This window comes from Anthonomus grandis, chromosome 20, assembly GCF_022605725.1.
Source record: "Anthonomus grandis grandis chromosome 20, icAntGran1.3, whole genome shotgun sequence".
NCBI classification, from domain to species: Eukaryota; Metazoa; Arthropoda; class Insecta; order Coleoptera; family Curculionidae; genus Anthonomus; species Anthonomus grandis.
Window position 1 is genome coordinate 7,076,530 of NC_065565.1, and position 219,909 is coordinate 7,296,438.

Sequence of the window (219,909 nt, forward strand, 5' to 3'; positions counted from 1 at the left end):
CTCTACCCGCAATTAGAAACACTCTACGTGGCAATTTGTAGGATGTCCTCTTCGCTCACAAGAGGGTCGTTTCCCTGTTTTTCGGACTCATCCCGGATTTTTATTGGGATTTTTTACAGGGGCGGATTGATGCACTGAAGAAATTTTTTAGCTTTGACACTGACCTTTAAATGATAAAAGAGATACAATTTTCTGGAAAGCTTTATTGGATCCAGAAAGAGTCGTTGGAATTATGGAGTATGAACCCCTAGTTTTCTTACAATACACAGTCAAATTTTACTTGTTTGACGAGTTTTTGTTCCCTGAAAAAATTGCTATATCTCGAAAACTACTGGAGACATGGTCTTCAGAATGGTTTCATTGGAATTAGAAAGATCGAAGGATGTAATAGCCGTTGGAATTTTTTTAAATGAATTTCTAGTTTTGTCACAGTCGTTTTTCAAAGTATATTGCACAAATGGTTGTTTTATTGGAAATATGGAAAATTTTCTTTGGACATTGTGTTCCTATTTAAAAACTGAACAAATTATGTGGAATCATGTTTGGTCGTAAATCTCATAATAAAAAAGTTATGGAGGATTTTAGACAAATTTTGAAAATTTTTGACCAAAAAACCACTTGACAGTTTTTCCTCATTTTCTCGTAAATTATTGAGAATATCCAATTTTTTTTTTTAGCATTGGATTATAAATCAAAGATAGAACAAATCATAAAGAATGATATTTGGTCGAAAAATGAGAAATAAAAGAGTTATGGAAGGTTTGAAAAAATCGAAGATTTTTGGGTAGAAAATTGGATTTTTTTTTTTTTTTTTTTTTTTTTTTTATTTAGTAAATTGGTAAACCATTCAACAGACTTCAAAAAAGTCTAATAAAACTTTCTTGTAAAATGTACCAAAATATTGTTATTTTGAATTTGAATGAAAAAAACCTTCGTCAAAAATTCCAAAGGGGTACCCCTGGGAAAATGTTCATAATGTCGGTTTTTATTTTTTTTTAGGAAAACTATTAATTGGAGAAAAAAATTAGTTAAACAAAAGTTGTTTGGAATTTTAATGCGCATCATATGCAATAGAAAAATTATTTTTAAATCCAGCAGTTTTCCAGAAAACTGGAAAAAACCTCCAAACAGTTTTTCCTCATTTTCTCGAAAACTATTGGGAATTTTAAAAATGTTTTTTTAGCATTGGAATCCTATCAAAAAATAGAACAAATTATAAAGAATGACATTTAACCGTAAATCTTAAAATAAAGAAGTTATAGAAGATTTTCGAAAAATTGGAAAATTTTGGGTGAAAATTTGCAAAAAAAAATTTTTTTGAAAAAATTTAATTTTTTTTGATAAATCAATAAAGCGCCTAAAACTCTTTAAAAAAGTCTAATAAAACTTTTTTGAAAAATGTACTAAAAAAAAGTTATAAGCAATTTTTCCAAAAAAAACCATGCTCGAAAAATCCAAAGGAATACCCCTGGAAAATCGTTCATAATTTCGGTATTTATTTTTTTTCTGGAAAACTATTAGTCGGAGAAAAAAATTGTTTAAACAAAAGTTGTTTGGAATTTTAATGCGCATTAGAAGCAATAAAAAAATTATTTTTAGGTTAAACAGTTTTCCAGAAAATTGAGGAAAACCTCTTAACAGGTTTTCCTAATTTTCTCGAAAACTATTGGGAATATTGAAAATGTTCTTTTAGCATTAGAATCCGACCAAAAAATAGAACAAATTATAAAGAATAACATTTAACCGTAAATCTTAAAATAAAGAAGTTATTGAAGATTTTTGAAAATTGGAAAATTTTGGGTGAAAATTTGCAAAAAAAATTTTTTTTGAAAAAATTTTAGTTTTTTTTTATAAATCCATACAGCGCTTAAAACTCTTTAAAAAAGTCTAATAAAACTTTTTTGAAAAATGTACTAAAAAAAAGTTATAAGCAATTTTCCCAAAAAAAACCATGCTCGAAAAATCCAAAGGGGTACCCCTGGAAAATCGTTCATAATTTCGGTATTTATTTTTTTTCTGGAAAACTGTTAGTCGGAGAAAAAAATTGTTTAAACAAAAGTTGTTTGGAATTTTAATGCGCATTAGAAGCAATAAAAAAATAATTTTTAAGTTAAACAGTTTTCCAGAAAATTGAGGAAAACCTCTTAACAGGTTTTCCTAATTTTCTCGAAAACTATTGGGAATATTAAAAATGTTCTTTTAGCATTAGAATCCGACCAAAAAATAGAACAAATTATAAAGAATAACATTTAACCGTAGATCTTAAAATAAAGAAGTTATTGAAGATTTTTGAAAATTGGATAATTTTGGGTGAAAATTTGCAAAAAAAAATTTTTTTGAAAAAATTTTAGTTTTTTTTTATAAATCGATACAGCGCTTAAAACTCTTTAAAAAAGTCTAATAAAACTTTTTTGAAAAATGTACTAAAAAAAAGTTATAAGCAATTTTTCCAAAAAAACCTTGGTCGAAAAATCCAAAGGGGTACCCCTGGGAAAATGTTCATAATTTCGGTTTTTATTTTTTTATAGGAAAACTATTAATTGGAGAAAAAAATTGTTCAAACAAAAGTTATTTGGAATTTAAATACGCATCATATGCAATAGAAAAATTATTTTTATATCCAGCAGTTTTCCAGAAAACTGGAAAAAACCTCTAAACAGCTTTTCCTAATTTTCTCGAAAACTATTGGGAAAATGAAAAATGTTTTTTTAGCAGTATATTCTGAATTAAAAATAGAACAAATTATAAAGAATAGTATTTAGTCGTAGATCAAAAAATAAAGAAGTTATGACAGTATTTTGAAAAAAATCGAAAATTTTTACGAAAAAATTGAAAAAAAAAATTTAATTTTTTTTTGAAAAATCGATAAATCACTAAAAACACTTCAAAAAAGTCTTATAAAACTTTTTTGTAAAATGTACCGAAAAATAGTTATTTTGAATTTGAATGAAAAAAGCCTTCCTCAAAAATTCCATCACCCCCTGGCAAAATGTTCATAATTTCGGTTTTTATTTTTTTTCGGGAAAACTATTGATTGGAGAAAAAAATTGTTTAAACAAAAGTTATTTGGAATTTCAATGCGCATCATATGCAATAGAAAAATGATTTTTAGGTCAAGCAGTTTTCCAGAAAACTGGAAAAGACCTCTAAACAGTTTTTTCTCATTTTCTCGAAAACTATTGGGAATATGAAAAATGTTCTTCTAGCAATATGTTCTGAATCAAAAATAGAACAAATCATAAAGAATAGTATTTAGTCGTAAATCAAAAAATAAAGAAGTTATGGAAGATTTTTGAAAAAAATCGAAAATTTTTAGGAAAAAATTGAAAAAAAAAATTTTTGCAAAAAATTTAATTTTTTTTTGAAAAATCGATAAATCACTAAAAACACTTCAAAAAAGTCTTATAAAACTTTTTTGTAAAATGTACCTAAAAAAAGATACACTCAATTTTCCCAAAAATACTAGTACCCATGCAAAAATTTCGGTTTTTTATTTTTTTTTCTAAAAAACTAGCATTTGAAAAAAAAAATTCCTTAAACAAAAGTTGTTTGGAATTTTAACGCGTATCATATGCAATAAAAAAATAATTTTTAAGTCCAACGGTTCTCCAGAAAATTGAAAAAAACCTGCCTATAAAAAAACACCCTATTGACTTCATTTTCTAGCTCTATTGTCGCATTTTTCACCTCTTTTACTTCATAATTAAATTGATTTTTAACATATATATATATATACAGACTCAGCAGTACATCCCTGGGCACATCCCTTAGCAGTCAAAAAAACTTGTTAATCACATAAATTCCCTTCTACAAATTCTCCCCAAAATATAGAAAAAAAAATTTTTTTTCCGTAATTTTCTGGCAATTTTACGATCAAATGAACCCGACGACCGACGGCCAGGTGGGAGACCCTTTTATAACATCGACACAATGGCATTATCGTTGCCCTTTTATTAGTTTATTGGATTTTTGTAAAAGATACACACACACACATCGAAAAACTGACGAAGCGTTAGCTCAAGTCCTTTCAGTCAGTTTTCTCGATGGCCACTCATTTCGTCTATTTAGTCGCCACAAAAAGCAAATTATAGGAGGTCGTAAATTTCGGCAAAAAAATAAAATCAACGGGGCGAACGTAATCCTAACACGTGTTTTGTTTGTCCCATTTCCGAGATTAATGGTCAACGAATTTTTTTTTAGTGCCAATATTGCAATTGAATTAAAAATAATAATAGTAGTAGGATCAAGAAATGCTTCACTGCAAGGGGACGTACAACGTGCAAGTTCTTGTACAATTTTTTAGGCCACAAGTGCGTGCAGAAAAATGAACTTCCTGGATACTGTTTGCTTCAAAGTACAATTTTAATGTGAAATCGATGGACGAAATGTACAAAAAAATTCCCCCATCTGGTTTATAATATTTAATTTTAGTATCAACTAGAGAGTCTTCTGTGACTAGTCCATCAATCAATAATTTTTGAATATTAACTAAAAAAACTACAGATATTCATGAGCAATTACTAAGTCCCTTGAATGCTTAGTTTTCATTACAGATTGACTCAGGTTACCCTCAATTACCTTGAAGAGCCCTCAAAATATTTAGAAATTTATTCCAGGCTCTCCAAGTGGCTCAGATCCCTGGAATAAGACTCTCACATAACCATAAGGGTTCTTTGTATATTAAATGAATCCTGGAACGTTATGCCAGATGATAGTAAAACCCACTTATCAATGAAAATGTCCATGTTCGTTAAGAGCAAGTTGATTCTCTGAAAGTGCTTCTCAATAAATTAAGATAATTCCTGAAGTTGTTAAGTTAGAAAGACGTTTTATACCTTGAATGAATCCTTGGACATCGGGGCAGGCTACACTAAAAACCGCTTTAAAATACCTTAGGTACTTTCAGACTTATCAACGAAAATGTCCATGTCCAATAAGAACAACTTGATTCTCTGAAGGTGCCTCCCAATAAATTAAGATAAGTCCTAAAGTTCTTAACTTAGAAAGATGTTTTATACCCTTAAACAATTCTTGGACATTGGGGCAGGCCACACTGAAAACCGCTTTAAAATAACCCAAATACTTTCAGAGTTATCAACAAAAATGTCCATGTCCGTTAAGAGAAACTTGATTCTCTGAAGGTGCCTTTCAATAAATTAAGATAAGTCCTGAAGTTCTCAACATAGAAAGACGTTTTATACCTCTAAGGAATCCTTGAACATCAGGGCAGGCTACACTAAAAACCGCTTTAAAATATCCCGAGTACTTTCAGACTTATCAACGAAAATGTTCATGTCCGTTAAGAGCACCTTGATTCTCTGAAGGTGCCTCTCAATAAATTCAGATAATTCCTGAAGTTCTTAACTTAGAAAGATGTTTGATACCTTTAAGGAATCCTTGGACATTGGGGCAGGCTACACTGAAAACCGCTTTAAAATATCTTAAGTAATTTCAGACTTATCAACGAAAATGTCCATGTCCAATAAAAACAAGTTGATTCTCTGAAAGTGCCTCCTAATAAATTAAGATAAGTACAGAAGTTCTTAACCTACAAAGACGTTTTATACCTCTAAAGAATCCTTGGACATTGGGGCAGGCTACATTGAAAACTGCTTTTAAATATCCTAAGTACTTTTAGATTTATCAATGAAAATGTTCATAATAAGTTAAGAGCAACTTGATTCTCTGAAGGTGCCTTCCAATAAATTAAGATAAGTCCGGAAGTTCTTAACTTAGAAAGACGTTTTATACCTCTAAAGAATCCTTGAACATCAGGGCAGGCTACACTAAAAACCGCTTTAAAATAACTTAGGTACTTTTAGACTTATCAACGAAAATGTTCATGTCCGTTAAGAGCACCTTGATTCTCTGAAGGTGCCTCTCAATAAATTAAGATAATTCCTGAAGTTCTAAACTTAGAAAGATGTTTGATACCTTTAAAGAATCCTTGGATATCAGGGCAGGCTACACTAAAAACCGCTTTTAAATATTCCAAGTACTTTTAGACTTATAGATAAAAATGTTCATGTCCGTTAAGAGCAACTTGATTCTCCGATGATTCCTCCAAATGACTTCAGATAACTCCTGACCTTCTTAACTTAGAAAGAAGTTTTATGCCTCTGAAGAATCCTTGGTTATTGGGGCAGGCTACACTAAAAACCGCTTTAAAATAGTCTAAGTACTTTTAGAGTTATCAACGAAAATGTCCATGTTCGTTAAAAGAAACTTGATTCTCTGAAGGTGACTTCCAATAAATTAAGATAAGTCCTGAAGTTCTTAACTTAGAAAGACGTTTTATACCTTTAAAGAATCCTTGAACATCAGGGCAGGCTACACTGAAAACCGCTTTTAAATATCCCAAGTACTTTTAGACTTATAGATGAAAATATTCATGTCCGTTAAGAGCAACTTGATTCTCTGAAGGTGCCTCTCAATAAATTAAGATAAGTCCTGAAGTTCTTAACTTAGAAAGACGTTTTATACTTTAAATGAATCCTTGGACATCGGGGCAGGCTACAATAAAAACCGCTTTAAAATAACCCAAGTACTTTCAGAGTTATCAACAAAAATGTCTATGTCCGCTAAGAGCAACTTGATTCTCTGAAGGTGCCTCCCAATAAATTAAGATGAGTCCTGAAGTTCTTAACTTAGAAAGACGTTTTATACCTCTAAAGAATCCTTGAACATCAGGGCAGGCTACACTGAAAACCGCTTTTAAATATCCCAAGTACTTTTAGACTTATAGATGAAAATGTTCATGTCCGTTAAGAGCAACTTGATTCTCTGATGGTGCCTCTCAATAAATTAAGATAAGTCCTGAAGTTCTTAACTTAGAAAGACGTTTTATACTTTAAATGAATCCTTGGACATTGGGGCAGGATACACTAAAAACCGCTTTAAAATAGCCCAAGTACTTTTAGAGTTATCAACGAAAATGTCCATGTTCGTTAAAAGAAACTTGATTCTCTGAAGGTGACTCCCAATAAATTAAGATAAGTCCTGAAGTTCTTAACTTAGAAAGACGTTTTATACCTTAAATGAATCCTTGGACATCGGGGCAGGCTACACTAAAAACCGCTTTAAAATATCCCAAGTACTTTCAGACTTATCAACGAAAATGTCAATATCCGTTAAGAGCAACTTGATTCTCTAAAGGTGCCTTCCAATAAATTAAGATAAGTCCTAAAGTTCTTAACATAGGAAGACGTTTTATACCTCTAAAGAATCCTTGAACATCAGGGCAGGCTACACTAAAAACGGCTTTCAAATATCCGAAGTGCTTTCAGGCTTATCAACGAAAACGTCTATAACTAGTTTAAGGAATATTAGCTAAAAAGCTGCTATTTATTTTGCACATAAAACAGCAGATAAACTGTGCTCGTTTTAAGGCATAACTTAATTGCATACGATCCTCATTTAATGATTTATGACTATTATAAGTTACTCTTAAGATTTAATTAATTATCAATTAATTAATTACCGTATTCTCTCATAAAATCATAAAACCTGACCGCATCCATTCATTCAACGACCCTCATTATCCATTCAATGATATTTCAACGGTACAATGGAAGTTCACTTAAATATTATTTCTATAATGTTACAACAGTAACGGGTGCAATATATATAAAATGATTTTATTGTCCGCTAACAATGTATTAGGGGGTCGTCGCAACCCCTTTTATTAATTTATATGGGGGACGGGGTCGCTTCTTCTGTTGGTTGTAGCTTGAGAGGGCTTCTTTTTTATTAAGTTAATCAGGGGCGGAGCCTAAAGGGCAGTGGGGTGCAGAGAGAGAATTTAAAAAAAAAAATTAGGGTTTAGGTGCATGGTGAGTTTATATTCATAATGTAACTTATTGCACGAAGAAGACAAGGTTTTTGCATAAATTTTTAAATGCTACATTGCAAGGGGTTGAATAATGTACGGAATGCTAATTTGTGGCTTAGTCCGAAGAGTTTTTTAGTATTTTTTAAAAAAATTACTTCAATCGATGCACTAATAGTCAAGATAATGGTATTCTTAGTCCAGGAGTGCCTGTAAGAAGCAAAATAATTTGTCTCTTATTGGCAAGTCAATATCTCGGGTTCTAGTAGTCCGAATTTGGAAATTCTTAATTTATTGAGTAGTCTGAAGTCTTTTTTAGCCTTTTTTGAAAAAATTACTAAAATCCGTTATATAGAAGTCAAGATATTAGAATTCTTAGTCCAGGAGTGCCTGGAAGGAACAAAATAATTTGTCTCTCATTGATAAGTGAATATCTTGAGTTCTAGTAGTCCAAATTTAGAAATTCTTCATTTATTGAGTAGTCTGAAGTCTTTTTTAGCCTTTTTTGAAAAAATTACTAAAATCCGTTATATAGAAGTCAAGATATTAGAATTCTTAGTCCAGGAGTGCCTGTAAGGAACAAAATAATTTGTCTTTTATTGGTAAGTGAATATCTCGAGTTCTAGTAGTCCAAATTTAGAAATTCTTGATTTATTGAGTAATCTGAAGTCTTTTTTAATCTTTTTTGAAAAATCATTAAAATCCGTGAACTAGAAGTCAAGATATTGGAATTCTTATTCTAGGAGTGCCTGTAAGGAACAAAATAATTTGTCTCTTATTGGCAAATTAATATCTCGGGTTCTAATAGTCCAAATTTAGAAATTCTTGATTTATTAATTAGTCTGAAGTCTTTTTTAGTATTTTTTGAAAAAATCATTAAAATCTGTTAATTAGAAGTCAAGATATTGGAATTCTTATTCTAGGAGTGCCTGTAAGGAACAAAATAATTTGTCTCTTATTGGCAAATTAATATCTCGGGTTCTAATAGTCCAAATTTAGAAATTCTTAATTTATTAATTAGTCTGAAGTCTTTTTTAGTCTCTTTTGAAAAAATCACTAAAATCTGTTGACTAAAAGTCAAGATATTGGAATTCTTAGTCCAGGAGTGCCTGTAAGGAACAAAATAATTTGTCTCTTATTGGCCAGTGAATATCTCGGGTTCTAATAGTCCAAATTTAGAAATTCTTGATTTATTGGATAGTCTGAAGTCTTTTTTAGTTTCTTTTGAAAAAATCACTAAAATCCGTTAACTGGAAGTAAAGATACTGGAATTCTCAGTCCAGGAGTTCCTGTAAGGAACAAAATAATTTGTCTCTTATTGGCAAGTGAATATCTCGGGTTCTAATAGTCCAAATTTAGAAATTGTTAATTTATTGGATAGTCTGAAGTCTTTTTTAGTCTCTTTTGAAAAAATCACTAAAATCCGTTGACTGGAAGTAAAGATATTGGAATTCTTAGTCCAGGAGTGCCTGTAAGAAGCAAAATAATTTGTCTCTCATTGACAAGTGAATATCTCGGGGTCTAGTAGTCCAAATTTGGAAATTCTTAATTTATTGGGTAGTCCGAAGTCTTTTTTATTTTTTTTTTGAAAAAATCACTAAAATTCGTTGATTAGAAGTCAAGATATTGGAATTCTTAGTCCAGGAGTGCCTATAAGGGACAAAATAATTTGTCTCTTATTGGCAAATAAATATATCGGGTTCTAATAGTCCAAATTAAGAAATTCTTGATTTATTAAGTAGTCCAAAGCCTTTTTAGTATTTTTAAAAAAAATCACTAAATTCCGTTGACATGAAGTCAAGATATTGGAATTCTTAGTCCAGGAGTGCCTGTAAGAAGCAAAATAATTTGTCTCTCATTGACAAGTAAATATCTCGGGTTCTAATAGTCCAAATTAAGAAATTCTTAATTTATTAAGTAGTCCAAAGCCTTTTTAGAATTTTTTAAAAAAATCACTAAAATCCGTTGAACAGAAGTCAAGATATTGGAATTTTTAGTCCAGGAGTGCCTGTAAGGAATAAAATAATTTGTCTCTTATTGGCAAATGAATGTCTCGGGTTCTAATAGTCCAAATTAAGAAATTCTTGATTTGTTGATTAGTCTAAGGTCTTTTTTGAAAAAATCACTAAAATCTGTTGACTAAAAGTCAAGATATTGGAATTCTTAGTCCAGGAGTGCCTGTAAGGAACAAAATAATTTGTCTCTTATTGGCAAATTAATATCTCGGATTCTAATAGTCCAAATTTAGAAATTCTTGATTTATTAATTAGTCTGAAGTCCTTTTTAGTCTTTTTTGAAAAAATCACTAAAATCCGTTAACTAGAACTCAAGATATTGAAATTCTTATTCTAGGAGTGCCTGTAAGGAAAAAAATAATTTGTCTCTTATTGGCAAGTGAATATCTCGGGTTCTAATAGTCCAAATTTAACAATTCTTGATTTATTGAGTAGTCTGAAGTCTTTTTTAATCTTTTTTGAAAAAATCACTAAAATCTGTTAAATAGAAGTCAAGATAATGGAATTCTTAGTCCAGGAGTGCCTGTAAGTAGAAAAATAATTTGTCTCTCATTGACAAGTGAATATCTCGGGTTCTAGTGGTCAAAATCAAGAAATTATTGATTCGTAGACTAGCCTAGAGATTATTTTAGTATTTTTTTTAAAAATGATCAAAATCAATGCAAGATATTGAAATTCTCCATCCAAGAGTACCGCTGAGCAAAAAAACCCTCTTCTACCCCTATTATAAGTGCCAATCCAATCTGGACGTTACCTAGCAGGCCCGAACTAGCCCGTCGAGCTGCGTGTACCGCATATGCGTCACAAGCAAAGGGATCGCGAGCAATAAAACCCCAAAACATATCATTAACATTTTATTAACAACTCATAAATCTCTATTATACACAATTTACATTTCTGGTTCAAACGTCTACTTACAGCCAAAAAATCCCTCCTCACACCTCAAACTCACGCCTCCCCGTCCAAATTCGTGACGTCAATCACGTCCTCGCAGCTGGAGGTCGAACTCTTCGCACTCCTCCCGTTGTGACTCGAGCAGCTCCTCAAGCAGTTGCATTTGGTTCCCGTTAGCCCCAAGGGTGAATCCTCCTTCTTGTACTTGACCCGCCTGTTCTGGAACCAGATCTTCACCTGTTTCTCCGACAGTTGCAGGCACGTCGCTATCTCGATCCTCCTCAAACGCGAGAGGTACATGTTGGCCGAGAACTCTCGCTCCAGCTCCAATAGCTGAGTGGAGGTGAAGGCCGTTCTGATTCTTTTACTCGAGCTGTCTTTGGGTGAAGTGGATTTCCCTGCAGAAGCTATTGGAGGTGATGGAGTAGAATCTCTGCTACTCACGGGAGATGCTGATGCTGCAGGGGCAATTGGAGGTAAAACGAGTGAGGGTGCAACGCGAGGAACCGGCCTCAAAGGGACCTTGGGTCGGTGCAAGTGCTGCTGAGCCAAGTTGAGCGAGAACAAGTAGCTGCTTATGTAGTTCTGGTTGTAAGGGATCATCGGGTTAACGGCGACCTCTCTGGGGGGAAAGTACGGTAAACACTTCACGTTTTGGGGTTTTTTAGGCCCGTTGTTGGCGGCACTGTTTCCCAGCAAAGAGTCCATAAAGAAACTTCTCGACACGTTCTCCATGTTCGCACCAACTATCACTGACTGACGCTCGATTTTTGTTGAAGGGTGCGTATTTATAGGCCACCCCACTATTTTTAGGTGGTGCAACCCTTGTTATGGTGGTGGCCACGCCCCGTGCGGATCCCGAAGGTGTTCCCTTAAGTTAGGGCATGGACGTATTTAGGACTAAACTAAGCAAACATTGGCTTACGTTGAATTAAGGTTTTATTCACTAGGGATCGCCGCAATTAAAGTGACAGTTGAAGGGTTTCTTTATTTATTAAAAAGTTGTTTAAACGTTGGTTTAATGGGGAAGCAGTTGATGGGCTTGGATTCGTTTGTTATTAGGGTGAACATTAGGAGATTGTTTATTAGTGAGTTGAAATGATCATTACTCTATGTGGTATGCCTTTCAAGGGTGCCGGTTGCCATTCCGTACATTATTTGGGCTCTTGCTATTCTTTGTGCATTGATTTATTGACTGAAGATGCATTGGTATGTTTTTTGTTTGTTACAGGCATTACTGAACTAAGAATTTCATTATTTTGACTTCTAGTGCATCGATTTTGGTGATTTTTTTAAGAGAGACTAAAAAGGACTTCAGACTAGTCCATTAATTAATAATTTCCAAATTTGGAGTAATAGAACCGGAGATATTCACTTGCTAATAAGAGACAAATTATTGTGCTTTTTGTATTAAAAAGTGTCTATAGGCTTATTTTAAGAAGGTTATCTAGCGACTAAAATTGAAAACGTTCAGGCAAGTTGATGGTATAAAACAACAACTTCTCTGGTCCATGCGTATTATTTTGAAAAACAGCGATTTTGCAGAAGAATTTTTTACTGGTAAAGTGTGTGGGGTGGGCGGGGGGTGTAAGGGTGGTGTTAATAAAAAACGAGTATTTTGTAGAAAATAACTGTCTTAGAGAAATAATTTCAATGACAATTTGTAGACGATAAAAAAATCTGTAATTTTTGTATTTACACTTTTTCCACGTAACCTTAATTTTTTTTAAAAATATTATTTGTTTATTTTTATTAAAAAAAATATATTCACTCACAATATTACTTGTCGTGTTAAGAGGCCTAATTAAGCCCTAATTAGATTAAAATTATAAGGTCCAGTGGCGACCCGGGGGACATCTAAGCATATATTATTGGCAAAAAAATTTACACCACTGCCTTCTTTTTTAACTTTAAAATTTGTTGTTTGATTGCCAAACTTTCAAGGCTGCTAATTCATTAGAGGAATCTTCTAAATACTGTTTAAACTTGTCCAAATTTTTCTTCACATCAGGATATAATTTCCTAAAACAAACATATGCAATCTCATTTGGCAATATCTACCAGGAGACACTTACTTTAACTTAGAAAAGTCAAATCCTTCAATTTCGCTGTCTTCATCTTCCTGTGAAGTTTCTGCAAATTCTTTGTCTCCCTTCACTTCACTATCATCTTGGGATTTGTACTGTGTAGATTTCGTTTGAAGCTCCACTCCATAACCTGACAGTCTTAATCTTTGGTTAGAGTTTTCCTGAGGAAAATGTCTTATGACATAATCTATGAGCCCTGCAATAGCTTTTTCCTTCAGTAACTGATGAAATTGAGCAAAACATGGAGTTCCAAGTTCTCCATACAACACCACAGCAAGACTTTGGTTGGCAGATCCGGGATAGTGTATATCCAAGTTTAAGAGAATACAATACACTTTTTTGCCTCATGGGTTTTTTCATATCTCACTACACGTTTTCGATAAAAAAAAATAAATACCGTTTTATTGCATGCCACTGGATTAATTTTTGGTAAAAAAACCACGAGTGCCTTGGAAAACAAAGAATAATTTCTGTATGGAGTTTTGATATTGACAAGTGTCAGTTCTCCTAGAAAAATAATTAATATTAATAAACAATTAATGTATATTGAAAACTGTGCATTTCCGGAAACTTTTTCACATATTTTTTTACAAGCAATCACCCATTGCAATATCTTCGTCTATTTTTCGAACATCCTGTATATATTAAATAAATTTGGTATAATTTTATATATAAATATTTTGTATAAAAACAATGTTATTAAATTGGTTATTATTGATAAAATCATTTATTGTTCATGCATACTATTTTGCAAAAGAAAGATTTTTCAGAAGAATTTCTTACTGGGTAAATGTGTGGGGTGGGTGGGGGGCAAGGGTATCGTTTCTTAAAAATGTTTTTTTTTGTTCATATCCAATCTAATAACACTGTTTTCGTATTAAACGTTTATATGTATAATTTAACTAAATGAAATAACTTACAAGATTAAAAACTATGACCCAATATATATTATTTAAATTTAGAATAATTTTATATATAAATATTTAATACAAAAACAGTGTTAATTAATTAAGGATTACGAATGAAAAACAGTGATTTTACAGAAGAATTTTTACTGGTAAAGTTTATGGGGTGGGCGGGGGGTGTAAGGGTTTTTTTTTTGAAAAACGGTATTTTTGTATAAAATAAAAATCATTTTTTAACAAAATTACCTTTACACCCCCCACCCACCCCACACAGTTTACCAGTGAGAAATTCTTTTAAAAAATCACCTTTTTCGTCTATAATTCTTAATTTATCAACACAGTTTTTGTACTAAATATTTATATATAAAATTATACCAAATTTATTTATTATATTGTATACTAATAACATATTTAACACAAATAAAATGAAAAACAAGAAACAGGGTTTTTCGACTTTTATTCGAAAACTTTGAGGTTACGTGGAAAAAGTGTAAATACAAAAATTGTAGATTTTTTTATCGTCTACAATTTGTCATTAAAATTATTTCTCTCTAAGACAATTATTTCTTACAAAATATTCGTTTTTTATTAACACCACCATTACACCCCCCACCCACCCCACACACTTTACCAGTAAAAAATTCTCCTGAAAAAATCACTGTTTTTGTATTAAATATTTATATATAAAATTATTAGTAAACTTAAATAATATACATTGGGTCATAGTCTTTGATTTTCTATATTATTTCGTTTATTTAAATTTTATATATAATTTTTCATACCAAAACAGTGTTATCAGATTGGATATTATGAACAAAAAACAGTGATTTTTCAGGAAATTTTTTTACTGGTTAAAAATGTGGGGTGGGTGGGGGGACAAGGGTAATTTTGTTTAAAAACGCTTTTTATCATTTACAAATAAACACATTTAAAAAAAAATACCCTGGACTATAAATTTATGACCCTGTATCTTGAAAACTGCGCATTTCCCGTGTTTATAGAAACTTTTCCTCATATTTTTTTTACAAGGAATCACCCACTGAAATATCTCCGTCTATTTTTCGAACAACCTGTATAGTCTGATCTTTAAGGTGGTCACTCACTTTAATGTCGGATATCTCAAGAAATAGTTGGAATATTTTTATGCAATAAAAAGTTCTGGATTGAGAAATGTATGCTCTAGAATAGTTGCTTAAGGTTTAAGTTTGTTCGAGTTATAGTTTTGACAATATCCGACTTTTAATGTGGTGGTGTCCAAAAAGTGGGTTTGAACATCCAAGTAATAAAGTCAGGCATCTCAAGAAATAATTGGAATATTTTCATGATTATTATTTATGTTTGATAATAATTTTATATATAAATTTTTAATACAAAAACAGTGTTGTCAGATTGGATATTATGAACGTGGTTACTTGTAAATGACAAAATCCGTTTTTAAACAAAATTACCCTTGTCCCCCCACCCACCCCACATTTTTAACCAGTAAAAAAAATTCCTGAAAAATCACTGTTTTTTGTTCATAATATCCAATCTGACAACACTGTTTTTGTATTAAAAGTGTATATATATAATTTAAGTAAACGAAATAACCTACAAGATCAAAAACTATGACCCAATATATATTATTTAAATTTGATAATAATTTTCTATATAAATATTTAATAAAATAACAGTGTTAATTAATTAAGGTATACGGACGAAAAACAGTGATTTTTCAAAAGGATTTCTTACTGGTAAGCAGTGTGGGGTGGGTGGGGGGGTAAGGGTATTGTTTTTTCAAAATGTTTTTTTTGTAAATAATAGAAACCGTTTTTTAACAAAATTACCCTTGCCCCCCCACCCACCCCACATTTTTAACCAGTAAGAAATTTTCCTGATAAATCACTGTTTTTCATTCGTAATCCTTAATTGATTAATACTGTCTTTGTATTAAATATTTTTATATAAAATTATTATTAAATTTAAATAATATATATTAAGTCATAGTCTTTAATATTTTCGATTATTTCGTTTATTTAAATTTTAAATATAATTATTTAGTAAAAAAATAGTGTTTTTAAATTGGACATTATGGAAGAAAAACAGTGATTTTTCATAAGAGTATCTTACTGGATACATGTGTGGGGTGGGTGGGGGGGCAAGGGTATTGTTTTTTAAAAATGTTTTTTTTTGTAAAAAACAAAAACCATTTGTTAACAAAAGTACGTTTACCCCCCCCACCCACCCCACACACTTTACCAGTAAGAAATTCTTCAAAAATTCACTGTTTTTCGATCATATTATCCAATCTAATAACACTGTTTTTGTATTAAATAATTATATATATAATTTAAGTAAACAAAATAACTCAGAAGATCAAGAACTATGATCCAATATATATTATTATATTTGATAATAATTTTATATATAAATATTTAATACAAGAACAGTGTTAATTAATTAAGGATTGCGAACGAAAAACAGTGATTTTGCAGAAGAATTTCTTACTGGATACGTGTGTGGGGTGGGTGGGGGGGGCAAGGGTATCGTTTTTTAAAAATGTTTTTTTTTTTGTAAAAGAGAAAAACCATTTTTTAACAAAAGTGCGTTTACCCCCCCACCCACCCCACACACTTTACCAGTAAGAAATTCTATAAAAAATCACTGTTTTCCAAAATAATACGTATGAACACAAAAAGTATTGGCTCAATATAATATAATTATATAATAAAAATGTACAACCGCTTTCATTACTAATTAATCGCGTTTTTTCTACCTACAGTTAATTGTGATCGAATGACACATTTTGAGGCCAAAATTATAAAACTAAACCATCAAAATGTTTTCTTTAAATTAAGTATTTTGGGCAAAAAAACAGTTTTTCATTATAACTACCCTTACACCCCCCACCCGCCCCAAACCGTTTTTACAAAAAAAGAAAATTACAAATACTCCCAACTCACTTTGCAATAAACTGAGCCAGATCCTAGTGGACCTCCTTGGACCTAACCTTTGCACAGCTGCTATGAATCAGCTATCGTCCGCAAAGCAAGCGATCCCTAAATTGAAGCACCTCGTTATAACATTCCGCTCGATTGCTCTAGAGAAACCGCTCTCTCGTGTAAAACAGAGACAGATTTAAGGGTCACAAGATCTCCACACATAATGGTTATTCTGTTATAACACTCATTTCGGTTTAAGTGGGTTATGTTTCTATTGTCATGATAAAATGACGCTCTCGTATGGGGCATTGTAAAGTGGGAATCCCCTTTATATTATTTTTTAGTCGACGTCAAATTTTTGAAAAGTATGATGGTTATACGAGCAGTAAATCGACCATGTATAGAAGGGAATTTAGGACAATGTAACGTAGTAAGAGTCACCTCCTTATTCCTAAACATTCTGGTTAATCCCGGACCTTAAAAGAAAAAACCGAATTTTATTTATATCGCTTTAAGGCTTTTAAAAAAAAACCCTTACAAAGACAGTCGGTTTATTTAATCGTTTAAGTGACAAATTGACAAAGGAGGCTCTTACAATGTAATCCCTCTGGTAGAAAAAAAGGTCTGTAACCCTCGAAACTATTATTACGAAGGTTTACTGTGCAAATATTAATGTGGGATCGGAGCCGGAGTTGTTGCTGTTAAATTAATTTTTTTTTTATTCGCGAAATAAATCGATGATTTCTTCCAGGGAGTTGGAGCAGAGTGCAGACGCGTTTTTTGTGTATTTTGGAACGTGTTAGGGTCCAGTTTAAGGGATTATATTGACTTTTTGGGACCAAAACGTGATTTTTACCTTTGAAGGAAATTGAGCTGTTTCGGTCCTCAATTGCCTGGAATGAAATGATAATTTTCTTCCAGGGAGTTGGGGTGGAGAGTGTAATTGAAAATAAAAAAATACATACAAAAATTTTTAGGTTTATCACAGGTTTCCACATAAATCCAATAGTTTGCGTAATTTTTTTTAAAGAAAATTTGTTTAAATAAAAATGAAAATTGTCCATAACTTTCGTATTTTTTCGCCGATTTTTATGGAATGTGAGTCATAAGAGAGAGTTTTGAATTCTAAACAAAATATGTATCTATAAAAATTTCCTTTAACCCAATATTTTCTGAGTAAAACGATATTTTGAAAAAAAGAGACTCTCTTGGAGACTCTAAAGTTTCACCCGATTTTTCAGGGAAACTCTTATTAGAAAATGCTTAAAACTATGACAGGAGTGTGCGCTCAAGTGTCCTCTATAAGAAACTGAAAAAAAATTCAAAAAGTTTATGACTAGTTTTGGAGATATAAAAAAGTTTTTATTTATTGGGAAAAATATTTCCATAATTTTTTCTGCCAAAAATTAAATCGGCCATAACTTCTTTATTTTTTAGCCGATTTTCATGAAACATGGATTGTTAAATAGGACTTTTAATTTTAAACAAAAAATGTTTCTATGAAAATTTTTATAAATCTAATAGTTTTTTCGGAAATTTTTTTTTTTGAAAATTTGTCCATATTAAAATGAAAATTTTCTTATTTTTCCACCGATTTTTATAATATGTAGCTCATAAGAAAGGATTTTAAATTTCAAACAAAAAATGTAGAAACACAAATCTTCCTAAACCTAATGGTTTTTGCGTAATAATTTTTTTTTGAATTTGTTCATACAAAAATGAAAATTTTCTAAAATTTCCCTAATTTTCCACCGATTTTCATCTAATATAGCTCATAAGAAAGAATTTTTAATTCCAAACAAAAAATGTAGAAACACAATTTTTCATAAACCCAATAGTTTTTGCGTAATAATTTTTTTTTTATTTGTTCATACAAAAATGAAAATTTTCCAAAATTTCCCTAATTTTCCACGGATTTCCATCTAATATAGCTCATAAGAAAGGATTTTAAATTCCAAACAAAAAATGTAGAAACAAAAATTTTCCTAAACCTAATGGTTTTTGCGTAATAATTTTTTTTTGAATTTGTTTATACAAAAATGAAAATTTTCTAAAATTTCCCTAATTTTCCACCGATTTTCATCCAATATAGCTCATAAGAAAGGATTTTAAATTCCAAACAAAAAATGTAGAAACAAAAATTTTCCTAAACCTAATGGTTTTTGCGTAATAATTTTTTTTGTAATTTGTTCATAAAAAACTGAAAATTTTCCAAAATTTCCCTAATTTTTCACCGATTTTCATCTAATATAGCTCATAGGAAAGGATTTTAAATTCCAAACAAAAAATGTAAAAACAAGAATTTTCAAAAACCCAATATTTTTTGAGTAAAACGATATTTTGAAAAAAGAGACTCTTTTGGAGACTCTAAAGTTTCACCCGATTTTTCAAGGAAACTCTTATTAGAAACTGCTTGAAACTAAAACAGGAGTGTGCGCTCAAGTGTCCTCTATAAGAAACTGAAAAAAAATTCAAAAAGTTTATGACTAGTTTTTGAGATATAAAAAAGTTTTTATTTATTGGGAAAAAATTTTCATAATTTTTTATACCAAAAATTAAATCGGCCATAACTTCTTTATTTCTTAACCGATTTTCATCAAACTTAGCTCATTGGAAAGGACTTTTAATTCCAAACAAAAAACATTTCTAACCAAATTTTCATAAACCTAATAGTTTTTGCATAATAAATTTGTTCATATAATAATGACCAAAGCACGAGGGCGCCCCTTTGCGACGTTATCATATAACATCTCGAGTCAACAATTTGAGCGCGTCTTATGACGTATTCAGTTGCTACAGGGCGGACCGAATAACGTAAAATTGCCTGCAACTTATTACCGGAATTAATACTTTATGAAAACATCATGATTTGGATTAATTCCGAACAATGCGCAACAGTAACTTCTGTTATATTACCGCCGAGGGCTATTATAGGTACATACATTCGGTTGTTTGCTTTAAGTATAATTTTAGGGTATTGCATTATAATGTCCCTCCCTTTGGCTTTATGAAATATTAGCAAACACGGATTATATGCCCGGAGGGATTAGGATGGTTACATCTTGAATTATTGCACACGGTTAAAGTCTTTTAAATCGAACGTGATTTTGTAGCAGATGTCCGTTAAAACTGGTATTCTCATAAATATCGCGATATTATTATTATTATTATTATTATTAAACTGATTCGCTTTTATAACAGACTATAGCGTAACGAATTCGAACCTAAAGGGTCTGGATATTGCCCTTAATATCCTCCCTTGCACGAGTGTGTGCACATTGTCCGATTTTTCATGCGTGGGCTTTATTACTCCGCGCAAAAGGAATTTTAATTTAAAACTCACTCCCTTCAAAAGGGCCTGTTTACTATTATTTGACAATTTATTAAATAAGGGTTTGTCACTGGGCAATAGTTTCATTACTTTATACACGACCTAAATATGAATTAACTTTATCCATATCAAGATATGTTTGTGGAGCAAACAGTGGGTCCTAACACAGAGAGAAAATGAAATTAGGTTAGTTAAATGATGTCTTTTGTGTAACGTATCAAAGTTTAATTAGAACATGAGGGTTACGTATCTAATGGGAGGTTATTAAGGTGTGCGGTTGCTTCATTATGGGGCGAACTAAACGTCGACTGATGAACGTGTTTTTGGGGTGAATGTCGTCTTGGTTTTATGCTCGTGTGATGGCGAGAAGTTTTTTAGAAAATTAGTTTTCCTCGGTTTCTCAAAAACTGTTGGGAATAGCGAAAATTTTTTTTCTCCATTGGATTCCCCATAAAAGATAAAATGAATTTTGTAGTATAATAATTAGTTGTAAAGTGAAAAATAAAGACGCTATGGAGGATTTTTTGAAAAATTTGATGAAAAAAAATTTTTTTGAAAAAATTATTTTTTTTTGTATACGTATCAATCGTTTAAAGGACATCAAAAAAGTCTAATAAAACTTTTTTGAAAAATGTACTAAAAAAAAGTTATAAGCAATTTTTCAAAAAAAAACCTTCCTCAAATCCAAAGGGGTACCCATAGGAAAACGTGGATAATTTCAGTTTTTATTTTTTTTCTGGAAAACTGTTTGTTAGAGAAGAAAATTATTGAAACAAAATTTGTTTAGAATTTAAATGCGCATCAGATGCAATAGACAAATAATTTTTAGGTTGAACAGTTTTCCAGATTGGAATCCCAATAAAAAACAGAACAAATTATAAAGAATGGCATTTAACCGTAAATCTTAAAATAAAGAAGTTATAGAAGATTTTTGAAAAATTGGAAATTTTTTGGGAAAAAATTGTAAAAAAAAAATTTTTTGAAAAATTTAATTTTTTTTTTGTAAATCGATAAAGCGTTTAAAACTCTTTAAAAAAGTCTTATAAAACTTTTTTAAAAAACGTACTAAAAAAAAGTTATAAGCAATTTTCCCAAAAAAAACCTTGCTCGGAAAATCCAAAGGGAAAAAGTTGATAATTTCAGTTTTTATTTTTTTTCTGGAAAACTATTTGTTGGAGAAGAAAATGGTTAAAACAAAAGTTGTTTGGAATTTAAATGCGCATCAGATGCAATAGAAAAATAATTTTTAGGTTGAACAGTTTTCCAGAAAATTGAGGAAAACCTCTTAATAGTTTTTCCTAATTTTCTCAAAAACTATTGGGAATATTAGAAATGTTCTTTTAGCATTGGAATCATAATAAAAAAAAGAACAAATTATAAAGAATAACATTTAACCGTAAATCTTATAATAAAGAAGTTATAGAAGATTTTTGAAAAATTGGAAATTTTTTGGGTAAAAAATTGTAAAAAAAAAATTTTTTGAAAAAATTTAATTTTTTTTTGTAAATCGATAAAGCGTTTAAAACTCCTTAAAAAAGTCTTATAAAACTTTTTTGAAAAATGTACTTAAAAAAAGTTATAAGCAATTTTCCAAAAAAAACCTTCCTCAAAAAATCCAAAGGGATACCCATGGAAAATCGTTCATAAATTCGGTTTTTATTTTTTTTCTGGAAAACTATTTGTTGAAAAAGAAAATGGTTGAATCAAAAGTTGTTTGGAATTTAAATGCGCATCAGATGGAATAGGAAAATAATTTTTAGGTTGAACAGTTTTCCAGAAAATTGAGGAAAACCTCTTAACACTTTTTCCTAATTTTCTGGAAAACTATTGGGAATATTAAAAATTTTCTTTTAGCAATGGAATCCTATTAAAAAATAGAAGAAATTATAAAGAATAACATTTAACCGTAAATCTTATAATAAAGAAGTTATAAAAGATTTTTGAAAAATTTGAAAATTTTTGGGTAAAAAATTGTAAAAAATTTTTTTTTTTTTTAATTTTTTTTTTCTTAAATCGATAAAGCGTTTAAAACTCTTTAAAAAAGTCTTATAAAACTTTTTCAAAAAACGTACTAAAAAAAAGTTATAAGCAATTTTCCCAAAAAAAACCTTGATCGAAAAATCCAAAGGGGTACCCATGAAAAATCGTTCATAATTTCGGTTTTTATTTTTTTTCTGGAAAACTATTTGTCGGAGAAGAAAATAGTTAAAACAAAAGTTATTTGGAATTTAAATGCGCATCAGATGCAACAGAAAAATAATTTTTAAATCCATCAGTTTTCTAGAAAATTACAAAAAAACAGCTTTTACTAATTTTCTTGAAACCTATCGAGAGTATAAAAAAAGAATTTCAGCATTGGAGACAGAAAGAGAAAGAGAGAGAGATTGCCTAGAATCAACTGCCTGGAATTAGAAAAATATTTCTATCTCTTTTAGGCATTTGAGACAGAGAGAAACAGAGAGAGAGAGAGGGTCAAAATTTTATTTTATTTAAAATAAAAATTGGTGTGACACGTACACAGGTCACACGTCCCGCTAAAAAAAAATCATCCTTATCATCATCATCCCTTTTCAACTAATTAATTAATTAGGGCTCGTTAAGGGGGTGGATTTTTGGCTTGTGCAGTTGACGCAATCCACCCTTAAGCCACTCGCTTCCCTTGCCGCTCCCGATGTTTAGCGTCCCACCGGGAGCGACACTCGAACGTGTGGGAAACATCAAACATACTCGGCGGGGAGCAGCACTCTCTACTCTATGGATGATGTCCATTGTGTATTACAGACAACCGTTGTTCTACTCGGGGGGCGACTCCTTACCCCCTTACGACCCTAATTAGTTGCATTATTAGCAGGAAATATCGGCGTCGTTATCTAATTCGTAAATTGTTCTGTGTACATAATCATTGGCAAACTTTACTTTGCAGCACTCTTTAAATTAATAACCTGCGGTTGTTGCCTATGGGGTGCTCTGGTACCTCGATGGAAATTTCGAATTGAATCCTTGGGGCTTAAGTGGGATAAGACAATTTAATAATAAATTCACCTATTTACAGCCTGGAATAAGACAGTTTTACCCGTACGTAGAAAGCAACATTTTGGCGCCCAACAAATTTTTTCGCGTTCCCACATCTCTTGCACTAATTCGACAATTTACTGTATTAATAAGCGTCTCCTGAGAGGTGAAATTACTGCTCAAACAGGTAAATTACCGTATATCATCAACGATTTATGTCCTAATAAGTCAGGGGGAGAAATCTTAAGGGAGCTCGTTTGAGAACTGTTTAATTATTATTTAATATAATAGGCTTGGTTAAATATCGCTCGGTAAATTGGCCTTGGCACGTTTGGATCTGTCTTGCGCAGTTTTAATTCGAAAATCAATAGTTTACCATTAATTATGGTACCATTAATATATTGGTGTCCTAAATAAAAATTATTGAAATTTTATTGAAAAATTTTATTTTTTTTATTAATTGATAAAGCGCTCAAAACTCTTTAAAAAAGTCTTATAACATTTTTTTGAAAAATGTACTAAAAAAAAGTTATAAGCAATTTGATCAAAAAAAAACCTTGCTCGCAAAAAATCCAAAGGGAAAACGTTGATAATTTCAGTTTTTATTTTTTTTCTGGAAAACTATTTGTTAGAGAAGAAAATTGTTGGAACAAAATTTGTTTGGAATTTCAATGCGCATTAGATTCAATAGAAAAATAATTTTTAGGTTCAACAGTTTTCCAGAAAATTGAGGAAAACCTATTAACAGTTTTTCTTAATTTTCTCGGAAACTATTGAGAATATTAAAAATTTTCTTTTAGCATTGGAATTCAATTAAAAAATAGAACAAATTATAAGGAATGGCATTTAACCGTAAATCTTAAAATAAAGAAGTTATAGAAGATTTTTGAAAAATAAAAAATTTTTTTGGGTCGAAAATTGTAAAAAAAAAAATTTTTGAAAAAATTTAATTTTTTTTTGTAAATCGATAAAGCGCTCAAAACTCTTTAAAATAGTCTTATAAAACTTTTTTGAAAAAAGTACAGAAAACAAGTTATACCCGATTTTCCTAAAAACGTATTCCTCAAAAAATCCAAAGGGGTACCCATGGGAAAACGTTGATAATTTCAGTTTTTATTTTTTTGCGGGAAAACTATTTGTTAGGGAAGAAAATTGTTAAAACAGAATTTGTTTGGAATTTCAATGCGCATTAGGTCCAATAGAAAAATAATTTTTAAGTTCAACAGTTTTCCAGAAAATTGAGGAAAACCTCTTAACGGTTTTTCTTAATTTTCTCGAAAACTATTGGGAATATTAAAAATGTTTTTTTAGTATTGGAATCCTCTAAAAAAATAGAACAAATTATAAAGAATGACATTTAACCGTAAGTCTTAAAATAAAGAAGTTATCGAAGATTTTTGAAAAATTGAAAATTTTTTTTGGTGAAAAATTGTAAAAAAAAATTTTTTTGAAAAAATTAAATTTTTTTTTGTAAATCGATAAAGCGCTCAAAACTCTTTAAAAAAGTCTTATAAAACTTTTTTGAAAAATGTACAGAAAAAAAGTTATACCCGATTTTCCTAAAAATGTCTTCCTCAAAAAATCCAAAGGGGTACCCATGGGAAAACGTTGATAATTTCAGTTTTTATTTTTTTGCGGGAAAACTATTTGTTAGGGAGGAAAATTGTTAAAACAAAAGTTGTTTGGAATTTAAATGCGCATCACATGCAATAGAAAAATAATTTTTAGATTCAACAGTTTTCCAGAAAATTGAGGAAAACCTCTTAACAGTTTTTCCTAATTTTCTCGAAAACTATTGGGAATATTAAAAATTTTCATTTAGCATTGGAATTCAATTAAAAAATAGAACAAATTATAAAGAATGATATTTTACCGTAAATCTGAAAATAAAGAAGTTATAGAAGATTTTTGAAAAATTGGACATTTTTTTAGGTAAAAAATTGTAAAAAAATTTTTTTTTGAAAAAATTAATTTTTTTTTTGTAAATCGATAAAGCGTTTAAAACTCTTTAAAAAAGTCTTATAAAACTTTTTTGAAAAATGTACAGAAAAAAAGTTATACCCGATTTTCCCAAAAAAAGTTAAAAACTTTAGCGTCAACTGGTCGTATATTAAAGTGAAATTGAGACGCGATTGAATAACGGCGTAGTCGGGCTATTTATAATAAATCGGAGAACCGAGGGGCGAGTTTACGGTAATTAATTGGGTTGCGTGGCTCTAAATTTACGTGAAACAGTGAATTTATTGGACCCGAGTGAACAATAACTCTTCGCGAGAGAGAGAGGCGTAAACCAACTCACACTTCGATATACAAATTTAATGATTTATTTAGTTGCGTCGTAAATAAATGATTGAGATCCTACCGACTGCACCAACAAAATCCTACCGATTTAAACCGCAACAAGGGAACGTTTTTTTTTTCATTTACTTACATCGATATTGTCTGTTTACACAAAAGTTCATCCCCCTTTAGGGATCATCACTGTCAACTTGAATATTCCGCACGCTCCGGTGCCCCCGTATACACCCATTGTGTCCCGATAATTCGGAATCTGACCTAAAAGCGAGCAAATATATGTTTATCTTTTAATTGATATCGATGCACCCCTTTCCAAAGCCTTAACAAATTAGCAGAACTATTATTATTATTTTGAGGATTCTTATTGGTGCAATCCGGTCACGCTTATTATCCACGATGTGTTGATATTAAAACACGCGTTTTAAAGGGACAGCTGCCCTAGCAAGTGTCCTAATATAATTGAACTGAAGTCGATTTTATTCGTCACACTTTCTCGGCCCTCTTACAGGATTAATTTCGAGCGTTTTTTTTATATATTAAGAGTTAAAGTGCCTTGTCACGAGTAAACATGTTTTCAATATCCGAGGGGGGCTAGTTTACACGGTCCGGTTGGTCTTAATTAATTGCGCTTAATTTAAAATATATGAAAAAGGAGTGTTGACATCGATGAATAAATAAGGAAAATATGCCAAATAACGCAGAAAATATGAAAATTTTCATAGATACGTTTTTGATTTGAAATTAAAGGCCTTATCTTATGAGCCATATTTCATAAAAATCGATGAAAAAATAACGAAGTTACGGCAGATTTTGTTTTTTGCCTATATTGACTTTGGCGAAAATTCCTATTATTCAAAAACCTCTTTATATCTCAAAAACTAGTCAATTGTTTTTTGAAAATTCAAGATGTTTCTTACAGAGGACACTTGAGCGCACACTCCTATGTAATTTTTATCGATTTTCTAATAAGAGTTTCCTTGAAAAATTAAGTGAAACTATAGAGGCTCCAAGAGAGTCTCTTTTATGAAAATATCATTTTACTCAGAAAATATTAGGTTAATGGAAATTTTTATAGAGACATATTTTGTTTTGAATTAAAAATTTTTTCTTATGAGCTATATTTCATGAAAATCGGTGTAAAAATAAGAAAGTTACAGAAAATTTTAGTTTTTGTAATTTTTTTTTTGGAAAATAGCTACATATAAAAACGAAAAATGTCCATAATTTCCTTATTTTTCCAGCGATTTTCATGCGTCAACTTTTATAAGGAAGCATTTTTAATTCCAAACAAAAAATGTATTTACAAAAATTTTAATTAACCCAATATTTTCAGAGTAAAATGATTTTTTGAAAAAAGCGACTCTCTTGGAAACTCCAAAGTTTTACCTGATTTTTCAAGGAAACTCTTATTAGGAAACGCTTAAAAATGGGACAGGAGCCTGCGCTCAAGGGTTCTTTATAAAAAAAAAAAAATTGCAAAAAAATTATGACTAGTTTATGATATATAAAAAGGTTTTTACTATGTAAAAAAAATTTTGAAAAAAAATTTCTGGTCAAAGACAAAATTGGCCATAACTTTCTTATTTTACCACCGATTTTCATGAAATAAAATTTATAGAAAAGCATTTTTAATTCCAAACAGAAAGTGTATCTATAAAAATTTTAATAAACCCAAGAGTTTTTGCGCAAAAACTATATAAAAAAAAAGGTTTTTACTATGTACAAAAAAAATTTAAGGTCAAAGACAAAATCGGCCATAACTTTCTTATTTTACCACCGATTTTCATAAAATAAAATTCATAGGAAAGCATTTTTAATTCCAAACAGAAAGTGTATCTATAAAAATTTTCATAAACCCAATAGTTTTTGCGCAAAAACTATATAAAAAAAAATTCCAGGTCAAAGACAAAATCGGCCATAACTTTCTTATTTTACCACCGATTTTCATAAAATAAAATTCGTAGAAAAGCATTTTTAATTCCAAACAGAAAGTGTATCTATAAAAATTTTCATAAACGCGATATTTTTTGCGCAAAAACTATATAAAAAGGTTTTTACTATGTAAAAAAAAACTTTAAGGTCAAAAACAAAATCGGCCATAACTTTCTTATTTTACCACCGATTTTCATACAATAAAATTCATAGGAAAGCATTTTTAATTCCAAACAGAAAGTATATCTATAAAAAATTTCATACACCCGATAGTTTTTGCGCAAAAACTATATAAAAAAAAGGTTTTTACCATGTAAAAAAAAATTTAAGGTCAAAGACAAAATCGGCCATAACTTTCTAATTTTACCACCGATTTTCATAAAATAAAATTTATAGAAAAGCATTTTTAATTTCAAATAGAAAGTGTATCTATAAAAAATTTCATAAACCCAATAGTTTTTGCGCAAAAACTATATAAAAAAAAGGTTTTTACCATGTAAAAAAAAATTAAGGTCAAAAACAAAATCGGCCATAACTTTCTTATTTTACCACCGATTTTCATAAAATAAAATTAGTAGAAAAGCATTTTTAATTCTAAACAGAAAGTATATCTATGAAAATTTTCATAAACCCGATAGTTTTTGGGCAAAAAAATTGTATTTCTTCATATAATATTAACTCGAGAGTTTTTGCGCAAAAATGTTTTTTTTTAGGCAATTTCCTTACATAATATTAAGTACTAAAGAAACTGTCTTTCTACCAGGCCGCGTGACTCACATACGCGTCACATCAGAATACGGCACTCGACCGAAAAGCGTTCAATGATCTATCTGAAGCATTCGATTGTGTTTCTTAGGGCCAAATGTTATTCTTTGCGGTTCGTTTTTTGACGAACAGTAAACCAGATAAACATCCGAATCCCTAAACAGTTTCTGCACAAAAGCGGGGGTTTTTCAGCGATTCCAAACGATCGCAAAACCCTTTTTTTCTCTTTCTAAATTAATACAATCGCCTCGAAAGGCAAATTATGGCTGAACGAGCCCGATTCCGATGATGGCAAAAGATAAAAACGGGAACGCGGCACATCAAACATGGCGGCCTCGCTTTGTGCTGCTTTCGAAGGCACGTTTTTGTTAACATGAGAAAAATCGCGAAATAAAAGAGACGAGCGACTCATTCACCTCTTCCTCTGACTGCATCTGACTACAATATTTAAATGGTAAACCCTCGAAATTTCGATGTGACATTCCGTACATTGTTTGGGCGCTCTCTATGTAAAATGGGCATCATTCACCCTGAAAATTACCCCGGTACGTTATCGAAAATTTGTCACCCTCTAAGTCCCTTATAATTGATGGCTTAAGGTATCCCATTGTGGCTCGATGCTTTCTTAACACCACTTACATTACGACTTATTATTATTGATCCTGAATGAAATGGCCGGACAATATGTTTTTTTTTTTACTCTCTAGCCCCATTGTCCGACACACCTTGAACTGGGCGTGGCACCATGCTCGATTACATTCGGCAAAAATGTCTCCGAGACGATTCTGATTTATTGCGTGTGTTGGGCGCCAAAAAGTCGACTCGTAGTACGAATAAAGCGCATTTAATTAATTAAACGAACGTTCTTAATGGCAAACAAACATCACCACGTTTGTACGTACAGTCGGCGGATTTTGTATGTGTCCCCTAGGACGCGATTAATGACCTAATAAAGTGGCGTAATATCGGCCGTTTCTTGGGGAGATTAATCTATTGTACGCGTGGGGTGAATAAAATATAAAAAGCACGTCGAACATATGTACTGTGCAATGATTTGAAGAGGTCGCGGAGCCGAAACGACGTTGAATTATAATGAGATGAAATCGGTTTTTGACTGGTGAGACCTTACGGGGACGAAACTTTCGGGGTAAGTTGGCGGTGCTTTATGGCATATTTCAGGAAATTTTCAGGTTTCTAGCTTAAGTTGTTCTTGGTTAAAAAAAGAATTAGTAGCTGAACGTCGAGACTAATTAAATTATGTGGCAATTTGATGTTTAGGGTTAAATACCTCTTGATTGAGGAGACCTACAAGTGCGAAACTTCCAGAGTAAATACTCAGTACTTTGGACAATCTTTCTAAAAAATTTCAAATTTCTAGCTAAAGTAGTTCCTAGTTAAAAAAATTATTAATTTGAACATCATGACTAATTAAGTTATACTTCAATTTTATATTCAGGTTCAAATAACTCTTGATTGAGGAGACTTACAAGTACGAAACTTTCAGAGTAAATACTCAGTACTCTAGACAATCTTTCTAAAAAAATTCAAATTTCTAGCTAAAGTAGTTCCTAATTAAAAAAATTATTAATTTGAACATCATGACTAATTAAGTTATACTTCAATTTTATATTCAGGTTCAAATAACTCTTGATTGAGGAGACTTACAAGTACGAAACTTTCAGAGTAAATACTCAGTACTTTAGACAATCTTTCTAAAAAATTTCAAATTTCTAGCTAAAGTAGTTCCTAATTTAAAAAATTATTAATTTGAACATCATATGACTACTTAAGTTATACTTCAATTTTAAATTCAGGTCCAAATAACTCTTGATTAAGGAGACCTACAAGTACGAAACTTTCAGAGTAAATACTCAGTACTCTAGACAATCTTTCTAAAAAAATTCAAATTTCTAGCTAAAGTAGTTCCTAATTAAAAAAATTATTAATTTAAACATCATGAATAATTAAATTATACTTTAATATTAAGTTCAGGTTTAAATAACTCTTGACTGAAGAGACCTATAGATACGAAACTTTCAGAGTAAATACTCAGTACTCTAAATAATCTTTCTAAAAAATTTCAACTTTCTACCTAAAGTAGTTTTTAATTAAAAAAATTATTAATTTGAACATCATGACTAATTAAATTATACTTCAATTTTATATTCAGGTCCAAATAACTCTTGATTAAGGAGACCTACAAGTACGAAACTTTCAGAGTAAATACTCAGTATCATAGACCATCTTTCTAAGCAATTTCAACTTTCTAGCTAAAGTAGTTCCTAATTAAAAAAATTATTAATTTGAACGTCATGACTAATTAAATTATACTTCAATTTTATATTCAGGTTCAAATAACTCTGGATTGAGGAGACCTACAAGTACGAAACTTTCAGAGTAAATACTCAGTATCATAGACCATCTTTCTAAGCAATTTCAACTTTCTAGCTAAAGTAGTTCCTAATTAAAAAAATTATTAATTTGAACATCATGACTAATTAAATTATACTTCAATTTTATATTGAGGTTCAAATAACTCTTGATTGAGGAGACCTATAAGTACGAAACTTTCAGAGTAAATACTCTGAAAGTAGTTCTTAATTAAAAAAATTATTAATTTGAACATCATGACTAATTAGATTAAACTTCAATTTTATATTCAGGTTTAAATAACTCTTCATTGAGGAGACCTACAAGTACGAAACTTTCAGAGTAAATACTCAGTACTCTAGACAATCTTTCTATAAAATTTCAAATTTCTACCTAAAGTAGTTTCTGATTAAAAAAATTATTAATTTGAACATCACGACTGATTAAATTAAACTTCAATTTTATATTCAAGTTCAAATAACTCTTGATTGAGGAGACCTACAAGTGCGAAACTTTCAGAGTAAATACTCAGTACCTAAGACAATCTTTCTTAAAAAAATCATTTTTCTAACTAAAGTAGTTCTTAATTAAAAAAATTATTAATTTGAACATTATGACTAATTAAATTAAACTTCGATTTTATATTCAGGCTCAAATAACTCTTGATTGAGGAGACCTACAAGTACGAAACTTTCAGAGTAAATACTCAGTACTTTAGACAATCTTTCTTAAAAAAATCAATTTTTTAACTAAAGTAGTTCCTAATTAAAAAAATTATTAATTTGAACATCATGACTAATTAAATTATACTTCAAATAACAAATAACTCTTGATTGAGGAGACCTACAAGTACGAAACTTTCAGAGTAAATACTCAGTACCCAAGACAATCTTTCTAAAAAATTTCAACTTTCTACCCAAAGTAGTTCCTAATTAAAAAAATTATTAATTTGAACATCATGACTAATTAATATATACTTCAATTTTATATTCAAGTTTAAATAACTCTTGACTGAGGAGACCTACAAGTACGAAACTTTCAGAGTAAATACTTAGTACTTTAGACACTCTTCCTAAAAAATTTTAACTTTCTACCTAAAGTAGTTCCTAATTAAAAAAATTAATAATTTGAACATCATAAATAATTAAATTATACTTTAATATTAAGTTCAGGTTTAAATAACTCTTGACTGAGGAGACCTACAAGTACGAAACTTTCAGAGTAAATACTCAGTACTCTAAACAATCTTTCTAAAAAATTTCAAATTTCTAGCTAAAGTAGTTCTTAATTAAAAAAATAATAAATTTGAACATCTAGACTAGTTAAATTATACTTCAATTTTATATTCAGATTCAAATAACTCTTAATTGAGGAGACCTACAAGTACGAAACTTTCAGGGTAAGTACTCAGTACCATAGACCATTTTTGTAAAAAATTTCAACTTTCTACCTAAAGTAGTTCCTAATTAAAAAAATTATTAATTTGAACATCATGAATAATTCAATTATACTTCAATTTTATATTCAGGTTCAAATAACTCTTGATTGAGGAGACCTATAGGTACGAAACTTTCAGAGTAAATACTCAGTACTTTAGACAATCTTTCCAAAAAATTTCAAATTTCTAGCTAAAGTAGTTCCTAATTAAAAAAATTATTAATTTGAACATCATAAATAATTAAATTATACTTTATTATTAAGTTCAGGTATAAATAACTCTTGACTGAGGAGACCTACAAGTACGAAACTTTCAGAGTAAATACTCAGTACTTTAGACACTCTTTCTAAAAAATTTTAACTTTCTACCTAAAGTAATTCCTAATTAAAAAAATTATTAATTTGAACATCATGACTAATTTTAATTAATTAAATTTTATTATATCTAATACGCAATAAATTATTACGCAGAAGTAAATCAATCCAAAACCGTAAACGAGAAAACTCTAATTATATGCGAGTGCTCAAACAATGTACGGAATGCCAATCAGCACCTCAAAACATTCACCACATAAATTAACGATTCATTTGCACGTAACTCTTTAGCCAAGACATCTTTGAGCTAAAACCTTTGATATCTCCGCTATTATTGGTCCTAGAGGTTCCACCCTAAGCACCTTTTTTATAGAATATTCAATTTCAATCCGAACAACACCAATTTCATCCTTCTAGCTCAATTGAGTCGTAAGTTATTAGGCAAAAACCCATTATGGGTCCTAACAGTACAAAACAATCAAAGCACTTCGTATAATCTTGACATATAACCGTATCGATAACAAGAGGGGGGCCATTCATAAAAAAAAAGTTTATTATTCATAACATAAGCACTCTAATGTCAACCGATTCGTTCATTAATGACCGACTTGTATGATACCGTCTCGAATCACAATGCGACCTCGTTGACGTCCTTTGATCGATTATAATGAATCGTTATGGTACAAGTAAAGACTAAACATTGTAACCTCTCCCTTGTAAAGGTTTTTGTAAGGGCGCGACACTTAATTATTAACAGACGAGATCGTTTCGAGGACCGATTGTTTCGTAAAATTCTTTAAAATTATAAATGCGAATACGAGCTGGGAACTGACTAGAAAGACCCAAGAGTGTTTGCTCTAAAAGCGTCAATTCTACGGAAATTTTCTTAAGCACATTTTTGCTTAAGAATTAACCGGAGTTTATTTTAAAGTCACTTTTGTTCAAATCGGTTAATAATTAACGGAGATATGGCGGTTTTTGTCCAGGCTGACCGTCCAAGTGTCTGTTTTACTTTGGGAAAAATGAAACCTGTGTTAACTCAAAAAGGGTTAACTCTACAAAAAATCCTTTAATGACCTTTCTGCTTAAGAATTTAAGCGGCTTTATTTTAAGCTAATTTTTATTAAAATCGGTTGATAATTAGCTCAGTTATGGCTATTTTTGTCTAGGGTACCAGCGCAATTACTCAATTTGCCCTAGAAAAATTTCAAAGTGCATGAACTCAAAAACCGTTAATTTAACAAAAATTTCTCTAATTACCTTTTTACTTAGAAATTAAAATTGGCTTATTTTAAGATAATCTTTATTAAAATCGGTTAATAATTAACCGAGTTATGACTATTTTTGTCCAGGCCACCACTGCTATCCTTCTATTGACTCCAAAAAAATTTCAAAGTGGGTTAACTCAAAAACCGTTAATTTAACAAAAATTTTTGTAATTACCTTTTTTCTTAAGAATTAAAAATGGTTTATTTTAAGCTAATTTTTATTAAAATCGGTTAACATTAACTGGGTCGAATGACCTTGAGAAAATTACCTTGGGCTCTTATGGAAAAACCGAGAAAAACTCCTTTAGGACCTTAAGGGGTGGTCATAGAGAAAAAGTGCATTAAAGTTTTTTACTTATTTTTTGATTCCTTAATAATTAAAAAAAATTTTTTGGGAAAATTCTAAATTTTTGATTTTTTTCAAAAAAAAAGGTTAATTTTGAAAAAAAAAATTGTATTTACCTTTTTACTTAATTATTAAAGCGGGCTTACTTTAAGCTAATTTTTATTAAAATCGGTTAATAATTAGCTAAGTTATGGTCATTTTTGTCTTAGTTATCAATGCAATCTCTCCATTTACTCCAGAAAAATTTCAAAGTGCGTTAACTCAAAAACCGTTAATTTAACAAAAATTTTCCTAATTACCTTGTTGTTTACAAATTAAAATGGGCTCACCTTAAGGTAATTTTCATTAAAATCGGTTAATAATTAACCGAGTTATAGCTATTTATGTCCAGGTTGCCAGTGCAATCTCCTTACTTACTCCGGATAAATTTCAAAGTGCAATAACTCAAAAACCGTTAATTCAACAAAAATTTCTCTAATTACCTTTTTACTTAGAAATTAAAATTGGTTTAATTTAAGCTAATTTTTATTAAAATCGGTTAATAATTACCCGAGTTATGACTGTTTTTGTCCAGGCCACCAGTGCAATCTCCTTATTTACTCCAGAAAAATTACAAAGTGCATTAACTCAAGAACCGTTAATTTAACAAAAATTTCTCATACTACCTTTTTGCTTGAGAAATAAAAATGGCTTATTCTAAGCTAGTTTTTATTGAAATCGGTTAATAATTAGCTGAATTACGGCAATTTTTGTCTAGGATACCAGCGCAATTACTCCATTTGCCCTAGAAACATTTCAAAGCCCATTAACTCAAAAACCGTTAATTTAACAAAAATGTCTCTAATTACCTTTTTACTTAGAAATTAAAATTGGCTTATTTTAAGATAATTTTTATTGAAATCGGTTAATAATTAACCAAGTTACAGCAATTTTTGCCTAGAGTTACCCTTAAGAACACTTTTAAATCTCAGAAATAATAAAAGCGATTTATTGCATTTTTGCTTGATTGCCAATATGTATAACCCATAAAAAACCATCATTTCCCTTACAAACGACTCCGGTGACTTACAAATGGCCTTGTGCATCATTTACACGTATTTTATTGACAAAAACTGAACAAATTGATATCATAAATAACCGGTAGTTTTTTTTCCATTTACATCAAAAAAATCAATTGTACAACATACACGGAGGGTAATGAGATGCGCAAAACTACAGCTGCGCCTAACTTTGCCCGAATACGATGAATATTAATGGACTTTCGGGATAAACACGAAACCGGGATAAATCCAATCAAATTTTCGGGACGTTCTTTGTGCCGGATTTTTGCGCTCGTTTCAAGGGTAAAATGGGTCAAAATCTCGCTTACTGTATTAATCATAGTGTGCACGGTTTATCAATGAACAACATACAATGGCATATCGTATATAAAAGGGCATGTTTAGCTTAAAAACTATTGCAAAAAGATACGGATCATGACGTGCCCATTAATTATTAACCCACTTCATGGGATAATCACGGCATAGGATTTTAATGGTTCCAGCGAGAGTTGCGTGAACCAGCCAAGTGCTAAAGCTGACGTTTAACTTTAGGACATGCGATTGCATATATGGAGAACTTTAACAGTAATTTATACGTTGTATAGGCAATTTTTCGCACGCACGAGTTTGTTTTTTATCCCTTTTTAAGGCCGTAACTCGGTTTATTATGAACCGATTTTAATGAAAATTAGCTTAAAGTGAGCCCATTTTAATTTGTAAACAACAAGGTAATTAGGGAAATTTTTGTTAAATTAACGGTTTTTGAGTTAACGCACTTTGAAATTTTTCTGTAGTAAATTGACGGATTGCGTTGGTAGCCTAGACAAAAACGATCATAACTCAGTTAATTATTAACCAATTTTAATGAAAATTAGCTTAAAATAAACCTGCTTTGATTCTTAAGTAAAAAGTTTATTATAGAATTTTTCCTTAAATTAACCCTTTTTGAGTTAACCCCTATTTAATTTTTTCTGTCGTAAATAAGGGGACTGCACTAGTACCCTGGACATAAATGGCCATAACTCAGCTAATTATTAACCGATTTTAATAAAAATTAGCTTAAAGTAAGCCCGCTTTAATAATTAAGCAAAAAGGTAAATACAAATTTTTTTTCAAAAATTTTTTTTTTTTTGAAAAAATCAAAAATTTTGAATTTTTCCAAAATTTTTTTCCAGTTATTAGGAAACCAAAAGATAAGTAAAAAACTCTTATGCACTTTTTCTCTTTGACCACCCCTTAAGGTCCTAAAGGAGTTTTTCCCGGTTTTCCCATAAGAGCCCATGTTAATTTTCTCAAGGTCATTTGACCCACTTAATCTTAGCCGATTTTAATGAAATTTGGTAGGCACGTTTTAGAGGTCACTTAGAACATTTTCAGCGATTTTCAATTTTTTTTTTTGTTATATTTCCTCTCCTACTGCCCCTACTCATTTTTGGAAAAAAAAAATCTGACAGTTCGTATAGGGAACATCTTCGTTCAGATTGTGTCAAAATTTCAGCCAAATAGGTAAAGATTTTTTTTGAAAAAAACCATCAGCTAGTTTCCCCCCTCTCCCCTTTGCAAAATTTTTTTAATATAATTTAATGAACATTTTTTATTAAATTGCAATGGTTGCTTGTACATAAATAGCCGTAACTCGGTTAAATATCAACCGATTTTAATAAAAATCAGTTTAAATTAAGCCCATTTTAATTTTTAAGAAAAACGGTTATTAGAAGAATTTTTGTTAAATTAGCTCTTTTTGAGTTAACACACGTTCAATTATTTCTGTTGTAATCGAGGAACTTACAATGGCAACCTGGACAAAAATGGCCATAACTCAGCTAATTATTAACCGATTTTAATGAAAATTAGCTTAAAATAAACCATTTTTAATTCCTAAATAAAAAGGTAATTAGAGATTTTTTTCTTAAATTAACAGTTTTTGAGTTAATGCACTTTGAAATTTTTCTAGGGCAAATGGAGTAATTGCGCTGGTACCCTAGACAAAAATAGCCATAACTGAGCTAATTATTAACCGATTTTAATAAAAATTTGCTTAAAATAAACCATTTTTAATTCCTAAATAAAAAGGTTATTAGAGAATTTTTTTTAAATTAGCGGTTTTTGAAATTTTTCTAGGGCAACTGGAGTAATGGCGCTGGTACCTTAGACAAAAATAGCCATAACTCAGCTAATTATTAACCGATTTTAATAAAAATTAGCTTAAAATAAACCATTTTTAATATCCAAGTAAAAAGGTAATTAGAGAAATTTTTGTTAAATTAACGGTTTTTGAGTTAATACACTTTGAATTTTTTCTAGAGTAAATAAGGTGATTGCACTGGCAACCTGGAAAAAAATAGCTATAACTCGGTTAATTATTAACCGATTTTATTAAAAATTAGCTTAAAATAAACCATTTTTAATTCCTAAATAAAAAGGTAATTAGAGAATTTTTTTTTAAATTAACGGTTTTTGAGTTAATGCACTTTGAAATTTTTCTAGGGCAAATGGAGTAATTGCGCTGGCACCTTAGACAAAAATGGCCATAACTCATCTAATTATTAACCGATTTTAATAAAAATTAGCTTAAAATAAACCATTTTTAATTCCTAAATAAAAAGTTAATAAGAGACATTTTTGTCAAATTAACAGTTTTTGAGTTAACGCACTTTGAAATTTTTCTAGGGCAAATGGAGTAATTGCACTGGCACCTTAGACAAAAATAGCCATAACTCAGCTAATTATTAACCGATTTTAATAAAAATTAGCTTAAAATAAACCAATTTTAATATCCAAGTAAAAAGGTAATTAGAGAAATTTTTGTTAAATTAACGGTTTTTGAGTTAATGCACTTTGAATTTTTTCTAGAGTAAATAAGGAGATTGCACTGGCAACCTGGACAAAAATAGCTATAACTCGGTTAATTATTAACCGATTTTATTAAAAATTAGCTTAAAATAAACCATTTTTAATATCCAAGTAAAAAGGTAATTAGAGAAATTTTTGTTAAATTAACGGTTTTTGAGTTAATGCACTTTGAATTTTTTCTAGAGTAAATAAGGAGATTGCACTGGCAACCTGGACAAAAATAGCTATAACTCGGTTAATTATTAACCGATTTTAATGAAAATTAGCTTAAAATAAACCATTTTTAATATCCAAGTAAAAAGATAATTAGAGAAATTTTTGTTAAATTAACGGTTTTTGAGTTAATGCACTTTGAATTTTTTCTAGAGTAAATAAGGAGATTGCACTGGCAACCTGGACAAAAATAGCTATAACTCGGTTAATTATTAACCGATTTTAATGAAAATTAGCTTAAAATAAACCATTTTTAATTCCTAAATAAAAAGGTAATTAAAGGTTTTTTTTTAAAATTTACGGTTTTTGAGTTAATGCACTTTGAAATTTTTCTAGGGCAAATGGAGTAATGGCGCTGGTACCTTAGACAAAAATGGCCATAACTCAGCTAATTATTAACCGATTTTAATGAAAATTAGCTTTAAATAGACCTGCTTTTAAAATTAAAAAATTAAGCTAATTTAATTCCTAAACAAAAATGTGTCAAATAGGCACTTGGACTGACATCCTGGACAAAAACAGCCATAACTTAATTAATTATTAACCGATTTTAATAAAAGTTACCTTTAAATAAATTTCTTTAAATTTCTAATTAAAAACGTATTTACAAATATTTTTGTAAAATTAACCGTTTTTGAGTTAATCTAGGTATACATTTTTGTTAGTTAAATAAGGAAATTGCACTAGTAACCTGGACGAAAACGGCTATAACTCAGCTAATTACTAACCGATTTTAATAAAAGTTATCTTAAAATAAGCCCCTATTAATTCCCAAGCAAAAAGATAATTAACATTTTCTTCATAAAATTAACCCTTTTTGAGTTAACACACTTTCAATTTTTTCTCTGCTAAGTAAACCACTTGGACCGTCAACCTGGACATAAACCTCTATAACTCGGGCAATTATTAACCGATTTTAATAAAATTTATCTTAAAATATGCCCCTTATAATTCCCAAGCAAAAAGGTAGTTAAAATTTTTTTCATAAAATTAACCCTTTTTGAGTTAACACACTTTCAATTTTTTCTCTGCTAAGTAAACCACTTGGACCGTCAACCTGGACATAAACCTCTATAACTCGGGTAATTATTAACCGATTTTAATAAAAAATACCTTAAAATAAGCCAATTATTACCCAACCAAATATCACCCATCAATTTTTTAAATACCTATACATTTGCACCGGTACTTTTAAATTTGAAAATTTGTCCCAGAAAGGTCCTCCCTTAGTCTAGTGAGTAAATTTTCAGAAAAAAATAGAAATATTCCAATTAATTTCAAGAGCTTATAAAAGGGAAAATCTGTATACAAAAAAACAACACCCTTTTGACGATCATTTCAGGACGTTTTCTACCCCCTAATTAAATGTTTATTCAAACTGGGGAGCAATTAAATAAATCATCAAAGTGAATCGTTTAATTAAATTAAACCGTCATTTCCAGTCTGACGAACTTACATTTCTGCGACGTGACTTACTAAAAATAATTTAATATCAAGAGGCATCAAAGGTTTCGCAAATCACGATCTGACAAATTAATTCGTCCAGTCACGTTATCTTTGAATATCGGTCCATCAATAAACGTCACTGAAAAGGGTTGAATGAAAAACTACCCCCCCCGTCAGTGCTAATTTGCATAAAACTAACATGTAAACGTCAAGTTTAATTGCTACCTGAAACGAATCCGATTCCCGAATGAACTTTATAATAGCGAGGGGTTACGTAGTAAGATAATGTAATATATAGAAAAAAAATTAACAAAAGAACAGGGCTATAGGGACCATAATTATCAAAGGTTTGTGTGTTCGAACGCTTCTCGTAAATCAAAAGGGAGTGAAAAAGTGTGACTAATCATCGAGGCAATTTCAGACTCTTGTTGTTTTTATACGTTTAGGCAGTAAATTATAATTAGGGAAAACATTTAAAGGACTCTTCCTATTTAAGTATTTTAATTGATCTTTTGTCTGGGACGGTCGGTCGGGAGGGGTGCACTTTTCCATGCTTTTTTATCGATATATAGCAAGATTACTTTTACACACACATATTACATAAAATACGTTAAAATAAAAATACCCCGAGGAAATGCAACTTCCATCCAGCGCCAAGCAGTTTGTCAACTTCAGTTCGGCGTAACTTTTTATTAGATTTCGGAAGTCTGGAAGTATATGGGAACGAATGAAAGTACGGGTATATATACAGGCCTTAGGGGATGAGAGGTTTCGCCCCCCAGGACCCCTCAGGGTTAATTTGATTGGGTTACAGATTGTTCGTTTATAAATTTTGTGTTTTATCTCAAAGATTGGGTGTGAATGTGATCCAAGAAAAAATACGTTATTTTCGTCTTAACTTAGGAACTATTGGGTTAATTAAAAAATGTGTAAATGCGTTTTTTGTTTGGAATTTAAAGCGCTTTTTTATGAGGTAAATTTTGTGAAAATCGATTGAGGAATAGGGAAGTTATGGCCAATTTTGTATTTTGCCTGAAAATGAAATTTTTACTTAATAAAAAATTTTTTGTATCTAAAAAACTAGTCATAAATTTTTTGGAAAATTTTGAAGTTTCTTATAGAGTACATTTGAGCGCAGGCGCCTGTTTTGGTTTTACGGTTTTTCTGATAAGAGTTTCTTTGATAAATCGGGTGAAACTTTAGAGTCTCTAAGAGAGTCTCTTTTTACAAAATGTCTGTTTACTCAGAAAATATTGCTTTAATGAGAATTTTTGTAATTACATGTCTTGTTTGAAATTAAAAATGCTTTCCTTTAAGCTAAATTTTATGAAAATCGGTGGAAAATTAAGGAAATTGTGGAAAATTGTCATTTTTATATAAAAAAAAAATATAAAAAAAATGTTTACGCAAAAACTGTTGGGTTTATCAAAATTTTTGTTTTTACATTTTTTGTTTAGAATTAAAAATGCTTTTCTTTAAGCTAAATTTTATGAAAATTAAGGAAAATTTGGAAAATTTTCATTTTTATATAAAAAAAATGTTTACGCAAAAACTATTGGGTTTATCAAAATTTTTGTTTCTACATTTTTTGTTTAGAATTAAAAATCCTTTTTTATGAGCTGCACTAGATAAAAATCGGTGGAAAATTAAGGAAATTTTGGAAAATTTTAATTTTTATATAAAAAAAATATAAAAAACATGTTTACGCAAAAACTATTAGGTTTATAAAAATTTTTGTTTCTACATTTTTTGTTTAGAATTAAAAATCCTTTTTTATGAGCTATACTACATGAAAATCGGTCGAAAATTAAGGAAATTTTGAAAAATTTTCATTTTTATATAAAAAAAATATTAAAAAAATTTTTACGCAAAAACTATTGGGTTTATCAAAATTTTTGTTTTTACATTTTTTGTTTAGAATTAAAAATCTTTTTTATGAGCTACACTAGATAAAAATCGGTGGAAAATTAAGGAAATTTTGAAAATTTTTAATTTTTATATAAAAAAAATATAAAAAAAATGTTTACGCAAAAACTATTAGGTTTATAAAAATTTTTGTTTCTACATTTTTTGTTTAGAATTAAAAATCCTTTTTTATGAGCTATACTACATGAAAATCGGTGGAAAATTAAGGAAATTTTGGAAAAATTTAATTTTTATATAAAAAAAATATAAAAAAAATGTTTACACAAAAACTATTAAGTTTATCAAAATTTTTGTTTCTACATTTTTTGTTTAGAATTAAAAATCCTTTTTTGTGAGCTATATTACATGAAAATCGGTGGAAAATTAAGGAAATTTTGGAAAATTTTAATTTTTATATAAAAAAAATATAAAAAACATGTTTACGCAAAAACTATTAGGTTTATAAAAATTTTTGTTTCTACATTTTTTGTTTAGAATTAAAAATCCTTTTTTATGAGCTATACTACATGAAAATCGGTCGAAAATTAAGGAAATTTTGAAAAATTTTCATTTTTATATAAAAAAAATATTAAAAAAATGTTTACGCAAAAACTATTGGGTTTATCAAAATTTTTGTTTCTACGTTTCTTGTTTAGAATTAAAAATCCTTTTTTATGAGCTACACTAGATGAAAATCGGTGGAAAATTAAGGAAATTTTGGAAAATTTTAATTTTTATATAAAAAAAATATAAAAAAAATGTTTACGCAAAAACTATTGGGTTTATGAAAATTTTTGTTTCTACATTTTTTGTTTAGAATTAAAAATCCTTTTTTATGAGCTACACTACATGAAAATCGGTGCAAAATTAAGGAAAGTTTGGAAAATTTTAATTTTTATATAAAAAAAAATATTAAAAAAATGTTTACGCAAAAACTATTGGGTTTATCAAAATTTTTGTTTCTACATTTTTTGTTTAGAATTAAAAATCCTTTTCTATGAGCTATACTACATGAAAATCGGTGGAAAATTAAGGAAATTTTGGAAAATTTTAATTTTTATATAAAAAAATTTTAAAAAAATGTTTATGCAAAAACTATTGGGTTTATGAAAATTTTTGTTTTTACATTTTTTATTTAAAATTAAAAATCCTTTTTTATGAGCTATATTACATGAAAATCGGTGGAAAATTAAGGAAATTTTGGAAAATTTTCATTTTTATATAAAAAAAAATTTTATGCAAAAACTATTGAGTTTATCAAAATTTTTGTTACTACATTTTTTGTTTAGAATTAAAAATCCTTTTTTATGAGCTATACTACAAGAAAATCGGTGGAAAATTAAGGAAATTAAAAAAAAAAATGTTTACATAAAAAAATATAAAAAAATTTTTTACGCAAAAACTATTCAGTTTTTAAGAATTTTTATAAAGACATTTTTTGTTTAGAATAAAAAATACTTAATTATGAACCATAAATCGTAGAAATAGGTGAAAAAATAAGGACGTTATGGCATATTTTGTTTTTGACCTAAATAAAATTCTTTACCTAATAAAAACCTTTTTATATCCCAAAAACTAGTCAATAATAATTTAAAAATTCTTGATGGTCCTTATAAAGGACCCTTGAGCGCAAACTCCTGTCTTGGTTTCAAGCAGTTTCTAATAAGAGTTTCACTGAAAAATCGGGTGAAACTCCAACATAGACTCTTTTTACAAAATGTCTTTGTACTCTGAAAATATTGAGTTAATCAAAATTTACGTAGATATATTTTTTACTTGGAATTAAAAATCCTCTTTTATGAGCCACTTTTGAGGACAAAATAAAAAAATTATTTTCATACGTAGTTTGACTATTTAGACAATTTGCCATATAGTAAGCAAAAATCGCTTTAAACGCAATTAATTATATTAAATGAGCAGCTCCAGTCAAAAAACCGCCCCTCTGTGCCCCATATAACGGTCCCCTCACACGCCGGAAACACGTTTTAATTTGGCATTTGGCCTTTTTTTAAATTTCCATTTACATTCGTAAATAACCCGGTGACTCGACATAATTATCACAAAACACTCCTCAATGAAAGAACGGGAAATGGATAAAGGAACGTTATATATCGCAAGCTGCCAATATACAAATTTAATTTTTATTGTAAAAATCATTAATAATTCAGGAAATTTGTCACATTATCCCCGCCCAATAATCGTACCAGTAAAAACTTTCTCACACTCTCTCTCTCTCGCCTCTTGTCGAGGAACCCTATCGATCACCTGCGGTACCATTCTTTGTAACCCATACTCCAAAAAGGATCGCAATAAAATTTACTACAAAGTGAACCGCTTTCAATGCCCTTCGAGTACTTGACTTCCATGCATTCATGAATGAAAACTGGCTGACTACCTGTTCTAGTACCTTTACGAAAACATTCACTAATATATTTTAAATGCTGTTAATGTATTGTCCGGGGTACTTCGGGTACGGTTATGAATGAACGTCTTTGCATAATGGGGTACTATTGTGCGCAGGTGTTCGACTTCTTGACCGAATATACGATGGTCCATTCATGAATTATTGTATGTAGTAGGTCGGAGACGTATTGTCTGGTGTGTTAAATTTAATTTTGTCTGTAGACAGTAAATCTATAGAGAGAAATACGCAAAAGAGTACCTACCATTTCAATGGGCGTATTTTGATTTTTAATTTTTTTGATTTTTAAAATTGTTGTTTTATTACAGGCACTTGGGGTTTTTCTTTCTAAGGAAGTGTTTGTCCAAAAAATTAATTTATGCAAGAACTATTGAGTTTATGAAAATTTTTATGGATAGGTTTCTTATTTGGAATTAAAGGAGCTTTTTTATGAGGTATGTTTCATGAAAATCGGTTGGAAAATAAGGAAAAACTTCAAAACCAAAAAACTCAATTTTCTCAAAATCTATTGAAAATTTTAGAGTTTTTATTTTTGTAATAGATGTTCCTTTTAAGGGCAAAATTAAAAGTATTTTTGATGGTTTTTCGAAAAACGACTAATAAAGGAGTTATTAAAATTTTTCGGTTTTTGGCCAAAACTCGCTCGAAAATTGGAAATTTTCAAAAAATTGTCCAAATCAAAAATTTTTTTTTGCTGTGTATTGGTCTTGAAAATCCAATCAAAAAACTCTAATAACAAAATTCTCTATTTCCCATAGAAAAGATAAAAAAAAAATAAAAAGTGTGCATTATAGAAACTAAAGGGGTACACCCAGGGGGAAACTATAGAAACTAACTAAACCCATGATTTTTCTCTAAAAATCACATTTTAATTTTTTACAAAAAAACTATGGGTCTGAGAGAAATATTGTTTTTATAAAAGTTGTTTGGAATCATGCAGAGTATCTGTAAAAATAAATATTATAATTTTATTTTCCATACAGTGGGAGAAAATCCCAAAAAACTTCAAATTCAAAAAACTCAATTTTTTTAAAATCTATTGGAAATTTTAGAGTTTTTATTTTTGTAATAGATGCTCCTTTTAAGGGCAAAATTAAAAGTACTTTTGACATTTTTTCGAAAAACGACTAATAAAGGAGTTATTAGAATTTTTCGGTTTTTGGCCAAAACTGGCTCGAAAACTGGAAATTTTCAAAAAATTTTCTAAATCAAAAATTTTTTTTGCTGTGTATTGCTCATGAAAATTCAATCAAAAAACTCTAATAACGAAATTCTCTATTTCCCATAGGAAAGCTAAAAAAAAATAAAAAGTGTGCATTATAGAAACTAAAGGGGTACACCCATGATTTTTCTCTAAAAATCACATTTTAATTTTTTACAAAAAAACTATGGGTCTGAAAGAAATATTGTTTTTATAAAAGTTGTTTGGAATCATGCAGAGTATCTGCAAAAATAAATATTATAATTTTATTTTCCATACAGTGGGAAAAAATCTCAAAAAACTTAAAAACCAAAAAACTCAATTTTCTCAAAATCTATTGGAAATTTTAGAGTTTTTATTTTTGTAATAGATGCTCCATTTAAGGGCAAAATTAAAAGTATTTTTAATGTTTTTTCGAAAAACGACTAATAAAGGAGTTATTGAAATTTTTCGGTTTTTGGCCAAAACTCGCTCGAAAATTGGAAATTTTCAAAAAATTGTCCAAATCAAAAATTTTTTTTTGCTGTGTATTGGTCTTGAAAATCCAATCAAAAAACTCTAATAACAAAATTCTCTATTTCCCATAGAAAACCTAAAAAAAAATAAAAAGTGTGCATTATAGAAACTAAAGGGGTACACCCATGATTTTTCTCTAAAAATCACATTTTAATTTTTTACAAAAAAACTATGGGTCTGAAAGAAATATTGTTTTTATAAAAGTTGTTTGGAATAATGCAGAGTATCTGTAAAAATAAATATTATAATTTTATTTTCCATACAGTGGGAGAAAATGTCAAAAAACTTAAAAACCAAAAAACTCAATTTTCTCAAAATCTATTAGAAATTTTAGAGTTTTTATTTTTGCAATGAATACTTCCTTTAAGGGCAAAATTAAAAGTACTTTTGACATTTTTTCGAAAAACGACTAATAAAGGAGTTATTGGAATTTTTCGGTTTTTGGTCAAAATGGCTCGAAAATTGGAAATTTTCAAAAAATTATCCAAATCAAAAAATTTTTTTGCTGTGTATTGCTCATGGAAATCCAATCAAAAAACTCTAATAACAAAATTCTCTATTTCCCATAGGAAAGCTAAAAAAAAATAAAAAGTGTGCATTATAGAAACTAAAGGGGTACACCCATGATTTTTCTCTAAAAATCACATTTTATTTTTTTACACAAAAACTATTGAGTTTATGAAAATTTTTGTTTCTACATTTTTTGTTTAGAATTAAAAATCCTTTCTTATGAGCCATATTAGATGAAAATTGGTGAAAAATTAAGGAAATTATGGACAATTTTCATTTTTATACAAATTTTTCAAAAAAAAAATTATTACGCAAAAACTATTGGGTTTATGAAAATTTGTGTTTCTACATTTTTTGTTTGGAACTTAAAATTCTTTCTTTTGAACTATATCTTACGAAAATCGGTGAAAAAATAGGAAAATTTTAGAAAATTTTCAGTTTTATATAAGCAAATTTTCCAAAAAAAATTTTTCCGAAAAAACTACTAGATTTATGAAAATTTTCATAAAGACATTTTTTCTTTAGAATTAAAAGTCCTTTCCAATGAGCTACGTTTTATGAAAATCGGCTAAAAAATAAAGAAGTTATGGCCGATTCAATTTTTGGCAAAAAAAAAATTATGGAAAATTTTTTTCCACTAAATAAAAACATTTTTATATCTCAAAAACTAGTCATAAATTTTTTGAATTTTTTTTCAGTTTCTTATAGAGGACACTTGAGCGCACACTCCTGTCATAGTTTTAAGCATTTTCCAATAAGAGTTTCCGTGAAAAACCGGGTAAAACTTTAGGGTCTCCAAGAGAGTCTCTTTTTCCAAAATATCGTTTTACTCAGAAAATATTGAGTAAATAAAAATTTTTGTTTCCACATTTTTTGTTTAGAATTTAAAATTCTTTCTTCTGAACTAAATCTTATAAAAATCGGTGAACAAATAAGAATATTATGGAAAATTTTCATTATCGTGTCATCTGCATCTTACATGAACTCTTTACTGCATTACGTATATTTTATTTCAGCGAGATGGTAAATTAAGTGTTTCGAACCAAGAAAATACTTCTCTCTGTCTCTCACTGGCACACGGAAAATCTTGAGACGCCTTCAAGTGATTCGACCTTTCAGACATCATTGAACCAGGAAGAGACTGAGTGTGTGTATGAGAGAGAAATTGTAACTGCCATTGTAAACTGCCTTGCATACTTTAGCAGTAATTAAAAGAGCCGTTTTAAAGACTGACACAATATGAATAAACCATGGGGAAACTGTAAAACTCCTACAAGCGGAAAACTTCTTCACTTTACGCCCATTATATTCGTATTTATTCAGTCTGACACTGGAGGAGCTGACGACGACAAAACAGGACCTGCAAAGTTTTAACACTCTCATAAAATGTAGGTCGACAAGTTTTAATCATAATGTGCTCTCTCTCTCTCATTTAGGACTCTTTCAAATCATAATTGGTTGACAGGGAAACCTGCAGATCTAGGATATATACGCGTCTTTCTTTAATTTGAATAACAGAACAAACGCACTTAATCCTTTGCATTATATAAAAGGAAGCTCTGTAGGACCAACGATTTTATTTACTTAGCGGCGAACTACTCGTGACATCGTTTATTTGTTTGGTTTGTCACTTTGGGTACGTTTACTTAGATGGCTTCGTTTACAATACACCGCTTAACAGGGGCTATTGGTATTCTTTAGGTCTGTCTTAATAATTACGTTCAAGATTAAAATCGATTAATTAAAAGGTAATTATTTTATTATTCCAGGCAGTTGGGGATACTGTTAAAGGCCTTACGAGAATCTTAATATATCACAAAAGTAACGGGGCGATTTTGTTGATTCTAGTGTCTAATGAAAGTCGATGAGTTTCTTTATCAAAAAGGTCCATACAAGTTTCCTTGTATCTACAGCCCTTTTGGAGTTATTCAACTGTTTTTCGGTACATTAAAAAAAATCTTGATACAGTCAAAGGCTTCACAAAAATCTCAATATCTTTGAAAGTACTGTAGGGATTTTATTGATTTTAGTTTCATATGAAAGCCAATGAGTTTCTTTACCAAAAAGGTCCTTACAAGTTTCCTCGTATCTACAGCCCTTTTGGAGTTATTCAACTGTTTTTCGGTACATTAAAAAAAATCTTGATACAGTCAAAGGCTTCACAAAAATCCTAATATCTTTGAAAATACTGTAAGGATTTTATTGATTTTAGTTTCATATGAAAGCCAGTGAGTTTCCTTACCAAAAAGGTCCCTACAAGTTTCCTTGTATTTACAGCTCTTTTAGAGTTATTCAAGTGTTTTTCAGTACATTAAAAAAAATCTTGATACAGTCAAAGGCTTCACAAAAATCCCAATATCTTTGAAACTACTGTAAGGATTTTATTGATTTTAGTTTCATATGAAAGCCATTGAGTTTTTTTACCAAAAAGGTCCTTGCAAGTTTCCTCGTATCTACAGCCCTTTTGGAGTTATTCAACTGTTTTTCGGTACATTAAAAAAAATCTTGATACAGTCAAAGGCTTCACAAAAATCTCAATATCTTAAAAACTCTTGTAACGATTTTATTGATTTTAGTTTGATATGAAAGCCAATGAGTTTCTTTACCAAAAAGGTCCTTACAAGTTTCCTTGTATCTACAGCCCTTTTGGAGTTATTCAATTGTTTTTCGGTACATTAAAAAAAATCTTGATACAGTCAAAGGCTTCACAAAAATCCCAATATCTTTAAAACTTTTGTAAGGATTTTATTGATTTTAGTTTCATATGAAAGCCAATGAGTTTCTTTACCAAAAAGGTCCTTACAAGTTTCCTTGTATCTACAGCCCTTTTGGAGTTATTTAACTATTTTTCGGTACATTAAAAAAATCTTGATACAGTCAAAGGCTTCACAAAAATCCCAATATCTTTGAAACTACTGTAAGGATTTTATTGATTTTAGTTTCATATGAAAGCCAGTGAGTTTCTTCACCAAAAAGGTCCTTACAAGTTTCCTTGTAACTACAGCCCTTTTGGAGTTATTCAATTGTTTTTCGGTACATTAAAAAAAATCTTGATACAGTCAAAGGCTTCACAAAAATCCCAATATCTTTAAAAGTACTGTAAGTATTTTATTGATTTTAGTTTCGTATGAAAGCCAATGAGTTTCTTCACCAAAAAGGTCCTTACAAGTTTCCTTGTATCTACAGCCCTTTTGGAGTTATTCAATTGTTTTTCGATACATTAAAAAAAATATTGATACAGTCAAAGGCTTCACAAAAATCCCAATATCTTTGAAAGTACTGTAAGGATTTCATTGATTTTAGTTTCGTATGAAAGCCAATGAGTTTCTTTACCAAAAAGGTCCTTACAAGTTTCCTTGTATCTACAGCCCTTTTGGAGTTATTCAATTGTTTTTCGGTACATTAAAAAAAATCTTGATACAGTCAAAGGCTTCACAAAAATCCCAATATCTTTGAAACTACTGTAAGGATTTTATTGATTTTAGTTTCATATGAAAGCCAGTGAGTTTCTTCACCAAAAAGGTCCTTACAAGTTTCCTTGTAACTACAGCCCTTTTGGAGTTATTCAATTGTTTTTCGGTACATTAAAAAAAATCTTGATACAGTCAAAGGCTTCACAAAAATCCCAATATCTTTGAAACTACTGTAAGGATTTTATTGATTTTAGTTTCATATGAAAGCCAGTGAGTTTCTTCACCAAAAAGGTATTTACAAGTTTCCTTGTAACTACAGCCCTTTTGGAGTTATTCAATTGTTTTTCGGTACATTAAAAAAATCTTAATACAGTCCAAGGCTTCACAAAAATCCTAATATCTTTGAAAGTACTATAAGGATTTTATTGATTTTTACATCGTATGAAAGCCAATGAGTTTCTTTACCAAAAAGGTCCTTACAAGTTTCCTCGTATCTACAGCCCTTTTGGAGTTATTTAACTGTTTTTCGGTACATTAAAAAAAATCTTGATACAGTCAAAGGCTTCACAAAAATCCCAATATCTTTAAAAGTACTGTAAGGATTTTATTGATTTTAGTTTTATATGAAAGCCATTGAGTTTTTTTAACAAAAAGGTCCTTAAAAGTTTCCTTGTATCTACAGCCCTTTTGGAGTTATTCAACTATTTTTCGGTACATAAAAAAAAATCTTGATACAGTGAAAGGCTTCAGAAAAATCCCAATATCTTTGAAAGTACTGTAAGGATTTTATTGATTTTAGTTTCATATGAAAGCCAATGAGTTTCTTTACCAAAAAGGTCCTTACAAGTTTCCTTGTAACTACAGCCATTTCGCAGTTATTAACTCGTTTTTCAAAACTCTTTCAACATGAAAATCAGCCTCAACTGCCTGGAATAATAAAATAATTTAAAAAATACCCAATAAAACATAACACACCGAAGACCTCGGTTGACCATACCGGTATACAAGCATATTCGTTTCAATTCACCCTTAAGTCGCAAATTGGTGCAATTTGTACCCGTCCAACTTGTACGTTTACACCAATGGTTCCTGTATATTGAATAATTAAAGAAATATCACTACCTGACCATACCGGTATACAGGGGGCATAAACCCTTGACGCACCAATGTAAACCGAGTCAAGTCTAGACATACGCCCTATGGATTTCTGTTTATTTTTTTGGTATAAATGCACTCAAAGCTGGGAGTGCGAGAGAGACAGAGCTATATATCTTGCCTCAGTCGGTTGGCACGTAATTGATTACTTTCTTATCTTTTAATGGAAAACGCGCTTGATTAAGGGGAGGGGGGAAGAGGGTGGTGATTTATTTACCCTTAATGTAACCAAGGGAAACAAATAAAATGCCACTACATACATTTTAATACTGTTATATATATTAATATACTCTAAACTCTCTCTCTCTCTCTCTCTATATTGTGATATACACAATAGCAATTTAATGGAGATTATAAATTAAGTTATCACAGTAATTAAACAATTAAAGCGACAAGGTTTTACACATACAATAAAAATGTTTGTTGGTGCAGTTTGTCTGCATCCATAGTGGAAAATTCGTTGTCCATGTGTTGGAGAATTCGTGTCCCACGTCGCTCTGTATTTTAATTAATAAAATCAACCTGTATGTGTAAAACGCCAATAAAGACACCTACGACAATTAACACGCTTTATTATATAAAACATCAATAATAAACCTGTGGTGGGGTAATAAAACGTTGTAAAATTCGTATAAAACCGCCTGTTTCTACTATTTATAATAATTTTTTTTGGTCTTACGTTGCGTCCTTAATTAATTAATAATTAAATATTCGCGAAGGAAAATTAATAAAAAATATACGGAGAGTTTTCGCAATAGGCCAATCTTGCTTTGCTATCAGTTAATGGTATACAGAGTGGTTTCTCTATCCTATATGTTGCCTAAAACAGCATCTCTAAAGTGTATAATATAATATTTAAGTCTCCTATGTTATATAAGTAAATTCCTATAAAGGGGGGGGTTTTGGGAGCAATTAACTGGACCTATATTTACAATTATATGGCATTTTTGTATGCACGTGTGTAACTTGATAACTAAAGGAGGTAGACCCTTGAGAATTTCTGCACGTATTCTTCGTTTGAATTCATGGGATACGTGTCTTAGGGTTTTTTTTTTAATGTGCAGGAAAGAGAGAAAAAAAAATTTTTTTGATAAAATAATTAAATAACTAAATGTCCATAACTCAAAAACCAAAAAAGCTAGAGCAGTGAAAATTTCTGCACGTATTCTCTGTGTAAATTCATGGGACACGTGTCCAAGGATTTTTCCAAAGATATACAGATAAGTGAGCAAAAAATTATTTTCAAAAAAACACTTTAATTTTTTTATTAAATGACTAAACGTCCATAACTCAAAAACCAAAAAAGCTAGAGCAGTGAAAATTTCTGCACGTATTCTCTGTTTAAATTCATGGAATACGTGTCCAAGGATTTTTTCAAAAATAGACAGATAAGTGAGCAAAAAATTATTTAAAAAAAAACACTTTAATTTTTGTATTAAGTCACTAAATGTCCATAACTCAAAAACAAAAAAAGCTAGAGCAGTGAAAATTTCTGCACGTATTCTTTGTTTAAATTCATGGAATACGTGTTCAAGCATTTTTTCAAAAATAAACAAAAAATTGCAAAAAATAATTTTCATAAAAATAATTTTTTGAATTACAAAAAGCCTATAACTCAAAAACCAAAAAAGCTAGAGCAGTGAAAATTTCTGCACGTATTTTCTGTTTGAATTCATGGGACACGTATCTAAGGATTTTTTCAAAAATAGACAGATAAGTGAGAAAAAAATTATTTTCAAAAAAACACTTTAATTTTTTTTATTAAATCACTAAACGTCCATAACTCAAAAACCAAAAAAGCTAGAGCAATGAAAATTTTTGCACGTATTCTCTGTTTAAATTCATGGAATACGTGTTCAAGCATTTTTTCAAAAATAAACAAAAAATTGCAAAAAATAATTTATAAAAAAAATAATTTTTTGAATCATAAAACGCCTATAACTCATAAACCAAAGAAGCTAGAGCAGTGAAAATTTCTGCACGTATTCTCTGTTTAAATTCATTGGACACGTATCCGACGATTTTTTCAAAAATACACAGGTAAGTGAGAAAATAATTATTTAAAAAAAAATACTTTAATTTTTTTATTAAATGACTAAACGTCCATAACTCAAAAACCAAAAAAGCTAGAGCAATGAAAATTTATGCACGTATTCTCTGTTTGAATTCATGGGATACGTATCCAAGGATTTTTTCGAAAATGTCCAGATAAGTGAGCAAAAAATTATTTTCAAAAAAACAAATTTATTTTTTAATTAAGTCACTAAATGTCCATAACTCAAAAACCAAAAAAGCTAGAGCGGTGAAAATTTCTGCACGTATTCTCTGTTTAAATTCATGGAATACGTGTTCAAGCATTTTTTCAAAAATAAACAAAAAATTGCAAAAAATAATTTTCAAAAAAATTAATTTTTTGAATTACAAAAAGCCTTTAACTCAAAAACCAAAAAAGCTAGAGCAGTGAAAATTTCTGCACGTATTCTCTGTTTAAATTCATGGGACACGTGTCCAAGGATTTTTCCAAAAATAGACAGGTAAGAGAGCAAAAAATTATTTTCAAAAAAACACTTTTATTTTTTTATTAAATCACTAAATGTCCATAACTCAAAAACCAAAAAAGCTAGAGCAGTGAAAATTTCTACACGTATTCTCTGTTTAAATTCATGGGACACGTGTTCAAGGATTTTTTCAAAAATAGACAGGTAAGTGAGCAAAAAATTATTTAAAAAAAAACACTTTAATTTTTTTATTAAATCACTAAATGTCCATAACTCAAAAACCAAAAAAGCTAGAGCAGTGAAAATTTCTGCACGTATTCTATGTGTAAATTCATGGGACATGTATCTAAGGATTTTTCCAAAAATAGACAGGTAAGTGAGCAAAAAATTATTTTCAAAAAAAAACACTTTTATTTTTTTATTAAATCACTAAATGTCTATAACTCAAAAACCAAAGAAGCTAGAGCAGTGAAAATTTCTGCACGTATTCTCTGTTTAAATTCATTGTATACATGTCCAAGGATTTTTTCAAAAATAGACAGATAAGTGAGCAAAAAATTATTTAAAAAAAACAGACTTTTATTTTTTTATCAAGTCACTAAATGTCCATAACTCAAAAACCAAAAAAGCTAGAGCAGTGAAAATTTCTGCACGTATTCTCTGTTTAAACTCATGGGACACGTATCCAAGGATTTTTTCAAAAATAGACAGATAAATGAGAAAATAATTATTTTCAAAAAAACACTTTTATTTTTTTATTAAATCACTAAATGTCCATCACTCAAAAACAAAAAAAGCTAGAGCAGTGAAAATTTCTGCACGTATTTTCTGTTTAAATTCATGGGACACGTATCCAAGGATTTTTTCAAAAATATACAGGTAAGTGAGAAAAAAATTATTTTCAAAAAAACACTTTTATTTTTTTATTAAGTCACTAAATGTCCATAACTCAAAAACCAAAAAAGCTAGAGCAGTGAAAATTTCTGCACGTATTTTCTGTTTAAATTCATGGAATACGTGTTCAAGCATTTTTTCAAAAATAAACAAAAAATTGCAAAAAATAATTTTCAAAAAAATTCATTTTTTGAATAACAAAATGCCTATAACTCATAAACCAAAAAAGCTAGAGCTGTGAAAATTTCTGCACGTATTCTCTGTGTAAATTCATGGGACACGTATCTAGGGATTTTTTCAAAAATGTCCAGATAAGTGAGCAAAAAATTATTTTCAAAAAAACACTTTAATTTTTTTATTAAATCACTAAATGTCCATAACTCAAAAACCAAAAAAGCTAGAGCAGTGAAAATTTCTGCACGTATTCTCTGTTTAAATTCATGGGACACGTGTTCAAGCATTTTTTCAAAAATAAACAAAAAATTCCAAAAAATAATTTTCAAAAAAATTAATTTTTTGAATTACAAAAAGCCTATAACTCAAAAACCAAAAAAGCTAGAGCAGTGAAAATTTCTGCACGTATTCTCTGTGTAAATTCATGGGACACGTATCTAGGGATTTTTTCAAAAATGTCCAAATAAGTGAGCAAAAAATTATTTTCAAAAAAACACATATATTTTTTTATTAAGTCACTAAATGTCCATAACTCAAAAACCAAAAAAGCTAGAGCAGTAAAAATTTCTGCACGTATTCTCTGTTTGAATTCATGGGATATATATCAAAGGATTTTTTCAAAAATATACAGGTAAGTGAGAAAATAATTATTTTCAAAAAAACACATTAATTTTTGTATTAAGTCACTAATTCTCCATAAGTCAAAAACCAAAAAAGCTAGAGCAGTGAAAATTTCTGCACGTATTCTCTGTTTAAATTCATGGAATACGTGTTCAAGCATTTTTTCAAAAATAAACAAAAAATTGCAAAAAATAATTTTCAAAAAAATTAATTTTTTGAATTACAAAAAGCCTATAACTCAAAAACCAAAAAAGCTAGAGCAGTGAAAATTTCTACACGTATTCTTTCTTTAAATTCATGGGACACGTGTTCAAGGATTTTTTCAAAAATAGACAGGTTAGTGAGCAAAAAATTATTTAAAAAAAAACACTTTAATTTTTTTATTAAATCACTAAATGTCCATAACTCAAAAACCAAAAAAGCTAGAGCAGTGAAAATTTCTGCACGTATTCTCTGTGTAAATTCATGGGACACGTATCTAGGGATTTTTTCAAAAATGTCCAGATAAGTGCGCAAAAAATTATTTTCAAAAAAACACTCTAATTTTTTTATTAAATCACTAAATGTCCATAACTCAAAAACCAAAAAAGCTAGAGCAGTGAAAATTTCTGCACGTATTCTTCATTTAAATTCATGAGACACGTGTTCAAGAATTTTTTCAAAAATAAACAAAAATTTGCAAAAAATAATTTTCAAAAAAATTATTTTTTTGAATCACAAAACGCCTATAACTCAAAAACCAAAAAAGCTAGAGCAGTGAAAATTTCTGCACGTATTCTCTGTGTAAATTCATGGGACACGTATCTAGGGATTTTTTTTAAAAATGTCCAGATAAGTGAGCAAAAAATTATTTTCAAAAAAAACACTTTAATTTTTTTATTAAATCACTAAACGTCCATAACTCAAAAACCAAAAAAGCTAGAGCAGTGAAAATGTCTGCACGTATTCTCTGTTTATATTCATGGAATACGTGTCCAAGGATTTTTTCAAAAATAGACAGATAAGTGAGAAAAAAATTATTTTCAAAAAAACACTTTAATTTTTTTATTAAATCACTAAATGTCCATAACTCAAAAACCAAAAAAGCTAGAGCAGTGAAAATTTCTGCACGTATTCTCCATTTAAATTCATGGGATACGTGTTCAAGAATTTTTTCAAAAATAAACAAAAAACTGCAAAAAATAATTTTAAAAAAAATCATTTTTTGAATCACAAAACGCCTATAACTCATAACCCAAAAAAGCTACGCCCCTGAAAATTTGTACACACATCCTCCACTAAAATCCAATAAATATTTACTACACCGTTTTTCCCTGAAATAACACAAACAAAAGCGCCATAAACAATTCCCCCTCACCAAAAACCCCGGCGTTAACCGTATTAAAGCTGGACCTCGCTGTTACTGTTGCACCATTTTTACACGACACCACAACAGATTCCCTACATTACAGAATCTACATTTTTTACATTTCAAATAAAAGCAGTTGGTCATCCCTAGGAGCTACTATTTACATTCGACAAAGCGGCCTTTTATTGTCAAAACTAACGCGAAGCTATTGAGGAGGCGGGCGCTTACACTCGTCATCATCCGTGGTATCCCCGGGGCAAATCCCACACCTCAAAGAAATCCACCCTGGACGTTTGCTATTTATACCGCGGGCCCAACCACTGACACTCGAACATTTGACAACAGGCCAACGCAATCGCGAGCGCCACCAATATCCCCAACACCGAATACACTATGCACAAATGCACCAAGGCGAACACGTACAGGGTGCGATGGCACCACTTGTTCGGTTCCCACATGCTGGGCGCGTAGTCCGGGTACTTGATGCTCAGGATCCAGAAGTTCCCGAACCCGAACCAGGTCAGCAGCAGGATCGTCAGGGCGATCTGGAACAGAAGGCGATCAGCAGATCGTCGGATTAGTGTACTCTAAAGTGTTCTCAAGCGGTTGGTGCAAACCAGAGTGAAATCCGAGCATTTTTGAGTGAGTAGTAGCGGGTACCAAAGTGTGCTCCAAAGTGTTCTTAAGACATTGGTGCAAACCAGAATAAAATCCGAGCATTTTTGAGTGAATAGTGAGCATTTGAACTCAAAGGCTTTTGTTTGAAAATTCATGACCCCGATCGGTTTGCATAATAATGTTTATAATTCATTGCCGAGGTTTGTATGAACGTCATAATTTTTTAAAGGGTTCTGGGGTACCAGGAGGTGCAATTAATGGGTACCCAGGCATACTTCAAAGTGTTCTTAAGGCATTGGTGCAAACCAGAGTGAAATCCGAGCATTTTTCACTGAGCAGTGAGCATTTGAACTCGGAAGGTTTTTGTTTGAAAATTCGTGACCCCGATCGGTTTGTATAATAATGTTAATAATTTATTGCCGAGGTTGTCTGGGTGAATCCTTTTAAGATAATAAAGGATAACAGCCCTATAGGGCCAATTTGATGTACTGTGAAAAGCCGAAGGCCTTAGGGGCATTTGTCCCTTACGAATCGGAAAATCTAAATTGCTATTGTGTTTTCTTTTCCACGTCAATTTTCTTTCGGGGTATTTACTTTTATCTCTCGGACTACGTGTCTTGCAAACGGTTTGTTGGGTTTTTAATGGGTTGAAAAAAAATATTGATGCTATCGAAGGCTTTATAGGAATCCCCAAAAGTCCTTATCAAGAATTAAAGGCTCGGGTCAAGGAGGGACTGCTAAGGGATGTATATAAAAAAAAATATTTTTTTAGGCAATTTTTTCTCTATGAAGAAATTTTTTTAGCAAAAAATGGTTTTAATAAAAAACAAAGCTGCATTCACAGAGAACAAGTTCATATAACTCTCTTTATCGTAACTCAAACGGTTCACTTTTGAGAGCCGTTTAAGTGCCGCAAGGTCCGCCCAAGACGTTAAAAAGTTTGTCATGCAAAAACTCCACTTCTATATGGGGGATTTTAACGGAAATTCTTTCAGACCTTAAGCCTATAAGGGACAACAGTTTGCTTTAGTTTCAGGAGAATTACTCCAGTCACTTTCTCCGGAAGGGCTTCTAGAGCTCGGTGTGACTCAGATAGAGAGTTACTAATTTTTTTCTCCGTGAAGGAATTTTTTTAGCAAAAAATGCTTTTAATAAAAAACAAAGCTGCATTTACAGAGAATAATCTTGTATAATCCGCTTTATCGTAACTCAAACGGTTCACTTTTGAGAGCCGTTTAAGTGCCGCAAGGTCCGCCCAAAACGTTAAAAAGTTTGTCATGCGAAAACTCCACTTCTATATGGGGGATTTTAACGGGAATTCTTTCAGACCTTTGGACTATAAGGGACAACAATTTGCTTTAGTTTCAGAAAAATTGTTTCAGTCACTTTCTCCGGAAGGGCCTCTACAACTCGGTGTGACTCAGATAGAGAGTTACAAATTTTTTTCTCTGTGAAGGAATTTTTTTAGCAAAAAATACTTTCAATAAAAAACAAAGCTGCATTCTTAGAGAACAATTTCATATAACCCGCTTTATCGTAACTCAAACGGTTCACTTTTGAGAGCCGTTTAAGTGCCGCAAGGTCCGCCCAAAACGTTGAAAAGTTTGTCATGCGAAAACTCCACTTCTATATGGGGGATTTTAACGGGAATTCTTTTAGACCTTCAGACTATAAGCCACAACAATTTGCTTTAGTTTCAGGAAAATTGCTTCAGTCACTTTCTCCCGAAGCGCTTCTGAAGCTCGAGGTGTGACTCAGATAGGGAGTTACTAATTTTTTTCTATGTGAAGGAATTTTTTTAGCAAAAAATGCTTTTGATAAAAAACAAAGCTGCATTCACAGAGAACAATTTCATATAACCCGCTTTATCGTAACTCAAACGGTTCACTTTTGAGAGCCGTTTAAGTGCCGCAAGGTCCGCTCAAAACGTTAAAAAGTTTGTCATGCAAAAACTCCACTTTCTATATGGGAAATTTTAACGGGAATTCTTGCAGACCTTTGCACTATAAAGGACAACAATTTGCTTTAGTTTCAGGAAAATTGCTTCAGTCACTTTTTCCGGAAGGGCTTCTAGAGCTCGGTGTGACTCAGATAGAGAGTTACTAATTTTTTTCTATGTGAAGGAATTTTTTTGGCAAAAAATGCTTTTAATAAAAAAAAAAGCTGCATTCACAGAGAACAAGTTCATATAATTCGCTTTATCGTAACTCAAACGGTTCGCTTTTGAGAGCCATTTAAGTGACACAATGTCCGCCCAAAACGTTGAAAAGTTTGTCATGCGAAAACTCCACTTTCTATATAGGGGATTTTAAAGGGAATTCTTTCAGACCTTCAGACTATAAGCCACAATAATTTGCTTTAGTTTCAGGGAAATTGCTCCAGTCACTTTCTCCTGAAGGGCCTCTACAGCTCGGGGTGTGACTCAGATAGAGAGTTACTAATTTTTTTCTCTCTGAAGGAATTTTTTTAGCAAAAAATGGTTTTAATAAAAAACAAAGCTGCATTTACAGAGAATAATTTCGTATAATCCGCTTTATCGTAACTCAAACGGTTCACTTTTGAGAGCCGTTTAAGTGACGCAAGGTCCGCCCAAAACGTTGAAAAGTTTGTCATGCGAAAACTCCACTTCTATATGGGGGATTTTAACGGGAATTCTTTTAGACCTTTAAACTACAAGGGACAATAATTTGCTTTAGTTTCAGGAATATTGCTTCAGTTACTTTCTCCGGAAGCGCTTCTACAGCTCGGTGTGACTCAGATAGAGAGTTACTAATTTTTTTCTATGTGAAGGAATTTTTTCAGCAAAAAATGCTTTTAATAAAAAACAAAGCTGCATTTACAGAGAACAATTTCATATAACCCGCTTTACCGTAACTCAAACGGTTCGCTTTTGAGAGCCGTTTAAGTGCCGCAAGGTCCGCCCAAAATGTTAAAAAGTTTGTCATGCGAAAACTCCACTTCTATATGGGGGATTTTAACGGGAATTCTTTCAGACCTTCAGACTATAAGCCACAACAATTTGCTTTAGTTTCAGAAATATTGCTTCAGTCACTTTCTCCGGAAGGGCCTCTACAGCTCGGGGTGTGACTCAGATAGAGATTTACTAATTTTTTTTTTTTGACAATTTTTTTCTCTGTAAAGGAATTTTTTTAGCAAAAAATGGTTTTAACAAAAAACAAAGCTGCATTCATAAAGAACAATATGCTAAAACTCTCTTTATTATAACTTAAACGGGTTTCCCTTGAGAGCAATTTAAGTGCCGTGAGGTCATCACTTCTTCAATCTCCTTTTCCTGAAGTAAGAATTCCCAAAATTCCAGGATCTTGGTCTCCAAATCAAAAACCCCTTACTTCACACATTTTACACACCAACCACATCTCTATAAACCCCTAAAATAAATAAAAACACATAAAATTCAAATTTGGCGCGCAAGTGCTCTAGCGACCCCCTAGCGGCCGTCCTGTGCAACATCTCCAGTCACAAACCTGTTTTGTAAGAAAGCACACTGTTCATTAATTAACTAACTAATTAATTAATTAATTAATTAATTAGTGACTTACCGACGCTATTCTCGACGTAATCGAGGTGGTATTGGGTGCAGCAGGGTCGATGTGTCTGGTGTGCAACTGGTTCCACAGGCACAACCCCATTTTGACACTTCCCACGCTCCCCCCCACCACCATGTAAATAGGGATGTTCGGTTCCCTAGGACAATCCCTAAGGAACTGCACCCCTAATGATCAAACGAAAGTTTCGTACTGAAAAAGGACCATCGTCAGGGTCGAAACTCACTTACCCATGATCAGCATGATCACCGGTAGGACCGACAAACAGACGAGGAAAACCGTGACTACCACTGCAACAAACAGAGAAAACCCAATTAGGTCAAGGTCAACGGGGTGACCTTGACTACCTCTCTCTCTCTCTCTCTCTCTCTCTCACTCCTTACCGGTCTTATTGACGATCTTCAAGGCCTTATATACGAAATCGCAGGTGCCGTTGGCCTCAAAATGGGCGTCCTTGAGCTGGTACGCCACTGACCCGTACGTGGTCAAGGTCATGCTCAAGCTGAGCCCCTGATGCCCCATTTCGCGCGAGTACTTCCTCTCCGCCCCGCAGAGGCGCCGCTGCTCGTCCCCGGACACCTGTGGGATCCCCACCTGATAATTAAAGGCATTTTGGTGGCGCCACCTGGCGGGTATACTAGGAACTACTGACTGAAATTGTGCGCGTGCGCTTTGGGGTCTGAGGTATACACCTCGGGCAAGTTCGGGTCTGGAGTGCGCAGCAGTTATGCGTGCATTGTAAAGTTGAATATTCGTGGTATCGAAAAGAGCAGGAAGGTTCGTTGTTCGGGCAAATATCTCGCTTAGTATTGGTTTTATGATAATTAATTATTTATTGAAAGTTGTTCAGAATTGAATTCCCTATAAAAAAGCGTCTTTACAAAATTTCAATAGGAGCCATAGTTTAGGAGATATCACCGGTTGAAGTTTTAACATTATCCAATGGGGTATTAGGGCACCAAAGTTCATGTTTTGTCAAATATCTCGCTTAATATTGATTTTACGATAATTAATTATTTATTGAAAGTTGTTCAGAATTGAATTCCCTATAAAAAAGCTTCTTTACAAAATTTCAATAGGAGCCTTAATTTAGGAGATATCACCGGTTGAAGTTTTAAGATTATCCAATGAGGTATTAGGGCACCAAAGTTCATGTTTTGTCAAATATCTCGCTTAATATTGATTTTACGATAATTAACTATTTATTCAAAGTTGTTCAGAATTAAATTCCCTATAAGAACCCTCCTATGAAAAATTTCAATAGGAGCCATAGTTTAGGAGATATGAAATATTAGGGCACCAAAGTTCATGTTTTGTCAAATATCTCGCTTAGCATTGATTTTACGATAATTAATTATTGATTCAAAGTTGTTCAGAATTAAATTCCCTATAAGAATCCTCCTATGAAAAATTTCAATAGGAGCCATAGTTTAGGAGATATCACCAGTTGAAGTTTTAACATTATCCAATGGGGTACTAGGGCACCAAATTTCATGTTTTGTCAAATATCTCGCTTAATATTGATTTTACGATAATTAACTATTTATTGAAAGTTGTTCAGAATTAAATTCCCTATAAGAACCCTCCTATAAAAAATTTCAATAGGAGTCTTAGTTTAGGAGATATCACCAGTTAAAGTTTTAACATTATCCAACGGGGTATTATGGCCCCCAATTTTCATGTTTTGTCAAATATCTCGCTTAATATTGATTTTACGATATATAACTATTTATTGAAAGTTGTTCAGAATTAAATTCCCTATAAAAAAGCTTCTTTACAAAATTTCAATAGGAGCCTTAGTTTAGGAGATATCACTGGTTGAAGTTTCAACATGAGACTATACACCCTTGGCAACTAACCATCTGGCGTGCGCACGACCGTTTTCAAGCCCTAATCACTACTTTAATCTAAGCATAAAAAACAAATGCGGGCTCAAGGTGCACATTAAGGGAAAGGGGTGGGGAGAGGCAAAAGGGGGTTAACACACACCCCTTACCTGACTTACTGAACTGCTCGCGCGTCTCGACCCGGTGCCTTCCGTAGCCCCATTAATGTTCCCTTTGGACGAGGATCGACAGTGGTGGGGTGACGTCATCCTCCCTCGGGAATCTGTCAAATTTAACCACCCACTTACCTACCGAGCTCTGTCTCTCTCTCTTTCTAACTCGTGGCACTTACGTGACGGATTATCGGCGCTGGACCTCCTCTCGCTCACCGGCGGCTCTTGGAAGGTTAAAGTGAGACTCCCGCGGGAACTTCTCGTGTCGCACGCCGTGCGGTTCCTGTAGGTTTCCGGACCTACGCTTCCCCTGGGGGTCCTCTGATCCGGAATCTCTCCTTTAATAAGGGAAACATTTGCATTTTAATGCAAGGGAGTCTGTAATGGAGATTTTTACCCCCCCCCGGTTCATTCTTACGCGACGGGATTATATTGTTAATTCCGGGTTTAATCAGATGCGATTTTATGCATTTCCACCTGGATTTGGGGGACGTGGGGTAATAACGGACGTGACCTAACGGATTTTTTTTTTTTGTTAAGAAATTGGTGCAGGAACGTGAAGAGGGTGCCCAAGTGAGGGGCGGAATGGCAACTTTGGTATTTTTGTCGAAGAACACTTGGAGGGTCTTCCGAGTAGTCCAGTAATTAAATTTTGACTGCGAGAATTTGAGATATTTTAGTTGTTATTAACGGATAAATTATTTTTTTCTTACAGGCACTCCTGGACTAAGAATTTTAATATCTTGACAACTAGTGCATCGATTTTAGTGATTTTTTCAAAAAGGACTAAAATAATCTTGACACTAGTTGACAAATCAATAATTTTTAAATTTGGACTACTAGAACCCAAGATATTCAATTTCCAATAAGAGACAAACTATTTTCGTCCTTACAGGCACTCCTGGACTAAGAATTTTAATATCTTGACAACTAGTGCATCGATTTTAGTGATTTTTTCAAAAAGGACTAAAATAATCTTGACACTAGTTGACAAATCAATAATTTTTAAATTTGGACTACTAGAACCCAAGATATTCAATTTCCAATAAGAGACAAACTATTTTCGTCCTTATAGGCACCCCTGGACTAAGAATTTTAATATCTTGACAACTAGTGCACCAATTTTAGTAATTTTTTCAAACAAGACTAAAATGATCTTGACGCTAGTCAATAAATCAAAAATCATTAAAATCCGACCACTAGAACCCAAGATATTCAATTTCCAATAAGAGACAAACTATTTTCGTCCTTACAGGCACCCCTGGACTAAGAATTTTAATATCTTGACAACTAGTGCATCGATTTTAGTGATTTTTTTAAAAAGACTAAAATGATCTTGACACTAGTTGACAAATCAATAATTTTTAAATTTGGACTACCAGAACCCAAGATATTCAATTGCCAATAAGAGACAAATTATTTTCGTCCTTACAGGCACCCCTGGACTAAGAATTTTAATATCTTGACAACTAGTGCATCGATTTTAGTGATTTTTTTAAAAAGACTAAAATGATCTTGACACTAGTTGACAAATCAATAATTTTTAAATTTGGACTACCAGAACCCAAGATATTCAATTGCCAATAAGAGACAAATTATTTTCGTCCTTACAGGCACCCCTGGACTAAGAATTTTAATATCTTGACAATTAGTGCATCGATTTTAGTGATTTTTTCAAAAGAGACTAAAATAGTCTTGACACTAGTTGGCAAATCAATAATTTTTAAATTTGGACTACTAGAACCCAAGATATTCAATTGCCAATAAGAGACAAATTATTTTCGTCCTTACAGGCACCCCTGGACTAAGAATTTTAATATCTTGACAACTAGTTCATCGATTTTAGTGATTTTTTCAAAAAAGACTAAAATGATCTTGACACTAGTTAACAAATCAATAATTTTTAAATTTGGACTACCAGAACCCAAGATATTCAATTGCCAATAAGAGACAAACTATTTTCGTCCTTACAGGCACTCCTGGACTAAGAATTTTAATATCTTGACAACTAGCCCATCGATTTTAGTGATTTTTTCAAAAAAGACTAAAATAATCTTGACACTATTTAATAAATCAATAATTTTTAAATTTGGACTACTAGAACCCAAGATATTCAATTTCCAATAAGAGATAAACTATTTTCTTCCTCACGAGCACTCCTGGACTATAAACCCCAATATCTCGACATCTACCGCATCGATTTTAGTGATTTCTTCAAAAAAGCCTAAAAAAATCTTCGCACTAGTCAATAAATCAAAAAGCATTAAAATCCGACCACTAGAACCCAAGATATTCACATTTCTTCAAAAAAAAACACTAGACGTGACGTCACTTGTTAGCTACCCCCCATAAATGATCGACTCACCCGCGATACTGCCCCTCGGGCTGGTCCGGTGGGGCGCGTTCTCCTGCACGATACTCCCGCGCGGACTCCGGCTGGTTTCCGGAGTCAAACTGAGTCGATGACGTCGATTTCCTGCCAAAAAAAAGGGAGCATCAGGGCATAAGGAGCTTTTCCTTATGCCCCCCAACTCACCTTCCTCGGGGTTGTATTGCTTCAGTTCTAACGGGGCTACGGTTTGTCTAGGTGACCTTGAAGCGCTCCGGTTGTATTCGGAGATATTTAACCTTGAACCTTGTAGGTTCGTGTCGGGGGTCAGGCTGTGCCTAGGGGACCTGTTAGGTTCCGGTACCAGGCTGTTCCTTGGACTCCTGTAATAGTTACGAGGTACGTCACAAGTGTACAGGTATGGCAAAGCGAGCGATCGAGTGCGCAATCCACGTGTTCAATTTTTGAGTAGAAGTTCAAAGGAGAGAAGTATCGTCGTCTCTCTTTAACTGATGACCGAGTCTATGGGTGTCTTTGTTGTTGATGCACGCAGAAAGGAACTTTGTCCCTGGTGTATATTTTTTCATTATTTTTAATATTTGGGGTCATATGCCAGAGACTATTAAAAAAATTAATTTTGTTACTACTATTATTATTATTATTATTAGAAAATCGATCAATAAGTCGAGAACGGTTGGGTTTACGAGGAAAGTTGTAGGGGTCGTTTTGGTGAGGAAACTCATTGGCTTTCATTGGAAACTTAAATGGATAAAATCGCTTCATTGGTTCTCGATTTATTTAGATTTATGTAAAGCCTTTGACAGAATCGACATTTTTTACGAACCTATTGAAAAAACACTCAATAACTCCAAAACGGCTGTAGATACAAGGAAACTTGTAATAACCTTTTTGGTTAAGAAACTCATTGGCTTTCATTCGAAATTAAAATTATTAAAATCGCTTCATTGGTTCTCGATTTATGTAAAGCCTTTGACAGAATCGACATTTTTTACGAACCTATTGAAAAAACACTCAATAACTCCAAAACGGCTGTAGATACAAGGAAACTTATAATAACCTTTTTGATAAAGAAACTCATTGGCTTTCATTAGAAAGTAAAATTAATAAAATCGCTTCATTGGTTCTCGATTTATGTAAAGCCTTTGACAGAATCGACATTTTTTACGAACCTATTGAAAAAACACTCAATAACTCCAAAACAGCTGTAGATACAAGGAAACTTGTAATAACCTTTTTGATAAAGAAACTCATTGGCTTTCATCAGATACTAAAATTAATAAAATCGCTTCATTGGTTCTCGATTTATTTAGATTTATGTAAAGCCTTTGACAGAATCGACATTTTTTACGAACCTATTGAAAAAACACTCAATAACTCCAAAACGGCTGTAGATACAAGGAAACTTATAATAACCTTTTTGGTAAAGAAACTCATTGGCTTTCACTAGAAACTAAAATCAATAAAATCGCTTTATTGGTTCTCGATTTATTTAGATTTATGTAAAGCCTTTGACAGAATCGACATTTTTTATGAACCTATTGAAAAAACACTCAATAACTCCAAAACAGCTGTAGATACAAGGAAACTTGTAATAACCTTTTTGGTAAAGAAACTCATTGGCTTTCATTAGAAACTAAAATTAATAAAATCGCTTCATTGGTTCTCGATTTATGTAAAGCCTTTGACAGAATCGACATTTTTTATGAAGGTATTGAAAAAACACTCAATAATTCCAAAACGGCTGTAGATAGAAGGAAACTTGTAATAACCTTTTTGATAAAGAAACTCATTGGCTTTCATCAGAAACTAAAATTAATAAAATCGCTTCATTGGTTCTCGATTTATGTAAAGCCTTTGACAGAATCGACATTTTTTATGAAGGTATTGAAAAAACACTCAATAACTCCAAAACGGCTGTAGTTACAAGGAAACTTGTAATAACCTTTTTGGTCAAGAAACTCATTGGCTTTCATTAGAAAGTAAAATTAATAAAATCGCTTCATTGGTTCTCGATTTATGTAAAGCCTTTGACAGAATCGACATTTTTTATGAAGGTATTGAAAAAACACTCAATAACTCCAAAACGGCTGTAGTTACAAGGAAACTTGTAATAACCTTTTTGGTCAAGAAACTCATTGGCTTTCATTAGAAAGTAAAATTAATAAAATCGCTTCATTGGTTCTCGATTTATGTAAAGCCTTTGACAGAATCGACATTTTTTATGAAGGTATTGAAAAAACACTCAATAATTCCAAAACGGCTGTAGATAGAAGGAAACTTGTAATAACCTTTTTGATAAAGAAACTCATTGGCTTTCATCAGAAACTAAAATTAATAAAATCGCTTCATTGGTTCTCGATTTATGTAAAGCCTTTGACAGAATCGACATTTTTTATGAAGGTATTGAAAAAACACTCAATAACTCCAAAACGGCTGTAGTTACAAGGAAACTTGTAATAACCTTTTTGGTCAAGAAACTCATTGGCTTTCATTAGAAACTAAAATTAATAAAATCGCTTCATTGGTTCTCGATTTATGTAAAGCCTTTGACAGAATCGACATTTTTTATGAAGGTATTGAAAAAACACTCAATAACTCCAAAACGGCTGTAGTTACAAGGAAACTTGTAATAACCTTTTTGGTCAAGAAACTCATTGGCTTTCATTAGAAAGTAAAATTAATAAAATCGCTTCATTGGTTCTCGATTTATGTAAAGCCTTTGACAGAATCGACATTTTTTATGAAGGTATTGAAAAAACACTCAATAACTCCAAAACGGCTGTAGATACAAGGAAACTTGTAATAACCTTTTTGATAAAGAAACTCATTGGCTTTCATTAGAAACTACAACTAATAAAATCGCTTCATTGGTTCTCGATTTATGTAAAGCCTTTGACAGAATCGACATTTTTTATGAAGGTATTGAAAAAACACTCAATAACTCCAAAACGGCTGTAGATACAGGGAAACTTGTAATAACCTTTTTGGTAAAGAAACTCATTGGCTTTCATTAGAAACTAAAATTAATAAAATCGCTTCATTGGTTCTCGATTTATGTAAAGCCTTTGACAGAATCGACATTTTTTATGAAGGTATTGAAAAAACACTCAATAACTCCAAAACGGCTGTAGTTACAAGGAAACTTGTAATAACCTTTTTGGTCAAGAAACTCATTGGCTTTCATTAGAAACTAAAATTAATAAAATCGCTTCATTGGTTCTCGATTTATGTAAAGCCTTTGACAGAATCGACATTTTTTATGAAGGTATTGAAAAAACACTCAATAACTCCAAAACGGCTGTAGATACAAGGAAACTTGTAATAACCTTTTTGATAAAGAAACTCATTGGCTTTCATTAGAAACTACAACTAATAAAATCGCTTCATTGGTTCTCGATTTATGTAAAGCCTTTGACAGAATCGACATTTTTTATGAAGGTATTGAAAAAACACTCAATAACTCCAAAACGGCTGTAGATACAAGGAAACTTGTAATAACCTTTTTGGTAAAGAAACTCATTGGCTTTCATTAGAAACTAAAATTATTAAAATCGCTTCATTGGTTCTCGATTTATGTAAAGCCTTTGACAGAATCGACATTTTTTATGAAGGTATTGAAAAAACACTCAATAACTCCAAAACGGCTGTAGATACAAGGAAACTTGTAATAACCTTTTTGGTCAAGAAACTCATTGGCTTTCATTAGAAACTAAAATTAATAAAATCGCTTCATTGGTTCTCGATTTATGTAAAGCCTTTGACAGAATCGACATTTTTTATGAAGGTATTGAAAAAACACTTAATAACTCCAAAACGGCTGTAGATACAAGGAAACTTGTAATTACCTTTTTGGTAAAGAAACTCATTGGCTTTCAACAGAAACTTAAATCAACAAGATCGCCCCATTAGTTCTCGAGATATTTCAATTTTTGTACACCCCTTGACAAAACCAACCCTTAAAATAATTTGTTTGAAAACTCCCGTCCCTCATCGGTCCGTATAATAACTAAAAAAAATTCCTGCCCCCGATATACGTTTAGGGCGATCCAAAGCCCCTGTGCACCCCCTTCTACAATAGAAAATACCCACCCCTATGGCCCGGATTCCCTTTTAGGCCCCGCATATGCCTCTAAATTGAAGTAATTTAAGATAAATCCGGGACTTAAATAAATCTCGATTCAACCTCTTGCAAGAGACGGCGGTTTATCTCTGTCTATTTAATCCGCTCTAACTAAGCCCTATGAGAAGATAGAGCACGAGGTGCTTTATACCTGTTATACTGCTCGGGAGTGAGGCTGTTCCTAGGGGATAAGGCTGAGTCGGGGACCAAACTGTTCCTGGGACTGCGAACGTCGTTCGGGACCAGACTGTGCCTCGGGGACCTCGTCGTGTCCGGTACCAGGCTGTTCCTAGGGCTCAGTGCACAGTCTGGCACCAAGGAGGCCCTAGGGGACCTAGAACCAACGAATGGGGTCAATTGAACCGTTACAGTGGATCCAATTTTTTCGATTGTCCTCACGTCGTCCGTTATACGTGAAATGAATTGATAAAAGTGCAGGTGGAAAAATTGGGGGCGTGTGTAATAAAAGTGCTTTCGAGGGGTTTATCTCACTTCGATCCGTAGGTGAAGGCCGAATTGTCTCTCTTTTATGTATGGAAATTTCGGCTTCTGGCGGTCGCTGTTTGGGATTATATTAAAATAAGTTAGTGCACATTTGCATTTACATGAGGTTATCTTGGAGGCCGTTGAAGTTACATGAAAGTTATATTAAGGTTTTTTAAAGGAAATTTAATTCTCAATAAGTTTGGTTATTAGGAAAAATATGATAGGATTAACGGAAAGTGAGATATCACGCAAAATGTGCAAGGGGTCGCCTCAGGTCACCAGTAACTAACTAAATAAATATGAACTCCAAAATATCTTGGAAACCGTTAGAGTTACATGAAAGTCGTATAAAGGTTTTTTAAAGGAAATTTAATTCTTATTAAGTTTGGTTATTAGGAAAAATACGGTAGGATTAACGGAAAGTGAGATATCATGCAAAATGTGCAAGGGGTCGCCTCAGGTCACCAGTAACTAACTAAATAAATATAAAGTCTAAAATATCTTGGAAACTGTTAGAGTTACATAAAAGTCGTATAAAGGTTTTTTAAAGGAAATTTAATTCTCAATAAGTTTGGTTATTAGGAAAAATACGATAGGATTAACAGAAAGTGAGATATCACGCAAAATGTGCAAGGGGTCGCCTCAGGTCACCAGTAACTAACTAAATAAATATAAACTCCTAATTATCTTGGAAATCATTAGGGTTACATAAAAGTTGTATAGAGGTTTTTTAAAGGAAATTTAATTCTCATTAAGTTTGGTTATTAGGAAAAATACGGTAGGATTAACAGAAAGTGAGATATCACGCAAAATGTGCAAGGGGTCGCCTCAGGTCACCAGTAAGTTACTAAATAAACATAAAGTCTAAAATATCTTGGAAACTGTTAGGGTTACATAAAAGTCGTATAGAGGTTTTTTAAAGGAAATTTAATTCTTATTAAGTTTGGTTATTAGGAAAAATACGGTAGGACTAACGGAAAGTGAGATATCACGCAAAATGTGCAGGTGGTCACTAGTAACTAAATAAATATAAACTCCAAAATATCTTGGAAACCGTTAGGGTTACATAAAAGTCATATAAAGGTTTTTTAAAGGAAATTTAATTCTCATTAAGTTTGGTTATTAGGAAAAATACGATAGCACCAACAGAAACTGAGATATCAGCCAAAATGGGGAAAAAACCGTTTTTTTCGCAAAATATTTATTAATGCAAAATTACCTTGCTGGGCCGCGTGTACCACATACGCGTCACAACAATCAAGAAACCCCCGTATAAAGACTTACCGGTAACGCGGTATCTCTTCCAAACTGTCATCCCTGGTTTCGGTTAGGGCGATGTTGGGAATGATGCTGTGACGTGGGCTCCTGCCCTTGTCCAATTCCTCGCCCCTGTCGCCATCTATGGGGGAGACCGCGATGCTGGCCCTACGACCTGCAAGACAACATTAGGGACTATTTGTCTTGAAAGTTTCGTGCCCCTACGTCTCAACAGTCAAGAGTTATTCGAGGTTAAAGATCAAATTGGGGTATAGTTTAATTGGTCATGGTGTTTAATTATTAATTTTTTTTATAAGGAACTGCTTTAGATAGAAAGCTGAAAATTTTCATACTGATAGTCTAAGGTCCCGAGAATTTACCCTGAAAGTTTCGTACTTCTAGGTCTCATCAGTCAAAAGTTATTTAAGTCTAAACTTCGAATGTGTGCATAATTTAATTAATAAGAATGTTCAATTACTATTTTTTTTAATTAAGAATAAATTTAGCTAAAAACTTCAAATTTTGAAGCTCAATGGTCTAAGGTCCTCAGTATATACCCTGAAAGTTTCGTCTTTTTAGGTCTCATCAGTCAAAAGTTATTTAGCTCTAAACATCAAATTAGTGCATGATTTAATTAGTCATGACGTTTAATTACTAATTTTTTTTAGCTAAGATCTACTTAAGCTAAAAAGCTGAAATTTTCCAGACCGATAGTCTAAGGTCCCAAGTATTTACCCTGAAAGTTTCGTTTTTCTAGGTCTCCTCAGTCAAAAGTTATTCAAGTCTAAACTTTAAATTTGTGCATAATTAATTTAATAAGAATGTTCAATTACTATTTTTTTTTATTAAGAATAAATTTAGCTAAACACTTCAAGTTTTTAAGCCCAATGGTCTAAGGTCCTCAGTATATACCCTGAAAGTTTCGTCTTTTTAGGTCTCATCAGTCAAAAGTTATTTAGCTCTAAACATCAAATTAGTGCATGATTTAATTAGTCATGACGTTTAATTACTAATTTTTTTTAGCTAAGATCTACTTAAGCTAAAAAACTGAAATTTTTCAGATTGACAGTCCAAGGTCCCGAGTATTTACCCTGAAAGTTTCGTACTTCTAGGTCTCATCAGTCAAAAGTTATTTAAGTCTAAACTTTGAATGTGTGCATAATTTAATTAATTAGAATGTTCAATCACTATTTTTTTTAACTAAGATCTACTTAAGCTAGAAAGCTCAAGTTTTTCATACTGATAGTCTAAAGTCCCGAGTATTCACCCTGAAAGTTTCGTTTTTCTAGGTCTCTTCAGTCAAAAGTTACATGGCTCTAAACATTAAATTAACTTAACTTAATTAACTTAATTAGTCATGACGTTCATTCACTAATTTTTTTAACCAAAAGCTACTTAAGCTAGAAAGTTGAAAATTTCCAGACTGATAGTCCAAGGTCACGAGTATTCACCCTGAAAGTTTCGTTTTTCTAGGTCTCATCAGTCAAAAGTTATTTAAGTCTAAACTTTGAATGTGTGCATAATTTAATTAATAAGAATGTTCAATTACTATTTTTTTTAATTAAGAATAAATTTAGCTAAAAACTTCAAATTTTTAAGCCTAATGGTCTAAGGTCCTCAGTATATACCCTGAAAGTTTCGTACTTCTAGGTCTCATCAGTCAAAAGTTATTTAGCTCTAAACATCAAATTAGTGCATGATTTAATTAGTCATGACGTTTAATTACTAATTTTTTTAACCAAGATCTACTTAAACTAGAAAGCTAAAATTTTCCAGACTGATAGTCTAAGGTCCCGAGTATTTACCCTGAAAGTTTCGTACGTCTAGGTCTCATCAGTCAAAAGTTATTCAAGTCTAAAGTTAAAATTTTTGCATAATTTAATTAATAAGAATGTTCAATTACTATTTTTTTTAATTAAGAATAAATTTAGCTAAACACTTCAAATTTTTAAGCCTAATGGTCTAAGGTCCTCAGTATATACCCTAAAAGTTTCGTACTTCTAGGCCTCATCAGTCAAAAATTATTCAGTCCTAAACACCAAATAAGTGAATAACTTAATTAGTCATGACGTTCATCTACTAATTTTTTTAACCAAGATCTACTTAAACTAGAAAGCTAAAATTTTCCAGACTGATATTCTAAGGTCCCGAGTATTCACCCTAAAAGTTTCGTTTTTCTAGGACTCCTCAGTCAAAAGTTATTTAGCTCTAAACATCAAATTGGTGCATAACTTAATTAGTCATGACGTTCATTTACTAATTTTTTTAACCAAGAACCACTTAAGCTAGAAAGCTGAAATTTTCCAGACTGATAGTCCAAGGTCCCGAGTATTTACCCTGAAAGTTTCGTACCTCTAGGTCTCATCAGTAAAAACTTATTTAAATTTTGATAGTTTTTGCTTACATGGACTAGTCGCAGCCGATCTGCTACCGCTTGGTCTTCCCGCAGGTTGTCCGGGAGAGGAAGCGGCCGATCGGGAAGCACGACGTCTCCTGGACGAGGCACTTCTATTCAGCATTTTTTCCTCAATAATTAACGTCCAGGTGACATCGTAACAGCATCTACGTTAATCTGAAACAATAGAAAAGACCAGTTGTAATGATGAAATTTCATCAAAGCAAAATTCCCGCTTAAATTTCAAAAATGTCAGCTGTCAGTGGCAAGTGCCAGGGTTGCCAACTGGCACTTTAAACGTCAGCTGTCACGGTCAAGTGACAGGGCGGGAACATTTAAAAACGTTTAATAGAATTTTCATTAAATCCTGGATCGGATATTGATTTGTCCCTGGAAATAATGGAAACGCACCACCTGCGATTTTAGTCGATCCTGATTGCCAAACTTAAGCAATCCTGGAAATATTCGTCTAATTGCCCGCATCGATTTCCCTGGAAAGTTACTAACGACGTTAACAATTAGGTTTATTAAGTAATTAGGGAAAATGGAAAAGTTACTAACTGATCCTGGAAGGAGCAGGGTCAAGCGGGCCTGGCAAGGCCTTAATGGGACTTCAGGTAGTGTTTGCTTAATCCAGACAATAAATTTCAATAAAACAAAAGAGCTTTATTGATGCTTCCCTGCATACGTCCAAGTTGTTTGTATCGAAAACGAACGGTCGATAGGATACCCGATGCGCGCTATATAAAATAAAATTGTTGCTCCTGTAACGGTCAAATTCTGTTGGAATTTTCTGGAATGGCGCTGTGAGGTTGTCACTATATATCCTGAAAGTTTCGTGGTTGTAGGTATCCTCAGTCAAAAGTTATTCAATTTTAAACATTTTAATGGTGCATAATTTAATTGGTCATGACTGTCAAATAATTATTTTTTTTTGGTTAATAATTAATTTAGCTAGGAAGTTGAAATTTTCTGTGATGATGCTATAATGTAGTGGCTATTTGCCCTGAAAGTTTCGTGCTTATAGGTCTCACCAGTCAAGAGTTATTTAAATTTAAACATCGAATGGTTGCATAATTTAATTAGACATGGCGTTCATTTATTTATTTTTTTAAATTTTAATTAATTTAGCTCGAAAACTGAAATTTTCTGCATAAACTTAATAGGGTACTGTTCATTTATCTTGAAAGTTTCAGTCTTATAGGTCTCATCAGTCCGAAGTTATTTAACCTTAAACGTCAACAGGCCGCATAATTTAATTAGTCATGACGCTCAATTATTAAATTTTTTTTTAACTAACAACCACTTTAGCTAAAAAGCTGAAAATTTGCAGAACGATGCCATAAAACACTGCGAATATACCCTGAAAGTTTCGTCCTTATAGGCCTCATCAGTCACAAATTATTAGGAGTTAAACATTACAGTGAGGCATAATTTAATTGGCCATGTCTGTTATTTATTGTTATTTTTTTTAATAAGAACCACTTTAGTTAGAAAGTTGAAATTTTCTGGAATTATAGTCCGAAGTACTGCCTAATTAACCTGAAAGTTTCGTAACTATAGGTCTCATCAATTAAAAGTTTTTTAATTTTGAACATCAAATTATCGCATATTTTAATTGGTCGTCACTGTCAAATTATTAATTTTTTTTAATTACAAATTAAAATTATAAATAATTAATTAAGAAAATTGAAATTTACTGGAATGATGCCATTGAGTAATGAGTATATACCCTGAAAGTTTCGTTCTTATAGACCTCATCAGTTCGAAGTTATTTAACCTTAAACATCAACACGCCGCATAATTTAATTAGTCATGACGCTCAATTATTACATTTTTTTTAACCAACAACCACTTTAGCTAGAAAGCTGAAATTTTGCAGAACGATGCCATAAAACACCGCGAATATACCCTGAAAGTTTCGTCCTTATAGGCCTCATCAGTCGGAAGTTATTAGGAATTAAACATCACAGTGAGGCATAATTTAATTGGCCATGTCTGTTATTTATTGTTATTTTTTTTTAATAAGAACCACTTCAGTTAGAAAGTTGAAATTTTCTGAAATTATAGTCCGAAGTACTGCCTAATTAACCTGAAAGTTTCGTAACTATAGGTCTCATCAATCAAAAGTTTTTTAATTTTGAACATCAAATTATCGTATATTTTAATTGGTCGTCACTGTCAAATTATTAATTTTTTTTAATTACAAATTAAAATTATAAATAATTAATTAAGAAAATTGAAATTTACTGGAATGATGCCATTGAGTAATGAGTATATACCCTGAAAGTTTCGTTCTTATAGACCTCATCAGTTCGAAGTTATTTAACCTTAAACATCAACACGCCGCATAATTTAATTAGTCATGACGCTCAATTATTAATTTTTTTTTAACCAAGAAGCACTTTAGCGAAAAAGCTGAAACTTTGCAGAACGATGCCATAAGACACCGCGAATATACCCTGAAAGTTTCGTCCTTATAGGCCTCATCAGTCAGAAATTATTAGGAGTTAAACATTACAGTGAGGCATAATTTAATTGGCCATGTCTGTTATTTATTGTTATTTTTTTTTAATTAGAACCACTTTAGTTAGAAAGTTGAAATTTTCTGGAATTATAGTCCGAAGTACTGCCTAATTAACCTGAAAGTTTCGTAACTATAGGTCTCATCAATCAAAAGTTTTTTAATTTTGAACATCAAATTATCGCATATCTTAATGGATCATCACTGTCAAATTATTATTTTTTTTAATTATTAATTAAAATTATAAATAATTAATTAAGAAAATTGAAATTTACTGGAATGATGCCATTGAATAATGAGTATATACCCTAAAAGTTTCATCTTTCTAGGTCTCATCAGTCAAGAGTTATTTGAATTTAAACATCGAATAGTTGCATAATTTATTTAGTCATGACGCTCAATTATTTTTTTTTTTTAACCAAGAACCACTTTAGCTAAAAAGCTAAAACTCTGCAGAACGATGCCATAAAACACTGCGAATATACCCTGAAAGTTTCGTCCTTATAGGCCTCATCAGTCACAAATTATTAGGAGTTAAACATTACAGTGAGGCATAATTTAATTGGCCATGTCTGTTATTTATTGTTATTTTTTTTAATAAGAACCACTTTAGTTAGAAAGTTGAAATTTTCTGGAATTATAGTCCGAAGTACTGCCTAATTAACCTGAAAGTTTCGTAACTATAGGTCTCATCAATTAAAAGTTTTTTAATTTTGAACATCAAATTATCGCATATTTTAATTGGTCGTCACTGTCAAATTATTAATTTTTTTTAATTACAAATTAAAATTATAAATAATTAATTAAGAAAATTGAAATTTACTGGAATGATGCCATTGAGTAATGAGTATATACCCTGAAAGTTTCGTTCTTATAGACCTCATCAGTTCGAAGTTATTTAACCTTAAACATCAACACGCCGCATAATTTAATTAGTCATGACGCTCAATTATTACATTTTTTTTAACCAACAACCACTTTAGCTAGAAAGCTGAAACTTTGCAGAACGATGCCATAAAACACCGCAAATATCCCCTGAAAGTTTCGTCCTTATAGGCCTCATCAGTCAGAAGTTATTAGGAGTTAAACACCACAGTGAGGCATAATTTAATTGGCCATGTCTGTTATTTATTGTTATTTTTTTTTAATAAGAACCACTTTAGTTAGAAAGTTGAAATTTTCTGGAATTATAGTCTGAAGTACTGCCTAATTAGCCTGAAAGTTTCGTAACTATAGGTCTCATCAATCAAAAGTTTTTTAATTTTGAACATCAAATTATCACATATCTTAATTGATCATCACTGTCAAATTATTAATTTTTTTTAATTATTAATTAAAATTATAAATAATTAATTAAGAAAATTGAAATTTACTGGAATGATGCCATTGAATAATGAGTATATACCCTAAAAGTTTCATCTTTCTAGGTCTCATCAGTCAAGAGTTATTTGAATTTAAACATCGAATAGTTGCATAATTTATTTAGTCATGACGCTCAATTATTTTTTTTTTTTTAACCAAGAACCACTTTAGCTAAAAAGCTAAAACTCTGCAGAACGATGCCATAAAACACTGCGAATATACCCTGAAAGTTTCGTCCTTATAGGCCTCATCAGTCAGAAATTATTAGGAGTTAAACATCACAGTGAGGCATAATTTAATTGGCCATGTCTGTTATTTATTGTTATTTTTTTTAATAAGAACCACTTTAGTTAGAAAGTTGAAATTTTCTGGAATTATAGTCCGAAGTACTGCCTAATTAACCTGAAAGTTTCGTAACTATAGGTCTCATCAATTAAAAGTTTTTTAATTTTGAACATCAAATTATCGCATATTTTAATTGGTCGTCACTGTCAAATTATTAATTTTTTTTAATTACAAATTAAAATTATAAATAATTAATTAAGAAAATTGAAATTTACTGGAATGATGCCATTGAGTAATGAGTATATACCTTGAAAGTTTCGTTTTTATAGACCTCATCAGTTCGAAGTTATTTAACCTTAAACATCAACACGCCGCATAATTTAATTAGTCATGACGCTCAATTATTACATTTTTTTTAACCAACAACCACTTTAGCTAGAAAGCTGAAATTTTGCAGAACGATGCCATAAAACACCGCGAATATACCCTGAAAGTTTCGTCCTTATAGGCCTCATCAGTCGGAAGTTATTAGGAATTAAACATCACAGTGAGGCATAATTTAATTGGCCATGTCTGTTATTTATTGTTATTTTTTTTTAATAAGAACCACTTCAGTTAGAAAGTTGAAATTTTTTGGAATTATAGTCTGAAGTACTGCCTAATTAACCTGAAAGTTTCGTAACTATAGGTCTCATCAATCAAAAGTTTTTTAATTTTGAACATCAAATTATCGCATATTTTAATTGGTCATCACTGTCAAATTATTATTTTTTTTAATATTAATTAAAATTATAAATAATTAATTAAGAAAATTGAAATTTATTGGAATGATGCCATTGAATAATGAGTATATACCCTAAAAGTTTCATCTTTCTAGGTCTCATCAGTCAAGAGTTATTTGAATTTAAACATCGAATAGTTGCATAATTTAATTAGTCATGACGCTCAATTATTAATTTTTTTTTAACCAAGAACCACTTTAGCTAAAAAGCTGAAATTTTGCAAAACGATACCATGCAACACCGTCAATATACTCTGAAAGTTTCATCCTTATAGGCCTCATCAGTCAGAAGCTATTTAAACTCCATGCCCTCCTCTCTGTTTTTCCAGTCAAAGATCGCACACTATACCGGTCTGGTCAAGTCAGTTCAATCCCTGTAAATGAACTTTACTACCTTAAAAACATCCTCGTATCGATTTTAAATACGCGACACGATTTAAGTGCATCCAGTCACGTAAAGTAACTTGGATCGGTAATAACCCACTTTCCTTTAAACCCTTTGATGTGCAGGAGTGTCTCTGGAAAAGGGATTTTTATCGGTTTAACCACCTTTAAGGGAGGTTTTAAAAAATGCCAAGACGTTTACAAGGGTTAAACCTGCTTTAGTAGAAGACCTCTTTATAGAAAGACACTTCTGGAACCCATGGATAGGCTTCAAAATCTCTCGGTAAGTCAAAGAACATTGTTGAGTGAACACTTTGAAGGCGAATTTCTCGGCCCCTATGGGCTCAATTTACACGATTCCAACGGTTCTATTATGCATTTTTTCCACTGATTCCAATGAGGCCACTGGCAAGCCTGTAGCTCTCACAATAACCGAGATATGAGGACATTTTGATGAACTCACCTTTGGTTTAGGTCGCAAGAACTTTGGCCTCACTGCACTTGATTTCGGTGGGAAAACTCGCGTTCGCGCTCTCCCGGAAAACCCGGTTCGTTGTGTCCCGACCGAGGGCGACCGAGCGACTGACTGGTCCCGACGGTTTTCCCCAAAGGAAAATGCCAAAGAAAACTCCCTCGACCCCCCCGCTCACCCCCCACCCAACCGCCGAAAATCGTCGTGCGCGGAGTCGGTCCAAATCGAAGAAACCGTGCGAAGTTTTGTTGCGATTGATGGACGTTTTACAACCGGTTTTGACCGCTTTTTGTGTAACCGAAAGTTACGTTTGTCGTAACTCCCTTAAGTTGATTAATTAAAATGGTCTTTTTTACCCCCATAGGAAACGTGAGAGGAGGTTAAAATTGCGTTTTTAAGGGTGTTTGGTGAGGAGGTTTTGGGGTAGCATTTGGTGGTCATTGTTTTACGACTCGGTGAGGTGCTCTTTTGCCAAAGTAGAATTGGATTCCGGTCGAGTGTCGAGGTTTTTATAGTTGCCGTACAGGGTGATGTGGCAAGTGAGTTTTCAAATCAGAGGGTTTTTTGGGGGTTTGGAGAGCGTTTGTGAGGAACGTAGTGAAGCGATTTTTTTGAAATTTATGGAAGTTGATGTCTTGTATAAGAGTGAGGTCTGAAAGAAATTTTTTAAAAATCGGTTTAATGGAAGTGGAGTTTTTGCACGATAATATGTTGAAAAATAGTGATTTTGCAACAGAATTTCTTACTGGTAAAGTGTGTGGGGTGGGTGGGGGGTGTAAGGGTAATTTTGTTAAAAAATGGTTTTAATTTTATACAAAAATAACCCTTTTTACAAAAGATTACCCTTAGCCCCCCACCCACCCTACACTGTTTTCTAATAAGAAATTCTTCTGCAAAATCATTGTTTTTCAAATACACCCTCCTTTCAAATTAAAGGGTTTTTTAGGTATTTAGAGAACGTTTGCAAAAAATCCAGTGGAGCAATTTTCTTGAAACTTATGGAAGCTGTTGTCTTATATGGGCATAAGGTCTGAAAGAAATTCCCTTGAAATTCACCCAACAAAAAATGGAGTTTTTGCACGACACTATTTTGGAAAATTGTGATTTTGCAAAAGAATTTCTTACTGGTAAAGTGTGTGGGGTGGGTGGGGGGTGTATGCGTAATTTTGTTAAAAAATGGTTTTAATTTTATACAAAAATACCGCTTTCATAAAAGACTTCCCTTACACCCCCCATCCACCCCAAACATGTACCCAGTAAGAAATTCTTCTAAAAAGTCACTGTTTTTCATTCATAGTATCCGATCTACAATAATTTTTTTTTTTTTATTGAATGTACAAGTTTGGTATTTTTTTGTGGCATAAAAAAACGTACTGCAAACGACTGAGTTATACCGTTCGAAAGGCCGTTCATTTGTCTTTAAAATGAGATATCACTCATAAAAATCGATATTCTACAGGGTGAGCTACATCTAAAAGTATCCACCCCTTTTTTAATAATGTTCTATCTGAGGCACCTAGAGCTGTATGTAGAAGCGGTTCCGGAAAAACTGACTGGATCGATTTTGCCGAAACTTACACAAATCGAAGCCTTATATGGGTATAAGGGCTGAAAGAAATCCCTTTGAAATTCACCCAACGGAAGTGGAGTTTTTGCATTATAAGTTAGTCAACATTTTGGACTGACCTATTTGATTGGATCTTTTGAAAATTAGTGATTTTGCAAAAGGATTTCTTACTGGAAAACTGTGTGGGGTGGGTGGGGGGTGTAAGGATAATTTTGTTAAAAAATGGTTTTTATTTTATACAAAAATACCGTTTTCACAAAAGACTACCCTTAGCCCCCCACCCGCCCTACACAGTTTACCAGTAAGGTATTCTTTTGCAAAATCACTATTTTTCAAAATAATATGGTGCAAAAACTCCACTGCTGTTGGGTGAATTTCAAGGGAATTTCTTTCAGACCTTATGCCCATATAAGACATCAACTTCTATAAGTTTCAAAAATATTGCTTTACTAGGTTTTTCGCAAACGTTCTCTAAATACCTAAAAAACCCTTCAATTTGAAAAAAGAAAATTTATGCAATAATTCCGTTTTTCATTTACACCCTCTTTTCCTCCCCACCGCCACCCCATACATTTATCCAGTAAAAAATTCTTTCAAAAAATCAGTGTTCAATCAAAATGTACCAGTTGCATGTATAGTTGCAATACAGAGTGATGTGGCAAGTGAATTCTCAAATTAAAGGGTTTTTTAGGTACTTGAAGAACGTTTGCGAGAAACCTAGTGAAGCGATTTTTTTAAAACTTTTGCAGATTAATGTCTTGTATAGAGGTGAGGTCTGAAATAATTTTTTTAAAAATCCGCTTAATGGAAGTGGAGTTTTTGCACGATACTATTTAGAAAAATAGTGATTTTGCAAAGGAATTTCTTACTGGTAAACTGTGTGGGGTGGGTGGGGGGTGTAAGGGTAATTTTGTTAAAAAATGGTTTTTATTTTATACAAAATCACCGTTTTTACAAAAGACTACCCTTAGCCCCCCACCCACCCCACACTGTTTACTAGTAACAATATCTTTTGCAAAATCATTGTTTTTCAAAATAGAATGTATGATCAAGAGATTATTTTATTAATAATATTTAATATAAAAACACTGACTGTTTTTGTATTAAATATTTAGATAAAAAAATTATATTAAATTTAAGTAATATATAATATATACATAATTAACAAATATGAAATAAAAAATGAATTTTTCCTCTAAAATAATTATTTTTTGCAAAAATCCAGTTTTTTATATACACCCTCCTTACCCCCCCACCCACCCCACACAGTTTACCAGTAAAAAATTCTTCCAAAAAATCAGTGTTCAATCAAAATGTACATGTTGCATGTATAGTTGCAATACAGAGTGATGTGGCAAGTGAATTCTCAAATCAAAAAGTTTTTTAGCTACTTAGAGAGCGTTTACGAGAAACCTAGTGGAGCAATTTCTTTGAAACTTATGGAAGTTGATGTCCTGTATAAGCATAAGGTCTGAAAAAAATCCCCTTGAATAAAAGTGGAGTTTTCGCGCACACCAAAGTGCCTTTAGCCCGACCCATCAACGACACTTTCCGATGTGAGTTCCGCTCCCGAACCCACTGTCACTTTGTTTGACAATAGTTGTCACAAAATGCCCCCACTCAAGTGGCTCATCCAGAAAATCCCCACCTCCGACTTGCTATACAAACACGACGATCCGGAGGACTTTTTCCTACCTCAATGGCAAACCGACGCGAAAATCGCACTGGGGTATTTACTCTACCGACTCCTGAACACCGGATTCTTCTACGTGATCCTATACCTGCACTTCAGAGCCGATTTGCCGATCACAAGGAAGCTGATGTTCGTCATATTCTTCACTTACTGGGGCCTGATTGTGAATATCACTTGGTCAGTGCTCAGTCTCGTTAATGCTTTAACGAGGTTTATTCAGGAAGTTGCTATGGATGAACGTGTTGAAGCTGTATCGAGCAACGTTCTTTATAAATGTCAGTTTATCGCGAGCAGTGTTGCCTTTGATCTCTCTTTTGCTGTCAGCGCCGGATACTGGTCCTTGGTGAGTTTTTATGAAAAGAGACCGTTCAGCGTTTCCACCTCTGTCTTGCACTTGTGGGTGTTTATGGTGGCGGTGACGGATCTGTTGGTAACCAGGACCCCCGTGAGATTCGCGCATGTCGTTTACTCGATCGCGTTAAGTCTTATTTACTTACTGTTCGCTTATGTTTATTATAAGTCAGGTGGTAAGTCGATATTAAATGACGCCAAATGTTTGTATAAAATGTTGGACTTTAGCCAGCCGAGGCTGATATGCACTGCGGTGTTTGCTCAAGTTGCTTTTGTTGTTATCGGTAGGTGTATAGCGGTGGGACTTTATCACTTAAGGAAATGTGTATTTAGTAAAACGTTCGGGGGTTCAGATGACCCATTGGGTGAATAAATCACTTTTATTTATTAGAATTATTATTCAATAATTAAACTAATTTAATTTAAAATGATCTATGGTTTTATTAGATTCACTAGGGTGATTTATAAAAAGGGTCTATAGTTCTCTTGTAATTGTCGTGCCAAAAGTTTTTTTTTGTTAAATTATTTAGACACTTCCAAGGTGTTTTCATAATGAAGAAGTTTTTTTAGCAAAAAATGGTTTTAATAAAAAAGGAAGGTGCGTTTACTGAGAACGATCTCCTAAAACCCCCTTTATGATAAATAAAACGGTTCATCCTTGAGGGCCGTTTAAGTGATGAAGCAACGTCCGTCCAAAATGTTGAGCAACTTATCGTGCGAAAACTCTATTTCCAATGAACCGATTTTAAAAAAACTTCTTTCAGACCTCACCCCTATACAAGACATCAATCTCCATAAGTTTCAAAAAAATCGCTCCACTTGGTTTCTCGCAAACGCTCTCCAAGTACCCAAAAAACTCTTTAATTTGAAAATTCGCTTGCCACATCACTCTGTATTGTAACTGTACATGGAACTGCTACATTTTGATTGAACACTGATTTTTTTAAAGAATTTTTTACTGAATAAATGTGTGGGGTGGGCGGGGGGGTGTAAGGAGGGTATATATGAAAAACTGGATTTTTGCAGAAAATATATATTTTGGAGGAAAATTTTGTTTTTGATTTAATATTTGTTAATTATGTATATGCTATATAATAGTTCAATTTGATATAATTTTTTTATCTAAATATTTAGTACAAAAACAGTGTTTTTATATCAAATATTATCAATAAAATAATCTCTTGACCATGCATTCTATTTTGAAAAACAATAATTTTGCAGAAGAATTTCTTGCTAGAAAACAGTGTGGGGTGGGTGGGGGGCTACGGGTAGTCTTTTGTAAAAACGGTTTTTTTTGTATTAAATAAAAACCGTTTTTTAAGAAAATTACCTTTACACCCCCCACCCACCCCACACAGTTTACCAGTAAAAAATTCTTTTGCAAAATCACTATTTTTCAAAACAGTATCGTGCAAAAACTCCACTTCCGTTGGGTGAATTTCAAAGGGATTTCTTTCAGCCCTTATGCCTATATAGGGCTTCAATTTGTGTAAGTTTCGGCAAAATCGGTCCAGCCATTTTTTCCGGAACCGCTTCTACATACAGCTCAGTGTGCCTTAGATGGAACGTTATTAAAAGGGGGGTGGATACTTTTAGATGTAGCTCACCCTGTAGATTATCGATTTTTATGAGTGATATCTCGTTTTAAAGACAAAAGAACGACCTTTCCAACGGTATAACTCGGTTGTTTGTAGTACGTTTTTTTATTCCATAAAGAAATATCAAACTTGTGCATTTAGTACAAAAAAAAAATTATAGTAGATCAGGTATTATGAATGAAAAAACAGTGATTTTTTAGAAGAATTTTTTACTGGGTACAGGTTTGGGGTGGGTGGGGGGTGTAAGGGAAGTTTTTTGTAAAGAGGGTTATTTTATATAATATAAAAACCGTTTTTTAACAACACTACCCGTACACCCCCCACCCACCCCATACAGTTTACCCGTAAGAAATTCCTTTGCAAAATCACTATTTTTCTAAATAGTATCGTGCAAAAACTCCACTTTCATTAAGCCGATTTAAACAAAAATTCTTTCAGACCTCACCAGTATACAGGACATCAACTTCCATAAGTTTCAAATAAATCGCTCCAACACGTTTCTTGCAAACGTTCCTCAAGTACCTAAAAAACCTTTTAATTTAAAAATTCACTTGTCAATATTCAAGAACATGCTTTCAATATTAACTCTTATGAAGCGATAAGACAGTGACGTCATTTGTTAGCCAAGTAGGAACGTCAACGAGTCTTCCAATATTGGTGGACATGATCTGTCTCTGTCTCTCTCTCGTAAAGCGATATAGGAGTGTGACATGTATAGTTGCAATACAGAGTGATGTGGCAAGTGAATTTTCAAATTAAAGGGTTTTTTTAGGTACTCGGAAAACGTTTGCGAGGAACCTAGTAAAGCGATTTTTTTGAAACTTATGGAGATTGATGTCTTGAATAGCGGTAAGGTCTGAAAGAATTTTATTTTAAAATCCGCTTAATGGAAGTGGAGTTTTCGCAATATTATTGTGAAAAATAGTGAGTTTGCTAAAGAATTTCTTACTGATAAACTGTGTGGGGTGGGTGGGGGGTGTAAAGGTAATTTTGGTAAAAAATAATTTTTATTTTATACATAAAAACCGTTTTTGCAAAAGACTACCCCTAGCCCCCCGCCCACCCCACACACCTTACCAGTAAGAAATTTTTTTGCAAAATCACTATTTTTCAACATAGTATCGTGCGAAAACTCCATTTCCATTGAGCGGATTTCAAAAAAAAATCTTTCAGACCTCACTCCTATATAAGACATCAACTTCCATAAGTTTCAAGTAAATCGCTCCAATACCTTTCTCGCAAACGTCCTCCAAGTACCTAAAAAATCCCTTTAATTTGAAAATTCACTTGCCGCATCGCTCTGTATTGCAACTATACATGCAACTTGTACATATAGTATATATTTATTACACATGCATATTTATCATTTTAGTCTAGATATAAGCTAGTTACTTTTGATAATAATAAACTTTGTATTGTAAGTAGATGAACCGTAGACGAATAAATAGAAAATGAAAAATAAAGAGTGTCTTCTCAATTAACTTGACACGCGAAAACTCCACTCCCGTAGGGCCAATTTCAAAGGGATTTCTTTCAGCCCTTATACCTATATGTGGCTTCCATTTCCATTAGTTTCAAGAAAATCGCCCCGGTCAGTTTTTCCGGAACCGTTCCCACAACTGGGAAAGTGCAGCAGCACCTTAAGCAACGAAATTTAACCAGAAGCGTTACTTTAAAGGGAGCATTTGACGCGTCCATTTCCGGAAAACGTCACGGAAAAGAGGAAATGCACCTCCGCATTTAATTATTAAAAATTCCACTGAAAATGGACTGCAGATTTTCTGTTCAAAAAAGAGGGTGTTCCACCCCCTGCCCCCTGGGTTGACACCGTTGCATGTGGCATATCATTTAAAACGAAAATTCCCGGATTTGAGGACGAGGTGATAATTGGATTTCGTGATAACCGAAAGCAAGGAAGGAGGCAAATTGCTTCTTTTCCCTCTTCCCACCCCCCTCCCCAGACCAGTTTCCGATTCGATAATAGGGAAATCGGAAAAAGAGCGACGGCAGTTTTCTTTTGATTGCACCAGAGTGCCGCAATAGAGTCTTGGAAGTCGATTATTGTTATTATTATTCGAGAAATTAATAATGCGGGTCCTGGCCATGGCGGTCCGAAGTTTTGGAATTATGCATGTTTTTTGCAAAATCTATGGGAAATTTTAGAGTTTTTATTTTTGTATCGGGTGCTCCCTTTAAGGGCAAAAAAAAAGTATTTTACACATTTTTTCGAAAAATGACTAATAAAGGAGTTATTAACGTTTTTCGGCTTTGGGGTCAAAACTGGCTAAAAATTGGAAAATTTTGAAAAATTGTCCGAATTAAAAAAAAAAATTTTTGCGGTGGATTCCTCATGAAGATTCAATCAAAAAAGTCTTATACGAAAACTCTCTATTTTCTATAGGAAAGATAAAAAAAAATAAAAAGTGTGCATTATAGAATCTAAAGGGGTACCCCCATGATTTTTCTTTAAAAATCACTTTTTAATTTTTTGCAAAAAATCTATGGGTCTAAGAGAAATATTGTTTATATAAAAGTTGTTTGGAATCATACAGAGTATCTGTAGAAATAAAAATTATAATTTTATTTTTCATACAGTGGGAGAAAATCCCAAAAAACTTCAAAACCAAAAAACTTAATTTTCTCAAAATCTATTGGAAATTTTAGAGTTTTTATTTTTGCAATGGATGCTCCCTTTAAGGACAAAGTTAAAAGTATCTTAGACATTTTTTCGAAAAATGACTAATAAAGGAGTTATTGACGTTTTTTGGTTTTGGACCAAAACTGGCTAAAAATTGGAAAATTTTGAAAAATTGTCCGAATCCAAAAAATTTTTTTGCTCTGTATTCCTCATAAAAAACCAATCAAAAAACTCTTATACCAAAACTCTCTATTTCACATAGGAACGCTAAAAAAAAAATAAAAAGGTTATTTCCATAAGAACCCTTGCATTACCTATGATTTTTTTTTAAAAATCGCATTTTATTTTTTTACAAAAAATCTATGGGTTTGAGAAAAATATTGTTTATACAAAAGTTGTTTGGAATTATGCATTTTATCTTAATAAATTAAAATTATAATTTTATTTTTAATACAGTGGGAGAAAATCCCAAAAAACCTCAAAACCAAAAAACTCAATTTCCTCAAAATCTATGGGAAATTTTAGAGTTTTTAATTTTGCAATGGATACTACCTTTAAGGGCAAAAATAAAAGTGTTTTATACATTTTTTCGAAAAATGACTAATAAAGGAGTTATTGACGTTTTTCGGTTTTCGGGTCAAAACTAGCTAAAAATTGGAAAATTTTGAAAAATTGTCCGAATCCAAAAAATTTTTTTGCTCTGTATTCCTCATAAAAAACCAATCAAAAAACTCTTATACCAAAACTCTCTATTTCCCATAGGAACGCTAAAAAAAAAATAAAAAGGTTATTTCCATAAGAACCCTTGCATTACCTATGATTTTTTTTTAAAAATCGCATTTTATTTTTTTACAAAAAATCTATGGGTCTGAGAAAAATATTGTTTATATAAAAGTTGTTTGGAATTATGCATTTTATCTTTAAGCATTTTACCTTTAAGGGCAAAAATAAAAGTGTTTTATACATTTTTTCGAAAAATGACTAATAAAGGAGTTATTGACGTTTTTCGGTTTTCGGGTCAAAACTGGCTAAAAATTGGAAAATTTTGAAAAATTGTCCGAATCCAAAAATTTTTTTTGCTCTGTATTCCTCATGGAAATTTAATCAAAAAACTCTTATAATAAAACTCTCTATTTCCCATAGGAAATCTAAAAAAAAATAAAAACTGCAATTGCAACTACAAGAACCATGGAATCGGACCTTGACGAACCAAATTGCCTCTAACTCAAAAAGTTTTTGAGGTAAAAAAAACATTTTAGCATCAAAATATTCCAAAAGAAATGCACTTTCTTTAGCAAAAATCCTTTCATGCCAATTCCAACTACTTCTCAAAATATCCTCGAAAAAAGTGAACATTTACTTTAAAAATTGACAAAAAAAAACATGCCTTAACTAAAACTGCTGTAACTCGCAAAGTTTTTAACCTAGAGCGACGTTTTTACCCTCAAATCCATCCTCGGGAACCATATTTTATTACGGTAAAAAAACTATTAAAATATTCCCAATAATTCCCAACTTATCCCCAAAAATACATACGTAATGACTAGTCTTCAAGGTCTGTTATCGAACGTAACATCCCTTTTTTTTAAACCCCCATTACTACACTGGAATTATATTTAAAAGGGTCGGCCTACATAAGCCACTACTACGTCTTCCCGTGAATTTAACGAGAGTATTATCCCTAGGGAGCGTCATTAAGTCGATTCGTCAGGTGGAAATTTCGACGTTTCGCCTTCAAAAAGATCAAGTGTAGCGGCGTTTTATTTTGGCTTTTTGACAAACGCTCTCATGCGGTTTGTCTGTGCCGCGGCCCTGGCATCCGCATCCTATTGAATAATTCCTCATTAACACGCTTAAACTTGAATTGTATACACGTTTCAGTTCCGTGGTAACGTAATTTATCCCCTGGGGGTTTCTCTTCTCGTTATAATTTACGGTGGTGCAGTTATGACAACAGTGTGCGAAGGGTAGTTTCTGTATATGCTTATAGTAAGACGAGGACAGTAGGAAATATACAGGTTTGGCAAGATTCGTTCTTGCGTGCCGATAGTACAGAGATGTTCACATTTAGGAAGAGGACTTGGTTTGTTTCGTCAAGGCACCTCGGGAAAACTCAAATATTTCGAGTTTTGTTTGAAGGATTTTTAAAGTTTATTTAGTAAAGGCGGGAAAATGTTTAAATAATCTAAAAAATTAAAAATTTTTTTTTTTTTTAAAATTAAAAATTTCCAAATTTGGACCACTAGGACTTGAGTTATCGCTTGATCCTTGAGAGAGAACATAGTTTGCTTCTTACAGGCACCCCTGGACTAAGAATTCCATTATCTTGACATTTAGTCAACGGATTTTAGTGATTTTTTCAAAAAAGACTAAAAAAGACTTCAGACTAGTCCACGAATCAATCATTTCTAAATTTGGACTAACAGAACTCGAGATATTCACTTGCCAATGAGAGACAAATTATTTTCTTCCTTACAGGCACTCCTGGACTAAGAATTCCATTATCTTGACTTCTAGTCATCGGATTTTAGTGATTTTTTCAAAAAAGACTAAAAAAGACTTCAGACTCAATCATTTCTAAATTTGGACTAACAGAACTCGAGATATTTACTTGCCAATGAGAGACAAATTATTTTCTTCCTTACAGGCACTCCTGGACTAAGAATTCCATTATCTTGACTTCTAGTCAACAGATTTTAGTGATTTTTTCAAAAAAGACTAAAAAAGACTTCAGACTAGTCTATAAATCAATAATTTTTAAATTTGAACTAATAGAACTCGAGATATTCACTTGCCAATGAGAGACAAATTATTTTGTTCCTTACAGGCACTCCTGGACTAAGAATTCCATTATCTTGACTTCTAGTCAACGGATTTTAGTGATTTTTTCAAAAGAGACTAAGAAAGACTTCAGACTAGTCCGCAAATCAACAGTTTCTAAATTTGGACTACTAGAACTTGAGATATTTACTTCCCAATGAGAGACAAATTATTTTGTTCCTTACAGGCACTAGTGGACTAAGAATTCCATTATCTTGACTTCTGGTCAACGGATTTTAGTGATTTTTTCAAAAAAGACTAAAAAAGACTTCAGACTCAATCATTTCTAAATTTGGACTAACAGAACTCGAGATATTTACTTGCCAATGAGAGACAAATTATTTTCTTCCTTACAGGCACTCCTGGACTAAGAATTCCATTATCTTGACTTCTAGTCAACAGATTTTAGTGATTTTTTCAAAAAAGACTAAAAAAGACTTCAGACTAGTCTATAAATCAATAATTTTTAAATTTGAACTAATAGAACTCGAGATATTCACTTGCCAATGAGAGACAAATTATTTTGTTCCTTACAGGCACTCCTGGACTAAGAATTCCATTATCTTGACTTCTAGTCAACGGATTTTAGTGATTTTTTCAAAAGAGACTAAGAAAGACTTCAGACTAGTCCGCAAATCAACAGTTTCTAAATTTGGACTACTAGAACTTGAGATATTTACTTCCCAATGAGAGACAAATTATTTTGTTCCTTACAGGCACTAGTGGACTAAGAATTCCATTATCTTGACTTCTGGTCAACGGATTTTAGTGATTTTTTCAAAAAAGACTAAAAAAGACTTCAGACTCAATCATTTCTAAATTTGGACTAACAGAACTCGAGATATTTACTTGCCAATGAGAGACAAATTATTTTCTTCCTTACAGGCACTCCTGGACTAAGAATTCCATTATCTTGACTTCTAGTCAACAGATTTTAGTGATTTTTTCAAAAAAGACTAAAAAAGACTTCAGACTAGTCTATAAATCAATAATTTTTAAATTTGAACTAATAGAACTCGAGATATTCACTTGCCAATGAGAGACAAATTATTTTGTTCCTTACAGGCACTCCTGGACTAAGAATTCCATTATCTTGACTTCTAGTCAACGGATTTTAGTGATTTTTTCAAAAGAGACTAAGAAAGACTTCAGACTAGTCCGCAAATCAACAGTTTCTAAATTTGGACTACTAGAACTTGAGATATTTACTTCCCAATGAGAGACAAATTATTTTGTTCCTTAAAGGCACTCCTAGACTAAGAATTCCATTATCTTGACTTCTAGTCAACGGATTTTAGTGATTTTTTCAAAAAAGACTAAAAAAGATTTCAGACTAGTCCACAAGTCAATAATTTTTAAATTTGGACTAATAGAACTCGAGATATTCACTTGCCAATGAGAGATAAATTATTTTCTTCCTTACAGGCACTCTTGGACTAAGAATTCCATTATCTTGACTTCTAGTCAACGGATTTTAGTGATTTTTTCAAAAAAGACTAAAAAAGACTTCAGACTAGTCCACAAATCAATAATTTTTAAATTTGGACTAATAGAACTCGAGATATTTACTTGCCAATGAGAGACAAATTATTTTCTTCCTTACAGGCACTCCTGGACTAAGAATTCCATTATCTTGACTTCTAGTCAACGGATTTTAGTGATTTTTTCAAAAAAGACTAAAAAAGATTTCAGACTAGTCCACAAGTCAATAATTTTTAAATTTGGACTAATAGAACTCGAGATATTCACTTGCCAATGAGAGACAAATTATTTTCTTCCTTACAGGCACTCCTGGACTAAGAATTCCATTATCTTGACTTCTAGTCAACAGATTTTAGTGATTTTTTCAAAAAAGACTAAAAAAGACTTCAGACTAGTCTATAAATCAATAATTTTTAAATTTGAACTAATAGAACTCGAGATATTCACTTGCCAATGAGAGACAAATTATTTTGTTCCTTACAGGCACTCCTGGACTAAGAATTCCATTATCTTGACTTCTAGTCAACGGATTTTAGTGATTTTTTCAAAAGAGACTAAGAAAGACTTCAGACTAGTCCGCAAATCAACAGTTTCTAAATTTGGACTACTAGAACTTGAGATATTTACTTCCCAATGAGAGACAAATTATTTTGTTCCTTACAGGCACTAGTGGACTAAGAATTCCATTATCTTGACTTCTGGTCAACGGATTTTAGTGATTTTTTCAAAAAAGACTAAAAAAGACTTCAGACTAGTCCACAAGTCAATAATTTTTAAATTTGGACTAATAGAACTCGAGATATTCACTTGCCAATGAGAGATAAATTATTTTCTTCCTTACAGGCACTCCTGGACTAAGAATTCCATTATCTTGACTTCTAGTCATCGGATTTTAGTGATTTTTTCAAAAAAGACTAAAAAAGACTTCAGACTAGTCCACGAATCAATCATTTCTAAATTTGGACTAACAGAACTCGAGATATTTACTTGCCAATGAGAGACAAATTATTTTCTTCCTTACAGGCACTCCTGGACTAAGAATTCCATTATCTTGACTTCTAGTCAACGGATTTTAGTGATTTTTTCAAAAAAGACTAAAAAAGATTTCAGACTAGTCCACAAGTCAATAATTTTTAAATTTGGACTAATAGAACTCGAGATATTCACTTGCCAATGAGAGACAAATTATTTTCTTCCTTACAGGCACTCCTGGACTAAGAATTCCATTATCTTGACTTCTAGTCAACAGATTTTAGTGATTTTTTCAAAAAAGACTAAAAAAGACTTCAGACTAGTCTATAAATCAATAATTTTTAAATTTGAACTAATAGAACTCGAGATATTCACTTGCCAATGAGAGACAAATTATTTTGTTCCTTACAGGCACTCCTGGACTAAGAATTCCATTATCTTGACTTCTAGTCAACGGATTTTAGTGATTTTTTCAAAAGAGACTAAGAAAGACTTCAGACTAGTCCGCAAATCAACAGTTTCTAAATTTGGACTACTAGAACTTGAGATATTTACTTCCCAATGAGAGACAAATTATTTTGTTCCTTACAGGCACTAGTGGACTAAGAATTCCATTATCTTGACTTCTGGTCAACGGATTTTAGTGATTTTTTCAAAAAAGACTAAAAAAGACTTCAGACTAGTCCACGAATCAATAATTTCTAAATTTGGACTACCAAAACCCGAGATATTCACTTGCCAATAAGAGACAAATTTTTTTTTTCTTACAGGCACTCCTGGACTAAAAATGGTTCCAGGACAATCCAGTTCGCGGTAAACTAATCCATTCTGTCCAGGAACGTGACATCTTCCAGGGCTTTTCCCGTTTTCATCGCACAATGAGGTCCAGAAAAACAATTTCCCCGTGAACAAGATAAATTAGATTTCGTGCCGCGCTGTCCGTCCGTCCGCTCCATTAAATGCTTTTCCAGGGAAAAATTAATTAACAGCGCGAATCCGGATATCCAGACTTATATGGAACACTTTTCTGAACATCGTACTTTTTATTTCATTTAGATCGTTCAAGTAGTTTTTGAGATATTGGACTTCAAAGTGAGTAATCAACTTGGGGGGTCAGACGCAGTCCATGGACTCCGCTGCTTAAAAGTGCGAATACTCCTCAAAGTATTTCCTAAACTAGTTTGAACCTTAAACATTATTTGTTAAGAACACTTTTCTGAATATAATGCTTTTTGTTTCATTAAGATCGTCCCAGTAGTTATTTAGGTACAGGGCTTCAAAGTGAGTGATCAACTTGGGGGTCAGGCGCAATACATGGACTCCGCTGCTTAAAAGTGCGAATACTCCTCAAAGTATTTCCTGAACTGGTTTGAACTTTAAACATTATTTGTTAAGAATTCTTTTCTGATTAAGATGCTTTTTATTCCATTAAGATCGTTTAAGTAGTTATTCAGATATCGGACTTCAAAGTGAGTGATCAACTTGGGGGTCAGATATTCACTTGCCAATCGGTGCATCAATTTTTTTTTAACAAACTGGACTGTTCCTCGAGAACGTCTTAATAAATATTGAATCGTTCCTTATAATTGGCCGCAATTTCCACACATATTGTACAACATCTAGTACAATAGATTAAATTGCCAAGACCCGCACTTAAATCAAACGACCTTGAACGAATCATACTCTCGACTGAAGTCATTGATAAAAGCGACTGACTGGTAAACACAATCACAATCGCTTTATCACTATTTTATTTAATGGTGTCACTATAAACAGTGTAAGTGATCAATATGGTGCAAGCATGGTACATGGACAATGGGGACTACGATCAGAGGGAAGAACACCACAGGAACCCCCCCGAGTACGTCACCTTGGACGATCTGTTCCAGAAAACTGGAGTGGAATATTTCAAGGTTAGTTTATAGCCAAGGTCACGTCCGAGGTCACTTCATTAATGATTCCAGCTCAATGTGGCCACCATGGACACCGACGGTGTCCTTGAAAAAATTAAGAGAGACAGAGGTTACACCTACGAGGACGAGGTCTTAATACCCCCCGCGGACCCCGTGGAACCCTTCGAGGACAAACTGAAGATCTTCTACAAGGAGCATCTGCACACCGACGAAGAGATCCGACTTCCGGTGGCAGGGTCCGGTTATTTCGACGTGAGAGACAAGGACGACCGGTGGATCAGGATCAGAGTGGAGCCGGGCGATTTGCTCATCGTTCCCGCGGGGATTTACCATCGGTTCACCTTGGATACGAACGTAAGTAAAGGCAAAGTTTGATTAAGTTCAATGGGCGATTTGGTTCTTTTTAGAACTACATTAGAACCAGGAGGTTCTTTGTGGGAGAACCAGTCTGGACCCCACATAACAGACCTGCAGAGGACATGGAGGCCAGAAGGGAATACGTGCAGAAAATTGCCTCCGGAAAGTTTGTTAAGGCTCATTAAATTCGCATTTTATTAGTTTACCTTCACTTTAAAGTGCTATATCTGAAACACTGTTTGAAGTATCTTAATGAAATAAAAAGCATTATATTCAGAAAAGTGTTCTTAACAAATAATGTTTATGCTTCAAACCAGTTTAGGAAATACTTTGAGGAGTATTCGCACTTTTAAGCAGTGTAGTCCATGGACTGCGTCTGACCCCCAAGTTGATCACTCACTTTGAAGTCCTGTATCTAAAAAACTACTGGGACGATCTTAATGAAACAAAAAGCATCTTAATCAGAAAAGTATTCCAAACAAATAATGTCTAAGGTTCAAACCAGTTAAGGAAATACTTTGAGGAGTATTGGCACTTTTAAGCAGCAGAGTCCATGGACTGCGTCTGACCCCCAAGTAGATCACTCACTTCGAAGTCCTGTATCTAAATAACTACTTGGACGATCTTAATCGAATAAAAAGCATTATATTTAGAAAAGTGTTCTTAACAAATAATGTTAAAGGTTCAAACCAGTTTAGGAAATACTTTGAGGAGTATTCGCATTTTTAAGCAGCAGAGTCCATGGACTGTGTCTGACCCCAAAGTTGATCACTCACTTTGAAGTCCTGTACCTAAATAACTACTTGGACGATCTTAATGAAACAAAAAGCATCTTAATCAGAAAAGTGTTCTTAACAAATAATGTTAAAGGTTCAAACCAGTTTAGGAAATACTTCGAGGAGTATTCGCACTTTTAAGCAGCGGAGTCCATGGACTGCGTCTGACCCCCAAGTAGATCACTCACTTCGAAGTCCAATATCTCAAAAACTACTTGAACGATCTGAATGAAATAAAAAGTACGATGTTCAGAAAAGTGTTTTATATAAGTCTGGATATCCGGATTGCCGCCGTTAATTAATTTTTCCCTGGAAAAGCATTTAATGGAGGGGACGGACGGACAGCGCGGCGCGAAATCTAATTTATCTTGTTCACGGGGAAATTGTTTTTCTGGACCTCATTGGGCGATGAAAACGGGAAAAGCCCTGGAAGATGTCACGTTCCTGGATAGAATGAATTAATTTACCGCACACTGGATTGTCCTGGAACCCTCTGGGAACGTTAATTGCTCCTTGCAAGCGATCATGACTATAATATCGATACTTCTCAGGTTTAGTCAGTTTTTCTTTGCAGTAGGAAAGAGATAGAAACAGTCCAAATTTGGAAATTATTGGTTTGTGGACTAGTGTGAAGTCTTTTTTAGTCTTTTTTGAAAAATTCACTAAAATCCGTTCACTAGAAGTGAAGATAATGGAATTCTTAGTCCAGGAGTGCCTGTAAGGAAAAAAATAATTTGCCTCTTATTGGCGAATGAATATCTCGAGTTCTAGTAGTTCAAATTTTGAAATTATTGATATATAGACTAGTCTGAAGTCTTTTTTAGTCTTTTTTGAAAAAATCACTAAAATCCATGCACTAGAACTCAAGGTATTCAAATTCTTATTCCAGGAGTGCCTGGAAGAAGCAAAAAACTTTGACCTTCCCTGTGACCTCGACTTAACCTTCGACTCGACCTTGACTTGACCTTCGTGGTGACCCTCGACGTCTCTTCACCCAACCATCGACTCGACCTGACCTTGACCCGACCCTCACTTGACTTGAATTTTCAAAACGCTCTAATTATTCCCTTAACACCCCAACCAAAACAGCCCTAGCTCCGTCAATTTTCCACCCCCGAAGACGTTTTTACCCTCAAATCCATCCTCGGGAATCCCATTATAACGGCGTAAAAAAATTATGAGGATAAGTGAAGTGGTTTTCAAGTTATGATCAAAAATGTCGGCTAATGCATAAAAATCAATATTCAAATTAGGTGGCTCTGGGACCTTGATGGACAAAATTGTCTCTAACTCAAAAAGTTTTTGAGGTACAAGAATTGTTTGTATATCAAATTGTTTGGTAAGAAATGGACTTTCTTAAACTGAAACCCGTTTTAAAATATTCCCATTATTTCTTAAGATACCTGCAAGGAAAGTTAGAATTTGTTAAGAAAAATGGCAAAAAAAACCACCCTAACCAAAACGGCCCTAGCTACCTTAATTTTTAAGCTAGAATGACGTTTTTAGCCTTAAATGCATCCTCAGGAATCTCACTACCATCATGTGAAAAAATTATCAAAATATCTTAAACAGTTTCAAAGTTATGACCAAAAATGTCAGCTAATGCATAAATATGTTGTCGTTGCAATATTGTTCTAAAAACTTCAAATTTGACCGCTCTTGGACCTTCGAGGACAAAATTGTCTCTAACTTAAAAAGTTTTTGAGGTACAAAAACCGCTTGCATATGAAATTGTTTGGTAAGAAACGCCCTTTCTTGCACTAAAGCCCTTTTTAAAATATCCCTAATAGTTTTTAAGATATTCGTGAGGAAAGTCAAAATTTGTTCAAATAAGTAGCAAAAAAAACTACCCTAACCAAAACAGCCCTAGCTACTTCAATTTTTGAGCGAAATCGACGTTTTTACCCTTAAATCCATCCTCAGGAATCTCGCTACCATCATGTGAAAAAATTATCAAAATATCTTAAGTGGTTTCCAAGTTATGACCGAAAATGTCGGCTAATGCATAAAAATCAATGTCCAAAAAAAACAACCCCAACCTAAACCGCCCTAGCCACCTCAATTTTTAAGCTAGAATGACGTTTTTACTTTCAAATCCATCCTCAGGAATCCCACTATAACATAGTGAAAAAATTATGAGAATATCTTAACTAGTTTCCGAGTTATGACCAAAAATGTCGGCTAATGCATAAATACGTTGTCGTTGCAATATTGTTCAAAAAACTTCAAATTTGGCCGCTCTTGGACCTTCGAGGACAAAATTGTCTCTAACTCAAAAAGTTTTTGAGGTACAAAAACCGTTTGCATATGAAATTGTTTGGTAAGAAACACCCTTTCTTGCAATAAAACTCTTTTAAAAATACTCCCAATACTTCTTAAGATATTCGCAAGGAAAGTTGAAATTTGTTTAAAAAAGAAGTAAAAAAAATCACCCCAACCAAAACCGCCCTAACTACCTCAATTTTTGAGCGAAATCGACGTTTTTACCCTCAAATCCATCCTCAGGAATCCCACTACCATGATGTGAAAAAATTATCAAAATATCTTAAGTGGTCTCCAAGTTATGACCGAAAATGTCAGCTAATGCATAAAAATCAATCTCCAAAAAAAATAACCCCAACCAAAACCTCCCTAGCTACTTCAATTTTTGAGCGAAATCGATGTTTTTACCCTTAAATCCATCCTCAGGAATCCCACTACCATAATGTGAAAAAATTATCCAAATATCTTAAGTAGTTTCAAAGTTATGACCAAAAATGTCAGCTAATGCATAAATATGTTGTCGTTGCAATATTGTTCTAAAAACTTCAAATTTGACCGCTCTTGGACCTTCGAGGACAAAATTGTCTCTAACTCAAAAAGTTTTTGAGGTACAAAAACCGTTTGCATATGAAATTGTTTGGTAAGAAACGCCCTTTCTTGCACTAAAGCCCTTTTTAAGATATCCCCAATAGTTTTCAAGATATTCGCGTGGAAAGTTAAAATTTGTTAAAAAAAAGTAGTAAAAAAACCACCCCAACCAAAACCGCCCTAACTACATCAATTTTTGAGCGAAATCGACGTTTTTACCCTTAAATCCATCCTCAGAAATCCCATTATCATGATGTGAAAAAATTATCAAAATATCTTCAGTAGTTTTAAAGTTATGACCAAAAATGTCGGCTAATGCATAAAAATGTTGTCGTTGCAATATTGTTCTAAAAACTTCAAATTTGACCGCTCTTGGACCTTCGAGGACAAAATTGTCTCTAACTCAAAAAGTTTTTGAGGTACAAGAATCGTTTGCATATGAAATTGTTTGGTAAGAAACGCCCTTTCTTGCACTAAAACCTTTTTTAAAATATACCCAATAGTTCATAAGATATTCGCGGGGAAAGTTAAAATTTGTTAAAAAAAAGTAGCAAAAAAAACTACCCCAACCAAAACCGCCCTAGCTGCCTCAATTTTTAAGCTACAACGACGTTTTGACCCTCAAATCCATCCTCAGCAATCCCACTATAACGGCGTCAAAAAATTATGAGAATAACTCAAGTGGTTTCCAAGTTATGACCAAAAATGTGTAACAACCGATGGACACCTGAGGCAACACATTCTCAGAAGAATTTAACCCATACAGTGCCTGATAATTATAACAAATCTTACTCTAATTCTCACCTGCGTTCAACCTCAATCGTGCTAAAAAAAAATTTAAATAAAACACCTTAACACAAAACAAACTTTATTTAACATGCAATAGAAAGAGACGTCAATACTGCGCATCCTGAAAAACTCGATACACGGTTTTACTGAGTGCCACCCCCAAGCATTTATTGCCGCATTTAATGCCCGCGAGCATCCTCTCCCCTTCGCCGGGGGGCGAGTTTTCGTAGCGGGTCTTAAGCGACCGGGGAGTGGGGTACACTCTCACTACGGCCAAGGCCTTATCCACGGACAACCCTTTGATTTGCACCAACATTTTAACGAACAAATCGGACACGTGCTGCACCCTCTAAAAAACAACCGGATTTCAATCAATCAATCAACTAAAACACCCCCCTCCAATGGGGTTTTAAGTGACTTAACCTTGTTTTTAATTGATATATCCTGGAATTCTTTGAAAGTGATTAGGTCGATCGAGTCCCTGTTAAGGTCCACCGGTCTATAAGTGTCTTTGGGGCAACTGCAGAGGGTTTTTGACTGAAACGAGAGCGTTTAATTGAGTGACAGTTAAGCTTTTGTTGATAAAACGCACCGCGAATATTCGCTTGAGTGTGCCGAACATGTTCGCCAAATACTCGACGGTTTCTTTGGTGTTTTCCGTGAATTTTACGAAGAAGTTCTCTTGGATCGCGGTGTTACTGGCCGCTTGATGCAAGTTCTTAAGCGGCAGTCCGACGTGCTGATTATTACCGTGACTTTCCACTAAATAAATCAGGTTCTCTATTCCGGACTTTTTGAGTCTGAACTTTTGCTCGTAGTACCTTAAAGGGAAACCTGGACGCTAGCAACCGAAGCTCGAAAGGATAATTTAGTCCAGGCACTATAGTTTTTCTAACCGGATTTCTGGATCGTTTTAATTATCTACCCCTTATAAAGGGTCTGAGGCTAATAAGAAACTTATTCCAGGCATTTGAGGCCTTTATGGAGAAAATTGCCTCTAACTCAAAGAGTTTTTGAGGTACAGGAATCGTTTGCGTATGAAATTGTTTGGTAAGAAGTGGACTTTCTTGAACTGAAACCCGTTTTAAAATATTCCCATTATTACTTAAGATATTTGCAAGGAAAGTTAGAATGTGTTAAGAAAAATTGCGAAAAAAACAGCTTCACCAAAACGGCCCTAGCTGCCTCAATTTTTAAGATAGAGTGACGTTTTTACCCTTAAATCCGTCCTCAGGAATCCCGTTATCATTGTGTGAAAAAATTATAAAAATATCTTAAGTAGTTTCCAAGTTATGACCAAAAATGTGTGATATTGGATAAAATTCAATCTTTAAATTAAGTGGCTCTGGGACCTTGATGGACAAAATTGTCTCTAACTCAAAAAGTTTTTGAGGTACAAGAATTGTTTGCATATCAAATTGTTTGGTAAGAAACACCCTTTCTTGCAGTAAAACTCTTTTAAAAATACTCCCAATGCTTCTTAAGATATTCGCGAGGAAAGTTAAAATTTGTTTAAAAAAGTAGTAAAAAAAACCACCCCAACCAAAATCGCCCTAGCTACTTCAATTTTTGAGCGAAATCGACGTTTTTACCTTCAAATCCATCCTCAGGAATCCCACTACCATAATGTGGAAAAATTATCAAAATATCTTAAGTAGTTTCAAAGTTATGACCAAAAATGTCGGCTAATGCATAAAAATGTTATCGTTGCAATATTGTTCTAAAAACTTCAAATTTGGCGGCTCTTGGACCTTCGAGAACAAAATTGTCTCTAACTCAAAAAGTTTTTGAGGTACAAAAACCGTTTGCATATGAAATTGTTTGGTAAGAAACGGCCTTTTTTGCACTAAAACCTTTTTTAAAATATCCCCAATAGTTCTTAAGATATTCGCAAGAAAAGTTAAAATTTGTTCAAAAAAGTAGCAATAAAAACCACCCCAACCAAAACCTCCCTAACTACTTCAATTTTTGAGCAAAATCGACGGTTTTACCCTCAAATCCATTTTCAGGAATCCCACTACCATAGTGTGAAAAAATTATGAGACTATCTTAAGTGGTCTCCAAGTTATGACCGAAAATGTCGGCTAATGCATAAAAATCAATCTCCAAAAAAAACAACCCCAACCAAAACGGCCCTAGCTACATCAATTTTTGAGCGAAATCGACGTTTTTACCCTCAAATCCATCTTCAGGAATCCCACTACCATCATGTGAAAAAATTATCAAAATATCTTAAACAGTTTCAAAGTTATGACCAAAAATGTTGGCTAAGGCATAAATATGTTGTCATTGCAATATTGTTCTAAAAACTTCAAATTTGGCCGCTCTTGGACCTTCGAGGACAAAATTGTCTCTAACTCAAAAAGTTTTTGAGGTACAAAAACCGTTTGCATATGAAATTGTTTGGTAAGAAACACCCTTTCTTGCACTAAAACTCTTTTAAAAATACTCCCAATACTTCTTAAGATATTCGCAATGAAAGTTGAAATTTGTTTAAAAAATTAGTAAAAAAAAACCACTCAACCAAAACGGCCCTAGCAACCTCAATTTTTAACCCAGACCGACGTTTTTACCCTCAAATCCATCTTCAGGAATCCCACTACCATCATGTGAAAAAATTATCAAAATATCTTAAGTAGTTTCAAAGTTATGACCAAAAATGTTGACTAATGCATAAATATGTTGTCGTTGCAATATTGTTCTAAAAACTTAAAATTTGGCCGCTCTTGGACCTTCGAGGACAAAATTGTCTCTAACTCAAAAAGTTTTTGAGGTACAAAAACCGTTTGCATATGAAATTGTTTGGTAAGAAACGCCCTTTCTTGCACTACATCCCTTTTAAAAATGCTCCCAATAGTTCTTAAGATATTCGCGAGGAAAGTTAAAATTTGTTCAAAAAAGGAGCAAAAAAAACCACACCAACCAAAACGGCCCTAGCTACCTCAATTTTTAACCCAGACCGACGTTTTTACCCTTAAATCCATCCTCAGGAATCCCACTACCACAATGTGAAAAAACTATGAGAATATCTTAAGTACTTTCGAAGTTACGACCAAAAATGTCAAGCAACAACCTGAACACCTCGGACATGACGACAATCCCAAAATAATTCAACCCCTAAGTGCCTGGAATAATAAACTGATGAACTGAGTGCCTGGAATAAATAAACAATTCATCACCGCATTCTTTCACCCTCAAAGTGCACCCTCTCAACCTCAACCGTACCTTTTATCTTTAATACTAGAAGCGAAATCGTCCATCCTCTTCCTCTCCACGGCATAAGGTAACACGAGTTCCTCGTTCGACCCTCTGTCCCTACTGACCCACACGAAATCGCTCACTTTCAACTTTTTCACCTCAAATTGGACCCCGTGTTCGATCAAACGTTGCAACAGTTCGTCCTTGTGGCTGTTGGAGAATCTACGACGAAGGGTTCAATCAAATCAAAGGAAGTAATCCACATTCGGTTCGGGTGGAACTTACCCTGAGGTCTCGCTAGTGTCCACATAGAGAATGACGTCGAAACTGTAGGGGGACATGCTAAAAGCCCTACAGCTCTCTTCGAAGGTTCTCTTGCACCCTTTGCCGCTACAGGAGGCAACTGTAGCGAACTTTTGCAAAGGGGTTTTGGCGGTTTGAGGTTGTTCCGGACAAGATTCAACTCTGGGGAGTGCAGTTCTTTCAAAGAAAATCTCATCCAAACAGTCCTGATTTAGATCTACAGGATCTTCATCAGTTTCCGAGACATTATCGGGTAATTCAACTTGGGATTTCTCATAAAGCTTCTTTGCTAAATCCCACCCCTTTTTGGTCAAAGAGAACTTTGCCGGGTTGCTCTTTTTCAGCACCAACTCCTTGGATAGTAGAGTCCTCATTGAGGACCACGCGTTATATCTTGATCCAGGATCTGGTTTTGTGAATGAAGAATTGTCCAGATAAGGTGTTCCCAAGAGGACTATGTCTGATTTTTTTAAATATCCTGGATAGTCTGGCTTAAGGCTTTCCGTGTATAGGGTGATCAAGATGGCATAGCCGCCCGAACCGTATTGGGGGACATATTGTTTCGAACCCCCTGGAATTAATGTGGGGTTTTAAGGGTAATTTTTTAAATCTAGAGAAATTATTAAAAAATTGTCCAGGCAGTTGGAATTGCTGAAAATGCAGTTATCGATGCCTGGAAATGTTTTTCTTAAATTTCTATTTACTTGGAAACTATTGGAATAATGAAAATTTTCATAGACACATTATTTGTTTGGAATTAAAAATCCTTTCTTATGGTGCAATTTTCATGAAAATATGTCGAGAATTAGAGGAGTTATGACAAAATCACTTTATTCCCAGGAAATCTTTCTTCATTATTTTTTATCGAGGAAACTATTGGAATAATGAAAATTTTCATAGACACATTATTTGTTTGGAATTAAAAATCCTCTCTTATGGTGCAATTTTCATGAAAATATGTCGAGAATTAGAGGAGTTATGACGAAAACACTTTATTCCTGGAAAATCTTTCTTCATTATTTTTTATCGAGGAAACTATTGGAATAATGAAAATTTTCATAGACACATTATTTGTTTGGAATTAAAAATCCTCTCTTATGGTGCAATTTCCATGAAAATATGTCGAGAATTAGAGGAGTTATGACAAAAACACTCTATTCCCGGAAAATCTTTCTTCATTATTTTTTATCGAGGAAACTATTGGAATAATGAAAATTTTCATAGACACATTATTTGTTTGGAATTAAAAATCCTCTCTTATGGTGCAATTTTCATGAAAATATGTCGAGAATTAGAGGAGTTATGACGAAAACACTTTATTCCTGGAAAATCTTTCTTCATTATTTTTTATCGAGGAAACTATTGGAATAATGAAAATTTTCATAGGCACATTATTTGTTTGGAATTAAAAATCCTCTCTTATGGTGCAATTTTCATGAAAATATGTCAAAAATTAAAGGAGTTATGATGACAAATATGGTGTCACTGTACATCAACAACCTCCAAGGCAATGACACTCATTTTCCCGAGCACACCTGAAGGTGCTGAATTTGATTTCAATTACCATTAGTGAGGACCAATTTACCCACAAACCACCACTTTTACACTTAATAAATAAATAAATTAACTTACCAGGTTTGTTTACCTCGTCAGTAACCTCTCTTGCATTACCCCTGGGTTTAGTACCCACCGTATCAGTAATAACTCTATCAGTATCTTTATTATTACCTCCCTTAGACCTTTGAGACTCAATTTCTCCCCCATTATGGGCCCTATACTCTTTTAACTTATCGTCCAACATTCTGCACAGAGTATCTCCGAACCCTTTTAGAATTTTACACTCTTTACCTGACTCCAAAGGTATTGGGTAGAGCCTCAAGGATTTTAGGGCCCTATTAAACGTGTGCTGCATCTTCGACTCTAAAATGCCAAAGAATTATAAGGCGCTAGCGGGTTTGGGGGTTCAATTTAACCTTTTGCCATCGCTTGGTCCCGCCAGGATATCAGCCATTGCTCGAACAGAGGGTTGGGGCATTTTAATTTACCGGTTATTCGAGTTTTTTGTTTGGAATTCATCATTTAATTATAACGAACAATATTAGCAAGGGATAAACAATTTGTTTAAATAATAATAATTTGCTATAAGCATGTTTGTTGTTTTAGGTTATGTTATTGTGGTGTGCTAACTTTAGGTTATGTCATTATTGACAAACAGTGACAGTGACAGTGACAGTGACATTAACAATGTTTTGTTTGATGCTCTATAGTAGGATGATTCTATACAAAAATACCTAATTAATTTATTATCTGCTCTATATTTAATTAAAATTTATGAATATTTACCTCTATACCTCTTAGTAGTGCAAGTTTCAATAAAATCCTATATTTATTTAAGTGTAAACACCATAAGAATCTGCTCAGGGTAGCATGGATGCCACTGTGGACGACTTTTTCAATGAAATTAATAAAATATCCTCCAAAGAGCAAGAAAGTAAGGAAAAAGAGGAGATCGGTAAGTCCTAATTGACTGTAATACAAGTGAGAAAAAACCTCTTTACTGGGGTGTCAAGTTAAATGTGACTGTCGACAGTAGAATTCGACCCCTAGTGTCTGGAATAAAGCGATCATTTAGTCCAGGCAGTCTTATGCCCTTTTAACCTGATTTCTTGGTCATTACCACCTTTAAAGTATAGTATTCAGCCCCCAAATGCCTGGAATAAGTTACTTATTAACCGATGTTACCTAACCTCAAATTGCTACCGACTGCGTGGAATAACTATTCCAGGAACTTGAGGATAATGAATGAGACCCCATTTGCTCCATCCAGAATGAATTCCTTGTTAAATCTTGTAGATTATTAGGCCAGAAAGGAATTTCCTTTAGTTCGTTCATATATAGCATCAGAGGGGCTTAATTAACGAGGTTTTATAGTCTTCAGTTACAGCTACATAAAGACCTAAGACCCCCTAGAACTATCTTTATACTCAATAGGGAAAAGTCATACATTCCAGCGGACCACACTGATCTAATGTGTCATAATTATATTCTCGGTCTAAATGCTTAAATCAGTCCCGAGGATGCCTCTTAAAGGACAAAACCTCAACGCACAATACGATTTTTAGTGTGGCAAGAATGCTACGACGAACTTACGGGTTACTCGTACTTCTGGAACACCGATACCGACGAAGTGACTTGGGTGCCCCCGAAGTTGTACAAACCGGCAGAGAACGCCCCTAAAAAGCCCTCCCTTGTCTCAAAATCAACGGATAAAGAGCGACGGAGGTCCAGGGAGGACCTCTTTGTACCTCCCCCGTCCGCCCAAGTCCAGTACTCGCCCTCCGATGTGAAACCCGAAGTGAAAGCGAAGGTGTACTCGATACACGAAGCGATAAAACCCGAGGAGAAGAGGCCTAACAGGGGCAATATTAACATAATATCGAATATAATGATTAAGGGTGAGGTGAAAAAGAAACCTCTTGTGCATTCGGATGATGATGATGATGAGGAGTAAGTTGATGAGTAATTTCGTTGCCGTGGGTGCTAAATTAATGCTTGTAGAAAAATTGAACTTATAACTGAATACGGGGGGGATAGTGACTCGGACAATGAGCCCCGAGCAAACGGACCTGAGGAAAACGTTGCCCAGAAATCACCTTCGCCTCAGGTAAGAGAATCATTTATTTTCCCTTATTGAGACAGATGTTTCGACTGCCTGGAAGTAATTCCTCATTTATTCCAGGCAGTCGAAGCGGCTTGTCAAAAAAGGGCCTTTTATGCCCTCCCTATGACATGGGGACAGAAAATTGAACGTTTCAGACCTTCTTCTGGATCTCATTTATCAGTTGAGGCCATTCCAGAGGTGTTTTAGTGAGTAAGGTCTTTGGTAGCTTTGACAGACTGAGAGGGTCTTCGGTTAGGTTTAATTAAGAAAAAATTCATTTACGAGGAAACTGTTGGGTTAATGAAAATTTTTGTAGATACATTTTTTGTTTGGAATTAAAAACTGTATAATATGAGCCAAATTGCATGAAAATCGGTGCAAAAATAAGGGAGTTACGGCAATTTTTCATTTTTTTTAGACAGATTTTTCAAAAAAATTAATTACGCAAAAACTACTAAATTAACAAAAATTTCTATAGATACATTTTTTGTTTGGAATTAAAAACTGTATAATATGAGCCAAATTGCATGAAAATCGGTGCAAAAATAAGGGAGTTACGGCAATTTTTCATTTTTTTTTAGACAGATTTTTCAAAAAAAATAATTACGCAAAAACTACTAAATTAACAAAAATTTCTATAGATACATTTTTTGTTTAGAATTAAAAACTGTATAATATGAGGCAAATTGCATGAAAATCGGTGCAAAAATAAGGGAGTTACGGCAATTTTTCATTTTTTTTTAGACAGATTTTTCAAAAAAATTAATTACGCAAAAACTACTAAATTAAAAAAAATTTCTATAGATACATTTTTTGTTTGGAATTAAAAACTGTATAATATAAGCCAAATTGCATGAAAATCGGTGCAAAAATAAGGGAGTTACGGCAATTTTTCATTTTTTTTAGACAGATTTTTCAAAAAAATTAATTACGCAAAAACTACTAAATTAACAAAAATTTCTATAGATACATTTTTTGTTTGGAATTAAAAACTGTATAATATGAGCCAAATTGCATGAAAATCGGTGCAAAAATAAGGGAGTTACGGCAATTTTTCATTTTTTTTAGACAGATTTTTCAAAAAAATTAATTACGCAAAAACTACTAAATTAACAAAAATTTCTATAGATACATTTTTTGTTTAGAATTAAAAACTGTATAATATGAGCCAAATTGCATGAAAATCGGTGCAAAAATAAGGGAGTTACGGCAATTTTTCATTTTTTTTAGACAAATTTTTCAAAAAAATTAATTACGCAAAAACTACTAAATTAACAAAAATTTCTATAGATACATTTTTTGTTTAGAATTAAAAACCGTATAATATGAGCCAAATTGCATGAAAATCGGTGCAAAAATAAGGGAGTTACGGCAATTTTTCGTTTTTTTTTTAGACAGATTTTTCAAAAAAATTAATTACGCAAAAACTACTAAATTAACAAAAATTTCTATAGATACATTTTTTGTTTGGAATTAAAAACTGTATAATATGAGCCAAATTGCATGAAAATCGGTACAAAAATAAGGGAGTTACGGCAATTTTTCATTTTTTTTTAGACAGATTTTTCAAAAAAATTAATTACGCAAAAACTACTAAATTAACAAAAATTTCTATAGATACATTTTTTGTTTGGAATTAAAAACCCTATAATATAAGCCAAATTGCATGAAAATCGGTGCAAAAATAAGGGAGTTACGGCAATTTTTCATTTTTTTTAGACAGATTTTTCAAAAAAATTAATTACGCAAAAACTACTAAATTAACAAAAATTTCTATAGATACATTTTTTGTTTAGAATTAAAAACTGTATAATATGAGCCAAATTGCATGAAAATCGGTGCAAAAATAAGGGAGTTACGGCAATTTTTCATTTTTTTTAGACAGATTTTTCAAAAAAATTAATTACGCAAAAACTACTAAATTAACAAAAATTTCTATAGATACATTTTTTGTTTAGAATTAAAAACTGTATAATATGAGCCAAATTGCATGAAAATCGGTGCAAAAATAAGGGAGTTACGGCAATTTTTCATTTTTTTTTAGACAGATTTTTCAAAAAAATTAATTACGCAAAAACTACTAAATTAACAAAAATTTCTATAGATACATTTTTTGTTTAGAATTAAATCTTTATAATATGAGCCAAATTGCATGAAAATCGGTGCAAAAATAAGGGAGTTACGGCAATTTTTCATTTTTTTTAGACAGATTTTTCAAAAAAATTAATTACGCAAAAACTACTAAATTAACAAAAATTTCTATAGATACATTTTTTGTTTAGAATTAAAAACTGTATAATATGAGCCAAATTGCATGAAAATCGGTGCAAAAATAAGGGAGTTAGGGCAATTTTTCATTTTTTTTAGACAGATTTTTCAAAAAAATTAATTACGCAAAAACTACTAAATTAACAAAAATTTCTATAGATACATTTTTTGTTTGGAATTAAAAACTGTATAATATGAGCCAAATTGCATGAAAATCGGTGCAAAAATAAGGGAGTTACGGCAATTTTTCATATTTTTTTAAACAGATTTTTCAAAAAAATTAATTACGCAAAAACTATTAAATTAACAAAAATTTCTATAGATACATTTTTTGTTTAGAATTAAAAACTGTATAATATGAGCCAAATTGCATGAAAATCGGTGCAAAAATAAGGGAGTTACGGCAATTTTTCATTTTTTTTTAGACAGATTTTTCAAAAAAATTAATTACGCAAAAACTACTAAATTAACAAAAATTTCTATAGATACATTTTTTGTTTGGAATTAAAAACCCTATAATATAAGCCAAATTGCATGAAAATCGGTGAAAAAATACGGAAATTATGGCATTTTTTCCCTATGATGAGAAAACGGTCTGACAATTGCATTGCAATAAATGATTCGGTAGTTTTCAACCTGAGGGAGCTTATTAATGATGAACTAATTGCTAGAGTTCTCCTATTTATATAGTAGAGGATTCGCAATATCTGATTTTTAAATAAATAATAATAATAATTATTATTGCTCAATGCATATACTTGAATAATTTAATTCCTGTTTGTTACAATCGAAGAATGAGTCCGATAATGATGAGGAAGATGATGATGAGTACGATCTGCTGGCTAAAATACAGCAGAGGGCCAAAGAGCTGAAGACCCTTGGGGGAGAACTGCCCTCTAGCGTGAAGAACATTATTAAGGAAACTATAGCCAGTCCGAAAGTGCATCAAGAGGGGGTTTCTGGATTTTCCTTGGTTGCTGGTGAGTTTTTTGTTTTTTTCTGGGAAACTATTGGTTGTGGAAAAACATTGTTCGAACAAAAGTTGTTTGAATGGTCGAGGCGCGTCAGATGCTATAAAAAATTTTTTTTTAGGTTTAACGGTTTTTTGGAAAATTGGGAAAAACTTTTTATTAGTTTTTCCTGATTTTCTCGAAAACTGTTGGGAATATTGAAAATTTTCTTTTAGCGTTGGATTCCAAATTGAAAATAGAACGAATGATAAAGAATAACTTTTAGCTCTAAATCGAAAAATAAAGGAGTTATGGGAGGTTTTTGAAAAATTTTGGGTGAAAAAGTGGAAAAAAAAAAATTTTAAAAAATTTTTTTTTTCTTTGTCAGATTGATAAAGCACCCAAAACTCTTCAAAAAAGTCTTATAATACTTTTTTGAAAAATGTACAGAAAAAAAGTTACAGTCGATTTTCCCGAAAAAGTCTTTCTCAAAAAATCCAAAGGGGTACCCCTAGGAAAATGTTCATAATTTCGGTTTTTATTTTTTTTCTGGAAAACTATTGGTTGGAGAAAAAAATTGTTCAAACAAAAGTTGTTTGGAATGCCAATGCGCATCAGATGCAATAGAAAAATAATTTTTAGGTCCAACAGTTTTCCGGAAAATTGGGAAAAACCTCTCAACAGTTTTTCCTCATTCTCTCGAAAACTATTGGGAATATTAAAGATTTTTTTTCAGCATTGGATTCCTCTTCAAAAATAGAACAAATCATAAAGAATAACATTTAGCCGTAAATCGAAAAATAAAAGAGTTATGGAGGATTTTTGAGAAATCGAAAAATTTTTGGGTGAAAATTTTGAAAAAAAAAATTTTGAAGAAATTTTTATTTTTGTTTTGGATATCGATAAATCGCTCAAAAAACATCAAAAAAGTTTTATAAAACTTTTTTGAAAAACGTACTAGAAAAAAGTTATATACAAAAAAAATCAAAATTTTTAAATTTCTCAAAAACCGTCAATTTCTCAAAAAATTTCATTCTTATATGAAAGTGAGAAAATGATATGCAGATCATAAGGGTTTTTGAATCATGACTCTATCTTTAATAGCAAAGAAGTTATTTAAATTTTTGTGAAGTGTTGACATCATAAACATGCTAAAAATTCAAAATTTTCAAATTACTCAAAAACTGTCAATTTCTCAAAAAATTTCATTCTTATATAAAAGTGAGAAAATGATTTGGAGATCTTAAAGATCTTTGAATCATGACTCTATCTTTAATAGCAAAGAAGTTATCCAAAATTTAGTAAAATGCATCGAAATTTCTCAAAAACTGAATTTGTCAGAAAATTTTAGTCTTATATGGAATATAGAAAATTTTCTTTTAGCACTGGAATCCCAGTTAAAAATAGAACAAATCGTGTAGAATAACATTTTGTCGTAAATCTCAAATTAAAGAAGTTATGGGGGATTTTTGAAAATTTATGGGTGAAAAATTTGAAAAAAAAAATTTTTGGAAAAATTTGAATTTTTTTTTGGAAATCGATAAATCGCTTAAAAAACAACAAAAAAGTCTCATAAAACTTTTTTGGAAAATGCACCGAAAAAAAGTTATGCCCTAATTTCCCTGTGTCAAAAATCCAAAGGGGTACCCATTGGAAAGTTTCCATTTTTTCAGTTTTTATTTTTTTCCGGGAAAACTATTGGTTGGAGAAAAAAATTGTTTTAATAAAAGTTGTTTGGATTATCAATTTGCATCAAATGCAATAAAAAAATAATTTCTATCTTCAATAGTTTTCCAGAAAATCTGGAAAAACCTATAAACAGTTTTTCCTCATTTTCTCGAAAACTATTGGGTATATTAAAGATTTTCTTGCAGCATTGGATTCCTCATCAAAAATAGAACAAATTATAAAGAATAACATTTTCTCGTAAATCTTAAATTAAAGAAGTTATGGGGGATTTTTGAAAAATTGAAAAATTTTTGGGTGAAAAATTTGAAAAAAAAAAATTTTTGGAAAAATTTGAATTTTTTTTTTGGAAATCGATAAATCGCTTAAAAAACAACAAAAAAGTCTTATAAAACTTTTTTGGAAAATGTACCTGAAAAAAGTTATACCCAAAAGAGTCTTCCTGGAAAAAATCCATGGAAAAATGTTCATAATTTCGCTTTTTATTTTTTTTCTGGAAAACTATTGGTTGGAGAAAAAAATCGTTAAAACAAAAGATGTTGGGAATTTCAATGCGCATCAGATGCAATAGAAAAATAATTTTTAGGTTCAACAGTTTTCCGGAAAATTGGGAAAAACCTTTTAACAGTTTTTCCTGATTTTCTCGAAAACTATTGGGAATATTGAAAATTTTCTTTGAGCATCGAATTCCAATCAAAAAATCGAACAAATCATAAAGAATAACATTTAATCGTAAAACGAAAAATAAAAGAGTTACTGAGGATTTTTTGTCTCATTTCACTATTTCTGTGCCAACCAAGCAACAAATGTCGATCCAATTTCAAGGTTACAACAGTGAATCAGAACCGAGCGACTCCGAAGGCCCCACTGAGCCAAAACACAATTTATTTCCGATTCCGCCAACTACAACCGAAACCGCGCACGTCAGCACATTATTCCCCATAACCCAACCGATCAACGTCAAAGACTTTATTAGTCCAGAACCCTCAGCACCGGAACCCCCGAAAGAACCCGACGGTCCAGCAGCGGAAAACAACGAATTCGACAATAAAGCGTTTCAAAGAAAACGTCGCATCGGGATTTCCTTAGTGAACAACTCCATCAAGAGGTCCAAGGAGGAGGAAAACCCCACAGTAGAGCTGGGTTCCACTCGAGGTCCCGTTTATCCGGGGTTCCAAAAGGGTGGGGTCCTGTTCGTTAAGTCTGATCCCGAGGAACCCTCCCTGGTTCATAAAAATGACGTGCAAGAGCAGGAGGTTAAAGTGAACCAGAAAGAGACGGAAGACGATTACAATATCCTTAGGGAAAAGCTGTTGTTCCTGGGTGAGGGACGGGAGGCTGTCTTACCCGTGCAAGTCATGCTCATACAAGCAGAGGTAAGTTTCAGTTTTTTCTAATAAAACTCTTTAAGTGTGTTTCGTTCATATATAATCCAAAAAAAAGTAAAAGTCCAGTAGGTCAAGGTCTGGCGAACGGGCGGGCCTGTTCGTCTCTCTCTCTTCTAAATTCTGCGTTAAGACAATCATAAGGGAATTCGTGTCAAATAGTAATAAATAATTAATATTATTTAAAAAAAAAAGTCAAGTAGGTTAAGGTCTGGTGAACGAGCGGGCCTGTCCGTCCCTCTCTCTCTCCTAAATTCTGCGTTAAGAAATCAACGGGGATCAAAAGGGAAGTAATATTATTATAAAAGTAAAAGTCAAGTAGGTTAAGGTCTGGCGAACGGGCGGGCCTCTCCATGTCTCTCTCTCTCTCTTCTAAATGCTGACTGGCGTTATTTTCAGACGTTGTTCGTAGCCATGAAGGAGGGGGGTCTGAAGTTGTCCTACTTGTACAAGTGGCTCGGAGGGATCTGCTCCGATTTGGTGAAGTTGGAAAAGGAAGCGGCTCCCGAGGGTTGGCTGCTGCAGTGGGATAGGTACGCATCATACAAATTTAAGATTAAAGGGTTCCCCCGTCTGTCCCACGTTTTATCCCCGTCCCTTTAGACCTCGTTATTCGATATGGGTCGTTTTGCCTGTATGTTATGCGAGTGGTAAAAAAAAAAGAGGGTTTCTTGAAAAATTGATGTTCTAGCTCGTTTTTTGTGGACATATTTGGGTGTAACTTGGGAACCACTGGAAATTTTTTCATGATTTTTTTACAGTAATATAATGGGATTCCTGAGGATGGTTTAGAGGGTAAAAACGTCGTTCTAGACCGAAAATTCCGGAAGTTATGGCACTTTTTGTTGAGGCATGTTTTTTTGCAAATTTTCATACTGAATGTCCACTTTTGTGGAGGATATTTTGATAAATAAATGGAATTGACTTAAAAGAGTTTTTGCACAAGAAAGTGTGTTTGTTTTCGAACAATTCCATACCAAAATGCTTTTTATACCTCAAAAACTTTTTGAGGTAGAGGCAATTTTGTCCAACAAGGTCTAAGAGCTGCCAAATTTGAGTTATTGTAACATCAAGATTTTAGACACCAGTGGACATATTTGGGTGTAACTTGGGAACCACTGGGAATATTTTCGTGATTTTTTTACAGTAATTTAACGGGATTCCTGAGGATGGATTTGAGGGTAAAAACGTCTTTTTAGGCCAAAAATTCCGGAAGTTATGGCACTTTTAGTTCTGACATATTTTTTGCAAACTTTCATCATCTTCGATAAGGGAGTTTTTATTACAGGAGCGCCTGGACTAAACAAAGTACTTTATAGTCAATATCGTGTAATTTTTTAATACAATAATCCCTCAAAGATGTCTCTAACTATATATGAAAAATCATTGAAATCCTTGCATTAGAAGCTGAGATATGCGAGCTTTTATTACAGGAGCGCCCGTACTAAACTATCTTGACTTCTATGACATTTTTGGGTGTAACTTGGGAACCCCTTGGAATATTTTCCTAATTTTTTCACAGTAATTTAACGGGATTCCTGAGGATGGATTTGAGGGTAAAAACGTCGTTCTAGGCCAAAAATTCCGGAAGTTATGGCACTTTTGGTTGAGGCATGTTTTTTTGCAAATTTTCATACTAAATGTTCACTTTTCTTGACGATATTTTGATAAATAAATGGAGTTGACTTAAAAGAGTTTTTGCACAAGAAAGTGTGTTTGTTTTCGAACAATTCGATACCAAAACACTTTTTATACCTCAAAAACTTTTTGAGGTAGAGGCAATTTTGTCCAACAAGGTCCAAGGGCTGCCAAATTTGAGTTATTGCTACATCAAGATTTTAGACACCAGTGGACATATTTGGGTGCAAACTTGGGAACCACTGGGAATATTTTCATGATTTTTTTACAGTAATATAATGGGATTCCTGGGGATGGATTTGAGGGTAAAAACGTCGTTTTAGACCAAAAATTCCGGAAGTTATGGCACTTTTAGTTGTGACATATTTTTTACAAACTTTCATCATCTTCGATAAGGGAGTTTTTATTACAGGAGCGCCTGGACTAAACAAAGTACTTTATAGTCAATATCGTGTAATTTTTTAATACAATAATCCCTCAAAGATGTCTCTAACTATATATGAAAAATCATTGAAATCCTTGCGTTAGAAGCTGAGTTATGAGAACTTTTATGACAGGGACGCTTGGACTAAATATTCACTTCAAAGTATATTAGCGAGTACCACGGGTTTTAGTGGTCAAAATCGTGTGATTTTTGGCCCATTGATCCCTAGAAGACCTCCCTAACTATATTTAAAAAATCATCGAAATCGTTACATTAGAAGCTGAGATACGGGGGTTTTTGTGACAGGGACGCCTGGACTAAATATGTTATTGATCATGGATTCTAGTGCGCAAAATCGTGAGGTGTTCAGTTTCAGGTCTATTTAAAAAAAAAAACATCAAAATTCCTGCCAAAAGGTGCTGAGATATGCGAGCTTTTATTACAGGAGCGCCCGTACTAAACCATCTTGACTTCTATGACATTTTTGGGTGTAACTTGGGAACCACTGGAAATATTTTCATAATTTTTTCACAGTAATTTAACGGGATTCCTGAGGATGGTTTAGAGGGTAAAAACGTCGTTCTAGACCAAAAATTCCGGAAGTTATGGCACTTTTTGTTGAGGCATGTTTTTTTGCAAATTTTCATAGTGAATGTCCACTTTTCTTGACGATATTTTGATGAATAATTGGAATTGACTTAAAAGAGTTTTTGCACAAGAAGGTGTGTTTGTTTTCGAACAATTCCATACCAAAATGCTTTTTATACCTCAAAAACTTTTTGAGGTAGAGGCAATTTTGTCCAACAAGGTCCAAGGGCTGCCAAATTTGAGTTATTGCAACATCAAGATTTTAGACACCAGTGGACATATTTGGGTGTAACTTGGAAACCACTGGTGATATTTTAATAATTTTTTCACAGTAATTTAACGGGATTCCTGAGGATGGTTTAGAGGGTAAAAACGTCGTTCTAGGCCAAAAATTTCGGAAGTTATGGCACTTTTAGTTGTGACATATTTTTTGCAAACTTTCATCTTCGATAAGGGAGTTTTTATTACAGGAGCGCCTGGACTAAACAAAGTACTTTATAGTCAATATCGTGTAATTTTTTAATACAATAATCCCTCAAAGATGTCTCTAACTATATATGAAAATTCATTGAAATCCTTGCATTAAAAGCTGAGATATGCGAGCTTTTATTACAGGAGCGCCCGTACTAAACTATCTTGACTTCTATGACATTTTTGGGTGTAACTTTGGAACCGCTGGTGATATTTTCATGATTTTTGCACAGTAATTTAACGGGATCCCTGAGGATGGTTTAGAGGGTAAAAACGTCGTTCTAGCCCAAAAATTCCGGAAGTTATGGCACTTTTGGTTGAGGCATGTTTTTTTGCAAATTTTCACACTGAATGTCCACTTTTCTTGACGATATTTTGATGAATAATTGGAATTGACTTAAAAGAGTTTTTGCACAAGAAAGTGTGTTTGTTTTCGAACAATTCCATACCAAAATGCTTTTTATACCTCAAAAACTTTTTGAGGTAGAGGCAATTTTGTCCAACAAGGTCCAAGGGCTGCCAAATTTGAGTTATTGCAACATCAAGATTTTAGACACCAGTGGACATATTTGGGTGTAACTTGGAAACCACTGGTGATATTTTAATAATTTTTTCACAGTAATTTAACGGGATTCCTGAGGATGGTTTAGAGGGTAAAAACGTCGTTCTAGACCAAAAATTCCGGAAGTTATGGCACTTTTTGTTGAGGCATGTTTTTTTGCAAATTTTCATAGTGAATGTCCACTTTTCTTGACGATATTTTGATGAATAATTGGAATTGACTTAAAAGAGTTTTTGCACAAGAAAGTGTGTTTGTTTTCGAACAATTCCATACCAAAATGCTTTTTATACCTCAAAAACTTTTTGAGGTAGAGGCAATTTTGTCCAACAAGGTCCAAGGGCTGCCAAATTTGAGTTATTGCAACATCAAGATTTTAGACACCAGTGGACATATTTGGGTGTAACTTGGAAACCACTGGTGATATTTTAATAATTTTTTCACAGTAATTTAACGGGATTCCTGAGGATGGTTTAGAGGGTAAAAACGTCGTTCTAGGCCAAAAATTTCGGAAGTTATGGCACTTTTAGTTGTGACATATTTTTTGCAAACTTTCATCTTCGATAAGGGAGTTTTTATTACAGGAGCGCCTGGACTAAACAAAGTACTTTATAGTCAATATCGTGTAATTTTTTAATACAATAATCCCTCAAAGATGTCTCTAACTATATATGAAAATTCATTGAAATCCTTGCATTAAAAGCTGAGATATGCGAGCTTTTATTACAGGAGCGCCCGTACTAAACTATCTTGACTTCTATGACATTTTTGGGTGTAACTTTGGAACCGCTGGTGATATTTTCATGATTTTTGCACAGTAATTTAACGGGATCCCTGAGGATGGTTTAGAGGGTAAAAACGTCGTTCTAGCCCAAAAATTCCGGAAGTTATGGCACTTTTGGTTGAGGCATGTTTTTTTGCAAATTTTCACACTGAATGTCCACTTTTCTTGACGATATTTTGATGAATAATTGGAATTGACTTAAAAGAGTTTTTGCACAAGAAAGTGTGTTTGTTTTCCAACAATTCCATACCAAAACGCTTTTTATAACTCAAAAACTTTTTGAGGTAGAGGCAATTTTGTCCAACAAGGTCTAAGAGCTGCCAAATTTGAGTTATTGTAACATCAAGATTTTAGACACCAGTGGACATATTTGGGTGTAACTTGGGAACCACTGGGAATATTTTCATGATTTTTGCACAGTAATTTAACGGGATTCCTGAGGATGGTTTAGAGGGTAAAAACGTCGTTCTAGACCAAAAATTCCGGAAGTTATGGCACTTTTTGTTGAGGCATGTTTTTTTGCAAATTTTCACACTGAAGGTCCACTTTTCTTGACGATATTTTGATGAATAATTGGAATTGACTTAAAAGAGTTTTTGCACAAGAAAGTGTGTTTGTTTTCGAACAATTCGATACCAAAACACTTTTTATACCTCAAAAACTTTTTGAGGTAGAGGCAATTTTGTCCAACAAGGTCCAAGGGCTGCCAAATTTGAGTTATTGCTACATCAAGATTTTAGACACCAGTGGACATATTTGGGTGTAACTTGGGAACCACTGGGAATATTTTCATGATTTTTTTACAGTAATATAATGGGATTCCTGGGGATGGATTTGAGGGTAAAAACGTCGTTTTAGACCAAAAATTCCGGAAGTTATGGCACTTTTAGTTGTGACATATTTTTTACAAACTTTCATCATCTTCGATAAGGGAGTTTTTATTACAGGAGCGCCTGGACTAAACAAAGTACTTTATAGTCAATATCGTGTAATTTTTTAATACAATAATCCCTCAAAGATGTCTCTAACTATATATGAAAAATCATTGAAATCCTTGCGTTAGAAGCTGAGTTATGAGAACTTTTATGACAGGGACGCTTGGACTAAATATTCACTTCAAAGTATATTAGCGAGTACCACGGGTTTTAGTGGTCAAAATCGTGTGATTTTTGGCCCATTGATCCCTAGAAGACCTCCCTAACTATATTTAAAAAATCATCGAAATCGTTACATTAGAAGCTGAGATACGGGGGTTTTTGTGACAGGGACGCCTGGACTAAATATGTTATTGATCATGGATTCTAGTGCGCAAAATCATGAGATGTTCAGTTTCAGGTCTATTTTAAAAAAAAAACATCAAAATTCCTGCCAAAAGGTGCTGAAATATACGAGCTTTTATTACAGGAGCGCCCGTACTAAACTATCTTGACTTCTACGACATTTTTGGGTGTAACTTGGGAACCACTGGGAATATTTTCCTAATTTTTTCACAGTAATTTAACGGCGTTCCTGAGGATGGTTTAGAGGGTAAAAACGTCGTTCTAGGCCAAAAATTCCGGAAGTTATGGCACTTTTGGTTGAGGCATGTTTTTTTGCAAATTTTCATACTGAATGTCCACTTTTGTGGAGGATATTTTGATAAATAAATGGAATTGACTTAAAAGAGTTTTTGCACAAGAAAGTGTGTTCATTTTCCAACAATTGGATACCAAAACGCTTTTTATAACTCAAAAACTTTTTGAGGTAGAGGCAATTTTGTCCAACAAGGTCCAAGAGCTGCCGAATTTGAGTTATTGCAACATCAAGATTTTAGACACCAGTGGACATATTTGGGTGTAACTTGGGAACCACTGGGAATATTTTCATGATTTTTTCGCAGTAATTTAACGGGATTCCTGAGGATGGATTTGAGGGTAAAAACGTCGTTCTAGGCCAAAAATTCCGGAAGTTATGGTACTTTTGGTTGAGGCATGTTTTTTTGCAAATTTTCATACTGAATGTCCACTTTTCTTGACGATATTTTGATAAATAATTGGAATTGACTTAAAAGAGTTTTTGCACAAGAAAGTGTCTTCATTTTCCAACAATTCAATACCAAAACGCTTTTTATACCTCAAAAACTTTTTGAGTTAGAGGCAATTTTGTCCAACAAGGTCCAAGGGCTGCCAAATTTGAGTTATTGCAACATCAAGAGTTTAGACACCAGTGGACATATTTGGGTGTAACTTGGGAACCACTGGGAATATTTTCATGATTTTTTCACAGTAATATAATGGGATTCTTGAGGATGGATTTGAGGGTAAAAACGTCGTTCTAGACCAAAAATTCCGGAAGTTATGGCACTTTTAGTTGTGACATATTTTTTGCAAACTTTCATCTTCGATAAGGGAGTTTTTATTACAGGAGCGCCTGGACTAAACAAAGTACTTTATAGTCAATATCGTGTAATTTTTTAATACAATAATCCCTCAAAGATGTCTTTAACTATATATGAAAAATCATTGAAATCCTTGCATTAGAAGCTGAGATATGCGAGCTTTTATTACAGGAGCGCCCGTACTAAACTATCTTGACTTCTATGACATTTTTGGGTATAACTTGGGAACCACTGGGAATATTTTCCTAATTTTTTCACAGTAATTTAACGGGATCCCTGAGGATGGATTTGAGGGTAAAAACGTCGTTCTAGACCGAAAATTCCGGAAGTTATGGCGCTTTTGGTTGAGACATGTTTTTTTGCAAATTTTCATACTGAATGTCCACTTTTCTTGACGATATTTTGATAAATAATTGGAGTTGACTTAAAAGAGTTTTTGCACAAGAAAGTGTGTTTGTTTTCCAACAATTCGATACCAAAACGCTTTTTATACCTCAAAAACTTTTTGAGTTAGAGGCAATTTTGTCCGACAAGGTCCAAGAGCTGCCAAATTTCAGTTATTGCAACATCAAGAGTTTAGACACCAGTGGACATATTTGGGTGTAACTTGGGAACCACTGGGAATATTTTCATGATTTTTTCACAGTAATTTAACGGGATTCCTGATGATGGTTTAGAGGGTAAAAACGTCGTTCTAGACCAAAAATTCCGGAAGTTATGGCACTTTTAGTTGTGACATATTTTTTGCAAACTTTCATCTTCAATAAGGGAGTTTTTATTACAGGAGCGCCTGGACTAAACAAAGTACTTTATAGTCAATATCGTGTAATTTTTTAATACAATAATCCCTCAAAGATGTCTTTAACTATATATGAAAAATCATTGAAATCCTTGCATTAGAAGCTGAGATATGCGAGCTTTTATTACAGGAGCGCCCGTACTAAACCATCTTGACTTCTATGACATTTTTGGGTGTAACTTGGGAATCACTGGGAATATTTTCATGATTTTTTCGCAGTAATTTAGCGGGCTTCCTGAGGATGGTTTAGAGGGTAAAAACGTCGTTCTAGACCGAAAATTCCGGAAGTTATGGCACTTTTGGTTGGGGCAGGTTTTTTTTTTGTAAATTTCCACTTTTATTGAGAATATTTTTTTTTTAAATTGGAATTTGCTTGAAAAGGTTCTTGCTCAATAAAGTATGCTTCTTTCCCAACAATTTAATACCAAAACGTTTTTTCTACCTCAAAAACTGCTCGAGTTAGAAGCAATTGTGTCCATCGAAGTCCAAGACCTGCCAAATTGAGTTTTTAGGCATTAGTAGACATTTTTGGGTATAACTTGGGAACCACTGGGAATATTCTCATAATTTTTTCACCGCAATATTAAGAAATCCCTGAGGATCATTTAGAGGGTAAAAACGTCGTTTTAGACCGAAAATTCCGGAAGTTATAGCACTTTTAGTTGTGACATATTTTTTGCAAACTTTCATAATCTTCGATAAAGGAGTTTTTATTACAGGAGCGCCTGGACTAAACAAATCTTTAGCCTTATATACATTCATTATCTGGGCTTCTATTGCTCAAAATCGTCCTTAAATTTCTTCAAAACTTAGCAATAGAATATATAGATATGCGAGCTTTTATTACAGGAGCGCCCGTACTAAACCATCTTGACTTCTATGACATTTTCGGGTATAACTTTGGAACCGCTTGTGATATTTCCATGATTTTTTCACAGTCATTTAACGAGATTCCTGAGGATGGTTTAGAGGGTAAAAACGTCGTTCTAGACCAAACATTCCGGAAGTTATGGCACTTTCGCTGGGGACATTTTTTTGTTTTTCGCAAGTCAAACTTTCCTGTCCTCGCGGACGTCTAACATACACGCAAAAAAAAAGACACACATGAACACGAGGTTCTTTTATCCTTGTTTTTTTTGGTGAGAGGAAAAGAGACGAGCGCATCAGCAAAGACACCGGGTGGACCAAAGAAGCGGTCAAGGTGAGCATCTTTAATAAATATTTCGCTCATGTGTCGAGTGTTCGGTTTGGATTTCTGGATCGCGCAGTATCTCTGTTTAACACACTAATTATTCGATACGTATGTATGTATGTCTTTGTTTAACTCATTATGCACCTTGTCGCACGCCTTCGGGAAGTCTACACCAAACATTCGACCACATTAAATGTCTTTTAAGAGTTAATAAAGCCTTTTTGCAAATACTACCATTGGCCATATTATTTTAGGATTAGTTACGCCATATTAATTAATTAATTAATTTAACTGGGGGGGCGTTAATTTACCGTTACATAAGTGATTTTCCTTGTAATTAAATCGGTGCTTCCAGTGAAAGGGGGTTTTGACGATAAGGTTTGTAGACGATTTTTTATTATAATAATAAATTTCACGTAATAATAATACTGACATTTATTATTATTTAGGTGGAAGGGATGCTCCGATGACGAACCGGACCCCCAGCAGATCGGATGGAATGAATCTTGTATATTGTGCAATTTTCATTTTAAAAAGTCATAAATAATATTAACGATAATTTGTTTGTGCTAAATGAACCAGACAGGTAGAGTATTTTATCAAAGAAAACACCAGATAACTTAGGAACCACTTGGGGGATTTGTATGATTTTTTTACAGTGATATTATGGGGTTCCTGAGGATTGATTTGAGGGTAGAAACGTCCGTCTAGGTGAAGGATTTTGGAAGTTATGACAGTTTTTGTCGGGGCATATCTTTTTATAGTAGATGGCCTATATTTTTGAGAATATTTTGAGAAATAATTGGAATTGGATTAAAAGGGTTGATGTCCAAGGAAGTGTGTTCTTTTTCCAATAATTCAATACCAAAACGGTTTTTGTACCTCAAAAACTCTTTGAGTTAGAGGCAATTTTGTCCATTGAGGTCCAATTTCAGTTTTTTGAACTCGTATTGTAGGACATTTTTGGGCATAACTTTGGAATCACTGGGAATATTTTCATAATTTTTTTACAGTAATAAAATGGCATTCCTGAGGATGGATTTGAGGGTAGAAACGTCCCTCTGGCCTAAAAATTCTGGAAGTTATGGAAGTTTTTGTCAGGACCTATTTTTTCATAATACATTTTCGCTACTTATAGGAATATTTTGAGAAATAATTGGGCCTGACTTAAAAGGTTTGATGCTTGAGAAAGTGTGTTCTTTTTCCAATAATTCTATACCAAAACGGTTTTTGTACCTCAAAAACTCACTGAGTTAGAGGCAATTTTACCCTTGAAGGTCCAAGAACCGCCAATTTTGAGGTTTCTAAACTCATCAAGATTTTTAGACACCAGTGGACATTTTTGGGCATAACTTTATAACCACTGGGAATATTTTCATAATTTTTTTACAAAAATAAAATGGTATTCCTGAGGATGGATTTGAGGGTAGAAACGTCCCTCTAGCCTAAAAATTTCGGAAGTTATGGAAGTTTTTGTTAGGGCCTATTTTTTCATAATAAATTTTCGCTATTCATAAAAATATTTTGAGAAATAATTGGACCTGACTTAAAAGGTTTGATGCTTGAGAAAGTGTGTTCTTTTTCCAATAATTCTATACCAAAACGGTTTTTGTACCTCAAAAACTCTCTGAGTTAGAGGCAATTTTACCCTTGAAGGTCCAAGAACCGCCAATTTTGAGGTTTCTAAACTCATCAAGATTTTTAGACACCAGTGGACATTTTGGGGTATAACTTTGGAACCACTTGGAATATTTTCATAATTTTTTCACAGTAATATAATCCAGTTCCTGAGGATGGATTTGAGGGTAGAAACGTCTTTCTAGACCAAAAATTCCTAAAGTTATGGCACTTTTAGTTGAGGCATATTTTTTTGCAAACTTTCATCTTCTTCAATAAGTGAGTTTTTATTACAGGAGCGCCTGGACTAAACCAAGTACGTTAGTCAATATCATGTGATTTTTGGTTCATTGGTCCCTGGAAGACGCCTCTAACTATATTTAAAAAATCGTTGAAATTCTTGCAACAGGAGCCGAGATATGGGAGGTTTTATTACAGGAGCGCCCGGACTAAATATGACATTTTTGGGTGTAACTTTGGAACCACTGGGAATATTTTCATAATTTCTTCACAGTAATATAATCCAGTTCCTGAGGATGGATTTGAGGGTAGAAACGTCGTTCTAGACCAAAAATTCCTGAAGTTATGGCACTTTTAGTTGAGGCATATTTTTTTGCAAACTTTCATCATCTTCAATAAGTGAGTTTTTATTACAGGAGCGCCTGGACTAAACCAAGTACGTTAGTCAATATCATGTGATTTTTGGTTCATTGGTCCCTGGACGATGCCTCTAATTATATTTAAAAAATCGTTGAAATTCTTGCAACAGGAGCCGAGATATGGGAGGTTTTATTACAGGAGCACCCTGACTAAACATGACTTCTATGACATTTTTGGGTGTAACTTTGGAACCACTGGGAGTATTTTCATAATTTTTTCACAGTAATATAATGCAATGTCTGAGGATGGATTTGAGGGTAGAAACGTCTTTCTAGACCAAAAATTCTTGAAGTTATGGCACTTTTAGTTGAGGCATATTTTTTTTTGCAAACTTTCATCATTTGCAATAAGTGAGTTTTTATTACAGGAGCGCCTGGACTAAACCAAGTACGTTAGTCAATATCATGTGATTTTTGGTTCATTGGTCCCTGGACGATGCCTCTAACTATATTTAAAAAATCGTTGAAATTCTTGCAACAGGAGCCGAGATATGGGAGGTTTTATTACAGGAGCGCCCGGACTAAATATGACATTTTTGGGTGTAACTTTGGAACCACTGGGAATATTTTCATAATTTTTTCACAGTAATATAATGCAATGTCTGAGGATGGATTTGAGGGTAGAAACGTCTTTCTAGACCAAAAATTCCTGAAGTTATGGCACTTTTAGTTGAGGCATATTTTTTTACAAACTTTCATCATCTTCAATAAGTGAGTTTTTATTTACAGGAGCGCCTGGACTAAACCAAGTACGTTAGTCAATATCATGTGATTTTTGGTTCATTGGTCCCTGAAAGATGCCTCTAACTATATTTAAAAAATCGTTGAAATTCTTGCAACAGGAGCCGAGATATGGGAGGTTTTATTACAGGAGCGCCCGGACTAAATATGACATTTTTGGGTGTAACTTTGGAACCACTGGGAGTATTTTCATAATTTTTTCACAGTAATATAATGCAATGTCTGAGGATGGATTTGAGGGTAGAAACGTCTTTCTAGACCAAAAATTCTTGAAGTTATGGCACTTTTAGTTGAGGCATATTTTTTTTTGCAAACTTTCATCATTTGCAATAAGTGAGTTTTTATTACAGGAGCGCCTGGACTAAACCAAGTACGTTAGTCAATATCATGTGATTTTTGGTTCATTGGTCCCTGGACGATGCCTCTAACTATATTTAAAAAATCGTTGAAATTCTTGCAACAGGAGCCGAGATATGGGAGGTTTTATTACAGGAGCGCCCGGACTAAATATGACATTTTTGGGTGTAACTTTGGAACCACTGGGAATATTTTCATAATTTTTTCACAGTAATATAATGCAATGTCTGAGGATGGATTTGAGGGTAGAAACGTCGTTCTAGACCAAAAATTCCTGGAGTTATGGCACTTATAGTTGAGGCATATTTTTTTACAAACTCTCATCATCTTCAATAAGTGAGTTTTTATTACAAGAGCGCCTGGACTAAACCAAGTACGTTAGTCAATATCATGTGATTTTTGGTTTATTGGTCCCTGGAAGATGCCTCTAAGTATATTTAAAAAATTGTTGAAATTCTTGCCTTAGGAGCCGAGATATGGGAGGTTTTATTACAGAAGCGCCCGGACTAAACACGGCTTCTATGACATTTTTGGGTGTAACTTTGGAACCACTGGGAATATTTTCATAATTTTTTCACAGTTATATAATCCAGTTCCTGAGGATGGATTTGAGGGTAGAAACGTCGTTCTAGACCAAAAATTCCTGAAGTTATGGCACTTTTGGTTAAGGCATATTTTTTTGCAAACTTTCATCTTCAATAAGTGAGTTTTTATTACAGGAGCGCCTGGACTAAAACTAATATTTCCCTCATGTATATTAGCGAGTATCGTGGGTTCTAGTCGTCAAAATCGTGCGATTTTTGGTTCATTGGTCCCTGGAAGATGCCTCTAACTATATTTAAAAAATCGTTGAAATTCTTGCAACAGGAGCCGAGATATGGGAGGTTTTATTACAGGAGCGCCCGGACTAAATATGACATTTTTGGGTGTAACTTTGGAACCACTGGGAATATTTTCATAATTCTTTCATCACCAAATAAAGAAGTTCCTGAGGATGGATTTCACTATAGAAACGTCACACGGATGTTCCGTTCTACGATAAAGTAAAACCAGAGAAACTCTTCTCTCTCTCTCTCTTACTAACATGTTTACTTTACAATTGAACCGTCATGATTATAAAGCCACGCCTATGGCTCTTTATACACAAGAGAAGTGACTCGGCCACTCTCTCCATCTCTATCACCCTCGTCTTAACTCGCATTTTAGGTCGCATAAACGTTATTACTACCAAAACCCGACCTCCGGTGTCAGTCAGTGGAAGTACCCGGAACCGGACGTGACCCGTTGCGACGACGCAATGGACATCTCGACCACTCCGCCCCCACCGCCCGACGACAACAATAGGGAGGAAGAAGAGGAGGGGGAGGGACAGGGAGATTTACTGGCGGGGGCAAAGGACGGCGAAGGGGGCGGTACTTCTTCGCCGCCGCCGGTTGTTTTCGGCCCCCAGTTGCCCCCCGAGCCGCCCTCGCCGCCCCAAATACGCAGCCCCACCCCACCGCCCCCGCCTATAATCACTATGGGTAATGTAGTGTTTAAAATTCTTATAGGGTTCAAAGGTCACTTCTTAATTTGATAGTGTTTTCATTGATTTCTCACAGGCTTTCGATAGAGTAAGACGCCTTACCGGCAAGTTGCCACCTATCTTATGCAAATCAAAGATGATTTATTATTATTATTATTATTATTATTATTATTATTATTAATTTGTTGTTTATTTTCCAATTTAATGTTAGACGTTCCCTTGCCATTATTACCTCAACAAATCAAGTTGCCGTTGCAACCCCCGCCGCCCCCGGCCGGTTTACCGTCGCAACCCCTTCCGCCCGGGGTGGACCTCTTGGTCGAGGTGAGTGATTTTTTTTTTTTTTTTTTTTTACGTATTTTTGGGGATAACTTGGGAACCGCTGGGGATATTTTAATGATTTTTTTACAGTAATATAATGGGATTCTTGAGGATGGATTTGAGGGTAAAAACGTCGTTCTAGGTTGAAAACTTTGGGAGTTATGGTAGTTTTAGTTGGGGCCTGCTTTTTTTTTTTTTTGGTAATTTTTTAAAGTAAATGTTCAATTTTTTTGAGGATATTTTGAGAAGTAGTTGGAGTTGGCTTAAAAGAGTTTTTGCACAAGAAAGTGTGTTTGTTTTCGAACAATTCGATACCAAAACGCTTTTTGTACCTCAAAAACTCCCCGAGTTAGAGGCAATTTGGTCGGTCAAGGTCTAGTTCCATGACTCTTGTGATAATTGCACTTTTTATTTTTTTTTAGCTTTCCTATGGGAAATAGAGAGTTTTGTTATAAGAGTTTTTTGATTGAATTATCATGGGGAATACACAGCAAAAAAATTTTTGGATTCGGACAATTTTTCAAAATTTTCCAATTTTCGAGCAAGTTTTGGCCAAAAACCGAAAAATTGCAATAACTCCTTTATTAGTCGTTTTTCGAAAAAATGTCAAAAATACTTCTAATTTTGCCCTTAAAGGAAGTATCCATTGCAAAAATAAAAATTTTAAAATTTCCCATACATTTTGAGAAAATTGAGTTTTTTGGTTTTGAGGTTTTTTGGGATTTTCTCCCACTGTATTGAAAATAGACTTATAATTTTAATTTATTAAGATAATATGCATAATTCCAAACAACTTTTATATAAACAATATTTCTCTCAGACCCATAGTTTTTAAAAAAAAAATTAAAATGTGATTTTTAGAGAAAAATCATGGGTGTACCCCTTTAGTTTCGATAATGCACACTTTTTATTTTTTTTTAGCTTTCCTATGGGAAATAGAGAGTTTTGCTATAAGAGTTTTTTGATTGAATTATCATGAGGAATACACAGCAAAAAAATTTTTGGATTCGGACAATTTTTTAAAATTTTCCATTTTTTGAGCCAGTTTTGGCCAAAAACCGAAAAACGCCAATAACTCTTTTATTAGTGGTTTTTCGAAAAAATGTCAAAAATACTTTTAATTTTGCCCTTAAAGGGAGTATCCATTGCAAAAATAAAAACTCTAAAATTTCCCATAAATTTTGAGAAAATTGAGTTTTTTGATTTTGAGGTTTTTTGGGATTTTCTCCCACTGTATTGAAAATAAAATTATAATTTTTTTTTCTACAGATACTCTGCATAATTCCAAACAACTTTTATATAAACAATATTTCTCTCAGACCCATAGTTTTTTTGTAAAAAATTAAAATGTGATTTTTAGAGAAAAATCATGGGTGTACCCCTTTAGTTTCTATAATGCACACTTTTTATTTTTTTTTAGCTTTCCTATGGGAAATAGAGAGTTTTGATATAAGAGTTTTTTGATTGGTTTTTTATGAGCAATACACAGCAAAAAAATTTTTGGATTCGGACAATTTTTCAAAATTTTCCAATTTTTAGCCAGTTTTGGCCAAAAACCGAAAAATGCCAATAACTCCTTTATTAGTCATTTTTCGAAAAAATTACTAAAATACTTTTAATTTTGCCCTTAAAGGGAGTATCCATTGCAAAAATAAAAACTCTAAAATTTCCTATAGATTTTGAGAAAATTGAGTTTTTTGGTTTTGAGGTTTTTTGGGATTTTCTCCCACTGTATGGAAAATAAAATTATAATTTTTATTTCCACAGATACTCTGCATGATTCCAAACAACTTTTATATAAACAATATTTCTCTCAGACCCATAGTTTTTTTGTAAAAAATTAAAATGTGATTTTTAGAGAAAAATCATGGGTGTACCCTTTTAGTTTCTATAATGCACACTTTTTATTTTTTTTTAGCTTTCCTATGGGAAATAGAGAGTTTTGCTATAAGAGTTTTTTGATTGAATTATCATGAGGAATACACAGTAAAAAAATTTTTGGATCCGGACAATTTTTGAAAAATTTCCAATTTTTGAGCCAGTTTTGGCCAAAAACCGAAAAACGCCAATAACTCTTTTATTAGTGGTTTTTCGAAAAAATGTCTAAGATACTTTTAATTTTACCCTTAAAGGGAGTATCCATTGCAAAAATAAAAATTCTAAAATTTCCCATAGATTTTGAGAAAATTGAGTTTTTTGGTTTTGAGGTTTTTTGGGATTTTCTCCCACTGTATGGCAAATAGACTTATAATTTTAATTTATTAAGATAATATGCATAATTCCAAACAACTTTTATATAAACAGTATTTCTCTCAGACCCATAGTTTTTTAAAAAAAAATTAAAATGTGATTTTTAAAGAAAAATCATGGGTGTACCCCTTTAATTTCGATAATGCACACTTTTTATTTTTTTTTAGCTTTCCTATGGGAAATAGAGAGTTTTGTCATAAGAGTTTTTTGATAGGATTTTCATGAGGAATACACAGCAAAAAAATTTTTTTGAATCGGACAATTTTTCAAAATTTTCCAATTTTTAGCCAGTTTTGACCCGAAAACCAAAAAATGTCAATAACTCCCTTATTGGTCATTTTTCGAAAAAATGTATAAAATACTTTTATTTTTGCCCTTAAAGGGGGCATCCAGTACAAAAATAAAAACTCTAAAATTTCCCATAGGTTTTGAATAAATTGAATTTTTCCGAACTCTCTCCCCCCCCCCGCAGTCCATTTTCGCCCATAACTCACGAACCACCTGGAATACTTCCATAATTCCTTCACTCCAACAACAAATACTTCCCGAGGACGGACTTGAGAGCAAAACCATCGTTCTACACTAAAAATTTCAAACGCCTTAGGGCAGTGCTGCATAACCGATTTTTATTTATATATAGGACGCGGTACCATCGGACACCCTCTCCACCGCTTTGGACTCGTTTTACTCGGAAATCGCCGAGGTCACTGAGACCCCGCAAAACGCACCGACGTCACCACCAGACACGTCACTGCCACAAAACCCGGAATTAATTAAGAAAAAAAGGAAAAAGGTCTAATTAATTAATTAAATCCTCTGGAGAGGGAGGGGGGTTTGCATATTATGACATAATTAATTACAGGTGAAGTTGGCCCAAGGGCTCACCATGAAAAAGAAGGGCGTGTCCGAACTGGTGGAGAAGTGGAAGAGCGTCCAGAAGACTTATAAGGATTGAAAGTGTCTTTAAATTTCTGTAAATAGTAATAATAATAATAATAATAATAATTTTTACGCTAGCGTTTGTTTTGCCCCCCCCCCCTAAGTTCGCACGCGATTACCGAGCGTGTCCTCCGACCTGTATATAAATTGCGTCAAACTAATACAGTGGGACAGAGACAGAGAGAGAGAGAGAGCGCGCTTAATTAACGCGCCTCGTTACATAAGTTACGCCTTCGGTTTTATTGTTATATCGGTAAATATTTGCGCGACATGTTTATGATGGTGTTTGTTGATCAGTCGGTTTTTGATGATGATCGTCGTCATTTGATCGGGTCACATAATCGAGTGATTTTGCTGCAAAATGGTCAGGGCGTGGCTCCTATCGGAAGAAAAGACTTTGGTGCCCAAGTTTATCACCTTGGAGGAGCTGTACAAGACCAGCGGGGTGGAGTACTATCAGGTGAGGCCACTATACTATATAAGAGTATAATAAAGGATAAATAATGAAAGACGTGTTAGTTTGGAGCGTTTAAGGTCCTCTAGTTGTTGCTCTTTTTAAGGGAGAACACTTATATGCCAATCGGGACATTTTTGGGTGTAACTCGGGAACCGCTGGGAGTTTTTTTTTAATTTTTTCGCGGTACTATTAGCGGGTTCTTGGGGATGGATTTGAGGGTAAAAACGTCGTTCTAGGTCAAAGATTTCGAAAGTTAGGGCGCTTTTGGTTAGGGCGTGTTTTCAGAGGCGGATTTAAATAAAAAAATTAAATTACGCAGAAACTGTTGGGTTAACAAGGATTTTTATAGATGCCTTATTTGTTTGGAATTAAAATGAATATAATATGAGCTTTATTCCATGGAAATCGGTGCAAAAATAAGGAAGTTGTGGCAATTTTTCATTTTTTTTAGACAGATTTTCCAAAAAAATTAATTACGCTGAAACTACTAAATTAACAAAAATTTCTATAAATACATTTTTTGTTTAGAATTAAAATCACTATAATATAAGCTTTATTCCATGGAAATCTGTGCAAAAATAAGGGAGTTACGGCAATTTTTCATTTTTTTAGACAGATTTTTCAAAAAAATTAATTACGCAAAAACTACTGAATTAACAAAAATTTCTGTAGATACCTTTTTTGTTTAGAATTAAAATCACTATCATATAAGCTTTGTTCCATGGAAATCGGTGCAAAAATAAGGGAGTTACGGCAATTTTTCATTTTTTTTAGACAGATTTTTCAAAAAAAATTAATTGCGCAAAAACTACTAAATCAACAAAAATTTCTATAGATACATTTTTTGTTTAGAATTAAAATCACTATAATATGAGCTTTGTTTCATGGAAATCGGTGCAAAAATAAGGAAGTTACGGCAATTTTTCATTTTTTTTAGACACATTTTCCAAAAAAATTAATTGCGCAAAAACTACTAAATCAACAAAAATTTCTATAGATACATTTTTTGTTTGGAATTAAAATCACTATAATATGAGCTTTATTCCATGGAAATCGGTGCAAAAATAAGGGAGTTACGGCAATTTTTCATTATTTTTAGACAGATTTTTCAAAAAAATTAATTACGCAAAAACTACTAAATCAACAAAAATTTCTATAGATACCTTTTTTGTTTGGAATTAAAGTCGTTGTAATATAAGCTTTATTTCATGGAAATCGGTGCAAAAATAAGGAAGTTACGGCAATTTTTCATTTTTTTTAGACAGATTTTTCAAAAAAATTAATTGCGCAAAAACCACTAAATTAACAAAAATTTCTATAGATACCTTTTTTGTTTAGAATTAAAATCGCAATAATATAAGCTTTATTCCATGGAAATCGGTGCAAAAATAAGGAAGTTGTGGCAATTTTTCATTTTTTTTAGACAGATTTTCCAAAAAAATTAATTACGCTGAAACTACTAAATTAACAAAAATTTCTATAAATACATTTTTTGTTTAGAATTAAAATCACTATAATATAAGCTTTATTCCATGGAAATCTGTGCAAAAATAAGGGAGTTACGGCAATTTTTCATTTTTTTAGACAGATTTTTCAAAAAAATTAATTACGCAAAAACTACTGAATTAACAAAAATTTCTGTAGATACCTTTTTTGTTTAGAATTAAAATCACTATCATATAAGCTTTGTTCCATGGAAATCGGTGCAAAAATAAGGGAGTTACGGCAATTTTTCATTTTTTTTAGACAGATTTTTCAAAAAAAATTAATTGCGCAAAAACTACTAAATCAACAAAAATTTCTATAGATACATTTTTTGTTTAGAATTAAAATCACTATAATATGAGCTTTGTTTCATGGAAATCGGTGCAAAAATAAGGAAGTTACGGCAATTTTTCATTTTTTTTAGACACATTTTCCAAAAAAATTAATTGCGCAAAAACTACTAAATCAACAAAAATTTCTATAGATACATTTTTTGTTTAGAATTAAAATCACTATAATATGAGCTTTGTTTCATGGAAATCGGTGCAAAAATAAGGGAGTTACGGCAATTTTTCATTTTTTTTAGACAGATTTTTCAAAAAAATTAATTGCGCAAAAACTACTAAATCAACAAAAATTTCTATAGATACCTTTTTTGTTTGGAACTAAAATCACTATAATATGAGCTTTATTCCATGGAAATCGGTGCAAAAATAAGGAAGTTACGGCAATTTTTCATTTTTTTTAGACAGATTTTTCAAAAAAATTAATTGCGCAAAAACTACTAAATCAACAAAAATTTCTATAGATACCTTTTTTGTTTGGAACTAAAATCACTATAATATGAGCTTTGTTTCATGGAAATCGGTGCAAAAATAAGGGAGTTACGGCAATTTTTCATTTTTTTTAGACAGATTTTTCAAAAAAATTAATTGCGCAAAAACTACTAAATCAACAAAAATTTCTATAGATACATTTTTTGTTTGGAATTAAAATCACTATAATATGAGCTTTATTCCATGGAAATCGGTGCAAAAATAAGGGAGTTACGGCAATTTTTCATTATTTTTAGAAAGATTTTTCAAAAAAATTAATTACGCAAAAACTACTAAATCAACAAAAATTTCTATAGATACCTTTTTTGTTTGGAATTAAAGTCGTTGTAATATAAGCTTTATTTCATGGAAATCGGTGCAAAAATAAGGAAGTTACGGCAATTTTTCATTTTTTTTAGACAGATTTTTCAAAAAAATTAATTGCGCAAAAACCACTAAATTAACAAAAATTTCTATAGATACCTTTTTTGTTTAGAATTAAAATCACTATAATATGAGCTTTGTTTCATGGAAATCGGTGCAAAAATAAGGGAGTTACGGCAATTTTTCATTTTTTTTAGACAGATTTTTCAAAAAAATTAATTGCGCAAAAACTACTAAATCAACAAAAATTTCTATAGATACCTTTTTTGTTTGGAACTAAAATCACTATAATATGAGCTTTATTCCATGGAAATCGGTGCAAAAATAAGGGAGTTACGGCAATTTTTCATTTTTTTTAGACAGATTTTTCAAAAAAATTAATTGCGCAAAAACTACTAAATCAACAAAAATTTCTATAGATACCTTTTTTGTTTGGAACTAAAATCACTATAATATGAGCTTTATTCCATGGAAATCGGTGCAAAAATAAGGAAGTTACGGCAATTTTTCATTTTTTTTAGACAGATTTTTCAAAAAAATTAATTGCGCAAAAACTACTAAATCAACAAAAATTTCTATAGATACCTTTTTTGTTTGGAACTAAAATCACTATAATATGAGCTTTGTTTCATGGAAATCGGTGCAAAAATAAGGGAGTTACGGCAATTTTTCATTTTTTTTAGACAGATTTTTCAAAAAAATTAATTGCGCAAAAACTACTAAATCAACAAAAATTTCTATAGATACCTTTTTTGTTTGGAACTAAAATCACTATAATATGAGCTTTATTCCATGGAAATCGGTGCAAAAATAAGGAAGTTACGGCAATTTTTCATTTTTTTTAGACGGATTTTTCAAAAAAATTAATTGCGCAAAAACTACTAAATCAACAAAAATTTCTATAGATACCTTTTTTGTTTGGAACTAAAATCACTATAATATGAGCTTTATTCCATGGAAATCGGTGCAAAAATAAGGAAGTTACGGCAATTTTTCATTTTTTTTAGACAGATTTTTCAAAAAAATTAATTGCGCAAAAACCACTAAATTAACAAAAATTTCTATAAATACATTTTTTGTTTAGAATTAAAATCACTATAATATAAGCTTTATTCCATGGAAATCGGTGCAAAAATAAGGAAGTTACGGCAATTTTTCATTTTTTTTAGACAGATTTTCCAAAAAATTTAATTGCGCAAAAACTACTAAATTAACAAAAATTTCTATAGATACATTTTTTGTTTGGAATTAAAATCACTATAATATGAGCTTTATTCCATGGAAATCGGTGCAAAAATAAGGGAGTTACGGCAATTTTTCATTATTTTTAGACAGATTTTTCAAAAAAATTAATTACGCAAAAACTACTAAATCAACAAAAATTTCTATAGATACATTATTTGTTTGGAATTAAAATCACTATAATATGAGCTTTATTCCATGGAAATCGGTGCAAAAATAAGGAAGTTACGGCAATTTTTCATTTTTTTTAGACAGATTTTCCAAAAAATTTAATTGCGCAAAAACTACTGAATTAACAAAAATTTCTGTAGATACCATTTTTGTTTGGAATTAAAATCGCAATAATATAAGCTTTATTCTATGGAAATCGGTGCAAAAATAAGGAAGTTACGGCAATTTTTCATTTTTTTTAGACAGATTTTTCAAAAAAATTAATTGCGCAAAAACTACTAAATCAACAAAAATTTCTATAGATACATTTTTTGTTTAGAATTAAAAACTGTATAATATGAGCCAAATTGCATGAAAATCGGTGCAAAAATAAGGGAGTTACGGCAATTTTTCATTTTTTTTTAGACAGATTTTTCAAAAAAATTAATTACGCAAAAACTACTAAATCAACAAAAATTTCTATAGATACATTATTTGTTTGGAATTAAAATCACTATAATATGAGCTTTATTCCATGGAAATCGGTGCAAAAATAAGGAAGTTACGGCAATTTTTCATTTTTTTTAGACAGATTTTTCAAAAAAATTAATTACGCAAAAACTACTAAATCAACAAAAATTTCTATAGATACATTTTTTGTTTGGAATTAAAATCACTATAATATGAGCTTTATTCCATGGAAATCGGTGCAAAAATAAGGAAGTTACGGCAATTTTTCATTATTTTTAGACAGATTTTTCAAAAAAATTAATTGCGCAAAAACCACTAAATTAACAAAAATTTCTATAGATACCTTTTTTGTTAAGAATTAAAATCACTATAATATGAGCTTTATTCCATGGAAATCGGTGCAAAAATAAGGGAGTTACGGCAATTTTTCATTTTTTTTAGACAGATTTTTCAAAAAAATTAATTACGCAAAAACTACTAAATTAACAAAATTTTCTATAGATACATTTTTTGTTTGGAATTAAAATCACTATAATATGAGCTTTATTCCATGGAAATCGGTGCAAAAATAAGGGAGTTACGGCAATTTTTCATTATTTTTAGACAGATTTTTCAAAAAAATTAATTGCGCAAAAACTACTGAATTAACAAAAATTTCTGTAGATACCATTTTTGTTTGGAATTAAAATCGCAATAATATAAGCTTTATTCTATGGAAATCGGTGCAAAAATAAGGAAGTTACGGCAATTTTTAATTTTTTTTAGACAGATTTTTCAAAAAAATTAATTGCGCAAAAACTACTAAATCAACAAAAATTTCTATAGATACATTTTTTGTTTAGAATTAAAAACTGTATAATATGAGCCAAATTGCATGAAAATCGGTGCAAAAATAAGGGAGTTACGGCAATTTTTCATTTTTTTTTAGACAGATTTTTCAAAAAAATTAATTACGCAAAAACTACTAAATCAACAAAAATTTCTATAGATACATTATTTGTTTGGAATTAAAATCACTATAATATGAGCTTTATTCCATGGAAATCGGTGCAAAAATAAGGAAGTTACGGCAATTTTTCATTTTTTTTAGACAGATTTTTCAAAAAAATTAATTACGCAAAAACTACTAAATCAACAAAAATTTCTATAGATACATTATTTGTTTGGAATTAAAATCACTATAATATGAGCTTTATTCCATGGAAATCGGTGCAAAAATAAGGAAGTTACGGCAATTTTTCATTTTTTTTAGACAGATTTTCCAAAAAATTTAATTGCGCAAAAACTACTGAATTAACAAAAATTTCTGTAGATACCATTTTTGTTTGGAATTAAAATCGCAATAATATAAGCTTTATTCTATGGAAATCGGTGCAAAAATAAGGAAGTTACGGCAATTTTTCATTTTTTTTAGACAGATTTTTCAAAAAAATTAATTGCGCAAAAACTACTAAATCAACAAAAATTTCTATAGATACATTTTTTGTTTAGAATTAAAAACTGTATAATATGAGCCAAATTGCATGAAAATCGGTGCAAAAATAAGGGAGTTACGGCAATTTTTCATTTTTTTTAGACAGATTTTTCAAAAAAATTAATTACGCAAAAACTACTAAATTAACAAAATTTTCTATAGATACATTTTTTGTTTGGAATTAAAATCACTATAATATGAGCTTTGTTTCATAGAAATCGGTGCAAAAATAAGGGAGTTACGGCAATTTTTCATTTCTTTTAGACAGATTTTTCAAACAAATTAATTGCGCAAAAACTACTGAATTAACAAAAATTTCTATAGATACCTTTTTTGTTTAGAATTAAAATCACTATAATATGAGCTTTGTTTCATGGAAATCGGTGCAAAAATAAGGAAGTTACGGCAATTTTTCATTTTTTTTAGACAGATTTTTCAAAAAAATTAATTGCGCAAAAACCACTAAATTAACAAAAATTTCTATAGATACATTTTTTGTTTGGAATTAAAATCACTATAATATGAGCTTTGTTTCATAGAAATCGGTGCAAAAATAAGGGAGTTACGGCAATTTTTCATTTTTTTTAGACAGATTTTCAAAAAAAATTAATTACGCTGAAACTACTAAATTAACAAAAATTTATATAGATACATTTTTTGTTAAGAATTAAAATCGCAATAATATGAGCTTTATTCCATGGAAATCGGTGCAAAAATAAGGAAGTTACGGCAATTTTTCATTTTTTTTTGGCAGATTTTTCAAAAAAATTAATTGCGCAAAAACTACTAAATTAACAAAAATTTATATAGATACATTTTTTGTTTGGAATTAAAATCGCAATAATATAAGCTTTATTCCATGGAAATCGGTGCAAAAATAAGGAAACTACGGCCGATTTTGTTTTTGGCCCATATTGACTTTTGCGGAAACAAATATTCCTCTTAAGAGAATCCTATTACTTTGACAAAGGATTTTGCTGATATCGGTCTAATTACTACTGCACCAATCACTCCTCCTAGATCGACATAACAAGGTACCAAGATGACCCACTATTAAAGAACCTCATGGACCAACGAGACAACCATCACGTGAACCCAATAAAGGACCTGGACGATCAGGACTTGCTCGCCCACATAACCGAACATTTCCACGAACACGACGAACCGCGACTCGTACTGGCGGGTTGCGGGTACTTCGACGTTCGCGACAAGTACGACGAGTGGATCAGGATCGAGTTGATCCCCGGGGACCTCCTGGTCATTCCCGGAGGATGTTACCATCGATTTATTGTCGAAAACAAGGTTTAATCAAGGTCCATTGGGTGGTGGTTTTGTTTTTCTTAAATTTAGTGGTTGTAGGACACGTTCCAGGGGGTGAGGTTCCTAAAGGATTACGGATACAGGGCGTTCCCGCGTCCCAGTGACGAAATGAACTGCCGCAAGGACTACATGAGGCGGTTGTACAACGGGGCCTACGACGACCCGATTAAATCCGAATGAACCGTTTATTTATAGTATATTATATGCGATATTGTGTTTAATTAATAAAGAGTTAGTTGTATTATAGGTTAAAGTGAGGAGGAGTTTTTGTGTTTTTTATTGTTCTCTTATCCAGCTTATCCAGAATCCATTTTTGTTATTTTTATGGAATGAAGCGATGATTTAGTCCAGGCATTCGGTCACCAAGACTTTTTTATTAATTTGGTCATATCTTGGGAACTTTTTGAGATATTTTCATAATTTTTTCACGCCCTTAAAATGGGATTCCCGAGGATGGATTTGAGGGTAGAAACGTCTTTGTAGGTTAAAAATTGAGGTGGCTAGGGCTGTTTTGGTTGGAGTGGTTTTTTTGCTACTTTGCTTAATTTTCTTGGGAATATTTGAAGAAATAATGGGAATATTGTTAAAGGGGTTTTAGTGCGTGAAAGTCCATTTCTTTCCAAACAATTTCGTATGCAAACGATTCTTGTACCTCAAAAACTTTTTGAGTTATAGGCAATTTTGTCCGTCAAGGTCCCAGGACCACCTAAATTGAAGTTTTTAGAACCATATTGGAATTACTAGTCGACATTTTTGGCCATAACTTAAAAACTACTTAAGATATTCTCATAAATCTTTTACACCAATATACTGCGATTCCTGAAGATGGATTTGAGGATAAAAACATCGCTCTAGGTTCAAAATTGGGATAGCCGGGGCTGTTTTGGTAGGCGTGTTTTTTTTTGCCATTTTTTTTAACAAACTCTAACTTTCCTGGAGAATATCTTAAGAAATAATAGGAATATTCTTAAAAGAATTTAAGTGCAAGAAAGTCAATTTCTTTCCAAACAATTTCGTATGCAAACGATTCTTGTACCTCAAAAACTTTTTGAGTTAGAGGCAATTTTGTCCAACGAGTTCCCAGGGCCACCTAAATTGAAGTTTTTAGAATCATCTTGGAATTACAAGTCGACATTTTTGGCCCTAAGTTCAAAACTACTTAAGATATTTTTATAATTTTTTTACACTATTATAATGGGATTCCTGAGGATGGATTTGAGGGTAAAAACGTCGATCTAAACAAAAAATTTGAAAAGTTATGGAACTTTTGGTTGAGGCATGTTTTTTTATCAATTTTCTTAGTAACTTCTCACTTTTCTGGTTAATATTTTGAGAAATAATTGGAACTCGATTAAAAGGGTTTTAGTTGCAAGAAAGTGTGTTTCTTTCCGAACAATTCCGTACCAAAACGGTTTTTATACCTCAAAAACTCTTTGAGTTAGAGGCAATTTTGTCCCTCAAGGTCCAAGACCGACCAAATTTGAACTTTTCGAACTCATATTGCAACACCAAGACTTTTAGGTACCACTGGACATTTTTGGGTATAACTTGGGAATCACTTGAAATATTTTGAAAATTTTTCCACAACAATATAATGGGATTCCTGAGGATGGATTTGAGGGTAAAAACGTCGATCTAGACAAAAAATTTGAAAAGTTATGGAACTTTTGGTTGAGGCATGTTTTTTTATCAATTTCCTTAGTCAATTCTCACTTTTCTAGTGAATATTTTGAGAAATAATTGGAACTCGATTAAAAGGGTTTTAGTGCAAGAAAACGTGTTTCTTTCCGAACAATTCCGTACCAAAACGGTTCTTGTACCTCAAAAACTCTTTGAGGTAGAGGCAATTTTGTCCCTCAAGGTCCAAGACCGACCAAATTTGAACTTTTCGAACTCATATTGCAACACCAAGACTTTTAGGTACCACTGGACATTTTTGGGTATAACTTGGGAATCACTTGAAATATTTTGAAAATTTTTCCACAACAATATAATGGGATTCCTGAGGATGGATTTGAGGGTAAAAACGTCGATCTAGACAAAAAATTTGAAAAGTTATGGAACTTTTGGTTGAGGCATGTTTTTTTATCAATTTTCTTAGTCAATTCTCACTTTTTTGGTTAATATTTTGAGAAATAATTAGAACTCGATTAAAAGGGTTTTAGTGCAAGAAAGTGTGTTTCTTTCCGAACAATTCCGTATCAAAACGGTTCTTGTACCTCAAAAACTCTTTGAGTTAGAGGCAATTTTGTCCCTCAATGTCCAAGACCGACCAAATTTGAACTTTTCATACTCATATTGCAACACCAAGATTTTTAGGTACCACTGGACATTTTTGGGTATAACTTGGGAACCACTTGAAATATTTTGATAATTTTTCCACAACAATATAATGGGATTCCTGAGGATGAATTTGAGGGTAAAAACGTCGATGTAGACAAAAAATTTCAAAAGTTATAGAACTTTTGGTTGAGGCATGTTTTTTTATCAATTTCCTTAGTAAATTCTCACTTTTCTAGTGAATATTTTGAGAAATAATTGGAACTCGATTAAAAGCGTTTTAGTGCAAGAAAGTGTGTTTCTTTCCGAACAATTCTGTACCAAAACGGTTCTTGTACCTCAAAAACTCTTTGAGTTAGAGGCAATTTTGTCCCTCAAGGTCCAAGACCGACCAAATTTGAACTTTTCGAACTCATATTGCAACACCAAGACTTTTAGGTACCACTGGATATTTTTGGGTATAACTTGAAAACCACTTGAAATATTTTGATAATTTTTTCACAACAATATAGTGGGATTCCTGAGGATGGATTTGAGGGTAAAAACGTCGATCTAGACAAAAAATTTGAAAAGTTATGGAACTTTTGGTTGAGGCATGTTTTTTTATCAATTTCCTTAGTAAATTCTCACTTTTCTGGTTAATATTTTGAGAAATAATTGGAACTCGATTAAAAGCGTTTTAGTGCAAGAAAGTGTGTTTATTTTCCAACAATTCCGTACCAAAACGGTTCTTGTACCTCAAAAACTCTTTGAGTTAGAGGCAATTTTATCGATCAAGGTCCAAGAGTCGCCCAATTTGCAACATCAAGATTTTTATGCCTTAGTGGACATTTTTGGTCATAACTCGGGAACCACTGGGAATATTTTAATAATTTTTTCACTGTAATAAAATAAGATTCCTGAGGATGGATTTGATAGTAAAAACGTCGCTCTAGGTTAAAAATTGGGATAGCCAGGGCTGTTCTGGTAAGTCCATTTTTTTTAACAAACTCTAACTTTCCTGAAGAATATCTTAAGAAATATTAAGAATATTCTTAAAAGAGTTTTAGTGCAAGAAAGTCCATTTCTTGCCAAACAATTTCATATGCAAACGATCCTTGTACCTCAAAAACTTTTTGAGTTAGAGGCCATTTTGTCCACCAAGGTTCCAGAGACAAGATTTTTGTCCATTAGCCAACATTTTTAGCCATAACTCGGAAACCGCTTAAGATATTCTCATAATTTTTTCACATCATGATAGTGGCATTCCTGAGGATGGATTTGAAAGTAAAAACGTCAGTCTGCCTCAAAAATTGAGGAAGCTAGAGCTGTTTTGGTTAGGGTAGCTTCTTAACTTTCCTTGAGAATACCTTATTAAGAAATAGCGAGAATACTCTCATCAACTGCCTGGAATAAAGACAATCAATTCTTCCAGTCAGTTGAATTCCTTGAGATATACACTATCGAAGGCCTGCGACAAATCAAACCATACTGCAATTAAGGTAAATCCCCTCTATAATTAATAAAACCACTATTATAACAAAATAATATATCATATATATTGCACCTCATTAAACACTTAAACAATAATCAACATATACATATAAATAAATTAAGTACTGTTTCAGACTAAGTGAGTTTTTGCTCTACCATATCGAATGCCTTTGAAAAATCCTAAAAAACACCACAACCCACTGTAGATTAGCCACATTAACGTTTACCCTTGTCCCCCCAATAGTCTTCGCTCTGCATCTCACTGAGACGCGACAGGGTCCTTTGATAAGCGAAAATCTCCTCGTCCCCAGAAAAGAGGTTGGCCGACAAGTCTTTAGGGCCGATCTTCAGATCGTCCATGAGCATCCGGGTTTCGTCACTGATCGAATCGTCTTCAGACTTCCGGGCACTGAACAGGTCCTTAATATCGGCGCTCGCCGATATGATAACTTTGGTTTTTTGATCGTACAACGCATCGATAAGGGTGATGAACCTTCGGGCCTGAGACCTCATTTTAATCAAGTCGATTCGCGGTACATCTCTTATTATTATGGTGTGAAAGAATTGGGTTAAGTGAAGGTAATCGTTGGCCCCCAAAGGCCTGTCGCACAACTCCTCGAAAGAGCTCTCTAGGATCCCGCCGCAGACCTTCCGGAAACTCACCTCCCTCCCCAATATCACGAAAGACTTCCCTTTAACTATGTCATTCTCTTTGGAACAAAGAAACTTGAAAATGGGCTCGATAGGGTCCAGCTTACGTTTACTATCATTAATTACAAAATAATTCGTTTTATCTTTCACTAGTTTCTGCCTATAGTCTATCCCCGAATCCAAGTTGGCAACCTGGCAATGCCTCTGTAAAACCCCGATGAAGGGCACAAAATTGGACCGTTGCAACCCATTTTTGTACAGGTCCTCGGGGGCTCTGTTGCTGGTAGCAATCATGACTAACCCGTTATCAAACAGTTCGGTGAACAACCTTTTTAAGATCATTGCATCAGCAATGTCAGTGACTTGGAACTCATCGAAGCACAACAGCCAGGACTCCTCCAGAATCGACTTGGCAACAGGGGGAATCGGGTCGAAAGGTTTCCCTTTTTGCTCCTCGCGTTTTAGCTCGTGCATCTTCCGGTGCACCCCGATCATAAATTCATTGAAATGCACGCGTTTTTTACGCTCGACTTGGCACTCATTAAAAAATAGGTCCATGAGCATCGTCTTACCTCCGCCCACTGAGCCCCATATGTATAAACCCCGAGGGGCTCTCGGTTTATGCGAAAATAGCTTGTTGAGAATGTTAAGTTTTAGTGGTCGATAGTTGTTTAGGTCCTCGTAGACCCGTTGCAGCTGTTCGGTCACTTTCAGTTGCACTTTGTCTTCTCGCAGTTGTTTTTGAGCGATTTGTTCTTGCAGTCGTTTGATTGGGCCTCGAGAAGAGCAGAAGAACCTCGCGGACCCAAGGGGGGTGAATTTCAAGCGGTTTTTTAGCAAAAGCGTTCTCATTTTTATTGGTTTTGGTGCTTGGGAATTATGTAATTTTTGTATTCAATTCTTGGCTTGCTTACCTCATATTTTATAGGGTTTTATGTGTATTTCCATTATGAGGGGCTTAATGGAGTGTAAAATAAATAAGTAGACGCGTCTTTATTTGGTTTGAGCTGGATTTTCGGATATTTTAATAAGGGATCATTCTATGGTCCAGGTTTGAGGTTAACCTGCATAGACATAACATAACCTAACTTTCTGCTGTCACTGTCATTTGTGACATTGACAGCATTGGTTGGTCATTAGGGGTTGGGAGCTGCCCGATATAAATGATCCCGGCTGCTTAAGCGATAAATTAATTAAGAAGGCCTTGATGCACTCGAGGGTATATTGATTAATAGGCAAACGTGTTCCTTAAGGATTATATACATTTATTAGGGCTTGAGAGCCGCCTATTAAAAATGGTCCCGGCAGCTTGTCATTAGTGTCAGTTTGTGATTGTCAACAATCAGGTGACAATCACTCCCTTCCCCAGCTCTAGTCAAATGTCAATTGAGCTGTGACTGAACCTAACCTCATTTTTTTGCCTCCTAACCTCACTTATCATAAGTTTCAATTTTGTATTGCAGTGAAAAACCAATTTTTATTAACAATTAAAGCATTTTTTGCATATTAATTAATTCATTGCTTAGTTGAGTGTCTTTTTTATGAGTCACCCAGCATCGCAACGTTCCATATAACCGGATCAGCTGACTTACTCCAGCTCTAGTCAAACGTCAATTGAGCTGTCAATGAACCTAACCTCGTCATTTTTGTCATTGCGTGTCCTAACCTCACTTATCATAACTTTGATTTTTATTATTAAAACACTCGTATTGCAGTGAAAAACGAATTTTTATTAACATTATTAATTAATTAGGGCTTGAGAGCCGCCTATTAAAAATGATCCCGGCAGCTTGTCATTAGTGTCAGCAATCAGCTGTTCACTCCCTACTCCAGCTCTAGTCAAACGTCAATTGAGCTGTCAATGAACCTAACCTCGTCATTTCTGTCATTGCGTGTCCTAACCTCACTTATCATAACTTTGATTTTTATTATTAAAACACTTGTATTGCAGTGAAAAATCAATTTTTATTAACAACTAAAGCATTTTTTGCATATTAATTAATTCATTGCTTAGTTGAGTGTCTTTTCTATGAGTCCCCCAGCATGGCAACGTTCCATATAAGCGGATCAGCTGACTGGGAAGTTCCCGAAATTGGAGAGAGGCTGTGCCAAACTTTTGACCAGGTTCGTATTTAATAATTAATTAATTACCAAGAAAACGAACTTTGCCTCAAAATTTTGACACTCTCGACTCGACTGTCACACTCGCGCGTCATTTCAATAACATAAAAATTCACGTTCGATCGGCCTAAATCATGTTGTTGAGGCAAATCTCCAGGCACCTTCGTGCATCGTATAAACAACTATGCCCTTGTCGAGTACCGTTGCTGGGCCCCAACCATTTCTCCGACATAAGCCCAAACAAACCCTTAATAAACCCGGCAATAGAGAAAGGCTTTAAGTTTGACAATAACAACGATAGAGCCACCGCCATAAAGAACATGAAGTACTCGTTCCTGTTCCTCGGACTCTCCTTCACCACCATAGGCGGCTACATTATCATGGAGTACGGAAAACCCCCCAGGAATGACTTCGGAGAAGTCATCGAGGACGAGTATTCCCACTTGCCAATGTGGCAACAGTACCTCTACAGGGCCAGCAAGGAGGTCCAGAAGTTCGCTGTATTCATCCAGGAACCGTCCAGAGATAAGCTTCTTCCGGACCCCTTGCCTTATCCGTACTACCAGCCCCCTTACACTTTAGTGTTGGAGTTCACGGATGTATTGGCCCATCCGGAGTGGACCTACCAGACGGGCTGGAGGTTTAAAAAAAGACCGGGAGTGGATTATTTCCTGGAAAACTTGGCCGGATTGTATGAGATTGTTGTGTACACCTCTGAGCCCGGAATGACCATTTTCCCCGTTATCGAAGCCCTGGACTCAAAGGGGCTGATCTCGTATAAGTTGGTGAGGGACTCGACCCACTTCATCGAGGGCCACCACGTGAAAAACCTGAACAAACTCAACAGGGACCTGGATAAAGTGATAATGATCGACTGGAATTCGGACTCAGTAAAGTTCAATCGGGACAATCATTTTGTTCTCAACCGGTGGTTGGGTGCTGACGAGGACAGCACCCTCTATGAGTTAACGGGGTTCCTGAGGGCCATAGCACAGACCGATATACAGGATGTGCGGGAGGTTATAAAGTTTTACAAGCAGTTCGATGATCCTTTGACGGTTTTTAAGCAGAAACAGGCGGAGCTCTTGGAGGCTCAACAAAAGAGGCAGGAGAAGTCTGGGGGGGGGGCGCAGCCCCACGAGGCTGTCAAGAGGGTTTTCAGCACCATCTTGTAATTGTTTATAATAATTGTTATTAATCAATAAATTATGTTTGTTTGTAGGTAGGAGTGTATTTGTTGTTCTTGTTGTTGTATTTCAGGGAAAATCCAAGAAACTAAAGAGGAAATTGAGGCCAAAGGGGTCGAGGGAAGACAAGGAGGGTTTGCTCAATAAAAAGAGACAAAAAGTGGAGTCTATAAAGGTACCTGTGAGTACCAAAAAGAGGACAAATAATGGGGAAAGTACCCAAAAGAAGAAGCAGAAGATAAAACCCCTTAAAAATGCCTCAAACCCTCAAGGAATAAACGGGAAAATACTGAAAAAACGTAAAGAGCAACTGGACCAACTGAAGGAGCTTATAGCAAATAAAGTGGTGCCCAAAAAGGTACCAAACCTGAGGCAAAAAATGCTCTCGAAACTGAAGGGGGCCAGGTTCAGGTACCTGAACGAGCAAATGTACGGTTCGACCGGAAGAGAGGCGGCCCAATTGTTCCGGGAGGATCCGGGAGCGTTCGAGGCCTACCACGCGGGTTATAGGTTGCAGGTGAAAAAATGGCCGCTGAACCCCTTGGATAAGATCATCAAGTCCATTGGTAAAATGTAAGTATTTATTGAGGAAATTGGTTGTCTAACTAAAAGTGCTCTAAGTTTGGCAATTGTTGGTCTGCAATGACGGTTTTAGCCTCTAAATGGTCCTCGGGAGGTTCTTAAAGTAGTGTGAAAAAATTATTGAAATATTCCCGGTGGTTCCCGAGTTATGGCCGAAAATGTCCATTGATGTTTGAAAATTTTGGTGTTTCAGTATTTGGACCTTGATGGACGAAATTGCCTCTAACTCAAAGAGTTTTTGAGGTACCAGAATCGTTTTGGTATGGAATTGTTCGGAAAGAAACACACTTTCTTGCACTAAAACCCTTTTTATCGAGTTCCAATTATTTCTCAAAATATTAACCAGAAAAGTGAGAATTTACTAAGAAAATTGTCAAAAAAATATGCCTCAACCAAAAATGCCATAACTTTTGAAATTTCCAGTATAGGGCGACGTTTTTACCCTCAAATCCATCCTCAGGAATCTTATTTTGTTACAGTGAAAAAATTATTAAAATATTCCCAGTGGTTCCAGAGTTATGACCGAAAATGTCCACCGAGGCATAAAAATCTTGATGTTGCAAATTTGGCGACTCTTGGACCTTGAGGGACAAAATCGCCTCTAACTCAAAGAGTTTTTGAGGTACAAGAATCGTTTTGGTATGGATTTGTTCGGAAAGAAACACACTTTCTTGCACTAAAACCCTTTTAATCGAGTTCCAATTATTTCTCAAAATATTAACCAGAAAAGTGGGAATTTACTAAGGAAATTGATAAAAAAACATGCCTCAACCAAAAGTTCTATAACTTTTGAATTTTTTTGTCTACATCGATGTTTTTACCCTCAAATCCATTCTCAGGAATCCCATTATACTGTTGTGAAAAAATTATGAAAATATTTCGAGTGGTTCCCAAGTTATACCCAAAAATGTCCAGTGGTACCTAAAAATCTTGGTGTTACAATATGAGTATGAGAAGCTCAAATTTGGTCGGTCTTGGACCTTGAGGGACAAAATCGCCTCTAACTCAAAGAGTTTTTGAGGTACAAAAACCGTTTTGGTATGGAATGATTGGGAAAGAAACACACTTTCTTGCACTAAAACCCTTTTAATCGAGTTCCAATTATTTCTCAAAATATTAACCAGAAAAGTGAGAATTTACTAAGAAAATTGATAAAAAAACATGCCTCAACCAAAAGTTCTATAACTTTTCAAATTTTTTGCCTAAATCGGCGTTTTTACCCTCAAATCCATCCTCAGGAATCCCATTATACTGTTGTGAAAAAAATTTGAAAATATTTCAAGTGGTTCTCAAGTTATACCCAAAAATGTCCAGTGGTAAATAAAAATCTTGGTGTTGCAATATGAGTATGAAAAGCTCAAATTCGGTCGGTCTTGGACCTTGAGGGACAAAATTGCCTCTAACTCAAAGAGTTTTTGAGGTACGAGAATCGTTTTGGTATGGAATTGTTGGGGAAGAAACACACTTTCTTGCACTAGAAACCTTTTAATCGAGTTCCAATTATTTCTCAAAATATTAACCAGAAAAGTGAGAATTTGCAAAGGAAATTGATAAAAAAACATGCCTCACCCAAAAGTTCTATAACTTTTGAAATTTTTTGTCTACATCGACGTTTTTACCCTCAAATCCATCCTCAGGAATCCCATTATATTGTTGTGAAAAAATTATCAAAATATTTCAAGTGGTTCCCAAGTTATACCCAAAAATGTCCAGTGGTACCTAAAAATCTTGGTGTTGCAATATGAGTATGAAAAGCTCAAATTTGGTCGGTCTTGGACTTTGAGGGACAAAATTGCCTCTAACTCAAAGAGTTTTTGAGGTACAAAAACCGTTTTGGTATGGAATTGTTCGGAAAGAAACACACTTTCTTGCACTAAAACCCTTTTAATCGAGTTCCAATTATTTCTCAAAATATTAACCAGAAAAGTGGGAATTTACTAAGGAAATTGATAAAAAAACATGCCTCAACCAAAAGTTCCATAACTTTTGAAATTTTTTGTCTAGATCGACGTTTTTACCCTCAAATCCATCCTCAGGAATCCCATTATATTGTTGTGAAAAAATTATCAAAATATTTCAAGTGGTTCTCAAGTTATACCCAAAAATGTCCAGTGGTACCTAAAAATCTTGTTGTTGGAATATGGGTATGAAAAGCTCAAATTTGGTCGGTCTTGGACCTTGAGGGACAAAATTGCCTCTAACTCAAAGAGTTTTTGAGGTACAAAAACCGTTTTGGTATGGAACTGTTGGAAAAGAAACACAGTTTCTTGTGCAGAAACCCTTTTAATCCAGTTCCAATTATTTCTTAAAATCTTGTCAAGGAAAGTGAGAATTTACTAAGAAAATTGTCAAAAAAATATGCCTCAACCAAAAGTTTCATAACTTTTGAAATTTCTTGTCTAAATCGCCGTTTTTACCCTCAAATCCATCCTCAGGAATCCCATTATATAGTTGTGAAAAAACTATCAAAATATTTCAAGTGGTTCCCAAGTTATACCCAAAAATGTCCAGTGGTACCTAAAAATCTTGGTGTTGCAATATGAGTATGAAAAGCTCAAATTTGGTCGGTCTTGGACCTTGAGGGACAAAATTGCCTCTAACTCAAAGAGTTTTTGAGGTACAAAAACCGTTTTGGTATGGAACTGTTGGAAAAGAAACACAGTTTCTTGTGCAGAAACCCTTTTAATCCAGTTCCAATTATTTCTTAAAATCTTGTCAAGGAAAGTGAGAATTTACTAAGAAAATTGTCAAAAAAATATGCCTCAACCAAAAGTTTCATAACTTTTGAAATTTCTTGTCTAAATCGCCGTTTTTACCCTCAAATCCATCCTCAGGAATCCCATTATATAGTTGTGAAAAAACTATCAAAATATTTCAAGTGGTTCCCAAGTTATACCCAAAAATGTCCAGTGGTACCTAAAAATCTTGGTGTTGCAATATGAGTATGAAAAGCTCAAATTTGGTCGGTCTTGGACTTTGAGGGACAAAATTGCCTCTAACTCAAAGAGTTTTTGAGGTACAAAAACCGTTTTGGTATGGAATTGTTCGGAAAGAAACACACTTTCTTGCACTAAAACCCTTTTAATCGAGTTCCAATTATTTCTCAAAATATTAACCAGAAAAGTGGGAATTTACTAAGGAAATTGATAAAAAAACATGCCTCAACCAAAAGTTCCATAACTTTTGAAATTTTTTGTCTAGATCGACGTTTTTACCCTCAAATCCATCCTCAGGAATCCCATTATATTGTTGTGAAAAAATTATCAAAATATTTCAAGTGGTTCTCAAGTTATACCCAAAAATGTCCAGTGGTACCTAAAAATCTTGTTGTTGGAATATGGGTATGAAAAGCTCAAATTTGGTCGGTCTTGGACCTTGAGGGACAAAATTGCCTCTAACTCAAAGAGTTTTTGAGGTACAAAAACCGTTTTGGTATGGAACTGTTGGAAAAGAAACACAGTTTCTTGTGCAGAAACCCTTTTAATCCAGTTCCAATTATTTCTTAAAATCTTGTCAAGGAAAGTGAGAATTTACTAAGAAAATTGTCAAAAAAATATGCCTCAACCAAAAGTTTCATAACTTTTGAAATTTCTTGTCTAAATCGCCGTTTTTACCCTCAAATCCATCCTCAGGAATCCCATTATATAGTTGTGAAAAAACTATCAAAATATTTCAAGTGGTTCCCAAGTTATACCCAAAAATGTCCAGTGGTACCTAAAAATCTTGGTGTTGCAATATGAGTATGAAAAGCTCAAATTTGGTCGGTCTTGGACCTTGAGGGACAAAATTGCCTCTAACTCAAAGAGTTTTTGAGGTACAAAAACCGTTTTGGTATGGAACTGTTGGAAAAGAAACACAGTTTCTTGTGCAGAAACCCTTTTAATCCAGTTCCAATTATTTCTTAAAATCTTGTCAAGGAAAGTGAGAATTTACTAAGAAAATTGTCAAAAAAATATGCCTCAACCAAAAGTTTCATAACTTTTGAAATTTCTTGTCTAAATCGCCGTTTTTACCCTCAAATCCATCCTCAGGAATCCCATTATATAGTTGTGAAAAAACTATCAAAATATTTCAAGTGGTTCCCAAGTTATACCCAAAAATGTCCAGTGGTACCTAAAAATCTTGGTGTTGCAATATGAGTATGAAAAGCTCAAATTTGGTCGGTCTTGGACTTTGAGGGACAAAATTGCCTCTAACTCAAAGAGTTTTTGAGGTACAAAAACCGTTTTGGTATGGAATTGTTCGGAAAGAAACACACTTTCTTGCACTAAAACCCTTTTAATCGAGTTCCAATTATTTCTCAAAATATTAACCAGAAAAGTGGGAATTTACTAAGGAAATTGATAAAAAAACATGCCTCAACCAAAAGTTCCATAACTTTTGAAATTTTTTGTCTAGATCGACGTTTTTACCCTCAAATCCATCCTCAGGAATCCCATTATATTGTTGTGAAAAAATTATCAAAATATTTCAAGTGGTTCTCAAGTTATACCCAAAAATGTCCAGTGGTACCTAAAAATCTTGTTGTTGGAATATGGGTATGAAAAGCTCAAATTTGGTCGGTCTTGGACCTTGAGGGACAAAATTGCCTCTAACTCAAAGAGTTTTTGAGGTACAAAAACCGTTTTGGTATGGAACTGTTGGAAAAGAAACACAGTTTCTTGTGCAGAAACCCTTTTAATCCAGTTCCAATTATTTCTTAAAATCTTGTCAAGGAAAGTGAGAATTTACTAAGAAAATTGTCAAAAAAATATGCCTCAACCAAAAGTTTCATAACTTTTGAAATTTCTTGTCTAAATCGCCGTTTTTACCCTCAAATCCATCCTCAGGAATCCCATTATATAGTTGTGAAAAAACTATCAAAATATTTCAAGTGGTTCCCAAGTTATACCCAAAAATGTCCAGTGGTACCTAAAAATCTTGGTGTTGCAATATGAGTATGAAAAGCTCAAATTTGGTCGGTCTTGGACCTTGAGGGACAAAATTGCCTCTAACTCAAAGGGTTTTTGAGGCACAAAAACCGTTTTGGTATGGATTTGTTGGAAAAGAAACACACTTTCTTGCACTAAAACCCTTTTTATCGAGTTCCAATTATTTCTTAAAATATTCACCAGAAAAGTAAGAATTTACTAAGGAAATTGATAAAAAAAATGTATCAACCAAAAGTGCCATAACTTTTGAAATTTTTTTGTCTAGATCGACGTTTTTACCCACAAATCCATCCTCAAGAATCCTATTATATTGCTGTGAAAAAATTATCAAAATATTTCAAGTGGTTCTCAAGTTATACCCAAAAATGTCCAGTGGTACCTAAAAATCATGGTGTTACAATATGAGTATGAAAAGCTCAAATTTGGTCGATCTTGGACCTTGAGGGACCAAATTGCCTCTAACTCAAAGGGTTTTTGAGGTACAAAAACTTTTTTGGTATGGATTTGTTGGAAAAGAAACACAGTCTCTTGCATTAAAACCCTTTTAATCCAGTTCCAATTATTTCTCAAAATATTAACCAGAAAAGTGGGAATTTACTAAGAAAATTGATAAAAAAACATGCCTCAACCAAAAATTCCATAACTTTTGAAATTTTTTGTCTAGATCGACGTTTTTACCCTCAAATCCATCCTCAGGAATCCCATTATATTGTTGTGAAAAAATTATTAAAATATTTCAAGTGGTTCTCAAGTTATACCCAAAAATGTTCAGTGGTACCTAAAAATCTTGGTGTAGCAATATGAGTATGAAAAGCTCAAATTTGGTCGGTCTTGGACCTTGAGGGACAAAATCGCCTCTAACTCAAAGAGTTTTTGAGGTATAAAAACCGTTTTGGTATGGAATTGTTGGGAAAGAAACACACTTTCTTATTCAAAACCCCTTTTAATCGAGTTCCATTTATTTCTCAAAATATTAACCAGAAAAGTGAGAATTTACTAAGGAAATTGATAAAAAAACATGCCTCAACCAAAAGTTCCATAACTTTTGAAATTTTTTGTCTAGATCGACGTTTTTACCCTCAAATCCATCCTCAGGAATCCCATTATACTGTTGTGAAAAAATTATCAAAATATTTCAAGTGGTTCCCAAGTTATACCCAAAAATGTCCAGTGGTACCTAAAAATCTTGGTGTTGCAATATGAGTATGAAAAGCTCAAATTTGGTCGGTCTTGGACCTTGAGGGACAAAATCGCCTCTAACTCAAAGAGTTTTTGAGGTACAAAAACCGTTTTGGTATGGATTTGTTGGAAAAGAAACACAGTTTCTTGCAATAAAACCCTTTTAATCCAGTTCCAATTATTTCTTAAAATCTTGTCAAGGAAAGTGAGAATTTACTAAGAAAATTGTCAAAAAAATATGCCTCAACCAAAAGTGCCATAACTTCCAAAATTTTTTGTCTAGGACGACGTTTTTGCTCTCAAATCCATCCTCAGGAATCCCATTATATTATAGTAAAAAAATTATTAAAATATTCCCAGTGGTTCCCGAGTTATGACCAAAAATGTCCACTTTGAAGCAACTTTTAGACTATTTTTGGTAAAAAAATTATAACTTAAAAAATATTAGTCCAATTAACTCACAACCTTCTCGCATCGATTGGCAACAGATCCCTTAACAATCACAAAAAGTTCCAAGTAAATTGCTCCTGATCTTGAATTCCTTACGAACCCTCAAAGTCAAAAATTAACAAAACAAACGTGCCCCGACCAAAACCGCCATAACTCCCGCAATTTCCGCTCTAGCGCGACGTTTCTACCCTCAAAACAATCCTCAAGAACCCCATAAAAAAATTACACGCGAATTTCAGGAGCAAATCGCTGGTCGTAGCCGACTTCGGGTGCGGCGACGCCAAACTGTCAAAGTCGCTCGAGCAAACCGTACATTCGTTCGACCTGGTGGCCTCGAACGAGCTCGTGGTCGCTTGCGACATGTCAAAGGTGCCTTTGGAAAACTCCTCGGTGGACATCGCCGTCTTTTGTTTATCTCTGATGGGTACCAACTTGAAGGATTACTTGCTGGAGGCCAACAGGGTGTTGAAAAAGGGGTGAGGAGGAGGAGGGGGGAGTGGTTCCGTTGTGTGGTTCTTTAGTTAATTAATTTTTTTTTTAGGGGTTTGTTAAAAGTGGCAGAGGTGGAGAGTCGGTTCCGGGACGTGCAAGGGTTCCTGCGGGACTGCGAGGCCTTCGGGTTCAAGAAAACCTGGATGGACCTCTCCCGTAATTTGTTCTATTTCATCGACTTTAAGAAGGAGCGCGACTGCGTTAAAGAGAGAAAGAGACTGCCCGACGTCGAGTTACTTCCTTGTTTATATAAAAAGAGATAGCGATAATAATGAATGAATAAAACGAGTGTCAATAGTACAAAGGCTCCTTATTTAATTAATTAATTAATTAAAATAAATTAAATACTTAACTTGATTGACGGGTTCTGGACATGTCCGCCCCTTCCAGGACGTCCTCCGCCTCCTCCCTAAGGTTCTCCACCTTTTCCAGTAAAATCATCTGCAAAGAGAAATTCACTTCCGGTATAGTGCGGACGACACCGCAATAATTCCGGAAATGTAAAAATTACGACGACTTTCTCTCTCTCTCTCTCTTTGTTTTTTATTACGCTTTCTCTCTCTTGTCAAGTCAATAGACATGGCCTCAAGTTAAAGAGAGAGAACTGAACGTTCGTTTGTCCGACCGGTATATATTGTGTCCTGAGGGTTGTCTAAGTTAGACGGAGGGGGTAATTGATGAGATTTAATTGCGGGAAATTTGAAATTGTTCGATTATTCCGGGCTTTTGGGGGCCTTGAAAGAGGTTTACTATGTATGAAGCAAAAGTGTTGTAACTCGTGAAATTTTTACCCTAGAACGACGTTTTTACCCTCAAATCCATCCTCAGGAACGTCGTTATATTGCTGTGAAAAAATTATGAAAATATTCGCAGTGGTTCCCGAGTTATACCCGAAAATGTCCAGTTCTTGTAAAAAAAATTGTAACTTAAAAAATATTGGACCAATTTACTTAAAACCTTCTCGCATCAATTCGTAATAGATCTCGTTATAATTACAAAAAGTTTCAAGTAAATTGCTCTTGATTTGAATTTTTTATGATTTTTTAAAGTGTGATTACAATAATTCTTGAACTGTTTTTGCTAAAAAATTCATAACTTAAAAAATATTGGACCAATTTATTTACAACCTTCTCGCATCGATTCGCAATAGATCTCGTTATTATTACAAGAAGTTTCAAGTAAATCGCTCTTGATTTGAATTTTTTATGAATTTTTAAAGTTGGATTACAATAATTCTTGCACTGTTTTTGTTAAAAAATTCATAACTTAAAAAATATTGGACCAATTTATTTACAACCTTCTCGCATCGATTCGCAATAGATCTCGTTATTATTACAAGAAGTTTCAAGTAAATTGCTCTTGATTTGAATTTTTTATGAATTTTTAAAGTTGGATTACAATAATTTTTGGACTGTTTTAGTTAAAAAATTCATAACTTAAAAAATATTGGACCAATTTACTTACAATCTTCTCGAGTCGATTCGCAATAGATCTTGTTATAATTACAAGAAGTTTCAAGTAAATTGCTCTTGATTTGAATTTTTTATGAATTTTTAAAGTTGGATTACAATAATTTTTGGACTGTTTTAGTTAAAAAATTCATAACTTAAAAAATATTGGACCAATTTACTTACAATCTTCTCGAGTCGATTCGCAATAGATCTTGTTATAATTACAAGAAGTTTCACGTAAATTGCTCTTGATTTGAATTTTTTATGAATTTTTAAAGTTGGATTACATAAATTTTTGGACTGTCTTTGTTAAAAAATTCATAACTTAAAAATTAATGGACCAATTTACTTAAAACCTTCTCGCATCGATTCGCAATAGATCTCGTTATAATTACAAAAAGTTTCAAGTAAATCGCTTTTGATTTGAATTTTTTATGAATTTTTAAAGTTGGATTACAATAATTTTTGAACTGTTTTTGTTAAAAAATTCATAACTTAAAAAATATTGGACCAATTTACTTACAACCTTCTCGCATCGATTCGCAATAGATCTCGTTATAATTATAAGAAGTTTCAAGTAAATTGCTCTTGATTTGATTTTTTTATGAATTTTTAAAGTTGGATTACATAAATTTTTGGACTGTTTTAGTTAAAAAATTCATAACTTAAAAAATATTGGACCAATTTACTTACAACCTTCTCGGATCGATTGGCAATAGATCTCGTTATAATTACAAGAAGTTTCAAGTAAATCGCTCTTGATTTGAATTTTTTATGAATTTTTAAAGTTGGATTACAATAATTCTTGGACTGTTTTTGTTAAAAAATTCATAACCTAAAAAATATGGGACCAATTTATTTACAACCTTCTCGCATCGATTCGCAATAGATCTCGTTATAATTACGAAAAGTTTCCAGTAAATTGCTCTTGATTTGAATTTTTTATGAATTTTTAAAGTTGGATTACAATAATTTTTGGACTGTTTTAGTTAAAAAATTCATAACTTAAAAAATATTGGACCAATTTACTTACAACTTTCTCGCCTCGATTCGCAATAGATCTCTTTATAATTACAAGAAGTTTCAAGTAAATCGCTCTTGATTTGAATTTTTTATGAATTTTTAAAGTTGGATTACAATAATTCTTGGACTGTTTTTGTTAAAAAATTCATAACCTAAAAAATATGGGACCAATTTATTTACAACCTTCTCGCATCGATTCGCAATAGATCTCGTTATAATTACGAAAAGTTTCCAGTAAATTGCTCTTGATTTGAATTTTTTATGAATTTTTAAAGTTGGATTACATAAATTTTTGGACTGTTTTAGTTAAAAAATTCATAACTTAAAAAATATTGGACCAATTTACTTACAACCTTCTCGGATCGATTGGCAATAGATCTCGTTATAATTACAAGAAGTTTCAAGTAAATCGCTCTTGATTTGAATTTTTTATGAATTTTTAAAGTTGGATTACAATAATTCTTGGACTGTTTTTGTTAAAAAATTCATAACCTAAAAAATATGGGACCAATTTATTTACAACCTTCTCGCATCGATTCGCAATAGATCTCGTTATAATTACGAAAAGTTTCCAGTAAATTGCTCTTGATTTGAATTTTTTATGAATTTTTAAAGTTGGATTACAATAATTTTTGGACTGTTTTTGTTAAAAAATTCATAACTTAAAAAATATTGGACCAATTTACTTACAACTTTCTCGCCTCGATTCGCAATAGATCTCTTTATAATTACAAGAAGTTTCAAGTAAATTGCTCTTGATTTAAATTTTTTTGAATTTTTAAAGTTGGATTTCAATAATTTTTGGACTGTTTTTGTTAAAAAATTCATAACTTAAAAAATATTGGACCAATTTACTTACAACTTTCTCGCCTCGATTCGCAATAGATCTCTTTATAATTACAAGAAGTTTCAAGTAAATTGCTCTTGATTTGATTTTTTTATGAATTTTTAAAGTTGGATTACAATAATTTTTGCACTGTTTTTGTTAAATTTAACTTTAAAAATTCACAAAAAATTCAAATCAAGAGCAATTTACTTGAAACTTCTTGTAAACATAAAGAGATCTATTGCTAATCGATCCGAGAAGGTCGCAAGTTAATTGGTCCATTAGTTTTTAAGTAACAATTTTTTTTTACAAGCGACACTTCAACTTAGTACATTGACATTTAATGCCCCGACCAAAAAAGTCATAACTTCCGGAATTTTCACTCTAGAACGACGTTTCTACCCTCAAATCCATCCTCCGGAATCTCTTAACGTTACCGTAAAAAAATCACGACCGTATCCCAAGCGGTTCCCGAGTTACACCCAAAAATGTCCACTAATGCCAAAAAAATCATCATCGATAAAAAGAGACCTTGAACAACCTCGAAATCCACTCAAAAAATGACAAGCTAGAGAGAGAGAGAGAGAATTTTGAGACCTAATTGTGCACTCCAGACCTTAGTTTGCCCCAGGTGTAGAAGACAAGAGAAGATGAAGAAATAAAGGTAAGTACTTACCTTTGCCGCTGCAATTAACTGCCCAGCAGTTCTCCTGGACATATACTCGACCTTCTCGACCAGTTCGTTAACGTTCGCCTTCGCGATACTCTGGATTTGCTTGTAACCAGCGGCGTACAATTGTTTGGCGCGACTCTTGGGGGGGGGGGGGGCAAAACAGATTTTAGATTATGACGATTCCTCAAAGTCTTAAGGCGCGTGCGTATACCTGTTTGACAGCCGGCAGTTCCATCAAGGGGGCCAACTCTTTGATGCAACAGTGCGACAACCTTTGACTCATCCCCTTGAGCAGATGACCGAAGGCCCAAAACTCGTCTAATTGCTCGCAAAAGTTGACAACGTTGGAGGCGAACGTCGCAGAGGAGGTCATCAGGTTCTGCACTATCCCCCTGTTGATCTTCGATAAAGGGAGAGCGTTTTAGACATTTAGGACCTCCCCAAGAACCGACCGCTCCTTACCTGATACTTTTCGGAGACCTTAAAGACCGGCGTTTCGTTCCACAGGTCGTACAACATCAGGGTGACATAGAAACGGTTCAGGACCTTTTCGGAGATTTGCTGCAAGAACGTATTCGAATGAATTAAAGGGGGACCAGGGGGGAGGGGGAGGGGGGTTTGAAAGTACCTTGGAGACTTTACCGGTGGCCATTTTGACGACCACGCCCTCGTCGAAACCCAAGACGCGGGCGGTCTGCAGCTCCTTTTCGTTCAAGTGGGTCAGCTGCAACGAGAGCGAGAAAGAGGGAAGGTTTGTTAAAAAAAAAAAGAAATAATGTGGCACAGTGGAATAATCGACCGTTTAGTGATCTATGTGGGGTCCGAAGGTTCATCTGGGCAACTGTGTTTGAATGGCTAAAGGAGACAACTGGGGAGGGAAGCCTTGATGTTTGGGATTAAGAGTGATTTTGTCATAACTCCCTTAATTTCCCACCGATTTCCATGGAAATTGGGTCATTGGAAAGGATTTTTAATTCTAAACAAATAATGTATCTATAAAAAATTTCATTACTCCAATAGTTTCCTAGTTAATAAATAATGAAGAAAAACTTAACGGGAATAAAGTGTTTTTTGGCCATAACTCCCTTAATTTCCCACCGATTTCCGTGGAAATTGGGTCATTGGAAAGGATTTTTAATTCTAAACAAATAATGTTTCTATAAAAAAATTCATGACTCCAATAGTTTCCTAGTTAATAATTAATGAAGAAAAATTTAACGGGAATAAAGTGTTTTTTGGCCATAACTCCCTTAATTTTCCACCGATTTTCATGGAAATTGAGTCATTGGAAAGGATTTTTAATTCTAAACAAATAATGTATCTATAAAAAAATTCATGACTCCAATAGTTTCCTAGTTAATAAATAATGAAGAAAAATTTAACGGGAATAAAGTGTTTTTTTGCCATAACTCCCTTAATTTCCCACCGATTTTCATGGAAATTGGGTCATTGAAAAGGATTTTTAATTCTAAACAAATAATGTATCTATAAAAAATTTCATTACTCTAATAGTTTCCTAGTTAATAATTAATGAAGAAAAATTTAACGGGAATAAAGTGTTTTGGCGATAACTCCCTTAATTTCCCACCGATTTTCATGGAAATTGGGTCATTGAAAAGGATTTTTAATTCTAAACAAATAATGTATCTATAAAAAATTTCATTACTCTAATAGTTTCCTAGTTAATAATTAATGAAGAAAAATTTAACGGGAATAAAGTGTTTTGGCGATAACTCCCTTAATTTCCCACCGATTTTCATGGAAATTGGGTCATTGAAAAGGATTTTTAATTCTAAACAAATAATGTATCTATAAAAAATTTCATTACTCTAATAGTTTCCTAGTTAATAAATAATGAAGAAAAATTTAACGGGAATAAAGTGTTTTTTGGCCATAACTCCCTTAATTTCCCACCGATTTCCATGGAAATTGGGTCATTGGAAAGGATTTTTAATTCTAAACAAATAATGTATCTATAAAAAATTTCATTACTCCAATAGTTTCCTAGTTATTAATTAATGAAGAAAAATTTAACGGGAATAAAGTGTTTTGGCCATAACTCCCTTAATTTCCCATCGATTTTCGTGGAAATTGAGTCATTGGAAAGGATTTTTAATTCTAAACAAATAATGTATTCATAAAAAATTTCATTACTCCAATAGTTTCCTAGTTATTAATTAATGAAGAAAAATTTAACGGGAATAAAGTGTTTTTTGGCCATAACTCCCTTAATTTCCCACCGATTTCCATGGAAATTGGGTCATTGGAAAGGATTTTTAATTCTAAACAAATAATGTATTCATAAAAAAATTCATTACTCCAATAGTTTCCTAGTTAATAAATAATGAAGAAAAATTTAACGGAAATAAAGTGTTTTGGCCATAACTCCCTTAATTTCCCACCAATTTTCATGGAAATTGGGTCATTGAAAAGGATTTTTAATTCTAAACAAATAATTTATCTATAAAAAAATTTCATTACTCCAATAGTGTCCTAGTTAATAAATAATGAAGAAAAATTCAACGGGAATAAAGTGTTTTGGCCATAACTCCCTTAATTTCCCACCGATTTTCATGGAAATTGGGTCATTGGAAAGGATTTTTAATTCTAAACAAATAATGTATCTATAAAAAAATTCATTACTCCAATAGTTTCCTAGTTAATAATTAATGAAGAAAAATTTAACGGGAATAAAGTGTTTTTGCCATAACTCCCTTAATTTCCCACCGATTTCCATGGAAATTGGGTCATTGGAAAGGATTTTTAGTTCTAAACAAATAATGTATCTATAAAAAAATTCATTACTCCAATAGTGTCCTAGTTAATAAATAATGAAGAAAAATTTAACGGGAATAAAGTGTTTTTGCCATAACTCCCTTAATTTCCCACCGATTTCCATGGAAATTGGGTCATTGGAAAGGATTTTTAATTCTAAACAAATAATGTATCTATAAAAAAATTCATTACTCCAATAGTTTCCTAGTTAATAATTAATGAAGAAAAATTTAACGGGAATAAAGTGTTTTTGCCATAACTCCCTTAATTTCCCACCGATTTCCATGAAAATTGGGTCATTGGAAAGGATTTTTAATTCTAAACAAATAATGTGTCTATAAAAAATTTCATTACTCCAATAGTTTCCTAGTCATTAAATAATGAAGAAAAATTTAACGGGAATAAAGTGTTTTTTGGCCATAACTCCCTTAATTTCCCACCGATTTTCATGGAAATTGAGTCATTGGAAAGGATTTTTAATTCTAAACAAATAACGTATCTATAAAAAAATTCATTACTCCAATAGTGTCCTAGTTAATAAATAATGAAGAAAAATTTAACGGGAATAAAGTGTTTTTTGGCCATAACTCCCTTAATTTCCCACCGATTTTCATGGAAATTGGGTCATTGAAAAGGATTTTTAATTCTAAACAAATAATGTATCTATAAAAAATTTCATTACTCTAATAGTTTCCTAGTTAATAATTAATGAAGAAAAATTTAACGGGAATAAAGTGTTTTGGCGATAACTCCCTTAATTTCCCACCGATTTTCATGGAAATTGGGTCATTGAAAAGGATTTTTAATTCTAAACAAATAATGTATCTATAAAAAATTTCATTGCTCCAATAGTTTCCTAGATAATAAATAATGAAGAAAAATTTAACGGGAATAAAGTGTTTTGGCCATAACTCCCTTAATTTCCCACCGATTTCCATGGAAATTGGGTCATTAGAAAGGATTTTTAATTCTAAACAAATAATGTATCTATAAAAAATTTCATTGCTCCAATAGTTTCCTAGATAATAAATAATGAAGAAAAATTTAACGGGAATAAAGTGTTTTGGCCATAACTCCCTTAATTTCCCACCGATTTTCATGGAAATTGGGTCATTGAAAAGGATTTTTAATTCTAAACAAATAATGTATCTATAAAAAATTTCATTACTCTAATAGTTTCCTAGTTAATAATTAATGAAGAAAAATTTAACGGGAATAAAGTGTTTTGGCGATAACTCCCTTAATTTCCCACCGATTTCCATGAAAATTGGGTCATTGGAAAGGATTTTTAATTCTAAACAAATAATGTATCTATAAAAAATTTCATTACTCTAATAGTTTCCTAGTTAATAATTAATGAAGAAAAATTTAACGGGAATAAAGTGTTTTGGCCATAACTCCCTTAATTTCCCACCGATTTCCATGGAAATTGGGTCATTAGAAAGGATTTTCAATTCTAAACAAATAATGTATCTATAAAAAATTTCATTACTCCAATAGTTTCCTAGTTAATAAATAATGAAGAAAAATTTAACGGGAGTAAAGTGTTTTTGCCATAACTCCCTTAATTTCCCACCGATTTCCATGGAAATTGGGTCATTGGAAAGGATTTTCAATTCTAAACAAATAATGTATCTATAAAAAATTTCATTACTCCAATAGTTTCCTAGTTAATAAATAATGAAGAAAAACTTAACGGGAATAAAGTGTTTTTTGGCCATAACTCCCTTAATTTCCCACCGATTTCCATGGAAATTGGGTCATTGGAAAGGATTTTCAATTCTAAACAAATAATGTATCTATAAAAAATTTCATTACTCCAATAGTTTCCTAGTTAATAAATAATGAAGAAAAACTTAACGGGAATAAAGTGTTTTTTGGCCATAACTCCCTTAATTTCCCACCGATTTCCATGGAAATTGGGTCATTGGAAAGGATTTTTAATTCTAAACAAATAATGTATCTATAAAAAAATTCATGACTCCAATAGTTTCCTAGTTAATAATTAATGAAGAAAAATTTAACGGGAATAAAGTGTTTTTTGGCCATAACTCCCTTAATTTTCCACCGATTTTCATGGAAATTGAGTCATTGGAAAGGATTTTTAATTCTAAACAAATAATGTATCTATAAAAAAATTCATGACTCCAATAGTTTCCTAGTTAATAAATAATGAAGAAAAATTTAACGGGAATAAAGTGTTTTTTTGCCATAACTCCCTTAATTTCCCACCGATTTTCATGGAAATTGGGTCATTGAAAAGGATTTTTAATTCTAAACAAATAATGTATCTATAAAAAATTTCATTACTCTAATAGTTTCCTAGTTAATAATTAATGAAGAAAAATTTAACGGGAATAAAGTGTTTTGGCGATAACTCCCTTAATTTCCCACCGATTTTCATGGAAATTGGGTCATTGAAAAGGATTTTTAATTCTAAACAAATAATGTATCTATAAAAAATTTCATTACTCTAATAGTTTCCTAGTTAATAAATAATGAAGAAAAATTTAACGGGAATAAAGTGTTTTGGCGATAACTCCCTTAATTTCCCACCGATTTTCATGGAAATTGGGTCATTGAAAAGGATTTTTAATTCTAAACAAATAATGTATCTATAAAAAATTTCATTACTCTAATAGTTTCCTAGTTAATAATTAATGAAGAAAAATTTAACGGGAATAAAGTGTTTTGGCGATAACTCCCTTAATTTCCCACCGATTTTCATGGAAATTGGGTCATTGAAAAGGATTTTTAATTCTAAACAAATAATGTATCTATAAAAAATTTCATTACTCTAATAGTTTCCTAGTTAATAATTAATGAAGAAAAATTTAACGGGAATAAAGTGTTTTGGCGATAACTCCCTTAATTTCCCACCGATTTTCATGGAAATTGGGTCATTGGAAAGGATTTTTAATTCTAAACAAATAATGTGTCTATAAAAAATTTCATCGCTCCAATAGTTTCCTAGTTAATAAATAATGAAGAAAAATTTAACGGGAATAAAGTGTTTTTTGGCCATAACTCCCTTAATTTCCCACCGATTTTCATGGAAATTGGGTCACTGGAAAGGATTTTTAATTCTAAACAAATAATGTATCTATAAAAAATTTCATTACTCCAATAGTTTCCTAGTTAATAATTAATGAAGAAAAATTCAACGGGAATAAAGTGTTTTGGCCATAGCTCCCTTAATTTCCCACCGATTTTCATGGAAATTGTGTCATTGGAAAGGATTTTTAATTCTAAACAAATAATGTATCTATAAAAAATTTCATTACTTCAATAGTTTCCTAGATAATAGATAATGAAGAAAAATTCAACGGGAATAAAGTGTTTTGGCCATAACTCCCTTAATTTCCCACCGATTTTCATGGAAATTGTGTCATTGGAAAGGATTTTTAATTCTAAACAAATAATGTATCTATAAAAAATTTCATTACTTCAATAGTTTCCTAGATAATAGATAATGAAGAAAAATTCAACGGGAATAAAGTGTTTTGGCCATAGCTCCCTTAATTTCCCACCGATTTTCATGGAAATTGTGTCATTGGAAAGGATTTTTAATTCTAAACAAATAATGTATCTATAAAAAAATTCATTACTCCAATAGTTTCCTAGTTAATAAATAATGAAGAAAAATTTAACGGGAATAAAGTGTTTTTTGGCCATAACTCCCTTAATTTCCCACCGATTTCCATGGAAATTAGGTCATTGGAAAGGATTTTTAATTCTAAACAAATAATGTGTCTATAAAAAAATTCATTACTCCAATAGTTTCCTAGTTAATAAATAATGAAGAAAAATTTAACGGGAATAAAGTGTTTTTTGGCCATAACTCCCTTAATTTCCCACCGATTTCCATGGAAATTGGGTCATTGGAAAGGATTTTTAATTCTAAACAAATAATGTATCTATAAAAAAATTTATTACTCCAATAGTGTCCTAGTTAATAAATAATGAAGAAAAATTTAACGTGAATAAAGTGTTTTTTGGCCATAACTCCCTTAATTTCCCACCGATTTCCATGGAAATTGGGTCATTGGAAAGGATTTTTAATTCTAAACAAATAATGTATCTATAAAAAATTTCATTGCTCCAATAGTTTCCTAGTTAATAAATAATGAAGAAAAATTTAACGGGAATAAAGTGTTTTGGCGATAACTCCCTTAATTTTCCACCGATTTCCATGGAAATTGGGTCATTGGAAAGGATTTTTAATTCTAAACAAATAATGTATCTATAAAAAATTTCATTGCTCCAATAGTTTCCTAGTTAATAAATAATGAAGAAAAATTTAACGGGAATAAAGTGTTTTGGCGATAACTCCCTTAATTTTCCACCGATTTCCATGGAAATTGGGTCATTGGAAAGGATTTTTAATTCTAAACAAATAATGTATCTATAAAAAATTTCATTGCTCCAATAGTTTCCTAGTTAATAAATAATGAAGAAAAATTTAACGGGAATAAAGTGTTTTGGCGATAACTCCCTTAATTTTCCACCGATTTCCATGGAAATTGGGTCATTGGAAAGGATTTTTAATTCTAAACAAATAATGTATCTATAAAAAATTTCATTACTCCAATAGTTTCCTAGTTAATAAATAATGAAGAAAAATTTAACGGGAATAAAGTGTTTTTTGGCCATAACTCCCTTAATTTCCCACCGATTTCCATGGAAATTGGGTCATTGGAAAGGATTTTTAATTCTAAACAAATAATGTATCTATAAAAAATTTCATTGCTCCAATAGTTTCCTAGTTAATAAATAATGAAGAAAAATTTAACGGGAATAAAGTGTTTTTTGGCCATAACTCCCTTAATTTCCCACCGATTTTCATGGAAATTGGGTCATTGGAAAGGATTTTTAATTCTAAACAAATAATGTATCTATAAAAAAATTCATTACTCCAATAGTTTCCTAGATAATAAATAATGAAGAAAAATTTAACGGGAATAAAGTGTTTTTTGGCCATAACTCCCTTAATTTCCCACCGATTTTCGTGGAAATTGGGTCATTGGAAAGGATTTTTAATTCTAAACAAATAATGTATCTATAAAAAATTTCATTACTCCAATAGTTTCCTAGTTAATAAATAATGAAGAAAAATTTATCGGGAATAAAGTGTTTTTTGGCCATAACTCCCTTAATTTCCCACCGATTTTCATGGAAATTGGGTCATTGGAAAGAATTTTTAATTCTAAACAAATAATGTATCTATAAAAAATTTCATTACCCCAATAGTTCCTTAGTTAATAATTATTGAAGAAAAATTTAACGGAAATAAAGTGTTTTGGCCATAACTCCCTTAATTTCCCACCGATTTCCATGGAAATTGGGTCATTGGAAAGGATTTTTAATTCTAAACAAATAACGTATCTATAAAAAAATTCATTACTCCAATAGTGTCCTAGTTAATAAATAATGAAGAAAAATTTAACGGGAATAAAGTGTTTTGGCCATAACTCCCTCGATTCCCCATCGATTTACATGAAAATTCGACCACTGCGAAGCCCCCAATCACCCCGAGGATAACACACAAAACGCCCACTTACCACATCATAATACACGTGAATGTTCGGCTTGATTTGCTCGGCGGTCTCATAGGGGGTCACCAGATAGAGCAAATGCAGACAGTTCAACAGCACTAAACTCTTCTGAGCTTGATAGAGGTCGTCGTAGAGTTCGTGGGCACGTAACAAGTCCAATCCACCTTCGAGCGAACACCCACTTTTGGTCACAAAAGACCTGAAGGTCAATATCGCTTACCTTTAATTGCCGCCGTACCCAAGCTGCTTACCACCAGTTTACTGGCATTGGTAAGCATCAGAACCCGCTTCTTCTTCTGAGTGGTATTAGAGCAAATGGTGTCCAAGGAGGCATCCAACTCTGACTGAAACAAGAACCACCCTAGGACACCCTGTACCAAAACGCACCCGACATCAAACCTACCCCGGAAGATGAACGCAACCTGACCGAAACGTCGCGTTGAGAGTTTTGCCGCCCCTTTTCGCTACTCTCCTGTAAAGCCCCCAGTTTGAAGAGTTTCTTTATGGCAACGTCGGTTAGTTTCTTAATGTCCACCTCCAATTGGTCCGTTTGGACGGACATTAGGGAGGCACGCGTGACTTTTTGCAGGTCCGATCTGGTGTTCGCTATGCCCAAACCGATGCAGCTTAACAGCAAATGTCTGCGGATAATTATTCGGGTGTTTGTATACCGGGTGGGTCAAGCAGCGTGCGGTAAGAGTATAACACTATTATTGAGTTGTGTGTGTGTATACCGGGTGGGTCAAGTAGAGTGCGGCAAGTGAGTGAAAGTGCCAGAGCCATCTTGTTGAGAGGCACGGTAGTATTTGACCGATTAAAATGACTTTAGTGGATTCTCAGATGGTCAAAATGGCCTGTGGTGCCAGAAAAGGACCCTTTAAGTGACTGAAGAAGGTTTTTTTAAATTTTCTTGGAAACTGTTGGATTAATGGAAGTTTTTGTAGAGGCATCGTTTGTTTGGAATTAAAAATCCTTTCTTATGACCCAATTTCTTAAAAGAAAGTTTCAAGTAAATTGCTCTTGATTTGAATTTTTTATGAATTTTTAAAGTTGAATTAAAATAATTTCCGGACTGTTTCTAGAAAAAAAATTATAACTCAAAAAATAATGGACCAATTAACTTGCGACCTTCTCTCATTAATAACCAATAGATCTCTTTATGATCACAAAAAGTTTCAAGTAAATTGCTCTTGATTTGAATTTTTTATGAATTTTTAAATTTGAATTAAAATAATTTCCGGACTGTTTTTTAGAAAAAAATGTATAACTCAAAAAATAATGGACCAATTAACTTGCGACCTTCTCTCATCGATTAACAATAGCTCTCTTTATAATCACAAGAAGTTTCAAGTAAATTGCTCTTGATTTGAATTTTTTATGAATTTTTAAAGTTGAATTAAAATAATTTCCGGACTGTTTTTATAAAAAAATTTATAACTCAAAAAATAATGGACCAATTAACTTGCGACCTTCTCTCATCGATTAACAATAGATCTCTTTATAATCACAAGAAGTTTCAAGTAAATTGCTCTTGATTTGAATTTTTTATGAGTTTTTAAAGTTGAATTAAAATTATTTCCGGACTGTTTTTAGAAAAAAAATTTATAACTTAAAAAATAATGGACCAATCAACTTGCGACCTTCTCTCATCGATTAACAATAGATCTTTTTATAATCACAAGAAGTTTCAAGTAAATTGCTCTTGATTTGAATTTTTTAAGAATTTTTAAAATTGAATTAAAATAATTTCCGGACTGTTTTTTAGAAAAAAATGTATAACTTAAAAAATAATGGACCAATTAACTTGCGACCTTCTCTCATCGATTAACAATAGATCTCTTTATAATCACAAGAAGTTTCAAGTAAATTGCTCTTGATTTGAATTTTTTATGAATTTTTAAAGTTGAATTAAAATAATTTTCGAACTGTTTTTATAAAAAAAATTATAACTCAAAAAATAATGGACCAATTAACTTGCAACCTTCTCTCATTAATAACCAATAGATCTCTTTATAATCACAAGAAGTTTCAAGTAAATTGCTCTTGATTTGAATTTTTTATGAATTTTTAAAGTTGAATTAAAATAATTTTCGAACTGTTTTTATAAAAAAAATTATAACTCAAAAAATAATGGACCAATTAACTTGCAACCTTCTCTCATTAATAACCAATAGATCTCTTTATAATCACAAGAAGTTTCAAGTAAATTGCTCTTGATTTGAATTTTTTATGAATTTTTAAAATTGAATTAAAATAATTTCCGAACTGTTTTTATAAAAAAAATTATAACTCAAAAAATAATGCACCAATTAACTTGCAACCTTCTCTCATTAATAACCAATAGATCTCTTTATAATCACAAGAAGTTTCAAGTAAATTGCTCTTGATTTGAATTTTTTATGAATTTTTAAAATTGAATTAAAATAATTTCCGGACAGTTTTTAGAAAAAAATTTATAACTCAAAAAATAATGGACCAATTAACTTGCGACCTTCTCTCATCGATTAACAATAGATCTCTTTATAATCACAAGAAGTTTCAAGTAAATTGCTCTTGATTTGAATTTTTTATGAATTTTTAAAGTTGAATTAAAATAATTTCCGGACTGTTTTTAGAAAAAAAATTATAACTCAAAAAATAATGGACCAATTAACTTGCGACCTTCTCTCATCCATTAACAATAGATCTCTTTATAATCACAAGAAGTTTCAAGTAAATTGCTCTTGATTTGAATTTTTTATGAATTTTTAAAATTGAATTAAAATAATTTCCGGACTGTTTTTTAGAAAAAAATGTATAACTTAAAAAATAATGGACCAATTAACTTGCGACCTTTTCTCATCCATTAACAATAGATCTCTTTATAATCACAAGAAGTTTCAAGTAAATTGCTCTTGATTTGAATTTTTTATAAATTTTTAAAGTTGAATTAAAACAATTTCCGGACTGTTTTTAGAAAAAAAATTATAACTTAAAAAATAATGGACCAATTAACTTGCAACCTTCTCTCATTAATAGCCAATAGATCTCTTTATGATCACAAGAAGTTTCAAGTAAATTGCTCTTGATTTGAATTTTTTATGAGTTTTTAAAGTTGAATTAAAATAATTTCCGGACTGTTTTTAGAAAAAAAATTTATAACTTAAAAAATAATAGACCAATTAACTTGCAACCTTCTCTCATTAATAGCAAATAGATCTCTTTATAACCACAAGAAGTTGCAAGTAAATTGCCCTTGATTTGAATTTTTTATGAATTTTTAAAGTTGAATTAAAATAATTTCCGGACTGTTTTTAGAAAAAAATTTATAACTTAAAAAATAATGGACCAATTAACTTGCAACCTTCTCTCATTAATAGCCAATAGATCTCTTTATAACCAGAAGAAGTTGCAAGTAAATTGCTCTTGATTTGAATTTTTTATGAATTTTTAAAGTTGAAATAAAATAATTTCCAGACTGTTTTTATAAAAAAAATTATAACTCAAAAAATAATGGACCAATTAACTTGCAACCTTCTCTCATCAATAAGCAATAGATCTCTTTATAATCATAAGAAGTTTCAAGTAAATTGCTTTTAATTTGAATTTTTTATGAATTTTTAAAGTTGAATTAAAATAAATTCCGGACTGTTTTTAGAAAAAAATGTATAACTTAAAAAATAATGGACCAATTAACTTGCGACCTTCTCTCATCGATTAACAATAGCTCTCTTTATAATCACAAGAAGTTTCAAGTAAATCGCTCTTGATTTGAATTTTTTATGAATTTTTAAAGATGAATTAAAATAATTTCCAGACTGTTTTTATAAAAAAAATTATAACTTAAAAAATAATGGACCAATTAACTTGCGACCTTCTCTCATCGATTAACAATAGATCTCTTTATAATCACAAGAAGTTTCAAGTAAATTGCTCTTGATGTGATTTTTTTATGAATTTTTAAAGTTGAATTAAAATAATTTCCAGACTGTTTTTATAAAAAAAATTTATAACTCAAAAAATAATGGACCAATTAACTTGCGACCTTCTCTCATCGATTAACAATAGATCTCTTTATAATCACAAGAAGTTTCAAGTAAATTGCTCTTGATTTGAATTTTTTATGAATTTTTAAATTTGAATTAAAATAATTTCCGGACTGTTTTTTAGAAAAAAATGTATAACTTAAAAAATAATGGACCAATTAACTTACGACCTTCTCTCGTCAATAAGCAATAGATCTCTTTATAATCACAAGAAGTTTCAAATAAATTGCTCTTGATTTAAGTTTTTTATGAATTCTTAAAATTGAATTAAAATAATTTCCGGACTGTTTTTAGAAAAAAATTTATAACTCAAAAAATAATGGACCAATTAACTTGCGACCTTCTCTCATCGATTAACAATAGATCTCTTTATAATCACAAGAAGTTTCAAGTAAATTGCTCCTAATTTGAATTTTTTATAAATTTTTAAAGTTGAATTAAAACAATTTCCGGACTGTTTTTAGAAAAAAATTTATAACTCAAAAAATAATGGACCAATTAACTTGCGACCTTCTCTCATCGATTAACAATAGATCTCTTTATAATCACAAGAAGTTTCAAGTAAATTGCTCTTGATTTGAATTTTTTATGAATTTTTAAAGTTGAATTAAAATAATTTCCAGACTGTTTTTATAAAAAAAAATTATAACTCAAAAAATAATGGACCAATTAACTTGCGACCTTCTCTCATCGATTAACAATAGATCTCTTTATAATCACAAGAAGTTTCAAGTAAATTGCTCTTGATTTGAATTTTTTATGAATTTTTAAATTTGAATTAAAATAATTTCCGGACTGTTTTTTAGAAAAAAATGTATAACTTAAAAAATAATGGACCAATTAACTTACGACCTTCTCTCGTCAATAAGCAATAGATCTCTTTATAATCACAAGAAGTTTCAAGTAAATTGCTCTTGATTTAAGTTTTTTATGAATTCTTAAAATTGAATTAAAATAATTTCCGGACTGTTTTTAGAAAAAAATTTATAACTCAAAAAATAATGGACCAATTAACTTGCGACCTTCTTTCATCGATTAACAATAGATCTCTTTATAATCACAAGAAGTTTAAAGTAAATTGCTCTTGATTTGAATTTTTTATGAATTTTTAAAGTTGAATTAAAACAATTTCCGGACTGTTTTTAGAAAAAAATTTATAACTTAAAAAATAATGGACCAATTAACTTGCGACCTTCTCTCATTAATAACCAATAGATCTCTTTATAAGCACAAGAAGTTTTAAGTAAATTGCTCTTGATTTGAATTTTTTATGAATTTTTAAAGTTGAATTAAAATAATTTCCAGACTGTTTTTATTAAAAAAATTATAACTCAAAAAATAATGGACCAATTAACTTGCGACCTTCTCTCATTAATAACCAATAGATCTCTTTATGATCACAAGAAGTTTCAAGTAAATTGCTCTTGATTTGAATTTTTTATGAGTTTTTAAAGTTGAATTAAAATAATTTCCGGACTGTTTATAGAAAAAAAATTTATAACTTAAAAAATAATGGACCAATTAACTTGCAACCTTCCCTCATTAATAGCCAATAGATCTCTTTATAATCACAAGAAGTTTCAAGTAAATTGCTCTTGATTTGAATTTTTTATGAATTTTTAAAGTTGAATTAAAATAATTTCCGGACTGTTTTTATGAAAAAAATTATAACTCAAAAAATAATGGACCAAATAACTTGCGACCTTCTCTCATTATTAACCAATAGATCTCTTTATGATCACAAGAAGTTTTAAGTAAATTGCTCCTGATTTTAATTTTTTATGAATTTTTAAAGTTGAATTAAAATAATTTCCGGACTGTTTTTAGAAAAAAAATTATAACTCAAAAAATAATGGACCAATTAACTTGCGACCTTCTCTCATCGATTAACAATAGATCTCTTTATAATCACAAGAAGTTTCAAGTAAATTGCTCCTGATTTTAATTTTTTATGAATTTTTAAAGTTGAATTAAAATTATTTCCGGACCGTTTTTAGAAAAAAATTGATAACTTAGCAAATATGGACCAATTAACTTGAAACCTTTTCTCATCCATTAACAATAGATCTCTTTATAATCACAAGAAGTTTCAAGTAAATTGCTCTTGATTTGAATTTTTTATAAATTTTTAAAGTTGAATTAAAATAATTTCCGGACTGTTTTTTAGAAAAAAAATTATAACTTAAAAAATAATGGACCAATTAACTTGCGACCTTCTCTCATCGATTAACAATAGATCTCTTTATAATCACAAGAAGTTTCAAGTAAATTGCTCTTGATTTGAATTTTTTATGAATTTTTAAAGTTGAATTAAAATAATTTCCGGACTGTTTTTAGAAAAAAAATTATAACTCAAAAAATAATGGACCAATTAACTTGCGACCTTCTCTCATTAATAACCAATAGATCTCTTTATAATCACAAGAAGTTTAAAGTAAATTGCTCTTGATTTGAATTTTTTATGCATTTTTAAATTTGAATTAAAATAATTTCCGGGCTGTTTTTAAAAAAAAATTATAACTTAAAAAATAATGGACCAATTAACTTGCGACCTTCTCTCATCGATTAACAATAGATCTCTTTATAATCACAATTTTTGTAGACACATTGTTTGTTTGGAATTAAAAATCCTTTCCAGTGACCCAATTTCCACGAAAATCGGTTGGAAATTAGAGGAGTTATAGCAAAGACACTTTGAATCCGGAAAATTTTTCTTAATTTTCCATTAACTTGGAAACTATTGAAAAAATGAAAATTTTTGTAAACACATGATTTGTTTGGAATTAAAAATCCTTTCCAGTGACCCAATTTTCAAGAAAATCGGTAAAAAAATGAGAGAGATACGGCCAAATCACTCGATACCTGAAAAATGTCCCAATTTGGCCTTAATGTTCTCTTTCCTTCACTCTAGCCTAGAGTACACAAAAAAACCACTTCAACTCCTTCTAAAATGGTAAAAACGACTTCAAATAACGAGAAAAAGACCCTCAAAAGGCCACAGTACACCAAAAACCACCAAAAACAACCTAAAAATTGCACGCACACAAGACCCACACGTTTGCCCGCCCGGTATACCGCTCGCGGCGCACGCCTCGACCCCACCCGGTATACACGCGAATGTACCTCAAGCCGGCGCCCTCGCACTGGTGTAAACTGGAAAAGGCCCGATTCATGGGACCCATAAGCAACCGTTTCACTTTAGGCAGGTCCGATTTCGAGGTGACTATGATGCTTTCGCCGATTTCGCCGTAACCGGCGCGACCCGCCCGTCCCGCCATCTGTTTGTAACGCGCCAAACTGATGAACTCTTTCCCGATGTACGGCGATCGTAGGATGACCTGGAAGTTTTTTTTTTTTTTGAATTTTAGAGGGTGCTCGGGGTTCGAAGAAAGGCCCGAGAACCTTCCCGATTTAGGTACATTTGGTCTTTGGATTTGTGGAGAGATAGAGGAGAGAGAGAGCGAGAGAGAGAGACATTTAGCAGCTTCGGTTTCAAGTAAATTGCTCTTGATTTCAATTTCTTCAAAACCGGGAATAGAATGAGGATTGGCAAGAGAAAAGACAGTTCCAGGTACACTGGGTCATAACTCCACTTCTAGTGCTCAGAACGAGTTGATTTTTATTTTAAAAGATTCTTTGGAGTGTTCTTAAGCTTTCATTGGAGAAATCATGAAATTCCATGCATCAGAAGCATTTTTATTCAATTTTTTGAAAAAACATGTCCAAGAGCAAAGCAAAGACAGTCTGAGGTAACTTGGCTCATAACTCCACTTCTAGTGCTCAGAACGAGTTGATTTTTGTTTTAAAAGATTCTTTGGAGTGTTCTTAAGGTTTCGTTGAAGAAATCATGAAATTCCATGCATCAGAAGCATTTTTATCCAATTTTTTGGAAAACATGTCCAAGAGCAAAGACAGTCTGAGGTAACTTGGCTCATAACTCCACTTCTAGTGCTCAGATCGAGTTGATTTTTGTTTTAAAAGATTCTTTGGAGTGTTCTTAAGGTTTCGTTGAAGGAATCACGAAATTCCATGCATCAGAAGCATTTTTATTCAATTTTTTGGAAACCATGTCCAAGAGCAAAGACAGTCTGAGGTAACTTGGCTCATAACTCCACTTCTAGTGCTCAGAATGAGTTGATTTTTGTTTTAAAAGATTCTTTAGAGTGTTCTTAAGGTTTCGTTGAAGAAATCATGAAATTCCATTCATCAGAAGCATTTTTATTCAATTTTTTGGAAAAACATGTCCAAGAGCAAAGACAGTCTGAGGTAACTTGTCTCATAACTCCACTTCTAGTGCTCAGATCGAGTTGATTTTTGTTTTAAAAGATTCTTTGGAGTGTTCTTAAGCTTTCATTGGAGAAATCATGAAATTCCATGCATCAGAAGCATTTTTATTCAATTTTTTGGAAAAACATGTCCAAGAGCAAAGACAGTCTGAGGTAACTTGGCTCATAACTCCACTTCTAGTGCTCAGAACGAGTTGATTTTTGTTTTAAAAGATTCTTTGGAGTGTTCTTAAGGTTTCGTTGAAGAAATCATGAAATTCCATGCATCAGAAGCATTTTTATCCAATTTTTTGGAAAACATGTCCAAGAGCAAAGACAGTCTGAGGTAACTTGGCTCATAACTCCACTTCTAGTGCTCAGATCGAGTTGATTTTTGTTTTAAAAGATTCTTTGGAGTGTTCTTAAGGTTTCGTTGAAGGAATCACGAAATTCCATGCATCAGAAGCATTTTTATTCAATTTTTTGGAAACCATGTCCAAGAGCAAAGACAGTCTGAGGTAACTTGGCTCATAACTCCACTTCTAGTGCTCAGAATGAGTTGATTTTTGTTTTAAAAGATTCTTTAGAGTGTTCTTAAGGTTTCGTTGAAGAAATCATGAAATTCCATTCATCAGAAGCATTTTTATTCAATTTTTTGGAAAAACATGTCCAAGAGCAAAGACAGTCTGAGGTAACTTGTCTCATAACTCCACTTCTAGTGCTCAGATCGAGTTGATTTTTGTTTTAAAAGATTCTTTGGAGTGTTCTTAAGCTTTCATTGAAGAAATTATGAAATTCCATGCATCAGAAGCATTTTTATTCAATTTTTTGGAAAAACATGTCCAAGAGCAAAGACAGTCTGAGGTAACTTGGCTCATAACTCCACTTCTAGTGCTCAGATCGAGTTGATTTTTGTTTTAAAAGATTCTTTGGAGTGTTCTTAAGCTTTCATTGAAGAAATCATGAAATTCCATGCATCAGAAGCATTTTTATTCAATTTTTTGGAAAACGTGTCCAAGAGCAAAGACAGTCTAAGGTAACTTGGCTCATAACTCCACTTCTAGTGCTCAGAATGAGTTGATTTTTGTTTTAAAAGATTCTTTAGAGTGTTCTTAAGGTTTCGTTGAAGAAATCATGAAATTCCATTCATCAGAAGCATTTTTATTCAATTTTTTGGAAAAACATGTCCAAGAGCAAAGACAGTCTGAGGTAACTTGTCTCATAACTCCACTTCTAGTGCTCAGATCGAGTTGATTTTTGTTTTAAAAGATTCTTTGGAGTGTTCTTAAGCTTTCATTGAAGAAATTATGAAATTCCATGCATCAGAAGCATTTTTATTCAATTTTTTGGAAAAACATGTCCAAGAGCAAAGACAGTCTGAGGTAACTTGGCTCATAACTCCACTTCTAGTGCTCAGAACGAGTTGATTTTTGTTTTAAAAAATTCTTTGGAGTGTTCTTAAGCTTTCATTGAAGAAATCATGAAATTCCATGCATCAGAAGCATTTTTATTCAATTTTTTGGAAAACGTGTCCAAGAGCAAAGACAGTCTAAGGTAACTTGGCTCATAACTCCACTTCTAGTGCTCAGAATGAGTTGATTTTTGTTTTAAAAGATTCTTTAGAGTGTTCTTAAGGTTTCGTTGAAGAAATCATGAAATTCCATTCATCAGAAGCATTTTTATTCAATTTTTTGGAAAAACATGTCCAAGAGCAAAGACAGTCTGAGGTAACTTGGCTCATAACTCCACTTCTAGTGCTCAGAACGAGTTGATTTTTGTTTTAAAAAATTCTTTGGAGTGTTCTTAAGCTTTCATTGAAGAAATCATGAAATTCCATGCAACAGAAGCATTTTTATTCAATTTTTTGGAAAAACATGTCCAAGAGCAAAGACAGTCTGAGGTAACTTGGCTCATAACTCCACTTCTAGTGCTCAGATCGAGTTGATTTTTGTTTTAAAAGATTCTTTAGAGTGTTCTTAAGCTTTCGTTGAAGGAATCATGAAATTCCATTCATCAGAAGCATTTTTATTCAATTTTTTGGAAAAACATGTCCAAGAGCAAAGACAGTCTGAGGTAACTTGGCTCATAACTCCACTTCTAGTGCTCAGATCGAGTTGATTTTTGTTTTAAAAGATTCTTTAGAGTGTTCTTAAGGTTTCGTTGAAGAAATCATGAAATTCCATTCATCAGAAGCATTTTTATTCAATTTTTTGGAAAAACATGTCCAAGAGCAAAGACAGTCTGAGGTAACTTGGCTCATAACTCCACTTCTAATGCTCAGATCGAGTTGATTTTTGCTTTAAAACATTCTTTGGAGTGTTCTTAAGCTTTCATTGAAGAAATCACGAAATTCCATGCATCAGAAGCATTTTTATTCAATTTTTTGGAAAAACATGTCCAAGAGCAAAGACAGTCTGAGGTAACTTGGCTCATAACTCCACTTCTAGTGCTCAGAATGAGTTGATTTTTGTTTTAAAAGATTCTTTAGAGTGTTCTTAAGGTTTCGTTGAAGAAATCATGAAATTCCATTCATCAGAAGCATTTTTATTCAATTTTTTGGAAAAACATGTCCAAGAGCAAAGACAGTCTGAGGTAACTTGTCTCATAACTCCACTTCTAGTGCTCAGATCGAGTTGATTTTTGTTTTAAAAGATTCTTTGGAGTGTTCTTAAGCTTTCATTGAAGAAATCATGAAATTCCATGCATCAGAAGCATTTTTATTCAATTTTTTGGAAAACGTGTCCAAGAGCAAAGACAGTCTAAGGTAACTTGGCTCATAACTCCACTTCTAGTGCTCAGAATGAGTTGATTTTTGTTTTAAAAGATTCTTTAGAGTGTTCTTAAGGTTTCGTTGAAGAAATCATGAAATTCCATTCATCAGAAGCATTTTTATTCAATTTTTTGGAAAAACATGTCCAAGAGCAAAGACAGTCTGAGGTAACTTGTCTCATAACTCCACTTCTAGTGCTCAGATCGAGTTGATTTTTGTTTTAAAAGATTCTTTGGAGTGTTCTTAAGCTTTCATTGAAGAAATTATGAAATTCCATGCATCAGAAGCATTTTTATTCAATTTTTTGGAAAAACATGTCCAAGAGCAAAGACAGTCTGAGGTAACTTGTCTCATAACTCCACTTCTAGTGCTCAGATCGAGTTGATTTTTGTTTTAAAAGATTCTTTGGAGTGTTCTTAAGCTTTCATTAAAGAAATTATGAAATTCCATGCATCAGAAGCATTTTTATTCAATTTTTTGGAAAACGTGTCCAAGAGCAAAGACAGTCTAAGGTAACTTGGCTCATAACTCCACTTCTAGTGCTCAGAATGAGTTGATTTTTGTTTTAAAAGATTCTTTAGAGTGTTCTTAAGGTTTCGTTGAAGAAATCATGAAATTCCATTCATCAGAAGCATTTTTATTCAATTTTTTGGAAAAACATGTCCAAGAGCAAAGACAGTCTGAGGTAACTTGTCTCATAACTCCACTTCTAGTGCTCAGATCGAGTTGATTTTTGTTTTAAAAGATTCTTTGGAGTGTTCTTAAGCTTTCATTGAAGAAATTATGAAATTCCATGCATCAGAAGCATTTTTATTCAATTTTTTGGAAAAACATGTCCAAGAGCAAAGACAGTCTGAGGTAACTTGGCTCATAACTCCACTTCTAGTGCTCAGATCGAGTTGATTTTTGTTTTAAAAGATTCTTTGGAGTGTTCTTAAGCTTTCATTGAAGAAATCATGAAATTCCATGCATCAGAAGCATTTTTATTCAATTTTTTGGAAAACGTGTCCAAGAGCAAAGACAGTCTGAGGTAACTTGGCTCATAACTCCACTTCTAGTGCTCAGAACGAGTTGATTTTTGTTTTAAAAGATTCTTTAGAGTGTTCTTAAGCTTTCGTTGAAGGAATCATGAAATTCCATGCATCAGAAGCATTTTTATCCAACTTTTCAAAAAAAAGACACTTACCCTTTTAGCGGGTAAGTTTACCCCCGCGGCCAAGGTGGAGGTGCAACATATCACAGATATAACTCCAGCCCTAAATGCGTCTTCGAGCAGACGCCGTTCCTCCCCCGTCAAACCTGAAGATGCCACAAAGTGAGGAAACAGGCGCAACACGCCTAAAAAAACTTACCGGAGTGATGATAAGCGATCCCAAAAGGCACCGAAACCTTTAACGTGTGACACAGTTCACCGGTTTCGGCCCCGAGGGCCACCATCAGGGCGTCCTTCTCCCCCTTCTTGTACTCCCTCAGATGCCTAAATAACGAGGGAAATATTCAATAGTGACTGTGAGTAAACTCCCCTTGAGGTTTATATACTAACGGCTTGGTGAGTTTACACAACAGGTGCACGACGTTTTCGCAATTGTTTTTCGAAGGACAAAAGACGAGACAGGAACCTTTCGGGATCACTTGGAGGACCAGCCCGCCCAACATGTCCGGATCCACTTTAGAAACCGCTTCGGAGTACTAAAATGTACGTAAAATTGAACCTGAAGATGTTCACAAACGTGCCGAAACCCTTATAGTGCCGAACCGACCTTATAATCCAACCGTTTCACGTCCGTGAGTAAATCCTCCTCGCTCGCGCACCCCCAGTTGACTCGCGCGATCTCTTTTTCGCACTTGACGTACTCGACCAACTCCACCGGTCTAAAGTTTTTGGTGTAAACGTCGGCGTTCAAAAATCGCGCCAAATCTTTGATGTTGCCGATAGTTGCACTCATGCCGACCAACTGGATACGCCCTGGAAACAATCGTTGGTTGGTTGGTGGTGGGGGGAGAGAGGGAGAGAGAGAGAGGACAAAATGGCGACCTCAATTTATCATTTAGAAACATGTAATAGTGTCCTAGTTAATAAATAATGAAGAAAAGTTTAACGGGAATAAAGTGTTTTTTGGCCATAACTCTCTTAATTTTCCACAGATTTTCATGGAAATTGGGTCATTAGAAAGGATTTTTAATTCCAAACAAATAATGTGTCTATAAAAAAATTCATTACTCCAATATTTTCCAAGTTAATGGAAAATTAAGAAAAATTTTCCGGATACAAAGTGTCTTTGCTATAACTCCTCTAATTTCCAACCGATTTCCATGGAAATGGGATCATAAGAAAGGACTTTTAATTTCAAACAAATAATGTATCTACAAAAATTTTCATTATTCCAATAGTTTCCAAGTTAATAGAAAATTAAGAAAAATTTTCGGGATACAAAGTGTCTTTGCTATAACTCCTCTAATTTCCAACCGATTTTCGTGGAAATTGGGTCATAAGAAAGGATTTTTAATTCCAAACAAACAATGCGTCTACAAAAATTTTCATTATTCCAATAGTTTCCAAGTTAATGGAAAATTAAGAAAAATTTTCCGGATACAAAGTGTCTTTGCTATAACTCCTCTAATTTCCAACCGATTTCCATGGAAATGGGATCATAAGAAAGGACTTTTAATTTCAAACAAATAATGTATCTACAAAAATGTTCATTATTCCAATAGTTTCCAAGTTAATAGAAAATTAAGAAAAATTTTCCGGATACAAAGTGTCTTTGCTATAACTCCTCTAATTTCCAACCGATTTTCGTGGAAATTGGGTCATAAGAAAGGATTTTTAATTCCAAACCAACAATGTGTCTACAAAAATTTTCATTATTCCAATAGTTTCCAAGTTAATGGAAAATTAAGAAAAATTTTCCGGATTCAAAGTGTCTTTGCTATAACTCCTCTAATTTCCAACCGATTTTCGTGGAAATTGGGTCATAAGAAAGAATTTTTAATTCCAAACAAACATTGTCTCTACAAGAATTTTCATTATTCCAATAGTTTCCAAATTAATAGAAAATTAAGAAAAATTTTCCGGATACAAAGTGTCTTTGCTATAACTCCTCTAATTTCCCACCGATTTTCGTGGAAATTGGGTCATAGGAAAGGATTTTTAATTCCAAACAAACAATGTGTCTACAAAAATTTTCATTATTCCAATAGTTTCCAAATTAATGGAAAATTAAGAAAAATTTTCTGGATACAAAATGTCTTTGCTAAAACTCCTCTAATTTCCAACCGATTTTCGTGGAAATTGGGTCATAAGAAAGGATTTTTAATTTCAAACAAACAATGTGTCTACAAAAATTTTCATTATTCCAATAGTTTCGAAGTTAATGGAAAATTAAGAAAAATTTTCCGGATACAAAATGTCTTTGCTATAACTCCTCTAATTTCCAACCGATTTTCGTGGAAATTGGGTCATAGGAAAGGATTTTTAATTCCAAACAAACAATGTGTCTACAAAAATTTTCATTATTTCAATAGTTTCCAAATTAATAGAAAATTAAGAAAAATTTTCCGGATACAAAGTGTCTTTGCTATAACTCCTCTAATTTCCAACCGATTTTCGTGGAAATTGGGTCATAAGAAAGGATTTTTAATTTCAAACAAAAAATGTATCTACAAAAATTTTTATTATTCCAATAGTTTCCAAGTTAATGGAAAATTAAGAAAAATTTTCTGGATACAAAATGTCTTTGCTAAAACTCCTTTAATTTCCAACCGATTTTCGTGGAAATTGGGTCATAAGAAAGAATTTTTAATTCCAAACAAACATTGTCTCTACAAAAATTTTCATTATTCCAATAGTTTCCAAGTTAATGGAAAATTAAGAAAAATTTTCTGGATACAAAATGTCTTTGCTAAAACTCCTCTAATTTCCAACCGATTTTCGTGGAAATTGGGTCATAAGAAAGAATTTTTAATTCCAAACAAACATTGTCTCTACAAAAATTTTCATTATTCCAATAGTTTCCAAATTAATAGAAAATTAAGAAAAATTTTCCGGATACAAAGTGTCTTTGCTATAACTCCTCTAATTTCCAACCGATTTTCGTGGAAATTGGGTCATAAGAAAGGATTTTTAATTCCAAACCAACAATGTGTCTACAAAAATTTTCATTATTCCAATAGTTTCCAAGTTAATGGAAAATTAAGAAAAATTTTCCGGATACAAAGTGTCTTTGCGATAACTCCTCTAATTTCCAACCGATTTTCGTGGAAATTGGGTCATAAGAAAGGATTTTTAATTCCAAACAAACAATGTCTCTACAAAAATTTTCATTATTCCAATAGTTTCCAAGTTAATGGAAAATTAAGAAAAATTTTCCGGATACAAAGTGTCTTTGCGATAACTCCTCTAATTTCCAACCGATTTTCGTGGAAATTGGGTCATAAGAAAGGATTTTTAATTCCAAACCAACAATGTGTCTACAAAAATTTTCATTATTCCAATAGTTTCCAAGTTAATGGAAGATTAAGAAAAATTTTCCGGATACAAAGTGTCTTTGCTAAAACTCCTTTAATTTCCAACCGATTTTCGTGGAAATTGGATCATAAGAAAGGATTTTTAATTTCAAACAAAAAACGTCTCTACAAAAATGTTCATTAATTTACTAGTTTCCAAGCAAGGAGGAAAATAGGAAAAATTTTCCAGGAAAAAAGTTTTTTTGCCATAACTCACTTAATTTCCCACCGATTTCCATGGAAATTGGATCATAAGAAAGTATTTTTAATTTCAAACAAAAAACGTCTCTACAAACATTTTCATTAGTTTACTAGTTTCCAAGCTAGGAGGAAAATAAGAAAAATTTTCCAGGAAAAAAGTTTTTTTTGCCATAACCCCCTTAATTTCCCACCGATTTCCCTGAGAATTGGATGGTAAGAAAGGATTTTTTTTTTAAGACGGCGACCTGAACTTACCATTCAAAAACATGATCTTGGTAAGTAGGGCCTCCAGGGTGGCCCCCCGACCCTCCTCGCCAATCAGGTGCAACTCATCGATAACAATTAGGCCAATTTCGTTCAACCTCCCTAGTTCTATTAAGCTGTTAATCAGCCCCAGAGCCTTCTCGATGGTGGCAATATAAACCGAACGTTTCCTACGTCTCTTTTTGGGGGGGTAGCTCCCTTTGCTGGAAGCGTACTCCTCCACCAAGAAGTCCAGGGCCACCCCAAATGGGGAGAAATCCCACACCTAAAAATCGGTTACATCTGATGCCTTAATAACCCTCGAGAGGGTAAAAAGTACCTTTTCCTGTACGATAGACACGTAAGGGAGGACGAACAGGGCGTTTCTTTTGTAACAAAGGAGCTCGCGTAGCATCAGTATTTCGGCCACGAGGGTTTTACCCCCGCTGGTCGGTAGGGCGTAGATCAGGTTCGGTCTGTTGGTCATTGCCATGTTCAGACACTCCCGTTGCCAATCTAAGAACAGCAGTTAGAGGAGTGCGTTAGGTTCCAAGGGTGGTTTTTTGGAGTGACGTTTCAGTTGGTGAAGGACAAAGGGAGTTAAACAAAGGAGCATTAGAGCAAAGGGAGTTGGAGCATTGGAAGAAAGAGATTTAGAGCGAAGAGGTTTAGTGAGGGATTGCCTCAAGTTCGCACACTTTCACTTGCTACCCTTACCGGGTCTAAATTCAGTGGTATTTAAATAGAAATTGACTGTATATGCCAAGGGATACATACTGAACTAGTCATAACTCCCTTAATTTCCCACCGATTTCCGTGGAAATTGGGTCATTGGAAAGGATTTTTAATTCTAAACAAATAATGTATCTATAAAAAATTTCATTACTCCAATAGTTTCCTAGATAATAAATAATGAAGAAAAATTTAACGGGAATAAAGTGTTTTGGCCATAACTCCCTTAATTTCCCACCGATTTTCATGGAAATTGGGTCATAAGAAAGGATTTTTAATTCTAAACAAATAATGTATCTATAAAAAACTTCATTACTCCAATAGTTCTCTAGTTAATAATTAATGAAGAAAAATTTAACGGAAATAAAGTGTTTTGGCCATAACTCCCTTAATTTCCCACCGATTTTCATGAAAATTGGGTCATAAGAAAGGATTTTTAATTCTAAACAAATAATGTATCTATAAAAAATTTCATTACTCCAATAGTTTCCTAGATAATAAATAATGAAGAAAAATTTAACGGGAATAAAGTGTTTTTTGGCCATAACTCCCTTAATTTCCCACCGATTTTCGTGGAAATTGGGTCATTGGAAAGGATTTTTAATTCTAAACAAATAATATATCTATAAAAAATTTCATTACTCCAATATTTTCCTAGTTAATGAATAATGAAGAAAAATTTAACGGGAATAAAGTGTTTTGGCCATAACTCTCTTAATTTCCCACCGATTTCCATGGAAATTGGGTCATAAGAAAGGATTTTTAATTCTAAACAAATAATGTATCTATAAAAAATTTCATTACTCCAATAGTTTCCTAGTTAATAAATAATGAAGAAAAATTTAACGGGAATAAAGTGTCTTTGCTATAACTCCTCTAATTTCCCACCGATTTTCATGGAAATTAGGTCATTCGAAAGGATTTTTAATTCTAAACAAATAATGTATCTATAAAAAATTTCATTACTCCAATAGTTTCCTAGTTAATAATTAATGAAGAAAAGTTTAACGGGAATAAAGTGTTTTGGCCATAACTCCCTTAATTTCCCACCGATTTCCATGGAAATTGGGTCATAAGAAAGGATTTTTAATTCTAAACAAATAATGTATCTATAAAAAATTTCACTGCTCCAAGAGTTTCCTAGTTAATAATTAATGAAGAAAAATTTAACGGAAATAAAGTGTTTTGGTCATAACTCCTTTAATTTCCCACCGATTTCCATGGAAATTGGATCATAAGAAAGGATTTTTAATTCTAAACAAATAATGTATCTATAAAAAATTTCATTACTCCAATAGTTTCCTAGTTAATAATTAATGAAGAAAAATTGAACGGGAATAAAGTGTTTTGGCCATAACTCCCTTAATTTCCCACCGATTTCCATGGAAATTGGATCATAAGAAAGGATTTTTAATTCTAAACAAATAATGTATCTATAAAAAATTTCATTACTCCAATAGTTTCCTAGTTAATAATTAATGAAGAAAAATTTAACGGAAATAAAGTGTTTTGGCCATAACTCTCTTAATTTCCCACCGATTTCCATGGAAATTGGATCATAAGAAAGGATTTTTAATTCTAAACAAATAATATGTCTATAAAAAATTTCATTACTCCAATAGTTTCCTAGTTAATAATTAATGAAGAAAAGTTTAACGGGAATAAAGTGTTTTGCCCATAACTCCCTTAATTTCGCACCGATTTTCATGAAAATTGGGTCATTGGAAAGGATTGTTAATTCTAAACAAATAATGTATCTAGAAAAAATTTCATTACTCCAATAGTTTCCTAGTTAATAATTAATGAAGACAAATTTAACGGGAATAAAGTGTTTTGGCCATAACTCCCTTAATTTTCCACCGATTTCCGTGAAAATTGGGTCATAAGAAAGGATTTTTAATGCTAAACAAATAATGTATCTATAAAAAATTTCATTACTCCAATAGTTTCCTAGATAATAAATAATGAAGAAAAATTTAACGGGAATAAAGTGTTTTGGCCATAACTCCCTTAATTTCCCACCGATTTTCATGGAAATTGGGTCATAAGAAAGGATTTTTAATTCTAAACAAATAATGTATCTATAAAAAACTTCATTACTCCAATAGTTCTCTAGTTAATAATTAATGAAGAAAAATTTAACGGAAATAAAGTGTTTTGGCCATAACTCCCTTAATTTCCCACCGATTTTCATGAAAATTGGGTCATAAGAAAGGATTTTTAATTCTAAACAAATAATGTATCTATAAAAAATTTCATTACTCCAATAGTTTCCTAGATAATAAATAATGAAGAAAAATTTAACGGGAATAAAGTGTTTTTTGGCCATAACTCCCTTAATTTCCCACCGATTTTCGTGGAAATTGGGTCATTGGAAAGGATTTTTAATTCTAAACAAATAATATATCTATAAAAAATTTCATTACTCCAATATTTTCCTAGTTAATGAATAATGAAGAAAAATTTAACGGGAATAAAGTGTTTTGGCCATAACTCTCTTAATTTCCCACCGATTTCCATGGAAATTGGGTCATAAGAAAGGATTTTTAATTCTAAACAAATAATGTATCTATAAAAAATTTCATTACTCCAATAGTTTCCTAGTTAATAAATAATGAAGAAAAATTTAACGGGAATAAAGTGTCTTTGCTATAACTCCTCTAATTTCCCACCGATTTTCATGGAAATTAGGTCATTCGAAAGGATTTTTAATTCTAAACAAATAATGTATCTATAAAAAATTTCATTACTCCAATAGTTTCCTAGTTAATAATTAATGAAGAAAAGTTTAACGGGAATAAAGTGTTTTGGCCATAACTCCCTTAATTTCCCACCGATTTCCATGGAAATTGGGTCATAAGAAAGGATTTTTAATTCTAAACAAATAATGTATCTATAAAAAATTTCACTGCTCCAAGAGTTTCCTAGTTAATAATTAATGAAGAAAAATTTAACGGAAATAAAGTGTTTTGGTCATAACTCCTTTAATTTCCCACCGATTTCCATGGAAATTGGATCATAAGAAAGGATTTTTAATTCTAAACAAATAATGTATCTATAAAAAATTTCATTACTCCAATAGTTTCCTAGTTAATAATTAATGAAGAAAAATTGAACGGGAATAAAGTGTTTTGGCCATAACTCCCTTAATTTCCCACCGATTTCCATGGAAATTGGATCATAAGAAAGGATTTTTAATTCTAAACAAATAATGTATCTATAAAAAATTTCATTACTCCAATAGTTTCCTAGTTAATAATTAATGAAGAAAAATTTAACGGAAATAAAGTGTTTTGGCCATAACTCTCTTAATTTCCCACCGATTTCCATGGAAATTGGATCATAAGAAAGGATTTTTAATTCTAAACAAATAATATGTCTATAAAAAATTTCATTACTCCAATAGTTTCCTAGTTAATAATTAATGAAGAAAAGTTTAACGGGAATAAAGTGTTTTGCCCATAACTCCCTTAATTTCGCACCGATTTTCATGAAAATTGGGTCATTGGAAAGGATTGTTAATTCTAAACAAATAATGTATCTAGAAAAAATTTCATTACTCCAATAGTTTCCTAGTTAATAATTAATGAAGACAAATTTAACGGGAATAAAGTGTTTTGGCCATAACTCCCTTAATTTTCCACCGATTTCCGTGAAAATTGGGTCATAAGAAAGGATTTTTAATGCTAAACAAATAATGTATCTATAAAAAAATTCATTACTCCAATAGTTTCCTAGTTAATAATTAATGAAGAAAAATTTAACGGGAATAAAGTGTTTTTGCCATAACTCCCTTAATTTTCCACCGATTTTCATGGAAATTGGGTCATTGGAAAGGATTTTTAATTCTAAACAAATAATGTATCTATAAAAAATTTCATTACTCCGATAGTTTCCTAGTTAATAATTAATGAAGAAAAATTGAACGGGAATAAAGTGTTTTGGCCATAACTCTCTTAATTTTCCACCGATTTTCATGAAAATTAGATGGTAAGAAAGGATTTTTAATTCTAAATAAATAATGTATCTATAAAAAATTTCATTACTCCAATAGTTTCCTAGTTAATAAATAATGAAAAAAAAATGAACGGGAATAAAGTGTTTTGGCCATAACTCCCTTTATTTCCCACCGATTTTCATGGAAATTGGGTCATTGGAAAGGATTTTTAATTCTAAACAAATAATGTATCTATAAAAAATTTCATTACTTCAATAGTTCTCTAGTTAATAAATAATGAAGAAAAATTTAACGGAAATAAAGTGTTTTGGCCATAACTCTCTTAATTTCCCACCGATTTCCATGGAAATTAGATCATAAGAAAGGATTTTTAATGCTAAACAAATAATGTATCTATAAAAAATTTCATTACTCCAATAGTTTCCTAGTTAATAATTAATGAAGAAAAATTTTATGGGAATAAAGTGTTTTGGCCATAACTCCATTAATTTCCCACCGATTTTTATGGAAATTAGGTCATCGGAAAGAATTTTTAATTCTAAACAAATAATGTATCTATAAAAAAATTCATTACTCCAATAGTGTCCTAGTTAATAAATAATGAAGAAAAATTTAACGGGAATAAAGTGTTTTTGCCATAACTCTCTTAATTTCCCACCGATTTCCATGGAAATTGGATCATAAGAAAGGATTTTTAATTCTAAACAAATAATGTATCTATAAAAAATTTCATTACTCCAATATTTTCCTAGTTAATGAATAATGAAGAAAAATTTAATGGGAATAAAGTGTTTTGGCCATAACTCTATTAATTTCCCACCGATTTTCATGGAAATTGGACCATAAGAAAGGGCTTTTAATTCCACACAAAACAACTGGACAAGACATTACCTTAAGCAACAAATACCAACTGAAACATTGACACAAATCTGACCACTTACCATACAAACTCTCAATCCCCTTATGCTGTTTAATTAACTCCTTAACCCTCAGGGGCATATCATAGAAATCCCCTAATTTCTCAAAACCGGGGTCCACCGGCAGGGTCCTGTTCAACGTAAAATCCGCATTAACCGTTTCGGCTTGCGAGACACAAACACTTTTACTCGCATTACTCATCAGGGCCTGCCTGATGAAGCTTCCGAAGCTGCAATTCGCCTTAGCGAAGAAACTCAAATCCTCGATTTCCTCTTTGGTTTTGTTCAATTGCTCTTGTATGGTTCGATCATTGAGGTCTTGAGGTTGAGTGTTGAAGTCTTCGGCGAAGAACACCTCGAGCATTTTATCGTTTAATGTGTTCTCGTGCTTTTCCGTGCCCAACTCACGAATCGACCTCTGAATCTTCTCGAACAAATCGTCCACCTCCTTCTTGTAGAGTGCGGTGACATCCTTGTCGACAAACAGGGCACTCTTGTCCTTTTTCACTTTAAGCGAGGCTATTTTTGCAGTGAACGACTTGAGGATGGGCATTTTAAAATCATCAACTCTTTTCACTTTATCAGATTTATAGGAGTCATTTGTTAGGGTCTCGCTATCGGTCAAGGAGGTGCTCTCCTCGTGGGTGATCGCCACATCTATCTGATTGATTATTTGAGTATTAAAAGACTGAGAGAATAAATCATCATCATCATCCTCATGTTTGGTAGGAGTGGGAGGACATTTAAACTCGGTATCATCAGCGGCCTTATTTAAAAATGTGGCAAACGCATCATAGGAACTGTTCAACGGTGATATACTATCAGACAAGTCGAGTTTATTCAAAGTGGCGTTTTTTTTTGAACCCTCAAATAATTTCGGTTTTTTTTTTAATGCAGTTGATAGGGCAGGACTAAGGGGTCTTTTCGATAAGACCCGCCCTAAGTTTTCTTCTGTGTCTGAACTGCCTGTTTCAATATTATAGTTATCTTCAGTGCCCAAGCCTTCTACAAAACACCACTCGAGAGCATTAGAAGCTTTTAATTAGCATTAATTTAAAGGGCACTTACCGCTGCTGCTAGAGCTCTCCCCTTTCGGTTTAGTGATGTCTTCGGATGAACTGCTTGAACTTACACTAGCTAAAATAACCTTTGCCCCATAACTTTTCCTCACTATATCCATTTTAATTTAAAGTGGCACTTTTAGTTTATACATAAATTAGCATATAATTTAAGGCACTCACTCATACAATTGACAATTAAAAACATAAACAAACCGAGTACATAACCTAAAAATCCTCGCGTCAGAAACCTAACCTATAAAAAAATGTGGGAGTTGCCCTCCGGACAACCGATTGACGGTCGCTTAGACACACCCAAAAGTCTCCCCATCCTAACCTCAACTTAAGTGAGGTTATAGTACCATAATATTTAGTTCTGTTTAAGCCCTAATTGTTTACAGGCTTTTTTGCCCATTATACCTTAGTGCAAGCCAAACAGGCGTTTTTTCAATAATTTCCATATAATTTTACGTTATTTCGGCAAAGTGGCGCAATGATACTTCTCAGGCATATTCAGTTGTAAGTACTTAAAACTTAAATATAAGAAACCCCTCTCTAAATGGACCCTTGGGTTTTGATACACCTCTAATAATAATAATAATAAAAGGCCTTTATTTCCAATAAACACAGGCAAAGTGTAAAGAAAATAAGGCATTAATGGTGCTCGACAGATATGCTGGTATACTGGTCAATTTTAGGAAAGTCTTGACTAATTTTTGTACTGATTGGCAATAATACATGAAATGTTGATTAAACCTTTAAAGATCACTCTCCAGACACATGAACACAATTATTTGAATTTCCTTTTTTATTTACTAATTTTTAACGGAGCAATGCAAAGCATGTGATCCTAATTGGCAGATATCCGTTATCAGGGAGACAGGTTATGACCTTTCTTAAATTTTGCTATTTGATTAAATAAATGCTTGCCTCTCACTCTTGTACCCATCGAGGGGCGGCCAAAAGAGAAAGAGACTCTCTGTAGGTGCTTGCGATAGCTCTAATTAATTGTTTATAAATAAAACGGTTTTTTACATTTAAAATGTCCTTTGAACCGGAGATTAGCGATGACAGTTTGGCCTTACCCAATTTAATCTCTGTAGCTTTTGAACTTTTTAATGATGCTTAAAAAAAATGTACGGTTACATAATTTCTAGGATTTCGAGGCAGTTTAAGTATGGAAAAGGGTCATGGAGTCGCCCCGAACCGTCTAGATACTTGAAACGGACGTTTTCTTCACAAAAAGATGGACAAAAGTCGTCAGGTAAGTTTCTCGATGGTTTTTAGGCATCGGTGGACATTTTGGGGTGTAACTCAGGAACCACTGGGAGTACTTTCATGATTTTGAAGTAGTAATGTAATGGGATTCCTGAGGATCGTTTAGAGGGTAAAAACGTCCTTCTAGACAAAAAATTTCGGAAGTTATGGCGCTTTTGGTTGGGGCATGTTTTTTTGCCAATTTTCTTAGTAAATTCTCAGTTTTCTTGACAATATTTTGAGAAGTAATTGGAACTGGATTAAAAGGGTTTTTGTTTAAGAAAGTCTGTTTCTTTCCCAATAATTCCATACCAAAACGGTTTTTGTACCTCAAAAACTCTTTGAGTTAGAGGCAATTTTGTCCATCAGGGTCCAAGAGCAGCCAAATTTGAGTTTTTTGAACTCATATTGCAACACCAAGATTTTTAGGTATCACTGGACATTTTTGGGTATAACTTGGGAACCACTGGGAATATTTTTATAATTTTTTCGCAATAATGTAATGGGATTCCTGAGGATGGATTTGAGGGTAAAAACGTCGATCTAGACAAAAAATTTCAAAAGTTATAGCACTTTTGGTTGAGGCATGTTTTTTTATCAATTTCCATAGTAAATTCTCACTTTTCTGGTTAATATTTTGAGAAATAATTGGAACTCGATTAAAAGGGTTTTAGTGCAAGAAAGTGTGTTTCTTTCCGAACAATTCCATACCAAAACGATTTTTGTACCTCAAAAAATCTTTGAGTTAGAGGCAATTTTGTACCTCAAGGTCCCAGAGCTACCAAATTTGAGCTTTTCATACTCATATTGCAACACCAAGATTTTTAGGTATCACTGGACATTTTTGGGTATAACTTGGGAACCACTGGGAATATGTTCATGATTTTTTCACAGTAAGGAGTGAGATTCCTGAGGATGGATTTGAGGGTAAAAACGTCGATCTAGACAAAAAATTTGAAATGTTATGGCACTTTTGGTTGAGGCATGTTTTTTTATTAATTTCCTTAGCAAATTCTCACTTTTCTGGTTAATATTTTGAGAAATAATTGGAACTCGATTAAAAGGGTTTTAGTGCAAGAAAGTGTGTTTCTTTCCCAATCATTCCATACCAGAACGGTTCCTGTACCTCAAAAACCCTTTGAGTTAGAGGCAATTTTGTCCCTCAAGGTCCAAGACCGACCAAATTTGAGCTTTTCATACTCATATTGCAACACCAAGATTTTTAGGTATCACTGGATATTTTTGGGTATAACTTGAGAACCACTGGGAATATTTTCATGATTTTTTCGCAATAATGTACTGGGATTCCTGAGGATGGATTTGAGGGTAAAAACGTCGATCCAGACAAAAAATTTCAAAAGTTATGGCACTTTTGGTTGAGGCATGTTTTTTTATCAATTTCCTTAGCAAATTCTCACTTTTCTGGTAAATATTTGGAGAAATAACTGGAACTGGACTAAAAGGGTTTTTGAATAAGAAAGTGCGTTTCTTTCCCAACAATTCCATACCAAAACGATTCTCATACCTCAAAAACTCTCCGAGTTAGAGGCAACTTTGTTCATCAAGGTCCAAGAGTCTCCAAATTTGCAACATCGAGATTTTTATGCATCAGTGGACATTTTTGGTCATAACTCGGGAACCACTGGGAATATTTTAATAATTTTTTCACTGTAATAAAATAAGATTCCTGACGATGGATTTGAGAGTAAAAACGTCGCTCTAGACTAAAAATGACCTTTTAGTTTTTGAGACAATCACCCTTAAAAGTCAATCCTATTGCTCATGAATGAATGCACACCCATTGACTCTTTAGACAAGAAAAGTTCAAAGGTCAAAAAAATCATTTACGCATCAACAATAACATAAAACACGCACTTTAATCGGGTTATTAATTACGTACTTAAGTATACACAAGCGAGACCTCGCGGCCTGTAGATTATCTTTTAATGTTTATTAGAATTTGTAAACATTTTATCGATTTGTTTACGTTTGCTGTCCTTTGGACGCCCATTTACTCGTCATATGTCCGTCCCGAAAGCCAGATCTAGCTCAGTCTGATTTTTATCTGCACATACTCTGCTGGTTTAGTAGCTCAAAGGTTAAATGAAAGTCAGGGAAGGGGGGAAAACCCCGACGTTATTTCTAAGAAAGGATGTGTATCCTTGAAAGTAATCGACCACAATCTAAGCAATAAATAAATGAATACAGATGACCCGTCTGTTAACCCCGAAGACGTTTTTTCAACGATAGATTACCCCCACTAGGGGGTTGACGGCGATAAGAACCTCTCAGAAGGTCACGAACTTGATAACGAAAACGGTATAAAACCGAACAAAAGACAACGATGCAGTTTTATTATAAAGAGTGGGTGGGTGTGAGTGAAGAACAAATGGACACCGTCAAGTCTGAAGGGACCTTCGACGGGGAGCAGGTTTATTTCGTGGAGTATCTGTTGCTGCTACAAGGTCTGGAACGGGGCACATCAATGGTATCCTTTATTGCGCGTTAATGTGTGATTTGTGCGGGTGAATGTTGTTGTGTAAAAGTTCCTGGGGTGAGTAGTTACTCTGTCTCTCCAAATGACCTTTGGGAAGTCCTTAATGTTTGTGTATAAAAATTATGAAAATATTCCGAGTGGTTCCGAAGTTATAACCAAAAATGTCCACGGGTGCCTAAAAATCTTGAAAGTTGCCCAAAGGTGCGCCACTGCTTTCGAAATTTTTTGTCTGGAACGACGTTTTTGCCCTCAAATCCACCGTCAGGAATCTCGTTATATTGTTGTGAAAAAATCATGAAAATATTCGCAGTGGTTCTCAAGTTATACCCGAAAATGTCCAGTGATACCTAAAAATATCGATGTTGCATTTTTGGTCGGTCTTGGACCTTGAGGGACAAAATTGCCTCTAACTCAAAGAGTTTTTGAGGTACAAAAATCGTTTTGGTATGGAATTGATGGGAAAGAAACACACTTTTTTATTCAAAAACCCTTTTAATCCAATTTCAATTATTTTTCAAAATATTAACCAGAAAAGTGAGAATTTACTAAGGAAATTGATAAAAAAACATGCCTCAACCAAAAGTTTCATAACTTTTGAAATTTTTTGTCTAGAACGACGTTTTTACCCTCAAATCCATCCTCAAGAATCACACTATAATGTTGTGAAAGAATTATGGAAATATTCCCAGTGGTTCCCAAGTTATACCCAAAAATATCCAGTGATACCTAAAAATCCTGGTGTTGCAATATGAGTATGAAAAGCTCAAATTTGGTCGGTCTTGGACCATGAGGGACAAAATTGCCTCTAACTCAAAGAGTTTTTGAGGTACAAAAACCGTTTTGGTATGGAATTATTGGGAAAGAAACACACTTTCTTATTCAAAAACCCTTTTAATCCAATTTCAATTATTTTTCAAAATATTAACCAGAAAAGTAAGAATTTACTAAGGAAATTGATAAAAAAACATGCCTCAACCAAAAGTGCCATAACTTTTGAAATTTTTTGTCTAGATCGACGTTTTTACCCTCAAATCCATCCTCAGGAATCTCATTCCTTACTGTGAAAAAGTCATGAAAATATTTCCAGTGGTTCCCAAATTATACCCAAAAATGTCCAGTGATACCTAAAAATCTTCGTGTTGCAATATGAGTATGAAATACTCAAATTTGGTCGGTCTTGGACCTTGAGGGACAAAATTGCCTCTAACTCAAAGAGTTTTTGAGGTACAAAAATCGTTTTGGTATGGAATTATTGGGAAAGAAACACACTTTCTTATTCAAAAACCCTTTTAATCCAGTTCCAATTATTTCTCAAAATATTAACCAAAAAAGTGAGAATTTACTAAGGAAATTGATAAAAAAACATGCCTCAACCAAAAGTGCCATAACTTTTGAAATTTTTTGTCTAGATCGACGTTTTTACCCTCAAATCCATCCTCAGGAATCTCACTCCTTACTGTGCAAAAATCATCAAAATATTCCCAGTGGTTCCCAAGTTATACCCAAAAATGTCCAGTGATACCTAAAAATCTTGGTGTTGCAATATGAGTATGAAAAACTCAAATTTGGTCGGTCTTGGACCTTGATGGACAAAATTGCCTCTAACTCAAAGAGTTTTTGAGGTACAAAAACCGTTTTAGTATGGAATTATTGGGAAAGAAACTCACTTTCTTAAACAAAAACCCTTTTAATTCAATTTCAATTATTTCTCGAAATATTAACCAGAAAAGTGAGAATTTGCTAAGGAAATTGATAAAAAAACATGCCTCAACCAAAAGTGCCATAACTTTTGAAATTTTTTGTCTAGATCGACGTTTTTACCCTCAAATCCATCCTCAGGAATCCCATTATACTACTGCGAAAAAATCATGAAAATATTTCCAGTGGTTCCCAAGTTATACCCAAAAATGTCCAGTGATACCTAAAAATCTTGGTGTCGCAATATGAGTATGAAATACTCAAATTTGGTCGGTCTTGGACCATGAGGGACAAAGTTGCCTCTAACTCAAAGAGTTTTTGAGGTACAAAAACCGTTTTGGTATGGAATTATTGGGAAAGAAACACACTTTCTTATTCAAAACCCCTTTTAATCCAGTTCCAATTATTTCTCCAAATATTAACCAGAAAAGTGAGAATTTGCCAAGGAAATTGATAAAAAAACATGCCTCAACCAAAAGTTCTATAACTTTTCAAATTTTTTGTTTAGAACGACGTTTTTACCCTCAAATCCATCCTCAGGAATCTCACTCCTTACTGTGAAAAAATCATGAAAATATTCCCAGTGGTTCCCAAGTTATACCCAAAAATGTCCAGTGATACCTAAAAATCCTGGTGTTGCAATATGAGTATGAAAAGCTCAAATTTGGTCGGTCTTGGACCATGAGTGACAAAATTGCCTCTAACTCAAAGAGTTTTTGAGGTACAAAAACCGTTTTGGTATGGAATGATGGGGAAAGAAACACACTTTCTTATTCAAAAACCCTTTTAATCCAATTTCATTTATTTTTCAAAATATTAACCAGAAAAGTGAGAATTTACTAAGGAAATTGATAAAAAAAACATGCCTCAACCAAAAGTTCTATAACTTTTCAAATTTTTTGTCTAGAGCGACGTTTTGACCCTCGAATCCATCCTCAGGAATCCCATTATATTATTGTGAAAAAATCATGAAAATATTCCCAGTGGTTCCCAAGTTACACCCAAAAATGTCCAGTGGTACCTAAAAATCTTGGTGTCGCAATATGAGTATGAAAAGCTCAAATTTGGTCGGTCTTGGACCTTGAGGGACAAAATTGCCTCTAACTCAGAGAGTTTTTGAGGTACAAAAACCGTTTTGGTATGGAATTGTTGGGAAAGAAACACACTTTCTTATTCAAAACCCCTTTTAATCCAGTTCCATTTATTTCTCAAAATATTAACCAGAACAGTGAGAATTTACTAAGGAAATTGATAAAAAAACATGCCTCAACCAAAAGTTCTATAACTTCTAAAATTTTTTGTCTAGATCGACGTTTTTACCCTCAAATCCATCCTCAGGAATCTCACTCCTTACTGTGAAAAAATCATAAAAATATTCCCAGTGGTTCCCAAGTTATACCCAAAAATGTCCAGTGATACCTAAAAATCTTGGTGTTGCAATATGAGTATGAATGACTCAAATTTGGTCGGTCTTGGACCATGAGGGACAAAATTGCCTCTAACTCAAAGAGTTTTTGAGGTACAAAAATCATTTTGGTATGGAATTATTGGGAAAGAAACACACTTTCTTATTCAAAACCCCTTTTAATCCAGTTCCAATTATTTCTCGAAATATTCACCAGAAAAGTGAGAATTTGCTAAAAAAATTAATAAAAAAACATGCCTCAACCAAAAGTGCCATAACTTTTGAAATTTTTTGGCTAGATCGACGTTTTGACCCTCGAATCCATCCTCAGGAATTCCATTATATTATTGTGAAAAAATCATGAAAATATTCCCAGTGGTTCTCAAGTTATACCCAAAAATGTCCAGTGATACCTAAAAATCTTGGTGTCGCAATATGAGTATAACAAGCTCAAATTTGGTCGGTCTTGGACCTTGAGGGACAAAATTGCCTCTAACTCAAAGAGTTTTTGAGGTACAAAAACCGTTTTGGTATGGAATTATTGGGAAAGAAACACACTTTCTTATTCAAAACCCCTTTTAATCCAGTTCCAATTATTTCTCGAAATATTAACCAGAAAAGTGGAAATTTGCTAAGGAAATTGATAAAAAAACATGCCTCAACCAAAAGTGCCATAACTTTTGAAATTTTTTGGCTAGATCGACGTTTTGACCCTCGAATCCATCCTCAGGAATTCCATTATATTATTGTGAAAAAATCATGAAAATATTCCCAGTGGTTCCCAAGTTATACCCAAAAATGTCCAGTGATACCTAAAAATCTTGGTGTTGCAATATGAGTATGAAAAGCTCGAATTTGGTCGGTCTTGGACCTTGAGGGACAAAATTGCCTCTAACTCAGAGAGTTTTTGAGGTACAAAAACCGTTTTGGTATGGAATTATTGGGAAAGAAACACACTTTCTTATTCAAAACCCCTTTTAATCCAGTTCCAATTATTTCTCGAAATATTCACCAGAAAAGTGAGAATTTGCTAAGGAAATTGATAAGAAAACATGCCTCAACCAAAAGTGCCATAACTTTTGAAATTTTTCGTCTAGATCGACGTTTTTACCCTCAAATCCATCCTCAGGAATCTCACTCCTTACTGTGCAAAAATCATCAAAATATTCCCAGTGGTCCTCAAGTTATACCCAAAAATGTCCAGTGATACCTAAAAATCTTGGTGTCGCAATATGAGTATGAAAAGCTCAAATTTGGTCGGTCTTGGACCTTGATGGACAAAATTGCCTCTAACTCAGAGAGTTTTTGAGGTAGAAAAACCGTTTTGATATGGAATTGTTGGGAAAGAAACACACTTTCCTATTCAAAAACCCTTTTAATCCAGTTCCATTTATTTATCCAAATATTAACCAGAAAAGAGAGAATTTGCTAAGGAAATTGATAAAAAAACATGCCTCAACCAAAAGTTCCATAACTTTTCAAATTTTTTGTCTAGATCGACGTTTTTACCCTCAAATCCATCCTCAGGAATCTCACTCCTTACTGTGAAAAAATCATGAAAATATTCGCAGTGGTCCTCAAGTTATACCCAAAAATGTCCAGTGATACCTAAAAATCTTGGTGTCGCAATATGAGTATGAAAAGCTCAAATTTGGTCGGTCTTGGACCTTGATGGACAAAATTGCCTCTAACTCAGAGAGTTTTTGAGGTAGAAAAACCGTTTTGGTATGGAATTGTTGGGAAAGAAACACACTTTCCTATTCAAAAACCCTTTTAATCCAGTTCCATTTATTTATCCAAATATTAACCAGAAAAGAGAGAATTTGCTAAGGAAATTGATAAAAAAACATGCCTCAACCAAAAGTTCCATAACTTCTAAAAATTTTTGTCTAGAACAACGTTTTTACCCTCTAAACCATCCTCAGGAATCTCACTCCTTACTGTGAAAAAATCATGAAAATATTCCCAGTGGTTCTCAAGTTATACCCAAAAATGTCTCCCTTAAGTATGAATGTTGAACTCCCTCCACATCAACCGAACCCGGTACTCCTCCCTCGAAATTCAACAACCTGGTCAAGTAGGTACCATTTTTTTCTAGGTTGGCCAGAATGGCAGGGAGTCCTCAAACGGTTCGTACCCCTAGGAATATGTCTTATAGCGGTAATGCAGTGGCGTGCGTATCGCAAAAGAGCCAAAGAAGACCGGGGGGTGGCCAAACAGTGGGAGATCAGTTGCTACTGCACCCTGCCCCTAAGGTCTATGAGCAGGTGTTGGGGATATTTGGCCGGTGAGTAGTTGGTGTTGTTGTTATGGCCGGCCTGTATACCGGATTTTACCCCCCTGCGTGATTTTTTTCAATAGATTCTCTCTCTATATATATATATATATATATCTGAGCTTGATTTATTTAAGGTTAATAAGGCCGATAACCTGCGGCTATAATTTTTATGTAACTGAAGATAAACTATCTTTGTTTTGAACGGTTCTAGACGGTGTGTCTATATAAGTTGAGCACGTCGTTGCACTCTGTTTATTTGACCGTGATATTAAGTGATCACGATAAAGATGGAAGTCGTTTATAATAATTCAGCAAGACGAGTAATTGGCAAGGAAAAAAAAACTGAAAAAAGGCAATAGGCAGTTTTTAGGTATAAAATTCCTCATCTTGCAAACGAGTGCTAATTTTGTTTTGGTGCCCGTCTTGCACACCCGATTTGGAACCTATTGACTTTTTTTTAATAACAATGTACCTGCAAAAACTAATAAGCAGTTTTTAGGTATAAAATTGCTCGACTTGCAAACGAGTGCTAATTTTACCTTAAAATTAATTGCTTAATTGCCTACCTTAAACCGACATCTGAATATTCATAAACAAATGGGTCTATATTAATTATTTTGTTTAATTAGGTCAAAATGGCCTCAAATGTCTGGAAAAGTTGCTTGGAAGTCATGCGACTATTCCAGGCGGTTGAGGCCTTTTTCAGGCAATTTTCTGGATGAGCTTGACGCGTTCAATTGTTTGGGAATGGCGGGAGTGATTTTTAAGAGTTTTTAAAATAAACAGCGGAATTATGTAGGTTTTCCCCCTTTGGGGGGGTTTTTGAGGACTTTTTGGAAAATTGGGTGTAACTTTTTTTTGGTACATTTTTCGAAAAAGTGTTATAAGACTTTTTTGAAGTCCTTTAGGCGATTTATCCGTTTATAAAAAAAAAATAATTTTTTTCAAAAAAATTTTTTTTTCTCAAATTTTTTGACCCAAAAATTTTCCAATTTTTTCAAAAATGGTCCATAACTTCTTTATTTTGAGATTTACGGCTAAATGTTATTCTTTATGATTTGTTCTATTTTTAATAAGGAATATTGTGATAAAAGAAAATTTTCAAAATTCCCAATAGTTTTCGAGAAAATGGCGGAAAACTGTTAAGAGGTTTTTCCCAATTTTCCGGAAAACTGTTGGACCTAAAAATTATTTTTCTATTGCATCTGATGCGCATTGAAATTCCAAACAACTTTTGTTTAAACAATTTTTTCCTCCAGCCAATAGTTTTCCAGAAAAAAAATAAAAACCGAAATTTTGAACATTTTTCCAGGGGTACCCCTTTGGATTTTTCCAGGAAGACTCTTTAGGGTATAACTTTTTTCATGTGCATTTTTCAAAAAAGTTTTATGAGACTTTTTTGTTGTTTTTTAAGCGATTAATCGATTTCCAAAAAAAAAATTCAAAAATTTCGAAAAATTTTTTTTTCGAATTTTTGACCCAAAAATTTTCCAATTTTTCAAAAATCCTTCATAACTTCCTTATTTTGAGATTTACGACAAAATGTCATTCTTTATAATTTGTTCTATTTTTGAAGAGGAATCCAATGCTGCAAAAAAACTTTTAATATTCCCAATAGTTTTCGAGAAAATGGCGGATAACTGTTAAGAGGTTTTTCTCAATTTTCCGGAAAACTGTTGGACCTAAAAATTATTTTTCTATTGCATCTGATGCGCATTGAAATTCCAAACAACTTTTGTTTAAATAATTTTTTTCTCCAACCAATAGTTTTCCAGGAAAAAAATAAAAACCGAAATTTTGAACATTTTTCCAGGGATACCCATTTGGATTTTTTGAGGAAGTCTTTTTTGGGTATAACTTTTTTCAGGTACATTTTTCAAAAAAGTTTTATAACAGTTTTTTGAAGTCCTTTAGGCGATTTATCCGTTGACAAAAAAAATAATTTTTTTTCAAAAAAAAATTTTTTCTCAAATTTTTTGACTCAAAAATTTTCAAATTTTTCAAAAATCTTCCATAACTCCTTTATTTTTCGATTTACGGCTAAATGTTATTCTTTATGATTTGTTCTATTTTTAATAAGGAATATAATGCTAAAAGAAAATTTTCAATATTCCCAATAGTTTTCCAGAAAATGGCGGAAAACTGTTAAGAGGTTTTTCCCAATTATCTGGAAAACTGCTGGACCTAAAAATTATTTTTCTATTGCATCTGATGCGCATTGAAATTCCAAACAACTTTTGTTTAAATAATTTTTTCCTCCGACCAATAGTTTTCCAGAAAAAAAATAAAAACCAAAATTATTAACATTTTTCCATGGGTACCCCTTTGGATTTTTCCAGGAAGACTTTTTTTGGTATAACTTTTTCCAGGTACATTTTTCAAAAAAGTTTTATGAGACTTTTTTGTTGTTTTTTAGGCAATTTATCGATTTCCAAAAAAAAAAAATTCAAATTGTTCCAAAAATTTTTTTTTCAAATTTTTCACCCAAAAATTTTCCAATTTTTCAAAAATCCTCCATAACTTCCTTATTTTGAGATTTACGACAAAATGTCATTCTTTATAATTTGTTCTATTTTTCATTTGGAATCCAATGCTAAAAGAAAATTTTTCATATTCCCAGCAGTTTTCGAGAAAATGGCGGAAAACTGTTAAGAGGTTTTTCTCAATTTTCCGGAAAACTGTTGGACCTAAAAATTATTTTTCTATTGCATCTGATGCGCATTGAAATTCCAAACAACTTTTATTTAAGCAATTTTTTTCTCCAACCAATAGTTTTCCAGAAAAAAAATAAAAACCGAAATCATGAACATTTTTCCAGGGGTACCCCTTTGGATTTTTCCAGGAAGACTCTTTAGGGTATAACATTTTTCAGGTACATTTTTCAAAAAAGTTTTATAAGACTTTTTTGATGTTTTTTAAGCGAATTATCGATTCCCAAAAAAAAAAATCAAATTTTTCCAAAAATTTTTTTTTTCAAATTTTCACCCAAAAATTTTCCAATTTTTCAAAAATTCTCCATAACTTCCTTATTTTGAGATTTACGACAAAATGTCATTCTTTATAATTTGTTCTATTTTTGAAGAGGAATCCAATGCTGCAAAAAAATTTTTAATATTCCCAATAGTTTTCGAGAAAATGGCGGAAAACTGTTAAAAGGTTTTTCTCAATTTTCCGGAAAACTGTTGGACCTAAAAATTATTTTTCTATTGCATCTGATGCGCATTGAAATTCCAAACAACTTTTGTTTAAATAATTTTTCTCTCCAACCAATAGTTTTCCAGAAAAAAAATAAAAACCGAAATTATGACCATTTTTCCAGGGGTACCCCTTTGGATTTTTTGAGCAAGTCTTTTTCGGGTATAACTTTTTTCTGGTACATTTTTGAAAAAAGTTTTATAACAGTTTTTTGAAGTCCTTTAGGCGATTTATCCGTTGACAAAAAAAAATTATTTTTTTCAAAAAAATTTTTTTTCTCAAATTTTTTGACTCAAAAATTTTCAAAAATCTTGCATAACTTCTTTATTTTGAGATTTACGGCTAAATGTTATTCTTTATGATTTGTTCTATTTTTAATAAGGAATATAATGCAAAAAAATTTTTTTCGATATTCCCAATAGTTTTCGAGAAAATGAGGAAAAACTGTTAAGAGGTTTTTCTCAATTTTCCGGAAAACTGTTGGACCTAAAAATTATTTTTCTATTGCATCTGATGCGCATTGAAATTCCAAACAACTTTTCTATAAACAATTTTTCTCTCCAACCAATAGTTTTCCAGAAAAAAAATAAAAACCGAAATTTTGAACATTTTTTGAGCAAGACTCTTTTCGCTATAACTTTCTTCTGATACATTTTTTAAAAAAATGTTTTAAGACTTTTTAGAAGCTTTTTAGGCAACTTATCCATTTACAAAAAAAAATCTTTTTTTTCCACATTTTAAAAAAAAAATGGCGAAGGAGCCGCGAAATCATTCTTTTTAAATTCCGATGTTCTCTTATAATATTTAAAAAATCCATGATTTTTACATTTTACGATGATACAAAATAAAATATTTCGACCATTTTTTTGCCTTTTACATATCCATATGTATGTTACATTTTGGTGACGGAGCCGGGAATATATTCGTTTAACTACATACAAAAAATTGCAGCTCAGGATTTTATTTAAATCCGACTCCCTGGCAGTAAAAACTCAATTTAATATTAAAAAAACATGACACTCGTATACAGGCCTGGCAAAAATCAAAAGTCTCGCGTGCAATCCACTATACAACTCAGACAAACGCCTTAAAAAAGTCGCAACCGATCGGACACACTCGTATATACAGGCCTGGCAAATTACAGATACGAAACTGCCGGAATTCGCCAGACCGCTGGTCTACGAGGCCTACATCCGGATGTTCGGCGTGAACTTGGCCGAGGCCCAATTCGAGAACCTGAAACACTATCCCACTTTAACGGATTTCTTCGCTAGACCTCTGAAAGAGGGAGTGAGACGTATCGATAGAGAGAGCTGCCTGGTGTCACCATGCGACGGCACCGTTTTGAGTATCGGCAGCGTGACCAATGGGCAGGTCGAACAGGTACAACCCTCCTCGAGTTCGTTTGTTTCACTTTGACTTATGATCAACGATTGCCTCTCACTCTAAGTGGAAACTTGAGGAGTAGAGCGCAATCCTTCGCGTTCTGGGGGGGAGGGGTACTACTAATAACGACCGTCTGTCTCTTTCAAGGTCAAAGGGGTGACGTACTACGTCAAAGACTTTTTGGGGGAGAAATTCGATTCGACCAAGGACGTGCACGAGCGTTTGCTGCGTAAGCCGCAAGAGGGCAACACCCTGTATCAGTGCGTCATCTATTTGGCTCCCGGGGATTATCATCGGTACGTTTTTTAGGGTTAAGTTGTCACGGGTACTTTAGTGGTACGAAGCGGTTTAAATTGCGGTGGTTCTTTTGAGGATTTTGGGCCTGTGACGGAAGTGAACCTCGTTTCGATCCCGTTTTCCAGGTGCCCAAACAATGTACGGAATGGCAATCGTATAAATTATCGATGGTATGGTGTCGAGAGCCTCCGGAAGGTCAAGAAAGACGGTTGTCTTGTTTGTCATTGAATTTAAAAAAATACAAACACAAGGGATCTTGATTTATCTCGATGACGTGGCATTATGCAGGTGCCCGAATAATGTACGGGATGGCAAAGGAGGCCAAAGAGAATAGTAGCCTGGGATTTTACATTCTTCCTCTTCTCTTTTCCTTGATTTCTTTCAGGTTGTTGGATAATAATGGATTTCTTCCAGGCAGTTGAACCAGAGTAGTTTAGAACGACGTTTTTACTCTCAAATCCATCCTCAGACATTCGAGAATATTACTGTGAAAAAATTATCGAAATATCCCCAGTGGTTTCTGAGTTACAGCCAAAAATGTCCGTGGGTGCCTAAAAATCTTGAAAGTTGCCAAAAGAATATGCCCCAACCAAAAGTGCTGTAACTTTTGAAATTTTTGGTTTAGAACGACGTTTTTACCCTCAAATCCATCCTCAGACTTTCGAGAATATTACTGTGACAAAATTATCGAAATATCCCCGGTGGTTCCCGAGTTACAGCCAAAAATGTCCGTGGATGCCTAAAAAATCTTGAAAGTTGGCAAAAAAATATGCCCCAACCAAAATTGCTGTAACTTTTGACATTTTTAGTCTAGAACGACGTTTTTACCCTCAAATCCATCCTCAGACATTCGAGAATATTAATGTGAAAAAATTATTTAAATATCGTTAGTGGTTCCTGAGTTACAGTCAAAAATGTCCGTGGATGCCTAAAACTCTTGAAAGTTGCCAAAAAAATATGCTCTAACCAAAAGTGCTCTAACTTCCGAAGTTTTTAGTCTAGAACGACGTTTTTACCCTTAAATCCATCCTCAGACATTCGAGAATATTACTGTGAAAAAATTATCGAAATATCGCCAATGGTTCTTGAGTTACAGCCAAAAATGTCCGTGGGTACCTAAAAATCTTGAAAGTTGGCAATAAAATATGCCTCAACCAAAATTGCTGTAACTTTTGACATTTTTAGTCTAGAACGACGTTTTTACCCTCAAATCCATCGTCAGACATTCGAGAATATTACTGTGAAGAAATTATCGAAATATCGCCAGTGGTTCCTGAGTTACAGTCAAAAATGTCTATGGATGCCTAAAAATCTTGAGGGTTGGCAAAAGAATATGCCCCAACCAAAATTGCTGTAACTTTTGACATTTTTAGTCTAGAACGACGTTTTTACCCTCAAATCCATCCTCAGACATTCGAGAATATTACTGTGAAAAAATTATTGAAATATCACCAGTGGTTCCTGAGTTACAGCCAAAAATGTCCGTCGGTGCCTAAAAATCTTGAAAGTTGGCAAAAGAATATGCCCCAACCAAAAGTGCTGTAACTTTTGAAATTTTTAGTCTAGAACGACGTTTTTACCCTCAAATCCATCCTCAGACATTCGAGAATATTACTGTGAAAAAATTATGGAAATATCCCCAGTGGTTCCTGAGTTACAGCCAAAAATGTCCGTGGGTGCCTAAAAATCTTGAAAGTTGGCAATAAAATATGCCCCAACCAAAATTGTTGTAACTTTTGAAGTTTTTAGTCTAGAACGACGTTTTTACCCTCAAATCCATCTTCAGACATTCGAGAATATTACTGTGAAAAAATTATCGAAATATCCCCAGTGGTTCCTGAGTTACAACCAAAAATGTCCGTGGGTGCCTAAAAATCTTGAAAGTTTGCAAAAAAATATGCCTCAACCAAAATTGTTGTAACTTTTGAAGTTTTTAGTCTAGAACGACATTTTTACCCTCAAATCCATCCTCAGACATTCGAGAATATTGCTGTGAAAAAATTATCAAAATATCACCAGTGTTTCCTGAGTTACAGCCAAAAATGTCCGTGGATGCCTAAAAATCTTGAAAGTTGCCAAAAGAATGTGCCCCAACCAAAATTGCTGTAACTTTTGAAATTTTTAGTGTAGAACAACGTTTTTACCCTCAAAACCATCATCAGACATTCGAGAATATTACTGTGAAAAAATTATTGAAATATCACAAGTGGTTCCTGAGTTACAGCCAAAAATGTCCGTGGGTACCTAAAAATCTTGAGGGTTGGCAATAAAATATGCCTCAACCAAAATTGTTGTAACTTTTGAAGTTTTTAGTCTAGAACGATGTTTCTACCCTCAAATCCATCCTCAGACATTCGAGAATATTACTGTGAAAACATTATCGAAATATCCCCAGGGGTTCCTGAGTTACAGTCAAAAATGTCCGTGGGTGCCTAAAAATCTTGAAGGTTGACAAAAGAATATGCCCTAACCAAAATTGCTGTAACTTTTGAAATTTTTAGTCTAGAACGACGTTTTTACCCTCAAATCCATCCTCAGACATTCGAGAATGCTACTGTGAAAAAATTATTGAAATATCACCAGTGGTTCCCAAGTTATACCTAAAAATGTCCACTGGTGCATAAAAATCTTGACGTTGCAATGCGAGTTCGAAAAACCCAAATTTGACACCTCTGGGACCTTGAGGGACCAAATTGCCTCTAACTCAGTAAGTTTTTGAGGTACAAAAACCGTTTTGATATGGAATTGTTGGAAAAGAAACACACTTTCTTGCACTAAAACCCTTTTAATCCAGTTCCAATTATTTCTCGAAATATTAACCAGAAAAGTGAGAATTTACTAAGGAAATTGATAAAAAAACATGCCTCAACCAAAAGTGCCATAACTTCCGAAGTTTTTAGTCTAGAACGACGTTTTTACCCTCAAATCCATCCTCAGACATTCGAGAATATTACTGTGAAAAAAATATCGAAATATCCCCAGTGGTTCCTGAGTTACAGTCAAAAATGTCCGTGGGTGCCTAAAAATCTTGAAGGTTGTCAAAAGAATATGCCTCAACCAAAATTGTTGTAACTTTTGAAATTTTTAGTCTAGAACGACGTTTTTACCCTCAAATCCATCCTCAGACATTCGAGAATATTACTGTGGAAAAATTATTTAAATATCACCAGTGGTTCCTGAGTTACAGCCAAAAATGTCCGTGGGTGCCTAAAAATCTTGAAAGTTCGCAATAAAATATGCCCCAACCAAAATTGTTGTAACTTTTGAAGTTTTTAGTCTAGAACGACGTTTTTACCCTCAAATCCATCCTCAGACATTCGAGAATATTAGTGTGAAAAAATTATCGAAATATCGCCAGTGGTTCTTGAGTTACAGCCAAAAATGTCCGTGGGTACCTAAAAATCTTGAAAGTTGGCAATAAAATATGCCCCAACCAAAATTATTGTAACTTTTGAAGTTTTTAGTCTAGAACGATGTTTTTACCCTCAAATCCATCCTCAGACATTCGAGAATATTACCGTGAAAAAATTATCCAAATATTCCTAGTGGTTCCTGAGTTACAGCCAAAAATGTCCGTGTGTGCTTAAAAATCTTGAAAGTTTGCAAAAGAATATGCCCCAACCAAAATTGCTGTAACTTTTGAAGTTTTTAGTCTAGAACGACGTTTTTACCCTCAAATCCATCCTCAGACATTCGAGAATATTACTGTGAAAAAATTATCGAAATATCGCCAGTGGTTCTTAAGTTACAGCCAAAAATGTCCGTGGGTGCCTAAAAATCTTGAAAGTTGGCAATAAAATATGCCCCAACCAAAATTGTTGTAACTTTTGAAGTTTTTAGTCTAGAACGACGTTTTTACCCTCAAATCCATCCTCAGACATTCGAGAATATTACTGTGGAAAAATTATTGAAATATCACCAGTGGTTCCCAAGTTATACCTAAAAATGTCCACTGGTGCATAAAAATCTTGACGTTGCAATGCGAGTTCGAAAAACCCAAATTTGACAACTCTGGGACCTTGAGGGACCAAATTGCCTCTAACTCAGTGAGTTTTTGAGGTACAAAAACCGTTTTGGTATGGAATTGTTGGGAAAGAAACACACTTTCTTGCACTAAAACCCTTTTAATCCAGTTCCAATTACTTCTCGAAATATTAACCAGAAAAGTGAGAATTTACTAAGGAAATTGATAAAAAAACATGCTTCAACCAAAAGTGCCATAACTTCCGAAGTTTTTAGTCTAGAACGACGTTTTTACCCTCAAATCCATCCTCAGGAATCTCGTTACATTACTGCGAAAAAATCACGAAAATATTTCCAGTGGTTCCCAAGTTATACCCAAAAATGTACATGCAGTTAAAGAAGGCAATATTTCAGGATATTAGGCACTATGGATTATTATGGGGTAGAGACAACCCCAAAAGTTTCAACTTCCTGGACGAATTAATCCATTCTTCCTCTTCTCAATTTCCTCCAGGTCCCAACTGCCTGGGCTTAAATCATAATTCATTCCTTCCAAGCAGTTGAGGCATCTCTCTCTCTCCCTCTTTATCCTCTCATCCCGCTATAGCTGTCCTTTTCTCCCTTAATTCAACAGTCCTCATGACCGTGTCAACCCTTTTACCGATGGGTCAAAAAGCCTCAAACGCCTCCGTTGAACCTCTGGTTCGGCGAGTGGTACCCTCTTCCTTCTTCTCTCTCTCTCTCTCTCTCTCTAATAATCCGTCAAAAGTGACTTGATCTCCGGTTTGTAGATTTCACTCGGCGGCCGATTGGAACCCGACGCACCGCCGACACTTTTCCGGCGAATTGTTGTCGGTGAATCCCCGAGTGGCGCGTTGGCTCCCCGGATTATTCGTACTGAACGAGAGGGCGGTTTATTTGGGCGAGTGGCAACACGGATTTTTCTCCTACAGTGCCGTAGGTACGCTTAAAATACCCGGGGCCAAGGGTTCCCCCCCTCACTGACCATAATCCGGTCGTTTCAGGTGCAACGAACGTCGGCTCGATCAAAGTAACCTTCGATAAAACGCTGCACACCAATCAGAAACGGAAAACGCACAAGTTCAAGGAAATCTGCCTGGGGGGCGCCGTAACATTGCGAAAGGGCGACCTGATCGGGGAGTTTCGCATGGGTTCCACCGTCGTGGTCATCTTCGAGGCGCCCATTAACTTTAAATTCGACGTGGGCCCCGGGCAGAGGGTCCTGATGGGCCAATCTTTGGGGAATATCGTCGGGGCATCGGAGAGGGCGGAGCGACGCACCCTTAGGGCGGGCCGCTAACCCCCAGTACCGCCCCGTTTTAATTTAAGTATTATACATTTCAATGTGATATTTTAAATATATATTTTTAAAAAAAATTGTCTTTTATTGAATTTGTCACCTAAGCAGTCGTAATTGTACCAAACACCTATGGTAAGTGCGCCAAAAGCGACGATAAACACGCATCTCGATTTATAACCAATGAGAGGCCATGACAGTTTCGCGGAGTGACCTTTGGGCACCTCCTTTGAAAGTTTACTGACCTTACTGCTTTCGGGCTTGTCAAACGTCAGTCACTTGTCAACTGTCAGGTTCAATGTAAACAATCAAAACGTAAACAAACTTTTAGGCAGTTAATTGCCCCTTTCTCTCACTATTTAGGCCTCATTTCCTTATTAAATCAATAGAAATGAACTTCATAGTAATTATTTAAGCCCTCCCACGCAATAATTAAATATGTCTCTGCTCTTAACGTTCCTCCTGGCGAGTTTTTGCTTAAAAACAAGCTATTGCATCGATTTCGACCCCCTGGGGTACATCTTGTACTGCCCGTGCATGGGTAAGTTAGGCGGAGCCCCCTTACCTGTCCGGGTTAAAAGAACTGGATTTCAGGAAGGTTCGGCAATCAGGCCGACCACTTTCTGGGCGCCTTGGGGTTCTCTAAGGCCCTAAACAGGACCCTGGTGTTGCCCCCCTGGATCGAGTATCGTTATGGGGAAAGGAGGTCCACACAGGTACCATTCGATACTTATTTTAAAGTGGAACCTTTAAGGGAGTTCCACAAGGTCGTGACTATGGAGGCTTTTATGGAGGAGGTTGCTCCTATCGAGTGGCCCCCCGATAAGAGAGTGGCCTTTTGTTACTCTCCGAGAGGTAAGTGGGAGGGTTTTGGTTTTGTGTTAAGGTTATGTTGTGGATGTAGTGGTTTTGAGGCGCTCGGTGTTTGTTTGCGTGGCTGTGTAATGTGAGTATGAGAGAGTCGAGAGAGAAAATTGAGTTGAGAGTTGTGGGAGAAAATCCCAAAAAACTCAATTTTCTCAAAATCTATGGAAAATTTTAGAGTTTTTATTTTTGTAATAGATGCTCCCTTTAAGGACAAAATTAAAAGTGCTTTTGACATTTTTTCGAAAAACGACTAATAAGGGAGTTATTTGCATTTTTTCGGTTTTTGGCCAAAACTGGCTAAAAAATTGGAAATTTTCAAAAAAATTGTCCAAATCAAAAAATTTTTTTGCTGTGTATTGCTCATGAAAATCCAATCAAAAAACTCTAATAACAAAATTCTCTATTTCCCATAGAAAAGCTAAAAAAAAATTAAAAGTGTGCATTATAGAAACTAAAGGGGTACACCCACGATTTTTCTCTAAAAATCACATTTTAATTTTTTACAAAAAATCTATGGGTCTGAGAGAAATATTGTTTAGACAAAAGTTGTTTGGAATCATGCAGAGTAACTGTAGAAATAAAAATTATAATTTTATTTTCCATACAGTGGGAGAAAATCCCAAAAAACTTTAAAACCGAAAAACTTAATTTTCTCAAAATCTATGGGAAATTTCGGAGTTTTTATTTTTGTAATACATGCTCCTTTTAAGGGCAAAATTAAAAGTACTTTTGACATTTTTTCGAACAACCACTTATAAAGGAGTTATTGGCATTTTTCTGTTTTTGGCCAAAACTGGCTCGAAAATTGGAAATTTTCAAAAAATTGTCCAAATCAAAAAATTTTTTTGCTGTGTATTGCTCTTGAAAATCCAATCAAAAAACTCTAATAACAAAATTCTCTATTTCCCATAGAAAAGCTAAAAAAAAATAAAAAGTGTGCATTATAGAAACTAAAGGGGCACACCCATGATTTTTCTCTAAAAATCACATTTTAATTTTTTACAAAAAATCTATGGGTCTGAGAGAAATATTGTTTAGACAAAAGTTGTTTGGAATCATGCAGAGTATCTGTAGAAACAAAAATTATAATTTTATTTTCCATACAGTGGAAGAAAATCCCAAAAAACTTCAAAACCAAAAAACTCAATTTTCTCAAAATCTATGGGAAATTTTGGAATTTTTATTTTTGTAATAGATGCTCCTTTTAAGGGCAAAATTAAAAGTATTTTTGACATTTTTTCGAAAAACGAATAATAAAAGAGTTATTGGCATTTTTCGGTTTTTGGCCAAAACTGGCTTGAAAATTGGAAAATTTCAAAAAATGGTCCAAATCAAAAATTTTTTTTGCTGTGTATTGCTCATGAAAATCCAATCAAAAAACTCTAATAACAAAATTCTCTATTTCCCATAGGAAAGCTAAAAAAAAAATAAAAAGTGTGCATTATAGAAATTAAAGGGGTACACCCATGATTTTACTCTAAAAATCACATTTTAATTTTTTACAAAAAAACTATGGGGCTGAGAGAAATATTGTTTATATAAAAGTTGTTTGGAATCATGCAGAGTATCTGTAGAAACAAAAATTATAATTTTATTTTCCATACAGTGGGAGAAAATCCCAAAAAACTTCAAAACCAAAAAACTCAATTTTCTCAAAATCTATGGGAAATTTTAGAATTTTTATTGTTGTAATAGATGCTCCTTTTAAGGGCAAAATTAAAAGTATTTTTGACATTTTTTCGAAAAATCACTAATAAAAGAGTTATTGGCGTTTTTCGGTTTTTGGCCAAAACTGGCCAAAAAATTATGAAATTTCAAAAAATTGTCCAAATCAAAAAAATTTTTTTGCTGTGTATTGCTCTTGAAAATCCAATCAAAAAACTCTAATAACAAAATTCTCTATTTCCCATAGGAAAGCTAAAAAAAAATAAAAAGTGTGCATTATAGAAACTAAAGGGGTACACCCATGATTTTTCTCTAAAAATCACATTTTAATTTTTTACAAAAAAACTATGGGTCTGAGAGAAATATTGTTTATATAAAAGTTGTTTGGAATCATGCAGAGTATCTGTAGAAACAAAAATTATAATTTTATTTTCCATACAGTGGGAGAAAATCCCAAAAAACTTCAAAACCAAAAAACTCAATTTTCTCAAAATCTATGGAAAATTTTAGAGTTTTTATTTTTGCAATAGATGCTCCCTTTAAGGGCAAAATTAAAAGTATTTTTGAAATTTTTTCGAAAAACGACCAATAAAGGAGTTATTGGGATTTTTCGGTTTTTGGCCAAAACTGGCTGAAAAATTGGAAATTTTCAAAAAATTGTCCAAATCAAAAAATTTTTTTGCTGTGTATTGCTCTTGAAAATCCAATCAAAAAACTCTAATAACAAAATTCTCTATTTCCCATAGGAAAGCTTAAAAAAAATAAAAAGTGTGCATTATTGAAACTAAAGGGGTACACCCATGATTTTTCTCTAAAAATCACATTTTAATTTTTTACAAAAAAACTATGGGTCTGAGAGAAATATTGTTTATATAAAAGTTGTTTGGAATCATGCAGAGTATCTGTAGAAACAAAAATTATAATTTTATTTTCCATACAGTGGGAGAAAATCCCAAAAAACTTCAAAACCAAAAAACTCAATTTTCTCAAAATCTATGGAAAATTTTAGAGTTTTTATTTTTGCAATAGATGCTCCCTTTAAGGGCAAAATTAAAAGTATTTTTGACATTTTTTCGAAAAATGAATAATAAGGGAGTTATTGGCATTTTTCGGTTTTTGGCCAAAACTGGCTCAAAAATTGGAAATTTTCAAAAAAATGTCCAAATCAAAAAATTTTTTTGCTGTGTATTGCTCATGAAAATCCAATCAAAAAACTCTAATAACAAAATTCTCTATTTCCCATAGGAAAGCTAAAAAAAAATAAAAAGTGTGCATTATAGAAACTAAAGGGGTACACCCATGATTTTTCTCTAAAAATCACATTTTAATTTTTTACAAAAAAACTATGGGTCTGAGAGAAATATTGTTTAGACAAAAGTTGTTTGGAATCATGCAGAGTATCTGTAGAAACAAAAATTATAATTTTATTTTCCATACAGTGGAAGAAAATCCCAAAAAACTTCAAAACCAAAAAACTCAATTTTCTCAAAATCTATGGGAAATTTTGGAATTTTTATTTTTGTAATAGATGCTCCTTTTAAGGGCAAAATTAAAAGTATTTTTGACATTTTTTCGAAAAACGAATAATAAAAGAGTTATTGGCATTTTTCGGTTTTTGGCCAAAACTGGCTTGAAAATTGGAAAATTTCAAAAAATGGTCCAAATCAAAAATTTTTTTTGCTGTGTATTGCTCATGAAAATCCAATCAAAAAACTCTAATAACAAAATTCTCTATTTCCCATAGGAAAGCTAAAAAAAAAATAAAAAGTGTGCATTATAGAAATTAAAGGGGTACACCCATGATTTTACTCTAAAAATCACATTTTAATTTTTTACAAAAAAACTATGGGGCTGAGAGAAATATTGTTTATATAAAAGTTGTTTGGAATCATGCAGAGTATCCTTAGAAATAAACATTATAATTTTATTTTACATACAGTGGGAGAAAATCCCAAAAAACTTTAAAACCAAAAAACTCAATTTTCTCAAAATCTATGGGAAATTTTGGAGATTTTATTTTTGTAATAGATGCTCCTTTTAAGGGCAAAATTAAAAGTATTTTTGACATTTTTTCGAAAAACGACCAATAAAGGAGTTATTGGGATTTTTCGGTTTTTGGCCAAAACTGGCTGAAAAATTGGAAATTTTCAAAAAATTGTCCAAATCAAAAAATTTTTTTGCTGTGTATTGCTCTTGAAAATCCAATCAAAAAACTCTAATAACAAAATTCTCTATTTCCCATAGAAAAGCTAAAAAAAAATAAAAAGTGTGCATTATAGAAACTAAAGGGATACACCCATGATTTTTCTCTAAAAATCACATTTTAATTTTTTACAAAAAAACTATGGGTCTGAGAGAAATATTGTTTATACAAAAGTTGTTTGGAATCATGCAGAGTATCTATAGAAATAAAAATTATAATTTTATTTTCCATACAGTGGGAGAAAATCCCAAAAAACTTTAAAACCAAAAAACTCAATTTTCTCAAAATCTATGGGAAATTTTAGAATTTTTATTTTTGGTATAGATGCTACTTTTAAGGGTTAAATTAAAAGTATTTTTGACATTTTTTCGAAAAACGACTAATAAGGGAGTTATTGGCATTTTTCGATTTTTGCCCAAAACTGGCTAAAAAATTGGAAATTTTCAAAAAATTGTCCAAATCAAAAAATTTTTTTGCTGTGTATTGCTCTTGAAAATCCAATCAAAAAACTCTAATAACAAAATTCTCTATTTCCCATAGGAAAGCTAAAAAAAAATAAAAAGTGTGCATTATAGAAACTAAAGGGGTACACCCATGATTTTTCTCTAAAAATCACATTTTAATTTTTTACAAAAAATCTGTGGGTCTGAGAGAAATATTGTTTAGACAAAAGTTGTTTGGAATCATGCAGAGTATCTATAGAAATAAAAATTATAATTTTATTTTCCATACAGTGGGAGAAAATCCCAAAAAACTTCAAAACCAAAAAACTCAATTTTCTCAAAATCTATGGGAAATTTTAGAATTTTTATTTTTGTAATAGATGCTCCTTTTAAGGGCAAAATTAAAAGTACTTTTGACATTTTTTCGAAAAACGACTAATAAAGGAGTTATTGGCATTTTTCGGTTTTTGGCCAAAACTGGCTAAAAATTGGAAATTTTTGAAAAATTGTCCGAATCCAAAAATTTTTTTGCCGTGTATTCCTCATGATAATTCAATCAAAAAACTCTTATAACAAAACTCTCTATTTCCCATAGGAAAGCTAAAAAAAAATAAAAAGTGTGCATTATAGAAATTGAAGGGGTACACCCATGATTTTTCTCTAAAAATCACATTTTATTTTTTTTTTTAAATCTATGGGTCTGAGAGAGATATTGTTTATATAAAAGTTGTTTGGAATCATACAGAGTATCTGTAGAAATAAAAATTATAATTTTATTTTAAATACAGTGGGAGAAAATCCCAAAAAACCTCAAAACCAAAAAACTTAATTTTCTCAAAATCTATGGAAAATTTTAGAGTTTTTATTTTTGTAATAGATGCTCCCTTCAAGGGCAAAATCAAAAGTATTTTTGACATTTTTTCGAAAAACGACCAATAAAGGAGTTATTGGGATTTTTCGGTTTTTGGCCAAAACTGGCTGAAAAATTGGAAATTTTCAAAAAATTGTCCAAATCAAAAAATTTTTTTGCTGTGTATTGCTCTTGAAAATCCAATCAAAAAACTCTAATAACAAAATTCTCTATTTCCCATAGGAAAGCTAAAAAAAAATAAAAAGTGTGCATTATCGAAATTAAAGGGGTACACCCATGATTTTACTCTAAAAATCACATTTTAATTTTTTACAAAAAAACTATGGGTCTGAGAGAAATATTGTTTATATAAAAAATGTTTGGAATTATGCAGAGTATCTATAGAAATAAAAATTATAATTTTATTTTCCATACAGTGGGAGAAAATCCCAAAAAACTTCAAAACCAAAAAACTCAATTTTCTCAAAATCTATGGGAAATTTTAGAATTTTTATTTTTGTAATAGATGCTCCTTTTAAGGGCAAAATTAAAAGTATTTTTGACATTTTTTCGAAAAACGAATAATAAGGGAGTTATTGGCGTTTTTCGGTTTTTGGCCAAAACTGGCTGAAAAATTGGAAATTTTCAAAAAATGGTCCAAATCAAAAAATTTTTTTTGCTACATATTGCTCACGAAAATCCACTCAAAAAACCCTTATATCAAAACCCCCTAAGCCCCATAGGAAAGCCACGAAAAATTAAAAAAGTGTAATTTCCATATTATAAGAACTCCTGCACAAGCAGTTCAGCTCAGCAGACATAATGGGCATCCCATGCCTCTCAAAGCCAAATAATTCAGATAAAACTCGTGTAGGACAACAACAAGAGATATCCAAGCAATTTCCATTAATATGGAAAAAACCATAACGATAACAATAATCGCGTTTAGGGCCAAAAGACGTCGAAAGCTGCAACGCGAAAGAGGGCAACCCCTTCGGCCCCTTTTGGGACACTTTTAACGTCGACTTTGTCGCGTCCGAGTTTTACGGTCCCCTGCACTATGACGTCACTAACAAAGACAACTTGGACCGATGGAAGGGGACCTATAAACCGTCAGAGTGGCCCGTGTTGGCATTCACAGGTAGTCCAGCCAGTTTCCCCGTTTCGGAAGAGAACGTTCCTCTACAAAAACACCTGAAATGGTCAAACCGCATAGAGCAGCAAGCGGACGAGTTCGTGCGCACCAAACTGCCTAAAGGGGCCTTCGTGGGGATCCACCTGAGAAACGGCCCGGACTGGACCAGGGCCTGCGACCACATCCCCGAGAGCCCCAATTTGTTCGCCGCGCCCCAGTGTCTGGGGTACCGTAACGAAAAGGGCGTGGCCACCCGCGACATGTGTCTGCCCTCCAAGGAGCTTATAATAAGGCAACTCAAGAGGACCATCAAGGGTCTGTCTCAATCCGGATTGGGTAAGGAGGCCCTGAAGATGATTCATGAATGTCTCGAAACACGCGTGCGATTTTTAGGAGAGGTTAAGGCGGTTTTCGTGGCCTCCGACAGTAATCACATGCTGGAGGTGCTGCGGGACGGTTTGAGGAGGATGAACGTGACGGCGGTGAGGAGGGAGGAGGAGGTGTCGTCGCCTCACGTCGACCTCGCGATCCTCGGCAGGGCCCGGCACTTTATCGGGAACTGCGTGTCCTCGTTTACGGCGTTCGTTAAGAGGGAGAGAGACGCGAAAGGGTTTCCCTCGACGTTCTGGGGGTTCCCCGCCGAAAAAAAGGCGAAACGTCACGAGGAACTTTGAAATAATTGTCTTTTAATTAATAAAGTGTCACCGGTTTTTTATTTGTCGTGTGTGTTTTATTTGTTTTGGTGAGAAAATCCGAAGGAGCTAGGTCGGGTGGTCGAGGGGGCCACCTAGGGAACATTTCCGAAGATGAAGCTTTATGGATCTTTGACTGTACTTTGAAATGATGTCGGTTTTTGTACAGTCGCTTCTTATAGAAGAGGGTGGGGTGGGGGAGGGGGGGGAGGGTCCAAAAGACTAGGGGGGGGGGGGGCTACAGCTTTTGTGTTTATTAAATTTAAAAATGGCGTCGATTACTTTAAAGTACTCAAGTGATTATTCCAGGCACTTGAAGCTTCTTCCAAGCAATTCAGAGTGGCAGAAAATCGATTTTGGAAAGCATTTTGCTTGATAACTCCAAAACTACTGGACTAATGAAAAAAAGTGTAAGAATGAAAGTTGTAGATCAGGCGTTTTTCTATAAAAAATGTTATTGACATTTTTTCCTAGGAGTGATAGTTTTCAAGAAAATCGATTTTGAAAACTATTTTGAGTCATAACTCCAAAACTACTGGACTAATGAAAAAAAGTATAGGAACTAAAGTTGTAGATCAGGCGTTTTTCTATAAAAAATGTTATTAAAATTTTCTTCTAGGAGTGATACTTTTTGAGAAAATCGACTTTGAAAACTATTTTGAGTCATAAATCCAAAACTACTGGACTAATGAAAAAAAGTATAGAAACTTAAGTTGTTGATCAGGCGTTTTTCTATAAAAAATTTTATTAAAATTTTCTTCTAGGAGTGATACTTTTTGAGAAAATCAAATTTGAAAAATGAATTCAGTCATAACTCCAAAACTACTGGACTAATGAAAAAAAGTATAGAAACTTAAGTTGTAGATCAGGCGTTTTTCTATAAAAAATGTTATTAAAATTTTCTTCTAGGAGTGATACTTTTTGAGAAAATCGACTTTGAAAACTATTTTGAGTCATAAATCCAAAACTCCTGGACTAATGAAAAAAAGTATAGAAACTTAAGTTGTTGATCAGGCGTTTTTCTATAAAAAATTTTATTAAAATTTTCTTCTAGGAGTGATACTTTTTGAGAAAATCAAATTTGAAAAATGAATTCAGTCATAACTCCAAAACTACTGGACTAATGAAAAAAAGTATAGAAACTTAAGTTGTAGATCAGGCGTTTTTCTATAAAAAATGTTATTAAAATTTTCTTCTAGGAGTGATACTTTTTGAGAAAATCAAATTTAAAAAATGAATTCAGTTATAACTCCAAAACTACTGGACTAATGAAAAAAAGTGTGAGAATGAAAATTGTAGATCAGGCGTTTTTCTATAAAAAATGTTATTAAAATTTTCTTCTAGGAGTGATACTTTTTAAGAAAATCAAATTTGAAAAATAAATTCAGTCGTAACTCCAAAACTACTGGACTAGTGAAAAAAAGTATAGGAACTTAAGTTGTAGATCAGGCGTTTTTCTATAAAAAATGTTATTGAAATTTTTTTTTCTAGGAGTGTTACTTTTTGAGAAAATCAAATTTGAAAAATAAATTCAGTCATAGCTCCAAAACTACTGGACTAATGAAAAAAAGTATAGAAACTTAAGTTGTAGATCAGGCGTTTTTCTATAAAAAATGTTATTAAAATTTTCTTCTAGGAGTGATGCTTTTTGAGAAAATCAAATTTGAAAAACTAATTCAGTTATAACTCCAAAACTACTGGACTAATGAAAAAAAGTGTAAGAATAAAAGTTGTAGATCAGGCGTTTTTCTATAAAAAATGTTATTAAAATTTTTTTTTCTAGGAGTGTTACTTTTTGAGAAAATCAAATTTGAAAAATAAATTCAGTCATAGCTCCAAAACTACTGGACTAATGAAAAAAAGTATAGAAACTTAAGTTGTAGATCAGGCGTTTTTCTATAAAAAATGTTATTAAAATTTTCTTCTAGGAGTGATGCTTTTTGAGAAAATCAAATTTGAAAAACTAATTCAGTTATAACTCCAAAACTACTGGACTAATGAAAAAAAGTGTAAGAATAAAAGTTGTAGATCAGGCGTTTTTCTATAAAAAATGTTATTAAAATTTTTTTTTCTAGGAGTGTTACTTTTTGAGAAAATCAAATTTGAAAAATAAATTCAGTCATAGCTCCAAAACTACTGGACTAATGAAAAAAAGTATAGAAACTTAAGTTGTAGATCAGGCGTTTTTCTATAAAAAATGTTATTAAAATTTTCTTCTAGGAGTGATGCTTTTTGAGAAAATCAAATTTGAAAAACTAATTCAGTTATAACTCCAAAACTACTGGACTAATGAAAAAAAGTGTAAGAATGAAAGTTGTAGATCAGGCGTTTTTCTATAAAAAATGTTATTGACATTTTTTCCTAGGAGTGATAGTTTTCAAGAAAATCGATTTTGAAAACTATTTTGAGTCATAACTCCAAAACTACTGGACTAATGAAAAAAAGTATAGGAACTAAAGTTGTAGATCAGGCGTTTTTCTATAAAAAATGTTATTAAAATTTTCTTCTAGGAGTGATACTTTTTGAGAAAATCGACTTTGAAAACTATTTTGAGTCATAAATCCAAAACTACTGGACTAATGAAAAAAAGTATAGAAACTTAAGTTGTTGATCAGGCGTTTTTCTATAAAAAATTTTATTAAAATTTTCTTCTAGGAGTGATACTTTTTGAGAAAATCAAATTTGAAAAATGAATTCAGTCATAACTCCAAAACTACTGGACTAATGAAAAAAAGTATAGAAACTTAAGTTGTAGATCAGGCGTTTTTCTATAAAAAATGTTATTAAAATTTTCTTCTAGGAGTGATACTTTTTGAGAAAATCAAATTTAAAAAATGAATTCAGTTATAACTCCAAAACTACTGGACTAATGAAAAAAAGTGTGAGAATGAAAATTGTAGATCAGGCGTTTTTCTATAAAAAATGTTATTAAAATTTTCTTCTAGGAGTGATACTTTTTGAGAAAATCAAATTTGAAAAATAAATTCAGTCGTAACTCCAAAACTACTGGACTAATAAAAAAAAGGATAGAAACTTAAGTTGTTGATCAGGCGTTTTTCTATAAAAAATGTTATTGACATTTTCTTCTAGGAGTGATACTTTTTGAGAAAATCAAATTTGAAAAATAAATTCAGTCGTAACTCCAAAACTACTGGACTAATAAAAAAAAGGATAGAAACTTAAGTTGTTGATCAGGCGTTTTTCTATAAAAAATGTTATTGACATTTTCTTCTAGGAGTGATACTTTTTGAGAAAATCAAATTTGAAAAATAAATTCAGTCGTAACTCCAAAACTACTGGACTAATAAAAAAAAGGATAGAAACTTAAGTTGTTGATCAGGCGTTTTTCTATAAAAAATGTCATTAAAATTTTCTTCTAGGAGTGATACTTTTTGAGAAAATCAAATTTGAAAAATAAATTCTATCATAACTCCAAAACTACTGGACTAATGAAAAAAAGTATAGAAACTTAAGTTGTAGATCAGGCGTTTTTCTATAAAAAATGTCATTAAAATTTTCTTCTAGGAGTGATACTTTTTGAGAAAATCAAATTTGAAAAATACATTCTATCATAACTCCAAAACTACTGGACTAATGAAAAAAAGTATGGAAACTTAAGTTGTAGATCAGGCGTTTTTCTATAAAAAATTTTATTAAAATTTTCTTCTAGGAGTGTTACTTTTTGAGAAAATCAAATTTGAAAATAAATTCAGTCATAACTCCAAAACTACTGGACTAATGAAAAAAAGTATGGAAACTTAAGTTGTAGATCAAGCGTTTTTCTATAAAAAATGTTATTGACATTTTCTTCTAGGAGTGTTACTTTTTGAGAAAATCAAATTTGAAAAACTAATTCAGTTATAACTCCAAAACTACTGGACTAATGAAAAAAAAGTATAGAAACTTAAGTTGTAGATCAGGCGTTTTTCTATAAAAAATGTTATTAAAATTTTCTTCTAGGAGTGATGCTTTTTGAGAAAATCAAATTTGAAAAACTAATTCAGTTATAACTCCAAAACTACTGGACTAATGAAAAAAAGTGTAAGAATAAAAGTTGTAGATCAGGCGTTTTTCTATAAAAAATGTTATTAAAATTTTCTTCTAGGAGTGATACTTTTTGAGAAAATCAAATTTAAAAAATGCATTCAGTCATAGCTCCAAAACTACTGGACTAATGAAAAAAAGTATAGAAACTTAAGTTGTAGATCAGGCGTTTTTCTATAAAAAATGTTATTAAAATTTTCTTCTAGGAGTGATACTTTTTGAGAAAATCAAATTTGAAAAATAAATTCAGTCGTAACTCCAAAACTACTGGACTAATGAAAAAAAGTATAGAAACTTAAGTTGTAGATCAGGCGTTTTTCTATAAAAAATGTTATAAAAATTTTCTTCTAGGAGTGTTACTTTTTGAGAAAATCAAATTTGAAAAATAAATTCAGTCATAACTCCAAAACTACTGGACTAATGAAAAAAAGTATAGAAACTTAAGTTGTTGATCAGGCCTTTTTCTGTAAAAAATGTTATTAAAATTTTCTTCTAGGAGTGATGCTTTTTGAGAAAATCAAATTTGAAAAATGAATTCAGTCATAACTCCAAAACTACTGGACTAATGAAAAAAAGTATAGAAACTTAAGTTGTAGATCAGGCGTTTTTCTATAAAAAATGTTATTAAAATTTTCTTCTAGGAGTGATACTTTTTGAGAAAATCGACTTTGAAAACTATTTTGAGTCATAAATCCAAAACTACTGGACTAATGAAAAAAGTATAGAAACTTAAGTTGTAGATCAGGCGTTTTTCTATAAAAAATGTTATTAACATTTTCTTCTAGGAGTGATACTTTTTGAGAAAATCGACTTTGAAAACTATTTTGAGTCATAAATCCAAAACTACTGGACTAATGAAAAAAGTATAGAAACTTAAGTTGTAGATCAGGCCTTTTTCTGTAAAAAATGTTATTAAAATTTTCTTCTAGAAGTTATACTTTTTGAGAAAATCAAATTTGAAAAATACATTCAGTCATAACTCCAAAACTACTGGACTAATGAAAAAAAGTATAGAAACTTAAGTTGTTGATCAGGCGTTTTTCTATAAAAAATGTTATTAAAATTTTCTTCTAGGAGTGATACTTTTTGAGAAAATCAAATTTGAAAAATACATTCAGTCATAACTCCAAAACTACTGGACTAATGAAAAAAAGTATAGAAACTTAAGTTGTAGATCAGGCGTTTTTCTATAAAAAATGTTATTAAAATTTTCTTCTACGAGTGATACTTTTTGAGAAAATCAAATTTGAAAAATACATTCAGTCATAACTCCAAAACTACTGGACTAATGAAAAAAAGTATAGAAACTTAAGTTGTAGATCAGGCGTTTTTCTATAAAAAATGTTATTAAAATTTTCTTCTAGGAGTGATACTTTTTGAGAAAATCGACTTTGAAAACTATTTTGAGTCATAAATCCAAAACTACTGGACTAATGAAAAAAAGTGTAGAAACTTGAGTTGTAGATCAGGCGTTTTTCTATAAAAAAATTTATCAAAATTTTCTTCTAGAAGTGATACTTTTTGAGAAAATCAAATTTGAAAAATAAATTCAGTTATAACTCCA

At 32.7% G+C, this 219,909-nt stretch overlaps 13 protein-coding genes and 2 long non-coding RNA genes across 23 annotated transcripts; 9 read left to right on the plus strand and 6 right to left on the minus strand.

Annotated features, from left to right (window-relative positions):
• Positions 1–10,791: 10,791 nt before the first annotated feature.
• LOC126747954 (GS homeobox 1-like) lies at positions 10,792–11,472 on the minus strand. Its single transcript, XM_050456934.1, has one exon. It carries the CDS (start codon positions 11,470–11,472, stop codon positions 10,792–10,794), a length of 681 nt encoding a protein of 226 aa, XP_050312891.1.
• Positions 11,473–54,903: 43,431 nt separating this feature from the next.
• LOC126747863 (uncharacterized) lies at positions 54,904–152,582 on the minus strand. Of its 4 annotated transcripts, none has more exons than XM_050456772.1 (12): positions 152,528–152,582; positions 72,734–72,901; positions 70,357–70,504; positions 68,738–68,920; positions 64,653–64,828; positions 64,482–64,592; positions 62,296–62,454; positions 62,114–62,226; positions 60,501–60,711; positions 60,348–60,407; positions 60,112–60,284; positions 54,904–56,478 (listed from the first exon to the last, which is right to left on the minus strand). In XM_050456772.1, exons 2-12 carry the CDS (start codon positions 72,846–72,848, stop codon positions 56,230–56,232), a joined length of 1,698 nt encoding a protein of 565 aa, XP_050312729.1. In that variant the 5' UTR covers positions 72,849–72,901; positions 152,528–152,582; the 3' UTR covers positions 54,904–56,229. The 4 variants fall into 4 exon arrangements, with proteins under 4 accessions (XP_050312729.1, XP_050312730.1, XP_050312728.1 ...); XM_050456773.1 differs by lacking the exon at positions 152,528–152,582 and adding an exon at positions 78,524–78,657 and having other exon boundaries at positions 60,501–60,696; XM_050456771.1 differs by lacking the exon at positions 152,528–152,582 and adding an exon at positions 78,524–78,657.
• Positions 81,618–82,574, plus strand: LOC126747869 (uncharacterized). Its single transcript, XM_050456785.1, has one exon. The coding sequence runs from the start codon at positions 81,710–81,712 to the stop codon at positions 82,514–82,516; it is 807 nt and encodes a 268-aa protein (XP_050312742.1). The 5' UTR covers positions 81,618–81,709; the 3' UTR covers positions 82,517–82,574.
• LOC126747871 (acireductone dioxygenase) lies at positions 93,343–94,204 on the plus strand. The gene is made up of 3 exons (XM_050456789.1): positions 93,343–93,566; positions 93,618–93,920; positions 93,974–94,204. The coding sequence occupies exons 1-3, from the start codon at positions 93,444–93,446 to the stop codon at positions 94,106–94,108; spliced, it is 561 nt and encodes a 186-aa protein (XP_050312746.1). The 5' UTR covers positions 93,343–93,443; the 3' UTR covers positions 94,109–94,204.
• Positions 98,405–104,052, minus strand: LOC126747862 (crossover junction endonuclease MUS81). The gene is made up of 7 exons (XM_050456770.1): positions 103,813–104,052; positions 103,472–103,759; positions 101,822–102,410; positions 101,564–101,758; positions 98,931–99,159; positions 98,762–98,875; positions 98,405–98,687 (listed from the first exon to the last, which is right to left on the minus strand). The coding sequence occupies exons 1-7, from the start codon at positions 103,916–103,918 to the stop codon at positions 98,445–98,447; spliced, it is 1,764 nt and encodes a 587-aa protein (XP_050312727.1). The 5' UTR covers positions 103,919–104,052; the 3' UTR covers positions 98,405–98,444.
• Positions 104,100–129,102, plus strand: LOC126747860 (formin-binding protein 4-like). The gene is made up of 10 exons (XM_050456766.1): positions 104,100–104,351; positions 104,962–105,346; positions 105,398–105,503; positions 108,562–108,748; positions 111,230–111,780; positions 112,189–112,322; positions 125,202–125,518; positions 125,732–125,844; positions 128,732–128,884; positions 128,954–129,102. Exons 1-10 carry the CDS (start codon positions 104,267–104,269, stop codon positions 129,044–129,046), a joined length of 2,124 nt encoding a protein of 707 aa, XP_050312723.1. The 5' UTR covers positions 104,100–104,266; the 3' UTR covers positions 129,047–129,102.
• Positions 129,315–137,091, plus strand: LOC126747872 (acireductone dioxygenase-like). Its single transcript, XM_050456790.1, has 3 exons — positions 129,315–129,490; positions 136,529–136,810; positions 136,868–137,091. The coding sequence occupies exons 1-3, from the start codon at positions 129,392–129,394 to the stop codon at positions 137,006–137,008; spliced, it is 522 nt and encodes a 173-aa protein (XP_050312747.1). The 5' UTR covers positions 129,315–129,391; the 3' UTR covers positions 137,009–137,091.
• LOC126747864 (putative ATPase N2B) lies at positions 140,622–142,327 on the minus strand. The gene has a single exon (XM_050456775.1). It carries the CDS (start codon positions 142,082–142,084, stop codon positions 140,798–140,800), a length of 1,287 nt encoding a protein of 428 aa, XP_050312732.1. The 5' UTR covers positions 142,085–142,327; the 3' UTR covers positions 140,622–140,797.
• On the plus strand, positions 143,103–152,478 carry LOC126747868 (uncharacterized). The gene is made up of 4 exons (XM_050456784.1): positions 143,103–143,356; positions 144,614–145,113; positions 151,922–152,158; positions 152,224–152,478. The coding sequence occupies exons 1-4, from the start codon at positions 143,276–143,278 to the stop codon at positions 152,435–152,437; spliced, it is 1,032 nt and encodes a 343-aa protein (XP_050312741.1). The 5' UTR covers positions 143,103–143,275; the 3' UTR covers positions 152,438–152,478.
• On the plus strand, positions 143,335–144,574 carry LOC126747867 (mitochondrial import inner membrane translocase subunit TIM50-C-like). Its single transcript, XM_050456783.1, has one exon. The coding sequence runs from the start codon at positions 143,488–143,490 to the stop codon at positions 144,526–144,528; it is 1,041 nt and encodes a 346-aa protein (XP_050312740.1). The 5' UTR covers positions 143,335–143,487; the 3' UTR covers positions 144,529–144,574.
• LOC126747858 (helicase POLQ-like) lies at positions 152,468–187,413 on the minus strand. Of its 2 annotated transcripts, XM_050456761.1 has the most exons (17): positions 187,163–187,413; positions 186,119–187,099; positions 180,828–181,003; positions 180,500–180,773; positions 177,298–177,503; positions 177,081–177,226; positions 176,890–177,014; positions 176,724–176,836; positions 171,626–171,840; positions 164,881–165,118; positions 164,698–164,821; positions 164,484–164,641; positions 156,776–156,871; positions 156,610–156,708; positions 156,359–156,547; positions 156,151–156,285; positions 152,468–152,615 (listed from the first exon to the last, which is right to left on the minus strand). In XM_050456761.1, the coding sequence occupies exons 1-17, from the start codon at positions 187,272–187,274 to the stop codon at positions 152,523–152,525; spliced, it is 3,480 nt and encodes a 1,159-aa protein (XP_050312718.1). In that variant the 5' UTR covers positions 187,275–187,413; the 3' UTR covers positions 152,468–152,522. The 2 variants fall into 2 exon arrangements, with proteins under 2 accessions (XP_050312718.1, XP_050312719.1); XM_050456762.1 differs by lacking the exons at positions 180,500–180,773; positions 180,828–181,003 and having other exon boundaries at positions 187,163–187,412.
• Positions 172,187–175,757, plus strand: LOC126747873 (uncharacterized). The gene is made up of 3 exons (XR_007664449.1): positions 172,187–173,631; positions 173,977–174,149; positions 175,360–175,757. It is a non-coding gene; the product is annotated as an uncharacterized LOC126747873 (long non-coding RNA).
• A 75-nt stretch (positions 187,414–187,488) lies between the features above and the next one.
• Positions 187,489–206,539, plus strand: LOC126747866 (phosphatidylserine decarboxylase proenzyme, mitochondrial). Of its 4 annotated transcripts, XM_050456779.1 has the most exons (7): positions 187,489–187,671; positions 188,310–188,416; positions 196,108–196,296; positions 200,627–200,865; positions 201,016–201,164; positions 205,920–206,089; positions 206,154–206,539. In XM_050456779.1, the coding sequence occupies exons 1-7, from the start codon at positions 187,646–187,648 to the stop codon at positions 206,447–206,449; spliced, it is 1,176 nt and encodes a 391-aa protein (XP_050312736.1). In that variant the 5' UTR covers positions 187,489–187,645; the 3' UTR covers positions 206,450–206,539. The 4 variants fall into 4 exon arrangements, with proteins under 4 accessions (XP_050312736.1, XP_050312737.1, XP_050312739.1 ...); XM_050456780.1 differs by lacking the exons at positions 187,489–187,671; positions 188,310–188,416 and adding an exon at positions 190,708–190,874; XM_050456782.1 differs by lacking the exons at positions 187,489–187,671; positions 188,310–188,416 and adding an exon at positions 190,792–190,897.
• LOC126747875 (uncharacterized) lies at positions 193,103–195,021 on the minus strand. Its single transcript, XR_007664450.1, has 3 exons — positions 194,881–195,021; positions 193,626–193,684; positions 193,103–193,225 (listed from the first exon to the last, which is right to left on the minus strand). It is a non-coding gene; the product is annotated as an uncharacterized LOC126747875 (long non-coding RNA).
• Positions 206,540–206,731: 192 nt separating the features above from the next.
• On the plus strand, positions 206,732–214,329 carry LOC126747865 (GDP-fucose protein O-fucosyltransferase 1). Of its 2 annotated transcripts, XM_050456777.1 has the most exons (4): positions 206,734–206,987; positions 207,041–207,301; positions 213,424–213,945; positions 214,003–214,329. In XM_050456777.1, the coding sequence occupies exons 1-4, from the start codon at positions 206,885–206,887 to the stop codon at positions 214,281–214,283; spliced, it is 1,167 nt and encodes a 388-aa protein (XP_050312734.1). In that variant the 5' UTR covers positions 206,734–206,884; the 3' UTR covers positions 214,284–214,329. The 2 variants fall into 2 exon arrangements, with proteins under 2 accessions (XP_050312733.1, XP_050312734.1); XM_050456776.1 differs by having other exon boundaries at positions 206,732–206,987; positions 213,424–214,329.
• Positions 214,330–219,909: the final 5,580 nt, after the last annotated feature.

Coding starts and splice junctions, on each gene's coding strand:
- LOC126747954 (XM_050456934.1), bottom strand. CDS start 11,472: ATGGAGAACGTGTCGAGAAGTTTCTTTATGGACTCTTTGCTGGGAAAC.
- LOC126747863 (XM_050456772.1), bottom strand. CDS start 72,848: ATGCTGAATAGAAGTGCCTCGTCCAGGAGACGTCGTGCTTCCCGATCG. Junction 68,921..70,356: donor GAAGAGATACCGCGTTACCG/GTAAGTCTTTAT, acceptor CGTTGGTTCTAG/GTCCCCTAGGGCCTCCTTGG. Junction 60,285..60,347: donor GGTGATCATGCTGATCATGG/GTAAGTGAGTTT, acceptor TTTGATCATTAG/GGGTGCAGTTCCTTAGGGAT.
- LOC126747869 (XM_050456785.1), top strand. CDS start 81,710: ATGCCCCCACTCAAGTGGCTCATCCAGAAAATCCCCACCTCCGACTTG.
- LOC126747871 (XM_050456789.1), top strand. CDS start 93,444: ATGGTGCAAGCATGGTACATGGACAATGGGGACTACGATCAGAGGGAA. Junction 93,567..93,617: donor CTGGAGTGGAATATTTCAAG/GTTAGTTTATAG, acceptor TAATGATTCCAG/CTCAATGTGGCCACCATGGA. Junction 93,921..93,973: donor GGTTCACCTTGGATACGAAC/GTAAGTAAAGGC, acceptor GGTTCTTTTTAG/AACTACATTAGAACCAGGAG.
- LOC126747862 (XM_050456770.1), bottom strand. CDS start 103,918: ATGATGAATTCCAAACAAAAAACTCGAATAACCGGTAAATTAAAATGC. Junction 103,760..103,812: donor GGACCAAGCGATGGCAAAAG/GTTAAATTGAAC, acceptor TTGGCATTTTAG/AGTCGAAGATGCAGCACACG. Junction 98,876..98,930: donor CACTCAAGCGAATATTCGCG/GTGCGTTTTATC, acceptor CTCTCGTTTCAG/TCAAAAACCCTCTGCAGTTG.
- LOC126747860 (XM_050456766.1), top strand. CDS start 104,267: ATGGATGCCACTGTGGACGACTTTTTCAATGAAATTAATAAAATATCC. Junction 104,352..104,961: donor TAAGGAAAAAGAGGAGATCG/GTAAGTCCTAAT, acceptor TACGATTTTTAG/TGTGGCAAGAATGCTACGAC. Junction 105,504..108,561: donor AGAAATCACCTTCGCCTCAG/GTAAGAGAATCA, acceptor TTACAATCGAAG/AATGAGTCCGATAATGATGA.
- LOC126747872 (XM_050456790.1), top strand. CDS start 129,392: ATGGTCAGGGCGTGGCTCCTATCGGAAGAAAAGACTTTGGTGCCCAAG. Junction 129,491..136,528: donor GCGGGGTGGAGTACTATCAG/GTGAGGCCACTA, acceptor CACTCCTCCTAG/ATCGACATAACAAGGTACCA. Junction 136,811..136,867: donor GATTTATTGTCGAAAACAAG/GTTTAATCAAGG, acceptor TAGTGGTTGTAG/GACACGTTCCAGGGGGTGAG.
- LOC126747864 (XM_050456775.1), bottom strand. CDS start 142,084: ATGAGAACGCTTTTGCTAAAAAACCGCTTGAAATTCACCCCCCTTGGG.
- LOC126747868 (XM_050456784.1), top strand. CDS start 143,276: ATGGCAACGTTCCATATAAGCGGATCAGCTGACTGGGAAGTTCCCGAA. Junction 143,357..144,613: donor TGTGCCAAACTTTTGACCAG/GTTCGTATTTAA, acceptor GTTGTATTTCAG/GGAAAATCCAAGAAACTAAA. Junction 152,159..152,223: donor AACAGGGTGTTGAAAAAGGG/GTGAGGAGGAGG, acceptor TTTTTTTTTTAG/GGGTTTGTTAAAAGTGGCAG.
- LOC126747867 (XM_050456783.1), top strand. CDS start 143,488: ATGTTGTTGAGGCAAATCTCCAGGCACCTTCGTGCATCGTATAAACAA.
- LOC126747858 (XM_050456761.1), bottom strand. CDS start 187,274: ATGGATATAGTGAGGAAAAGTTATGGGGCAAAGGTTATTTTAGCTAGT. Junction 171,841..176,723: donor TAAACTTACCCGCTAAAAGG/GTAAGTGTCTTT, acceptor AAAAACTTCCAG/GTCATCCTACGATCGCCGTA. Junction 164,642..164,697: donor GGGTACGGCGGCAATTAAAG/GTAAGCGATATT, acceptor GTTCGCTCGAAG/GTGGATTGGACTTGTTACGT.
- LOC126747866 (XM_050456779.1), top strand. CDS start 187,646: ATGATACTTCTCAGGCATATTCAGTT. Junction 188,417..196,107: donor AGATGGACAAAAGTCGTCAG/GTAAGTTTCTCG, acceptor ATTTTTTTCTAG/GTTGGCCAGAATGGCAGGGA. Junction 201,165..205,919: donor GCTCCCGGGGATTATCATCG/GTACGTTTTTTA, acceptor TCCGGTTTGTAG/ATTTCACTCGGCGGCCGATT.
- LOC126747865 (XM_050456776.1), top strand. CDS start 206,885: ATGTCTCTGCTCTTAACGTTCCTCCTGGCGAGTTTTTGCTTAAAAACA. Junction 206,988..207,040: donor CTTGTACTGCCCGTGCATGG/GTAAGTTAGGCG, acceptor ACTGGATTTCAG/GAAGGTTCGGCAATCAGGCC. Junction 207,302..213,423: donor CTTTTGTTACTCTCCGAGAG/GTAAGTGGGAGG, acceptor AATCGCGTTTAG/GGCCAAAAGACGTCGAAAGC.